At 42.3% G+C, this 284,735-nt stretch overlaps 4 protein-coding genes across 16 annotated transcripts; 2 read left to right on the top strand and 2 right to left on the bottom strand.

Moving 5' to 3' along the window:
• Window positions 1-51,288: 51,288 nt before the first annotated feature.
• On the bottom strand, window positions 51,289-259,179 carry fbxl17 (F-box and leucine-rich repeat protein 17). 3 transcript variants are annotated; one of them, XM_030105542.1, is made up of 11 exons: window positions 259,006-259,179; window positions 257,790-258,292; window positions 256,309-256,689; window positions 256,117-256,239; window positions 255,736-255,993; window positions 255,452-255,583; window positions 188,057-188,164; window positions 178,290-178,420; window positions 115,908-115,984; window positions 71,051-71,193; window positions 51,289-52,983 (listed from the first exon to the last, which is right to left on the bottom strand). In XM_030105542.1, the coding sequence occupies exons 2-11, from the start codon at window positions 258,270-258,272 to the stop codon at window positions 52,846-52,848; spliced, it is 1,974 nt and encodes a 657-aa protein (XP_029961402.1). In that variant the 5' UTR covers window positions 258,273-258,292; window positions 259,006-259,179; the 3' UTR covers window positions 51,289-52,845. The 3 variants fall into 3 exon arrangements, with proteins under 3 accessions (XP_029961402.1, XP_029961403.1, XP_029961404.1); XM_030105543.1 differs by lacking the exons at window positions 51,289-52,983; window positions 71,051-71,193; window positions 115,908-115,984 and adding an exon at window positions 143,405-143,474; XM_030105544.1 differs by lacking the exons at window positions 51,289-52,983; window positions 71,051-71,193; window positions 115,908-115,984 and adding an exon at window positions 155,662-155,717.
• A 2,587-nt stretch (window positions 259,180-261,766) lies between these two features.
• prxl2c (peroxiredoxin like 2C) lies at window positions 261,767-264,925 on the top strand. Its single transcript, XM_030104282.1, has 6 exons — window positions 261,767-262,006; window positions 262,276-262,344; window positions 262,950-263,003; window positions 263,216-263,321; window positions 263,423-263,557; window positions 263,661-264,925. Exons 1-6 carry the CDS (start codon window positions 261,824-261,826, stop codon window positions 263,789-263,791), a joined length of 678 nt encoding a protein of 225 aa, XP_029960142.1. The 5' UTR covers window positions 261,767-261,823; the 3' UTR covers window positions 263,792-264,925.
• A 2,154-nt stretch (window positions 264,926-267,079) lies between these two features.
• Window positions 267,080-280,047, top strand: cdc14b (cell division cycle 14B). 11 transcript variants are annotated; one of them, XM_030104271.1, is made up of 16 exons: window positions 267,315-267,423; window positions 268,586-268,676; window positions 269,331-269,406; window positions 269,982-270,074; window positions 270,202-270,278; window positions 270,922-270,988; window positions 271,069-271,219; window positions 271,306-271,536; window positions 271,623-271,761; window positions 271,998-272,163; window positions 272,261-272,358; window positions 276,855-276,902; window positions 276,998-277,120; window positions 277,833-278,001; window positions 278,808-278,873; window positions 279,038-280,047. In XM_030104271.1, the coding sequence occupies exons 1-15, from the start codon at window positions 267,315-267,317 to the stop codon at window positions 278,829-278,831; spliced, it is 1,662 nt and encodes a 553-aa protein (XP_029960131.1). In that variant the 3' UTR covers window positions 278,832-278,873; window positions 279,038-280,047. The 11 variants fall into 11 exon arrangements, 9 of the variants coding, with proteins under 9 accessions (XP_029960130.1, XP_029960136.1, XP_029960137.1 ...); XM_030104272.1 differs by lacking the exon at window positions 267,315-267,423 and adding an exon at window positions 267,863-268,417 and having other exon boundaries at window positions 276,995-277,120; XM_030104270.1 differs by lacking the exon at window positions 279,038-280,047 and having other exon boundaries at window positions 267,080-267,423; window positions 276,995-277,120; window positions 278,808-278,831.
• Window positions 280,048-280,337: 290 nt separating this feature from the next.
• LOC115397766 (intracellular hyaluronan-binding protein 4-like) lies at window positions 280,338-282,991 on the bottom strand. Its single transcript, XM_030104225.1, has 8 exons — window positions 282,751-282,991; window positions 282,197-282,341; window positions 281,982-282,122; window positions 281,831-281,902; window positions 281,672-281,749; window positions 281,331-281,505; window positions 280,573-280,761; window positions 280,338-280,400 (listed from the first exon to the last, which is right to left on the bottom strand). The coding sequence occupies exons 1-8, from the start codon at window positions 282,989-282,991 to the stop codon at window positions 280,338-280,340; spliced, it is 1,104 nt and encodes a 367-aa protein (XP_029960085.1).
• Between the last annotated feature and the right edge of the window lie 1,744 nt (window positions 282,992-284,735).

The following is a 284,735-nucleotide window of genomic DNA, read 5'->3' as shown; positions in this document are numbered from 1 at the left end:
AAATGAAGAGAGGCACGGAATGAGGCAATATATATGGAGGACATGGACAGAGCTTGATTTCAAGACAACAGATCCCCTTTGAAAGTTTCCAATCATAAATTAAACATATGCATCTTAATAAACTTACAAGGGGAAGAGAATGCCACTCCGAGAAGGATCTCCGGTGCTCCCTGCAGTCACGGTGAGTCAGATGTCCGGCTACATGCGCAGAATGCATGAATAGGACAGACTGAAGAGAGGTAGAGAGGTCACTGCTTCGGCAGATCAACAAATAAGGTTACAAAGTTTAGACAGTGCATTAAGGTCAATAAAGAAAAAAAGTAAAATCACAAGGGAGGATGTGATCTAAGTCCTTACCACATTAATTTATCCTTCACAGACATTTCAGAACAACAGCTTGCTGGTACATGTGTGCTTAATTTTCTCTTTAAAATGTTAAAAAAGGGGAGGTTGACACTGTCGGGAAGTGTGTTTTGCCTTTATTTTGACTGTTCTTCGCTGTTGTGAGTGTACAGCCCACCGTGAGAGAAGCAGCGCTGTGTTGTTTGCTCTCCTTTACTGTTGCCATGCTGTGTCTGTGCACCTGTTGGAGTGTGTGTGTGCACATCAGAGCGGTATATTGTTTGTGTGCACAGTGCTAGATAGTGCGAGAGCTCCAGGAGCAGACAGCGGAGCTCTCTGCACAGTGGTGCCAGAGGCAAACCATTAATTAAGCAAAGAGACAGAAATTGACCCAGCTGGTGGTACAATTTAGACACATGGAAAATTCGAAACGCGCACCCAGATTCAGTCAGCATATACGTATATATGCAAATCCATATCAACATAACCAAACATCTAAAAAAAAAAGCATGTTTTACCATGAACAAACAGCAAATGTATATTTGTACAAACACAAAATGTATGCTGACGACACTTAGTCTGCAGGCAAGAAACAATTAGTACAAGAGCAAGGAAACACTGACTTAATGATCTTTTCACTATCAAATTTTCTTTTTTTTTTGTGAGTGACGAGCTTCACTGCATGTCACCAAGTTTATAGCTTCCATCTACCACCAGCACCATCTCCATCGAGCCGACACCTTCCCCAATCACATCTGCTGTGAGAATATATGTGCATGGTTGCATGGACAAGCCTGCACATATGGAGCTGACAACTCTGAGGAAGGGAGGAGGCTTTAATGGCCTGGATGTGGGTCTCCCGAGGAGCCACTGGGGCTTTGGTTTATCTTTGACTTTTACATCTCTGTCCCATTCATCATGTCAAAGACCGATAGTGAGAAGCTTTACTTACGCACAAATAGGCCAGTCTGCCACATTTTCTGCATCTACCTAACTACTCCTACTTCTCTGGCTTTTTTCTTTCTTGCACATACACAGTGAGGGCAAGGGAAAGAAGTTAAATCAGGTTGTTTAGATTGGCTGTCTCAGAGTAAATCCTCAGTGCCGGACCCTATGGAGTGAGGTCATTGAAGAGCAGTCAATATGGATTAAGGCAAATTGCTGGGTTGTCTAAGAGGAGGAGAGGAGAGGAAAGGAGAGGAGAGGAGAGGAGAGGAGAGGAGGAGAGGAGAGGAGAGGAGAGGAGAGGAGAGGAGAGGAGAGGAGAGGAGGAGAGGAGAGGAGGAGAGGAGAGGAGGAGAGGAGAGGAGTTCTCTGGAAAACCCTGTATTCTAAAGCTTATTGCTGAGCTTTCTGCAATATTTAGAGTTTAGATTTACAGTGCGATGTCTAAAAATGATCCTGAAGCCAACACATACCTCGATTCATACAGTAAATAACACCAGCAAGACAAACACATGCACGCACACGCACACGCAAGCACAAACACACCCAATCCATTACTTAGCTACTGCACACATCCCACACTCAAGATAGGAAACTAAGCGTCAACACACTCACTTAATCCCAGTTAGCCATTCAGCCCGTCACCCCAACACCCTCATGAACGAACGGACACTTCTGCACACAAATACACAGTCACAGCAACATAGATGTGAACATATACACACAGTATAAACGATACGTCTCAAAAACATTCAGTCAACACACAGTCAGCAGCGGTTCCCTCACACACACGAAGGCAGAAACACACACACGCCTTCCTTCTGCTTCCCATTATGTGGGCATCGAGAGACATTTTTCGGGTGACATTTCCAAAGATCTGTCACTCTTAACTCTTTCAACTGCCCCTCTGGAATGTGGAGGATTATATAAAAAGTGTCTTTGCTGTCTCCCCTTCACACATCCACAAAGCTCCATAATGGTAATTACTCTTCACGTCATGATTAGAACATATGCAGACAGTCAATAGCCAACAGATGTGTCCAGATAATCTGGCGATTTGGGGATGAAGATAATTCTAAACCCAGCCCTGAATACACAATCACCCTTCTTTTGAGGATTTCTGCGGTTCTGTTGTGCAATTTACCGAAGTGATGAATAGCTTTAGTTACTTTTTTGTTCCAGGGAGTGATACATCCTCAAGGTTATCTGCGTCTTCGGCTGAGGGATTCAGGTTGGCCGATGCCGTTTATGCTTTTAAAATAAAGGAGTAAGACAACTTTCTCACACAAACACCAGAACAGGCATTAGAGGAAGAGAAAATTAAATCTGCCCGACCTTATCTTGTCCACATCTGTCTGCTAATTTTGCTCATTTACCCAAGGATGTTGGAGGACTGATATTGCTTGTTTGTTTTGGCCAATGTTGCCATGTACAGTCATTTCCTTATGCTTCCTGTTATTGTTGCAGCGTTCCCATCCCGCTTATCCAGATTTAACCCAAAAACATTCAAATTGCATTTATATAAAGCTGGAAAGTCAAAGATTTACCCACTGTGACCTCTATTTTCCATATTTAGGCAATCACAAGGATTTATAACACACACTGGCAGACATAAAGCTGTGATGAATAAACAAATAAAAAGAAACTTCAATCAGATACAAGTAAACAGATGAAATTTATTATTTTTTCGTATTTAAAAAAAATGCATTCACCCACTGGATGGGTCGTCCAGTGTGGTTCAGCATTTTAAACATTTCAGACACGTAAGAAGGATCTGATTAGTCTCTCTAAATCCTAACCTGGGCAATTAAAAGATCACATGTTAAACTGGTCCTCTGACAGCATGTGACTGACACTGTGCCACAATACTCAGGAAGGGCCACGGGCTCCACGGAGTAATATCCATTACCCATCAAGCACCATGGCAGCCCTGGGCTGCCCATCACAAATGAAACCATCTGCCTCTTCCATCTGCACTCATTTTGTTCATTATTCTTGGGCCAAAAACAGTTCTACCCTTCATTTTTTACCTCACATCCACAGCGTCCCCACACACCACCTTTTCCAGTGATTTCAACTTTCAAGTTAAGGGCATGTTTGCATATTTATGAAGAGGGTGTTTATCCACATGTGTAACGGCTCTCTTACCTTCTAAAGTTTTCCACTGCTCTGATATTTGTGTGAGGTCAGCCATGGAGCAAATTCCCCGCGTCAGGTGTGTGTGTGTGTGCACGTGTGAGTGTGTGTCTTAATGTCTTGTGTCTTTCAACATCTTAATAAAGATGGAGATTGCATCACATCCAGACTTATTAATCATCCGTCCCCAGTGCATCACTCAGCACGTCGGCATGTGAAAGTGTGTATCTCCATATATTAAACTTCATAAAGCAGCCTCTTATCTGATTAGGTGATTAACATCTGTTAAGGCAGTAAGTAGTCTTAGGTGGTTCGTGTTCATTAAAATGGGAATGCTGAGGATTCTGCAGTGGTTTGACTTGCTCCAAATCGCCCTCACAAATATCTTATGATTACTGTTTACTTGCTAAAAATAATCTGTTTAAATATATAAATAAAGTTTCGCGAAAACAAGCCGTGCTTAAGTCAGACAGTATGCAAACATCAGACTTTGCATCTCAGTTTCTATTTTTGCTTTTCCAGTTAATCAGACATTGTGATTACAGCTCTCCGTCACTGCTGATTTTGTCGACCACGATTAGTTAAATGCTTCTGATGTCCACATCACTAATCTTTATAGTTGCCATGTAATTATGATTTATTATTAACAGCAAGCCTCATGACACATGCATGATTAATTTCCTAAAGTCTCATTAAATTAACTTGAAAAGATTTTTTTTTTTCCTGTTTCCATCCAGCTGAATTGGAGGAGGAGACTCATGGGCGTGTGAACGATAAACCCCAGCATCTGGGAGAGGAGTCGGGGTTTTCCCGCCGCATATCTCATCAATTAGCTCAAGTATGGTAAAGGGTATTGGCTTAAATGAGCAAGTGTCAAGAAATTAAGTTTTATTGTTGAGAATGTTTATGAATTCACATTTTTTTTTAAAAAGGTTGAAATAATCATTTGGGGGAAGTGGATGTGTATTGACCCATTTCGATAACTCTCAGGGGACAGCCTTTCACTTGCAAAACAACTTCAGACCATTTTATTTATTCTGCCACTTTAATCCACTCTTTGCCAGCCATTTTTGTAATTTATACCCTCTCTTTATTTTTTTTCTTTCTCACTCTGTCTTCAAATCTCTTTTCACGTTTCCATTTTCAGCCTAGCAGACGCAGTTCAGGGAACTAATGCCCCGTTTTGAAGAGTCGGGTATCTGGCATGTTTTAATGGTCTCAGTGTTTGTTTACATATTTATACAAGGCCGTACAGTGCTGAAGTGGTAAGCACTTCTGCCGCACAGGCAGAATATTCATGGTTTGAATCTGGGCCTGGGAGACGTAGATGTAGATATGTGTGTGATTGTGATGCACAGACAACCTGTTCTCAGTTCCTCTCCTTTTCCCCATAGTCAGCTGGGATCTGTTCCTGCGTCATGCAGCCAAGCTGGATAAATCAATGTCATCAATGGGTGGATTTTTCTAAATAAAAACTGCTGTTAAGACTTGGACATTAAAACACAAGCACAGAACTTGGTCTCAGCATGCAAATGGATCATTTTTTTGGAGCAAATTGTGAAAATTACTGCCTGAAGAGTGGAACAACGGGGGAGTTATAAGTTATTGGGGCGTGTGTGTTTGTGTAATAATATATATGTTAGAGTAAAAGTTTGGAGATGTACATTAGGGCTGGAACTGGAATGCGTTAGCAGCGAGAGTTTTACAGCCCGGGGCATTGACTGGGGGAGTGTTTTATTAAAGTTAACGAGAGAAGGCCGCGCCCCTTCCACTGGCCATGCCCAAGCTTAAGTGGCTGTTACCCCGTTACTCTGTGGATGTGTAAATCTCCACTCTCCCAGCCCCTCGTCTTTTCACCCGCACGCACACACACACACACACACACACACACACACACACACACACACACACATACACACACACACACACTTTGAGATGGGAAAGTATAAGCAGGACAGAGGAGTGCTCAATAAAATGTGTCGACCGCGGGGTGCTCTGGGATCCCCGGGGAATCCGTCTCTTCTGTTATGTTTATGACAGCAGCGTGCGCAGCTTTAAACACCACGGATTTTACATTCATTCAAATGCTCACACACACACACACACACACACACACACACACACACACACACACACACACACCAAACTGTTGTGGATGACTCTCGTGACCTCTTTCTGTCAAACTCAGCATGTAAAAGTTGCCATCCAATTTGCGAGCGTGTGAAGAGACGGACTAAAAAGGAGGAGTAAAAGGGCAAAGATTGTATAAACCGGCTGTAAAAGTGACCCTATATATGTCAAAGTGGGATGTGCTCTCGGCCTCCTTATCGGGCTTTACAAGTTGTCCGCGCTTCTGTGTGGTATTTTTGGGGAGGAGGAAGACAGAGAGAAGGAGCAAGAGGAGAAATCAATAAGGCAGAAAATTAGATCATAAAAAATGATAAGGGACAAAGAGCAGTGTGTCTCTTGTCTGTCGCCTGCGCGCATTGCACACATCAAAATGAGCGTTTTAACTCGCGGATGAATAACGACGCTCAGCAGTGGCAATTGAAATCTTTTATGGCAAACAGTGTGTTTGCTCATTCCGATTTCAGACAGATGTACTATAAATTGTGACTAGAATAGCAGTGTATAACATCCTAGCGTGCTCTCATTCTTTGAGTGTTACATTCAAGGAAGTAGTTCTGAAAGCCACTAAGCCAGCAGTTTAATATCGTGTTAATATTCTACTAGTTGTAACACCGGCGCAATGCTGCTGCTGCACACTTAGGTGTTTTTATGTGGTTTTATAGACAATTTTAGAAGCTGGCAATTAGGTACGTACCTGGAGGAATTAGTTAAACTAGTTAAACTTGGGGTTTTTATTGACTGAGTACAGTGGTGTGGGCTATAAAAACAAATTGCAGTGCATTCAATGTAATCATGAGAAGTACCTCAGCCCATCGTGAATTCCTGGTCGGTCTTTTTGTGTGGGGCGTAAAGAAGGATTCAGACTGTGGAGGTGGATACTGAGGCTTTTATACTCGTGTCCAGAGTGTGATGGATGAATATAAACTAATGTCAATGATTTAAAGGTGCACCTGAGCAAAGAGAGCGCTGGAACTAAACACATCAAAACAGAAGCACTGATTTCCATTTTTGGCTTGAGCTCTGTTGTGATACATAAATATAATTAACTTTCCCGAGCTCTGCTTTAAAGCAGCATTTGTGTAACCTACTTGTGACATTGTGTCTCGTATATTAAACTTTTAAACCGCTGTGGCTCCTCTGTTTGTTCATCGTCATCACTAAAAGTTTGGGGATTCTCAGTTAGTTATCTTACACTCAAGCTGGGAACTACTTACATGCGCTAGAGGAGGCCTCAATCTTTCTGCTTGTGTGTGTTATTCAGCGCCACGTGCACTTTTTCAGTGTTGTGGTTATATGTGCTGGTGCATTGCTAAACAGCCACAAAGGTATGAGTGAAAGAGGATAACTAAATAAAGAGGCTGAAAGTAGTCTTAAGGCAGAACAGGTCACACGGAAAATATGTCCTGAGTTCAACAGGAAACTCACCAGACAAGCATTCAGCTCTTAACTCTGTGCTTCCCAGTGCAACTCGGAGGAAAGTAAAGGGCATAAAAACAGGCAGAAGGAAGCAATGGGGAAAAAATAATAAAAACAGGGGAGAGCCCGTCGAAGAAAACGATGGAAAAATTGGGAGATGAGGAGGTCAAAAGGGTTTAGCGATGGAATAATTAAAAAAGCAGCTTGTGAAATGCAATACAAGAAAGAGAGATTTGTTTGAGGCCAGATAAGATCAGATATGTGTATATGCGAGCAGACGGACAGGGAGAAATCACGAAGGAATGGAAAGAGAGAAAAAAAAAGACAAGAAGAAGGGTGGGAAGTGCAGAAGTCAGTAGGGTGGAGTATAAATACAGCAGGGATTATAAAGTCACCCTGTTCTGCTTTCTGCTCCCCATCTCTTGTGACAGAACACAGAAAGAGGCTTACTACTGAGTTATGCATTGCAAACAGTGTGTGTGTGTGTGTGTGTGTGTGTGTGTGTGTGTGTGTGTGTGTGTGTGTGTGTGTGTGTGTGTGTGTGTGTGTGTGTGTGTGTACACCCACCCATTGCCATTAATCACAGATTCAGTCAGGCCCTGCCTGGTCCTCTGTGCCATGTCTTTGGCTGCACACTACTGACCTCATGCTATAGGCTTCCGCTCTGTCTTCACCTAAAAAACACACAACAAACAACAAAAAACACACAAATAGACATCACCCCATCTCTTTTAGCTTCTTCCTAAGATACCTAAAGATTTCCACACAAATAGAGTCAACATCAGACTGCTATAACAGCATGGCCAGCGTTCAAAGTTGGACTCCAATGTTCAAAATAAATGATAAAACACTATAACGGTCTATAACAAGCTACTAAGGCGCTATTTTATATCCGCAAGTTGGTGGCTGTCTGAATTGTCTGGATGAATGACTCTCAGTCAGACCTTTTAAACACTCACGAGCCCGGCTGAACGACACCGTAACAAACACGCTCCCGCCGAGACGCCACTCAGGTTTATTTAGAAGGTATTGATTTTACGTCACGGCGGGAGAAATAGCGCCGCCTTACAGTAAATATCATAAGCATGTATTCAAATGTGAAGTAAACTACAATAAATATTTTTTAAATTCAACTAAGCTGATGTAGCAGTCTGGCTGCTGAGCCAAGCCGGATCCAGACGTTCGATCGGTTTAAAAGCGTGTTATTACATGCCAGCAAAAATAAACAGCTCAGTCACACAGCTGTGTCAGTCATAATGAAAGCGATTCATATTTGCAGATGAACAAAATGAAATTAAATCACCGGAAAATGTCATAAAAAGAGATGTGATTAATAACACTGTCAGAAATGTGGAAGTGAGTGAAACCATGCTCAGTGTCCTCCTCTGGGGACTTTCTTTGACTTGAAAGATAAAGTACATTGTAACCAGCCTCAGTCAACTCAGTGAGTAATGGTAACAAATGTTTCCCATCATTCATGAAGTTAGAAAGTAAAGCTGCTATTCTGGGCATTAGCAGGCTAGTAACTAAGTACTCTTGTGAAATAGTTGCAGGTCCTAAGGTTTCATTGAGCTTTATGCTTTTTGCTTTGGTAAATGAGAGCAGCTTTGTAGATGCTGGTTCTTTCTACACTGCATATGCCAACCTTACCTGACCATAGAAATTCTGTAAATTCTTGTAAAACCGTGTGTTTAAATTGATTTGGTCCACCCAGCAACATGATTGGCTCAGCGTGGAGCAACTCTCATTATCATTAGCTATTCATATTTATCGAAATATGGGCTAATCAAAAAGTCTATCAATCATGTTTTGAGGAAAAGTTATTTCATTGTATATATCTTTATCATTTTATCGCTCTGCCCTTCTTAGCAGCTGTCTGTACAGTTATATTTTAACTGTAGTTTTGTGGTTGTTTGTTATAATTGTCATTCTTTTTCTTTTTTTTTATTCCGTTTCCTTCAGGGAGCAGTTTTTTTGCCATCTTCTAATTTTTACTTTTATTTTACCTTTTATTAAGTTCCCCTCACGGGAGCACATGAAATGGGATACTTGAAGTCGGCCACCGCATCGCCGACGTTCTGCGAACCAACGGCGTCCAGCCCCCTGGAGCTCCCCGGCGCCTGGACAGACCGGACCGTTTTCCCGCCGATCCTCCCGGGGCGCCGATCGACCAAGACGGTCCCGTCCTCCCGAGACACGAAGCGCCCCGTCGACGCGACCCGCCCCTGCCAGCAAAAATGCAAATAAAGGCCGACAGGCCCGTTACATCTCCCAAAGAGCAGCAATCCTTTCTCTCCCCCATGTTGGCATGATTGAAAAATGCAGAACCCGGCTGGGCCCTTCTCCCTCCTTTCTCCCGCTCCGCGATAAGACGTGAGAATGGTGAGCGGAATGCGCACGGAACCGCCTCATCATCGGCGTTTCCTTCGCGCTCTGGCCGCGCTGCGGCTGCGGACGCGGGGCATAGCAGCGCGCTGGAGCCGCTAGCTTTCCCGCTGTGCACGCCACGCAAGCGGTGCGCTGCCGATGTCCTTCCGGCACCCCGCAAACGCTCCAGGCTGCACTGTCCGACGGCTTCGGCTCGGGTGAGCGTAACGGTGTTGTGTAATTCGGCACAACACCGGTCCACACTGTGGGGCATCCCGGCCCCGGTCGCATCCATTGCGCTCTCAGTAGCGTTTGTTCGCCGGCCTCTGCTCGTGTTAGCATGACAAGGCGTCAGAGTGGCGGTGCAGCAGCGCCCCGGGCTGCCGACATGCAGCGCCCCAGCCCCGGCGCCACAAATGCCGCTCCCAGCGGAGTTTCTCCGCCGTGCGGCGGGCTCACGCCGGCCCGGGTTTCCGCCGTAGAGCGTCCCGATCCCGGCCTTCGTGTTGCTCCCGGCAGCGCTCCCTCGGCTTCCCCGGCGGAGCCTCGGAGCAGCGGAGCTCCGGCTTCAGCACCAAGGACAGCGACCCGTAAAACTCCGGGATCGCGCTGTCTCTGCTCGGGTTGCCCGCAGCCCCCTGGCGGCCGTCCGCGCCCCGTCTCCTGAGGCCGGGAAGACGGGTGGGCCGTCCCCGCTGGCCATGGTACAGCCACTCACGCTCCGGTTTCACACGTGGCGTGCTATGTTGGGACCCCTTTCTCCCTGGCTGTCCAGGACGCTGAGAAACGGTTATGCCCTGCAGCTTGCCTGTCGTCCGCCTCTCTTCAACGGCATCCTTCGGACTCGGCTCGCATGCCCTGCGGCAGCATAGACAGATTACTGCATGGGCAAAGTGGGCATGTGCCCAGGGCCCAAGAGCGAATAGGGGCCTTCGGCCAGGCTTTTAATTTTTTTTTTTTTGGTCCAAAAAAAAAAAAATTATGTACAACGTCACAACAGTTTGTTTTCAAAATGGAGAAGGGGCGCTCAGCTGTTCGGAAAAACGAAAGCTAAGGAAAGAAAAAGAGGACAAAAATGCTGCTTTGGTGCAGCAAATACCAACAATTTCAACATTTTTCTCAAGAAAATAGAGGCAAGATGATAGTAGTTCTATTCATAACAGCAGTGGTAGTTGTACTGCACCTCACTGCTCAGACGAGCAGCGGGATGCTGGCTATAGATGATGAACTGGTCCGAGATTTGGATTTCAATGACATTATCCAGGACTTTTCCTCGAGGAAGGCCAGGGAAAAGCCAGCAGTTTAGGTAAGTTTAGGTTTATTTTATTTGAAGTGTATTTTATTGTTAGGTGGCCTGGTACGTGCATCAGTGCTGATATATGTTGATGGATCATTGGGCCAAGTGTCGTGAACAGCGCCAGAGCTTTTTTTTTTGGTTGTGTATTGCCCAGTGTTATGTGTGTGACACACACTCTGTATGGTGGCCGTGGGCCCATGACAAGTTTGTGTCCAGGGCCCTTGGTGATGATAATCCGTCTATGGGGGGGCGGCCGCTCTCGAGGCGAAGGTAGCCTCACTCCTCCGCTGGGGCGCGGTCACGGAGCCGAGCGTGACAGAGGCACACTCGAGTTTTTATTCCCCCTACTTCTTGGTCCCCAAGAAAAGCGGGGGTGTGAGACCCATTCTGGACCTGAGGGTCCTCAACACTCACATAGTCACCAGGAGGTTCCGCATGCTGATGGTCAAACACCTCCTGGAGAGCATTCGACCCGGGGACTGGATGACTTCGATTGACCTGATGGACGCCTACTTCCACATCCCCATTCTCAGAAGGCACAGAGCCTTCCTCCGCGTTGCCGTGGGGACCAGGTATTTTCAATACAACCGGCTCCCCTTCGGCTACTTTCTCGCTCCTCGCACTTTTACCAAGTGTGTCAAAGCAGCGTTGGAGCCCCTCCGTCGTCGTGGTCTGAGGATCCTCACTTACATCGACGACTGGCTCATACTGCCGTCCTCTCATCAGGAGGCTGTGCTGCACACGACCCAGGTCCTGCACCACATTGACCTCCTGGGGTTCATGGTGAACCGACACAAGAGCACGCTCACCCCAGCTCAGAGCATGGCTTATCTGGGGCTGGAGCTGGACATGCTCTCCATGACGGTCCGCCTCTCCGAAGAGAGACGAACCTCCCTTCTCTCGACCCTGAGGTCTGCAATGATCGCACCCCCGGTTGGGGTTCAACTGATCAGGACCGTCCTGGGTTTGATGGCCACGGCCCACCAAGTGGTCCGGCTGGGCCTTCTACACATGCGCAGCCTGCAACAATGGTTTGCACGCCTCCGCTGCGTGGGGAAGCGGAACGGATGCAAACGGTTCCCGATCCCACCCCAAGCATGCGAGGATCTCCTTTATTGGATGGATCCTCTCCTAATGCAAGGAGTTCCCCTGGACTGCTTGTCACATTGCATCGAAGTGTTCACGGATGTGTCTCTCGCAGGATGGGGAGGCACCCTAGACCACCACGCGGTGGGCGGTGCTTGGGATTCGACTCCAACTCACATCAATGTGCTGGAAATTATGGCGGTGCCGAAAGTCCTGCTCCATTTCCAAGCCAGGCTGAAAGACAGCCACGTGCTCATCAGGACGGACAACACTACGGTGGTCGCGTACCTGAACAGGCAGGGGGGGACCCGGTCTCCCCCTCTTCATCGCAAAGCGGTGGAGATCCTCCTGTGGGCGGACCAGCACCTCGCATCTCTCAGAGCGCGTCACGTGCCCGGTGTCCTCAATGTCGGTGCAGACAGGATGTCCCGGGGAGGCCCACTCTGCGACGAATGGGGCCTGTCCCCGTGGGTCGCGCCTGGACTCTGCCGCAGGTTCGGACCCCCAGTGGCAGACCTTTTCGCTAGTGCAGAGAATGCACAGTGCCCACTCTGGTTCTCGCTCAGGTCGTCAGACGCACCCCCTCTAGGGGTAGATGCCTTCGCACACAGTAGCTGGCCGTCGGGCCTCCTGTATGCATTCCCTCCAGTCCACCTCTTGACCCCGCTGCTGCGCAGGGTGAGGTTGCACAATCTTCAGGTGATTGTGGTGGCTCCGGACACCCCAAGTGCGCGGTGGTTCCCGGACCTAGTTCATCTGGCGGTCGGGGACCCGTGGCCATTTCCCGACCGGCCCGACGTGCTGCAGCAGGCAGGGGGCGCCCTTCGATCCCGCCCCTTCCTGGGCGAGAGGCTCCTAGCTTGGAGGCTGAGCGGGTGAGACTAGTGGAACTAGACCTCCCCCCAGCGGTGGTGTCCACCATCCAGAATGCCAGGGCCCCCTCTACTGTCAAGGCCTACAGGTCTCGGTGGGAGCTCTTCACGTTGTGGTGCTCGGAGAGGGGCTTGTGCCCAGTCTCCTGCACCATTGATGGAGTTTTGGAGTTCCTCCAGGCCTTGCTGGACAGCGGTCGCGCTTCATCCACCCTGGCGGTGTTTGCACCGGCTATTGCAGCGGGCCACGGTGGCTTCGGCTGCTTCTCTGCACGCAGCCACCCGCTTGTGAAGTGGTTTCTGGCGGAGGGCCGCTTTTTCTCCTTCAAGGCCGCCATGTTGTTAGCGCTAGCATCCGCCAAAAGGGTCGGAGATCTATGCGCTTTGTCGGTCCACCCATCCTGCATGGTGTTTAGTGAGGATGGAGGACTCGTGCACCTCTTGCCTAACCCGGCCTTTCATCCTAGGGTGATCACTTCGGACTTCCGGTCACGAGTGATCCGGATCAGGACGCTTAAGTCCCTGCCTGGCTCGTCTGGGGATGACCCACAGCTGCGGTTGCTGTGCCCTGCGTCTTTACGTCCAGCGCATAGCTGGCTTTTGCACCACGGACCAGCTGTTTGTGAGGTTTGGAGCCCGGGAGCGTGGATCCCCGCTGACCTCTCAGCGTCTCGCCAACTGGGTGGAGGGCACTATTGCAGCTGCCTACGAGGCACAAACTCTCTCGCCACTGGCAGTGATTCGTGCCCATTCCACACGACGTGTGGCTGCCTCTGCAGCCCTGTGCAGAGGGGTCACGGTGAGTGACATCTGCCAGGCTACCTTTTTGGCCTCTGCGTCCACCTTCATGCGTTCATATCTGTTGGATATGTGCACTGACTCTGTGGCCATGTCGGTTTTCGGTGAGAACAGGAGTTCGGTTGTCTAACCGTTTCGGTCCTTCTGGCCTGGCTGCAGCGTCCCGGGTGGGGTCACGGACCAGGGCTTCCCGCCTGCCGCCTGGCTTGGCCACGGCCCGCAGATGTTATGACTGTGGCAACACTTAGCAGGAACAGGGGTTCTGCTGCTTGCCGTGTCTGGTCTTCTTGCCCGGCTGCCGCGTCCCGGGTGGGGTTGCAGGCCAGGGGTTTCCCACCTGCCGCTCGGCTCTGCTGCGGCCTGCGGATGTTGTTGACAGTGTTGCGGAGACAGAAGTTCTGCCGTTTGCCGTTTTTGGGTTTCGCTGCCGCTCCCTGTGTGTGGGTCGCGGGCCAGAGGTTTCCCCCCCGCCTGCCGCTGTGGTTTTCTCCCAGCTGGCGTGTATGTGTGTCGCTGCGATGATGCTTCTGTACGTCGTGGGCGGCGCTTCGGCGCTTGGATGCCCGCCTCGTCCTTCAGGAGTTCTGCGGCTGTTCTGGACATACAGTTTGTTTACTTCCGTCTTACGCACCAATCCCATCAGAAGGCCAGCTGGGAGTACATTCATCAACCTACAGCCTTCGCCTTGGTGAGTACCACTATCGAAGCCCATAGGCAGGCTTAGCACTTACGAAGTAGAATTAGTAGTTACTGGATGTAACTCCAGTTCTACGAGTAAGTGCGTGCCCGCCTACCTGCTGGCCCAGCTGTCTGCTTCCCTTGCTTTACTGATGTCAGAAGAAGGGTTTGCTGTGGCGCCGTCCGAGGTTATGTACTCTCGGTGAGGGGCGTGGCGCTGCGCCATTGCACGTCTGGGATTGGTGCTTCGAGCTTGGTTGGTCTCAGTGGACTGGACAGAGATGGAGGTGTGCCACTAGCGAAGCCCGTAGGTGGGCATGCACTTACTTGTAGAACTGGAGTTACATCCAGTAACTACTAATTACACTCACACCGTTATGGAGGCATTAAAACAGAGAGAAAAAAATTACAAACTTTCTGCATCTTGCACTACTCTGACCTTATATACCTATAGATTGTTCAAGTATCAGCATTTTCTTTGCTTTGACATGAAAAATTCACAAAGATAAACTTGAATACACTAAAATTCAACCAGTGTGTAGAAGGAAATGGATTGTAACATCCACGTTATCTTCATTAAGCTGCGCTGTCAGTGCCGCCACTGTAGCTCTGAAAAACATACTTTGGACTTTTTTTTCCAGACTTTTTCACTATTTTGTGGGTCCCTTTTAAATCAGAGGAGGGCATGCCATCTGAAAATACAGAACAAGTGATAACTTATTTGGTGAAACAAATCATATCTGGAACAAAAATTCATATTCATAGTCATAGCCTTTCAATTTATAGTCTGCACAGTTATTGTGTGAATATCATAAAAACAGGATACCAATTTATCTTTTTCCTTTCTTTTCTTTTTAAAAGGCAGTACAGGCGTGTTAATGGTTGGTACATTTATATTTCAAGATGAACGGATGGATCTAAATGTTTCATTAAGAGTCAATTTAAAAAGACAAGTTAAAATTTTTTTTTAAAAAACATCTTTCAGTGTCTTAATTTTCACATCAAAACAATGCATTACTTTCAAATTTCATGCATGAGAATTGCCAACGGCCCCCCAAAAATAATGAAACTCGGGTTATTGTTTAAAGATTTTTAAAAAGTCTGCCACTGCTTCACATTTACGTGTGTTTGTGAAGCATTTTATTCTCCGACTGTTAACAGGACCCAAGAGAGTAAAGACATGGATCAATGTCCCAGACACACCTCTCCCCCTCATTTATGACCCTTATGATGAGCACTCTGATGCTCTTAGTCAATCGCCCATACTATCAATGATGAGGTGAGCTAATCAGACAAAGTGCATCGACAAGGCTATTTTCTCTGCTCAATGAAAATATAGTTGAGTGGTATAAGCAGCATTCCTTCTGACCCTGCCCTATGTCTTAGGTGTGCATCTAAGATAAATTAATCCATATAGCGGTTTCCTTTAGAACTTCAAGATGGAATAATTAATCTGTTTCTGGTTGTGCTGTTGACCACCCACCTTACTTCCTTCACCCCTTTGATCTGTCTCCAAATTTGAATGCCCTCTTATCTCCATTGTCTCAGCCAGTTATAATACGACTTATGAGTGAAAGTCTGTGAGCTGGACTAAAAAAAATAATGATTCTAACCTGCTGACCTCTTAAACTTAACCTCAGTCATGACCTCTGACCTTGATTAAGGAGCAGACCAAAGAAAAGTGTATTTCTTTATTAGCGCTCCTGACACTGACATATCCTTTCTGCCATGACCTTTGAGTTAACGACATTTGTAGCCCTCGGATATCTTCAAAGTATGACTTGGAGACCAAAAAAGGGCATTAGAGGAATGGACACCTTAAAATTAAGATTCAGTTATTGACCTGGGAATGCTGTTGACTCCTCATTTCCATCTTACAACATGTGGAGTAAAGTAAAATAAATATATTTTTCAAACTATTAGATCATCAAAACTGTCCATAACTGTCATCCGGTAGGTAAAAAAAAAGGATAAAAAAAAAAAGCATGATATGTTAGTAATAGAACTGTCTTAAAATCAACCACAGAAAAGCCACTTATGCACCTTGGTGGTTGTTCCACTCTCACAATTTGAAACTAACCCTGAGTTCTAACACTTGCCAATCAGAAACAATAAGATTGGTCACAGTGCTTGAAAAATCTTTCTTTACCTCTTCTCCGCCCCGTCCTCTCACTCCTGTGGGTGGATGACAGTACATTATAAGTGCAACATTTTACTCTATAACAGTATTTTCAAGTGATAGCTGTTAGCTCTTTACTTCAATGATGGTCTTCTTTCGCGCTGAGTGTCACATTGAAATATTGTCACTTTAACGCCCTCGAATGAACTTCTTCATCTCCCTGTCAATCATGTTCGGCATTTTTCTGTCTTTATACAATGCAATGACTGAAAATGTGAAAGAATAGAAATATGAATAGACTGAGAGCATCTATTCATTTGTCTTTGACCACAGAATTAGCTCAGACGTGTGTGTCAATCATATCATGACTAAGTGAGCTTAGTTGGCAAATACAAACAAAGACTGAAAAACATCCACACACGCGCACACTCACACGCACACGCACACACACCCGATCATGCCACATCACACCTTCCACTCACATTCCCCATCTTATGGGATTACTGCGAGCGCCAGGCATCATGTGCATATCCAATATTCTTGTCTCAACACCGATGTTTGTTCCTCTTCCTGTCGCCACAGTGCAGAGAGAGAGCGTGCGTGAGGGGAATCTGACAGTGATAGCATATTGAGGTGGGAGCAGGACAACACTCACCTTTAGTCTGCTCATATGCACTGTGTATTCTGGTCAGAGCCTGACGATCAGGAGAGGGGGAGCTCAACTTTACATTTCAAGGTGTGAAGGAAAATTCAGCTTACTGAGAAGCAAAAACTAGTGTTGCTTACTTAAAAACAGTTCGTGTGTATCTCAAGTGCACACACTCCCGTGTTTGTGAGCTTGGATGAATGAGATCACCTGTTTCTGTTTTGTAGCGGTTGCTTGCTTGGAATATTGTACATGGAAGATCAGTGTGTGTGTGTGTGTGTGTGTGTGTGTGTGTGTGTGTGTGTGTGTGTGTGTGTGTGTGTGTGTGTGTGTGTGAGAGAGAGAGAGAGAGAGAGAGAGAGAGAGAGAGAGAGAGAGAGAGAGAGAGAGAGAGAGAGAGAGAGAGAGAGAGAGAGAGAGAGAGAGAGAGAGAGAGAATCCCAGGCCTGCCTCCGTAGGGAAATCTCCTCCACCCCTCTCGTCCTCTTGGACACGGTGTATCTGTGTTTGGACTGTCGCTCTCGGTCGGGGCTCTATGCCCTGATGTACTCGTCATGCAGCTTTAGTTTACCTCTTCTCTCCTCCACCAGTGCTCCCTCTCTTTCTCTCTTTCTTTCGATCCTCTTTTTTTTTTCTCTCCCCACTTCTTGTTTCACTGTCTTCCTCGGTCCCACAGCAGACTGACACACAAACACACACCATACAGCACACAGAGGTATACAAGCACCAGAGCATTCATGCGCATATTCACATTCAAGTACACGTACATGCATTACTCATACAGTTGCACTCTGGGATATATGACTGACAGTATCTCACACAAGAGAGGTGGAGCAATGTCATGACTCTGTTTGAATAAAACTCCAAAGTAAAGCACATAGAGATCCAGCAAAGGTTACCAACATTCCGACAGTCTCTCGGCTGTGCTTTGAAAACAGAATGTTGCAAATGGTACCTGTACCACGCTAGATTTAACTGGAGAAGAGTTAATGAAGATGTTAATGGAAACTCTGACAGTTATTGCCTTCATTTCTGACATCTACATGTGTAAACGGTTGTCTTCGGAGATGCTGTTACCTCAGGCCCAGCAGCAAAACTGTCAGATCTACTCATGAATGGATTGCCAGTTTCCCACAAATGTATAGATCTGTTTTCATAAATACCACAGGGATATAACAACACAAAACTATGTGAGGCAGGACCGATTTAATGAACACATTGTGCTGAGAAGGGTTTTGAGGAAATGCATTTTTCATTTTATTTGCACAAGCAAAGGTAATATTATGATCAAATTAAGACATCAAGATCTTCCCCTTAGATCTTGGCAATCAAACTCCAGCTTATTTGACAATTTGGTTATTGAGTCTGGGACCGGGCTGGGGTTTGCTTTTCTTTTTTTTTTTTTTTTTTTTTCCAGGCAGATGTTTCTAGGAGATACCTATCAAAGTAGTAATATCGTCTGAGGCATAAATGAATGAACAGATGTGTAGCATACTGCAGATCCTTCAAGTCAGCTCAGCTGAAAATCTAAAGGGGATGGAACTCCATCTCTTTTAATCATGTTGCATTCAATCTATCCCTGTTATCTCATCAATACATTTTTGTTTCGTGGCTTTTTCTACCGAAGAATTCAACACATCAGCATTTTTTTTTTTTTTCAAAATAATGGTGAAAGTAGAAAGAAAAAATTTCCCACAAACGATCCAGGTTTCTCACTGTGAGCTTCAATATAACTTATTGCCAAAACCAAACTCAGACAAGTCAGTAGAATAATTGAGGTCCATGCTTCAGTTTTATTGATAAGCTAATTGATTTATGCTACAAGTCACTGTTCAGATTACACTTAGTCTTGGGATTTATTCTGATATCATATGACTTTTAAAACACATTGTATTTTGTTTTTTCCTTCTTCTTCCTCTTTTTGTATCTGGAGAAGTCATTTGGATAAATTCTCTTCCACACCAGCATGAAGATTTACTGAAAAAGAAACACTGGTGAAGTGGATTTAAATCTAGGCAAACTTCAGAAACTACTTTATCATGAGATCTTTTGAGACATTCGACACCAGATGTGTCCTGATGATCCATTTCCTAAATCCATCCTGCCACAATCTGACAAAGACGGAGAAATATGAGTGGGACAGATTGAAAAGTTGCACTCCAGCTCTCTCTCTCTCTCTCTCGCTCACTCGCTCCTCATTTGAAGCCTTGAAAAACAGCGGTTAACACGGAAATGGAACCAAAGTAGCGTTTCATTCCGCCCGTTCCTATCCTTTAGGCAGTGATTGAATTTTCCCGTTGCCTGCACAAAGCCAGTCCCCACAGGAGCATTGGCATAAATGCTGCTGGAAGCCTGCCTGTTAATCCGCTAAGGAGAAGCATGTGATAAGATGTATCATGTTCGTCATGCCCGTCGCATCAGACACACACAGACACTCACTCGCCTGTCTGTCGGTCCAGCGGTGGAGTGATGGGAAATGGAGAAAGCTCAGGGTAGTGGAGGAGAGGCGTCAGCTGACCGGTGGGAAATAAAGAAGACATCTCTGGTTAGCATGACCCCGTTCTCCCTCTGTTAGGGTGAGTGGGTTGAACGCTGCTTTCTATCTTTCTATCAGGCATATGTGAGGGAAAGCAGGAGAGAGATGGAAGATGCCAAGATAGAGGCAGCACAATGACTCTGTGTGTGTGTTGCTGCAGGCGGGAAAACAGCGTGATGTTGACCCCCAGATAAGAGCAGACAGTTAAAAACTATAAACTTATACTCCTGCCTGCTTTCTCAGTGAATACAGTGTCTGCTTTTAGTTCAGTCCCAGAGAATGCCAGTGGAGTCTACAGATACTCCTGACAAGCACACTGTCCTCATTAGATATTTCACATTCCTCCGAAAAGGGCTTGATAAGTTCCTCTCCAGATCGCGATGCTGATCAGACTGTAAAGGTTGGACAGATTGTGTGCCAGTGTGCCTAAGTGTATGCGTCTCTGTATATGTTCATGCTGGGCGCCATTACCCAGCAGGCCTTTGATGTGATTGATGTGATTGGATCCAGTCTTTCATCAACATCAAATAAAGAAGCAAAGAATACATCTAGCAGTCTCAGAGTAATGACACAAAGAGACTAGATAGAGTGTTTACTGTGTACAGTACTGCTCATCAGTATTTAATTCCACACAGGTCAGTACAGCCTGCTCTTCTGCTCTGTTGATGCTGTGCGAGACGTAAGACAACAATTATACAGTGTCTCACAGATAAAGTATATATTCCAATAACTGTATATGAGCTTTTGATGGAAATGTTATGCCTGAATAATTATGAGTTTTTAAAAAAGTGGTTGGGAAACTGTCTTCAAGAGTAACTGGCCTATTCCTCTTTCAGGCCCTACGTCTCAGCCATAGCTGGAAGCAGAAAAATTAAAGTGTAAATGTTTCACAAGAACTGCAACTTTACACAGTTAGATCAGTGTTTCTGTATATTCAACAGTTTGTTGCACAGAACATTTCATGAAGATTTAGACTTTTTTAAATTTATAATCGGCATATACTGCATGACAATTTCATGGCAAAGTGCAATGATGTGTTTTGATTCTGCTGCTCCTTTTAATTAAGTGGCAACCTTACAGCACACCTGCAGTTTCTGATTAACAGATGCAACACTTTAGACGATGTGCAGGTTTATATGCACTAAGAATATCATCTGGTTCAGTCAATGGACCAAGCTTCCAGTGTTTCGCAATTTGACATTGGTCATTTGAGACATGCACACACAATCCTAGATCCAACTTTACCCGTAAGACGGATTTGTAAGCTTGACTAACGGAATTTGTTGTTTTCTTCCGTTCTGCAATATAGAAGAAACCCTCCTTGTTTGATCAGGAAAAGATGATCACGTAGCTGGCAGTAGATACCATGGCATCAGGTTCAGAGGGTATCCTGTCCTCACCTAGTGTTAGAGATCAGTTCCAGCACTGCATGTTGCCAAAACTGGATGGAGGGATGGATGAAGGACAATACAAAAGAAGTGTCTCTAGAATCTTTTCACTGTCATTAAATGTTTTTTGTTTCTAGCATCAAATCCCCAATGTCACGGGAAGAGTGTGTTTTTAGTTAAATACTAAAATAAATCAAGACTTATGTCACTGATTTCATTATTTAACCAGAAAACACATTTTTTCCCACGACAATGTGTTTCAGCGTCCTAAACCCGCAAACATTTGCACACTGTGAGAACATTAACGAAAACACGGTGGCTTGGAGGTTACACAAAGCATAAAACATTTACATTGACGGTCACACATTTATTTGATTTTGTGTTTTCCAGCTGTCTCAGATCCTGGCAACCCTTACGTAGTGACTATCTCATTGTTCTGTTCACATAAGTCCTTTAAAAACGCCAACCACTGACCCCTGAGAGGATTAACATAGCTACTTTGCATGACACAGTCACACTCCACTGTTTACTGAACGTCTGGAGTCTGAGACAATCTCTCATTCCAACAGTTTAACACTAAAACTGCCATCAGAGAGAGGTGATATGTGCATGTGAGCATCTCAATCCTCATTTCCATACAGGACCTCACATTATACCACACATGATGTCTCTGGGTGTGCAGAATATTGTTCAAGTAAATTTCACTGAGGCCAACACAGAAGCTTCCAGATCCTCTTGGATATGTGTTGGGGGGAAATATCATCTGCCAGTGTTATTAGACGGCCCATGTGTTTGCTTATAGATGAATAAACACTACAGCCGCTTTGATAAACCGTGAAGCCTTTATTTCACTTTGTATATCTGGGCTCCAGCCGAAACTCATCCGCAAGAAATTTGCGGTGCCGTTCTCCGGGAGATTGGTTTGACTGTGTTGGGTTTTGAAAGGACTGAAGCTAAACACTGGGCCTGCATGTTAAATGCCGACGCTCTCTCCTCCAGGGAGGTCTCTTAGCTCTTAATAGGCATTTAGTTTGGAATTTCAATTTACTGGGGAAAAAAAGCATCATTCCTTTGAATATGAACAGAGACAGACTGAGGCTGCTGCTGTCATGGCGCACCGGTTGCCTCCAGGGTAAAAACACGTGCGCCGTGTTGACACACGTGGCTGTATGCATGTGTGTGTAGGTGAACATGACGGCGAACTCTTCAAAGGTTGGAGTTTAAATTCAGCATCACAAGAAAAAAAGAGCACTTTACTTCGGTTCTGCAGGACATGATATGTTATATCTGCTGCTTTATTTTTTTATTAAAACAGTTATCTACAAACACAAAGGTGAAAACAATGATGTATGAATGCATACCTGGGGTGTCTGGTAAGTGTTTTCACATTTCTGTGCATGCAGGCATGTGCAATCCTGCATGTGTGTGTGCGTGTTTATTCACCTTTTGCCCTCCTCGTCTCTGTCTTATGTCTTTCGGGTCTCGGGAGCCTGACACCGAGGCCACTTCACACATGCACACACTGACATCACAGGCCGTGACGCCCGGCACGCACAAACGGCACCCTAACGCGCACAGATGCAACGGCGTAGCAGCAGAGAAGCAGCAGCAAGGCAAAAGCCAATCGCAGAGGAAGTGGCAGAATGAAAAATTCGATTAAAAAAATATTGAATCTTGTTTCTTAGTTTGGGCAACAATGCAGCCATTACAAACAAAAACGCTGTTATTTAGTTGTCTTGTTAAGCATTAAGCCTCTGGGTAGCTCATGCAATTATGGAGATTAAAAATTCCTCCATCATCCACAAATTTGCAGCAGGAGGAGAGACAAAGACTCTTTTTGAACAATGGCAATCACCAGCCTTTCAAAAGTTTTCTGTTTGGGTTCTGAAGCACACATCTGTGCACATGTTGCACTTAACAGGAAATGTCATTCAGTTCTCATTGTGTATGTGTGCACACACAAACGCTGCCTTGCAGGTATGCATGCGTGGGTGTGTGTTCTAAAATAAAACAGGCCCGGAATACAAGTTTACTGGGAGCGAAGCAATCATGGAGAGAAACAGTTCAAACAGATGGAGCCATCCCTTCCAACAAGACATAAACAGGCACGCACACACGCACACACGCACACACACACACGCACGCACGCACGCACACAGGCAGGAACATACAGTGCACACATATGTTCGTGTGTGTTGAACTAATGATCCTAATCTTAATCCTGGTCGTTTCAGAGGTTGAAAATGTGAGGTGCCCTTCCTGTCCGTGTGAAGTCTTTGGGTCTTGCCTGTTTTACTTTGACACTCACCCGTCTCGTCTCTGTCGCCGCACACTCGTCCTTCCTGCCTGTCGTCCCTCCATGCATCTCCTTTGCCATGCCAGATCGCCTTTCTGTCAAAACCTCCCGTGTTCTTCCTCATGCTCCTGCTGTTTCTCTCTGCGTTTTGGGTCTCTCCTGTTTCTGCACTTCTTTTTTGAATTGCGTCTTCAGGATACCTTCACCTTGGATTAAAACTTCATAAACTGTTACACTGTCCTCCTGTATGAGCCTTTTGGGTTTGCCACTGATTTTTGACAGAAATCAAAGCATCTTCTGACAACACACTCTCTCCCCATCAACAAGGCAGATGGTCCTCAACCGTTCTATTTCTTGGAGAAGAACTGTAGAGCATCTGGACACACACACAGACATTCATACCCGGCATTTTAGCTTCATATCCATATGTCATAATTGCTCCGTAGTGAAAAGTGCTCATCGTTAATCCAGAAGACATTTTTGCATTTCAAAGAAGAGTCTGTTTCAAACTGCAGCAAAAAATGAATCATGCTGTCTGGTATCAGACCGAGTCAGCTGCAGTGCGGCACGTGTAAATGACAAACAGGAGTCTGAGAGCCTGTCGGGTCTTTGATGTGACTTTGCACATGTTGGAGAGGTCAGTCAACAAGCTCAAACCAAATACCGCTGTGGTTACTTCGTCCTTTAGCAAGTCCTCTTATTTTTTAGAAAAAGATTAGTTTTGTCTTCAGTATTGTGAAAAAAAAAAAAAAGGCATTATTACTCCAGAGGTAAATTGTGTTCAGTCATCACTAATTTTGTTTGTTTTGGATTTTAAAGTAAACAAGCGAGTTTTTCCCTATTGACAGTATTGTGTGGCCGAGCAATAGGAAATATGGCTAATTAGACACTTTTAAATATTTAGATTTGGGGGGGAGATAAATTGGCAGGAACAAGTTTTTCTTTTGTTTGTGCTGTACTAAAAACATATCGAACTCCTCATTTTGTGCACTGCTGCAACCCCATAAGACAATGATCACAGAGAGGAAATGTTGGCGAGAGACTCAGACGGGGTGACAAAATACAGAGGCAGGTTTTAGCAGATTCCTGCTCTGCCCCACGAGAGGCTGCTTCTAATATTTCCAGGCAGCTTTGCCAGTCTTTTATTTTTCATCAGTTCCAGAGTTGCTACACTCCATCCATACCTAACGAGTTCCAACAATGTGTCAGCTTTCAGATCTGATTCGGGCTGTTACTATGTCGAGGGGGCAGACTGCCAAGTTATTAAAATGCATTGTAGGAGAAGAAATTAGTCCCCGTGTATCTGTCACTGCTCACGGTGACATGTTGTGAGTTACACCGGGCCAGAAACTTCACGTCACCTGCGTACAAATAGGCTTCCCGTGTTTTTCAAGTTGAACCATGAAGACAAGACAGCAAACCAGGAGAGAGGTCGGCCTGTCAGACAGTGATGAATGCAAACTTGTCAACTTTACCTGTAGAATATAATGTACTGCTGCTGTGTGCACTGTTACATAAAAAATAAATACACCGCTGGTTAAAGATGAATTTTTCTTAACTTTTTTCTGACTGAACTCAAAAATTGTCATGTTGCATCCCAGTAAAAACCATGTTTAAACTGGGAGCTTCTGCAAACTCCCCACATTCATTAGAGGTGACATTCAGGAGCAGTATGGGCTGCAATCTCACCTCTTAGCCTTAGCAGATTGAAAGAAATGAGGGAAACTGCAAAAAAAAATACACCAAAAGGCCATAAAATTACGGCCAATGACCGGTAATGTGAATACCACTGATTATCGCTTCATCATGACACCGGTTGGTGGGTGGGATACACCAGGCAGCATTTCATCCTTGATTTACTCAAAGTTTAGGCATAAAAACAGGAGCAAATGTGATATTTCACACGGAGATATGTGGAAGCTGATCTGCTCACAGGACACACCGAGGATTGTGTCTGACAGACACACACTAATCCATTTAGCAGGATGCCTTCATGAATACTGAATATCAGACGAGTCTCCAAGATTGTGCAAAATACATATATATTTCTTCACCTACAATGCATTTTACTCATCTGGCAGTCTGCCCCCCTCGACATAGCAACAGCCTGAATACATGTACATACTGTAAATGTATTGTTTATGATTGTATCTGTTTTTAATATGTTTAAAGCTGGTGCAATTCAGCTTAACCTTTGAAATCTGCTGTTTTTTGTACTCTTTAATGTGAGATGTTTTCTTTGAAGAACCTGAAACACTGTGAACCATCATCTCCCATATTCATTTTTTTTTTATTTGCTGTAACTCTCTGATTTGTTTAACTTCCATGACCAACAGGTCCAACTTGATACTATCACATTTGATTTTGTATCTTTTGTTTTTGTGTAAATGGGGCTTGATGCACTCAGTCCTAATCTGAATACGCTTGTTGCTTTCGATGTTATCCGTCACCCACAAACAAATGTATTCAAATCAGGGTTTTATTCTCAGAAAATCACCTGCAAAATGCACACAAGCGGAAAGTACCATCTATTTGCATGAGTGTGCAATTTAGCTTGCTTTGTAAATCCTTTGTCTTCAAAGTTGATGGGGACTTAAATGTGTTTGACAAACGCCCCACTGTGGTGGCTGGACAAACGGATCAGAGTATTTCCACTACTGCAGCACCTGTAGGGTGTTCCCGATCTGCAGGAAGAGCAGCCAACTGGTGACGGAGTCACTGGCGGCCACGGCTCACTGATGTACTTTGGGAGCAAAGACTGGCCGTGCGCTCTGATTGAACAGACAAGCTGCTGCTGCTCACATTACATGGGAAAGTGGTGCTATGATTTTAAAAAAGATGTAGGAATACTCAGTGCATCACAGATTGAATCAAAGTATGGATTTACTGCTGAATGGGCCCTTGAGATGAGTGTATCGCTTAAGAAAAAAAACACATTTACTCAAATACTGGTGTGTTTTTGCAAAAAGACCAACGCAGCTAAAAAAAGAAAACTGATATTATTTTGGGGTCTTCAACAAAAAAAAACTAGATCTATTAGTCAGTTTACAATAGAGCGTCATTTGGGACTGAGGTTGTTATTCTGTTGTAACTAAATGGCTTTCAGGTGGTTTCCAAATAAGAATTGTGTTTCCCCCCATTATGAGCCCCCGGATCATAGGTCTTAATAGAAAAACCTCACAGTGGACTTGTGATGTTGCCACTCATTGGTATTCTGCGCCGCACATTTTAGAGGTGAAGAGAAACTTTGTCAAAGAGCACATGAACCCTGGACCATGAGGTCAGGTCAGCGTGTGCCGAACCCTCCAGCCGGCAGGTTTGTTTGTGTGCTTGGAAGAGTCAAGCACCGTTCGCATTTTGATTGAGAGCTTGGCTTCTCTATTCCTCTCACTGAGCCCTTCACAATGTTCTCCGGCAGCAGGCGGGTGGAGTGGGCTAAAGAGGGAAGGCGAGATGGTAAGTGGGAGAGAGTGGGACAGGTGAGAGGGTGTGGACCTGGAAGAAAGGGTTCAATCACTAGTCTGGCAGTTCCTCCTGAGCGGTAAATATCATATCACATGCTTTATTCTTTGTTCTGAGAGGTTTCTCAACGAGTTCCAGCTCAGCGGCTCTCTGGACGACGATCAGATTGTGGAGTCGGCATGGACGACGTGGAAGAGCCGCATTAAGGGAGCCGGAGAGAAAGTGAGAAAGGCAACTACTAAACAGAAGGGCCATACAAGTCTTGCCAGGCCGAGGTACAAGTGAGACGGGGAAAAAACTCACACTGGAGTCTCATAACAAGTCAGATCTATCATAAAAACTGCAGAAAGGCTCATTTTTGATTCAACTGAGGTAAATGTGATATCACTTCGACATTTTTCCTCCATTTTCAAAACTTCATCTCAGATTAAACTGTTCCTCCCTGAAATTTCAACAGTAAACATCCACTTCACTTTATCTATTGCTTCACAAGTTTCTTATGTTGCATCCATCCTTCTTTTTTAGCACAGTGTGAACACTTTTTGACCTCTGTCAACTGGGATTGGCCCCAGCCCCCATGCATTAAAACTTTTAAATGTATTTAGTCCAATAATCGATAGCTGATCAATACAATGCAATAACATTTTCAAAACATCATGAACAAGATGAAAACTTCCAAATGTAAATGGCACTGATGAATCGTTGGTTCACTTTTTGCAACCTTGCTGACCACACAATTCTCTTATACTTAAAAAGAGACACAAAACCACACCGGAGACCTCAGAGATGGATTCAGAGTCTCGGTATTCAGCCAATAATGAGTCAGTGAAGCCACTGTCAGCGCTAAAAGTCTTCATCTTGTGTGCATGTGTGTCTGCAAGCGAAGGCCAACACTAACCGTGTGACAAATAATGAGCACGTCCTCAAGCTCGCTGCGTTCAGTCTGGTGGCGGAAAGCAGACGAGACGGCTTCTGCAGCAAGGACCTTAGCCGACTCTCTTAAAGCGCCGTGAACTCCATAACCCCTCAGCCTAGACAGACTAACGGCCAGCGAAGACTGTCAAGTGAAACCATGATTCAAGAGGCAGAAGGAGGAGATGAAATAAGAGACAAAGAAAGGGAGGGAGAGTGATGAAGTGGCTGGAGAAAGTAAAGCGTTTTAGAAGACAAAAGAAAAAGCGATAAGGGGAAATCTGTAGTGAACCTACAAATAGAGGAGAGGCTGAAAAAAAATTGTGAGAGACAGACAAATGGCGAAGGGAAAAAAGAAGGGGAAATAGGGAGCACAAGACAGAAAGAGTGAAAAAGACAGTGATAAGGGAGACTGGAGAGAAACACACACACACACCACAGCCTGGACACCAAACCATCTAAATTGAGTGCAAATAAAGAACTGCAGCAGTGTTTGGCAACCTTCCAATTGCCATGCAGGAAGTGTAAAGACGGGATGATTGAGTAGTTTTTGGACTAACAGCATTCTGCCTTCAGATGAGCCAAAACCTTCATCCTTCATCCCCCCCAAGACAGTCAGTTATTGGAGCTTTTATGAGCGATGATGTTAATTATGTATCTGACTATTTTTACACCACGAAACAAGGGCAGATCGGATCATTACCGGAGCTCTGGTTGCAGACAGGTTGGCAGGTAGATGGTGTGATATGAAAGTAGAGCAGACAGATGGGCAAGTGAGACCATGATTACCAGAGGATGAGAGATGATTGCGGTGTGGGCAGCGACTATCATTAATCAAACAATGGTCGATATGCTGCTTCGTGACAGTGGCCTTGATGCATGGCCAATATTTTTGAGACTAAACATTACAAGAGAGAGCAACAAAAGCCAACATTCCTCATTCTGTGTGCTGTAAGGTTTCCTGAAGTTGAAGCTGTGGTTAGAGCGCAGGTATGTCTCATTTAATGATCACTTCGATGTTTACCTGTAATTATAATGTCACTGGGAGCCACGAAATTATACCACACAGACGGATTCCTCTTTTCTGTTTTTCAAATGAAAGAAAGTGGATAATCCTATCCATTGATCTTTAATCCTGATAAACACAGAGGATGTACACTGTAATGAACTCAGGTGATAATGTGGTTCTGAGTGACACTGCATAAACTTCACAGGGTAACCAGGCACGGAGCTTCAAGGGGGAAAACAGGACAGTGAGGACAGGCTTTTACTTGCTCTGTGTGGGTTTTCTTCAGAAACGTACACTTAAAGGCACACTCGGTAAGTTAACTTTGACTTCAGCATCAAATTGTGGGTGTTAGTCTTTAGTTTTGTTTGGTGACATGAAAAGCAGACAGTCTCTGTGACCCCAGAGGTCCAAGACGACTTAGTGATAATACACAAATTGGCCTGCTACACCTCTGATTCAGTTTTTATGAAAACACAAAGTTGTATAACTTTACTGCATCGAAAGTAAAACTATGCAGTTGTAAAGATGTTATTTGAATGAGTGTCACGCTCAGTGGATGAGAGGTCCCAGTTTCTGCTTCACTTTGGATTTGAAAATACAATTATTTGATGCGTTTGATCCAGAGAAGATACATTTTATCCCTCCCTGCAGTAAAAAAAATGTGAAAATGAAAGGAGGATATGTAGACCTGTTCATTCCAGAGAACTCACACTTCTGTCATCTTTATGAACAACTGTGCCTGAAATTATAGTTTTCCACCATCTTGACTTTCAGGTGAGTAAGCATTAATCTTTCTATTTCCATGCTCAGAGAACTATTGTGACAATGTGTAATCAGGCGATATACTTCAGTGGGTTCAGCTCTGGCTTGTGTTGAATGCTCATGTTTTGGCGATGAGCGCTGGTTAACAAACCATGAATAATGAGACGTAACGATGAAACCTGCAAGAGAGAAGGAGGCAACATCAGTGGAAGCTTCAAGCTCAAACTAAAACAACAATATCTCTCTCAGAGCTGTAAAGTCTTATTTAACAATGAAACTGTGTATTCAGTATATCAAATAAAAATCCACATTTTTTTTTTTTAATAATTTTTTTGAGTATATTGTCTGAAGTTAATTAAGATTAGCTGTCACACTGACGATCTGCTTTTCAAATTGCTGGATGCTGCTGTGCTTAAAAGGATTCAAAAAAAGTGAGATCAGATTTAATTGAGATGTCAAATTACATAAACGAAGCAAAACGTCTGATTAGAATCAAAATCTTTCAAATTCTGTTTCCACACAACTATATAAGAAATTTAATCCAGTTTAGTAAAGTTTAAATTCTAATTTTTTTTTCCCTTTAAGTTCCCCACACACTGGTGTCCAGGCTGTGGTGTGTGTGTGTGTGTGTGTGTGTGTGTTTGCTCTGGCTCTACCTGGTAAATAAAAAACACCACTCACACATTCTCACATACGCACACACACACACACACACACACAAACACAAACGCGAATCGGGGCATGCACACACTCACACACACACACACACACTCACACAGAGACTGTCTGCAAGGTCAAACTGGTGGATCAGCAGCATCCTCTCCTCCCCTCCTCCTTTGCCCCCCCCACCCTCCCTTCGGTCTGTCTGAGCGTGTCACCTTTCTGCCCTCTGCCTCGCCTCCCTCCCCTCTCTCTACTCCATCTCCATGTGTCAGTAGTCCAGGTCCCTTCCTCCCATATCACTTTCCTCTTCCCCTCCGTCCCTCCCTCCTCCGTCCTCTCCTGGTGGATCAACACCTGACCTCCTGACCTCGCCCCTTGCTTCTGCCCTTCTGCTCTTCCCAGTTTTACCAGCTGCCACTCTGGACTGGTCTTAATGTGGAAAAAGGTGGACAAAAAAAAAAAAAAAAATTAAAAGCTGCAGCACCCATCATGCATGTCGGGAAGTCAAAACTTTTCTTCAGTTTGATGTGCTCTCAGGGTTTTTTTCAAGTACAAAAGAAAGGCAAACAAACAAACAAACACAAAGGTTCTGCATCATGAATTTTAACTGGAGCATGTTTAATGTGTTGACGGAACTGAAAGGTGACGTGATGTGGATTGTGGTCGCAGGCCGGCGCTCTGTAAACATGTTAGAGTCATGAAATCAAATGTTCCTCAAGCTGACACATTTTTGAGAGAGTTCACGAAAGATGGAAGCTGGAGGTCGCACAATTTATCTTGGTTATTAGAGAATAAATCATCAATTATGATCAGAAAAAATACCAGATCTGATTGAAACAACAGAGGTTTTAAAATTCCTCAAGACACAACGGAAACACAACAATCATGAGAAAGTCAAAATGCATCCGAGGAGCTGGTTACATCGACATTACGTTGACATTTTAGAATTGATTCGAATTGAGTTGATTTGCTTGTGGGGGTGAAATAAAACTGAGCAAGAATTTTTTATTTATTTATTTTTTTGGTGTAAAGTCTAACTTCTACTACCTGAACTTCCACTGCTGTTCACTGGGAGCAAGACGTCTTGACAGGACTGACCTTTGAGGGCAGAAGTTGAGGAAGCTATCAGAGCTTATTGTTTGCGTTGGTACACCCATTTTTATTTAACCTCGGCTGTCAAGGTGTGCCTTGCTCCATAAAAACAAAGCCCTGAAATGTTTGCAGACTGATGTGAAAGTAGTGAACGCCACACAAAGCTCTTGAATGCATTCAACTGTGTTTACCTTTTCAGGCCAAAGAGAACAAACGTTGGATATCCCTTTGCTTCCCTTCGATTAAACTGTTGGTTTTTCAGTTAATAAATACAGAACTTAGCGAGAACCTATTGGGAACTTGACTTCAAACTGATCCAAACACACAGCTTTGTCCGCCTTACACTGGTGAAATATCATCTGAACCTTTTTGTTCTTGTTGCCTTCACCTTTTTTCCCAGCTGCAGCACATATTTGTCTATCTTAATGTTTTCCAAACAGACCTCAGAACCCCTCTTATCCTCCCAGTCCAGCCTGGGCCTGGACCTAGCCAACTTATCACCCAGGCCAACCCATCTTCTCTCCATTACACCACAAACAAATTGGTCTGTTACACCTCTGTCTGGACCCAGATTGCATTTCTCTTCTCATCCCTCACCGCCTAAACATTCTTTCTTCTTCACTGTGACATTTGCAGCCGGTCACAGACCTCCTCCCCCTTCATGTGTGCCCCCACTGCTTAACTGCCTTTATTTGACAAGATTGAATTGAATATCTTATTTACTTCTGTATGTAAGTACACGCACACACACACGCACACACACATACGTGCACACACATGTTTTCTTGCCTTCTGGAAGCATTGCTTTGATTAACATTCATTTCCTGGGGATTTTCTCTCAACTGAGCCGGAAACACTGTGAGCCCATATTACCCAAGATCCTAAATTACGTGTGCCAAATTGCATGTTCATGCAAAAAGATTGCACTTTTGCTTTGCAAGTATTTTTTCGCAGGTGATCACAGTCAAACAGGAGTACTTGTAAGACGGCGCTGCAGATGTTCCGGTTTGCATCTGCCATGTCAAGACTGAATTTCTGGCAGATGGTTGATTAATTGCATTTGCAAAAATAAAGTTTGATAACATTGAGTTGGACGTGTTGATGGAAAAAGTTATCAGACATATCAGAATTTATAAAGCTCCCTCCTCTCAGTATTTTGGGCGATCTTGTTGGCATGCTCGTACTGGATATTCATTTAAGAAATGTGTGTTTGTGCCATATTTTGTGCACCTGTGAGAAGTTGTGCTCATGTAGTGGATCAGCTTCCATGTGTTTGTGTATTCTGCATTCGCACATCTATATAATGAAGAAACAAGTGAATTTAGAGGAACAATGATATCGCATTGGCCATATTTGGCAGCAAGTGTGAGAGGAAATGATTCACAATAAAAGAGTTTTGTTCTGTTTTGTAAAGTTTGAAGGAGTGCTGCTACGAGGAAAACCAGTAGTGCTTATCTCCCTCAATAATCCAAAGGTGGTGTTATTTCTTCCTGCTTTGGTATGTAACTGCAATGAATCACTTAACAAATACAGTTGTGTTGAAGAGATGGATGAACGCATTTTCAACTCCCTCCTCCACAACCGTCTGCTGGAAGACGAGCAACTGATTATTGGCTGTAACTTTTCAAATTCGACAATCCAATATTTGTCTTCATTTCGCAGCTGGCCAGGTGTGGAGCTGGGAAAGCTCAGCATGAACTTTCTTCTTCACGCACACGTTTATGTTTGATGAATTGATACAGAAAACTCCAACGGATCACCTTTGAACCTTTTTTTCTTGGAAATTTAGACCATAGCGAGCCTGAATAAAAGCAGATAAACACTGCGAGATTCTTAAAAGCTCCCTGGCTTTATGTTGTGGTGAGGATTCTACAGTGAGTGCTGTGTTTACACATTGATGTGTGTGTGTGTGTGTGTGTGTGTGTGTGTGTGTGGGCAGTTGACCCAATAAGTTCACATTACATACCATGAAACCTCTTTTCCACTTCCATCTTCTCCCACTGTTTCACCACTCTCAGGTCACATATGAGGCCAAATTCTTTAGATGAGGTGTTTCTCTCAGTGCATTCAAGTGAAATGATTAAACCACAGAATTATAATGGCTTTCGCTGCAGGCAGACACACGGTTCAACAGAAATACCTCGGTACCTCATTTACCAACATATATCAAAGCACACACCCACACTTGGGATGTAGTCCTACAGGCCTACTCCCTCCCCGGAGTTTCGGAGGCTGTGTTGAGCACCAAAATGAATGTTTTTACTTGTTTCCTTAAATCTGTCATTAAAACCCACCCGTTCTATGACAACAAGCACATCTGCGAGATTTCTATGGAAGAACTAGAGAGTAGAAGGATGGCAAAGCTCAGAGGGAGGTGGCCAAAGTCTGAAAGACATGTAGAGTCAATTTTAGGTTTTGTGTAAAGTGTTGGTTCTGTGAAGAAGCATTAATGATCTGGTCTCAGCAACGTCCACACACTCCATCGCTTTGCATGTATACAAGCTGTGCACATGAGGGTGTGTATTTGGCAGTCGGCATGGTTTTGTGTGGTTGCACAGTGAAGTAGTGGTTAACACTCTTGCCTCACATCCAGAAAATCACTGGTTTGAGTCCAGGCTTTCTGTGTATACTATGCATGTTCTCTGTGGGTGAAAGCGGGTTTTCTCTGAGTTCCACTAATAAAAAACACGTGTTTGAGGCTATTCCATGATTATAAAATAGTGACTATTTGTGTGACGTTGGACTCTTGACCTGGGCAGGATGTAACTTCACAGGAGTCAGCAGGGATTAGACCCCAGACCCCCACAACCCGAGGTTGGATAAAGCCGGTAGAGAAGATGGATGGAAGTTTTCATGTTCTCTTTTTCTCTCTTTAGTGATAAGTAACAGAAAGTTCCTTCAAGCTCAAACAACGGTCTTGTAACAAGGGGCCTGACCATCTTTATTTACAGCCTACGGGTCAAACTAAGAGAAGGTTACACAGGTTAATACGATGTGGGACCTGAAGTGGTAGGCTGGGAGAGGAGGAAGGCAAATGTATCAGTTCAAAACACCCTTGAGATACATCTGATCAAAAACCAGCAAACACATGTATTTGTTCTAAAATTCTTAGTTCTGAAGGGAAACAATGGAAAACTCTGAGTAAAATAGTGCCTGCGATGAACAAGTTGCTCTGCTTTTTCAAAAGAGAACAGATTTTCCTGGATTAGCATAGAAATTGACACAAAAATCAGCCTTAGTCAAAAGACACAAAGTTTTTTTTCCTTTTTTTTAACAAGCGTGGCTCAGAAGAGTACAATCTGAAAAGAACAGTGGGGTCCGAAGTGATCCCCATTTTTCATCAGTGTACCATTCAAAGTGACCATAGAAATCTCACAGCGGAAGTCCGCCGGCCGTGCCAGGATCCTGCCTGCTTCACAACTCCACACAAAGAGGGAGACACATGGATGTTTCTGTATGGAGCGTGGCCATGGAGCTGCCAGATAATCAGCCCCATGGCTGCTTGTGACTCCATTTCAAAATCTCTCTCTCTCTCACACACACACACACACACACACATACACACACTGATAAGTCACCACTTATCAGTGTGAGTTGCCATCATGAGAAAGGCATCAAGTTAAAAATCACAAGATTTTCCCACAGGGCTCTGTAATCAGTGATGACAGATACGCAGATTTAGAACGTCCTGAAAACAAACGTCCACCTGGAAACCAAATGTTTGAGGAAAACATCTTCCTCAAAACATAAAACAGCAGGAAATCAGTCTCATTTAGCGGAATAAACAATATAGATATAATATATAAATACAGCAGAGAAGAGCTGTACGAACTCAGACTCAGGATTTCCTCCATGTTTCCACTTTTAAGTAATGCCATCCGGTCTTTTTGATACAGTAGATGTCTAATATCCACTGATCAGAGCGGCAATCAGAGGTTATTAACCAAGAACACACAAACTCAACGACTGTGAGCTGGCATACATAAAGAAAATCTAGTGAGGCGTCCAGGTCAAGTAAAGGTCTTTATTCCGTATAAATCATCTCCTGGCGCTCAGAGCGAGCTCTCGAGGCAGAACGGTGAAGTCGGCGATACACACCCCTTATCTCCGAGATGAAGGGACACTCCCCCACAAAGACAGACATCTGCACACACCCGCAGCACCGTGATGCACGGCACATGGTGCGTCGATGCAGCTCAGGTTTAAGGCAGATGACAGAAGCGTGACAGCGTCTGGGAGCTTTTGTGTGACTCTCAGATTACTGTCAGCAGGCTCCAGCCTGATGTCTGGAGTTTGGCATTAACCATATTGTTATTGCAAATCAGAAATTAGTTAAAGTCTGTTATTATTTTCCTAAATTACAGTGGTAGTGTTAATAAGAAGGAAACATTAAGTTGTTATGTGTGGAATTAATTTTTGGTTGATTTCAAATGTCTTTCAAATGTCGTTATAATGAGCAAACAGCTATTTTCAGGATGTGATATTTTTAGAAGACCATCATGAAGGATTGTCTTTTTCTTGTAATAGTTAATATTACTATAAGAATGGGTAAAAGTAAAAGTAATTATTTAATTAGTTGATTTAAACGCACCTGAATCCATCACAATGATGAAATTAAAATCTTTAAAACGATAGTTATAGAATCTACGCAAAGACTCTTGCACATGGCAGCATACAGATACTAATAATTTTTGGTTGATCATTTTAATGATGAGAGCGAGCTCAGAACAGATAAGGAGAGCTCACTTGTTTTCATGTACGAGTAGTCCATCCTTCAATGTTGCATCTCGTTTGATATTTTCAGGACTATTTTATTAGAATTAATGTGGCTTTTTTTTTTCCAGCTTTGCGAAGCTGTCTGACGACAAGTGGTTTTTTAATGCGAGCCTTGCCTGGAGTTCTTAGTGCACTTTGTTTGTCTAGATTTATTAGGACAGAAACGGCTAATTTGAGAGTCGTAGAGCGTTGTTCCGTTTGGCAAATAAAGCCTGTTTCTACATTTGTAATGTTCAAGTTACTCGCTGAAAACAAGGTGGTTATTCACTCAAAATGATGCATCTTTTGTCCCATTTTGTCAAAGAGAAAAAGGTGCTCTGGTTTAATCGCGGCTGCATAACCTCACCTCTCGTTGAGGTTGTCGCCGGGTTATTATTGTGATGCTATAGTTTATCTCCATGTGAGCCGCATACCGTCGAACCCACACACACCAGCATTACCCACAGCGCATACACACATTCTTCTACGCTGACCACAAAGCTGTCTCTCTTCGTGTCGGGAAAAATAGGGCAGATGACGACAGAAAAGAAACGATGAGGGCCTTTAACAACACTCTTATAGCTCAGATTCATTGCAACCTCCCTGACCCTGTGCACAGTCTTTAAAGCCATAAAAGATATTCCCATTACTTTGTGATAAATCGGAAATCACTAAAGCTGCTCGCTCGTCGGGACACAGTATTTATTGTCACTGTGCGGTTTGTACATTGGTTACATATTTTCATTTCTGGTAAACAATAAAATGCCGGATCCTCCGTTCTGCTTTAACCCTATTTGACATTGCCGGTGTCTGGCTGAGCAGAGACGAACACAAACAAGCTTTTCGGGATTAAAGGGCACCAGCTGTTGGCACCAGCTGATAATTGCTGCCCAGTGTTGAATTAGCAAGGGAGCTGGTGCTGCATCTACTAAAATTTGAGAAATGCAAAATTAACAAAAGCAACAGGAGATCCACTGCATGTTGCCTCTGGATATGTGTAGAACAATGTTTTTTTTTTTTTTTTTTTTAAAGATATTCAACTTGCAATCAATGCATAACAACAGCAGGATGGAAGGATTCAGTCCAGAGTTGGAGGAGAATCATATCCACTCCACCTACAGCCACATCTGCCTGGATGGATGCCACACCACAAGCTGACCTACATAATAAGCAGCATGTCAAGTTGGGAACAGTCAAACTCCTACACCCAAATCTCAGAGGAGCGCCAATGCAAATAAAATTTTTCATAATTAGATGAGTCTGTATCCGGCACAGTTAATAGCCTCATCATGTTGTCCCAGTAGGTTTTAGCAGTAATGTCTCATCTTTAAGTGTGAAAATGAAAAAATACCGACAGGTTTTTATCTGCGTGCAGATTATCTCAGTATCTATAGCATCCGAAGACGTTTCACACAATTTCCTTTCCCTCATACAGGCATAAGGAGCACTTGAGCTTGCAATGAGTGCAACTCAACCTATCTTCACTTCTGATATTTGGCTACTGATTAGAGTTGAAGTTGCCTGCTTATGCATATTTAAGTAGGAATATGCAATGTGAGCATTCCATATTGTAACGTGTCGGTAAATTATCGAACGACCTGCATCCACAACAATCCAAAACCATTTACATCTGGACCGGCCTTTTATGAGCCACAACAAAACACCCCAAATACCACCAAGCTTAGGATGCTTGCTTGGATTTCAGTGGGCTTCAGCATGATCTGTGAACTGGACCGAATCTCCCCCAGTGAGGTCAAAAACATGACCACATTTCCCATAAACTGACCGGGTTGTCGTGACATGTCATTGTTATGACAAAGTACTCCTAATTTTCTGAGGGTGCACCTAATCTGGAGACAGTAATTCGCTCTTTCAGTCAAAGCTGCCGAACCAAAACTTATCGCTGGAGCTGATCTGAGACATCTGTTCACTGCGAGCCTCACAGATGCTCTTTAATGTTAACAGTAAAAACACAAATGTGCTCGTAGTCACAAAAATTTGTGTGACAAAACTCCAAAAAATGATCGCTCGGCATCACGTGGCCAGCTGACTCATGAAAGTTACAGCTCGCCCCGGGCGCATCAACACGACCGTGCTGTGCTCTGCTTGTTTATTCTCTTCAGAGAACTTTCTCATATGAAGACATTCGTGCACCCATCTTCTGTCCAACGCTGGACTGCTGGGAGCTGTGGCCCATCCCACCTCAAAAAGGTGAGAAACACACAATCAGATGTGCAGTTAATGTCACAAATTAATCTAAAATGCATGTTTTTGGTTTTGGTTTGTGGAAGAAAGCCAGATCACCAGTAGAAGACTCATCTTTATTCATTCGCCCAGGAGAAACATCCAAACCCAGTCATGCACGGCAGTGCAAACAATCACACCAATGTGTGGCCCTGAATAAAAGTCATGTACCATAATATAAAGGAGAGGCTACTGGCTTGTAAAACGTACACCGCATGCACACAGTGCAAATGAAACCACAAGAAAAAAAAAACTTGAATCAAAGGATGAATAATAATGAAAATGATCATATTTGATAGAATCGTCAATATAACAATATGGTCAAGACCACAAAATATCAGTGTGAAAGTTATCAGTTAACATTCTTTCCACAATTGTTACTAAGCATCATCTGGGACGACTGAAAGAAAGACTAACTTTAAAAATGTCCTCCTGTTATGTGGAAACCTCCACAGCATATCTATGACTAGCAGGGGTTCAAAGTATTGTTTTCCACAACATGTCAATGTGAGAGTCCACATTTTAAACTTGTTCTGTTTATCTGGCTTTCCGAAACTTTTCCAATCAAACGACAATCGACGTCTGAAGCCCAGATTCAGACACTGGTGCTTCTTAACGTTCCCGTGCCTGGTGGCTGGTCCCGGATGATTGTAGGACAGCAAGCTGAAATTGATCAGACACCGAGTGGTCAATGCACAAGAAGTCTGGCATCCGGGCAGGGAAAGTCCCTGCAAAACGTTATGACTTGTCTGATCTGACAAGGTGACCGGTTTACCATGAGGAAAAATTGCACGGTTGTGTTGTGCAGGTTGAGTTGCATCGGATTCGATCTTTCATGTCAATTTCCATGTTGCGTTTGTTCTAACAAAACATTTTTCTTGTCCATCCACTAAAGTTTCTGCTCTTTCCTTCATAATTTGCAAGTGTGTTTGTTCAAAACGGACATAAACTGCAACGTGTTTTTCTTCAAAAGTTAAAAAAAAAAAAAAAAACAGACCTCACCGGTTGCAGCCACCCGCAGAGAGAACCCTCTATTTTCACATTTCCAACCCACATTCAGCCAGCGATGCCGACTGTTTGCTCTCTGGGATGATGGTGATGGCAGAGATGAACATGATGATAGCCGGAGCGCTGGCGGTGCTGGGGGCGGTGATGAGCGCGATGATGATCATGACCCGTTATCGCTCGCCAACGACAGTGTCGAGTCTTCCACAGGTTAAGACAAGCACGGCAGATACAGCGGGGTGATATCAGGCTGACAGCAGGGGTTCCAGGCCAGCAGCAGCAGGAGAGGTGAGCTCGCATTAAGTGGAATGAATGCGATCGGGCCCGTGGCTTTTCATCAACACACCGGCTCTCCAGCTGATTCTGGATTACATTGTGAAGGGCAAACCAAAAAAAAAAAAAAAAAAAAAAAAAGGCTTCATAAATTGCCAACAATCTGTGTGCAGATTTGTGTAAATCGCAATATGAATGAGCTTATCTCAACTGAAGTTGGCTCAACGAAAGAAAACATACATCAGGCCACTTAAAGAAGAAGACGAGCCAGAAAAGCCCGAGTGTTAAACTGAAGGGATGCCTTTTCTTCGCCACCAGCGGAGAACGCTTTGAGCCCTGGCTGGAATACTTACACTGTCAAACAGCCTCTTAAGTGTCACCCTGTCTTGTAACGACACATGCACTCCGATGGATGTCTCTATCCCTCTGTGTCACTTTGGTTCTGACAGCTTCTCTTTAGACTCTCATCCCGTGGATGGAACCACTTTTCTGATCCATCAATCCTTGAAGAAGAAGAAAAAAAAAAAACAGAGAGGGGAGGAGTGGCGAACAAGGACGAGAAAAGAGGAGCTGTTGGAAGAAGTGCGGTGGAAGGAGTTTAGAGGAGCTTTGTCAGACATGCAGAGTGTCTTTCTCTGATTAAAATAGCACGTTTTGGAACGGCGCTCCACCGCGGCGGCTGCGTGGCTGCGCGGAGGCCCTGGTCGATAGCACTCCACCACGGCGGAATATGAAAAGTATTGATCTGCTTTTTACCTCGGACAGCTTTGAGCACAAAGCCTGTGATGTTTCTGTAGCCAGCCTTCAAAGTCAATACACTTCTCTCTACATCACTCCGACTTGTAAAGAGAAGGAAAAGAGAGAAAAAGAGATTTCTGTCATACCGGACAGAGCGCGGCGCTCTCCTCGGAGCTTTGTGGTGCGAGAGGTCGGGCTGGATGTTGCGTGTTTTACCTCGTGGATCCGACGCGGCGATGGGAGAGGGATGGAGGTGACGCGGGGCCGGTCTGATGGAGAGAGAGGTTAGAGCCAGAGAGAGCTGGTTTGTGGCAGGGAGGGACCAAGGCTGCAGATGAGGCCAGTCAAGGCCACAACCCCATGTCTTTCACACATGTACACACGAGGGTCATTCCTCATACTTGTGAATAAATCAAGCCATGTCTTACACGCATGCACACGGGGGAAAAAAAAAAAAAAAAAAACACACTTTCTGCAGTCCTTCTCTTTAAACAAATACAGATAAGAAAAAGAAGGCAGCTTTAAGCCTTCAGATTCTGGAAAATCAATGGAATCAAGAGGAACTGACAGACGCATTTAAGGGTGCAGATCTTGTGTAAGAAAATCCTCCTCCACAAAGAGACCGACTGAGACAAAGACACTTGGGACAATCCTCAGTGTTAAAGCTTGCTGATCTAGGATCAGAGCGGGGGGAGATCTGCAGGGAGTAAAACAGAGAGGAAGACAACCAGAGAGGACCAGAATATTAGATTGTGAAGCAGCCTTCGAGATCACAGAGGGGGAGAGAGAGAGAGAGAAAAAAAAAAAACAGACAGATACAGAAGAAAATCGAAGCCCAGATGCGTTTTCTTGTTCCCTTCCTTGTTCTTATGCACTGTAACACCACTCCGAAACACACCAGAGGCTACATGGGGATCCTGGTATGATGCTGCAATCACTACCTTTATTACAAAGTCTCTCAGCCTAATTACCTCTCCTGGTCGGAGCCATCAGGTTTATTCAAGTGTCTGGTTGCAAACTGAGAGACTGTGATTAGAATCGAGTGAGTAAACGCACCGGGGTGGCTGAGAATTGGACACATCTGCTGTGATCAGAGAAGAGGTGTGGCTCTGCGGACCTCTAAGTAGCTGGATTAACCACTGGCCATGGGGCTATTGATGTTATTGAACTGACAGGCTGATGAATGGAGTCCTTCCACAAGGTGTGTGAGTCCGCCGCCGGAGCTGGTTTGTGTGTTCACAGGCCAGACAGTGTTTGAGGAGATAGAACTGCCAGCGATTAATCTTGCGAACAGGAGATTTTTGTATTGCAGACTTTTGATTTTTGAGGGTCAAGAGTTTAAATTTCCATGATTACCAGTGAAATCTGACCTGGGGCAACGTGTGTGTCAACCACCCCCGCTGAACAGCTCCAGAGAAATTATTTCCCAGTGATTATTTCATGTTAATCAGCTGTTTCACTGTGTGCAGCCATCGCGAATCGGAGAAAGGAAAAGCTCAGGAAAAGAAATGCATCAGCTTTATTTAAGCAGCATTAACTCTCTCCTGAATGCGAGCTGCTCGGACAGTCAAAGATTCACTCCAATTACTTTTTTTTTTTTCCTTAATTCCATGTGCTGCCAAGTTTTGTTCTCTTAGCACAATATGTTGCCATTTAGAAAAAGCTTATGGTGAATTAAAAGTATTTAAAAAGGAGTCTTTGTTTCTCTAGAGGAGCAACAGCGTTTCAATTAGCCGGGGGAATTATTTCACAGAGACTCAGAGTAATTATAGCAGCACAGTGTTATTAGTGCTTTTCCTGTAAAACCTAAATACCTGTGAGGTGAAACATTATGCTTACAGAGAGAGCAAATAGAATTCATTGTCTCATAACAAAGGTGCATTTTATGGCCTGGGACAAACCAAATGATTAACATAGAGCCGATTGTCTGAGTCACAGTGCTGAAAGTGGGAGAAATGAAGCAGACCGACTCTGAAAACTGCAAAAAGGAAGCAAACCGAACAAACAGAACGTATATTATATCTGTTGGAAGAAAAAAAGTACCACATAATGTATATGATTAGATGTGTGAAGTTCTGTCTCATTCCCGTCCTAAGATATATACATGCACACAGGTTTAAACAATCTCTTCCTGGCGAATCGCCTACAAACAGGTTACATATTTCATTCTATTTACCCAGCAGAGGTTCATGATAGAGGTTTTTTTTTATGAAGTCAATGGAAGTAATAAGGTCAGGAGGATTGCTCGTTATAGTTTCCACATCACTCCTCCCTGCCTGACAGGGAGAGGCCACTTTCAGTCAGCTGAGCTTCTCAAGTGAATAGCAGATTATTTCCCATTCAAACAAGCAGCCATTGTGACCACAGCTGACCCGGATCCTCCCAGTTACAGGAAGAAAACGGTAATCATCTGTACGGCAGAGTCGTAACAGACCACACCTGTGTTTGCCTTTAATATACAGGTTGGGGAAAGAAATAAAGTCAAACACAAGTGCAAGGAATACAGATATATATAAGGACAGAAAGAGGAAAAAAAAATCACATCAGAAAATATGAAGGGGTGAATCACAGTATGAAAAGTTCATCCAGCTTTTTTACAACAGAGTTGTTTAAAGATGAAAACAATAAAAATTCCAGTGAATCATTAACTTGGCGCCAAAACAAAACCTTCAGGCCGATCAGATAGGGATGAAGTTTCAGTGACTGTTGGCTCGGCTCTTATTTCATCTTTAACTTGTCGTGACCCAAAGTGGCGTATCTGATCATCCTATCGTCGTTAGACCGAGACATGCTGGGAAGAGACAAGTCTTCTGGTTGTTTCGTGGTTTTATCACCCTGGTTACTAATTGATTAAGATTTGTTTGATTTGAAGTAAAACATTTCAGATTGTGAGTTAAACATTAAGAATTTCCGGGATAATAAAACAATCGAATTGTGACGCCTGTCACAAAAGACAAAAGAAAAACAACATCACAAAATTCATTGTTTAAACAAGCTGCTTACAATTTCTGTCTGTAGTTAGTTTTCTTTTCACATCAAACTAATGAATGGAATTTTATATTTCTCTTTTTATTTCTGCCAATAATTACAGTTCTAAATAGTTCCAATATAAGTAAACGTATTTAACCTACTTTCACTCACTGCTGTACTGTAATTATTCATCAAATAAAATGTCACTCTTATAAATGGAAACAGGTTCTGTTATCCAAAGAGCGAATTTAACATGTTGCTGAGCTGCTGCCTAAAAAAACACGTGCATAAATACATTAATTTAAAAACATTTCAGATATACATTTATTCTTTAATCCCTTGCTAAAAATTTGTTAGCTTTTATCAATTTTGTATTCTCAATGAAAGTTTTTTTTCTCAGGGTTAGAATGGTTGAAGTTGGTCACGTATTGCCAGACTCGGGGACAGGCGTCCACTCAATCCCATGCTCCTTTGGCTCTGCTGCTTGAGCCACTGTATTGTTTCGTGTGTTTATCTTCCAGATAGAAATCCTGCCTCATTTTGATGAAGTCATATCTTGTTAAAATTGCAACAATAGATTATTTTAGAGACATGTCTGGACGACACGTAGACGAACGTCACCTCGGTGCCGACAAGCAGACAATCAGTTAATGACACCGACACAGCAGTCTGTTAACATGTGATAAAATAGAAACCCAAAACAATGAGCTTGTTACAGTCTCTGGCCTGCACTCGTCTTCCTTTGCTGTCCTTCGCGGATCTGAATGTTGAAGCAAAGTGGTTTTCTGGTGGCTTGAGGACCAAACTCATACCTGAGTACATTTGGGTGTAATTAGAGAAGTGTCACATCCAGCTCTCTAATTATCTACTGTGTTTATGACCGCATTTATATTCTAATGGCTGGGTAATGATTTTGTGACAGTTCTGTACGGGTTTTAAAGACCTCTGAGGCTCTTGTTTGGGTGACTGGTTAGAACCTGTGCACCGTGCCAGGGTTTAGTTTAAACTGCATGGTTCGCAGTTCCCTCATATCTGCTCACACCACATATGCATCGCTACACTAATCCAGCCGTAACATCGTGACGTAACATTGTGTAGTGAATGTCTTTTAGTATCGCTTTTGCAACAAACTGTGATCATCAAAAATCAGAACCAGGATTAACTTCTACAGCTTTTCGGAACATTAGACTAACTCGCTTCTCTCTTTTTTTTTTTTTTGTTGCGGCACTCTCTTACTCTATCTTGGTACATTTTTTGCCTTTGCAGAAACTTTATTTTCTAAGTAAATAAACAAGATTTTCCATTTATCTAGTCCAGATATTGCTGCCTTATACCTGAAGACAGTTTGTGACCGAGCCGCACGTCTGCAGGTAACTTTTCGATATTGCTATAGAGCTCGGTGAGCCGGCCATTCAGAGCACGAAAACTCAATACTTACTCAAAGAACTTTTCTCTGTTTACCTATTTCTCCACCAATCATGAAGGTAGCTCAAAGAATCAGGCTTTTTGACTGCAAGCAGTATTACTCTGTTTTTTATTTTTTATTTTCAAATCCCTCAGCTGGGAGCAGGAGGGCAGAGCAAAAAGAAAAAGCCAGCACATTCCCAAGTAACTTTTGTGGAAGTGACTCCGAAGCAGGCAATTAACACCCGACTGGTCAAGTAGAAACACTCAGCGCGCAACAGTGGGGAAAAACTTTGGCTCCCTGAGGTGTAAATGTGTGTGAATGAATGTGGGTGAAGCGGGGTGTTTCTGAAAAGCAGCCCAGCAAACTCAGTCAAACTAGTTTAAGTAAACAGAATAAATGTAAAAAAGATTATTTTTTTCTGAATAATGAGGAAGCAATGTCACGCAAAATTGAAAAAGATCCCCAATACTGTCGGAAGAGCACAGCGGGGAATGCCGCCATGTTTGGCCCACATCCAGTGCAAATCCACCCCGTTTTGGTTTATTCTAAACACAATATTCTCATTACACTCAGCTGGCTGACTGCACTGTCATTTCATCTGGTTTTTCCACACACAAGCACAATTAGCCCCTTTGGTCTAGTAATGTTCAGAACATAACCCATAAAGAACCACTGCAATGTGTCTCTGCCTCATTATTGCCAGGTCAGTGTATGGAGCGGCGCGGGGGAACCGGGCGCCGCGTACGGCTTGTTAATTCAGCACCTCTCTCATTCAGAACTGCATTTGTACAGCTGGCCTTTTGAAGGGAGTTCAAACTATACACTCCCACGTCTGCGGACACGTACAGATGCGGCAGTACCGCACATACGCAGACACACAAAATCCCAAGACCCCGCTCTGACATCAGTCCACACCACCGGTTCCTGCCCGACCTCTCGCACCCCCCTCCCCACCCACCCCACCCCACCCCCCAACCCCACTCCACCTTGGGAAATCACCCAGCGCCTGTCCAGCCACCAGGGCGTGAAATACACACCCCTGGAAAGCAACCGAAGGTGGGTGGAGGGACCCGGCGGTGGAGGTGGTGAGGGGGCCGAGGCAGCACGAGATGGAGAGCAGCGAGTGTGAGCGCATGGGGGCCCGAGGACGGAAAGTGAGGAGGGGAATTTCAGGGAGGGAGACGCAGTGGAGGAATGTGTGTTTGACTGATCTGCAGGGAGCAGACGTGGTGTTGATTGGGGGGGTTTTAGCCGGTGAGAGATGGAATTGAAGGATTAAATGGACACTGGCTTTCAGTAAAAGGGGAGAAAAGAGGGGGTACTATGAAAGGAGGAGGAGGAGGAGGAGGAGGATGGGGGTGGGGGTCTTGGGGTACACTACTGGCCTTGAGACCGAGACTCCGTCACGCCTCACATCTCTGGGAGCTGGAGAGGGGAGTCGGCCCAACCTTTGTTACTTTGGAGGAGTGGGGAGTGACGAGTCATACCAGCATGTCTGACATGTCAGAGCAGTTGGCCGGGAGACCCGGGATCTGGTCAGGTCTGACGCCGGCCATCTGTAGCTTCAGAACAGGGCTGAGCCGTTTTAATTGACGAAAACCGCCCAAGGGAGGATGTGAGATCGTGCTTCGAGGGGGAAAAACAAAGCAGTCGGTAAATCAGGCGTTGATTAAATGTGCATCGAGTTATTTCGGCGTGCAAATATGCCGAGCGGATTCTTGACGGAGCCCTAATAGTAGTTAAATCAAAGGGAGCATTTTTTTCAGGTGCAAGACAAACAGAAATTTGCGTGATCGGATTCGAGCTTTGCTCAAGTCTCCTGTTGGATAGATTCATCCCTATTCCACTTCCTCAAAGAGCTCCGTTTAATGTCACCCAGTGAAGGGAAGTGATGAAATGGAGCAATTATGTATCCATTTGTGCTATTCAGGTGAAACCAGGTGTAAAATTTCCAATCTGTGCACCTGCTGTATCTTCAATTCATTGTGCCTTCTCACCAGTGTTGCCTGTTAAAGGGTAATATCCAAAATATGGACAAAGTATTACATGCAATAAATCTATTTACCATTATCATATTGTTTTCGGAGAGAGGGATTGCTCTTCCTGTGCCAGTTTACTCCCCAAAATTGCAAATAGCAAAGTGATCACAGCATAACACAGAGAAGGGGGGAAATCGTATAGAGGAAACCCTCCTGAATTGTAAAGTTGTGCTGTAATGGGAGAAAGAATGCACTGTAATAAAGCAAAATTGTTCCTCATCAAGAAGATGCACGCTTGATTTGATATCCAGACATTTAAGAATATGAGGAAGAAAACAATGGAGCATTCTCTTCCTGAATGGGAATAAATATGTTTTTTTTTTTTTTTTTGGGTGAAAACAGATAGCAGAGTCATCTCCCGTCGGGCTGGATATTAATTTTCATTTTCCAAACAGTTTGTGTATATAAATATTCATGAACCACCTTGAAAAGCGATGGGTGACTATAAGGCGGTCAGAGAAACCAACAGCCCCCCCTCCCTCTTTCTCTGCAGCTGTGCTGGGAGGGAGTGGGGGGGTTAGTTCATGATGAAAGACTCTCACTATCCACGACCTTTCCAGTCTAAAACAAAGATTTGCACAATTAACTACTTTTAAATGTCATCCAACTGCCAAATCTGCATATCAACGCCAAGCCTTGCATAGAAATGAGGATGTTTGTAGAGGAATCATTTTTCCTCCTCCGTCCCAATCCCAGTGCCACCGAACGCGCCTCTTTCTCGCTTTAGCCAGGAAGGAAATGTAAATGTCAACATATCTTGTGTGGAGATCCTTCTGTTGCTAATTAACCTTTGCCGTTTAGAAGCTAGACTGAGCTCTGCCTAAACACTGCAATTAACTTGAGCTTGAAAGACGGAGAGACAACATCTACACCGAGCCGTGCAGTGGAGGGATTCAAACCGGCTTCATTATCCCTGTCCGTACACGTGTTTTCTGCACACCCCGCTTTTTTATTTTTTCCAAGGTGCTCATCGGTTGATATTTCCCCCCAGCAGCAGGAACGAGCCTATTGGGAGGATGTCAGAATTTGGTGGATTAACAAATCTCATTTCTTTTTTATCTTTATGATATTGGACAGGAAAGCTGGTTTAGTAGTCGCCCCTGGTGAGAGGCGAGCCATTATTGGGGAATTCATGCCCATAAATCTTTATGCAGCAGGCGGAGGAGTGCCTGGGTCTATCGCGTTCAAGTTCAATTTCCAGATGCAGCGACTGGGAGGAAAACTCGTCCTCGTCCAACCGACTTGGGCCGTCCAAAACAAGTAAACGGGGCCAGTGTAATTCAAACACTCTCCTCTGGTGCTCTCTGTGGGTCTCCTTGGGGCCTGAGCCGCTCGGGCTCCAACGGAGTCATGAATACCGTCACTGAGCTCACTCCCGCAGCTCAAAGGCAGTGTCGGTTACAAAGTCAACCCATTAACATCTTCACTATTCAACACTATGCTCTTCCTCAACTGCAGAATCAACACGAGTCAATAGGCGGGCAGACGACCGCAGGTAGGCAAGCCAAATACCTCCCGTGTTCCCCCCGGGAGCGGGGTGAGAACACTATATGATGGACAGGAAATATTTTTCTTTTATATGTTGATAAATATTGGAGCTGTCAGAGCACTCAGGGCAGATGCAGACAAATGATTGACATCATTTCCAGGAGAAAGGAAGACTCTGGGTTTTAGAGGGCAGGGGTGAAGCCGAGGGAATGCTTAGAGGTGCCAGAATAAAGTTGATTCAGTGTAGGATGAATCGGATGAATTGAAGCTTTAGCGGAGTAAATCCTCCTCGGTTGGAAAGAGGAGACCTTTTCAGCACCGAGAAAGCATCTCGGGCAAAGACACCAAACCTGGGTTATGCTAAATATTTGACAACATGACTTTTGAGGGAAACTATGGAAATTAAACGTCCTTTGCAGTGGAATGGGTCCAAGATTATAAGAAAGTGATAAGTGCTGCAGCATCATGTCAAATGGTTACCACAGTAAAAATAAGCCAATCCAGCATGGTCACTCCTGATCACCGGCACTGCAAGTTACTGCGTCTATTATTTGATTCCAAACGTACACATCTCTGCTGTGAAGCATTAATAACAAGCTCCGACACTCTTCGATTCTGACTGCACACCAAACCCCAAAAAGAGGGATGGCCGAGCTTCTAAAGAGCCTTCATCATGAATACATGCATTGCATCAACTCTTGTGAGAAGATTCAAACAAGCTTCTGTCTGTTCAGTGGAGGACATCCGTCAATGTCAGCCACGATTAGATCTTGAAAAATAGTCATTTCTTCGGAAGACTTCGAATAACGCCCTTGCAGGTCCGACATGACAAATGTCCTGTATGGTCAGCGTCAATTCTTATCAGCACCTCATTAAAAATGTAATGACCACATGAATATTTACAGAGTTTAATTACTGCTCTCTATGGTTTTTCTGGCGCGCCCTGCACTCTCTCTTCCCTTCCAGAGGGCAGCCTCTCATCTGAGTGCCGGCCGAACGTGTCCTTCCACCTTGATGAATATTGCAGAAGTCCGAGGAGTGTGAACCGCTGATGGAATCCACCTCAATCAGCAAGAGAATCGATGGCATACACTCACATTTGCAAAGGCACTAATTGGCGGCAGTAAAATTCAGCAAGCTGCATAATTTACCCGAGAGAGAAATCGGGGAGTGCAGGAGGATCAGCTCATTTGTAGCAGACAAAATAAGAAGAAAAAAAAAAATCCTTGTCCTTTGAAAATCAGGTTTGTAACAGATGCAGAGGAGACCAAGCCAAATTATTAATGTCTCTGGTTGTCGGCGCCAATGACGTACAAGCCACTGAAGGAGACTTCCTGTTGAAGAAACACTGAAAACCTTTTCCACTGAGGAGCAGCTTCTACTTTTTTTTTTTCTCTCTACCATAGCTGGCAAAATCTGACTGTCCTTTTCCCTTCAGTTTTCTCTCCTGACAAGAATTTCTATTTAAAATAATGCAAAAAGAACAACATAAATAGCTCAAATGCCACAATTGCTCTCCAGTCTAGCAGAATAAGGAGTCTCGCCTGTGATGAGCAGCTATCAGGAAACACTGACATTCATTATGGTTTGACTCCAGGCTGAGACTTTTGCTGTTCACTCTCCGAATACACAACTTCCTTCCTCAAAAATATGTAATGGGAAGAAAAGAAAGAGGAAAGAAATTGATTGAAATCAATCTACAATGATTTAGAAGCTAAAGAAAAATAAAAAATGAGCAACACAAACAACAGTATCATGATATTAATATTAGCTCTTGTGTTTTGGTACAGAGGTGAAAGTAGAGGTTATGCTGGCAGGCGACCAGTGAAATGATGTGTTAACATGATGATGGGAAAATGTTTCCCTTGGTTTGCATGCAATTGTAAAGATTTTGTGTTCTGTAGGTACACAGCTTTGCAAAAAAACTGTATATTGTAGGATAATCCAGGTCTACAATAACTGACAGAAGATCACAATAGTAGTGAGAGTAAATGAAATTGAAAGTCACAGACTCTCATTCATTTAATTACATTTAAATTAACCCGTATATACACAGAAAGAACGTGCAAACTCCACAAAGACGTCCACAAACCCATGAATCTATCAGGGGTCTTGATGCTGTGAGGCAGGAAGGCTCTCTGTGGTTTGAGTCATTCATCTTCTGAATAAACCTGTTCCTCCTCTGCGCAGGAGAACAAGAAGCTGATTGGATATAATGCTCACGCTTTGATGAACATTTAAAAAAACCGAAGCCTCGGCTGCGACTCGAGCGAACTGATCCTCCTGCTGACACAAACTGTGTTGACAGCCCAAAGAAAACATCTGGGAAGAACCAACCTTCGCATCCTGTTTGATGCCATCTCCTGCGTTTGATCGCCAGACATGAAACAACACAAACACACTGAACAGTAAAACAGGCACTTGAAAGGGACAATATTGTCAAAGAGCGGGGACATATTGAGTGACAGCTTTTTTAGCTCTTTGAGTCCTTTGCTGTTTTCGCTGGGCAGCAAGCTGATGTCTCCTCGCTTTGTCTCAGATGTGAAACTCCTGTGATTGTAAATCGCTGTGACCTTGAAAGTGCACCTCAATGGAAACGCTGGTTGATTGTTGCCTCAATGTTCACTAGAGAGAAAAATATCAGTGGAAAACATCATATTTCTAAGAACACAGACACTATGATTTAAGAGAATATGCTGGGTTTTTCGAGTTTTTTACCCTGAAAACACAAATGCAATCTGCATCAAATTTAAATTTCAGTATATTGTACTCATTGTGGTGTCTGTATTCAAATACAGTTGATAGATATATACATAAACTGTACCATGCAGCAGGAAAAGCGGTTTAAACACTCCCCAAATGATGAGAAATGAAGGGAAACGTATTCCCACTGTCAGTCTGAATATTCCTCTAACACCTCAATTCCACACATACAGGAAAAAAAAAGAGGAAAAAAAAGCTTGAAGTAGTAGTGTTTTATTCATCTTTATGTAAATCCAGTCATTTACGGTTGCCTTAACAAATCAGGAATCAAGTGTGTCAACATCTAGCAGAGAAGAAAGTGCATATGGGGATTACAAAAGAACAGAAACCGAACAAAAAAAACAGGCCGGGGAAGAAACTCCTCATCGGTTAAAGTCTACAAATCCTGACAAGGGTAAAATGAACGTGTTCTTAATTGTCTGAAATCTCTATGCGCCGTCGAAAGTTTACAGTTCTACGCAAACTCTAAGCTGGGTAAGAAGCTATTGTTGGGATGTGAGTGAGTGTGTGGAGGCTGAGCCCAGAGCTGGTTCACACCATAGAAAAAATACCCTGGTTGTTTGCATTCTTAACGGTTCACTATTGAATTTCTATAGAATAGAGGAAAAATGAACAAGTTTTAACCCACCAGCTTCAGGCCTGAGACTTTCCTTTTCTTTACTTTACATCCTACACCACTAAGAAAGATAAATTGCTTATGGCATTGCTACATCGCTAATGTTACAAGTATATGTTTTAAAAAAAACCAACATTAGGCTAAGAAAATCCCACACAGTATGTATTTATATATATGTATATATCAGATCAAATAACTGGAATATGGATTCAGATAAATTCAGAGAAGATAAATATTTCTTTATTAAAATCTGGGTTGATTCCAGGCTGCTAACAGGATGGCATTTATTCACCACATAAGGCTTACTGCTTCCTCTAACCAACCATCCAAGTGGTTGCAGTTATATTCCAAAAATATAACCCTGGATTTTTTTTTGGGGGGAAAAGGCAACTTCTATTTCAAGCACTCTTTTTGTTTTGTTCTGTAATGACTCAAGGTGATGCTCAGTCAACAGTAAATCTATGCATGGCAATTAAAGCAGCATTGATCCAGAGTCATATGAATGTTAATTTCAACGTCTCGTCACGAGTGCTCCAGCCGAAAAAACAAAAAAACACCTCAGGATCTCAATGTAAACATGCACCTTCAAAATGTGATTAATGCCATTTTCCTGACATCCGCCGAGCAGAGCTTTGACTGCTTCCGGTCTGAAGCATTTCTCTGTCTGACAGATGTTGTGCATATTGAGTCACTGCAGGGCGCTCGGTCCGTCGCACCGAAACCTCCGCAACAATCTCACCACGGATACACGTCCACGAATGCCTTGAACACTGAACATTGCAGAAACAATGACCCAAACTCACAAAATAAACACCACAAACTCCTGAAGCCCCGGTCGTTCAGCCGCCTTCTGGACATAACGCTGTCTCAGTTGTGTCCGAGTCTCTGCTTGTGCGGTATCTCACTCTGCGTTCAGTCTGGAAGATGTGAACAACCTCAAAGCATCCAGTTAAAGTTTCTTTCTTTTTTTTTTTTTTTTCTTCTTCTTCTTCTCAAATCTCATTTCAACAAAAAATATTTCTGACCGTTTGCCGAAAGTCCTTGATTCAGTGATGCATTTCTTGAATACAGATTAAAGAAAAGTTAACGCTCTCCTTTATCTTTGCATCACTCGCGATTATGCAGAGGACTGGAGAGGTGAAGGCCGAATACTCTTAGCTTCACTCTACAGATGGCAATAAACACTCAGTGTGCTGCTTTTGCGCCAAAGTCAAACAAGTCTGAAGGTTCTGGTCGGAGAAAATGCACCATGTCGTTTCAGTGGTTTCGGACTTATTGCCAATGAAAATAACTACGATTCAGTTTTTTGAACATAGCCTCAAACCGGTAAGGTGTACGACGTCTCCCTTTGTTATAAAACGCTGTACTAAAATAGGAGATCTGTTTGAAATAAAACCAGTTTTTTTTTTTTTTCTGTTTTGTTTTCTTGTTGTTTCATGCATGTCTGAATAGCAAATGAGAAGCAAAACATGACGGAGCTGCGCTTGTTGTGTTTGTGTAGAAAAAGGGGCCTCGGTGCAGCTGTGTGTGTGTGTGTGCTTGTGTGTGTGTGTGTGCGTGTGTGTGTGTGTGCGTGTGTGTGTTCCTGCAGTGGCTATGAAGCGTTGGATGTGTTGGGGCTCCAGCCCATTTGATATGCTCTCTCCAGGGTTCTCTTGCAGTCCTGCATCACCGTGCTGAACACAATGTGAGGGTACTGGTCCACCAGCCTCTCCACCGTCTCCTCGTTCACCTGCGGACACCACACACACAGACGCAACCTTAACAGGATCCTCGCAATCAGAACACTTTGATAACTTCAGTAAAATCATTTGTGTTGCAGGTGTTCCATGCAGAAGAGAACAAATCTATAAATACTAAAATAAATAAACAAATAAATATTAAAAAAAACTGTTCTTCATAAATATCTGATCAGCTTGTGGATTGTGTTAGCACCTGCTGCTCCAGCACACAACAGCAGGACAGATGTTAAAGGACAGATACCTCAGAAAGTACAGTCAACGCTGACCCTTTCTTTGCAGAGGACATCTGTGTTTTTGGTCCAGTTTTCTGTCAATGAATGTTTGCAGATCTCTGTCGTATCCACACATATATCCCTCATATATCAAATGATTTAGTTCAATTTAAACCTGAGTTAAAACAAAGCGAAGGATTTATTTCTATATGTCTGGACGTGATGAAGCTGTGAGTATTCAAATCGTTCGATACTAAAAGTTCTTCTACTGGTTAAAAACATTCTGGAAGTTTTAAAAAGTTAACCTTACAATATGATGAAGAAAAAAAAACTGACCACCTTCTTATGAAGAGCAACAAGAACAAGGTTTTCCAGAGTTTTTTTTCCTTTGATCACAGTAGACTAGCAGAATAACTCTTATAGCGTGATATAAACCTGTAGCTGGGTGCAAATATCCAGATAAATGTTTGCTCTCAGGTGATCAATCCTCCTTTTCATGCTATGAAACGATCCTGCCTGAATCAAGCCGCCTTCACCGTGAACAGAAGACCCGCTGTCGATTTCATTAAACATTATTTATGTCCTCAATGTATTCATTCATTTGTTTCAAATGGAGCAGATTCAAACTGCAGGTTTACTCGTATTCCCGGGATGCAAATTAAGAGAGGTGAAAGAGCGTTTTGTCTGACAACCTGCCAGGATGTTTGAGGTCTGCAGAAACAGTGAACTCATTAAATTCAGGGTTTTAAAAACACCACTGTTTACTGCAGCTGTTTGGTACAGTAGGTTTAAAAAAAACAACAACATACCTGTGTATGATAAAGCATTTTTTTTTTGCATAAAAATGTTATTGGACAAGTTAAAAATGAAGGACAAGGAATTCCTTAGAAATCAAAAGTGTGTGTCCATGTGTGTGTAGAAAATTGGACGGTGAAGAGGGGTTTAGTACTCGAGGACGGCTTAGCCGGCCGGACTAATGAGGCCTTCATGTTCTCAGAGGACTGGAAAGACAAGCGGTTAATAGCCACTCCAGCACCTCTTCGCCAGTCTGATCCTCTGTCAGACCATCAGCGAGGGCCAAGAAGGAGAAAGTCTGAGAAACTGACAGAGAGCAGAGGCAGAGCGACCCGGGAGACCTTGAGGGGTTAGCCGCAACCCACCCAGAACCAAGCCCGCGCCCACCCGCGAGCGTGACACTTTCCAGGGGAAATCATGTATAAACACTCACACACATGTTGAGGAGACAGTCATCCGTTGTTGCCAAAGCAGTAACAACATCTTTCACAGTTTCTTTTTTTTTCTCTCTCTGCGCTCCCAGCCCTGAGGTTTCTGTTTTTTGGAGGAAAAAAGTTCTGGATGGCCAGAGTTCATGATCAGCTGTGCTCATCATTGGGTCTAATCTAAACTTTCTCTAAGTGGCGGGACGCAGATTTTCTTCACCGCGTGTTGAGAAAACAACACGCGAACGAGAAGAAGAGATGAAAACCAGCAGAATCTGGGAAACGGACATGTGTGCTTGAATGGACCGACCAGCAACGTGTCTTGAGTAACAGAAGGAAGGAGGAATCTGCTCGGAACAAGTGAATCCAATAAGGGTAAAAGGCTGGAACTGTCTGTCTGTCTTCCCTCTGATTGCCAAGGGAGGAACGGCATGCTGAAGTTCAGGTGCTCGATGCCAACACAAAGACTCTTTGAGGAAATCCATGATTCAGAAGAAAAGTGAAATCATGAGCATGAGGTCAAAAAGTCTTTTAGTCTTTCATCCATTTTTTTTTCTTTGTCTCTGATCAGAAAATGCTGAGACACTGCCAGAAAGACTTTTCTTCAGTTCTGTCTCCAGTCAGTGCTGAGGAGACAGAGACAGGCAATAATACTACGATGCTTCAGCTCCGAGAAATCTTCATTAAATATGCACGAAAAAGTAAAAATGAAAAAATTCCAGCGAGCTATTCGAGACTGATTGCTGATGCATTAGCAAAGCAGAAGGATCATTAATAAGACAGTGTTGGGGATATTGCCTTTAAGAATTTACATTATTATTAGATCATATGAGTATTCCAACTGTTTTATTAAACAAAACACTGCACATCCGCACCGACTGAACAGATCAGACTGCAGTGAGGCGGGAGCGTGGATGAAAAACAGAAGACCTTTTGGATATTTTATCCTGAAGCCTTTATTCACACGGGAGCCTGAAAGAAGATAGAACAATCAAAGTTTTCGTGCGGGGTTCTAAGTCGGAGTCTTTTTCTACACAGGATTCACCAGCTGGGCCAAAAGTAAGCGATAAAGTGTCTTTCATTGCTGTAATCGCTGCGTTTCCATTCACCTGTTTTCAATCACATTCAGGCTTAAGGTGGAAACGAGTGTTAATCACTCGGTGCCACCATCAGTCTCTGACGCGCCGCTTTCGGAGCTTTGTCACAAATTTATTGTGTGTTTCTCTGTTTGACTTTCTTTTCTCCTTTTATTTGATTTATTGCATTTTAGTTTCACAACATGATGCTGACACCAGGTCTCCACAGGCTAAATGAAACCTTTCGCAGGATTTTCCAGCCTTTACAGAAACTGCTTTTTCTTCCTCATATTTGTGCTGCAGAATGTCTGATCTGTAGCGTCGAATCAGGTAAACAAAGCGAGATTTCTATTACAATCAGCACATCTTTTTCATTCATTTCACAGTTTTGTTTTAAATTAGAGTAGCCAATCCCATTGGGGAAATTACTCTTCTGTATTTAACCCGCACTAGTCATAGTTAACCTTAATTACATAGACTACATGGGCAGAGGAGGCTACCATGGCATTGTGCCTGGGGAGATGTTGGGGTCAAAGGTCTTGATCAGGACGCCGCACTGGTAACCTGTCAGCAGTGGGATTTGAACCTTTGATCCCGAGTCTGTTTCTCGAGCCTCCAGAGAGCCGCTGCCTCGACGTCGGCAGCGTCTCCAGCGGGATCGTGTTTTACTTGCTATTCAATTCACTCATTTGATTCAAATTTCCCATTCTGGAGGATGTCTCGTGGAGGCGGGGTAGAAAAACTGACCTGGACTACGGGATGAACTGACGACACTGTGGGAATCAAAAACCAAGACGAGTGTCTTGACTAACATCCGTCACAGGAGCAAGCCAGCTGGAAAGTGCTGACTTCAGTCAGTTCTGGGTTCAGATTTATTCACTTTTCAATTATCAATTGATATGAAAAGTCAACCAGAAAATGGCACTATCATTTTAAGAAAGTTTTTTTTTACATCACAATGTGAGAGATTTCATTTTTAACAAATTCATTTATTGGTTTGTAAAAGTAGAGCTTTAGGTTTTATAAGTTTACCTCAAAAGACAAACCAAACATCCTGATTTTTATAGCAGAGGATTTACATGCACATAGAAATTGACATTTATAAGGTATTTCTATTCTGATTTATTCCATTCAACTCTAAAGCAGGAAGGGCTTGAAGGGATGGTGGAGTCTTACTGAAAAACGGAGAGGAAACGTCCCTCAGTTCAGACATGAACATGTTAAGAAAAAAATGTTATCCTCTAGTGATAAATTTAGAAAATATTCCGCACAATTTAGCTCAACAAAATGCAAAGATTTTGGGGAAAAAAGTTGAAAATTGACCTACAAGTACTGTAAAGTCTGCATATTAAAGCTTGTGGGTCAAAAAGGTTTCAGAACTTAAGAACTTAACAAGAAAAACAAGAAGGCATCAGAGGTGTTCAGTTTATGATCAATGTCTTAAACCTTCAAACTGAAGCAGCGGTTTACAAAAAAAAGAGATGACCCGTGATATTGCTGTCTCACAGTGGATTAGAGGGCCAGTTTAATCACGACTGCAGCGACGAGTCAGATTTGTTTAGACATATGGCAGCGCCTCATTAACAAAATAAATGACAATCCCACAACTGCCTTCATAACACATTACACTTTATTCTTGAAAAGAGAACGAAACATCTCCCCAGCTCGTTAATCAGGTTTAATTACAATTAAAACTGATCTAAAGAATAGACCTGTCAAACTGATGAGAGGCCGTAACATTCATTAATGCTAATTTAGCGCAGCTCCGCTTGCTGAGCAAACATGGCAGAAGACACAACAGGGCCAACAATCAGAGAGCTGAATCGTTTCCCAACTGCTGGAATGTTTGTGCTGCAATTGGACTGCTTTGATGGAAATCACAGGAAGAATAGTGTTGCACTTCATTATAACGACTAAGTGAAGAGAAAACGAATAACGTTTTATTTTCAGTTTTTAAATTCTGAATTATAATTACAGTCCATACGACAAAAAGATCGTAATTCAAATATTTTACTATGGCGCAGATGGCGGCCAAATTAAAGAAACTATCAATCACGTCCCGCTATATACTTAAGGTGTATACTGTTATAACAGAGCACACAAATCCCTGGCACCTTGCTTGGGTTCTATTTTAATTAAATGGCATCTTGAATGACAAACTGTAGGCTTACGTTGATTTTAAGACAGCTCATTGAAGGTGGACTGAAAATCTTGTTGACAGAAAATCGGTTGACTGAGGTATTCATACATCATAACTCTCTTCCGCCGCGGCCGCCTGCCAGCGTGAGTAACTGTACCACTTTTTTTTTTGTGCTTACAAAACAACGGCCTTTTGTCAGAGGAGCCCTCTCGTAGCGAGTTCCCAGAGTTCACGGCTACAGTGCCTCTCGCTCCAGAACGCCCTCGCCGTGCTGAATGAGGTGGGATGACTTCACCCCACCTGCTTGGTATTTGCGGCTCAGAGCTGATGTTCGACATGAAGGTCAGACCGAATACTGTAACTGACTGGATGGACGAGCTTTTTTTAACCTGTGATTCAGCAGTTTTCTACATGGAATACAGTTTTTTTTTTTTCCTTTTCACTGGCATAACTGTGCTTAATGACATGTTGGGGTAACATAAGCTTGAGGAGACAATCAGAAAACACTGAGGCCCGTGGTGGCAGGGATTTTGCTTTAGGCGTACTGAGAACTTTTTTTTTTTTTTTCCTTTTTCTTAAAAGCCATACAGTTGTGATCTAGTGCGCTGTACTGTACAACCCTTCAAGCCTGCTGCCAAGTCTGTAGGAGAGCCATATGATCGAGCAAATCGCTACTGACTGATGATTCTAATCTCTGAGAAGCATCTGGGAGAGCGGCCACGGCTATCTGGACCGAGGCCTATACTTATGATATTTTCCCCCATTTTAACTTCAAAGATGCTGCCCTCTAGATCTAAGTGTGGTGTAATTCATCCTGACGGGTAATGTGCTGTTGTCAGGGTTTACAAGCGGGTGAAGGAGAGACGAGGGGAAAACAAAAAGATGTACGTCTGATATGTTGTTCGGCAAAAAGCACCTTTCATGCTCCACAATAAAACCAGAACCGCTTGTACGGGTGTGTGTGTGTGTGTGTGTGTGTGTGTGTGTGTGTGTGTGTGTGTGTGTGTCTGAGTGTTAGCTGACAGCTGCTCCTCAACTTTTAAGTGAGACAGCTGAAGGTAAGTGACAGCAAGTCGCCGAGTTGACCTCTGCCCTCTTGTGGAGTGCTCATATGTGCACTCTTCCTCAACACTGAACACCCCCCCCCCTTTCTTTGTACGAATAATCCGCCGATGCAAATGCACTCTATCACCACGTAAAACATACATTTACTGCAAACACCGGGCCCTCTCCTGGTAAGCAGCACAGTAAAACACGTCGTAAAGATGACTAATGCGGCAGAGGTTCGCGTTCTCAGCTGGGGAAAAAGAAGACCTGGGCTGTAAATCGATAATCAGATACACAAACATGAAGATGCATATCGTATTAGGCCGTCATGGCGAGAACACCCTCTCGGTGCTGCTAGCAATCAGGCAAGGAAAATGGGAGAAATAGAAAGGGATAAAACAGAGGCAATGTAAAAGAAAAAAAAAAAAAAAGAAAACATATCGTTGCTACATCAAAATCCACTGAGTGCCTGTACTCTTTAGTGATTCCAGAAAAGAAATAAAGCACTGACTGGTGATATTGAGCCGTAATTTAAATAAATGTACAGTGAGATTCCAGAAAACAACGACATGATCCACAATCCTTCTTGTTTTGCAATTTTTTCTTCCAATAATATTGCCCAACTGTGCTTTCATTAAATTCAATGCAGGTCCGCCTTGTTCCCTTTTTATTTTTTCCCCTCGTCCCCTTCCTTCACATTTTCTTGGGCCATGTGGCAGCCATTGCTGGGCCCAGGGCCATAAAGAGAGACAAATACCCCCGTTGCCCGTCTACTCCCATGCAGACAGTGTATCAGTCAACCAGTAAATACATTTGGGGTAAATGTTTAAAAAGCCTGTTTAGGAAGCAGAAGAATGCAGTGCATCAGGTCTTAGTAAAACACAGCTTAAAGGGGTCTGAATTTAAACAGGCCAGATTTATAGCCTTCCTTAAACTGCTCAGAGGAAAAGCCCCCGTTGTAAAGTCTCTAAACGAGTAACTGGACAACTGAAAGATAGCTTAACATCTCAGATAAGGGCAGGAAGGAGGGAGGGAAAGAGGCGGATGAAAGAGAAAACCAACCAACGCAGGAGGCTTCAGGAGCACGGATACAGAAAAGAAGTCCCCACAAACTTATTCCGAGGGATTCGATATTTCTAAATGAACTATTGATGCATTGGCTTGGAAGCTTAAGGAATAGACTGCTTTTCGCCGAGGAAAGCCTGAGCTCAAACATTTTGATTTTGTCTCAGAAAGCCGAGCGGCCCTCACAGAAATCTGCAGCGCAAAGCTCTCAATGTGCTTTTAAAAACCAGGTCAGGCACTGGCTGCGACAACCAAGGTCTGGTCCTCCTCATCCCTGCACAATATCAGACAGCAGCGGCACCGAGAAGCAGGGTCTCAGTACACACACACACACACACACACACACATATGCGAGCACAAAGAGCAATGGGGGCTCCGCTGAACAGGGTCAGAGAGAGAGGTTCTGGGGGCCGGGTTTGTAAACCCCACACTCCATCACGCGTGACAAAGGTAACTAAAGGAATGTGTACCAGGCTCAGCTCAAGCCCTCTTTCCACACGGGGCCTTCTTATCAGTGCACACTGGAGGAAAATATACAATAAGTCAAGTAGCTTTCCATAATTTATTAGCTCGTCTCAGGAGAGAGAGAGAAAAAAAACACTAAACACAATCACAGCCAAATCGAAAGAAAATTAAAAATTCAACATTTCGGACAAACCAGTGTGAGAGGGACGTACTGTTTGCCACACTATCTGCATTCAAAAATTTGCATTAAAATAAAGGAAAAAAGCAAAACCTTAACATGAAAACAATTCGATTTAATTGGGAAAAACCAAAAGTCTCAAGTTTATGGAAACAGCTGTTTCCGTCTTAAAGAAATTAAAACAAGATAATTGTGTCTGTTTTTAGGATATTTTAGAAACATGAAATGATCAAATGCAATGAAGGATAAAGAAGCGTGAAGAGCAGGCTATAAATAAAATAGATTTAGTTAAATCTAGTTCCAAATTGTCAATCCATGTAATTTGTATCACACAGTCAGTCATTAGTTACATGATATCTACTTTTTGCAAACAAAACATTATTATCACTTCTGTTTTTGGGCCTGGTAAGCCTTTGTCATCATCAGTCTGAACAAGATCATTATAGCACTGATGGTTTCACATCGCATTTCTTTTTTTTCTTTTTAAATAAAGACCGTTTATAACAGCCTCTGAATATTCAAAGAAATAAAAGTTAAATATATGAATATTTTCTTTATATCCCGGTCCAGCCTGTTTGAGATCAAACAGGGACGCATGTAGCTCCTGAAATAAAATTAGTTTGATTCTTCTTGGTCTGAAAAAACACCTATGATTGAAATTTCTTCAATTGATTTATACACAATAACTTTTTCTTTTTCTTTTTTTCACAACAAAGCAAGAAATATATAATATTGGATTTTATTGAAAATAAAGACCGAAACAACGATGGCAGAATGAAAGGTGTTCAAATTCAGTTTCTATAACAAAGACTGGTGGAGGTCATACATTGTTCTCACTGGAAATGCAATATAATGTTCTGTTCACATGCTCTGAGTAAAGTAACACTACCTATGAACGGTAAAACCACACAGCTGTGAAGTGGAAACACACACATTCACTGCCACCACAAACCATCAATACGAATTCCAGAGCAGCTTACAGGAGGCCAGAAACAAGCAAAATACCTTAAAGTTAATCACAACAGAGCAACCTTGTTTAGTTCTTCTTTTGTCTGTCTCACTTGACTCCCTTTTTCTTCAGGTTGAATAAATAATTAAACAACAAGGGCAAATCCACTCACACCATGATATGTGAAATTCATAGTGATTTTCTAAGAGTAAAGCGAGACTGGATAAAAAACTGTTGTGTCCAAAGTCACAAGTGAACAACACAGTGATCTGATCTGTAAGCCCATGAAGTGTGGTTCCCACCTGCTGCAGAGTCATTATTTTAAATTATAGGTTAATTATGAAAAACTAAATGAGAGCACAGCAATTAAAGTCCAGTTCTTTTTTTTTATTATTATTTAAAAGCTCAACAAAATAGCAGAAAAATCCCCTGTCTGTGCACAGAAATCAGCATTATGTGCTTTTCAGTAAAAGCACCTTTCATGACAGCGTGGTAAATTTGTAATGTTATTTTCAAAAGTTTAGCTTCAGGATATTTTTTCTTCTTTCTTTCTAAAAGATAAACTCATTTGCTACAGGTCATAGACTTCTTGATTACAGCTGCACTTTTTATATTATTCAGCGCCTTTATATTCATGGGTTGTTCAGTTTTAAAGAAGGCTCATCCATCAATATTCATAAAAAAAGAAAGAAGCTGCTTTCCATCGAGTACAGTCAGACTTGTCGCATGTTATTTATTGGTATAAAATATCTGGAGATGATCAGGTCGGAGTGTACAGGCTAAACTGAGTGCCTGTCAATGACTCAATGAGATGATATTGACCTGGGTCGTGGTGAGTAAACAGCTCTGGATGAAGAAAGGAAAACAGACGAGTAGGGGGGGTTAGTGTTCTCAAATGAACTAATTGAATAACCAAAAGATGTGAGCGGCATCCAAAATTCAAACAACCTTGACTGTCCTTACTCCAAGAAGAAGAAAGATAAGGAGGGGGAAACAAAAAACAAAACTCAAGAAAGCAAGAGGAGTATGAAAAAGGAGTGGAAGAGGTGGAGAGACGGCTGAGGAATGCATGAGTGTGTGTGTCAGCCAGGTGAGGTCAGGTGTGTGTTTCTGGTTGTTTCTTTTTCTTTTTTATTGAAGGTCAATTCTGAAATTCCCTTCAGATACTCAGTGAACTCTGTCGGTGTCTCACTTTATTTCACCCTCTCTCCTTCACTGTCCCTTGCTCCTGCCCTTTAGAAACAAGATGAAGGGATGATCAGGAGGCGGCTTCAGTTAAGACCGCCAATCAATACGGCTCTTCTCTGTGGGATGAGGCTCTAAGATTACACTGAAAATCACAAATGGCAAATGACTCTTTCAAACTACTTTGGCGACTTTTAACATTCGAGTCTGACCAAAGCCTGGAAAATAGAAACCAGAGAGCCTGCCTATCTCATACTTGATGCTGCCCGAGCAGTAGCTTTTTCCTAATTCCCCCTCGCATTAGCAGCCTTTAAACTTAGGATCCCCGCCGTTCACAATAACAACACTCATCAAAGAAAGTTTTGCCCAACTCCAAAACTCTCATTTCCTAAACGAGAGTTAAAATGCCTCCTAACTCTTCGCCATACTTCATCTTTGTTTTCCTCACTCCAAACCTCCAGGCCCCGAACAATTAGGCCCTTGTTTATGTCTGCAAATTGCTGTGCCGTGCCTATCTGTGTACGGTCCCTGGCAGCTGGATGCACCAGTGGAACGACCATATTGATTGGGATGTCTGTTCTTTTAACAAGGTCTGTCTGGTTGCTCTATCTGGGGTTGCAGCAGCGCTCATACCTGTTCCCCGAACGGCGCTCCACCTCACTTCAGGTAATGGGAGCACACTTCAAAACTGCTTACACAAAACACTTCAGGGGGGGCGGGCGGGTGATTTGTATTGAAAACACCCAGAATTGTCTGGTTTTTGTTTAATCTAATTTTGCTTATATTACCATTTGCTTTCTGTCATCCATTAAATAACTTCTTCCTTTTCCCCCCTCGTGTTCAACCCCTACTTTTTTTTTAATACCCTGGATTCTCCTCCCTCCTCTCATCATTACTATGATAACTCTTACTTTCCCCACCAGCCATCCCTGAAGAGGCCGGGAGCAGTCGGTGTCATTATTTTCCTAGTCCAGCTCCATGCTGACTTTGTGAGTTTGCTCCTGTCTCCGTTTCACAGGCCGGACTGCCCATTTGTTTTCGCTCTAATGAAGTAGTGGAAAAGTAGCCGGGGGAAGAGAGCGGGGCGGCGGCGGAAGAGACGGGGAAACAAGACGAGGAAAAAGACAAAGGAAGAAGGAGTAGACAGGAGGAGGGAGGGTATAAGACAGAAGACGAGGTGCATTTGAACAAGCTGTGAAAACGTTTCTAAAAGGAAAACATTCCACTGAGACTGAATAAGATCTAAATGCCCGAAGTGATGCATCACCGGAGAACGGCGGCTTCAAATGTTCACAGAGTCCAGAAAGGCCCATTATGGACAAAAAGCAACTTAACACATATAGGAGACATATGAAAACAGTGCGGAGATAAGGAGTGCAGTGAGTAACAGTACGGCAGGGTGTGAAGCGGGAGAGCCCGTCTCTCCACAAATCAGCAACGATCACTGCTGGGTCTCTGCCCCGGGGAGGGAAACTCGGCTGTGGTTCGCAAAAAAAAAAAAAAAAAAGTGCTGAATGTTACTGCATTAGCATTTGGTATATTTGTGTGAGCTTGGCATATTAATGTGCGTTTGTGTCTCTGAGTTTGCCCTGTTCAATGAGCACAATGTTTTTTTTTACTACGTTGCTATAATTTTACATGAAAACTACCTCTGAGGCCGGGGCACTAAATTTTACAAGGCAAAACAAAAAGCATGGCCTGGATTAATCCAGCATGTTAGATTGTGTTTGTGGGAGTGCAAAGAGATGTATTCCTCCCACAGAGAAGACCTGGCATTTAACAATAAACTCTGTGGGTAGTCAGGCTTTTCTCAGACGTACGCGCTGACATATGCAGCAAAGATTAGCCATTTTTTGCAATATTAAGGCAGTTCTTCCCCACCAGTTTGGATCCTTCAAAAGACTGTCACAGCACCCGCTAACAGGGGACAAAATGAATTGGTTTGATTATTTTGGAGCGAGCGTGGATCAATCGCATTCCTTCCCTTCGTCAGAACAAGGTCATCTGGCCCTGAGGGCAGAGGGGTGCAATCATTTGAGGCAGCCGGAGCACGCCATTCGCCCGAGCCTTGAGGGGGGTGGCTCTGATTTCAATGCGCCATTATGAGCCGCGTTAACGGCGAATAACATAAATTCCTCCCACAGAACACACACACTGTTACACAGAGACACACTGCGTTTGTGAGCGCATGTATAAACACACAGAGACACAAAGGAAATCCTTCAGACTGACATGTAAGAAGCGGGGAAAAAAAAAAATCAGCGGGGCAGATGTATGAATGCTTTTCTATTCAGACGGTTAATGGTTCAGCTACTGAAAATAGAGTCTAAATCAGAAAATATTCTGGTAATCGAATTGACTTGACTCACATTTGGGCGTCTGCTTGATCTGTGCTTGAACATTGAAAAGTAATTTATCTGAAACACCCTAAATAACAGCGGACACACAATTCAGGCTGCTTGTATATGTATATAGTAAAATGTATATAGTACGGAAGCACGTTTGTATAAACTGTGACGAAGGAAATCGATCCTTCACACTGCTCCACATGAGGAGAGCCAGCTGGATCGCGTTAACAGTTCTTAAATGAATTCTACACTTTCTAAGTCCCGTGACATTCGGGGAGGCTGTTACATTAAAATTCCCGGCGTTTTGACAATTCCAAACAAATTTGCACGGGCCCGGGCCGCGTATGCCGAGGCGGAGAGCCGACTGCTTTGTCCGCACCGCGCGTCAAGGTTATCACAAGACGGTAATGGTCTGAGACTGACAGGACCCACTCTGAAACCCCACACCGGCAGTTAGCGTGGAAGCTTTAGGGGAACAGAGAGAGAGGAAAAAGCCAAAGTGGGGACATATAGGAAGAAAACTGTGTTTATTTTAAATAGTCAAATGTAGACGTGAAGGTAGGTGCACGCAGACAGACGTACACAAGCTCGGGTGACGACCACAAACAGGAGTCGGACACGTCGGCTGTTCCCCCAAATGGTACTCACATTAAATTCCTGCAAAAACACACATCCGCCGCAACAACTTGACAGAGTCCCTGTAAGGGAAATATTAACTGTTGGATATTTACAATATGTCAACGGCACTGTCAACACAGCTCCCATAAGGAGTAACTGACGGCGGGAGCAGGACGCTCTGTCTAAAGTGTATGTAACAATTTATTTTTGCAATGCAAACATTCGTGGCAGGTATGCAGAGTAAAATCATTTCAAGCTGGCGTCACTGGCGATGACCCCCTCAGCGACGGCGATACAACCCTAAACAGTAGTAGGTTCAGGGATAAATATTGAGATACTTCTTCAAGTGTGGAAGTCCTGTCCTCAGGCAAAGAACATTTAGTTGATATAGTTAAGGGTGAAGCTAAGAGTGCTGGATCTGCTGGATTTATCAGGCACGGCTGCATGAAAATACTTTCAAAATCAAATCAAAGATACATTCTTCAGCAACAGGCTCGCCTTGAATACTCCTATATTATATTAGGGAATGTAATTTTTCAAGTCTTTCAACAATCAAGGTACCGTTGACCTTGCAATGCTGGTCATTCATCCTATCTACAGAGATCTGAAGTACCATTTATTATTTTTTAAGATCTCTGAAAAGCCCATCGTGAAATAAGACAGCGCCTGCAACAAATTTAACGAGCACAAAACACAAATGAACCAACATGACTACAACAAAAAGGAACAGAGCCGTGTGATTCACCACATTTAAATCACATAAAGATGTAATTAAGCTAAAAGAAAGAAAACACTTGTGGAGAGATGAGCTGAAAAACTGCACTGCAACCTTTTGACAAGCGCTCAGTAATTTGTAGCTTTGTGGATTTCCTTATTCAGAACTCGTGATGGAAAAAAATATCAAGAGCTGTTTGACCCTGAGTGTCCAGAGACAGGTATACTCGAATTATCTGTTGGTGCCTTTTCTCCATAATGCGCTCTTAGTAAACAGACACAGCATACAAAATGATCAACCACACAGTAGCTCGTCAGCTACATTTTTTGCATAAAGCATCAGAGAAGCTTCACACATCATTAAAATAGCACAAGCTGAACCTTTGTGGGAGTGTTTGACTGACCTGGTCTTAGTCACTAGCTATGTATTCACGTTGTTGCAATAACACTTTTTTTTTTTTTCTTAATTTCTGCTTAATTTTGTGGCAGTTAATTTTACAAGTGGTGTGTTTGAAAGGTCATTGTTAGAAAAAAAAAACACTGACATTCAGAGTGACAGAACAGCAGCACAAGTAAACACCAGATCTCTTTAGCTCTGTACATGAAGACCTGATGGACAGACACACAGCTGCTCTGCTCTGCTTGCTTTCTCGGTCGGTCCGTCCCTGGCTCTGCTCACACACCTTCCTCAAAGCCTTTTTGTTTATTCCTCCGCTGAGTTCAGATCAGTAGCCCAATAAACACATTCATCTTCCGTGTCAAAAGGGAATCACAGCCACACAAAACATGCCGCGAATGACGATAAACTAGGTGACTAGCATTTATTACAGATATTAATGAGTATTGGGTAAAGCAGAAGTGGTTACGGCAGCAGGAAATTAAACAATCATGTTCTGCTGGTGAGGCTCAGATCAAACGGAAGTCCAGATTTATTATCAAAAGCTAAATGTAGGATTTAAGACGTAAAACTAAAAGAAATGTGTGCGGTGAGAAAGTTTAAGGAGGCTCGACATTTCAAAACGCACAAACAAGAACTTATTAATGGAATTCTTTATTCAACATAAAGAAGGAATGTGACGGCTGAAGAAAAATTACAACCCAAGGAAACTGCACAAGCCTTGAAACGGAACCGTAGAGATTAGTTTGATACTGAACATGCAAAGCAATTTTAGTTTCCTGAATCACAAACAAAACGCAATACAAACTGCCAAATGGTAGAACGTCCAGTTCCTCAAACAATAAAGCCCATCATCAAAGCACCGACTGTGGTAAAACTGATTGCTGTTGATTTGATCTAACTTGATTTTTTTTTTGGGGGGGGGGGGAAGCAAGAACTCCTTCCATTCTTTAGCAAGAAGCTTTGTGGGCAAAGGGCTAAAACCGAAACGTGCGGCGAAGAAATTCCAAGCTCAACTCAGACAGCCGTCTGCAATGACCCAGCCAATGTGACCTTCATAAAGACGTTAAACAGCTCTTCATAATTCACGTGGTTTGGCCAGAAGTGTTGGTTACAATAAATGCCTGCATGTAAAATAAATTCTGATTAAATGTCAAACAATAAAACTGAAGCGTGGAGTTAGACGAGGTGCCTGAAGACTGTTGAGATGAGAGCAGGAGGGCTGAGGGGCTTGAGGGATAGAGAACTGAGATGAGAGTAGGAGGTGTGGAAGGAGAGAGAGAGAGAGAGAGAGAGAGAGAGAGCATGGTCACCCCTGTCCCTGGGCTGACTTGTAGATAACCACAATTCCCCTGCTCTGACTCTGCCTCCCACCTTTTTTACCTCTTTAACTCGCTCTGCAGCTCTTATTCTCTTTTTGACCTCGGTAATAACAGCCTTTTTCTCTATATTTGTTTCCCTTTGAGCGAATTTTGTATTACCCCCATTCTTCTCTCTGTGTACTCCCAAAACCTGATCATACCTCCTGTAGCTCGCTTTCTCTCCTAACATAATCACAAACAGCAACATCAAGGACCAAAAGGAAAGTGGTTGCCGAAGGCCGGTGCTCTTCCCACACGGGCCTGAGCGATCTTCACCGGCACTCCAGGCTCATTTGCAAAGCTCAACACAATCGTAGCCGGCAAAAAAGACAGTAGGCTGAACAAAAACGGATGATAGAGGCAAGCATACAGTGAATTAACTCCGTGATTAAGAGCTGGCAATATACCCGGCCTCGCAAACTGTCAAACTCTTCTCCCCGCTCCATTCACACCCCATTAAAACTCTAATAGTACCAATTACTACATTATTTAGCGGTGTCATCCACAGATTCCCCCCTCAGAGCGAATCATTAAACTTCAAGCTAAACAGCTAAATCGTATGTATGAAAAGCACATGTGAAGAGAAAGGGAGAGGTAAATAAGAGCAGGACGATGGGGGGATTTGTACACCGGGAGGGCCTGAGCGCATAATGTGAGAAAAACTCCACAACACGTTTTCACTGGCCTGGCTGCAGGTATCGATTGTTGGGTCACTTAGTCAGTGAGCAAGAATGAAACTAAATGGAAATGGGAGTCTAAAGTGATCACCTGCAATGTAATGGAGTTCCTCTTTATTACTTGTAGATAAATATGATAGACACACATTCCTGACTGCAATAATGAGGACCGAGTACACTGCTTCATCACTGAGACCTTACATATAGGGTCACCCTCAAATCCTCATATATTTTAATTTTATTGCAGTCTAAATAGATAAATATGATACAGCGATGCTCTCGTAGCACTTAACGATCGCAGAGTATTCATTTTTACCAGAGAAATCCATAGGGTCAACCTCAGGGGGCACGACACGGAGATATCTCTGATTTTATAATGAAGAAATAAAAATGATGAGTTTCTAACCTGCAGCACAGCCTCGACTATAAGTCAAAGTCTCTCCTCCCTCTTCCTCTTCCCTGCCAACTTCTCCTCGCGCTTTTTACTACACGACAGAGGCTTTTAAATGTGTTCAGCCCACAACCAAAAGGTAAAATTTACCCCGAACCTAAAAAGATCAAGATGCTCATTAAAGCGTATTATAACACGGTATACCTAAAGCCACCGGTGTTGGGATTGTGGGCCGTGTTGTGTCTTTGCCTGCAAACCAAGACGCAGGCTTGTACAATGTTAAGTACAGACTAAAAGTTTCTGGGTGAAGCCAGCTGTTCACGTCTCCCACCTTGTCTGCCCTCATCCCCCTCATGCCAGACTAAGTGGCTGCATCTGTGCCGCAAAAGCTACACGGGGCCAATTGGAGAGGGGGGAGGAGTCGTTACTATGGCAGTGCGACCTAATGGGTTTCTGTCAGGGAGGGGATTGGACGGGGAAGAGCCCACATTGGGGGGGGGGGGGGCAGGGGTACACAAGAGACCCTCACATCTGAAGGCATCTCACAGCTGTGAGGTGATTTTATGTACTGGACAAAGATTTTCTCTTTTGATGTGATCATATTATTTGTAACGTGCTTTAGATTAATAAATGTCCATTCAATAAAAATGAATGGCAGCAAAAAGCTGATGGTTTTATCTGGTATTTTTACACTTCTAATATATAAACTACAGAATTTTAAATGTTCCAAACCCAGGACATCAGAGAGTCCAGTCCGGCCTGCGAGATGTGTCTGAAGTTGAGTCATTGTTGCATTTTTAGTTGTAACTAAAGATTGAAAGAGACATTTCACTGAAATTTCCACTAGGATACAGTATGAAATTAGTGTGATGTTTAGTTTTTTTTTTTTTATTATTTTGAAGATAATACATTTTCAGGCATGTATTCTATTTATTTGCTTTAAAACGTTTGGATTTGAGGATGTTTTCACATTACTGTGCTGTCATTTCACTTGTCTGACCCCCTCTAGTTTCTCTCTTAACTGAAATGAGTTTGACACATCTTTTCTTTCCTTTTCATGCATACAATTTTTTTTTCTTCACCGTTTTTCTGGAGACTTCATGTGTTTATTTTGTGCAACTGGTGGTTAATAAAAATGCCTGTGTTGCAGTTTGTTAGTGACTTTGACCCAAAATTGTATTTGTGGAAAAAACCTTATTGAGAAATACATATAGAGTTGATATTGCCATTTTGAGGAAAAATACAGAGATATGAATTCTGGGCCCAACACTGAGCCTAACTAACCACAACACGACGCTCTCCTGCCACCCCTCCACTGCTGCTTGCCCAGGACTTGTCCTTGCTCTAAATAGCTCAAGTTGAATGTGTGGCATGTGTGGGTATGTTTAAAAAAGGTTATTTCTCATGTGTGTTCCCAGTGTGGCAGGAAACTTGGGAGTGTGCTGCGCTGCACGAGCCAGAGTCAAATAAGGTAAAGTAGGGTTAGTCTGTTAGTCTCTCACATTTTTTTTTCTTCAATAAAATCTTATTGAAATATTTGAAACTGGTATACAAAGAGTTGTATTACTATTATTTTGTGTTTTAATTTTAGACATTAATATTTTTGGTGATTAGAAATAGAATTATTCCTCAGTTTTTTGACAGGTGATGTGCACCAGTTTACAGATAAAACCTGTATCAGGCACCATCCGTTATAATGGATTGTGAACATGCAAACTGCAAATGTCCATCGGGATCCCAGTCCCAGGACTCAAGGTCATTGTCACGTTAATGAAAATTTTTGACTTACCGTTGATTGTTCCAAAATATGGAACATTTGTAAAAGTCAAAAACAACCAAAATGGGAGAAAAATAAATCTCCTGGACATCTTCTCTGAATACTTTGCAATGCATATAATGGAAACTAGATCTGCTGTGTCTGAAAACATATTCAGCCTCACACATAACCGGACCGCAGAGCACACACTGACAGAAGCGCAGACACCAGCAGACATTATGGGCTGAGCCTTGTTACCTTGTCACATCTCATGAGGCCCAGGTAGCGCAGGGACTTGCTGCTCTGAGCAATCTGTGTGGCTCCCTGGTCTGTGATGTCTTTACACCAGCCGGCGTCCACGGTCTCTATGGTGCTGCTGTACTGGCCTATGGCTATCAGAGCTGTGGACAGAAGACGGATCGGGGGAGGAGGGGGAGAGAGGGGTGAGGTGGGAGAAAAGAAAAGAGAGAGAGAAACAAGAATAGGTGTTAGTCTGACAACCTTTCTCATGCAAATGTGACAGCGGCGTCCTCCCATCGAGACGCACAGAATTTTGAGATGAAAACAGGGCAAGTCATCTGGCCAGCTGTGACACATTATTCCAATGTTTATACAACACCTCGAAAATGCACACTCTCACACACACACACACACACACACACACACACACACACACACAGATAGATATGCATACACCCCTCCTGTTTGTGACTGCTGCAGGACTCATCCATTAGAGCGCTGGCATGACTGGCAGCGCTGAAAGGCAAGGACACCGTGCCAGGGTGAAGTGTGAGCTCCATGCCAGTGCATGATTTAATTTTGCTTGCGCATGCATGTGTGAGCACACACACACACACACACACACACACACACACACATATGAGTGTGTGTGCATTACTCCTGCCAGAACAGAAACAAAATGCCAGGGTAAAGAGTATCCACCAAAACAAATATCTGCCGGTGTCGGGGGACTCGGTGAAACCCCGGGGGCGTGTTTACATACAGAGTTTCATTCACACAAACGCAGATAAACACAGAGCGTAACACGCAGGTGCTGTAAGTTTTGATGTCTTAACAGACTAATTGAATCGTACAGCTGACAAACGATGAGATCCCAACACATCGCACAGACGCACAAACGAAGGCAGACACACAACAATCTTCCTCATCAATCTTTGACCTGTCAATCGGAAGGTAGATGGAGGAGGCCTGTGCTCCACCAGTCGATTGATAGCACTAGTCAGTGATCGATTGGCAGGCCTGGGCTTTGTTCTCCACTCTCACAACCATCGCTAATGAGAATGGCGAGGTAGGAGGAGGAGTGAAGGATGAGAGGAAGATGAAAGGAGGGGGGGTAAAGAAAGAGAAAGCCTTTGACAGCACCTTCAAATACTTACTTAGCCCTGATGTTGTTTTCTCACTAGCAGAAATCTATTCCACTTCAAATCTTATTTGGTTCCTACAAACAAGCTCGTGACATCTCCAATTCAGGAAGACGACAGAAATTAATCAGTTTAAACTTGTTTTCACGGGAAGTCTCTTCTTCACTTTTATGACTGGCCGCTGCACGTATTACAGTATTAAATAACCTGCAGTCAGCACATCATTGATGTAACAGTGGGTTTAACTTAGCCTCCGTGTGGGAGAATGAGTGTGTGTGTGTGTGTGTGTGTGTGTGTGTGTGTGTGTGTTTTCCCACAGGAGAAAGGAAATGAATAATCTTATGCTTTTTTTTCCTGCATATATTTAACATCTTTCGTCCTGCTGGGCCTGTGTAATGTACAGGTTTCTTCACACACACACACACACACACACACACACACACACACACACACACACACACACACACACACACACACACACACACACACACACACACACCACGGCTGAACTTGTGTACAGTATGCAACATATGTAATATATAGCTTTGGGCACTTGGATTGCACCACATGTGGTTTCTTTTGTGCTCCAGTATGCTCTTGGATGCCATGCATAATGGCACATTATAGCTAAACAGGCAGTAACGGAGCTTTGAAGCCGCAGTATGTTTCATGTCAAACGGCACCATGGGGGAAGAAGCTCCAGCAGCCCATATGGGCAAAAAGAAAGAACATGAAGCGGCCACATATTTTTTGACTAATGGTGACCTGTTAAAGCATTCCTAAAAACTGATGTTTTAGCGTTATTCTGGATGCTCGAGAAAAGCGTCATGAGGGCAAACGACTCCTCGTCCATTTTTTTTTTCCCGTGTCACGTTCAATCACATGTTCCCAGACTTGATTACCTGGATTCAGAGCTTTTGTCTTTTGCTAAGATGCACATATTGCTGCTGTTAGCGTTCCCCTCAAGAGAGACCAAGAGGTTGCGTGGGAAAAAGGGAGATCAAATAAAAAGGTAGAGCTTCCTACTCCAACAAATCAAAGAGTGCTCTATCTCCTTCTTTGGCAAAATCGTATCGCTGCTTCTTCCCCCTTCAACTTCAGCCCGACAAAGCGGGATGATAGAAGCAGACAGGTGCCTACAATGTGAACGTTCAAGAAGAACAAGTGAATACATTTCTCATGCGTTTCCTGATTACCGTGCTGCATTCACCTAAGCGCACACACACACACACACACCACCTGCCTAAACTGAATTACAACGGAAGTGTCGACAGGCTTTGGGCTTTAGAAAGGAAACATATGGCAATTTGAGATAGCTGCCAGGAGAGAGAGAGAGAGGAGCAAATAACACTAAACGCCATTTCGTTAAGCTCCAAGGTAGGTAAACTGGAGCGTCGGATAATGACTTTGTCAGTATTTGTCAGTGGAGCCAAGTGTTGGGCTATTTAGAGTTGTTTAGTACTTTATCAACAACTTCATCTGGTCACCATTACAGTCTAATATTGCTGTGTGCGCTCCACTTCCTTTGATCCTCTCTCAGGAGGCGGAACATTTCAGCTGCTCCTGCTGGAAAATGGAAATCGTTGGTTACTTTTGCAAAGGCTAAAAGCTTTCAGCGAAACCTTTTTTACTACAATTGAACAGGTTTGATCACTTTGTCGGCAACAGAGAGAGCAATCAAAGCTGTGTAGCAGGAAAGCTCACACAGAAAAAAAAAACACAAAACAAACATACAAATTTGTTTTAATGAGCCGACAACACAATGAATATATTAGTATTGTTATCCAAATAGAGAATTTGCTCTGTATCTGTCATAGAATGGAGTAAACACTTATTTTAAATTCAGTTTTTCACACAAATGTGGATATTCATTGCAGGCGGCGCCAAATAAATTGCTACACCTCAATTTGTTTTCAATGAATCAAAGTCAAACCAGTTCAAACATTACAGCCAGGGCACAGTATACGGAATGAAAAGATACATCTCACTTTACAGAAGTGTCTCAGATGTAATTGCTCTAATTAGACACTAACAGGCAATACAGAGTGCTTCTTGATACTTCAAACAATGTGCAAAACTAGTCTGTTTAAAGAGTCCCTGAGCACTTTGTAGAATTTTTCTATGTTCCCGAAAATCTAAGCCAACGAAGTTACGGTCACTCGCTGTCCAAATCTAGTCAATCTGATCTAATCCACGACAACCGCTCTCACAAAACTCACATCTTTCCAAAGGTAATAACGTTCAGCTTCATGCTAGATTGTCAAAGATGCTTAAATCCACAGTATGTTCATTTTAAGGTGGCATTTGAAGGAGTGTTGAGGTGAACCGCATTAAATTGAAAAGTTTGTAATACTTTGCCAATCCTATTCACATGTGAGTGGGCAGGATATTACAAACACCTTTAAATATAATGCAGTCCAGCTTAGCACCACTAAAAATCACAACCTCAAGAATCAACATGTACTTAAATTGAAACCTCAAGCAAAACGGAACATTATTACTTTTGTAGAGGCGGGATTTATGGCGGCGCTGCTGTATTGGATTACGTTAGATTGTAGTCAGTGTACCAAATGAAGTGGTTGGTGAGTGGATGTTAGACACGACTACATGTAGCTGTGTTACACAAATAGTTCAAGCCTCAGTATTAAGTCACCAGCAGCAAGAAACTTGGGACTATATAACTTCGGACCAATTCAATTACTGCTCCAACAGAAAAAAAAAAAAAAAAAACTAATAAAAAATATATATGTATCATTCACTCAAAATAGAGCCTTTTACAGTAGTGCATATGAACAGACAATTACACTGATAGAATTTTAGCAATAAAAGTGGAATTACATCGAGTTAGCCAAAACTTTTCACGGAGTGTATAAGGAGACCATAGGAGAAGGAAATTGTCTTTCCTGACTGATAATGATTTTCTGTCAGAGAAATAGATGAAGCGATATGCAAGAGAGGCTAAGGTGAAAAAGAGGTTGGAAGAGTCAGAGGAGAAAAGAGGGGAAAATCCCATTCAGGCAGCTGGAGCTGTGACTGAGTGGTGACTGCACAGTCACAGACGGTAATGAGGACACACTCGGCTGCCCGGGCTGAATGGCTTCAGGACCCGTGTGTGTGTGCGCATACGTGCCTGTGCGTGTGTGTGTGTGTGTGTGTGTGTGTGTGTGTGTGTATTCCCTCTTTAGCCAAAAAGAAAAACTGAGAGAGGGAGGATGAGAGACTGACCTTAAATCGTGGATATCATTCATTTGGGCACGGCACATTTAACCTGTCTTTTACCAGGTCTGTCGCTGGGGGATAAGAGCATGTCGACATCCAAGGAGCAGGAGGAAATCACATCGAAAACTATTTGTTTCTGTTTATTTAAAGTTCCTCTGAGGTTTGAGTCAACAGATCGTATTGTCACTCAAACAGCAGATTGACCTATAAATCAATACATGGAGTCATAAATAATTTGAAGGGTTTAAGAAGGGTACTCATGGATCATAACCAGAGCCTTGATTCATTGGGACCTTCTCTAATGTAATAATTTCACCCTATGGCTATACTTATAGCTTTTACTAAGGAATCATGATGACAAATGTCGACCAAAGGTGACCACTAGAGTAAAACCGTAAATCTCTGGTGTTCCATTAACTCCTACACTATCCCCAGACAGAGATTCATAACCTATTACTTTCTCATATCAGGTCCAAGCTGTTCTCAAACACCATGAATAGTGGAGTTATCCAAACACAGGAGCGGTCCCAGGCTAAGGTAACTGCACTCTGAACGCCGGGGTCAAGAGTTGGTCAATCCTGTGATGACCGCAACGTGAGAAGAAACCTTCCTTAATCAGCTTATTCCTCTATCTCGGTACCTGACCTCGGAGTTTCAGAGGTTAAGCATCTTTTACGGGCTTATTAGATATTCACTTATTACATTCTCCTAAATGATGGTGTGCCATTACAGCTATCTCGTTGCTCCGAAGCCATCCCCACGGCTGTCTGCAGTAACCCTATACACATATTTTACCCAGTGATGAAGATGGAATGGCTATGAAAAAATGTGATGCTATACGGTAGAGATTTACTGTGAGCCTGTGTGTGTGCGTGTGTGTAAATATGGCAGCGGGGACAACAGAAAAAGAGGCTTATTATGGCTGATGTATTCCAGAGAGCACAACTGTCATGTCTAATGTTGCAGACATTCACTCGGGCTTTTGTGCGCGTTTAAAAACTTAACCTCAGCTTCGCCCTCTGCACTGAGCCGCTGTACGTCCGGAGCCAGAGGAAAACCACTTTTTACTCCTAAAATTTTAAAGCTATAGGAGTTACAGGAGATGCAAAAGTTGTGTAATTTCCTCCAAGTGGTTAATATTTTACTAGTACTGGCAGGTGAAGACACCCTCTTAGGATTTCTTTCTTTTTTTTTTAATAATCCTGAAAAGAAGATAAGATAAAAAAAGCAAAGACCAAATTTAACACTCAGATCTATATATTACATGAACTGTGTAGGTGCGTACATATTAATAACTGTTTGAAAACAGGTATAGGAATATTCCATTCACAGGAGTGAGTGGGATGCTTTAAATGTAAATACGCATGAGAACACACAGAACATGTTACACGGGGTGCAAAAACAAAGTAAAGCGATCCAATAAGCACCGTATGGATGTCACTTAACTCCTTTGATGCCTCTCTGACCTGGCCAAAGCAGCGGCCTCGCTGTCTGATTGATTAACACACTCTGCTCATCTTCAAAGTACCAAACCAAACCGGCCGGGGTCACACGGAGTGCTGAAGCTAATTCAGTAAACAGCATACCGAGAAAAGCCCTCGAAACGCACAAAGAAGTCGGTGACAAGAGAGAAACTGTTGATCTCGCCTGTGGTGCGCTGAAAATTAACAAATTTATAGTTGTGAGAACTGGAAAAGGCATGCTGACAGTCACTCAATCTGAGTGGGAAAATGTCTGTCGGGTGCAGATTTCAACTTCAATTTGATGAACTAAAATAAGAAAAAAAAGTGTCTTTTCTCCAAGCCATGCTGAAAAAATACATGTAGATGTAAAGACAAACAAATAAAAGGCAAAACTGAATGAACACGGCAGCGGCTCTCCGAGGTGGTGCTCTTTGCCCTGACATTTGGGGCCAAGTGCAATCAAAGGCCGGCAGAAGTGAAACCATCCAGGCTGGGTAGAGGCTCGCAGGGAGAGGCGGGGAACAGGCTGAGTGTGACACAAGGAGGGAGAGCACTTTATGGCGGGACATGCTTGATCTGGGAAATTAATTAGTCAAAGGGCAGCGAGGAGGCAGCACGCCGAGGGTGTGGGCATTTTCCCAATCAGCCTGTCGTCTGATGCAAACCAGCTGACACATACCACGCTGTGGCAGCGCGCGCTTACAGTTTTATACGATGAGTGTGAGAAAGAAAGAGCGAGGAAGAAACAGAAGCAATCAGTAGACCCTGAAATGCTTAAGTGGTGAGGTGCAGACGGTTAAACCAAAAAGTGACTTTGATGTTTTATGGAGGTCTGGCATCCAAACACACACCAACACACCGGGATACACACACGCGCGCGCGCGCACACACGCACGCACTGTTTTAACAGTTGATGTGTGATAACCTTGTAGAGAGGATGTGAAGTCCGGAGTGGAGAGGAAGATTGGAAAGGGTTGAGTGAGTGACAGAGAGAGAGAGAGAGAGAGAGAGGGGGAGATAGAGAGGAAGAGTGATGGGCAAGGACAGATAGACTGGAGTGAAGGGGCGATAAGGAGAGATGGAGCTATCACAGAGGTCACCTACAACAGACTTTCCTTTACCATTGAGAAGAAGCACTCCTCACCAATTCACACACACATGCACACACTCACACACACACACACGACAATGGGCCACTTAACAGGCTGGAATTATTAATCAGGACTCAGGAGGGCTGAACATGCTGTGGTAACAGTGGAGCTCTTAAGGTGGGAGGCCCCACGGGGGTCCAGGCAAGATTTCCAAAACAGGTTAATCTAAAAAAAAAAAAAAAAAAGAAAAAAAAGAAAAAAAGCCTGCTGGAAATTTTGTGGGCTCATGAATGATCTTAGAAAGTCACATTGTGAGAAGCTAAATATATTTTTAGCCTTAGTTACACCGCAAAAGTTTGTTCTATTGAAGAGATATATAGATGAACTTAAGTTGTAATTGTTTGTTAGATTGAAGTTAACTTCTTCATGGTTTTTTTTCCCTTTTCACGTGGTAAGGAATTATGGTTCATAACTGTGGGGGTTCGTTTCTTTCTCTTGGGCTCTTGTAATATGAAGTTTCTGGTAAGTACGCAACTGTTGCATGATATTTTATCAGTTTAAGCCTTGAATACACAAACAAAATATTCAGTTCTAATGATGTGTTTCAAATTAATTACAAGCTCAACTCTTCACTTGCTGGAAAATAAAAAAAAAAAAAAAAAAATCAAATCTCCCTACCGTCCATAATTTTGTAGCTGCTGTGCCCGACATAACACTATGTGTCAACCCCAGGAATAATGTTGAATAATATTAAATACAGTGGATTTTAAAATCTAAGGAACATAACTGGTAATGCCGTCCAACTCTTGAAACACTTTTCTCTGAAGTCCACCCTGTATCATCACCGAACATCTGAAGCAACGCACATCACGCCATACTTTAAAACACTGACCGAATTTTTTTTTTTTTTTTTTTTTTTGTGATGACAGTGGTTTAATCATGGTCAGAGGAGCTGGCCTGTGAGCAAAAACAACCTGGCTGCTCAATGTGAGAGAGCAGCACTTCCTCCTCCTCCTCTCAGTATCACTGACTGACAAGCCCTTGAGCAAAGCCATTAACCCCCAGCTGTTCCCAACCAAGCTGTTCGAGAGCCAAGAGATCAAACTTTTGGCTGCAGTCATCAACATCCAGATGCGAAAGAGTCTGAACCAAAGTAGAAAGAAAAGGAATTTTGTTTAGGAACTTTTGCAAATGTGTAACAGTGTGGAGTTCAGCAGTGTTTTGTGTTTTTTTTTTTTTTTTTTTTTGGTCTAAATTTGTCATTTTGTGTCGTTCAAAAGCACTCAAAGAAAGATAAGCTCCATTTCAAACCTACAGCAGCTCTGCTCCTGTGTACCTCTCATTTAAGGACACTAATCCTTCCCACCTTGTGTGTACCACTAGAAAACTGCTCTCAAACCTGACGTCACAGATGTGGAACATTAAGCTCAACACCGTCTACTAGAAATGCAGGAAGCGGAGGAGGAAGTGAAGAAGAAGAAGAAGAAAAGCGGGCAAAAATGAAGACAGACGGCATCCTGGTGACTAAACAGCATGTTGCATGCGTCAAACAAGAATTAACGTAGCGTAGCAATAGTTATGGCTTTGGTTATGGATTATGGCTAATCCTTTAGCATAGGGAGCAGGTCTTAAAGGTAATTACACGCTACTATTGGATCCAGGGCCCAGAAATGGGCCCCTCTTACGTCACGCCTATAAAGATCCAGAAGAAAACTGGCTGCTCTCACAAACTGCTTAGACGGAGCACAGGTTAACACACCATAGCATTCTCTGCCAGTCTGAATATCACTTAAACAGTCTGGAAGGTAAAAGTTTGTTACTGACATCTGATCTTTTCCACTCGTGTTGTGATGGAGAAAAGAAAATGACGGCTCAGAAACACAATTAGGTCTTTGTTGGGATCATTATGAGAGCCACACTGGACAATTTTACCCCTTCCTCTCTGAAATAACCCCTCTGTCTCCATCTATTACACAGAGTCAGCACTCCAAGTGCCACTGAGTCTGTTTCCAAGCCTTATCTCAACCCTTTAACAGTCCACTCTGTCCGCTTTAACCCGGTGGGAATCGTTAACCAGACACACACTTCCTCCCTCCATGCCCTGACAAAATCCTCCAAATTGTTGCGACTGCAGGACAGTGAGTGTGTGACTGTGTGTGGTTGTGTCTGTGTGCAAATTAGGACTCCACTAAGCCTCTGAAACAGCCCTAAAACAAATGACCCAATACCAATTAGCTGCACAGCAATTAGGTTAGTAGACCGTTAATAGGGAGACCCACCCAAGGAAGGACTGTGGTTGTGTGCACGACTTCGCTTAAGACTTGGACAATGTTGCTAAGACTTTGTAGCCCACGAGCACTGGGACAAGATGTCAAAGTAGAGTATCGTGCTTATTTGATGACAAAAAACTGAATCATACGTCTTGTGTCAAAACTCTGGATTCTCAACATAGAAGTTTACAGTTTACCTTTCTTCCAAAAATCTGAGGTAAAGCTCAGCGTTGCTGAAAAAGCTGTGGTTTGTCAGCCAAAAGCTTTTTACTTGTTCTTTTATCTTCTTATTCTTGGACGTTTGTCGCCAGAGTCTTTTATACAAACTGTAATGACTCATGAGTCTATAACGGCATTCAGTTAGGTCTCACCAAAAGCTCCTTAGCAAAGTTTAAAGCTGCCGTGATGTTTTCTGATCGATACCTGGCCGTAACTCAAATCACACGTCAAGTGCCATTACTGTACACGGCGCATACACTCCGCCGAAGTGCACCGACACACACGTGTACATTTTCATGAGCTCAGACAGTGTTTTTGATCAATACCTGGCGATAGATCAAACATCTTTTTTTCAGTTTATGGCAAACCTTTCCCAAGGCTCACTTTAGACGCACAGAGAATAACTCATGTCTTACTTGAGACTGCTGCTTTGACGGCGTCTATGAAATTGATAAGTGCTCTTAAATGCAAAATGGCAGTTTAAGAACCTTGTTTTCGAACTGCGGCGTAGTCTGAACGTCTCATAAAAACACAAAGCACTTCTCTCCAAGAGGTAAGTTCATACTCGGAGCCAGAGTGAGAAACACAATAGAGCCAATGTGCCGCTAAAGACTTGCATTCATCTCTGAAGAATAATTTGTCCAAATGTAACAAGGAAAAACATGAAAGGTGTGCCAAAAAACCCATTTTACACTCATTATATGTGAAAGCCAGGAAATAGAGAAGTTTATTTTATCATAAATGTGTCGTCTGCAAAATATTTGATTTCAAAGTGTTCGACAAGCCAGTCACAACTTTTGGGAGAAAACTTTTTTCTAAATTAAATGCCCATGCAAAGAAAACTTTATTTTTTTTGTCCACAAATTATCTGCAGACACAAACAAATAGGCAGCTGTATTCCCGCTTATGTGGTTTTTATTGGGGTTTTTTTTTTCCGGCACTGTGTGGATCAGCGGCTTCATTTCACTGAACGATCGCAGCCAGGAAATTCCACAAAACGAACCACTGTTGAGCCTCGACTCTTTCCCCATTGTCTGCTTGAATCTCTCCTGTCTTACACTGGTCAGCCTCTCATCACGCACCGTGGTTCAGTGTCAAATAAAACCACAATAAGAAACTTTCTAGAATGGAAACCCATTCCCTCCTTCCCCTCTCAGCTCCCGCTCTGATCCGCCTCACGTGTTTGCTTTCACCCTCACCCCCTCCTTCATCCCTCCTCTTCCTCTCGACCCTCACTAAAGGATGTTCCCGTGTTCAGGGTCACTGTCACCGTCTCAGTAACTGTGTTGACCTCCGACCCCTTTACGACTGGGGTCAGCGCCTGTCGCCATGGCGTTTAACATCCCTGTGGGAGGTCATCCGTATACGTGGCTGCACTGTATAATTCAAACATGCGCATTATTTAAAATGTCAAGCATGTGAAGCTGAACCTTTACGTCGCTTTAATCTCCTGCTCAGGTTACGAGCAAAGACAGACGAGAGTTTCCCCACAAAGCCCCCCCACCGTTCACATCTTTTACTCTCTTTTGTCCAGCCTCCCTCCCTGAACGCGCCGAATTTTCGTCCCTCTCACTCCTCTGCCTCTCTCTGTGGTTTAAACAGGTCTCTCTTTCTTTGGATGTTTGCCTCCATGTCGCTTCCAACTGCAGGCTATTGAGTTACACGACCACAACAGAGAGGCGTCCCACAATGACAATTACCCTGTGCAGTGATGTCTTGAACCTGTGTGGAGGAACCAAAGAAGATTTTTTTTTTTTTTTTTTTTTTAAAGAGTTTTCTGAAATGAAGATCTTAGTGGTGCTTCAATGAAAACAAGACAATTTGTTTTTTTTTTTCCATCTAAACAAACCACTGAAATTCCAAATCAAGTGAAGATGTGATGTTTTGGCTGAAGGGTCCGATCTATGTCCTGCTCTGTCATTGCACACCAAGAATCACCTTATTTTTTTCAGTTTCAGCCAAGCTAATAGTCATCTCCAAAACTCAATGAGGATTTCATTTTGTTCCAAATGAGAAACACAAAATTTAAAGTAGCTTTAACCAAAAAAAAAAGTGTCTCTTTTAATTGGCTAAATTGAGTATGTTTTGGGGGAAAAATTGCACCTAAGGGACAAAATAAAGTGATTTTTATTCATATGAAAGCAACGATCCACTTTTGTGGCTTAAAATTAGAAGAAAAACAGTATTAAATAAAAAGTGAAAAAAAAATCTTGTTTGTACTCTGTATTTCCTAATGGCTGTTGGTGTATAATTGTGCACTGAGCTGTGTGTGGCAGCGCACGTGTGGCTTAACAGTGAGTTTAAAGTTGCTGCTTCTGGGCCACGTTCAGTGCATGACAGGGGAAAGCAAGGTGGATTTACTTGCTGTGTTTAATTATGCACCTCTACAGGGTGTCACAACTGACTTTTGAGGTTTTGTTGTTGTTCTTCTTCTTTTTTAACAAATGTGTTTGTTTTGGATTTGTCTCTCAAAGTGCACGTCAGTGTTTCCAAAGGGAGCGGGTGAGCCTGGGGGTGGCCAAGCACTCAATGGGCAAAAGATACAAGTCCTGCACTCCTCCCTCCATAAATTACCAGCTCATTACAGTAATGCAGCCCATTTAACATAGGAGGAGGAGGAGGGGGGGGGGGGAAACTGGGAGAGAAAATGGAGGAAAATTGTGTTTGGAGACAACATGGCACATAAGGGGTGTGACAGATGAAGCATGAAAGTCAAGACGGAAAACGGGGTGAGAACAAGGAGAGGAAGAGCGGGAGACACGGCAGGAAATTAAGGAAGGAAGAAGTGGGCGGAGAGGAGAGGAGAGAGAGAGAGAGAGGAACGACACAGGGCAGGGGAGGAGGGATAGCCACCGTGATGTGTTTAAGGAACTTTTCAATCTCAACAGAAGTGCTTTTCATTAGGTTAAAATCTATCATCTATGCTGCTGCAGGAGAAAAAAAAAACAATGGGGAAATATTAATATAGATAGTGGCTACAGTAGGAGACGGAGATATAGACCCAGACGGAGCGAGAGAGCGGAGCATGGAGGGTGAGGAGAGAAGGGAGAGAGAGGGAGCAGGAATGGGATGAGATGTAGCAGTTGTAATTGAATAGTGAACTAGAGAGGGCCTGAGTGCAAGCACTGATTAATACAATTCAAATTGATTGTCTCCTAGTAGCTGTGAGAACATCTCATTCTGGCTTTCATATCTGAATGTTCAGCATGTTCTCAGTGTGTGTGTACGTGTGTGTATATGTGTGTCTCAAAGGGTGCAATTGAGAGGGGTAGGGAGATGGAGAGTGCCCTCTAGTGTAGGCAATTTCTTTTGCCCCACCAGTAAATGGGGGTGGTAGATTTGTGGAGCCAGAGAATCTTGCACAATTTCCTGATATTCTATGGATGCAATAATTTGTTTTCCACAGACATGAAAATTGATGCCTTTAATTACAAATGGCATCTAATTTTTGCATATTTCAATCTTTCAACAGCATCATCGCATTGAAATTAAAACTGAATGTAGTATAAAGGGTTAAAAACATGTTTACAGTACCTATTATCACATCAGTAGCCTTCCAGTTCAGGATGTGTTTGGTGCTGTTGATTTCAGGTGTGTCCATGCAGCAACTACTAATAAACGTATGTCTCTATTAATAAGTGTCATTTTCCATTTCCTTCCAGGTACACCTTGTTATTTCTTTATATTAGTTAGGACAGAAGAGGCAGCACACAATCGCGTAGATGGGAGTGAAGACGGCTGTGAGTGAAGAGTCGGGCTGCATTTGCACCTCAGGAGGAAGAAGGATTTATAGTATGGGTGTGAAACAATCATTCAAGTTAGCGAGTCAGGCCCTGCCTTCAATTAGCAGCAGCTCGTGTCTCACACTGATTCTCTCTCTGCCTTTGAGCCATAAAATCCAGTCGCTGATGTTAGCACAGAGACCTCAAGCTTCCCTGCTAAAATTGACAATACGATGCATTTTTTAGCTGCTTTCCAACAGATGTGATGCAGAAAAAAAAGGTACTAATCCTGCATAGTAAGTCATGTCGTTGAAATCCACTTGCCGTGAAATAAACGGAAAAGAATAGAGATACTGCGGTGAGAGATGCAGAATGAGAAAGACAAAGAAAAAAAGAGAGAGACAGAAAAGCTCTGAAATCACTGCCACAAAAAAAAAAAAAATGCTGTGGGAAGAAACGTTTCCTTTGCTTTTCCCGCACCTCCGACTCTTCTTATCAATCACCAGTCTCTAATCACTTTTCCTCACAAAATGATATGTCGCTAAAACTCAGCTGCGTTAAAATAAGTTGTCATCAAAGCTTCAAACTTCTGCTGTGTAGTTTAATGTCGAACTGTTGAAGAAAGCGATACAGGCTTCTCATGGTGAACTATCAATGAAATGTTTTTTTGATTTCCATGAGCGTACCTCATGATGATCAAGTTTGTGAATTTGGTTAAATATTCTCACGAAGCACCGATCTCCAACAACTTACAAACCCCAAACTCCACGTCAGCTATGAAAATATTATGCTGGTGTATTAATTCACAGATGCACGTTCAACTGAACCCCAACATGTTTGCATCAGCTCTTGCAGTCTGTTTTAGCATTGGCAATTATCCGTCAGTGCGTTCAAATGTTTAAATAATTGTTGCAGGGTATACAAAGCACATATGCATGCCACATGCAGATGTGGAACACACACACACACACACAAGCACATGGACAGCACATGCATGTGCAAGCACACACACATTTACGCACTAAAGTACAACTGAGAAGGGAAAAAAAAGACGTTACAATACTTTCAGGCAGAATTACTCTTACTTTATTAAAAGCCCTACCTGCCTAACCCCAACCATAACCTTAGTTTAACCCTCGAAATATGTCACTCACTCAAAATGTAATTATTTACATTGCAGGGACTTGATTTCTGTCCCCATGTGTCAGACAAGTCCCCATAATGTGAGTGTGTTAACAGATTTAGGTACACACACACCCCCTTAACCTAACCCTAACCTCTGACGAGTCTTAAATCACTTCTGCGCCTTCAAATTGAATGACTCTGCTTATGGGAACTTGATTTTTGTCCCTACAAGGATGAAAAGCCCCCTAACGTTACAGTTACACATACACACACACAAAACACTTCTCATCACAGAATATTATTGTGAAGGAAAAGATGTAATTATTCTCTTATTGGCAAAGTGAGGAAGGCATCAGGCGGAGAAAAACCGAAGACAGAGGCCAAAGGCAATTACTATGTTTTATAGCCACTTCAGACAAGGGGTGGAGACAAAGTAGTCTGTTGTACGAGACAAGAGCAAGCGATTTTTTAAGATGGCTTGTTTCACTTAAGACATTGTATGCGCTCTTTTTCAAAAAAAGAGTAATGTACGCTTCTGACGTGGAAAAAATACAATATCTACTGTCAGTGTTACAACACTAAAGAGATACCAAATTTTAGTATCACCAACTACATTTTTACAAAAAGCACTGCGCATGCACGGCTTGCCTCTTTATCTCCTGTGGGGATCCACATGTGATTTCCTTTCGAAACTGCGAACGAGCAGCAACATGCTAAATACATGAAAGCTTTTGGAGGTCAGATGTCAAGCTGCTACAAACTGTGGAAGCGCGCAAGGTATTGATCTTGTCAGCTGATCAAACCGTTCATTCATTATGGAGAAAGCGAGGAGATACTCGGAGTACGTGCACATGAATGATTTAGAGACCCCCTTGAGTACAGTATGAGCGCCTGCAGGAAAAAAAAAAAAAAGGAACGAAGAGTTGGATGCACATGTAACTACAGTACAGCACTAACAGAATGGGACACCATTTAAAAAGGATTCCGGCTGTGAGTTGTAGCAATTATATCTACAAAACTAAATCAAAATCTGATTTTGAGATTTTTTAATGAATACAAGTCTTTCAGTCACTTGCCTGTAAAGCATGCGGATGGTTTATCCAGCAGCACAACAAGCACAAAGTCAAATGACGACACACAACCCTGGATTTGATGGTCGAACCTCAGAAGTTTTTCAGGGAAAATTGGGAAGAAAAAAACCTGAAATTTAATTAATCCAATCTTCCTCATTGTGTTTAAGCCTCGCAAATCCTCTCACAACTCTCAACCTCCAATTAACGAATCGCAACTCTTGCGAGTCCTGATTCTCAGGAAAAAAAAAAAAAAAAAAAAGATTAGTAATGTGGACTTTCAACCAGTGAGTAATGTTGGACGGACTGCTTTCCAGTGCTACATAATGGCCAATTATCTTGCATGTACACTAATGTACCACATTAACTGGCTGCGGTATGGGGGGATGGAAGGCGTATTATTTAGTAAAACAATGTTTTCTATCTGCGGAGAGTCGTGTTGCACAGACGCGAGCCGTTTGAGGAGTCGGAGCGCTGCAGCGGCGAGCTCAGCTGCGGTTGAATCATTCATCAAACTGGAGCTCGAGACATTTAAAAGAGCAATGCCTGCTTGCTTTTTCGCAGCACCTTGCCTCAGAGCCAGGAGAGAAAACGCACCGTATTGTTCTGCAACACGCTGAAATCTTGCACGATCTACAACCTCCTTGCTGTACTTTCAAAATGCGTGAAACTGGACTTACAGTTTTAATGATCTCCTGCTTCAGGACCGAGTAGCGCTTCGAGTCATTTTTCAAGTTTGGTCCACAAGCGCACGTACACGGTGATTATCTTAGATCCATCCACATGGAATATGAAGCACGTTAATGAGACACATTTTTAATGCGGTTGTTTCGAAAACAGTTCCCTTCAAAACACATCAGCGGCGATGAAGCCGCCGTGCAAGGTGCTCCTCCTGCCAAGGACACTTAGCATGTGGGCAGGATTAGCTGGGGAATGAACTGCCATCCCTGCCATTAGCGAGCTCCTCGCTCTGCCACCTGAGCCACGGCGGCTCCCAGCAGCTCCGGCCTGCTGGCCCGACCATGTCTCCACTGCACCGCAACGTTACTGTATTCTGGACTGCGGTGCACCGACTGGACTTTTCCTGCATCATCATAAAACATGCTGAAGTCAGTCTGTCTCCAGCCTGAAGTTAACACACTTCACTTGCTATGTTGAGATTTATCACCGATTACATCCAAAATGCACTTTAAACCTTTTTTTTTTTGACATCATAGTTGAAAGGTAGAGCACTCTCGGTTCTCTGAAATGACTGTAGAGGAAAGCACTGTGAGAACATTGTCTTCCCACATTATCGACCTTTGGGTGAGAAGTTTAGATATAAAATTAAAGCGGTGGGCCGCGCTGCTCTGTAGCAGAGGGTCCCGTATAGATTTTTAAGCCCCCTGCAGCAAACTTATGACTCGAGACATTGGGAAAATATACAGTGTGAATAAAAATGACCTGACAAGGCAAGATCTAAATGATAGTTAAGAAAATTGTTGTTTCACTCACAATATTGGATTGGAGCAAATGCACTCTTACTTACTGTGGATGTAAGCATTTCATAAGGTTACTGGAGGCTCTAAGAATGAAGAAATCAATGGTGGATATCACTACTTGTGTTTAGATTTGAGAATTTTAGTGATTCTCTTATTTAAGTAGAAATTATCCAAATAAAAAAATCCACACTCCAGACTGAATTGTGCTTTTTGTCTAAATATTTTCAAGAACAACCCATACTTGCAAGGTTATTATATACCGTCATAAAGAAGCCACCCCTTTACATGTCATGCATGCTCGAACGTAAAAACATGCAGAGGCCAACAGCCAATCCAACCTACACAAACACACCTGATGAAGGACCTGCTCACCCTCAGCATCTCCCTTCACAATCACCTCCACCGCAATTAATCAAAGCTTGTTCTTTTTCCTTCCACCAGTTAAAGCTGTCACACTTACCTCTCACTCTTTCATCATCCCACGCTTCTTAAAGAGCCACGTGGCAGACAATATGAGCCCTGTGGGGGCGGCGTTATGACACAACGCCGACAGAAAGCAGCGACCTTGGTTTAAATCATACTGGCATGCAGATTTATCACTGTTTAACTTGTCCAAAGTGTCTCCTCTAGTTGGGGCAGATCTGACTGTGGAAGCTGGTCGGCGTCTCCTCGGGGAGGCCTCTAAGTCCCAGCCAAGCTCGGCAGAGTTCTGTTCTGCTCAGCCTGCTTTAGCATGCGCCCGCTCACTGCAACATACCAACAACATTAACTCCAACGCTCAAACGGAGACCCGAGCTCAAAAGGATTCAGTTCGATTGTCGACACATTTGAAGGTCAGATTCCTGCTCTACAAGTTGGCTCATTATATATGAAACATTTAACAGCTGTTACTCAAGCATAATTTAGATTTTTTTTTTTCCCAATGATGATCTGGTATTCGTATTTTTAATCAGAAATACCTACAAAATGTTATTTCATTTCAATTTCATAGCATGAAGATAATGTGCTCAAGCAGCCAGATGATTTGCATCTAAACACACCAGCAAGCCAGCGGTTCAATCCAATTTTTTTTGTTTGCTCTCAGAATTAATTTCAATGAACACACAAGAGAAATAATGGAATAGATGAAAAGCACTAAATGAGTTTGTATGTTCAGGTCAGCATGCTTTATCTTTGCATAAATTAAGCAGTATCTTCATTTTCAGTTTTTTAAATAAACTCATCACTGCAGTACCTCCAACGGCAACAAACTATTTTAGGCCTTGTTGATACAACATTTTCAAATGAAAACGGAAAACCTTTGTTGTGTTTTTGGATGTTCATTCACACGACAATGGTGCTCTGAGTCTGTGAAAACTCAACTTTTCTTACATGATCTGACCGTGTCTGTGCGGAAATGGGGAGAAAGCACAATTTTTAATTTTTTTACGCTGCAACTGTGCATACACACCACAGTAAGTATTTCTTTTTAACATGTATAGCATTTTGTTATATGCAGATGTAAATGTGGTTTCATCACAAAAAAAAAAACAATCGAGAGCGCCACCTCGCGGCCCTAAAGATGAACTACATCGTTTTCAACGTTCCTGCCATTTCCGTGTAAACAGAAATCGTTTTCAAAACATCAATGGGTAAAGGCGAAGCTATTCTGAAACAATGTATGTTCACTTGAAAATACTATTGTGTCTATGTATAGCTGTGATGTTTATAGGCGATTTTCTTAACAGGCACAACAAAAAACCAATAGCGTGAAAGAACTACAGGAAAATATCCCTTTTATAGCCATATTTCAAAGTTTTTTGGGAGTCAAAAAGTTACATTTTCCCCTCTTACGATAATCTCAGCCAACAACTCCTTCGACCATGTCCTTCATATTTAGAGGCAAATTTAGTTCTTTAATTAAAGTAATTTACCACATTAAAACTGAAGGTCATTAAGCTTGTTTATGAAATATTATTTTTAAGCAAATAATCAGCCAGAGAGGAAGACTGTTGAGGGCTGAGAGGGGCCCCTGGACCCGACCCTTTTTGCAGAGCTTTCCTGTTTTTATGTTTTCATTTGAAACAATACTGTCTCTGTAATGACCTGGTTCATTACGGTCTTTCAGCACACTGCATTTGTGGCCATTTAAGACTTTGAGGCAGGGCCTTAAATGCCTGTGATTCAAGTTGCAAAAGGTTCCAGATAGCATTGTTGTTAGTCCCTGGAGGGTCATGCATAATTCATCAAAACTGCAGAGTACCTTTTACAAAGTACATTTACAGTACATGTGAGCTCACACGCACACATGAACTGCACAGGCGTTCAGTCTGAATATCAGTGATGGATGTAATGTTAAACTGGAAGACACAGGCTACCGAATAAAAGGACCGGCCAAAGGAAGGATTTGAGGAAATGTAACAGAGCAGAAACGGCCGAAAGAAAGTAAGTAAACTAGGAACTGATGAGGGAGAAAAGACATGACTGATAGCAAGTCGTGATGGATCGGGCTTAGAATAGGATGAGGCAGCACATCAGAGATCAGGCCATGTTTGACAAAGTGCAAAAACCGTTTTCTGAGTCATTTTGTATTTTTTTGTCATGCTTTTCTTTCTGATTTACCCACAGGATACTCTCTAAAAATGTGAAAATCTCATCAGTGAGGGACGGTTATAACAAAGTTAAATAAGAGCTGGATTCCTGTTGTGACTGTGTGACAAGCATTAGAGGAGGGAGCCCAGCCTTCCTTTCAGCAATCAATTCAATTACTTACCCGTCAGATCAAAGTGGAGGAATGCATCATTCTATCAGGTTTAATCAAAATTCAATGAATGGTGTCTGAGATAGTGCAAATGACAGCTGGATAAACAAGTAACCAGATGTGGACCAATTCACAGCCCGAGGAAGAGGAAGAGAGGAACGTGCAAGGTGAAGCTCACAGCATAAAGTGAGCAATATAGAGATGGAAAGTAGCCGTGAAGGGGGAGAGGTAAACAGCCTTGTTGCGAGAGGCGACAGGGGGTCTGCTTTTAGATGGATGGGTCCCAGCTATTGATAAGGTCAGACCTCATTTACGCCAGACCTTTTACATTTTGCGAAATGTTGGCCTGGCCATTGCACTGTCAGGAGCAATTCGTCCCTTTGAAAAATGGACCGCTTCATTGAAATCTGTGGCTCCACCGTAAAAAAAAAAAAAAAAAAAGCATAAAGCCCCGGCACTGTGCTGCGCCACATATAAAAGCCTTCCAGCCCAGACTACCTTAAAATCTCCACAATGTCGCCGGAGACAGTCGGGCTAATGTGGGTTATTTTTGTCATTCTCCACACGACAGCAATTGAAAGCCATTGTCTTGATGTCAAGAGTTTTCGCCCCTATTTTCCCCAACATCACAGGTTGTCATTCTGGCATTTTTCTTCAAAAACTATTCTCAGGAGCAACCCACGTCTTCCCCCAGCTCTTCTTCACCTTACACAGCTGTCCTCCCGATTCTTTACAGAGAAAATGTGTGAAAACCACCACTGAATCTCTTTCCTTTATGAAGTTTATGTGGCCTACATTAAAGAGATATGCTTTAGCAGAAATTTGTGGAGAAAAAAAAAACATTCAAGGCTCATTAATTTATGCAGTAGATGCTTATACCAGCGTAAAGTACATTTCCTAGACTGTCCAGCGCACATTTCAGATGAGCTCGGCATCTAATTTGTTTAAAAACCAGCCGATCCATGTCAGCTTTTTATGTAAAATACAGCCACTTTTGATTAAAATGGACTTTGTGCATCACAAACAACCCTATATATCAAAAAGTATAGGAATTCGCTTTATTTCATCTGTTCATCATTAAAGTACATAAAAAGCTGACCCCTCCCACTTCTTTGGACAAGGACGTATAACTTAAGTCCGGAGGACTGTAACTCCCCACACGGAGACGCCGGCCTGGCAGTGCTCCAAAGCACAGTTAAAGCAGCTTCCATAAAATAACGCTACCATCAGTGTTTCGGATATGCAATCCAATTGCATCTCATCAGCGCACTGGTCACTTCCATAAAAGAGTGCTGTCTGCACTACTGCCCAAGTTCAGGTTTTATGCACAAGCAGCTCTGAGGGGTTTCTTAAAGGTTTAGGACACAACAAATCAGCTGCTTTCAGAAGGTTCGGATCAGCCTATTTGAGAATTACGGACATTTCAGGCGTATCTACCTCATTCAAAAGTACAGATGTAGTTTCAACTCTTGAGCTCCCGTTTAAAAAAAATAGGCACCCAGCAGTATTGCTACAATGTCAGGGATCAAAGCAGCAGGAGGCAACAGAACCACATGTTGAAGAACAAAAGGCAATGTAATGACTTCCACAAAACATCTGAGAAGACTCAGGGTGTCTTTGATGCTGTGTTGAACGAAGTGTCTGAACAGGTAGAGGAAGAAAACTCCCGCAATCCCATCAACCACCAGTTCCAAACATCTATCCGGAGCGAGCCTGAAGCAGGCCTCGGGATAATCGACATAACAGGCCAGCAGTGTGTCTACATAACCTGGCCTCCTCGTGTTTACATTGGCACTCACTGACCATTAGTCATTTGTGGGAGAAGGAAGAACGAAATCATGCGAGACGGCATTGTCACGGATCCATGGAAACAATATTTACAGGCCTATAATTTTTTGATTTGTTTGTAAAAATCTAATTTCAGCGAAGAGCAGCACACACAATAAAGAATCATTGTTTGAAAATTCACCTGATTGCGAACAAAAGAATGGTTTGTACATCCGGGCGTGGTGGAGTTTCATCACCTCGCTGAGGGAGTAACAGTAAGCCAAATAAAGAATCTGGTTGGTCAGGAAAAAAGAAAGAAGCCTTATCTTGCAAAGGGTCAGCAAAACACTGTGGTTTTAATAATCGGCTTCAGCTCTGGGCTTTGGCAATTACACTTCACATAAAAAAAAAAAAAACCTGTATTAAAAATGCAAACAAGAGTGACGTACAGAAAAGGTAATTACATGAAGAAAAACTACCGACGTCCAGGTGACCACAGGTTTTCTTACTGCGAACATGTGAAGGTAATCATGCTTGAAAATAAAAAAAAGCTTGTTAGAGAGCAAAATCCAGCTCTGTAAGCCTTCGATGTCAAATGAGATTATTGCAAACGGTGTTCTCCCAATATTAATGTGAAGCTATAAATGATTTATGATCATAGTTCTTAAACAGCTGGGGCTGAATTTGGGCAGTACAATTACATTTCCCATTCCGAGTTCAAAACACACTGAGAGAAGTTCAATAACTATAAGAAACTTGCCCGAGGACACAAAATACCCCGTCAGTAAGAATTATGGATACAACGCAGCGAGAGCCCTCAGTGCCTTTTGCACCGTTTCCCGTTGATGCGATTTCATAAACTTGCCGCGCACGTATCATATCCCTGATTCTGACCATGACGATAATATTGTCTTCTCCCGCATCACCCTTTCCAGGCTATAGCCTGCAAGCTCCGGCATGGGCGGCCGGCCGACCCTGACTGCTGCCATATCAGGCGGAGACCTCTGAGCTGAAATCAATAGCCGGTCTGCGGATGGAGCTTGTTTGTCACCCTGTCCCTGGGCTGTCAGTCACCATCCTCGACGCCATCCGTTCGCTGCAGCTACATAACATGGATGACCATGAGAGAGCCCTTGGAAAAAAAAAAAAAAATCCAATAATTTTCTATTAGCAGCCTGCTAATTATAAGATCCATTATCTCAAGTGTTCGCCAGGGCTGGAATATGCAGACTTGTAAATAACATTTCATATGTTAGCCTTGGTGCTCTCCGAAGTCCGTACCAAACAGTCATTTAAAATTTGTACTTGAAGTAATGAGTGTATGGTTTACAAAACCGCTACTGGCACTTTTAATTGGAGCGATAAGCTTTTTTATATTGAAACACACACGGCAGACAATGGGTAAAGAAAATCATGAAGGAGAAATAAATCCACTCATGTTATCAATTAGCATGCTGCAACTGAATGATCACCGAGTCACTCACGCACAACGAGCACTAAAGTGGATCAATAGCAGTTATTTTGTACTTTTTCTACCCTCTATCTCCACTCGGTGACCTATTCATATTTCAAAAAATGAAAAGAAAGCACATTTTCACCATATGGAGAATAATTTTATAAATCTCCGCGTGAAAAACAAACCTGTGCACGAGGAGAATGAATCTGTCACACAGGTTTGTGTTACAGCCTAATCAAACCCCAGATGAGCCGCCCTTATTAAAGGGCAAGGATCACCTCGCTCCACACCCACGGTGTCTGACTCATTAGATTGTTTATCATGTGATGGTTACAACATGCAACACATTCATGTCGCAACATGATGAATTCTCCACCACACACACAGGCACGCGCGCGTACGGTCACACACAGCTCACGCTCACAGATGGCGTTCACAGGTGCTGGATAAAATGCACCCTTTAGTCAGCCTGTTGTTTGCTTTACTGCATCAAAATGTACAATTATAAACACCTATGCAAACAATAAGTTGCCAGATAAGGCTCAGCGATCACATGGTGCGTCTTAACAATGTCGTCCTTTAGCATCGTTCCCAACTTCGAACGCTCAAGTGAATTTGCCGAGTCCGTGAAAAGTAACTGGCTGCAAAGTGTCGCTGACAAGTGTAAAACTGCAGGCTGTGAAGTTAATTTTAACCCGAAATGTCATGATTTGGTGGCACAGGAAAGATAGCATGATCTCCTCAGAGGTGTTTGGAGGTGGCACTTTGAAAGAATTGATAAAAGCTTGAAAAAAAAAAAGGAGTGGGGGAGACACTGCCCAGCAGCTTTAACAGCTCATTTGAAAGAGTGTCAAGAAACACCAGCAACTTCACTTATCACTGGATGCTGGCACCCCACTCCCTGTAGGAAACGTCTGAGCAGAGGGTGGTTGAAACCAATCTCTCTTCCAGCCCGGCATTAGACCACATTTCTGACACATGGAAACTGATAGTCCAATGTGACAGACTTTACTTTAACAGAAGCTGCAAAAAAAAAAAAAAAAAAAAAAGAGCAGGTCCAATAGTATCAGCTCATCTCTTTTCCTGGAACCAGAGGAAGCTCGGTTGGCTACGCTGCATATGCTTGCCGTGGATTAACTCTGTGGGGGACGATTCTTGAAGCACCTGCCAGCTCCTTTCAAGGTGCGAGCCTTGAGCGGCTGCCCCGGGTTAGGAGCTCCACTTAAAACACAGGACACCTGAGAAAATTCTCTCTGATATTTGTGTATTCATTGAAGAAGGCACCAGTAGCTTAGTCCGTTGGGCGGCTGTTTGAAAACGCTCTTTTTGTAGCTGCTGAAGGTCAAAAAAAAGCCAGAAATCCACATACTGGAGTCGGAATAATGACAGGAGGAAGTCTGTTTGGAGGACACTGCAGGGACTTGATAAACACTGGTGGTGATTGGGACAAAGAAAAAAAAAAAGGGGGGAAAACACGTGGAGACGGTCGTAACTGTCACATCATGCTCATTATGACACACCCCTTAATTGTATCGTCTGATCCAACAGCTGAATACAATCAAATTTCTCTTCCTCTCCATGTCTGTAGCACTTTCTTTGTAATTTTCGAGGTAATGTGGAGCAATCCCTGACTCAAGTTGCATCATGTTGGACAAATTTGCACCTAATTGTGCCGACCACTGTCCGTCCATTAACTCCATGTGTGACGTGCCTTTAGAAGGAGCCACTAATGAGTTTTATGGCCCAAAAAATAATTAACTGAGCACGTATGTAAAATTCTCAGTGTCATAATGCTGTAATGAGGTGGGAAAGGCTGGATGGCCTCATTAGAAGGTAAAGCTTGTGCAAAAATCATGCTGTGACGGCAGATCTGTTAATAATTTTCAGGGAAACTCCGGCTCTGACATAAGTAAAGTGAATTTAACTTAATAACAGTCAGCATTTCAGTAGATTTTATTTAGCTTACAGCACACACGCGCACGCACGCACGCACGCACACACAGCTGCTCGCAAGCTGCTTAAATCACAACCCCTTGTCCCTGTTATTTCATAAAAGCCACACTACGACCATCACATATATTTTATGAATTTGTACCAAAGTTTTATGGAACAGTTTCGAAGACAGAAAAAAAACTGTGAGAACAGCAGGGAGGTGTTCATTAAAATGGGACTCTGGGTACTCTCAATATTGAATCATTGCAGTCATTCCAGCCTTCGTGTTTCTATCTCACAGCACATGTGCAAACGCCCAGATGACATGTATGTGTGTGTATGTTTTAGCACACACACACGGACAGAACTTGCTATGCTGCCTCTCGTCAGAACATATGGTGGATATTTAATATATTTTCCAAATGTCAGTGAAGCCTGTTCACAAGTGTCACCACCAAATCCCTGCTGGAGTTTCAGAAGAAAGAAAAAAAACAAAAAACAAAAAAGGCAATGCAAGTAAAAAGCAATCAAATTCAGAGCTCGCTGAGACACAAACCACATTTGCACCTCCCAATTAAGGGAGAAACATTAAGGCATATAAGAGGAAAAGCAAAATGAAATGCCGGATTGATGTGAACAAGTGAAAATTAAGTAGAAGCTTTCAGGGATTTTTTTTCCCCACGCTCGCCACTGCTGTGCATTTAACTGCATGCACACGAGCACACACACACACACACACAGATCCCTGCACGTGCGGTGGTGTGTGTGCACACACTCGCAAGTGTCCCATTGCATGTACACAACATGAACATTCATTAAGCCTCCAATTTTTTTCCAGCCACAAGCAACGTTTCAATAAAGTCTCTTAATTAACATGCGCACCGATTAGAATGTCATGTTTCAGAATGGGCAGCAATCTGTCTTCCTGTCACCTTCGGTAACACACACACATGCATACATGCACACACACGTACGCACACACCTTCCAGCCACTGACTTAATGGCTTTTTTCACCTGCACTTAGCAATGGACTATGGTCTGTGAATAATAAGTGGGAAAAAAAGAGTAAAACAGCGGAGGGGGGATAGAGTGGGAGTAAGAGTGAGAAAAAGATGGATTTCATGGTGTGACTGTCAATGTAAATGCCACAGTCTATTCAACATTTCATATTTCTACTACTATTTCTTTAAATCTACTACATTGATGCATGCGCCGGGAGTATTTTGTGCAAACAGACTCAACTGGTATTAATAGATGCTGTCTACTTAAGATTTACCTTGACTGACTGCATCCACCTTTTTTTTTTTCCCCCCCTTTAAGAGCAGAGACACAACCACTTTGGCTGTACGCTCAATATTTTCTGCCCACTTTCAGAGGCACTGAAGACACTGATGTTGCATGTTTGCATGTATGTATGAGTACACTTATTGGATAAAAGAGAAAATACAGATGAGCTGAGGAATAAATATAGATAAAAATGTGTCTTTTGCCAAAATCAAGACGTGTTTGCTGCATTCCAGTGGGGCTGCTTTGCTGAGCACTTGCGGCAAACAGCAGTCACACCGAGTGGAGAGACACTGAAAACAATTGATGAGCCCTTGGGTCTCATAGGCATAATCTTAAAAGAAAAAAAAAAGAAGAAGAAGAAAGGAAACTACACGGCCAAAATTACAGCTAGGTAATCTAGTCCCGTTGTCATTACTGTTGAAACCACAAAGCTCATGTCTGAGTTTCTGTGGGATGAAAAACGTTTCAATCAGTAAGATGCTACAGAGCTACAGTGTTCATCCCCCTCCCAAAAAATAAAAAATAAATAAAAATCTGCAAGCCTTAGCTAATAACCAAGCGATAAACATAAAAAAACAAAAGAAAACACCCCACAGAGCTACTGTTTACCCCAGCTCCCCAGGGCACGTCTGTTGGTATGAGGCAGGATCCCGACTGTCACTTTGGTGAGCGCAAAGCTCAGTAACGCTCTGTATGAGGCTGTGTGTTTATGTAAAATCTCCAATCAGGTATAATGCACACTAATAACAAGTAATAAAGGCTATGTTGACCTTGTAATAGCTGGTTTCCTGTCAAGCCGCCGGCCTGAAAGGCCGTCTTTGTGCCCTGCATGGAGCTGTTTAGGCGGATCACTCGGAGGGTTAACCAAACCGACACCAAAGAAGACCTTTATGTGTGAGAGCAGTCAGACATGTTTAGAGTGAAACACGCACAAAACAGAAAATGACCTTTTCTTCTCTGACTGGAAATTTGAATTGTAGACTCAGACTGACATGCCGTAATGTTTTGGTCGAAGCAGATATGTGGGGAACCCATGTATCACCAAGTCTGTAAATCAACTACATTTCATTAAATATAATAATTTCTTGAATCATATGGAACTTTTTATATTTTTGGTGTTGATTAATTTGAAACAAACCATGCTAAATTCTTCCAAATACAAGTTGTGTTTTGACTCTCAGGACACCAGGACCAGTTTGGTTATATATGAATGTTTTATTTTTACATCCCACATATTAGAATCTTGTCTAAGATTAGTGGCACATTCATTGTACATAAATATACATGGGATTTGTGGGCCAGAGTACACTGAATGCTTTATCTTTTAAAGAGGAAAAATCAACTAATTGGGATAACTGATGTTGTGAAAATGCATGTCATTTATCTGGCTGTGAAATCTTTAGACCCACCTGCTGAACTAACTCACATTTGTCTCCCAGGACAGAGAAACACATGTAACTGTGGTGGTTGCAGTGGTGCACTGGCGTTTCCACAACGAGAAATAATGCTTAAGTGAGGATTCATGTTGCAAAAGTGAGTAATTCAGTCAAGAGAGAAAACAGCCACATTTTTCTTTTTGTAATTACTGGCCATAAAAGCAGTCGAGGAATTGTCAGATGTTACAGGTCAGCACAAAACCCTTTTAATATTAGGAGCTTCAAATGAAGCTTTGCTTTTTTGTACTGGAGGCTGCGTGATAACAAAGCACAAAAGCAAGGTCGAGCTGCACTGTGCTAAAGGTTAGACGCCTCTACGGGACAATACAGCAAATGAATATTCTATCTGTGGTGGAGAGGCAGCCTTGAAGCAGTGAACCTCAGCAGCAGAAATGTTCAAACACATTTCATTGTTTGCTCTCCCGAGCCCACCTTTTTATACTTCATCTGATTCCACCTCATTGTCTCTGTGGGTCCGACGCCACGGAGCCTCGCCATCAGCTCTATTTATCCTTGAATCTACACAGCAGCGTGGCGCGAGACACACTCCTGTTTAGGTTGGAGCTCATGAGAGACACCCCTGCATTATTTCACTCTGAAAGACTAAATAATAATAATAATAATAAGTGCTCAATTTCCCATAAGGTGCCTTTCAAGACACTCAAGAGCTGAATTTTAGCCACAGGAACTTTGTGTGTATCGACCGCTGAAAGCAGGGTTGAAGTTTGGCTCCTGGATGAATTTTCTGAGATTATTCTTTTGAAAGGTTCAGAAACTTTCGATCTCCATTGCTGAATACATTTGTTTGGCTGACTACACGTTGTATGATACCTACCGTATTTAAATAAATTGCAGTCACTCTTTTTCTTCTCTAATGTCAGCATGAGTCGTGGTTTCGGGTCCCGGTTGGGCGTCTCAGTGTGGAAGCTGCATATTTGTGTGTGAATGTGCGTATGTTCTCAAGATTATCTGGTTTCTTCAAACATTCAAAGAAACAGGCATGAAACACCATCAGACAGGCACACACACACACACACTCACATCCACAATTTTTGAGTAATAAAATCGCTTTAAAGTTCCACAGAATGTGCAAACAACGCAGACAATGAGGACGATCTCACTAAAGAAAGAGTAATGCCTATATCTATAATTTGAATAATAAATGACATTTTTGTATATTGCGCAGTTGTAATGTCACCATCGCATCAATCTGGTTTCCATAACGCTTTTATATTAACCAGAATGTTCTTTCAAAAAGCTCTTTGAAGAGACTCCACTCACACGAAAATCACCAGCAACAGTGCTGGCAACAAGCTAACTTTAACATCACCCATACATGCACTAATTAAAGAATTTCTTCCAGAACATTTTTGCAAAAGAGGTCTGAGTACAGCCGAGGACAAAACAGCACAAAACAAAAAAAAAATCACTTTTAAAACTTCTTAAAAAAGCACGGAGTACTAAAAAGGAAAAAAAAAAAAAAATCACCCTGCAGGATCAGACGTTCTAGTCTAAAAAATGGTCTGCATTTCTTTCCACTTATACTAATCACATGTTTCCAGGCCACATTATATGATGGATGTCTGTCACTTCAATCATAATGGATCTCCTCCTGTGGTGAAAATGCAAATCAGCACTACTTTAATAAAGAAATACACTTTTCATCAGATTGGATGTAGGCTATGTATGCATATAGTTCTTTAAGGACTTTAAGGGACTTTTGTTTTGGACATTTAAAAGTGTGTTAAACTCGAGGGCAGCAGCTGTCACGACGTAAATAACTCCTGAATCTGAATCACATGATCCCCCACATCAGAATATTCACACAAAAGGAAAAAAGAAGCCTCGCGGGAAAGATGCGTTTTTGCAGGAAAAAAAAACAAAAACAAAGTTTTTTCAGTTAATCAGATTGAGCAGAGCCCTGCTGAAACTCAAGATACAGTACTTTAAAATGATGTCTTCCTTCATTCCTTCCCTTAGCGGACATGGTGCTCTATAATCTGTTTTCCTCTAGGCCCGACTTTCTGTAACTCCACACACTCTTTGTAGCAAACACTTGAATAAGCATATAAAGCCATTCACACACAATCAAACACACTTAAAAATGACACTCAGACACTATGAGAAAGAAAAAACAAAAAACACAAACAGGCCTCCTGAGCATCTCCTTCCCCGTGTCTGGGTGTCAGGCATATAATTGCGGGCTTGCAACACGCTCCCCCTTCTACTAAGCCTTGCTATCTATCAGGCCACACACTGCTCTCACAAACTGCCCTCCGCTGGCACACATCTGATTAGGGCGGCTCTGTAAATGAAGCTTTACGGGACAGGCCGATAACAGAAGGACGAGAGGGGGGGGGGGGGAGAAGGGAAGATTACAATATGTAAAGAGGGCAGACTCGAGTGCCAAACAAGAGTGCCGGGGGGAGACAGGTGTGGGAGGAGAGCGATGCTGTGATGAGTTACAATAAGGTCGTGCAGCGGTGCAACAGCAATGAAACAAGACTTACGTTTCGCATGCTTTTGATAAAAGACTGCAGATTCTGTGGCCATTAGTGAATTTTTAATCCTTTACTCAACCCCATGCTGCGACTCAATGATATCTCAAGACTTTTAACGTCAGTGTAGAAAAATTACATCTGTGACATTTTATATAATAAAGTCTGCTGAACGGCATTAAACTGACCAAAGATCCCATTTTATACCTTAATAACAGCACGAACTGGAAAAGACCGGCTACACACATCAGATTAACTCCATCCTACAATTTAACGAGTCTTCTGTGTAAAATGTGCCCTTTAAATGATTAGCATGATCATTCCTATGTTTAACAAGGGACAAACTGTCACTTACACTACATCTCAGTTCATGCCTTAATTCCAAAATCCCATTCATCCATCCTTCCACAAAATAGAATGATCGCCCACACAGACAGCCTGAATTCATCATGCAAGAACCGATATGACCGAGTCCAGCTGACCTGATGAGTATACTATGAGACTGCTGATGTGATGTTTGTTAAAACAGGTGGGTAAAACCTTTTTTCTGACTTATGGAGCTGAGTGAAAAATTCTGTCACTTGTTTGCTCAGATTTGCGAGTGTCGGAAGCTTTGTCGTCCTTCTCCTGGAGTTTGAACAGGCGTCAAGCTATAGAGCGTTCACTGTGGCCTGAAAAGATTTATTCAAAAGAGTTTTTTTCTCTTTTGATAGAAAGAAATGACTCCAAAATGCAACTACAAACCTCATTACATGAAAATGTAAATTCCTGGCATGTCCAAAGTAATATAAGACTTCAACAAAGCAAAGCCAATAAATAAGAGAGGCATAATTCAAAGAGTTTGAAAACTGAATGACCCTCTCCTTACTGTTATTATCCCAACTGCGTAACAACGCAGAAAGCACAATTGAACGATCGCCACGCTGCATTTTCACCTGGTTTAACTCAGACTTCTGTGGTTTTGAATCCATGTTTGCAATTGTCCCCAGGATTTACACTGAAATAACATTCAGGCTTAATCCCCTAACGCTCAATATGGAGGAATAATCACTGCAGCAAGTACAACCTGAACTGACAGGCCTGAAAACAGTCGACCTGTTTTGGAGGGTTTAAAGTAATCACAATAGCTCGGGCCAATCACAATATCTTGGGGCGACAGTACATTTGGCAAACTGAAGGAGAGAAAATGCCACAAACATAAGATGGATTTAACAAGTGTGGATTTTTTTTTTAATTAGCTTTAAATAACCCCACATAGTTAATCGTCTATTTCATGTTGCCCCGAGGAGTTTAATCATTTTTTGCCTTTGCTTTTTATCTATTGTATTCAACTGAATGAACTCATAAAGCCAGAGCTGCCTGACCTGTAGCCTTCAGTGATTTCAAATCATCTGGTTGATTTTCTTTAAGCTAATAATTGAAAACAATATTAATTTCTTCACTAAGAAATATGCCTTGAGATATTAAGTGCAACTTTTTCAGGTTTGACAAGATTGAAGCAAATAGGTTTAAATATGTGTAAATCCAGCCATGGCTTATTTTGTAATATGAATGTGTGTGTGTGCAGTGTATGAAAACACTCAAGCCTCTATCTGTGTGAAACACAAAGAGCATCATATACGATACATGCTTTACAACAGTCGAGTTTTCATCATTAATCCTGCCCACAAATTCTTTCCACTTGTCGAAACACAGTCATAATTTGATAAAGATTAAAGTTAACATGAGAAAATAAGAAAGTAGATCCACCCAATTTCCTCACAATGGCTGCGCTTTCTTTAGGCATTTATTTGATTTTTGGCAACAGCTTCCAGAAGTTTGGAGACAAAAAGTCAAAAAACACGCTCGATCTTTCACAAAGAAAAATTATTGCCTCAAGGTGGGGGCAACAACTTTACTGCCAATTGAACAATCCCATGCAGATCTTACACATTATTCAAAACAGACGCTTGCTGAACGAGGCGCATATGCAGTGCTGCAGCGAGTTCTGGCTGCGCCAAGACGGCAACTTCCCCGCTGCCTTTTATGTTGAAAGAGCAGCGATTTACACATGCTTCTTATTTCACAATCATGTACGAACTCGCACATCTGGACAGACACACACACACACACCGAGTGTAACAGCAGGGGGTTGCTCTGCGTTATCAGTGCGACCGATCGGATGATGAGGGGAAATAGCCGGCCTTCGATGTGTCTCTCTGGCTATTGGCCAGAACTGCTGCTGAAACACATCTAAGAGTCATGAGCCGAGCCATTTAAACGTGGCCGATGCATTATGTATCACGGCCATTCGCTGTCAACCAAATGATGTACAGGACTTTTGTCAAACATAGAAGTAACAGCATGGGAGACATCACACGGGGAGAGCGAGGGGGAGAGAGAGAGAGAGAGAGAGAGAGAGAGAGAGAGAGAGAGAGAGAGTAATGATGAGCGCAGAGTGAAAAAAGAAAATGAAGGCTGATATTCGGAATCCAAATGAAAAGTGACCTTTAAGTACAAATAGATTTTGCATTTAGATACTTCAGTAACCTTCCTGTAAGCAGAGGAATCCTACAGAGATAAAGACGGGGATGTTCTCTTCTGCAGCGGCAACGGAGGTGGAGTAAACCACGGCGGCGATGGGAGGTAAATGACAGGTCAAAGGTCAGTGCCAGCAGGAGGAAATGACATCGGCGGGAAGTATGAATAAACAGTGGGGGATAATCATCCAATACAAGCACTGACCTTGCAAGGGATTAGCAGTGGCATTATCTCTAAAATATACAGATGTAGAGAAATGAGAGAGGCAGTGACCTTCCAGAAAGTTAGTTTGTAGGTTCAGCTGAAACTGAACCGTCGACTCGAAAATGCTTCTGGAGCTATTAACTTGCAGAAGATTGGTGTTAAACTGCTAATTGTAAACTTAAAGTCTCTGTGAAGCTGTAATAAATCAGGGCTTCGGCTTTGCTCCACTCACAGATGAATGTGCTATTCAACAGATATTTTTTGAAAAACATACAAAATTCCGTCTTCAAGTCATCAATGGACCAGCAGCACACAGTGACGGCCTGTCCTCTAAAAACTACACTACACTGAGTTATGCCACATTATGACAGAGCAAAATTAAGATTTACACATTTAATTTCCATTTCTACAAACCGGTCTTGATGATAGAGTTGGATGGTAATCGGATTCAAGGATGACGGCAGCAAATCAGAGAGGCCGATCATTTTAGGTTCTGATTCTATGTTGTAAAGACTCTTATGACCGATCCACGTTGTATAGCAGAAAATGTGTAAAAGAAAAGGAGTGTAATCATACAGTAAGATGTGAATACGGCATGAGTCACGTGTTATACGAGACTATACTGCTTTCCCACTCGTAAAACTAAAATGAGCTTTCAAGTGCCCTTTTGTTGTGACACTTTACCTTAAGCAAGCGCCACAAGATTTATAGAAATAAAGAACTCACATAGATGAATGAATAATTTCTCAAGGGAGAATTCACTTGACAACTCAATAAAAATAATTGTAAAAGCATTCAGGGTTTTCCACTCACGACAAAATAAACCTGAGTTGATGGTTGATGGTAACTGCATGGAGTCTGAGGAAAAATCTACATCTGGAGTTTAAGGGTCTGAAAGATGGCCAGAGGTTTTCAGGCTGACCTGCTTGCGTCTATTTAAAATGCTGCTTTGTAAAGTCACCGTGGTTATCTAGGAGATAGTCAACTTTATGTCCTGCAATTCAACTAGTCAATGCAACACTGACATAAGGTGCAAGCCTTTTTATCTAAAAGAAAGCTGCAAATTAAGATATGTTCCTTGATTAATCATTGATTCAATGCGTAGCCTCAATTTTGTGTACGCTACATAAGTCTAGCAGTAGAAAGCCTTACGAATAAACAAATTAGAGTAATTAAGCTCAGTAATACATAATAAATCTCACTTTGAGCTGTCTAAATTATGCAATGTAGCTATTTTATATTTCGCATTATTCAATTTCTATCCAAATAACATAATTGTCTCGAGATCTTAAACAGAAGCTCTCAGCTGTGGTTTCGAAAAAATCCTCCAAATAATGTCTTTATATTGGTAGCAATGTTGCAGCGAGGAACAAAAACAAACCATCGAAAGATATCTAGAAGAGATGGTAAAAGTGGTTGAAATAAGGGTTAAAACCAGAGCAGATGATGGAGGAGAGATGAAGTACTGTGATGTGCAGTAAGTGGGTTCTCCCTGAAGGCCTCTTCTAAACAAGAGCTAACTATAGAACTCGCGGCGGAGCAGTTTAACTATTAAACACTCCCAAATCTGGTCACCAACATACATCAACACCCACATAACCTGCAGGACAGCTCCATTCACACCTGAGAGATGAGGAGGAGGAAGATGAGGAGAGAAGGGGGGGGGAGTTAAAGAGCGAGAGAGGCCGCGAGAAAAAAAAAAAAGGGTGGAAAGGCCCGCGAAATAACATTTGGCACAGTGAGAAAGAGAAGCCTCCGAGCTAGTGTGGCCCTGCTGAGCATTTTACACCTGACAACGGGCTGCAGCGGGGCTACTCGGGAGGCGAAGGCACAGCGGACGCGATGCGGCCTCTGGAGAAATACCTGACGCACATGCACACTCAGGAACTAATAGGGGAAATAGGAAAATGCAATGTCTCACTCCTGTAAACAAATTCCTTATAGCCAACAATAACAGGGATCTCTCGTCCACACACTTACACAGCTTGGTGTTATTAAGTCCCACGGGCATACTTAAAGCCGTTATTAGGAACTGCAGGGCTAAGACAAAGAGGGAGAGATGGTGTGAGTGAGATAGGGGGAGAACAAATGGAGCATTTAGATCAAAGCTTCATAAACACACACGGGCCCTCGTGTTGGTAAAGCTACCTCCATTTACAACAGGAACCGTGTTGCCACCCAGCAGCTCACAGATACAAGATTACATCCTGTGGCAACATATATTCACACACAGCCGCACGTACGTCTGTGTACACAAGAGAGAAAAAAACACACACATTTACATATAAATCTGTATATAAACACGTACGACCAACTCATTTCAATCCTTCTCCTCCACAAACTTAAGCCTAAAATAGCAGAGGCTTAAGCTTTTTTTTTTTTTTTTCCCTCCGTCTGAAAAGTAACGGCAAAGTGTGTGTGCTGGAATTTGATAGTGTGAGTGAAGGAAGATATTAGCATGGGACTCAAAAGAGCATCTATAATATGTGTGTACCGCCGGTGCGATTGTGTTTGCGTCCATGTGTGTGTAAATGCAAACGAGGCTCGCCTGGCTGTAATCCCCTCAGCAAGGGTGTGTGTGTCTGTGTGTGTGTGTGTGTGTAAGGGAGAGAGTGTGTGACCAGTAGGATGGTAGACAGCGTAAGCCCGAGCCTTCACAGCTTAAGCCCCCCTCACTTTTCTCCCCCATAAGGCAAACAGTGGATAGACCACAGGGCTTAGCGGGAGAAAGAGGAGGAGAGGACAATATATGGAAACTAATTCAATTTCAGCCTCTTTGCACTGCGCCCCAATCTGCAAATACCACCACGGGCTGATGTACGGAAATGGAAATCTCAACTTATATACTGCACCCCATGAAGAATCTGCAGATTGGGACCCTATATCAGAGTACTTATGCACTTCAGCAGCGGTCAGGCAGTTTAATGTCTGCCTGCTCTGTGTATGTTTAAGTCGAACCTCTCGAGCCGCTCCTGCTCCCTCCTTACCCGTCACCCTCTCAATTTTCCTCTATATCATCTAATGAACTTTCCAAACTCGCAAATGGTGGGAAAGTGGTCGTCCCTCCTTCTCTCTCCGGAAAGCCCGGATTGCAGTTTCCAAGGCAAGAGCCAGAGGAAAACCTTCCTTCTTTCTTCTTTTGAGTTAAAAAAAAAAAGAAAAAAAAACTTGGAATACATCTACAAGAAAACTATAAATCGAGAATTTTAGAATTTGAGAGTAAAACTAGACCTTTGATTCTCAGAGAAAATAATTAACTTAACTCATTATCAAATAGGGGCCCATGTTTGATTACTTCCTTTTATTCTCATTATTGTCTTGAGCAGCTTTTGAAGATTCAAGAATTTGGAAATCTGGACAAGTTTTTAAATTTCTGAGAGTTTTTGAAAATTATGGAACTTTTGAGAATTTTAGAATTTGAGTAAAAAAAAAATGCAAGTACATCTAAATAATACTTTTTACATGAAAAAAAGGTGCTGCGTCATATTGATCATCAGCATGGTGCAAATCCCACTTGTAGTGTGTTCATTGTTATTAGAGCCAGTTTTAAGCCGTAAATGCTGTAGAGACACAATTTAGTTTCATTCTAAACTTCTCAAAAGATATACTGTATATTCAGCTTGACTTGAATTTACGTTGTGATTTATTTCATTTTTGACCCGAGTTTAAAACGCCCCAAAGGTTTTTTTTAAAAAGACGGTTAACATTCGGTCCTTCCACATACCGCACTCACAGCGCTCTCGCTGTAATGAGGTTAATTATCAGAAAACAACAGGTAGAATAAATGATGGTTTTAATTGCTAGTTGCATAGAGGAAATGTCAGCACTTAATGCATCGGCCCTCAGGTGTTCTGGCAGCGGCGCTGAAGTCCGGCTCTGATGTTGTCGTAAAGATGGTTGTTTCCCCGGGGCTCAGGCACTCTCATTGATTTGCAGAGATAATAACCCACTTTATGAGTCTTTGCCCTCGCTGCGTCCAGTAGCATTCTGCAACATATGTTGGGCCTCTCTTCCCTCAAGGAAAAAAAAGTCAGAGCTTGTGAATTTTTTCAGAAAGGTGCTGTGTAGTTTCATTTTTTTTTTGTTTTTTTTTTTAGTGTGTCTGCAACACTTAACCGGTTTTCAGGGTCGTGGTGTGAGGTTAAAAGAGGTCATGGGGATTGGCCTTTGGGCTTGGCTGCCCTTGTTTTATGCCTGATGGAGTTGATGTCAAGAGCACAGTTTTTCCTGTCAAGCTGTGCTTGGATGGTTACACCCTTCAACATGCACGTTTCCAGGTAAACACTAAATAACCAAATACTGTGTGTTTTTCCTTTGTCTGGAAATACAACCAGTCATCTAGGAATGGTTTATTAGTGAAACAATTTCAAAAACATTTCTTCAACTAAATTAAAAATTCCAAAACATTCTCTAACATGGATTAAAACAAACTAAGAGTTTTAAGACTTCATTAACACTACAGTGTATTAAACATTTGTCTGAGGTTGAGAAATACTATTATAAAATAGTGGCCATGAGCATTAACAGATGCATCTGTTATACCCTGCAAACACAACACACACTCCGACACACACGAGCACGTTCGCAGCAGCGATACAAAAAAGATAAAGATTGTCTATTGACTCGCTCCCCTCAGCAGCCCACATAAATTTGCTGTACCCCTCTGCGCATTTTAATCGACTGCTCTTAGAGTTGCATTATTTACCTACTGAACGCCAGACAGAGAGGAGCAAACAAGCTATTACACTATCTGGGTTTACATCGCATTACGCTTCACGGCACTTAGTGTGTGTGGTGCTGAAGAACTGCTTTGTGAAAAGAAAAAAGAAAAAAAAGACAGAGATGTGAAAAACCAAAAAGACAGAAGCTGAGGTTTGATCCTCATAAACCTTTATTTAATGCAGTGAACTCAATACTGTGTGACATTTTAAAATGGCACCAAGCCCGAAAGAGATATAGTGCTGAAGGTTCGATATGTACATTAGTCTCCCAAAAGTGCAGAATAATGAAAAGTGAATACTGACTTAAGGTTAAAAGCTAACACAGTAACTTGTGAAGTCTGAGTGTGCCCTAATGGCTTCGTCTCATAGTATATGAGTGCAATAACAGTCACATGTCATTTTCACTGTCCTGTGCTGTTTCAGCTGCTTTGAGGCTGAGTAACCACACCTTGTAAAAAAAAAAAAGAATACAATGAAAGAGATCAGAATTTTCTTATGGCCAAGGAAAATCTGTTAAAGCACACACACCAAGGTGTGGGAGAAAAAAAAAAGAAGAAGAAGAAGTACACAGAGCTATACTTCATTTCTGCCTAAGGAGACGGACGCGAAGCTCCAATCTATCAGCGTTCGGCGTGTTTGGAGTAAAGCACCTCCATGAAAGTGCGAGCTGAACGATGAATGGAGAGACGGTCGAGACTGGAAAGGCAGAAGAAGAGGTTCGGTCGTGGAAGGAGACTGAAGGCAGCCGAAAAACAAAAGAAAAAACTGCAAAAAAATCTGATTGTGCTTGTTGACTGTGTGGAGAGCGACGAAGGGGGTGATCAAATAAGAGAATAAGACACTAAAAATTGAATGACAACAATAATCTCACAGGCTGACAGATGGGTAAATACAGATGGACATAACAATAAAATGCTGAATCTGAGTAGCTCAATCCGTCTTATTCGACAACACAACACAATCTCAACAGTCTGGAAGATGGGCTGTCTTTCTCAAGATTTCTTATTAGGAGCAATATAGTTGCAAAGCAAGGCGAACCAGAAGAATATTTCTACCACTTTTAAGTCCCACTTCAAAAAAATTCTAATGATTTTATTTGGGTTTTAGAGATTTTTAGAGTCTCAGCTGACATTGGTGCAGAAATCCATCAAACTGATGCAAAATTTATTAAATCGTAATCCGTCATACTAACCTAATTGCAAAAATCAAGCTCTTCACAGAGTTTGATTATTTTGATGTGCTAACTCTCCCCACCGAGTGAATTTCAAGCCTAAAAACTTTTTTGTTGAATATGTCAGCCTCCTAGCGTCGCATCGGCAGAGACCGAAAAGGACTTTGACTTCTATCAGTGTGAAACCCTTGGAATAATTCCTCCCACTTCTCAACTCTACACCGGCTCAAAAGGAAGTCCTTTAACAGCAGACCAAAGCGTCTCTTTTTCTTCCCCCTCACTTGTACACCGACTCCCACAGGTGTCTCGCTCGGGCTTGTATTCGCACAGATGTACACAAGAGGCCGTGACTGACAAGGTAAAGGATCGCGGGGAGGTGTGTGGGTAAAGCAGGGAAATTACCATATGTAAGGAACGGAGGTGCCAAGGTCTCTGGATAAAGCAGGTGAGCTACAAGGGGACGAGATAAGCGGCGGTAGATGGATACACACTCACACAGGAACAAATGGATGAGCGTCAATACAAAACACACACACGTGAGAACAAAAGGAGGACAGAGACGATGCGGTGCAGGACGAGGGTATCGCTGTCTGTCCAGGTGTGCTGAGGAGCGAGGGCCACGGCCGCGAGGTCGGTCAAGAGACAAACAAGCGACGGTGGAGCTGAAGAGATCGGATCAGGACTGGGAGAGAGGAAGACGAGATTTTCTCATCAGGATCGGCTTTCAAACCAATGTTATAGAGGTGCTTTTATTTTCTGAGAAGTAGAATTGGACAAAAAGAAAATGCGAAAACTATTTAAAACAGACTGTTTTTCTTTTTGAACCTAGTGACACACTTCACCAGTTTGGATTTTCAGTCAGACAAATGAAAATGCAACAGCACAATACTTTAAAGTGTTCTTTTCTGTCTCATGAATTTGCGGTTTTTCCTTTTTTAAAGACACAATCTGCAGCACAGGAAATGTGCTCCTCAACTTCCCCGCCTTCAGTTCAGGCTAACTACTGTAACCTGACATTTAAATTAATAATTACTAAATGTGCTAAAAAGTGTCTTTACGGCCCAGAGAGTCACTGAAGTCAGTGATAAATAGGCACTTTGTAGATTAGGGGTTGTTAAACACGGGGTCAAGACTCTGAACTGCTCAAAGGCTCAGAGCTGTGGGGTACTCGTGCAAAAAGATGACTCAAATTATCGAAATAACCTTGGGTCCCAGGGTAATACCAATTGTACTGCAAATAGCTTCCTCGTTTTTGGATTCCAGAAAGAAGTGAGCACTCCAGACGTCTCGGTCATTTGAGGGCACACTTTATGAGCTGTGGTGTAGCGGTTGAGCCGTGTCGCATCGCGGCGTCTGGTTCAATTCCAGGCTGAGGCCTTTCTGTGTGGAGTCTTCATGATCGTTCTGTGCACGTGTTTAGGTGAATGTGTGAGTCGTCTCAAATACACTTTGCCGAAACGCCAACTGCTAATTGGTAATGGCTGCAGCCCCCCAACGCAATGTTTCACCCCTAAAGCCCATTCCTGCTCCTCCAGTTCATTAAAGACCTGTCATAGATACAAATACACACTTCATGGTACATTACACTATTTGTATCTATTCATTTTTAAAAACAAATTTAAACACTGTTTATGAAATTAACATTGATAACTTTTTTACTTAAAGAGTTTACTGTATCATAACACACACACACACTCACACTAACACACACACACACACACACACACACACACACACACACACACACATTATATTCAATAACAGGCAATTACCACAGTGGTAGTACAGACCACAGTGGTGGTGTTAATTGCTCTGGAAACAACATTAGGGGAAGAAAAAAAGAAAGAAAGAAGAAAATGAAGCTTAAATAATCCAAAATTAAAAAAAAAAAAAAAACTAAACTAAATGAAAACACAAAAAAAAAACTGTGTATTGAGATATTAAGTGTCACATAGTGAAAAAAAAAACATGCATTATTAAAGACAGAGGAAATCTGGACAGAGGGCTTTTGGGTATTTAATAAAGTCTCTCAGCAGCCCCCCATTGTTTATCAGCACTGATGAGGAGTGAAATTCCAGTCACATAAATGCATAAACCTCATGACGATTCAGTTAATCACACAGTCTACTTGTTCAAAAAGTCTCTATACTACCTTGATTACAACCAAAATGTTATTTAAGCCAATTAGTTTAATGTTCTTTGATGAATGAGAGAGGAATCTAAGATTTTTTCCCCCCTTTGCAACACTAATAGGGCTTTTAGTGAGATCATTACGCCAAAACCGCTCCATCCTCACTTTTTTCCATTTGTTTCCTTTTCCTCATAAACTAATCTCTAAACCCCATCTGCACTGGGAGTTAAATTACATATTGCCAGTTCCCCTTTTTCTGTCATCTAAACCTGTCTTTATGTGTCTCTCTCTCGCTCGATCTGCCCTCAAAGCCCCTATAAAGTCAATCAGGAAGCAAACACTGAGAGGAAAAACAAAACACTCGAATGTAAGAGGCTTGTGGACATCTCAAATGCACTCTGAGAAGCCATCAATAAAAATAATTAGCACAGGGAGATAGGCAGAAAAAAAAGGGGAAGAAAAAAAAAACACGGAGGCCAGCTTGGCAGATGTAAAATCTCATTTCTGTTATTTAATTTATCAGAGACTGCAGCAGGAAATCCACAAATCATTGTGTTAAGAGCCCAGAGGTCCAACAGCAGGCATCTCCATCCTGAAAATAGCATGAATGCACGCACAAACATAAATACGCACGGAGCCAATCGTCAAGCCAAGAGGTCCGGAGGGGTCATTAGAGAAGGAAGAAGATCAGATATCACCAATTCATCTTGGTCAAAATGATTAGAGAGACACAGAGTGAAAAGGATATATGAGGGGGTGGCTGTGTACATTCCTGGTTTAATGTACTATTGTGATTGCAGAGTCATTAATCAAACCCCGGTGGACACGCCCCCTCATAATGTTTCGCACACTCTGCAGACACAGCTGGGGTTCAGGTTCACGGGGGTCAAGGTGATTAGCGTTAGCGCGGCTCTGAAAAGCGGGCAGACAACTGCTGTTCATGCTGAGGAGAAACCATTCAGGCCCCGGCATGAAAGGCATGTGACCCAGTGCACCGCATATTCAGGGTGCAAACTGTGCTTACGAAAAATGTATTTGTGCAAATTAATACGAGAGAAAGGGCTGGAGGTGATTTTTTTAAAGATTATCGGTATGGAAATGTTCATGAACCACAGTCTGCATGAGAGTCTTTTAGGCTGTCGTGAGTCAATTCCCAGCTTCTAGGGCAATAGATGATTACGTGATGTATTCAAAATTACTTTAACACTACTTAAATAGCAATCATGAATTCTTAGAGTAAATTGCATATAATTATAAGTTAAGGAAAAGATTGTCAAGTGCTTTAAAAAATTGCTTAAAGCATAACTTTCTTGTTAAAGCCATTCAATGGTATTGTCAAATTAAGACATTTCACTTGCCTTTATAAACACAGCAGAGGAGATGTGAAGCTGGTATTGGAAAAAAAAAAAAGAGGAAAAAAGGAAATAAAACTTGATAGAGAAAATAAAAACTAAGCAACACTTTTAAAGTGCAGTTCTGAGACAAATAGTCAATTATACAAATGTCAAGGGTGGTAAACATGTTGATATAAAGCATGATGTTTCTGTCTTAAATCAACTAACTGACCATTATAAAGATCAATTTAAATTGGGAACATAAACAGTAGCAAACGATGACTTCAGTAGTAGTGAATGGAGTGAACTGAGTGAGTAAGAGTAAAATCAACTGTACAGTGATACTATCTGCTGAAGCTGACGTGAGTTTTAGGTTTGCATTACTTCCACTCAGCTCTATGTTCCTCCAAAACCTCACCAGGAGGTCGACTCTCTGCCTTTCCAGTTATAAAAGCCCCAAAATTATAACAATGTATAACATCTTTTCATTTCATTCTGGTCCTGATCTTAGTGGTTACACAACCTTTAGACCAAAGAACAAGAATCAATTTCTGGCCTATATGATCAGGAACTGTTCTCCTCAATGTACAGCACTGCACTGATGTTTTCCTTCTTTTGTTTACGAGTGTCTGCTAAAGCAGCATCAATCAATAAGGCTGCGGGATGGATCTTGTTAACACTTGAAACAAGGCAAGGATGTGCATCCCCTTCAGCAGACGACACCCTGCTGGAGGAAAACAATATGTCTCTTTTTTTATGCTTTCCAGAGAGGAAGAGTATTCATCAGCGCCCACTACAGGACTAACACTTCCTCACCATTTAAGTGACAGGATACATATTTTTTTAGCAAATAAAAGAGTCAGTGTTGTCCATTTGTTTTTCTTCAGAAGAGCAAAAGTGAAAGAAATGCTTTAGTTGTGTGTTTTGCAAAGACATTGTGTTATTTAAAATAAAGCACCAAAACTACTTGGTCAGGTGAATAAATGATAATAAATTGGGCTACAATGAGTGCAATGGTTATGTGAGTTAAATATGTCACCTATACCTTGCTACATGGTCACAATGCAGAAATGTCTCTTTTTAAACCACTGGACAACCCAAAATATCAGCAGATTTTTTTGAAGTTCTTCTTTTGACGTCATTAAAATAACATTCAGTAAAATGTTCCAATAACTTTACAGCTACTTGGAGTCTAAACTAACATGGCCACGTTTTAGGAGAAGACGTCATAAAAACTTCATTTTAGCCTGATAATAATTCTGTTTTATCTGCACTTCCAAAATGTTCTCCACAATGATTCGCCTTAGTTAGCATAATAGTTGTTAAATCAAGATCCCACAGCATTTTCCATGAGACTCTGAACTCGGATCAGCGGCCACCAAAATAAAAAAGTAACACAAAGACGATGAATGCACTGAAAAAAAACAAAACTACTTCAGGAGGAAATCTCAATGAATAGACGCGAACATATGCTCAGGCAGTCTGATATGTTGATTTATGGCCCATGTTGCTCAAGTACATCGGTATGTAAAGCTCGTACAGCTCAAGTTCATCTGTGCATCACAGTATCACATATGTCTCAATAAGATTTGCAGGCCCACAGCACCAATCAGATGGCGACCCAGCCTAAGCTCCCTAAGCTGCTGAGAAAACACTGAGACTAACAAGCACAAGGCTCGCCGCTCTCTTATCACAATAGTCCCTTTGTTATTGCCATTTCTGACGGACTAATCACTCAGACGACAGCAAGCAGACAAACAAACAACTGAGAAGGGATCGGCTCACAGATTACAGGTGAAATCGGAAACATCAAGTGAAATTCTGCTGCTTTCTGAAGTTGGACAGTAAAAAAGAGCAATTATTTTTCAGTAATTCATTTGTAAAATGTTGAATTTACAAATGATAAAAGTATTTTTTGTAGACACTGACATGCCAACATTAACCAAAGATGAAGAAAAAAAAGGCCTCGCTGTAAAAAGTAAAAACATGCTTTTTTAAAAACCAATATAAGTAGAAGGTGACTAGCATTTTTTTTCTATAATATAAATGACCAAGAAAATAAGATTATTGTGCTTCTGAATAACACTGGAAAAGACAGACATGAAAAAAAAAAACTGTGGTGTTGAAATTGATGGTTACCTTTGCGTGCGCACACACAGACACACACACACAACAGCAATGTATCAACCCAACAGACACACACTGCCACAGAAAGTAGCGAATAATTCACGCGGGCAGCGTTAGTCAGCACTGAGGAACTCCAACTGTGGCTTGTCGTGGATGAAAGACTGAAATATCCTGCAAAACATATGGCAGACTGCAATCAAGCAGAGCAGCAAGGTAGAGTAAACAACACAAAAAGAGAAAACGACGCCAGAGGGATGTACAGTAAGAGCAGCCTGCCTGTATGCGGGGAAGGGAAACGCCATGTATGTCTCCTGTCAGACAAGACAAACACCCCTAATCCACAAACACCACAGAATGCAAAGAAATCCTGCGAGGAGCCGTCTCATAAGTCACACGACAAGCTCAAAAACAGCAAAGGAGTCACATTACAATATCACTGTGTGTGTATCACTTCTCATGTACGATTCGCAAAAAAGTCTGCAAGCACATTCTGAAATGATCCTGGTTCATTGTTTCGTTGCGCCTCCAGAAAGCGCACGTCTCGAACACCACAGAGGAGATCGAACTAACATGACTTACTTCTGCCTGGAACTTTTCAATAACATTTTTACTGTTTGCCAGACTCATAAGGGGAGAGCCGTAAAATCAAATGAGTGCTAAATCATTGTAGTGAATGTGGGCAATAATGGTTATGCTAATACTGCTGGAGGTTGACTGCAACAAAGGGACAGTGATGGAAAGTATCCTACCGTGGTCTGTGATTTTACAAGACACGAGATAGAGCTCCTTCAGACTTCTCCCCTCCTTGGCGATGATTTCCACGCACCTGAAGAGAGACGCAGAAACAAACAAGCAAATGGTTAAGTGGTCGCCGGGGACACTGAGGATGCTTCACTTCACTTCTGTTTGAACGATGTTTTCACCATCTTAAGAAAAATGCATGTAAACTAGCAGTTTTCTCTGTGATAAACAACTTCCCACATATAACCACGCACACAACAAAGGTTAACCACTACTGCTGCAGGGTCATAAAAGAAAAACACACACTCAGAGTCAGGCATTATTTTTTTTTTTAGTTTCAAAAATATTCCACTGCAAAGGTTAAACAGCACTGCTGCAGGGTCAGAACATTCACATATTCTGCCCCTGCTTCTTTTAACACACACATTAATAATTAAACACCTGATGTGATTAAAGAAGCATGCACTGAGACAGCAGGAGCGCATGGGTGCGTGTGTATGTGTGTGTGTGTGTGTGTACGTGCGCGCACGTGAGCGTGTACACAGGCGCACACATTAATTGCAGGCTTGCACACTTCAAAGAGTGATATCTGCATGCAGCCCACCGCCTGAGCCCGAAGGACCAACGGAGAGTGTTTGCGTATGTGTGCGCGTGCCTGTGTTGGTGCGTGCGTGCGCGCGTGTGTGCGTGTGTGTGTGTGCGTGTCGGGACTATCCACGAGGGAGGGCCGAGGGGAAGATCAGAGTATCTGTATCAAATGATTCTCTTTAAATGCCTCTAATGAGAGGAGTGCGTGCAACAACGAGATTTTGATCAACGCATTTGACCTATTAACCTTCAGGAGAAAATGTTTTGATCTTCACGCTGGTGCGCTATCATGAAAATTTATGAGAGCGAGAAGAGAATAAAGAAGAAAGCCCATGCACGCAGCTGTATGGCTGAGAGTGTATGAAAACAGAGGTGGGGGTTGAAATGACGGTATCGAGCTGCCTGCTGTCGATGAGATTCATGTCAGGGTGAAAATGAGAACAATATTGAGGAGTTTGTTGTGATGTACTCTTTAAGGAACGGCACCCGACGCGCTCGCATATGCAATATGGCTGACGAGCGAGGTCATTTCGAAATGTATTGCTCACGCTTGCGATTTCACCGGTTTATCTCGCCGCAGGTCAAGAGAAGCAGGAGGACGTCTTGAGAGAATTTCGGCTTCGGCTCCATTCATGCTTTTCATGCCACATGCGCACCATCAAGCAAGCGGGAGTGAAAATACGTGGCGCGTCGACAGGGAATTCAGGATTTAGCAATTTCCACTGGAAGCAAAAAAAAAAAAAAAAAAAGGATTTTCGAAGTTGGTGTTTCGGCTCCAGGATTCATTTAAAGGTGACATAATTCCTGGATGCCACTTGACATGTGACATATCACACCAGAAGATCAGGAAAGAGAAGATATTGGAGAAAGAAAACTTAAAAATGTGTGTCACATTTCTTGTTTCTGAATGGAGCAGGAGCTGGTAAAATGAGTGCCGGCCTATCCGCTTTAGTTCACTGGGCTGCATCTTCATATTTCGCCTTTTTCTATTAAATGTTTCTTGCAGTGGTCCTGTGAGCCTCCCCACGTTATCAGGTTGTCCCTTCTCCAACTTTCTCATTCTCCTTTTCCACTGTTTACTTTTTCTCTCTGCCTTTCGCTCCATGTTTCCTCTTGTCTTTTCCATCCATCAATCCTGATCCAACCTCGCGCCGCGGCCAGCCGGTCTGAGAAACGATTCCACTGAGCCTGGAGGATCACGGCATCACGCTGTGTGTCTTTGGGGCACCGGCATTAGAGCTGCTAATGAATGAATGCACTTGGAAGTGCGGCTGAAGAAACAGATAAAACAGAAACCCGCGATTCGGGGATGCCACAAGGAGAGGCTGAGGCAGAATGCATCCTCCGGGAGCTTGTTACACTGTGCCCCGGTCCCCAGGGTCAGAGCAAAAGCAATTAGATTAGACATCAATGAATGAGGGAGGGAAAGAGGCGAGAGACAGGAAGAGGGTACAGCAAGGAAACGGAGTAAGTGGAACTCTCGATACAGTAGCAGAGGCTGGACTGACAGAGGAGAAGTAAGGGGCCGGTAATGGGGCCGGACCGAGGCGATGTGACAGGAAGTGAGACGGCAAAAGAGACGGCGCTGAGGTGAGCTGATTCAGGCATGGTCGAAGCCAGATGAAAGGCCCTGAAGAAGAATCAAACCCCCATGAGGCATAGGAGCATGAATTAGTGATCACATCTTTTAATAATGTACAACGCGTGTGACAAAAAGCTCCGATTGGTAAGGTGCGCATCCCGATGGAGGCACGGAGGAGATTCCTTCATGTTTAAATTAAATACAGAAATAAAACGCAGGGGTGCAGCAGAGAACGTTAACTGCAGGAGAAACTGGGAGACACTAGTAAGAAGAGGAGGAAGAGTAGAAATGTGAGAGATTAGAAAGATTGTCAACAGTGGAGTTGCTTGAAGAGGCAGGAGGGCAGCAGCAAAATGCATCATGGTGGACAAAGACAGGACGGACAGATGAGGGACGGGGGATTGGGAAAACAGGTAGGATGGGAGGTGGCCTAATGAAGTGACAGAAAAATCCTGCTGATGAGAATACAGTGTGAGACGTGAGTCGAAGCACAGTTAAGGCTGGAAAACAGTGAAAGCAGCAGAATGGAAAGTGTCAGAAAAGCTGTTGATATGTGAATGGAATAAGTGAAGAAATAATCGCACACAAGACGACAAAAATAGTTGTGCAAGGTTGAAATGGGGTTAATGAGGATGAAATGAACTATAAAAAAACAAGAAACAAAGGAAATCGTCGATACATGAGGTGGAAATGATGATCATGAGTGAATATGATGAGATAGTCGGGCAAATTTCTCTCACAGAGGGAAGAGATTTCTGTTATCAATTTCAGTGATGCATAAAATATTTCAAAAATGTCCTTTGTGATTGCTGTGAAGGCAGTTAATCCTCAGCTCAAGGCCACTCAAATAAGCACAGAAACATTCCTGAGCAACTTAGTCCTACATGAGTGAGCGATTAACGCGACCAGTCGGCAGGAAAGCGGGCGGAGGAGCAGATTCATCCGAGGTCAGTGTGCGACTTACTGTCACCGCACCGCCGCTGCAAACAGCCCCAGGTAAACAGTAAAACTGTCACCGCTCGCTCCATCACTCTCACAGTCACACACAAAAAACACAAAATCAAAACTTCGGCTTCGGCTCGCATGCCAGGCGTCCTCTCTCCTCGAAGAGGCCATGAAATAACAAAAAATACGTGGCGTGACTGGTTGTGAAGAACGAGGCGGGCCTCCCCTGAGGCTGGAGCTTTCTGGGGATCAGGAGGATGCCTTACCTAACAAGATTATTTCATTATTTTTGGAAGAAACCATTGTAACAATAAGAAAGCAGAGAGTAAAATTAATAGTCACGAAAAACTGGATTATTATCACTGAAATTACTGGGTGCTATGGAGATATATTACCATTTTAAAACACAATTTAGTGGAAAACTTCAGCATCAACACTGGAATTTGATTTGTTTATATGGAGCCTGTTAATGTATATTTATTGATCCATTTCAAATAGTGTCCAAAATTTCTATTTCGTTCAATTATTCTGCATCCAAAGGAAATACATTTACAACTTTGCTTGTTGTCTCTTTCCCTGATTTTAAAATTGGCAGAAACAAATATTCCTTGAACATTTGTTCACCAAGTTTTCAATGCAAAGTCATTGACTAACCAGAACCGAAACACTAAACAAGTTTTGCTTGATCGACATATGATTCTGTTCTTTGTGATTTTCCTGACCGACACAGAGGCTAAAATCATGCTTTAAAAAACAAAAAACAAAAAAAAAACAAACAAAGAAACAAAAACAAGGCGTGCTCCTCACTAACATAAAATGTTAGTTATCCCTTGGCTGAGCAAATAATGTGTTGAATACTTGTGAGAATAAGCAACTATTTAATAATCTCCCTGAAGAATCCTTAAGTCCGAGACGCTGGTTCTATTATTTCATATAAACAGAGGGGGAAAAAAAAAACACCTCATTTTTAAAAAGAGAACTTAATCATGTTCCAGTGATACCACGGCAGCTGCATCACTGCTGATTTATCTTATGATTAATGAAAACATTTAGCAGGATCTTTGCATGAAAATGAGGCTTAAAGGTTTGATAAGTTACGTAGGGAAGCTAAGGGAAAAATGCCACTGACCAAAGAGCCTCTTTGTTTTATAAACATCCATACTTCAATATGCGAACTAAACTTATTTCCAGACCATTAAACTCTTAAATGACTTCATTACTACTGTAAAGATGAAAAACAAAAAGTTGTTTCCCAGAAAAATATTGTCGGTTACCACTTATCTCGAAACATAACTAATATTAACATACTCATCTTAATAAAATGTCAATTGCAGGTAATAAATATCATGAATCCTTGTAAGCTAAGATCAGCTTTTGAACACGTAAGTGATAAAGCAGCACAGTAACCGATCAATGTTGAAAATACTGAGGCTGTGAAAAATGGGCTTTTGAGTCAAAGCTCAGATAGTGAAGCAGGCTCCTTTTAACCTTTATTTGTGTGCCAAGAAGCCCTCGTGGGTCCCGTACACTTAATAAAACACTAGTAAAACCCTTCAAAAGTCACTCTGTACATCCTTTATAAAGTGGTCATGTTGCAGCCTTAACCACAGGTTGAAGATCCAAAGAAAAAAAAATATTGCTCCAACAATTACTGACCAACGAGCAACATTTTTTATTTGAGCTCTATAAAAAGCACTGAAAGCTCAGAAACAAAGCACGGCGCAGGGCAAGTAAGTGGCTGTGACTGGATCCTGTGTGTGCAAGAACATGAAACACAGCTGTGTGTGTGAGTGTGTTATACGAGTGGCGAAATCTGATCAAGTGATCAGTGATCACCCTTTAATCAAGACTCACTATGTGATCAAACCTCATTTGTTTTCTGAGGATGTTGAGGTGTGAATATACTGCTGGAAAGCAGCAAACACTGTTACTGTACTGAAATAGATTCCTCAATCAACTCCTCTTTGGGTATTTCTAGTTCTGCCTTTTAACTCATCAGTTGAAGAAAGACACCTACTTCCGTCTTCTTGCATTCTCAAAATTGAGCTCTTGCTTGTTTTTAAGCTATACATGTAAAACTTGACAAGACAGAGAGGGAACATCAACCACGGAAAGAAGGCACCGAGTCTGTGACAGAAAAAAACCCCCAAAACATTTGTGTTTCAGAACTATTTGAAGTCATTATGATAATTCCAAGGTGCTGACACACATTTAAGGAGTTTGGACACCACACAGTGTGCAGAGCCTGTTTTCTAACAGGCAAATGAACTATGACAAGCAGGTAATGAACTATTGAACAGGTCAAGATGGAAACTGTCTTTGGCTCCAGACTCACGTCGAACAAACGTTGTATAAAGCAGAGTTAGACTTTTTAGAGCCACATCTGTTGTCGCCATTATCCCTGCATCTTGTGTTTGAGCGCTCCCTTTTTTTAATTTTAATGTTCCAGTGATCACACGAGTTCACGGGATTGATCATTGATCCTCTCATTTATACAAATTTATGCCAGTAGAAAAAAAACTTTGGCAGACTTCCAAGCATACGGAACCCAGTCGTGTAAATGAAACCCTGAAGTCTCAAAGAGCCTAAACAGTTAGACGCGAGACGTCGGACGGCAAAGTGTTTGTGTGCCTGCGCCATTACGCTGAGTGTTGTTTGCGCTCGCGGTGAATGCGCGCATGTGTCTCGCAGAGGTGAAGCTAATCTTCTTTTATGCAGCACAGCCAGAGGTATCCAAGCAGACAGGCAGCGAGGGGAAGAATGGCAACAATACTTGAGAGAAACAGAGGTCCGCATTTATCACAAAGGCTGCAGACAGTCTTGCAGCCAAGCAACATGTGTAGCGCTTCTCTTTAGCTAGCCGATCACAATGGGGCAGGAACAAAGCCGCTGCTGGGAGAATGGCTGTAGGTAGGTACACTAGCGCAGCGCCGACCAACACAAGCCTCCGTCTCATCCCGTTCCTCACTCGGCCCACAATTACATGGCTGTCTGGCCACACAAAAGGAGCAGGGAAATAGAAATGGATGATTTTCGTAAGAAGAGTGTGAAAAAAGAAAGAAAGTAGCCATGAAATATATAAAGAAAAGCAGTTGAAGGTCTGGGGAGAGGTTGAAAACATAAAAGGAGGAGAAGGAGGCGGCAGCGGCGGTGACAGACAAGACTTCAGACTTCCATGCCTGTCTTTAGACTTAATGAAATGGAAGGGCGGAGCAGCGGAGAGGAGGAGAGCCAGGCAAGACAGGGTTTATACTACTGTGGAGAACGCTCTTGCAAAATGATTCTCGTTGTAAATTTTCTTTATATCGCCCATAAATCCATAAGCAAGAGTAAGAAGGCAGAGCTGTGTTTCCTCAGGCAATGTGCAACACTGAGTTTCTGGAATCTCCTGAGCAAAAAGAAAAGAAAAAAAAAGTTTTTTTCATTGGGTAATATAAATGGTTATAAAAATATCCAATACCTCAAAAGAGCTCTTCAGTAAGCAAATACTTGATATTGAAGAGAAGCAACAATCTTAAAATGAAGAAATGCAGCTTTTATTGAATGAGAAGGAGCGTGCTCACTTCTCAAATAGCTGATCTGCGTCTAATATGTGCCGACCTGGACCGTCTGGCTGCTGAGATCAGTTACAATTAAAACCGTTTTTCTTTTTTTAAATTAAAAACAACGACTAAATCGCATCAAACTTCACTTTTATCTTGAAAAGTTACTTTTCTTATGTAAAACGTGACCACATTTGAATTTTATATATTCCTTTTATTGCCTATAACCAATTTTTTTTCTGGTGCAGTAAAAATTAACTTCATAACATCTAATAAAAATCTCACTGAACAAAAAAAAAAAAAAAAAATAGTTCAGCATTATCATATTTTTATGAGGAGCTGCGCTTGGCTGTCAAATAAAACACAATAGATGCAATTTACTGCAGCATATTGAAAAGCAACAAGAAATTTCATCGCATGTTGGGCCCCATCTTAAGTTTGCTTTTGGTTATGTTGAACTAACGGCTGAGGATGCACGATGGCCTTTCCGTCCCTGTTGACGCGGGTGTATCTATTTGTGTGCGCTTGGTGCTTAAATGTGTGTAACTTCCAGCCGTCTGAATCGGGGTCTGCTTCGGCAATTAGGGCCTGGATGATTTCCCAGGCTAGCCTGCCGCACTCGTTGCTCGAATGAGAATCGCATTCCTATTGTGCTCCGCCGCCGTTAATCATGTTTTCAAACGACTCTGCAAAATGGCAGGGCATTCCAGCAGCTTGTCATCGGGCCGGCTCAAAAATGTGCCGATGGGGTCATAACTGAAGCCATAAATGTACATCATCCTCGGCTTTCCGGCTCAACCTGGGCTCTTTTTTTTTTTTCCTTCTTCTTCTTCTTCTGTTGTTGTTTTGTCTGTGAAAGGAGAACCGAGGCCCAAATGAGCACATTTTGCAGGCCGAAGCAGAAGCACCGAGGCTGTTATGTGAGGGACCGCGTCCTCTCATCCTGAGGGAAATTTGCTCTTTAAATGCTCTTTAAATAAAGTAATTTCTCCTGCTGTAATTGCAGGTTAGAACAGTTTTAAAACTCCGGTAAGTGGCAAAGAAAACAGCAGGAATCATACTCTGAGCTGCCGCACGTAAAGTAATACTCAAAATTGCGTCAGACTGTCAAAGATGTTTGGTACAATCTGTAAAGTCACGGCTGTTACTACCAACAATATCTGCCAACAATTTCAACGTCTGCAGAAAAAAAAAAAATAAGCGTCACTTACAAAACGGTCGATTCATCTATCAAAAACCGGAGACAAAAAGCCAAGTAAGCACTTTGCGGGGTTAAGTAGCAGTTATTTACTTGAAGTTCATCCAAATGGACAGCCTGTTGCCTTGCCAACACTGACGGTCCGCCGTGATCTACATACGCAAACAGCATTTCGAGGCGGCTTCCCGGGCGCCGGCAGAGAGCGAACCGGCCTGACACCCCTCGCACGTCCTCTCTCTGCTTCTCCTCGCTGCGCCCAAGCAGTTTCCCTGAGGGCATGCAAGTGAGATACTCACCTGTAAATGAACAACCGGGTTCTGTAACGCAATGCCATCCCGCTATCTGCCTCGGCGGTCAGCCCTCTGCAGCCACGACACAATAAATAGCTCAGGAGAAGATGAGCATTGCCCCATGGCAGATGGCGATAACGCTTACAGCCTCAGGTCTGAGTTGACACAGTGGTGTGCGTGTGTGTGTGTGTGTGTGCGCGCGCGTATGTGTGTGTGCACGCAGGAGAGAAAGTTGGTGCATCTCTGCCTGTGTGAGACAAACAGTTAAGTTATAAATGGTTCCCCAGGACTGGGGAATAAAAGCAGCTTTCTGGGTGACTCTGTTACTTCCGAGACACAAGGTCAGCAAAGAGCAGGAGGAAAATGTCTTCAAGTTGCTCTGCATGCTACTGCCGTATTCCAGTTCTTCATTTATGGTTTCCATCTGGCAACTTCATTTAGGTTTCACAAAGAGTTGACACAGGGTAATCTGTGATCGATTTCAAGAAACTGCATATCACATGTTGCATTTTTATGGTGCAATTAATCTCCTGTTCTGGTATCCTTACAAAATAATTTTAATATTCCTAAACCTGGTTTCCTCCGGGTCGTCTGGTTTCCTCTCACAGTCTAAAAACATGGATAGACAGATGGATTCCTGATCCCAAATCACTTTTCTCAGATGAATTTTCACTTTTGTCAAATGGTTGAACAAGAACTTTTTACTGAGAATATATAAAACAAGAATCACAATACTGGCCTCATTATGAACATCTTGGGCTGAAAATTAGGGACTTGTGATATTGAAGTGACCATTACTTTATCTTCTTTTAATGATTTTATCAATTTTCCCTCAAAACAACTAGACTAACAGGACAAAGTAATAATAATGATAAAAAAGGAGTTCTATATCTGTTTTTTCTTTCCTGTGAAATTCTGTAAAAGCATATATAATAGTACTGCACAGTGAATAAACATGATTTCTCTGTAGATGTTCATATAACCAACGAGTTTGAGCTAATAACAGCCTTGTTTCAGGCGCTGAAGGAAACAGCCAGTCTGACGGTGATAAATTGAGGCGAGCGCGGCCCTCAGGGCTGCATACTGTAGCTCCTCTGCTCCGCGTCCACATGCGGAGAGAGGTGAACTATCATGATGTTTACCGATAGGCCTGACACAGTGGCACACGGCGTACACCCTCCGCCCACTCAGCCGTGGCTAATTGCCCTGCACTTTGATTACCGCCATCTATTTTAATGAGAGCTTATCAAGGCATTCTCTCCTGCCCGTTTTCTCTGTCAAACACACATGCAGACACGATAAACATACACAAGCTTGTGTGCGCACGCCATTTGGACGCGCATACACAACAGAGAAAATAGAACAATGCTGCACGCCGTGTTTGTCCCGGTGGCAGGAAATTGGAGGGTGTTCATTAGGCTAATGGATATGAAGAGGAAAGAAGATGGGGGATGAAGCGGGAACAGTGGTGGGGAGGGCGGGATTGTTGATGGAAGGGTGGGAGGGCACAGAATCCTACCACAACAAATTTTCCACGATGGCCCCAACAAGTCATACTGCAGCATGTAATTTCCTTGCTACTACGATAGAGAGAGGAATGCTTCAATTACAACGGAATGGCTTTAATTACGGCGAATTTGCCTCATAAGTCGGCTCCTGTTGAGAACAAACGAGCTGTTGCGTTTCTGGTGCGAGCGCTCGCTGCTCCTGCAGCTTGGTCGGATGGACTCGGCTTCATTAGGCGCACTGGTTTACCAGCTCACACACCAGGATGACGAAGCCTAATCAATGGACTCACACTGTTCTAAAGACTCTGGAAGAGCGGGAACAGTAGACACCGAACTGGACAGACTCGCTGATCGATGGTGAAAATGTGTGCTTTGCAGCATGGCTTCCGCGATCCCTTTATTTTCTTTTTTTTGCACACACTGTGGCTTCTGTCGTTCGCTGTATTACTCTACTGAGAATTAACCAAGTGAACGCGCTATGGTCCCACAGCTTGTGAAGCTAAAAAAAAAAAAAACATTAAGGAAGGGTGTACATAAATATCAAGTGAGAGAAAGAAAGGAGACAACACAGAAAGGAGGAGGAGGAGGACGCATTAGTGGGCTCAAGCGCGACAACCGCACTACAACCACAGCTATGCCAGATCACACTGACACACTCTGTCTCATCATTTTACGAGACGTTAGTCGTCCATGAAACCACTTCAACATGTCTAGTATAACAGTCATCGGTGCTGCCACACATACACACAGAAAGATTGCTTAGTTGGAAAATGGTGTTCCAGGAAAACCGAGCTCCAAATGAGGCCAAGAGGAGGTCGCCGCAGCGCGCTGGAAGACAACAAGGTGAAGAAATTCGGTGAAATATTTGTGTGCGTGCAAGCGTAATACTAACTCTTGTCGTTCGCGCCAGCATCTCACCCCACGGCGAAATTCACCGTCTCCTCGTAACCTCTACCCAGAAACCTCAAAGACCAAGACTCATCGACAAAATAGAGGTAGTCTCCTGCCAATTGCTCTTCCACAAAGCCCTAAACTAGAAGTTTGCCGGCACAAATTCCTTCCACAGCCAGGTCTAATGGAAGCAGTAATCCCTCTCTCCTTCCCGTCCTCACACCGACTGCACATTATCACTGAACTGTCCTCTATGATTTACAACATAAAGCGGCTTCTGAACCCTATTAACATCATCGTCCCAATAAAACACATGGCACACGACAAATAAACCACAACAAAATCCATAAATGTATTGGTCCAAACATAAGACAGGTTTTTCAGTTGCACATACATTAAGCCTAGCTGCTAATCCAATCATTCCTTCCATGAGGGACATGAGAGACAAACGTCCTAATGAGAAACTGGTGGCTAAATAGCCACGATGGTAATAACAGTGGGAGCGTCTCTCGGAGCAGGCGTTTGACTATGGTGACACACGACCATTAGGTATTCATGAAAACAGATGTTGCTCGGCTCATAAGCTCATTGGCCCAAACACCCCCTGAAAACGCCAGTATGCTAAATGAATTTCTCAACGGAACACGTGTTTGATCCCACGCCAAGAAAATATAGGGATATTTTCCTTCTATATGGGCATGAGGGAGAGGAGTAGATCGTGGGAGGGGGAGGGGGGGGGGGGGGGGGATGAGGTGGCAAAAGACGCGATAGAGTCTATCCCCCCCATCAAAGCCACCGTTTTCTTTGCCTCATACACTCTTCATCATCACATCTCTTCCTGCTCGTACCCACAGACGCGACGTTTAGCACGGACTGAACAAAACAAAATCCTATTAGCTTGATAGCAAAGTGAATTTGCTGAGGCGCTCTCGTAGCAGCAAACACTCCTAGTGGCTTATCACAAGCAAAGCAGGCAGGGCTGAGAATGGGGTTTAGCATCTAAAATATACACTGTGTATGATTTACTGCATGAGATATTTGACTTAAAAAATAGATTTGTGTCTCAGAAGTGAATTCATACTTTTTAATTTTGTTTATTATTTATGTTTATTGTTTGTTCCTGTAATTAGTTTTCAGTATGGACTCTGGCACGTTGGGACTTTCTAGTCATTTTTCTTCTCACACTTTATTACGAGACATATTTTCTGAACTATTAATGTCAAACGGGAACCTTATTTACTGTCTGCTGCAGTTTTCAGCATTCAGCTGCTTTTCTCTGAATTGAAAGTGCTTGGGCAAAAATCTATTTGGTAGAAAATGTAGGTGTACTATAATCTTCACTAAATCTCAACCTTCTATACTTTTATTCGCAACATTTTCAAAGGAAGGTAAATCACGCTCTCATGTATCCATTCTGTCATTTCCTCTGAAGTTTGAAGTCACCTGAAAACTACCAAGAACAGGACGACGCAGCCAGATGAGAATTCTTTGTTCTCTTTACTCTCCGGGACGATTGATGCCAACGGGTTCATCCTCACAAAGATCTTTCATTTAGCCTGCCGAAGAATTGACCAGAACTGGTGGTTTTCGAGAGACGGAATGAAGAAGACAAAGTAGAAGAGGAACAGGCTTTAATAGATGCTGTTGTTGATGGATGTGATTATAGCCTCTTCATGCTGCCCATCTATTCTCTATAGATTCCAGATGATAACAGTGCTTAGATCGTTTCTTTTTCCTCCCCCCTTAATCTTTTTTTCCCTTCGCTTCACCTACTTTTCACCCCCCTTTTTGAACGTCCCATCTCTATGCTCCCATTTTTCAACTTTTCTGTTTGTATTTATCTCTTCCTACTCTTGTCTTATTCTTTCTCTCTGGTCTCCCCTTTCTTTGCTTTCCAAAACCCCGTGTGCCTTCTTTGATTCCTTCCTCTCCATAACACCGTCTTCTTCTCACAATGTCTTCCCCTCTGCCCTCCTCATTTGCTACACGGGGAGCCAGAAAACCACATCACAAATCCAAGGTCTGCCTTTCTCCATCGAAGTAAAAAAAAAAAAGCCTCAGACTATCCTTTACTATCTTTTTCTCCTTACCACAGTCTCTGATCCTTTCATGAACACCATCCCAGTGTGCTTCTTTACAGTTTACAACAGCGTTCTCATTTCCAAAGTTAAAAAAAAAAAGAAAGAAAGAAAGAAAAAAAAAAATCCCCCAACGGGTGGTACATGTTTGCCTCAAAACACATTAGCAGTGTCGAATAAAATGCTATGACAAATGACAGGAGACTAACAGTGGGGATCCTGCTGGTCATTCAGCCAGCCAGCGGAAGCACTGGAGTGCGCTCCACCACAAACACTGAGGCTCAAAGTGAAACCAATCCTCCAGTGCCATACAATATCTCCCTTAATCTTACTCAAGCTCCGCTCATTACACACTCAGCATGGGCCGGAGACAGGCAACACGGGGAGCGGTGCGGCTGGGGTTTGCGAGCCAACTGTGTGCGAGCGTGTGTGCCGGCGCAATGATGTGGTATCGCTATCACTGCGAGGCGAAGCCACAGCGAGAGGGTGTGTAATACGGCATGACATTGTACGCAGATCAAGTCGATTTATAGTCCGTATCATCCCTTCCAATAAGAGCTACAACCATAGAAAATGTTAATTTCCACCTCCATAAACAACCAGGATAAGCATCGGTGTGACGTCGGCATGTCTGTGATTACATAAGAATCCACATACCCTGAAACTTACAGTCACTTGAACAGGCCGGTGCAGAATTGCTTGCATGTGTGTGAACAGAAATGTGTGTGCGCAAATGAAACTGATTCTGTACAGGTCCCCCTTTTTTATGCAGGTAGTAAAAAAAAAAAAAAAAAAAAAACGCCGAACCATGATTCATTCATCACCTCTGCCACGAGAGCTGATGTCATCCCGAGTAAATTCAGACAATCCTAATTGTGCGGGGTGATAATGCATGCACATAAAGTCCAACGTATTTCAAGCCGCTATAATACGCTGCGTAATCCAACTCCTTTTCAGCACTCTCCTGCATCCAGCTCGTAATCAAGGACGAGTGGAGAAAAGGCTCTGCCAAAAGCCATAGGGTTGGTCTGAAAAACGCAGTCAAAATATGAACATTTGTGCACAAAAGAAAAAAAAACTCTTCTCTGCATACATTGTTCTCTGAAGCAACCATGTGCGCCTACACGTGTATGGAGACTCAACCCAAATCAGCAGACTGGAGGGTTGGAGTGGTGCGGCTCCCATTCTGCCAGTTCAGTTTTATGTCTCGGCTTCGATACAAATCCACACAGCATGGAAGCTCACTCCACCACCTGAGGTATCTGTGTGTGTGATTACGTATGTATGTATGTGTGTGTCTGTATACGTGCGTTTCTGAATGACTAATCCACCACCTGTTTGTGAGAGCGCAAAGCCAAACTCCATCCACTTTCAGAGGGTGCACTCGGATGTTTGTATTCAGCGTTCAAAGTTTTTTTTTTTCTACGTGTGTGTGTGCGAGCACAAGCAATGCATATGAGTGTGTGTAATCCATTCAGTTGAGGCCGCTCTTCATTAATCAATTTATTGAGAGGCAGCTTTGGGAATGCAGCTTCTCTTTCACTCCTTCACATTAAAAATTCTCACTGAGATCTTTTCCTCCTTCCACCAGCTCACATAATCCATCTTCTGGGCAGATCAGGTCACACACACACACACAGCAACAAGGAAAACACAATGACAATCACTGGCTTGAGCCAGACATGTGCTAAGATTATTATAATGTTCATCTGAACATAAAAAGTGGTGTTTTCATTCAAATCCTAACATCAGAATGCCTATTTGTCTGCATGGGTGATCTAAAGTCTATATTTTGAAGGCAATTTGTAAAATTACATTTCCAATCGTTAAACATTCTGAGCACTGATGGAGCTGAGGTACAACGAGTCTGTAAAAGAATGGCAGATGGTCTTTACTTCGTATTTTTGAAATTATGCAACTCAACACCTCTAAAAGCCACGGGCCAATCTGTTCCACCGCATGTCCTAGAACCTAAACTTTTCTCATTTCTGATGAAGCCCATGGAGAGAACATGACAAATGCAGCAGAACAATGTCTTATCTCATCTGACGTCCCGACAACACGGAAACAAACATGAACTGGCAGCCAATCAGACGGCCCATCTGCTGTTCTGCCTCACAGTGGTTGGACTGCTCGACAACTGATGAAGGGATAATATCTGTGAGGGACACACCCCGAAGACGGTAACAAAGAGGAGGGGGCTGAGGAAAAGGGGCTCGAGAATCTGAATACAGGGAAAGTGGAATGGGCAGCAGGATGGCAACCTTGGGTTATTGGAGTGGTGGAGGCATGCGATGCAGCCACGCAGGGAAGACCGGGAAATGTAATTCAGGGAGGCTGTCTGGATATGACATCTCTGGGAGCTATTCAATCTGCAGCCAAACCCTCAAGTGGTGCCTCGCCTGGCATGGTGGCAGGGAGGTTACGACTGTGAGCTCACTGCCTGTCAACCCCACTACACCCTCTGTGGAGGAGAAGGGAGGAGAGGGAGGGGAGGGGCGGAGGCAGGAGGGCAACAGGAATACGAGAATGACAGAAATATATTTATACACTGACAATGTAACTAAAAAGGTGCAGCCAAACATAAACAAGATTTAAAGGGGGTGGGTAAATATCTGGGAGGGAAGGCAGAGCCGAAAGCCAAGGCGATGGAGGCACAGCGAGCCGAGGCTCTGCGGAATGAATGGGGAGAAAGTAGGAGGAAGGAAAGGCGGAGCGGGCGAGAAAGTAATCCAGGCGCCGGCTGTGATTCTTCTCTGTCAGGCACGGCTCATGCAGAACAGCGGTAATTGACAACAGTGGCTGACATTATTTCTCGGGCCACTCTATTCATTACAGAACCAAAACAATCCTCTCCCGTCTCTTTATTGTGCCTTAAGAAACACATGGAGCAATGTCAAACAGAGGATATCGCATATGATAAAACATTATACTGTACAGAAGACTCACAGTGTTGGAGCTTTCGGTCAAAAACCGCAATGGTCAGACAGACAGAGTTAATTTAATTCTTGGAAGGAGAGACCGAAAGAAGGAATGCGGCAGTTCAGGATATATGATAATCACCGCGACAAACAAACAAAGCAATTAAAAAGTAAACAAAGAACTAAATCAATGACTGCATGCAAGTGAACCTTAAAATTAGAAAGTCCAATAACAAATGAAAGCTCACCAAAACCGAAGCTGCGGGGGGCTTTGGCAAAATAGTTTTTAGTTACACTCTCCGAGTCGTAAGTGGCAGTTCGAAGAGTTCCTCTTTTTATTTGTAGGAAATTCAATACTCTGTAGTCCATTCAGAAGATCAACACCTGGCTGAATGAATTAAAAAAGACTAAGATGTAACTGAGAAGTACACTCTCACCAGACGTGTTGATTTTTGTATTCCTCTCGAGAGCGATTTGATGCACAGTTTATTCAAACTACCTTTTCAATAATGCTCATTGTGCAGTCTTGGACCGAAGCAATGGTCTGAGAGTTTCAGGCTGAGTGGATATTATTCTGGCCGTGGACACTGGACATGCTCCAAACGAACACTAGGAAATTAATCAAACAAAGTCAAGGCCTAACATTCATAGATGTAAGGGTGAACTCACACAAGATGTATAGTCGCATTTTACAATGAGTCCTCAGTCCATCTGTTGAAGATTGGAAGTGCGGTAATATTGGGTTGTTTGTCCATCTAGTATGCTGTATTTTCCAGACTATAAGTCACACTTTATCAATTGTTTGGCTGGTCATATGAATTATATCAAGAAGCGACTTCTATATCAAAATGTATCACTACCTCCATTTGGAGACGGCCAAATGGTGCTGCGTGACAGCAGAATTCTGCTGTAGTAGCACAGGAAGAACTTCCATTATGACCGTGTTTGCCAAAATTAAAAAGCAAAACATTAACAAAAAATGTTAAAATATGAAGATGCAAACCGAAACACTTCATCAGAAAGAGTTTAAAGTGTGAAGACTAGTGAGGAGCTGAGAAACTGTTACTGTGGATGACATCGAGAGCTGGAGTAATGAATTCACAGGTGAGTTCTCAAACTCATCAGCAGTGCGGTTTGGTCTGAGCATGGAAAAACTCCGGCTTAGTCCAAAAGATATGGTATACCTACACCCACGGCTCAAGATGAGCACGTTCCAACCCGCCAAATAGGAGCAGGAAAGAGTTTTTCGGCATTTAACTCAACCAATTCCATCAAGCATGGCAGCAGGTGGGAATTTTCTCTCCACCTCAGAAATTGAGAATCCCGCAGGAACATTGTCACATTGTAACAGCGAATGACTGACTACAAGTCCTTGAGCATTGGCTGCACACATGATTGCTTCTTGGTCTTCTCATTGGTGAGTTCAGGGCACGCCTCGTCACATCAGCAGCAGCGTGGACAGATTACAAGTTTGGATTTGAGAAAAATGTGCAAGTTGGTGATATGTGATACCACAGATTATCTTTTGGTGTCAGTGTGTGGGATGTGACAGTAAAAGAGGTATGCACCATCAACTAGTTGACTGATCAATTAATTTATCACATCCAGTGTCCATCAGGGATGCTTTGTAAATAGTTGCATAGAATATTTCCAATTCAATATAAATGTCAACATAATGTTGCTGACTGCTAAACTCTCACATCTGATCATTCTTAACACAAAAACAAATAAAATGTTTTGTGTAATAGTAATTAATTCAGTTACCAGCATTAAAATTGTAAGGATTGCCATCATTGCTTTGGGCATTAACTGCAACATTGTAATCAACTTTAATCAGACAATAACCTAATATCCCAGCACCGCATTTTAGTTTTGTTTGTTAAAACTGAACCCCTAAAAAATCGTAATCCGTCCTGTAACTAAACAGGGCTGCTGACAGACTTTTTTTGAAACAAAATGGAAAAACGATGTGTCTTCAGCCTCAGCCCCCAACTGTAAGGATCTATAAGCGAGCTCTCAATTTGAAATAGCTGGTAAATCTCATAATATAGTCTGAAACTATCATAACTGATTGTGCACTGAATATTTTTAAACTTTCACTTTGTTGTTATTACACATGAAATAACCTCAAATGTAAAGTGTGCATTTCAACAAAACTCTTTGGAAAAACGTATCATTTATTCTCGAAAGCTTTAAATATTAAATCATGCTGTATGGAAAAAGGGACCAGCTTTTTTCCGTGCACCTGCACTAATGAAGTTCTGCTGTGGAGGCCAACAACGCATTCTGAAAAATCACTCATCTCCAGTTTAAAGGGCATGAAGAAGGGTAGCCAACCTATCATGGCAGCATCGTAGTTTGGCTCCGCTTGTTCATGCTTCAACTGCTCTGGTTTTGTCGAGAAGCCGACTGTAAAGAGCCATTTTTTGTGAAGTATTTTCGTGGAACAATTCCTGAACACTACATCGGTATGGGGTCAATAAAGAACATATCCACACACATGTAACCAATATCATGAATACCAGCAGAAAGCAGCTTGTTTACAGTGAACTGACATCATGAGGCTGAAAGGAGATTTTTTTTTTTTTTTTTCCAGGAGTTAACAGTTCATATGCTGCTGTCCGAGTCTTTCATGTCCTTTCGGCCTCCCTTCTGTCTCTCCAGATGGCTTCCTGATCCAACAGCAGCTCCTGAAGAATCTTATCAGTCAAGTTATGACTTCACTGTCTAGTCCTTGCCAGTCACCATTCACAACCTCCGAGATGGGCGATTACAGCGCGCCATTGGACACAGCTCAAAATATCTTTTATCGCGCCCATTCATTCACACATGCATACAGATGGAGAAATTCGGAGACGCACAAAGACGCACAAACAGAATCACTCATTCTGCCTTGCTCTGGCAGAGACACACTCGTCTACTATTTCATCCCAAAGAGACTGTACGCATTCAAACAAACAGAGGAGAGGGTTATTGTCCGAATGCAATTATCTTGTACTGTCCATCTCGCTGACTGCTGTGGGACAAAGGGCCCTCTGTTGATGGGGCGAGCAGTGTGTGAATAGGAGGTTAGACATCCTTGGCCTTTTCCATGGCTGTGGACATTCAATCTGCCATCCACACATCCCAGTGGATCTGATAACACTAAACAAACCCCAGAGAGAGGGGGGCCAGAGAAAAAGCCAGACGCTAATGGCTTCGGTATTGTGTGTAAATCCTCTCTTATCTTCCTGCTCTCTATGTTAAGAGACTGGTCAAGGGCAGTGGGAAAGAATCAACTCCATAACCACAGTGTTGTTTGTCACTGTTCACCTCGATGTAAACAGTTTGGAGGAGGACACAACCGTGTGGCGGCGAGCGCTCGCCGAAAAAAGGGCGACGTGAAATTTCAGAAACGAAACAAACACTCCTACACACACAAATGAGGGATTCACACAGCTCGGTATCCAGACGAGTGCCAGAAAAGGCTGACCTGGCATTAGGCTGGAGCTAATTATTCTCAGCCTCTCAGATTCTCCCATTAGACTTCATCTCAAATACGCACAAGTGAACACACACAGACACACACACACACACACACACACACACACACACACACACACACTAATTGTGGCGCTGATTCTCTCTTTAGCGCTGTCTTGTCTGCGTCTCGTGGCGACAGAACAGTAAGAGGGAGAAAATGAGAAGAAAGGTAAAAGGAGCGAGGACGGGAGGAAAAGAAAAGACATGAAGGATTATCCTCCTAATCCCCACGTCAAATTATAGGGGAGGATTAGCTCCTAATACATTAAGAGTACAGTAGGAACCTGCTTCCCTTTTTTCCCTCCACTTTTCCGCTCTTCCTTTTACGTCACTACAGAATTTATAGCTTTCTTTAAAATAAATAAATTGGAATTATTATTATTGTTGTTACTATTACTGTTATGCCTTTGGTCCAGTGACCGCCACAGATGAGAGTCACTGCAGTTTAAGGGTAGTTTGTTCATCAGATTATCAATAATGACATATATTCACTGTCACTTGAAAACAAAGCTTTTGAACTTCAATAATCAAAGGTCAAATGTCAAAATGCAAAGACGCAAAGCACCTGGTGAATTAACCAATTCATGAACCGAGACATCTCGGCTCCAGGCTCCAAAACACAGAGAAGGGAAAAGGTCTGGAGCAGCAAGAATGGCCTGAGAGCCGAGGCATGGTGGAGCTGGGTGACACCTTTTCGACAGGTTTCAAGCCTTTGAGCTGTCAGAGACTGGCAGTCTGGCTGTCTTCTCTGTAAACTGACAGCAAATTCAAGGGTCTCTTAGGTTGCTTCCTCTGGGAAAAGATCGGTCATGCAGTTGCTGCTACTCATTTGCGGCTCGGACATGACGGGGGGGGGGGGGGGGGGGGGGGGGAGAAGATGATTTGAACATCGACGTGTTGCCAGGTGGGTTTCTACTCACTCCAGAAGGAAACTCAAAGGTAGACCACCGCGGGTAAATTATGGAGAATTCACGCACTTGAATTGCATGCATCCGTCCCACGCAGATTTCCACACCCTAAGCATACGTGACGGGAGCAGGTGCTGGATGTAATGAGTTTGTCTACAAGCTGTTCTAAAAATGACAACTGGGAGTGTGGCCTCTTTCACATACAGATACACCCTCCTCTCTTTTTGTACAAGTGCACACAAACAGCTCCTTTTCTACCTGAAAGCATTAATACTAGTTGGTTTCCAGGGAATATGTCAAATGTTTGAGATAGATGAGCGGCGGCGGCGGCGAGCCACGAGTGTGAGAGCGTCCGGGTTTCTGTCGCCAGACACATTTACCTTAAACTTACCACTGTGGCCAGATGTCCTCCCGGGTGTGTGACAGGTAAGCTAATACGTGAATTAATGTCACCAATCTACAGCGTCTTGCAATTCTCTTCGCAAAGTCTCGGCTCAAGGACACGATCCCGCTGCCAACTACTCCAGCTGTAATTCAGCCCCCATCTCATCCTTTCAATCACTTCCACAATCTGCCCATCAGTAACTCATCCGCAGGTTCCCGGCTCGCGCTCTCGCACCAACCCTTATCAGACTCATCATCAGACTCTGCGAGACGGGATAATTGACAAGTACAAGAGAAGAAGACGGATCTCGCCTTGTTATCAGCTGACACAAACTGTGGCCAATTGGGAACAATTATTAAAGATACGCTTTATGACAGAGCACACATGGCAAAACAGGAAATATTGAAATATACCAAATTTATATGACATGTACTGCATTTAAAATACATTCGGTAATTTACTGTCTTTGTGGAAGTCTCTTAACCTTTTATCTCACATTGTTCTGAGAGATCATCACATACAAATAAAGAAAAGAAAGAGGGAAAGCCTGATTAGGTGGAGGAAGAAAGAATAACCCAAGAGGCAGTGACTGAGGTCCAGCCACACTGCTTCTGCTCTCTCCATCTTTATTTCTTTTTTACCTTTAAAAATAAAAAAAATCTCCCCTCGCATTAAAACAGAACGTGGTCTACCTCAAAATTCTGTTTGCAACGTGTTAATTTGCATTCCTCCATCCTGTCATCCATTCATCCGTCTATCCAACTGAAAAAATCCCCTCAGCCTCTCCCTCCACTCGGATCGCTCCATCTGTCCATCACCGCTCATTACTCTCCCCAATTTCCATTGCCTCCTCTGTCATATTTGTGAAAATCCATCCATCTTCTTCAATAAACACAACAGAAGCTGCAGGATGTAAGAATATATGAATTTCCTTGAGATGAAACAAAATAAAAAATGCTTTCAGTTTATTGACACGCATCAGCCGCAGTGAAGTCATTAGGGCTGGATGCTGAGGGTCGCGCACAGCAAGATTGGGGAAAAAAAAAAAAAGTCTTTGAATACAGTCTCCACAGTTTGCCAGTTACTAAAGGTGGCATTTCTTTGAAATATCTTGGCAATATAAAGTTTTAAATAAAGTGAAATCACTGCAGATGAATAAGTCAGAAGCATCTTTATCCGTGAGTTCAGGGTGAGTCTTATTGACTGGCTGTAAACTCAGGAAACCGCACATGCAGGCACTTTCTAATTCATATGTATTCACTTCAAGGAAAAATGCTTATATGTGAGATATATTGTAAAATTCCTAACATCTCCGAAGGAATTGCTAGTTTAACCTCTCTTTCTCACACGCACGCACTCTCTCAAGTCTCCATAGTGTGGAGAATTAGTCTAAACAGACAAAGGGCTGTTTATCCTCGGCTTGATCTGCAAACTAATCCAGACAAACACAAAAAAGCGTGTAACGTCCCACTACCTGTGGCGACTTGATCTGATAAAAGTCCCCACCCAAAAATTCCCCTCTGTACAAAACCAACTCATCATCTCCAAATGTGAACAATGTATCTTTCCCTGAAAACTAATTTCCCTGTGAAAATGGGGTTTTAAGTCGTTCGAGCCTCCTTTTAGATTCTAATAAACTAATTCCAAGGCCGATGCCGTGAGAGGCTTATTTCAATTTCGCAAGGCTTTGTTCGAATTTGTTTTACATTATGATGCTGGTGGGCCAGGAGGAAAAGGAGGCTTGTGGTTGGGCTGTTCTGATTTAATGTATTCAGGTATCTCGTCTTGTTCTTTGAGCCCCACACAACGTGAAAACAAAAAAAAATACATTGAATATATGAAGTTATTATTTCTGTGTTGGCTGATCTGCCATACTGATGCAGGGTATATACATGTTCCGTTTTTTTTTTTTTTTTTTTAAGTCATGTTCTCACAAAAGCCAATCCGAAAAGCAGCCCGCGCCTTTACGCACCACTGCAAGACAAGTCTTTATATTAAATAATATTTTCACTGCACATTACAGCAAAGTAAATCTCAGTAAACCCGATGATTATTCTCACTATTTTCCAGTTGGCCCGAATAAGCCAGGCAAGCCTCGTACCAACTGTTGTAAGCCCCCGACAAACAAATAAACAAACACACAAACACACACACACAGAGTGCAAGTCGGAAAAGTTTATCCCTGTCTGTTTGTTGTGAGTTGACAATAACAGCTACAGAGATGGATTTCTTCACATGAAAACAACAAATAAAGAAAGCGAACGAGCAAAAGTTGCAGGAACAACAAAAACCTCCTGAGGGAAAGCAGTAAGTGTGAAACTGTGGTTAAGATACAGGGTGCAGAGCGCTATAATAGTAATTGCAGCCACTAATGACTATAATAACATACCTTAACACTGGGCTGCTCAACTCTGGGCTGCATCTGCTGATTGCAATCATTGTTAATTGCACGTGTTTGAGCCAATTAAGAACAGTAGTAATTTCAACTGTTGCTGCCTCATTGTGGAAACTTTTCAGAATATCAATGCATAAATAGTTTTGCGTTAAACATGTATTGTCGGGGAAAAATACAATTTCAAAACAAAGAATAACAACGGACGATCAATAACTTTTCACAAAATCTTCATCATTAAAACAGCCGGCGCTGGACATTGCAGGCCATCCATACCCAGCATGCGCGTGTGTGTGTGTGTTTGCGTTCACAACTTGAAATAATTAAGTGAGCCTGAAGCAGTCATTAGTCCGCTGCTCTTTCAAAGGAAAAGAGGATTCTGGGAATTGGGAACAAAACCAACATAATGACTTTGCAAACAGGTCTTCTACCTTGTAGGGATAATCTGGTTCACAATAAACACACAATCAGCACATACCACCCAAGGCTTTCACATTTCAAATGATATGGGGAAATCCTGGACGGGTAAAGAACAAAAAGAAAAAGAAAACAAAAGTCTGTTTAAAAATCGATGCAAATTTTGTTTTTTTGTTTGTTTGTTTTTTTTACTTCTCATGATGCAACTTTGACTCATGTGATTGACAGTCTAACACAATAAGGTCTAGTCTCAGAATGTTTGCAAGGGTTTTCCATTTCCTGAGTGTCAGCATCTTACAACTTTGTCACTTGAATTTTAAGCGTTTTTAACGTTTGTTTTTAGTTTTGTTGACATCATGGATGCCCAGTGAGATAAGAACTGTACACACACAGTAAATAAACCTTTCAGCTCTTGACTGATACACACTGAGTGTTTCCGGAGAAGCTGAGTGTTCAGTGTGATCTTGGCCTGTTTTAAGATGAGCAGTTGAGATAAAATTGCTCCTCATGGATGTTTAAGTGAATTTGCCTTTTGAACTCTTTCTAATAAAATAAAATCACATCATCGGTGAATGTCTGTAGATGTGTGAGCTAAAGTGGGGAAAATTATTCTTAAAGGTCAATTTGAAGTAACACAATAACAAGAATGAGATAGAAGTCTGTGTGCCATTACCAGAGCAAATGCAAAAAAAAACATTTAAGTTTCTCCTTTAAATAAACGTAACAATAAAATGGGCCTTTTCCACCACGGTAGCAGCTGTAGGCATTTAAACAGGTTTTTTCAGCCGTCCGAGCTCGGTCAGTCGGGTAGAACCGAGTCATGCCTATAAATATCTCCCCCTCACCCGGCGCTGGCACGATAGACCCGGCTGAACTAGCTAGACGCTGAGGTAACATCTCACTGCACAGAAACCGAAGCTGTTGACGTGCATCCAGTAGACCGCTGTGAAACAGTGCGCCGAAAGTTACACGAGCATACTTGAATCGTGATAGAATGGATTTCCCTGGCTCTCTTTCGTTTTTTTTAATGAGACCTTAATGCCTCATTAAGTTTCTCTTTTTACAGTAAGAGAAACTATTTTGAAATTAGGAAATGTACTGTACACCTCAGCAGTGCTACTTCAAACTAAAAAAGGTAATGTTCCAAACTCTGCACTGAACAAACCACAAATACATTCTACCATAATCATTTAAGTTTATTGTTTATTACTGGTATTGTGTGAAATATTGAGCTTTAAAACTAAGTAGCACTAATTTTGATACACACTGACTGCTCTTTGAACCATTAGTTATTCACTTCTAATCTGAAATATATCACCACAGTGACCGATGATTCGGCTCCAGTGGTCTGTATCCCTAACTTTTCAGGAGACAGAAATACAAATAAGAGTATGGACAAAAGGCCTTGTGCATATCTGTGTGTGTATTTACTGTCGAGCATAAAAGGGCCTTCAGTAGACAAAGGTGTAATTGATTTTGTAAGAACTTAATCTTCCAATTAATCCAAATGTTTACAAAGAGGAGCATGTTTTCTCTTATTGACACTGTCCTACAGCAGGTCTCTCTTCAACTGAAAATATATTTGGGCCCAAGTCTTTCCTTTCCATTTAAAAAAAAAGAAATCAATAAGTGGCAAGTGCAACTAATATTAATTTTTTATTAACACTTAAAGCGCAAACAGACGTGCAACCGAAGGTGGTTCAAAAAAAGACCCATACATCAATAGTTAAATGGATAGATTGTATATTTCACTGTTCCGTTTCAATGACAGTGTAATGACCTCCACTTGTTCATGCGCACACACACACAGACACACAGCAGAGGCATGACAACCACTCTCTTTAACATCAAGATAAAAAAAAAAAAAAAAAAAGAAAAGGTAGCAGGACTCAGGTGCCAATTAAAATTACTTCAGTAACCTTTTTTTTCCAGCAGTATTCATTATTTCTTTGAGGAATCTTTGGAGGCTTAGTCATTCACTGCCCGTCATCTGTGAGAAAGAGCATTTATGCGCACTTTCACTGACAACGCTCCTCGAGGGACCGGATCCCGGAGCTCACCTGCTGCACACATGCAGCTCGCACACACACTCGCACACCAACTGCCAGCAGCGATTTCACCGCGCTCCTGAATGCCATTAATTCCTTTTGCCCAAACTCCTTAGGTTAGAAAGCGGTGACAGAAGCAGAGAAATCTTCTTTCTCTGCATCGACGTCCTTCTCTTTTTCTCTTTCCATCCTTCCACCAACATCCATATTCAGCAGATGGAGACATGAGGAATAGGGAGAGAAGAAGAAGAAGAGGGAGGGAAGAGGAAGAGGAAGTTGGGTGGGGTGTGGTGGGGGGGGGGGGGGGGGGGGGGGGGGGGTTGTGATTGTAAATTCAGAACCAGCTCCTCTTGTTGCTCGGGAATGACCCATCATTTCACACTGGGCCAAATGGCATGAATTCATAAATATAAATAACAGCAGCAAATTCATCTTTTCAGGATGCTGTACTGAGGCACAGGCAGGGCCACATTAGAATAAAGATGCCTTCTCTCTCACTATCATTCTATCCTCTTATTATTACCCACCACACACACTTTTTTTCTACTTTATCAACTTCCCCATTTTCCCCCAGCTTCTTCTTCTTCATTTCCCTTTTTTTTCTCTATCACTATCTGCTTTTCTTTTGTTCTTTTGCAACCTTTGCATATCTATCCTGCAATGATTCAGAGTCCCACAGTCTGTGGGAGGAGAGATGAGGACTCTATAGCACTTATTGTTGTTGGTTTGGGGGACTATGTATAGCATGTATGTCTTCCCACACGTTATTCAATACAGTTTATCTATTTTTTTGTATATTTTCAGGTGTAGATTTTACAAGGCTTGGAAACAACCCAGTTTCTAACTTTTTTTTTTTTTTCAAACAACAAATTTCCATGGTTTCTATCAGTTTGATTGCTCAATTCTATCTTTTTTTCTTTCTTTTTTGGCAACAGTCACTAAAAGGTACACACACAATCACTGGCCTTGTTATGTGCTTGTACTTGTACACACAGAAATGCGCACAGAACATTAGAGCAAGGGCAGATACAACTGATTAGTCAAACTACCACCTCTCCACACCACCAACGCTAATGGTTGCCACAGTAGTCAGAGATAAATACGCCCAATCAGAGACAATCACCAGGCCGGCTGAAGAGGCAGGTGAACTAATGACAAGGATGGAACAAAACGATGAAATCCTCTCACAGAGCCTGACAGTCATTTGGCACCAGTGAAAACAAGTGTTTTTTTTTTTTTTTTTCTTTTTTCATTAAGCATCAGGTGGGAGCGAACGACACCCACTGCCTCGCGCTCTCGTTCATCCCTTTAACAGGCTCAGCCCCTCAGCGTCTCTCGTTCTCTCTCCAACTCCATTTGCCACTTTTTTTTTTTTTTTTCCGTAATAGAAACTCAAGCTGACAGAGAGTGGATCAAACAAATGTAAATACAGGTGAAGTGTGATATCAAGAATTACGCTTTCGCTCCTGAAAGTGTAGGAGTGCTGAAATACCCGGCTGAGTAAAGTATAGAGTAGTTGCACTGACAGCAGTGAAACCTGAGAGTCTCAAACTGACAAGAAAACCTTGAGAATGATGCCTATGGTGATAAAATAAAGAGAAGAAACAAAACCTTAGTGTGTTATAACTCTAAAATCAAGATTTGTTTAAATTTTAACTTTTTTAAGTTTGGAATATAACCCATGTTTAATAAAGGCCAATAATCTAAAGCCTGACAACAATGCAATGCTGACTTTTGTAAATGTGCTAAAGCCTAAAATCTAATAACTTGTCAATTGTGGATGAACATATTTGACACATTATTGTGAAAACATTTTGAATCTAATGAAATAAGTTATTAAATGTGAGGATTTTAAAAAGTTTTAACCCCAACCCTTTTGGAATAAAAGCCTGTTGTTGCAGTTTTTGTGCAGTTTGAGCATGAGAAATAAGCACAGTGGATAGTGTAGATGGGATAGTTGTGTTCATTTATTGAAAATACATACTCTGTAACATTCTCTCTATTATGATTGTTAAAAAAATATATTGCTATTCTGTTCCGTGAAGTTATTCCATTATTGGCTTTATTATATTCAGAATGGATGAAATTATTTTGTTATCGGTTGTTACAAGGCTGAATTAAGCAAACAAAATGCCAAAAAAGCGAAGCCAAACAGAGATTTGAGCCCTCATTAATCTGGTTTGCTAATTTCATAAACACTATCAGACAAAGACTATCAGCTGCTTGTGTATACGCTGCAGTTAGAGGAGGCTTCAATGAAGTCCAGAGTCGAAAATCAAAAATCTCTGACAACTTTTTTGGAGAAAATCTGTCACAGCCATGTCGAAATGGCGCTCCTCAAGTCATCATGATCAGTCTTCCTGAAAACGTAACACTGAGTTATTTTTACACGGAAAATTGTGCAGGAATGAACATTTACCAAACCTATATTTTGTTCCTCGGCAACATCACTGAAAGTGCTTTAAAAACTGTAGGAAGATAAATCACGGCAAATTTGTTTCCAATAAATTGCTTCACTTTATTGGGCTCCATGTTTGCCAACATATCAGCGCTCATAATACACATACAGCCAACTTTGCCCACATTTCCAACGTATCACCTGGTCTCTGTAATTGGCAGGGCCGGCAGTAAAAGCTGCCCGGAAAGCAGTCCGTAAGTGGTACTTTTTCAGCCACGGAACCGGCACATTACTTGGGCCAACACATGTATCATAAACCCTCTCTTGAGTGAATTTATAATGGAAACACAGAGCACAAGTGAAAGAGGGGGGAAAGAGAGAAAAAAAAAAAAAAGCACTTAAGAGCACTTAATCACAGATGTGGCTCCTTGGTCTAAATCAGAATGGAATGAGGAAAAACCAACTCCACGGCACCATGGATGGACGAGCACTTTGCAGAGAGTAAAAACGCATGAAGCCATTAATGACGACCACCGTACAGTTATTCTTCTCCTCCCAGATCTGGAGCTTCAAGCAGTTCTTCAAATAATAATGGTTTTGAGTACGTTACAGAAAAATGTCTTACCTGGGTGAACATGGCTGATCTACTCTATCAGACCTCAGCAGAGGGCAGTGCCCGAGATGATAACTCTCTAAGCCACATATGACCTTTCTCTTTAGTGTGAATGTGCGCTTCTGATTTAACCCTCTCTTTTTTTCCACATCACTGTTTTCCCTATATCCGTATTTTCACTTGTACCAGATCATTTGCCGCTACGGGCTTTTATGGAAAATGAGCACTGTTACATATCAAACAAAGGTCAGTCTGTGTTCTCTGAATACGTGTGTGTGTGTGTGTCTACATGAAAAATGGAGTCATGTCAAATCACAGGGAAAGGTCAGTGTGACATGTGTTTCAATGATCAGGTACGACTCTCTGTGAGTCACCGGCGCCTGCGATATGACCTGATATAATGACTGCATGTCCAGCCGGGCTCATTCCCGGGATCAATACTGCCAATCAGTGAAGCACAAGCAAGAGCGCGCTCTCAAACACGCCACAATTATGACCCGATTTCACAACGGCAATTGCTACTTTGTATGCTGGAGATTTGATGTGCAGGAATCATGTTCATATTTCAGAACGTATCTACAAAAGTCTTTGATTTTTTTCAAACTTATTTGCTACAGTCTGCAATTCACGTTCTGTTAAATCAGATACTGTCAAACATGTGGCCTGCAAGAGGGTCAAATCCAGAGTGTATGACTAAAAATAAAAATGACAAGGGAGATATTTTCTGGAAAATTTCACATAAAAATTAACTATTTACCATTTTGTTCACACTGTTTTAGAGCCTGTTTATTTGACTGTATTTTCAAGCGAATACATTAAATCGTCGTTGCGTTTCAGGTGTTTATTTCCATGAAAACAACATTTTAAATCCCAGGAAACAACATTATTAGAAAACAGCTCAAGGTGTGGAGCGTCACAGCCTCGTTTCCCTTCAGCGCAGGGAGAATGCGAGCTCTCTGGAGTGCTGTCAGATGTGAAATATGGTTGCATTCAACAGTTTGCATGCACATGTGCGAGTAGATCGACAACAATCTCAAATTTCAAAGCGCTGCTGGTTCATTTCACTCTTTAACAAAGTGTGGATTTACTATCTTTTTACACTGCAATGTTGTCACGAGTCCCTTCAAGTAATATTTGCAGACACTGTTGTTGCAAAACAATAGTTTCAAATCACTCTCATGTTGTAGAACCTTAATTTGAATAGAAGACAAAGCAACACGGCAACCTGTGAGAAAATGTGCAGAAATTGTGTGTCCTGTACTGTAATCGGTAATACACATATTCACAATTCAAACATTCATATCTGGTGCATTCATTTGGTGTTTTTTTTAAAAGTTTCCTGGGTATTCGACTTGTAGGTGTAACTACCGCTGATGATTGCTCTGCAAAAAGCCACATTAAGGCTGAGGGATATGAAGCCATTTTGCAGAATTAAGCACACCCAGTGGTAATAAACACCATTTCCTTGTGATGCTTCTCGGATACCTCCACACCCATACAGCCCCTCTCTGTATACACTGCTAATTTAACTGTGTCGCAGTTAACACAAATCACTTTTAGTTAAACATCAGCAAAACTTTATGGGAACTCCTGGAGCGTCAAATGTAACACATATTTACATGCTCGCTTCCATCCCTCAAAGAAATGGAGGTTTTTGGCATTGAAGGAGTGTCGCGCCACAGAAATGATGACACCCTAATTAAAGACTTTGAAAAACTAAAGATTAACAGTGGATCACTCACTACACGGTGACAGCTGCTTGATTTGCATATCTCAGCAATCAAGCAGCAATAATGTTTATATTAGTTGATGACTGCGTGTATTAAACAGTGAAGCCGTGCACTGAAGGCAAGACTTCAACACGCGTGGCAACATGCTGACAACAAAGCAATGAGGTTACCTTGGAGGAGGAAAAAAAAAAAAAAAAAAAAAAGGGCTCCAGCTGGAAAGTCCAGGGATCGCTGCTGACACCTGAGTTTATTCTGATGGATTCGAGAAAAACTACTTTTATTGAAATGTCAAAAATGGTTGAAAGGGAAATAACGTTGACGCGTGTGAATGAAGTCGCAATGGAGGCCACTGGCCAATGTCAACATGCCGGGACGTTTATTTCTGGAACATAAGTATATTGACCAAGCCTACATCCCACGGGGCCTGCTTGCTACTCCACTCCCGTTATTCCACAAATAAATACCGTGAAACTACATTTACTTTTTAATCTGCACAACATGACTGAAACCAAATTATATAAGGTGTGCTGCGGCCCTGCACGCTTCTCCAACCTGTTAAATTACCTCGGCTCCTCTGGATTGGGTCCAAATGTCACTTGGCTCTTCAGAATTATTCAATATAGGATATTCCTACACCTGTAGGCTCTTATTAGCCCTCATCACACACCGTGCCGCTATTTGTCACATGCAAGCCGCAAAGAAGGGAAAAAAAAAAAAAAAAAAAAAAAAAGCACAACCAGAATAATAATGGGTAGCTCCCCGGGCTGATGAAGCAGGTGGCCGACGATTCACTGCAAGTGTGAGAAAGCGGTTTCATCATCATGCAGATCAAAACAGCCACACAGAGGATGGTCTGTTTGATAGCGAGGAGTTGTGAGGTATCTCGTAACTGAGCATGGCTGGTGCTTATCAGGGCATATAACAAAAAAAAAAAAAAAAAAAGATAACAAGTCATGCATATGAAGGAGGTGCAAAAGTGTCAAATCTTTCATGAACCAGAATGGTTAGTGTTTCATTCGTATTCTCTCAGTGTGAGAGAGAACTTGTTGAATCGACCACATATTAGAATAATTTCACAAGAAGTGACATACCGCAATATTAGTTTAATTCGAAATGCTCAACATGATCAGTTGCTGGGGATCTCGCCGACACTTTTATTCTGTTCCTTTCATCTCACAATGAAGGAAGAGAGTTGTTTGATGGCATAACAGCTAGATATACCACAGCTGTACTGCACGGTCTGGGTCCAACGTCAACTGTGGTTCCTCTTATGTATGGTGAATAGATACAAATAAGCAAACGGAATATAATTACACTTACAAGAAAAAACTCTCATATTCAATTGCAATTGGCCTTTTGGAGATCAGTCCACACTTTGTCGTTTTTCATCTGGTCATCAACAACTAAAAGAACGTTTTAGTTTAATTGGCATCAGATTACATAATTACACTGACCTGAATAGCTTTTTGGTCGAACTGGCCATAATTAAGGTCCACTGTCCTTCTCAACGGTGAAGTTAAATTTCAGACTCTAAGCACACAGGATGCAACATCATTCATTCTGTTGCGATGAAAGAAAGAAAGGCCTGCATTTATCATGTATACACAGTCACAGATGGAGATTTGCCCTCTGCAAATTAACCACTCTGATAAACCCACCGCAAAACATCCAGATTTAAGAGATTTTGGTTAATTTTTGTATTATTTGTAGATCGTGGAAAGAAGTCGCACTGACCAACACCACTGCCCCGACTGCAACAAGAAAAACATAAAAACTCAAAAAGCAAGGCGAGGTCCAGGCTGCACATCATTATCATTATCACTCATTATTCCAGCATCGACTGATTTTTATCTTATCAGATTACACAGATTTGTTCATAAACACCACTGATTTATTTTCACAAACAGCAAAAAGTTGTGTTTTGGAGACCTCCCTGGGGGTTGTGTATTGTTGTGAATTTTCTGAGGTTATGGTCATGAAACATGTATGCTCACATCCTGGAGCGCAGTTTTGGCTTGCGGTGTGCCGTTTATCTCCACCATCATTTCTCAGTCACCCACAAGGCTCGTGCTGCTAGGTCTACCAGGTCATTTGGAATTTTCTCTTTCTGTGCACATGTTTTTCGGAGAGTGTTTTGCAAACTGATTTTGGCAGAGCAACAAGAAGTGATCCTCCTCATAAAAATGTTTAGAGTTTCTAGATCTTTAGTAATATGTTAACTTTCTAAGTCATTTTTTTTTTTTTTTTAAGTTCATACAAAGAAAGAAAAATTAATAACTTTGTGCCTATCTAACCTCTGAACCCTCATAATCTGACACAAACCTACTAAGAGAGTCAGTACGGCTTTCAAACAAAGTTGTAAACTGCCTTTCACCCATTCCTGGCTACTTTTAAGGTGCCACTATCTCAATAGTTCATCCTCTCCATCATTCCCTGCTCTCCCTCCGCTGTCTTTCACCACTCGGCTCCGTGGCAGCATGATGGAGTGGGGCGTCTGCAGAGGGGGAATGACAGTCGGATCGTTGGCTGTCACATAGACTGATGTCCATCTCTAACCCGCTCAGACAATTCTGACAGCTTAACAATGAACTCCTCAATGTCCAAACAACAGGCGCGCGCGCACACGTGTATACGTCCGCCCATGCACAGCCGCGACGCGGTGATCGAGAGCGATGAGACGGGCGAACAGCCCGTCACGCATAAGTAAACACAAACATAAATACTCAGCTAGACAATCAGATTGCTCTTTTGAGTCTTGTCTCGAAGCGAACGCGGTGACGGCACACATTACACTGATGCATGATGAGAAAGGCAGCGGCGCTAGTCAGGTTTTAAAAGGTCATCAGAAAAGACAATGCTGTTATCTATCACTGAAATATCATTTAGGTAAGCTAAAGGAAAAGCTACGCACAAAAGCTGAAATCATCCTGATTGTATTTATAAACAACACAACATGTGTCCATGCTCATTTTCAGTTCACAGCATAGATTTATACTTAAAGTGCATTACTGTGAAAACTGAGTGTGCTGTGTAATCCACAAAATTAAAGAAACTATCATGTTAACAATCAAAACATTAAAGTGTCTGCAAACTGAACCAGGACAATAGACAGCATGAGCTTGTCTTTAAACTGGTTCCAGATTTATGTGTCTAACGGTTGGGGCACAGTACCCATTGCCAAACCCTCCGAAGCTTTGCCCCAAAGTTCAAAAATAACCAATAAAAACGAACAAAGTTTAGCTTTAACAGGGGAAAAAAATGTTGGTTTGATTGTATCAGGTTCACATCAGCAAAATGATACAAATGCCTTTCCCTCATGATCTGTGAGAAAAAGGAGAAAGGTGGTCTTGAAATGTGAGCTGCATAGTTTATCAACTCTGGTGAAGGAAGAGAAGTGAATCGTTTTACTGTACGGATTATGAGTAGATAATATCATTCACTCTGTTTACCATGCTGGGACAGTGAGATAAAAAAAGAAAGTTTTTTTTTAATCGACTTGTAGCTCTGTTTCAACACAACGCCTGATGAGGCAGAAATTTAATGAAAAAATGAGGCTAAAAAATAGCTGAAACCATATGTACAATGAAGGCGAACATTCATAATAACTCACATTCTCTGAATTCCATTTTAGGAGTTTGAAAAGTAAAACTTCGCTTTGAAAAGAAAAAAAAAAAGAAAAAGCAAAAATAAGAATATTGTGTTTGAAAGGCCACGAGATGAATCTGTAGTTAAAGTGCTTGGTGTGATGTTGCTTCAAGCTCTAAACCTTTAACAGGACCTGCCTCTGCAGAGGTGGGGTTTTCATTCCCAGTGTTTACAGTTGGACAGGGGTTTGGTAGCCTTCCTACCAGCTCAGCTTCTTCAATAATAGATGCCTGAAAGACGTTACTGTTCTATCTCCAGCTAGGGGGCTGTGAGCCAGTGGTTGAGATGGCTTGCAGAGGGTTATTCATAGAAGACGTGCACACACGCACACATAGACATGCATGCACACACTTCCCATTTCACCCATGCAATCCTTCTCTCGCTTCTCCCAGCTGCCCTATTAAACTGAAGAATCTCGGGAAGTGAAATGAAACTAGTAAATCTCGACTGCTTTTATGATTGACTTGATATGATTTGTATTATAATTTGGACCCAGTGCTCCTTCTCTCTCTCCCGCTGCCTCCCACTAACGTACTCCCTCTACCCCCTTCTCACTCCTTTCATTACTTAGATTGGCTCTTGTGAAATAGGCCATAGGGTCTTCACAACACACATATATTCATATGTATACACAAATGCACACTCAGAAGGTCCTTTCGCAATCTGTAACCTCATTGTATCTCGCTTGGCGGATCCATAAGCAAGCTCAAGGCGATGGAGCACATACAGCTCTTAACTGTTTAGATTGAGTCCGACTTTCGCCTCAGTGAAGAACCAGGGGAGAAAACTTGAATAAAATGTGGAGATGAGATGAACACTTACAGCAAGGAAAAAAAAAAAAAAAAACTGAGATCTGACAATCCAATCAGACCCCTCCCTGCGCAGAATGGGCCGAGCTCATAAATGAATGTATGAGGGAGTCTGGAGAGATAACCAATGGGCATAAGGACCTCAGAGAGAATCATTATATTGACTAAGTGATGGACTGACTGACAGACTGACGGAGCGACTGTCTGAATGGAACCTTTGAAATGCAGGCGGTTTGAAGCTGGAAGTCTCAGGGTCTTTGACCATCAGAGTCTGAACAGACAAAGGCAAGAGAGGGCAGCGCCTTCGACTACAGGCCCTTTAGCCTTCTGTGGCTTCATCAAAAGAAATGAAAACCACAACTGCGACTTCCTCTCCGCTTGGCCTATATGCCCTTGGGCGATACTTCTCTGACCGCTTCCTTCTGTTTGTGGGTGCGTCTGTTGAAAATGAAGGCCAAGTCTTAAGTGCTCACTCGGCCTTTGTACTTACACTCAGATCGGGAACCTCAACACCTGCAATACCCTGTATGTGAAACTACTTTTTTTTCCTTTCTTGTGAGACTTTGCCAATGAGTACTCAAAAAAAACGCAGTCTTATCTGAGGTACGGCAGAGAGCAAGCCTTTACCTAAGTAGCCTTTTGAACCTTGCTTTGAAGATAGCTTTTATGTCCAAACAGCTTATACAAGCAGAACAGTGAGTGATACGCCCAGAGACACATATATGAGTGGCACCGACTACTCTGTCCATTCTCCACACAATCCAGAGCTCACACTCCTCTCTACTACCTTTATAACCTCGAACTACTATGTTGCTCTATGCAGCAAAGAGGGGGAAAAAAAAAGGAGTGTGCTCTCCCAGGCCCTCTGCTGCACCAAGACTAAACTCTGGCCAAGCTTCTAACACGGCCGCAGAAGGGCCTGCAGCCACACATCTGGCTCCAAAGCCAAATCACTTACAGAAGCCGGGGCCCGGTTACCTGCTGGGGCCCCGTGTCCGTCCCAGTCGCCGACCGCAGGAACACACGTACATGGTTTGACACAAGGACATGGGCTGAGTCACTCACACACACACAGTCTCATGTGGATGCTACATGCTATTTCAACAACTTTTCGTGCCAATATCTTTTTTTTTTTTTTTGCATCGTAGGAGCAAATCATTCAGTGTATATTCAGTCGAGAGAGGCCAAGGCAAACGATGTGTTTAGGAGAGGGCTTAGGCTCTGTCGGCACGGGGAAAGGACAGACCGTACCAGAGATATAAAGTCTGATGAAAAGCACACTCTGCTGCAATTCCTCTGCTATTGTGGCTCAGTTCTATAAATTTAAACACCTTTGGATTCAGGCGTCAGGCTAAATTCTCAGGTTTCATTAGAAAAACATTCTCCTGGAAGCAGATCCATCTTTTAAGTTTTTCCGACTGCAACAGATTTTCTGCCATTGTTTTGATTCATATTTACATTTTATGTCTTCGGGGTGAGATTTTAGTTGGAAAAATAACACCACAACAAACCCGTGCATTTAGCACCACATATAGTACTGTTGTAAAAGTTTGAGAACTACTGTTGCAAACTATACATCACAACAGGGCCCAGTACAGCTTTTGTTTTCATATTTTGGTCTGGTGTTAAAATTGCACACTTTGGAGAAAGCAATCTAGTCCAGACCAGGTAACTGCACCACGAGGGTGAGAGCAACCTTTGTGAGGGATAGAGGGTGGAGTGGAGGCAAGGGTGGGAGATGAAAGGAGATGAGACGAGAGAAGGGGCGTGTGCCACAGGAAGCACATTAACTCTATCTGTATGATAATGCTATTACCTCCCATCTGATCAGCACGGTCCCCTCCACACTCCCTGGCTACCCTCTAGCTTTCATTAGCAATATGAATTATGGATCTGCTCTTGCATCTAAATGCAAAGCATTATTCCATTTGAGATGCCATTTTCCACATTCTTCTCTTTTTCTTTATTGTTTTTACCCCCACTTCAACCTTCTGGTCTTCTCCAAAACTGCCAAAGACTGTGATTATAGCAGAAGTGTTAGGGGCTGTGTTGACAAAATTTCCATACTGTCATATGCTTCTTGAGGAACTGATTCCATCATAAATTTGCAGCCATTTTACATCCACAGGCTAAAATCACATCATGGGAAACAAAAAATTGTGCTGCAAGGTAAAATAATACCAAACTATATACACCGAGAAAAAGTTAGGAGACAAGAAAAGTGATGACGAGAGGAGAGATTGAGCATGCCTGCTTCATACCGCTGTGAGAGAAGCCACATCAGTACGCCCGGTGCGGTGCAGGTCTTTAGAGTACACATCCGTGGCGCGACTGAAACTGGACACTGTGCAATAACAGCTCACTAAAAACATTACAACTACTCATAAAGCGCCCAAACCCGCTTTAATAGCTGCTGAGATGTTTCCTTTGCTCTGACTCCGGGAGGGAAACCGAATACATCAGAGCAGACAGGAAGAGAGATGGGTTTGTGCGTTACCTACACAGGTCAATGGATCTGTCTTCAGCTAGACGATCCGTACGAGCCCCAAAACCGAGTTCATGCGTCCGTCCAGTCGTGCTTTCGTTAACAGAGTCACAAATAGCCCAGCTGCGGTTCGGTGAATGACATCAACCTCTCATTGACTGTTTTTACGAGCTCCTGTGACCAGCGTGAGAAACCATGGCGCTGTAACCTCATGGAGGTACAGCCCAAAAGGAAAAAAAAAAAAAAAAAAAAAAAAACAGTTAAAAGTGCATGTGCACAGACTCACTTTACCATGAAGGATAAATGGTAATGTGCGCACACACACAGACACACACACACACACACACACACACACACAAAGTGCGGAGCAGCCCAGACCGCACATACTTTCCCGTGCTGATGGACTTTTACAAGTTGAGCTTCTCCTCCTCGCCACATTTTTGGGTAAAACGCAAGATCTTTTTTGGAAACACACACCAAAGCAGACTTTTAACTGATGATTCAGATTGTTATAGTTGGATTGTGAACAGAGAGCAAACACACATCACAGAGAGCATTAGCTCTCGCCCACTGTGCCTTTTTTTTTTTTTTGCTGCTCACAAACTCATAAAACATCATCAGATTACAACAGCAGGAGAGGGTCAATCAAAAGGCAAATAAATACAGACACAGGAGCGAGATGAAGGAGAGGCTGAACTGAGGTGAGCTCAGGCTGACTATGAAGTTTTAAAAGCCGCTGATCACTGTCTGACTCAAAACAATATCAAATGTTGAAGAAACAATGAAACGTTAGACTAATGGTTAACCTGCGCTGTAGCACATCGATACAGAGAGCTTTCTGTGATGCAAAGCTTCACCAAGCATTCTTTTTATTGAACTCTGAATGATAAAGGACTCAAACAATAAATTTAAACAACTGGAAAAGGACAAACTAGATCATCAATGAGAAGCGTATTTTCACGATTCCATAAAAACCAGTCACATATCAAAGTTTTGTATTGAAAATCTCTGTCGAGAGTCTCTCTTATAACAGGAATTGCATTAAAGGTTTGCATGAGCAGCTCAAGTTTTATTTATTTATTTTTTTTAAATCTCTTGAGAATTTGCTGAAAACACTGAAAAGAACATTGTTTTTCTTCAAATCATCACAACTCAAAATAAGCTCTTGTGGTTGGAGTGTGCAGAGTAAAAGAGGGAGCCGAAAAAGCATTTCCTATGAAGTCTGAACAATAATCTAGACAGACAAACTGGAAGACTGTTATCGACACTGTTAATTTGATGCTTCGACTTGATCCTGCCACAAAGGAAAAGAAGAACAAAGAGAAGTACCAGACAAAGAGGAGCTGAGATGGACAATCTTTTATCTTACCTTTAAAAACCCAGCAGCCAACAGTGCTAGACGGCAACTACCCACTCTCATTAGACTCCATTCAAACCATCAGCACTCAGCCTTTGGATCAAATCAGCTCCTGATAATCATTTCAAGGGTCACTTAGTGTGAAGGAGCAAGGAGCTGGAGCATCACATCTAGCCCGAAGGCGACTCAGTATAGCTAGTTACACAGAGATTTCAGTAAGAAACATCAATAACCAAAACAAGGACTGAAACGTTTTTCACAGCTGAAATCCTGATGTGTTTGCAGGACATCTTTGCCATTTGGCGACTGTGCACACATGTGCGCCCACGAAAGGGCAAAACAGAAGAGATTTGTTTTGCGCTACTCCACTTGTCAGTTGATATTTAGGTTCAGCTCCAATGTCTCTGAGAGTACAGTGCACAGCACCTGACCTGCATAATTTATAGGCTGCCACACACGTCACGATGTGGGATTTTCTCTTTTGATGGGGATTCCCCGCGGAACGATACTGAAATTAGCAGAACGGGATCCTTCCCCAAAGGAACAGCGAGTAATGGCACGAGTGAATTTATGAGTGAGAAAAAACCACAAAAGAGACCACTGTGTCATCATCTCTCCTCCCATCTATTCTCGGGAAAGCTGGCAAAAAGACAGGCTCCTTTTCCCCTTCATCTTTCGATAATCCCATCTTTTTGTGTTTGATGTTCCTCTCTATGCTCTTTGAACAAATCCCCTGTCGCTGCCCCCCCTAATCGCATTACCTCCTAAGGTGTAGCGCACTCAGGGCGACTGGACCTCGCCAGTGCCAGCATCAGGGTCCACGAGCCGGTATAGACGGCCAGTGGAAGCTTTATAACCATACATCTATCCCTTGCATTAAGAACTGCGCAAAAAAAAAAAAAAAAAAAAAAAAAAGGACTGGCTGAAAGTGGGACGGCACAGGGCAGCCGCGTTCGGTTAATACCACGAGCTGACGTCAGCAGCAGCAGCACACCTGACCGCGGCGGTGCATGACCGCACTAATTTCAACAATGGGCACGGCCCTGAGACCAGAAACCCTGATTTGTCTGTCCGTCTTGCTGCTTTGGCAACGCACATCGGGAAGAAAGATGTGAGGATGGAAGTACTGAAAAGCAGAGAGAACAGAGAGAATGAGAGGGACAGGAAGAGATACCAAGCCAGAGCTGAGAAGGAAGACAGACTGCATCCAAAAGCTATTAAAGCTGTTCTTTATGCGGAGCCAACAAGCATCAGTGAGCTATTAAATATGAACCCAAGCAGGTTAGGGACAGAGAAACAATTCAAAGAAAAAGAAAGAAACAAGGATGTGAACAGAGCATGAAATGGTGAAGAGAAAGTGAACAGAGTTGTTCTTTTCACAGCAACATGGAGATATTTCTCAACTGATTTCAACGCTAACCTTGAAAATAATTATGTTTCTTGAGCATAGAGATTCAAAATACCAGAATAATCCGAGATGTATGAAAGATAGCTTTGAAGGAACCATATGAAGAAGAAACCTGAAAAGAAACGATGAGCATAGCGTGTATACAATAGTTTTCTTACCTGAATTTGAAGCAGGACCATCAACAGAAACATGGAGAAAAAAAAAAAAAAAGAAAAAGGTACAAATTAGATTAAAGTACAAATCTCAAAAGATTTTGAAGGTACCCTGCAAACTGAAACACCTGAATGACTGTTCATCTAATACTGTTTTCACACTGATATAGGACGGTTAAGCCAATTTTACATCTTTCCAGTTTAACAACACTTTCCATAAATTATCAACACAATCTACTTCCTCTTTGATTATGTTTGTTTTAAATTTTCAACGTGATCACACCTGGCCACTGATTAGCACTGATCATACGGCAGCTGATCAGACTCAGACCGAATACCAACGGCTGGCAGGTAGACGGACCAGCCGACGAAGCCGATTTAATTTATTCACATTCATTCTTTACATTAAAGGAAGTCGGCGCGATAATGGCTTCTACTAATTGTGAGAGTGAGAAAACATGGTTAAAAAACAATTAGCTTTAAGTGTCAAAGTTCTGGCTTTGCACTTACAGCTATGCTTGAAAATTTGACACATCGAGTTTCACAAATTGAATTTCCTGAGGCAGTCACGTTGATTTTGTGTGTGAGTGTGTAAAGTCCCCAAAACTGCAAGAGGCCATTTGGTTTGGCGCTAGTTCGGACAGAAAGTGCTGATCAAAGGCGTCTTGCTGAATCTGAGAATATGCCTGATGTTAACACGAAGAAAGAAAAATCATTTCAAACTGAAAGAAAAAGCTAAAAAAAAAAAAAAAAAAAAAGAACCTGATATTTTCCTAAAATATGTGCAGCTATCTGTTATTGATAAGTACCAGACAGGAATAGATTTGTTTTACGTCAGGGAAACCAACAATATTGGTGACGATAGAAATGTTTGCAACATAAATTAAACAATATAAATTCCAAATGCGTCGCTGTTTTTGTGAAACTTTATTGTTCACTGCAAAATACACAGAATGCAACATCAGGGGTAATTTCATCATACAACACGGTAATGAGAAACCTCCAAACAGGTACAGCGAACTGAAAGGTTGGAAGATAAACAACTAATTAGCAGAGGCTTTTTAATGTCACCCTAATTGTTGTTTGGCTGCAAGAAAGCCACCATGTTAAAATCGGGACATGATCCGGGCCAGTGCAACCTGCGCTCAGGAAACAGACGAGACGGGAGTCCAGAAAGAGACTAAATCAAAAAACTTCCCACAACCACAGAAAGGTTGATGAACAACGGGGACAAGGTGCAAGATGTCAAAACTATAAACAACAATCATGCCGGTGACAGCCGGGAGGGTGTGAGGAAACTCAAACTGGCAACGCACGCAAACAGAAGAAGCACACCCACTTGTTCAGCCACACAGAGAGAAGGAAGAGCGTGATCGCTCACGCGCGCCGCCGCGCACGCACAGACGCACACAACAACAACTCTCTGTCGGCTTTCAAAACAAAGGTATTAATCATCATTACATACATACACACAAACACAGAGCACGGGTGGGCCGGGGGCTGCCGGTGCGCCTACGGGACTCGTCAAAGAGACACACTGACACCTCGGCGCAGCCTTTACTGCTGCTGTCATAGCAACCAAGGTCAAGTGGTCCAAAGCTGTGTGCGTTCAAGTGAGCGTGTGCACGAGGAGGAATTGTAACGCGCTCCCAGAAGAACCGGGAGGAAATAATGAGCTGGTTGGACGGAGTAAGAAGATATTTCAAATCCCAGCAGCTCTGTGCAGCACAGCGCTACCTGTACAGACCTACGAGCATCCTCGCACGGATTGGTTCTCCGGAATGGATTAGGTGACGTCAAACCTCCAAATAATGTTCAACAACTTGTTTCTTCAATCTAATTGCTAGTTTTATATTGGCCCATGACAGATTCCCAGAATACGCTGCAGCAATTAACAATATGATCCCCGTGAATCAAAGAAAAGCAGTTAATGTCTCATGAAGTTCATCGATTCAGGTGATTCTCCACTCATATCCTTAAGAAATTTCCATCTAAGGATGATAGAGGAACACTCAAACCCCTCTCACACTCATCAGACATATATCACGCACTGCGTGAAGGCACCCCAGCACTTACCCTCTCACAGTTAAAGTTTTATTTCACTTTATTTATCATAAGTGTAATAATTTTTACGATGTCTGCGGGGGTGGTCTCTGTATCAGGCAGGCTGGCGAGGAGGCCAGCCCATTGCTATAAAACACTGAGAAACCATACAGAGTAATAACACCTTTTAGTTTACCCAGTCGTGCTTTGGTACGGCAAGAAATACAAAGTTTGTTTGATGTTTTCACGGCGACCCTTAAATCATAAAATTCATCCCCTGAAAACAGCACCACACAATCAAAAAGTATAAAACAAAAGCATAAAATGTCTTCTGATGATTAAAAATGTTGTGATTCATGCTGTTGCTGCTTGGAGGAGCAGTGGCTGGATGTAGGTTTGTTTTTTGTTTTTTTTGTCTCGACGTTCCAGAGTGGCGTTGGGATTATTCCCTTCAGGAGCTTGGTCATTAGCAGTAAATTACCGGAAGCAACACATTACTCAAAGTAATAAATCACTGAAGGTAATTAATGAATAATTGAAATTATTAATTTAAATAAATTTGCTATTTATTAGTTAATAACGGTGGGGAAGCACCCAGGAATCAGGGACTAATGACTGAACTATCAGTCCCAATTGAAGAGTTTCATCCAAGCTTGTAGTAATTCCTCTACAAGATATAATGATCACTAATGATCATTAACTCTGATAAGCGTGAACACATGGTCCTCAGGGATTCGTGAGCCAGCGTTAAACTGTGGCCCAAGGTGTAATGATTTCAAATGTTTGATTTTCTGCCCCTTTTTAGTAACGACTGTAAGAAGCTGGAAGCTCCATCCAACAGCCGAGTCGCTTTGGGAAGCAAGACAGGTGGACACTGGTCACTTGGGTCCAGGTGAGGTATTGGCCTATGAGTGGCAACATTTTGAATCCAAGGCAAGTTTTATATCTATATGTGAATTAATGTTTGCGAGCTGGGCAGGCATCCATGGTGTCTAAACTATGTGATCCATTTCTGTCTGAAGAGTACTTCTCAATTCAACTTGCTCGGCTCCGCATTGCACTTTCACAACTTGTACTAGAAGCCAGGCATGCCAAAAGGCAGAAACCCCGGGTTCATATTAAACAGCATCACAGTCAAGAACAATCTTTGACAAAGAAAAACCAATTCGGACATGCTTCATACACAGAATAAACACAATGTCAATGATGACTTTGTGCAGCGGATGTGAAGAGCAAGCGTTTGAAGTGCAACTCAGTGGTTTGAAGTTCAGCACTCTCCTGCATCCAGTCCAATTTATTCCTGTCTCAGTCACTGAGGCGTCAGTATCCTGACTCCAAACGCAGTGCCTGTCGGAGCTGCTGTAATCTGCAGTGGAGTGGTGTCACCCCTAACACAACCTGTCACAATCCACTGAAGAGAGGCACAAGTATAAAGCAATACTTTTCAACGCTCATAAGTGATCAAAAACACGATTGGCAGGCTGCCATCACAGGGAAAGTCTGTCCAATAAGTTCTAATATTAACAATATTTGACCTTTGCTGTTTTATATACACTTTTTTTTTATTCCCGCCATCTTTCTTTCTTCTTCAGCCTCTTCTTTTAGTGCCTGCGGTCCTTTCGCGAATGTCCCCGTCTCTCTCATGCCGGTGTGTTAAATGCAGGAACGGAAGACAAATCTGACCTTTTCAGTGTAATCATGCCTTTGGCTCCATTATATCTACACCCTGGGCCCAATCACCTACACACACACTTAACCAGACACACACCACGAGAGGTTAATCACACAGTGAGAAAGGCTGTATCCAGAGATGTGATCATTGTTTCACTCCCACTGGACACTCTCATCCTCTTCAGTTTTCAGTGCTCCAGGGCAAAGGCCCACAGCGGCACCAGAGCAGTTAAGCTGGGGAGTCATCCAATCAATGGCCACACTCTTTCTAAACCTTTCACCACTTCAGCGCAGTTTGGCATTGCACATAGGCGGTAAAGCAAATTCTACATAGAAAGACAGAGATGGATGTCCACATTTTCTGTTATTTTATAGAAAAAAGGAAACTCTAAAGGCCCATGATGAGGCTTTTATGAAGCCAAAATAAAAGCAACAGATTTGAAAATATCAGGAACTGATGGACGGATGGATGGAATTAAAGAGGACAGCAGGGCAAGGCCAGGCCACCCTCATATGTCAACATGACATGGAAAATAGTTAACTACTCACAGAACCACAAACTCAGAGCAATTTCATTCATTCCCACTAACTCTTGGGCACACATGCAATGAGAGGGAAACAGACGTGTACATCCACGCGCACTCTCCCCATCAATTAGCAGAAAGTCGTCCAGTGAACAGTAAAAGCCGACTTCTGGCTATTCGGCGAGACAGCGTGTTACAAATTGCAGCCGCTCTCCTGCCTTAACTCAGCCTTTCTTTTTCATTCTGTCTCTTTTAAGAGCGGGTAGCATAATTAATAACTGGTATCATTCCAATAAAGCCATTAGCAGTCTCTACATTTGTTCATTCTCTCACTCCGCGCTCTCGCTGTTTGTTTCTCATTGCGCCCCTCCGTCTCTCTCCTCCTCGGTGATGGATGAACATGTTTGAAAGCAATGTAATGCAGCCCAGCTTTTAAGAACAGGAAAAAAAAATAGCAAGCACTGCGATACACAAAAAAAAAGGCTAAGTAGACAGGAGGAAAACAACGACAACAGGTCGTAGGCCTCAATCCCCACAGTCCCTCGGCGCAGTCATAATCAACTGACGTCTGTTTTCAATTTTGGTTTCTTCTGTTTAGTGTAACATGGGAAAACATTTTTTTTTTAAAGGGAAAAATTAATTAAACTGTTATTTGACAATACGCTGAATTTTTACCAATAATTGCTTCAGCAGAAAGATTGTGTGGATGTGAGGAACCACTTTCAAGAACACCATGTATTCTTTGTAATGTCTTTGAAAGGAAATCGCGACAAAAAAAGAAATAGGTGCCATATTAAAAAAACCAAAGTGGTTCAAGCTGTGCGTGAATGCGTGCAAACCCACTTTTTGAGCCATTTCACCTTGTGAAATTTGCTCCCATTAAGCATAAAACTGTGATTTTTTTTTTTTTTTTCCAGCAATCACAAGACAAGGGAGTTCAATACTGTAAAACGCATTTCTCTCACTGTTGGTTTCTCATAGCTTGAAACGTATTGATTTTGTTGACTCAAAGTATTAATATCAAGGGCGCAGCTATACAAGCTGTTCAGGCGGAAGCTTGATCAATTAACTCCTCATTTATTATTCACATGCTGTTAATTTCCCCAGCCATTCAAAGTTGGACGATTATAAAGTCACATTAAGAATCGTATATAAAAAGACGGCGGCCCGGTGTAAATTACAGGCTGTGTTTCTATCCGTTGAAGTAAAGCCACATTATCATGATATATTCTAAACTATTCTTGGGTTATATAATGACAAAACTGTTGCACGTATGCTTTAAAGTGTGGGGAAAACAAAGCTAAATCTCCATGCTGATTCTTCATTTTCTTCCCACTTTCCCTGAGGACGTGGTGTGATAGCGTACGCTCTGTAATGGCGAAGCGCGCCGCGCAGCTTTTAGGGGTAAATTGATGTCAGTGACATCGTTGTAAGTTTGCATAAAACCGTGGGACGGAGAGGCGAGGAGAAAACTTTTCGCTGGCGGGTTTGAGAGCGAGCCGGCTGCAGTCGGCGCTATCTAACACTTGTCCGATGCTCAAACTCATGTCTAACCTTTCTACAATCACAGTCCGGCATGTTGGATAAAGCTCTGAAGCAGCCCACTTGAACAGCTCCGGGCTGTGAAGACACCACGCCATGTGTTCAGACATCTGCATAAAAACTGCTTTTAAAGATGAAGAATGCTAAAAAGAAAAAAAAAAAAAAAAACAAGTCGGATGTCTTTCAATTTCTACGATTAATGACTATGACTTCATACAAGACAAATAAGTTCAGTTACATTATGAAAATTAGGCTTATTAGCTTTTCATATGGGACTGGTGATTAAGTGAATAAACACAATTAGGCAAATGAACAGGATCGTTGTGAGGAGTTTTTGAAGCTCTGCCCACTTGCAAGTTTTAAAAAAAGTGTCACACAGGAAAGAAAATTAATGAAGCGCATCGACTCGCTGCATATACGCAGACTTTCCGAACTTCAGGGTCAAACGAGCCACTTGCAGCACAATGGGGTGCTGCATCAAACTGTGATGCAACATCTGTCAATTTTTGACGGGAGCTTGCCGACAGTCATAGGAATCCCTTCAGCTGCTTAGCAACAACACTTATTTCAGGCAGATTGAGCTAATATATATATATAAAAAAAAAATCCTCAGCTTTTGATTCCTGCACTAGGTTCAGATCATGTTAAAGAAGCATGCTTCATGCACAGCGTCCAGGTGAGTTTCTCGGGTCAGAGTCCTGATTAAACGATGGATTAAGTCACTCCGGCGGCGTCAGTAACTCAGCACCTTCATTCACACTGCGAGTCACTGCTTTTGCATGATCACTCTGAAGTTTAATTTTAAATGTAGTGCTGCTTTCAGCACTACTGAAGTTACAGATTGGGGTTTATCACCAACCATCATTTCACCAGTGACTAGATGGTAAAACTGCACTAACAACAGCTGATGCGGCGAGGTTTAATTTAAAACTGATAAACTCGCAGGGTTTCACAGGAGGTGGCAACAGCTTGAGTTTGTTAACACTTCAGACTGTTGGAAACCGAGAGATGACTCCCCAGTTTTTCCAGCTCAAACCAGAAGCATTTGTCAAAGTTTGGACACGGGGGTGATCTTTTCATTAAGAGAATATCTGCGGCCTGACATTTACAACACCTGTTAAAATGAAGATGTATTACATATTTCACAAGGTGGCAAAAAAGGCATCCATCTCTCCGCCTCGCCGTCTCCCGCTCGCGCTCTCTTTCACTCATGAAACGGTGTACAGTTAGTGGCTTATTAATTTAAAGAGTACTGCATCAGCCTATCCTCAGTGAATATGCTAATCAACAATTTTGAGGCCTGATGAAGTATTTTATGAGAGGCTGTAAAAGTATTTTTGGGAAATTCACTGTCAGGTTCAATTGCTCAAAGTGACTATCCAAGGAGAGGCATATCTCACGTCGCGCTTTAAAAGAGGAGGTCGCTTGATGCGAAGCCCGAGCAAGATTAAAGTGGCAGATTTGCGATAGCCGACCTGCGCTGAATTGAGTTGTTAGTGACAGTTTTTTTTTATTATGTAAATCAATTATTGGCAAAGGACATTGACTCATCTTCAAGTACAGATTTAAAAGAGAACATCGAGAAAGTTTCATGTTTTCAGACCAAAGAGTTTTGCGTGTGAATAAAAGACTGATTCATTAACGGGTAGTGGTTTACAGCGTGAGAACCCAACTTTAATTCTGAGCCAAGGTGGAGTCTGCATGTTCTCACTGTGCTTTCATCAGTTTTCTCCTTTTCCCCCGGCTTTCAAATACAATGTGGCTGACTGACCGATGCAAGATGGATCCTGGAAATCAGCCAAAATTGGCCCGAACTGGCTAATTTCAGGCTAACAGACAAACTGCCCGGATGACTGATTTTCTTATAACATTTTTTTTTGTTTTGTGAGCATTGGACAATTCACAACATCCACCTGTCTGGAGGATGAGAGTCTGTGTGTGACTGCATGAAAGGCCAAAGCAGCATGCTGCAACATGATCGCTCATAATCCTATTAAACCCGTTTGTTTTTCACAGCAAAAGGGAAAAAAAAGGACTGCTTGCAGAAAGGTGGGGGGGCTGTGTTTGGTTTTGGATTTTTATATGAGCTTGTACTAAAATCTGATCATTTTCTCATTCTGCTTCCGTCACACTTTAATCATCTATGAAAATGACAACCCAGAGTTAACACACGCCCAAAATGAACTCATAGTTTACAAAGCAGTGAGCGTTTTCTTTTTTTGCTGTTGGCATTCATTTTATGATGCAGGTAAGATAATGAAAACTCAAAATGAAAAGCCTGAGTAACACAAGTACAAAGTGTTACAGTCTGTGACAGTCAGAGAAGTACTTTTACAAAGTAGAGACAGAAGACAGAGAAACAAACTAAACAAATCCAAATGAAAAGAAACTGTAGAAAACCCTGTATTCATGCTTTTAAAATAATTCATAGGGCTTGCATGCTTGCATGTGTGCAGCTGGCCACTGCAGCTTATTGCCAGGTGATGCAGTGCTGAGATGGGTCTGATTCAAGCTTTGTAGCCTGAGTCGTCTTCGACTGTCTCCTTCTTTCCCAGAGCAGCTCGGTCTTGGCAGCCCTGCACTGACGCAAGACCGGCTATGCTCAAATCAATTAAAGAGCCTGTTTGTAGCACACAGGGCTGAAGCCAGACTGAGTGCAGCCCGCGGGTCATTTTTCCCTCCGAGTTTAAGTATTTGAGACAAATAACAGAGCTGATGGACTTCAGCACAATGGAACCCGACATTTGGAAGAGGGCAGCATTAAACAGCACGGAACTTCACTTTCGACTCAGATCTGTTCTAGATACTCTTCTCTAAATCTTATAAGGAGGTTTTCAAACATTCAGATCATTTTTTAGATACATAGTCCAGCAGTGTGATGTGCTGACTCTCTGAGATTTAAAATGAGGGAGGAAAAGACCAAGGCAGGGCAGAGTCTCTCTCTCTCTCTCTCTCTCTGGATGCCATGACAAGTCACCCATAACATTGTCACACTGAACAGAGGGCCAGGTGATAAATGAGTGGGGATAAAGACAGGTATGAGATTAGAAAGTAGAGCAAGTGAGACCGATCCCACTGTCCATTCTTAAAACTCCTCACCTTCTGTACTGTCAGCATTTATTCCTCCATGAAAATCTCTGATCGAAGAGTGATTTGCATGATTGCATTTTCCATACCTTGCATTAATAGTGCAGAAAGGATGAATAGCTAATGGCCTATCACATTTAAGTAGCCATCTCAACTGGCCATCATATTATAGGCCCCTCAATCTGCTAATGAAACATGTCTCTGTCTTTCCCTCTCCCTCTCTTTCTCCCCACATTTCACAGTTACGTAAGAAGGGCACCATAAACTAAAAGTGGTGGCATGACGTTTCCATGAAAAAATAACTTTATGAATCATCATCAGAGCTCAGGGTTCAAAATTACTTACAGTGACAAATATACATTATTACCATGAAGTTTTTTGTCAAATAAAATAATTGAAAAGATCAATTAAGTAAATAAATCAATACTTTGCAATAATGATCACCATTTCAAAGTTTCCAAGCTTCATGAAGAAATATTATTTGACTGCTTATCATTGTTTGGTCATATGGTTAGGCTTGGAGTGGAACTACAGAACTTTCCCAGGGGAAACTTTTGATTGTTTTAGCAGCTTTCCACCTGAATGAAATGGGGCAATTTTGGCTAGTCTGACTGTATTTAGTGCTACAGTATATAAGTTATTATTGGAACAGGCCCCAAATTCATCATCATGATATTAAAGCACACTATGAAGCTGACTTCAAAACTAACTCGAACTTTATTGTTACATCAAGGTTTTGGTGTGAATGTAATTTTGTTTATGTAATGAAATACCAAAGTATATACTTTGACAGTGTGACAATCATAAATACATGTAAATGCAATTACATAATATCAAGGATATACATACATATATATATATATATATATATATATATATATATATATATATATATATATATATATATATATATATATGTATATATATATACATACATACATACATAAATATACATATATACATATCTCACACCTCACCTCACGAGCTATGAGCAAGCATTAATAGTATTTGGCTCCAAGGGGATCTAATAAGACCTTGGGGAAGAGGAGAGATTGAATAGTGATGCTGCTTTGAAAAGGAAGAAGACACATGAGAAGAAAGTGGAAAGGACGGTGTGGATATGGATGGACGAAAGGAAATATGGATTCAGTAAATGGAGGATGAATGAAAGGAGAGAGAAAAAAAATTGGGGGGGAAAAAAAGAAAGTTAGAGGGTGAGAATGTAAAAGCCTGAGCAAATAGTTATTACCAGTCTCTGAAGGGTAGCGGCGTGAGCTGAATAGACTGGGACTTGGAAACCACTGTTACCGGTGGTGATAGGGGACCGCTTCACAGCCCGGCAATCTGACAAAGGCTTAGTAGGTAATGGAAGCAGACCTCCGACAGCAAAAAAACACAGGAGCTTTAGCACGCTATAAGAGCTGACCATCAGATAAGCCCGGACCTCTTCAAGTCCAACAAAGTAAACGTTTCAGCGTCAAAGATGTGTATCACTCATGATTTGTCACGTGTGAACTTTAATGTGAGCACTTGAAACTGCAGCTGCGCCTCCGAAGTGAAGAAAAGTCATTGGCAGTGAAGGGCAGAGCGCTGATTTGTGAGTGTTAAAGAAGTACATTTCTCCATCTAAAGGTTCAGATAAAAGATCCAGAGAATAGCGAGCGAAGACCCTGCCTTGTCCTTCAGCGAGACAGTAAATCTCGCTCTTCCGCCAAGACGCTGTCTTGTAACTGACCTTGTGGTTTGACCTTTCCATAAGAAGACATAGTTGAAAAGACAAATTTATCCTGCAGTCGATAGGTCAGATCCTATCAATCTGCACAATGAACACAAACTGTTTGACCCAACAACAAACTGCCTATCCTAACTCCAGTGATTATCCACACAGTCACCACAAAACACACTTGATCCACCAAATACAACCATGCAAATAAAAATATGACATAAAATAAACACTTTGGAAATGTCCAAATTGCACACCCCACACATGCCTCATACTGGAATTTATGTGTTCAATGGCAAGGAGGCAATTTCTGACTTCCCAAGATGAAGAAATGGGAAATTACTAAGCCAAGGTTTCCCAGAAGACGTTTTTCCTGGGTGCAGCGCCTGCAGATTGTTTATGCAGCATTTTAATCTATCTAACATTGAATTTAAGAGTTCAGAAGTTGGAAGTCTGATGAAAGCGGACTCGCCATATGTCATGGCTCGTGTAGGTTACTGTGGAATGAAGGAGGAGTAGATATAGATGGTGTGGGTGTAGCTCGCATTTTTGAACACAGTGTCTTCAGCTGGTCGGGTCACGAACTTATTAGTCTATACAGTAGAGCAGTTCGCATCAATGAGACCACATCATGTTTCGAGAACCTTTGGCACTTCATAAATCCGAGTTCATGATTGGAAAACACACGGGTCATTTCAATTAAAGAAGAAAGACCTGTGGAATATATAATAACAATGAAATACATTTTATTTGTAAAGCACAACAGAACTTCAATCATAATTTTTCATGCTGGAATAAAAGAGTAGGGGAAAAAAAACATACATTTCAAATGTAAATAATGATGCCTTTGTAACATCAGTCACATGGAAAGACGGTTTTGTATTGTAGGTTGTTTGTAGCCTTGATGTTTCCAGGAAAGTGAGTGTTTTCAGGCTGTTTATAGTGAGTTAGTCAGCCCTAAAAGTGATTTGTTAGTGAGTCGAACCTGCAGGACTCTCTGAAGGCTTGTGTTGCGTGTTTTTGCAAACACAGAGGAAATAAATTCATGATGGCTGAGAAAGTTCATAACATTCCCTGATGTCTTTACTGCAGAAATAAAGCAGGGAGGAAATCTGCCAACAGATGAGAATTATGGCTGTTTTGGATGATGAGCGGGTTTTTTTTTTTCTTTCTTTTTTTTTTTTTTTCTGTTATTTTACAGTATAAATGTTTCTAACTGTCGAGGAAAATGATTCACGCCGCTTTAAAACACCTGACGGAGGAGAGGGTGAGTCTGTGGCGAACAGACAAAATGTACTAATATGGATGTTCGGCGATCCAGAATTCCACGAGAGAAAGAGGAATCTGCTCGGTTTGCCTTTATAATGTTTCAGGGACAGAACGAGTTGGATTATATGAGGGTAGTATTTATTTATGAGTTAAACTGGCTTTTTTTTTTTTTTACTCACTTTTCCTGACTTAATTTTTAAAAATGTGAAAATATATAGTAAATATAATGCAATTTATTAAAATGAGCAACTTATTACAAACTGGAAGTACTTCATATGAATAGCTCCTGCAACTCTGCACAATCTCTCAACTTTGTAGCACAAGTTGCAAGGAGGCAGCTGGCAGAGGCAGCCTTTCCAGGGGCTACGCAGAAGCCAACGCATACCAAAACAAAGAAGAGGAATAACAATCAGCGCAGTATTTGTCCCCGAGAGCTTCTAATACAAACCAGGTGTGCAACAATAGCAGTTAATAACCCCGATTTACTTTGTTATTCAAGTCCCATCACAGAGCACTGTTTAAAATACCAATTTGAAATAGTAAATCAGCCACGCAGCAAAAACCTTTACCCCCAGAGACTGAGACACACACAAATATCCCACCAAACAAATCAGAGCAGACACAGGGTCCCCTTCATCCATTTATTATGTGGCGATACCCACAGGTTCTTTTCTTCTTTGGTGGAAAATGGCCTTCCTCCATTTCTCCCACACTCCAAAACCCAGAGTAATTTTCTTAATCTTGGCCCAATTCTGAACATTTGCATAAAAATGTTCACTTTTGAGACTCCCCTAACAGAACATGGCTCTAATACGTAATTACTCTCCTCAATAGTGGCGGCTAATTACAGAGGTGTCAGACAAACAGGTAGCGGAGCAGAGGCGGGGGGGCCCCTCCGACACAATGGCTGAGGTGCGAGGACGCCACATGGGACAGAGCGGCTCAATGGAAAGCAGTAAATTCATTTAGGCTGGCTTCATTAAACCCTGCTCCTTGGGCCCTGCATCATGCTCTCCCCTTTGCTCTCCCACTCTCCCTGCTCTCATTTGCGGGGCGGCGGATGTGCTGTGGGTAAGAAGGAGGCGATCGCACAAATGAGTGCGACGGAGAGGGAATGAAGGGAACGCTGCGGGGAGAAAAAGAAGGGGAAGTGGCGGAAGGGAGGAAGGAAGGAAGGAAAGAAGGAAAGGGAGGGCGTCCACAAAGCAGCACACACACACACACACACACACACACGAACACCAAAAAAAAAAAAAAAAACACACAGTGATAGTGCAGAAAGTGCTTGTGGGACAGAACAAGGGCACGAGGACATGTGTTCATTTGATGATAAAGAAATAAAGCATAAAAGGATGAGCGTATAAAAGAATAATTTTGAATACGGCTTTTGTTTTATTCATTTGACCCAGTCTTCCAAAAAAGCCACAGAGAACAGAGCAACACAGAGAAAATTACAGCTTTGGTCCACAAACAGAGGCCAAATGCCAGGCCTCCAACATGGCGAAACAAGGGCAGCCGAGCCCCGCGGTCTCTTTACCATTTAGATTATATTGGTAGCTTTCTGACCCCGCAGTATGGATAACCATAATAAGCCGCGGCCCCTACTGTGTACCACCTGTACACAGACTATATTCATAAAAAAAAAAAAAAACCTCAGCTTGTGCACAGACATCATGACCACAAAAAGTCTCCACCAGCACCGATCCAACTCTATTTGCCCCAGAAAAAGAATTACTCATACAAGATGAAATTTCCACTCCTGCACAGCTTTGTCAGACTCAATTCAACACCGCTGCCTTTTATTGGCACCAGTTTGTGCTCAATTTAGCAGACGATATGCTGGGAGGTCAATTAATTTCTGTTGACAGTGAGAAGGAGTGCCATCTCACAAAGGAAGACAAATCACACCATTCTGAAAGTAATCTGAAGACATGGAAATAGAAATGAAAGACTTCTGGTATTTCCAGCGAGGAATCAGGCGGTGCGCCGGTGGTCTCACACTTCCAGAGGGAAAGTGTGACCAACTCCTCGTCCGACGCTTTGGTTTCTGGCCAGCGGAGCACTTCGTGAGAACATTTCTGGGTGATTACATTACGTACTCGCTCCGCGGACAAGTTGATTGCGAGTGACTCAAATCACTTTAACAAGATTCAGACGTCCAGCCACACGACCCGGCGTGGAGGCCGTCGTCTGGGAGGAGGATCGGCGACACCTCCGGGGTCAAAGTTCAGCAATGTGGGATGAGGAGACTGGAGATTCACCATGCGGACAGCAGCTTATGGTTCTCACTTTATCCGGGCCAAATAATTGTCAAAAAATATTTTAATTATCGGCTTTGTTTCGAGAAAGCAGAGCAAACTGTCTCATGACTCATCCTGCACTTGAGGGTCTTTACTAATTTTGCATCCCTCCTCAGCTTCACTGGCGTCTTCAGGCTTCAGATTTCTGCTCGAGCTGACAGCTGTGTGTAACACGTCGAGTCTGACTGATTACTGAAAATGTCAATCAAACGAGAAAGAGTCTACTTTTGGAGCATTTCTACAGGAAATCTGAGAATTATTATCGCTCAGACACTGTTAAACAGTGTTTTTAAAGCATTTAGTCACAGACTAAAGCATCTGCAAGCAACTTCACAGGAAGTAATTTAATTTAAAGCACAAGCTAACGTTCACAAGCGTATATATAACTACATGCACTGGAGGCTTCATTAAAACTTAAACTATATCAGAAACAACCATTTAATGTGTTTGTACATCATCCAGTGCCCACACACACACACACACACTCACACCATAGCGGATAGCTGCTATCCGAGGTGCTTTAACACCAATGGGAGAAACTTGGAGTTTAGTGTATCGTCCAAGGACACTTTGACACATTGACAGGCAGAAATAAAGAATGAAACGCCAACCACAGGATCAGAAGACAACTCTCTCGACGGTCTGACCCACAGTTCTCCTCCATAGCATTGGAGCAAACAAAGGTCTTGAGAAATATCGACCTATTTTCTTTACTTGCTGCATCCAGACTGGGGATGTTGGTGAAAAAAAACATGAGAAATGAAAGTTCTTCCCTTCCTGACAAATTGACTGAAATTGATTCTTGGTGTGGAACCCATCAGGAAGGAATGTTTGGAATATTTCTTCTGACAAAACTAAAAATAAAAACTTCTCAATGGCGTCACAAAAACTAACTGAAATAAAACCTGATAATGGAAGAACGCTTAAAAAAAAAAAAAACATTAAATCACAATAATGAGAGAAGTGGATGAAAGCATAACAATCGAATCAACCGAGAGGACATAAAAATGAAATAAGATCAGGGAGGAAATCTAATGAAAGAAGGTGACTTTAAGAGACAGCTTTGTGTCTGAGGTTGTTTGATCTACAAACATTTTTGCATCAGAGCACAAAACTAAAAGCCCTGTTTTCGAATGACGTATTTTATTATCTGGTTCCTCTTTGCACCTGGAAGCTAATAAGGCAAAATGAAAACAGTTTCCCTTCCTAATTAAATCGAGTACAAAACTATATGTGAGGAAATAAATTTCATTATGAGGGAGGAACATATTGGGTCAAAATGGAAGCAATAATTTGGATGTCATGGGTCAACAATCTGGTTAACATGGATTTTTAGCTAAATTTCATTCTGCCTCATTTTTTTTGTGAGATAATAGCCCTTCACGGCCTGTGTCTAATGTGGTTCAACAGCTGTGAGATTCAGGGTTTCCCATGAGCTGATTACATTTGGATGGTCCACGAGGTAATTTATAGGCTGCCAAGATGAATTTTTTTGTTAAGGATTGAATGCAATGCTATAATTCAGCATTTAGAGGTGGCATTTAGATTGATGAAGCTTAGAAAACCACATGAATTTACTGTGGTCGAACATTAAAAGGGTGTTTTACAGCATGGTTATAATGTCAGATTCAAAAAACTCTTTATAAAATTGCAATTTATTTGACACTGTGACGTAATACTTTTTGTACCAGGTCTTTTGTTTTGTTCTTTTAACCATTTCTACAGTAAAAAGTAGATTTTTTTTCCCCGTGGCGCTGATATGCGAGCAAAAAATGACGGACAGAGTTGACGAAACTGATAAAAATCAAACTCCTTAAACTCAGTCTGTCACTGACAGTGTATCACAAATCAAATTGTACGACTTCCAGAAATAAGAGCACTTCAATCACACGAGAGGTCAGGTTCAAGCTCCTCAAGTTTTCTTCTTTTTCACATTTTCTGTTACATATTGCTGCCAGTTAAGGTCTGACTTTTCAAAAACGTGCGCCGAGAGGAGCAGGATGCTTCCCCGTCTTGGATCTGTGCCTGAAAGCAACAGCCGCTTCCACGCTGCCGCAGCCCAGAAGCTCCAGCTGCTCGCCTTCATTGTGTCTCCGCGCCGCGCCGCAAATGTTTCTCCATCTCCGATACTTATCAAGGCGCCGGAGTTTGACGCCGCCATTACTCAAAATTAATAACCGCGGCGGCGTGTTTATCATGCGCACTTTCACACCCAACCTGCCAAAAATAATCGCCTTGCTGTTTCGCGCGCATGGCGGAGAGGAAGAAAAGCGAGGGGGGGAAGACAGAAGGAGAAACACAGAGAGACAACTAGAGAGGAGATGAAGTGTGAAAGAGAGACGGAGCAAAGAGAGCAAGGATTTGTGATGAAAGGCATAACTGGGAGAGAAATGAAGAGAGAGTACGCGACGTGCATACGAGCGCATCGGCCGTGCCTAATCACTCTGTCTCCATTACACCTCCATGTTTTTGTTTTTTTTTTTTCCTCTCTCTCTCCTTTTCCTGAACCTTTTCTTTCCATCGTTTCTGACAACAGGGCAACTCTGGCACTCCTTGAGTATTCACTCTGCTAAACGCCACTCTGATCTCCACCGACAGCCAATCTGCTCCGACATGGCAGGCCTGAGTAAATAAGAAAGGGCCAGGGTTTTTAATTTAGAAACCACGCGGGTATAAGCGGAGTCTGGCCTCCGAGAAGCAAGAAAAGAAACATCCTTGTGCTATATAAGTGGAAAATACAAGCCGGAAAAGGAGAAGCGACAAGGACAGGGGAAGGCCCCTCAGCACCTCTCCTCAAATCTGGAGAGACAGGTGGCGGAGGAACAAGACAAGGACAAATGTCTGTCGGTGGCTCTGCTGACATTTTCCATGGCATTTAGAAAATATCCAAGAAAAACCAAAAAGAAGAGGGGCGTCCTAAAAATAGCTGGCTCAAGAAAACATATGCTATCAAGTATGAACTCAAAGTTACACAATGGATGCAGACACTTCAAAATGACTCTTACCGACTCTTATTCTGCTCACTTTCCCAAATTCCTTTAAGACAGATGAACTTTTCAGGCTGAACTCAGCAGCTGCAGAAACTGCGCCCCACAGAACCCACAACTTTGTAATTTTACATATTTAGTCGCAGCATCAAACGGACGCCGGCCCCCGTTTAGATATAAAATGTGAGTCGGTTAAAAGCTTGAAATAAAAAGTAGGTGACAGTGGTTACTTCTTACTGACATGCTGTTCCAGGGCTCGTTTCTGTTTTGTCAAAGTCAAAGTGCCCCGAATGAGAGGAAAAAAATAAATATCTGCAGGAGAAGGAATCAAAATCCTCAGTGATTCATAGCAACCACAAAAAAAAAAAAAAAAAAAAAAAGCAGTTCACTTAAGGTAAAGGAAATAGTTTTGCCCAAACAGGCCCGCCAGAGGGTCCACCGCCCCACGGGATGATATGCAAAGCATAAAAACTACCCACCAAAGGTAAGAGAATGTCAGTCATTTGTTGCATTTGTGGTTGCTGCAAAATCAAGAGATTTATTATTTTGACATTTCACTGTGTTTCAGCAGGAGGCATCATTAGAAATGGCATAAAGCTGCAATTTTGAACATTTTTTTTCCTGGTGATTTTCAAGTTTACTTGGTATTTTAAAAAGATCCTGAATAAAATTTCCATGTACTCACATTTCACCGCACAAAAAACATTCCAAGTTATGATTGCACAATTCATGTTTTTTTTTTTTTTGGAATATTTTCACTTTACTGCTCCAATGCACTCTCGGTCAATTTGGGCTGAAATGAGTTTGTTCCTTCAGTCTGAAGTCAACACTTCATTCATGAAATATCACGCCTAGAGATAATTGATCAAAACATGCACATTAGGGAGGCTGAAGAAGATTCTTGCTGCCATTTCTTCAGTTACACATCAGACCGTTTTAACTATTATAGAATTCTGTTGCTCATGGCAATGAAACCTTCTGCTCAAACAAACAAATGCCTGCGTCTGTATCTATTCACAAAAGACAGAGAATTGATCGATGTTTACGATGTTTTCCTTGGACATCTTTTGTCTGCGCCCGGTCATTACGATAACACATTATCCCCTTTGTCCTCTCCAAACTCCGAGCTGCTCGATTCCTCCAGACTGGCGGACAGTGAATATGATTCAATAGCTGTCTCAGTAATTAGCAGCTGCTTTCAACTTGTACGGGAGAAATTTTTAACAAGAAATAAATTCTGAAAATGATACTGGAGAAAAAAAAGTAAGAATTTAGTAAGATGAGAGTAGATAAAATCCCAGTGTTTGATTGATAATACCTTTCTGAGAATGAATAAGAAAGGATAACGCCTTGACTTTGCTGTAGAGTCAAGGAGAGTAAAAGAAAATCTTTTGATAAATGTTCCCAAGTCTTTACTTTAGCTTAAGAATCTTTTTTCTTTTTCTTAGTTTTTGGGTTTTTTTTTCTGCTCTCAAAAGCATTCTGATGTGTAACTTGTAGAGTTTTGACAAATACAGGTCCTGGTCACCTTCACTGTGACCAGGCCGAGCAGAGCAACTAACTGTCATTTAACACATCATTGATCACAGTGATGCATCGTATCGTCATCTGATTCGGGGGTTTAACGCTTCTGCAGGCGCTGCGACATCTGCCAGCTGGCTACAGCAAAGGCTATTTGGAAGGAGTTTCTTTAGAACTGCCTTCAGATTCAGGGTGAAAAAAAGTTTTGAAGGTGTGTTTCTGGAAAAACGCTTCTCCTCAATTATTCCCTGCTTTATAAGCTGCAGAAAGTCAGAACGGGCCCCTGGTTATCTCTCAACTTACAGGGGACAAAAATGTAGAGCAGCCAATTTGGGTTGCAATTTTTGATATTCGTAAGTGATGGAAATATGAAGAATATGTTAGGCTCAAGTGAGAAAAAAAAAAAAAAAACGAAAATAGATTCCTTTATTCCAATAAAGCTGGGAAACGAGGAAAGGGAGAGAAAAAGAAGAGATTGCACACCAGGGCAGTTAGGAAAAGCCCAACTTTCAACAATACAGATCTCATAAAATGAATGACTCACTGACTCCGCGCATCTACGTTCAGCAAAACTGACCCACACACAGGCACACATACACACACAAGGGTGCACATAAATCAGCATGTCAACACACTCCGCGTGTCCAACTGCAGGGTCATTGTTAGGAGAGCAGTGGCTGAGTCTTTGCTTTGACCATAACCAATGAAGAGGGCTCACCACAAACTTTATTGCAACACACACCGGAGAGGTTTTAGCCTAAGAGCCCGGCATCGCAATTTAATCTTCAATCTCATTACGTCTGGCAGAAAGCGCACCCTACAATAAAAGCTCATTTTGCAAATGACAAATTATACTGGAAAATGAAGACATTCATCAACAGTGAGGACAGGCATTATATATAAAGGAATCTTCATCCGTGCACATGTTAAAAGAAAAAAAACAACTGAATAGCAACAGAAACGCACCGACTGGAATATCAATGATAACCGTTTAACTCCGACACTGTGTCCTCAACTTGGTTCAAACACAAAAAAAAAAGTGAGCATTGCCATTTTCTCTCCTGCCCTGCTTTGATCATGGCCCGCTCCCCATTTTCAAACGCTGTGACATTTGAGAAAACACAATCCCACTTTGGTCCGCTATCACCGCTTGAAGACGATACTGAGAAATAACAGGGCCCGCTCTGCCCACCTGCAGCACGTCGCGTCCCATCTCCCCAAGAAATGACAGTGACCAAAAAATAGGCGTCCCACTGTCGCAATCTGCCCATCGGACTGTGACAATGGGAAGTCCATATTTGGTCATCATTTCTGCCTTTCTTACTGGAGGATGTCGCCTTCCACTATTCCCCGCGACAACAGCGCGAGCCGATTACACACTGCTTTTTCTTTTTTTTCCCCCTTAAAGATGAGGGGACAGGAGGAAAGTGGAAAAACGAAGGAGAGGAAAAATGACTGGAGTGCTTTACCTCCCACAGAGCTCCATCTCTCCAACGGCCTCTTGATATGGGACCAAATTGATCTTGGAAATAAGGGGTCATTTCCTCTGCTTGTTTACCTGTTCGCAGCACACTGTCATCACTTTGGGAGACGCGCAGACACACGCTGACCCATCCGTACCCTCCGAGAACTAATGTGACGTAAGCTTGAGATATTGTGTGTGTGTGTGTGTGTGTGTGTGTGTGTGTGTTATCTCTGCAGCAGTGATCCTGAAGGTCTCCGACTGTTTGAACTGTGGGCAGAATATCTGATTACAGCTTATTCCTCTTTCTCACTAAGCATGCGCATTGCTGAAACCCAATAAGGAATCTCTCGTCTCTTCTGCCAATAAGTGTGAAATTGTGTGTGTGTGTGTGTGTGTGTGAGTGAGTGTCCATCTTCAACTACACTGTTGTGTACGCCCATCAATAATTTTAGATTATTTGATTCTGGTTCAGTTGTCGTTTATTATCTAGTGTTCTTACAAAACCACAGTTTGATTCAATAACACGCTGCTGGAGGTTCAACGCTGACATCCCTTTCCCGTCAGCGCTAACAGAAATCTGCGTTTCATAACCATTACTTCAAGACCAGTCATGACTTCTAAGAAACAAAATCAAATGAAAAACAGCAGAAATTGGATGAATAGAGGTTTGTGTACAGACACACCACTCATTATGTTGGCCGCCGGGACTTTTTGCAGCACGGCGCGAAACTGCTGACAAGCTTCATCAGCATCTCAATCATTTCCAACATTAGCTTCTCAGTGCGTTAAAATAAGAACAAGACTTGCTCAACATCGAAAACTGGCCTTATATCTGAAACTGGGGTGAAAGCTGTTTAGCGTTATGAAGGACGGGAATCGAATGAAAAATCTGAAAAATCGTGCTTTTACTCTACAAAAAAACCGAAGTGGTCTTCACTCTTCTGTCAGAAGCGGTTCACCAGTTTTTATGTCTGCTTTTGCTGTTTTACTGCCATCTCCCATCACATCATAACACATATTAGCGCTCATGCATATCCAGCAGAAGGCCCTCCGTTCTCAGGGGAGCGAGGAGCTGGAGCAGCGCCGCATCACAGAAACACCAATGTAAGACTCCTCGGCGACTGTTGGCCTACCGTGGCCTTTCACCCCGTGCTGTCTCAGCTTCATTCATGAGCCAACAACACACCTACTGCACGCCGCTGCCACCACACACACACACACACACACACACACACACACACACACACACACACACACACACACACACACACACACACACACACACACACACACACACACACACACACACACACACACACACACACACACACAAACACAACTTCCGAGCTTTATCTTCCGCACAAACCGCCACCACACCACATCACAAAGCATTTGAAATTCCAATATTCCCACAGGTGATCGAGACAAATCCAGACACACGCACACACACACACACACACACACCTCTCCAGCCCCTGGACCAAAGCAGGAAATATCATTATGGAATCAATGCAGCTCTGAAGCATTCGGGGGGCTGAAGGGGTACGTGCACACGCTTGTGTGCACGTCGGCACGAGAGAGAGGGAGAGAGAGGGGGAGAGAGGGGAAGAAGCTGATAACACAATGTGCTCCTGTGAGGATTTCGCCAAACTCCATGTTTTTTGATTGAAAGGAGGCAGGTAAGGCATTACCATAACCTTCCCACCACATGCCTGCTGTAAACTCAATAATGCAAGAATGATTTCACACATGCGTGCCCACATACACACACACACACACACACACACACACACACAGCACTTGCCTTCCACCCATTGCTGAAACGCACCACGGTACATTCAATATTGTGTTCACACTCCTAAGCCAGAGTGGGAGTACCGTCAGCAGAGAAGCCTTAGCTGTAAATCAATAGATTAAATAGAAACATATGAATAAAACACAAGCTAATAAATAAAAGAGGAGATGGTTTACTGTTGTTGTCATATACAGTATGGCCTTCTCGCTCCGATCGGAGACAGGAACAGAGGTGAAGAAGCAACACGAACGATGACCAGACGGAAAAAAAAGCTGCTGTTCTCTTGTGCTTTCAGTTAGTTTTTTGTTTTTTTTTTCCCTTGGCATGCTTTTATTAGGACTGTGTCTGCATTAGTGCTCTATGATCAGTCTTCCTGAGTTCCGAAAAAACCTACAGTGGTTTCAGTATTTAAATATGACCTCGATGAGCCTTCTGTGAAATTTCTATTCTTGATAACACATTCGAAAATGCTTCAATAAACTTAGATCAAAAGATGTTCTTCTTTGCTACACAAGGCTTCAGTTCAACTGTCCAAGCAGGAGCCAGTTGTTATTGATGGTGTGTGTGTGTGTGTGTGTGTGTGTGCGCGCTGCGCCGGAGAGAGTGCAGCACCGGCTACTTGGCTTTACAAACAAACTTGACTTGACGTACCTGTCGTTGATGCTCCAGTTGAGACAGAGGTTGAGGGAGCTGAGGTTGCGACACTTCCTCACCACCTCCATCACCGTCTCGTTGTTGAGCTCCGAGATGTGCCGCAGATCCAGGACACTCAGGTTCCGCAGCTGCAGGAGGCGACACACGCAACACAAACAGGGTTTCATCCGGACACGTTCCCACAAAGCGGCGGCTGTGCAACCTGTTCTAACAGAGTGACATCCCACTCCTTACAACTTCATTTCTGTTCACAAAGAGATTAGTTTATTCGTTTTCATAAGTGGTACAAAAAGTAAGCTCCAGGAGAGGAATATTACATAAAAGCAGCTACAGTATAGAAGCATTTGATATGTTCCCAGGAACGAGGGTAATATACTGTATCCCTATATGCTGAGTGAAGTTATGTTCTCACATGTACTGGAGCGGGGGAATAAAAAAAAAAATAATGAATGCAGAATAAAACCTAACATGGCAGATAAAAGCAGTAAATGTGTTTCCTGTTACTGTTTACCGTTTTGCGTCTGCCTGCCTGGTGTAAAGGGCTGCCGAGCCGTTCACTTTGCTGCTTCCTTTTCATCTTTCTGACTTTCAATAATCCCACTTTCTGATCTGAATACCTTATGAGAGGGGTTTAGATTAATCCTCCAGTTAAAATCTCCACTTCCTGACACACACTTGGAAACCCACATGGCACGCTGTTCAACAAGCGTTCCTGCTTGCCGAAATCACCAAAAGGCTTTTGAAGTGACGGCACAGGTGTATTTTTTCTGATATGTGCGTGCGTGTGTGTGTGTGTGTGTGCGCACATTCATGCACTCACACACCGGGGAAGCAAGATAATGGAAGCGTGATATTCCGGCCAGCCGCCAGGGAGGCATAGAGGTAAATGTCATGGCCGAGGCTAAAGAGAAAACAAGCTTACAGTTGGTGTTAACATCACTGAGCACTATTGTCGGCTCCATAGGCATGACATATACCGAGCAGCATGAAGACACACGGGGGGAATGGATAAGGGCCGCCGCTCGCCGTGTGGAGTAAGCGCACATGTAAACACTCCTCCGTGCCCCCCCCACATACTGAGGATCAAAACACGGAGCCGCGCACACGAGAGTGCAAACAAACAGGCCAAGTGTGCAAGATGCTGCGTGGCACTGAAGCTAATAAAAACGGCTTTCAAAACCTTTTTCTCCGTCGAGCCGCTCCATTTGTCTCTCTGCTCTTGTGTAGCCCGTGGCTTTTTCTTTTCTTTTTTTTTTTTTTTTTTGTCAGTCTTCAGAGAAAATTGCATCCACACCTCTTGTGATAAAAGGCCTGCTTAGGCATGAAATAAACATGAAAAAGCTTTTTTTTTTTTTTTTGGGCAGCATATTCTCACCTATAATCCAAAGACGTGCTCAGATATTCTAATGAAATAAACATGGAAGAGCTTTAGCGTGCGACGGCGGGTCAAGAACGCCGCCGTGCCCACCAGACGCAGCAAAACTGACATGATAAACAATAGCATCTAATGAAACGGAAAAGCCCTGAACTGCGTGTAGCGTTGCAGATAGATACTCATTAAAATTCTAGCGCACGCACGCACAAACATGCGGAAACCCGCACGAGCACACAGACTGTCATGTGCCCGTGTGACCAGCGTTAGATCGAAGTGCTAAATTATTCATTTGGAATGGTGTGTGCGTGTGAGTGTGTGTGTGTGTACTTGTATTACTTATGTTGCAGGGATATAAACATGCTTACACATTTACGCAGATCATAGTGTTGGAACAAAATTTAAGCCATTTGATCCATTGATCATTCATTTATTCATTAAATCTTATGATGAAGACTCAGTTCTGGGGAAGGTTTAATTTAGGCACTTATTGATAACGGCTAGAGTATCCAGGAAATCAATTCTGGCCAGTGTGTAACGCACGCTCAAGAGTTGGAAGCATGCGCGCGTCGTGCGCCTTTGTCTCCAAAACAGAGGCTCAGCATAATTCAAACCAGGACGCAGAATAAATGACCAACATCACAATTATTCATAGCAACAGACGTGAACTCACTCTTGTCAAAATCACTCTCATCATCATAACAGCCACACACTTTCTCACAGACGCTTATTTGCATTCACTATTTTGGGATAATAAGCCTGGAGTAAAGTTGAAGACGCCCCAAGCATCAAAAGTAGTATTTGTTCTCCAAATCTTTAAAACTGCTTATGTCTGCTATATAGAATTTCTACTACAACCAATAGGAGGGGTTTCATTGATGTGGACAGCCAATGAGAAATCAGGCCAACCACCGCGAGCTTTGATTGGCTGCGTGTGTAGCTAGGTTGAACAAAAAAAAAAAAAAAAAAAAAAACTAGAAATTTTGCAGATGTCTGCTTGAAAGGGAGCAGACACGCTCTCGGCTCGGAGAGCAACTTTGCTAATCCATCTGTGAAAACCGCTGTTTAGCAGACATTCGATGGGAGGAAAATCCACCCAGAGTCTTTGGTTGAAAAAAAAAAAAAAGCAACTTCCTCGGTAATTAGACGCACCTCAAAAATGAAACGGGCTGTGGCTGACAGATTATTTCAATTAGAGGCAGAAAAGTTTCATTACCAGCAACCTGACTGAACACGGTATTCTTACACTGTATCTTATATTCTGCACATGATGCAAAGGAAAACTATTCCAAACCACGGAGAAAGAGGAAAAGAGAAAAAGTGTGGCGGAGGAGGGAGACAGAGAGCGAGTGAATGGGGAGCGGGGGGATTTGGTGAGGGTTTCGGCAGGTTTTTCCTCCTCGTTGGCTGAAGTCTGTAACCAGGCAGAATCCTGCTCGTCTGCTCTGTGGTTCCACCCGGATAATTATTCATGCTGCTTCGCGGAAACAGTGAAACCTGCACAATCCAGCTGCTATCGGTCCATGGTGCCGTCTTCATCCCGTTAACATACAATTACATGATTCTGAGCGCAATCTCTCTCTGGGATTAATAAAGAATTTATATTTTATTAATGGACAGTCATTATAAGAACATGTAAGTAAATTATGTACTCCACAAAAAGTCTGTTAAAAAATGTGTACCCTCTTGAAAATTATTTACATAAACACATTTTTCTGTTTAAGAACTGGTGTCATTTAGATAGCAGCTTAATGTATTACATACAGGGCCTTATTAAAACAGTAACAACACAACAATGGTACATGGAGCAGTGTTTGTTCCATTTCTGTAATGCAGTCTGGTTTTGCTGATCCAACATTTAAACAATGATATCATATATGGTATGTATTGCTTGACTCTTTGCTTGATAAACTCTCTCACTGTTGACACTTGATTTAATTCATTTACTGCTACACTTTCAGATACAGTCAAGTGTTTTCATTAAAACAACGTGTTTCAATTAATAACGACATGTTAACAGATCGTAAATCAGCGAGTGTCAGAATTTAAAAAAAAATGCCACTTAAGGTGTTTTTAAATAAATTCAGAATCGTAAACCTGGGTGTGTTTGTAGAACTGAGCTTTGTTGATCTTTATGGCTGAATCGGTTCAGGTTTTTAAACTGGATCCTTCTTCTTTGCCCATTTGGGGATTTTGGGCTTTGCTCAGGGATCTACAATGGTGACCTGCCATTCGTGAGATCAGTTAGCTAGCTTTCCAAGCCTCCAGTCTGCGCCACATGACTGGATGGGATTTCCTCGTCCAGTTTGGCTCGCCCTTCCTCTCATTAGAAGCATCTCTGAACCTCGTCGTTTTTTTTTCCCAACTCATTTCCAAGACCAAACGAAAAAAAAAACTTTAAATGAGAAGTATTAGCTGCTCGTTTTAAAGACATGTCATCCTTCAGCCAGGTATAGTCTCCAATCCCATAACTGAGGCAGGTGATTTTGCACTTTATTATTGCAGAGGACAGTATGTCACAGTTGGGCACGCACAGTGTGGGTCTCTGTGTCCCTGCGCATGGCCTGCCAGGCTACACCGCCATAACTACCTGTGCCATGACGGCGTTTATTTACACAGCGTCAAACGCCACGATGCCAGGCAGGAAGGTGAGGTCTGGTGGACCCTGAGCGGAGGATATGATGTCAGGGTTTGAGCGCTGGCGCAAAGCGGCGCAAGTTCGTGGCTCGAGCTGTCCATCAAGCCCGGCGTCCCGACTGACAAGCTGCTCGATGACATTTACAAAGCGGAGACAGAGCGGGCATTGTTTTAGTCGTAAAAAAAAAACGGGGAAAATATGAGCTGCTTTTTTCACTGCTGCAGAAAATTTATAGCCGCATCAAGATTTAGTGCATGACTTTTTGTAAATGAAAATGGGCCCCTTTGTGCTAAAACGCTATAAGAAACACACACACACACAAAAAAGTGCGGCAAAAAAAAAATGTTTTAAAGTTAATTCGTGGTCACACTGACAGCAATTAAAAATCTCTGACGAACAAAGGGGAGCAGGAACAAGTTGAAATCCTCTAAACAAAGCAGGTACAAGTTTAGCCAGTCACTTTGAAGTGTATCCAAAGTCCCGGGCGGGGAGTCAAAGTCACGGGGTGTTGTTGAGGTGTTTGCCTGGCTGTCTGCATGTGTTGGAGACTGTGCGAGACTCAATGTGGCAGGGCCGAAAAGGTGGGACGGCTGGCAGCGGTGTCACTGGGTGAATACGAGTGCGCACTCATGCATACCCGCTCAGTCCCGCCCCCCCACCACCACCACCACCACCTCACCCCCCCCGTATCGGAGCATCCCAGACAGTTCAGTCAGACAGGAGAAAGCTGTGTCGAGACAATCCCTCCGCGGTAAGCCTAAATCACACCCCACGCCCCCTCCAGACACACACTCAGGAAAACACACACACACATTTACACGCGCCGAGGCCGGAGCAGACGGAGTGATATGAATATTTTAAGAAAGACTGAGGCAAAAAACTAGAAAGGCCATGCATCTGATATCACAAATACATTGTCTGCATCAGTCATGGACCAGTGAGCTGATGCCTGCGTGTGTGCGTGTGTGTGTGCGTGTGTGTGCGCAACTCCTCAATTTATCTGTCTTGTGCCCATCTACTGTCTATCACTTATTTTCCCTCGCCCGCCCCGCCTTTTTTCACTTTCTGTTTCTCCCTTTCAGTCAATAATCCTGCATGTGTTGGTCTTGATAACAAACTCGGTGGTGAGGAAATGCTCAAGGAGATAGAGAGCTTTGGGTTTTTTTTTTTTTCACCACGCTGAGCCTAGTGATCATAAAGGCACACACACACACACACTGTGACAGTACTGGATGGTACAGTCACAGTGCAGTGACACTAGTTGGGCCAATAATGAGACATGATATCCCTCCCTCCAGAGGTCAAAAACCTCTCTATCTCTTTCTGTCTCTGGGTTAAAAGTCTTGCAGCCAAATGAATTATTCTTCAATTACTCTTGCAAGAGACACACATCATCCTCGGGCTCTTCTCCGCTCATTATATTCATAAATCCCCCAATCTCCTCCATACAGAAGTCAAGAAAAAAATTATTATAACAATTTGAAGTCATTCTGCGACCCCCACAACCCCATTACCTTTCTTTCTTCCCCCTGAAATCCCCTCCGCCGCTTCGTTTCCCCTTTATCCTCTTCACCACCCCTGAGACACACACAAATGGTAACACAAACATACACACACACACTTCTTGGTTTGTGTTGGGGTTATCAGTTTGACACAGGGCACTGTGATTATGTATTTTCTTGTGCCCCAGTCGGGGTGGGGGGAAGATAAGCGGCCAGCAGACTACAGCAAAGCCAGACACCACTCATCCCATGTAGGCCGGGAGAGGGAGGGTTGAAGGTGACGGAGGGTGAAAGACCTTCATTTCAACCTTTATATGTTTCACCTTGTGGACTTGAACCCGAATCCGTGAGCCGTGTCGTCCACGTTTCCACCCTGTCTGCAGTCTGCCGGGCTGAGCTGACTGTGTTTGGCGCACACCCTGCTCCACAACACCAGCCGGACAGATAAAACATTTGATTCTGGTTATGAAATTAAATAGCTTCCTTGTCACAAAACAGACTGTTTTATTTGCTCGTAAACACAGAGAGAGAATGAGGTATGACTTACGGTCCAATTCTGTCAAATTTAGAGAGCATTCATCAAAAGCTTCGAACTCGTTCTCGCCGAAGAACAACAAAACCGCTGGAGATTAATCTACAAGGCCCCAAATTAGGACCAGAGACATCCAGTTCCTGCTCATGAGAGAGACAACACAGCCCTTATAGTTTCCAAATATACTTCCTTTCATCTCTGACACATTCTTCAACAGTCTCTCCATTTGTTATGTCTTTGGCCTCCTCTCCTCCTCCCGAGGGTGGGAACTTTCACACACACAAAAGCCATTTTTTGAGGCCCGCTATGTCTTAGGAGAAGCAATAGGCTGATCTATGAGGAGGGGCATTGTGGGTAGGCATGACAAGCAAAGGGAAGCCATCACTGGGACATCTAAGGCGAGGGGAATGAAGGCTCTCTGGCACCCGGAGTCGCTCTCAAACACTGGCGCTCTAATAGACCCGACCTTGGACTTAATCACTACCAGAAGAAAAGAGCACGGCTTGACAGGAAGATGGAAAGACAGAGGAAGGGAGAAAAGGCGCGCACCAACGACGCAAGCGAGAAAGGATAGAAGGAAATACAGAGAGCGATAAAGACCAAACGGCGGCAGGAAACAAACAGGGAACTCAAAGATGTGTTTATTAACTCTGCTGGTGTGACTCTTTCTTTTCACAGAACCAAGTGTGACGGCCGCAAGAGAAAAGAAAGAACAATACAGGAAACAACACACGGATGACACAGTCATTTTGTCAAAGCTGTACACACACACACACACACACAAACAAACACCTGACTATAGCCTGTGGATGACAAGTGTGTGTACACACACGTGCACACCTGAGTAGAGTTCACAGGTCCCACACACACACCAGATTACAGTCCAAACACACCAACACGTCTCCCAAAGATGTTCTGGATCCATGATACAGCCTTGCGATGTGACAAGCCTCCTCAATAAAACTATAATTAACGTCAAAAGCTAAGAGCCGGCTTGGAGCTTATTTACTTTCAAGTTCCACCACGAGTAAAACAATTGCTGGGTATACCTGGCACCATCACGCAGGAGACCACATCGGCCATGGATTAGCCTTTAAAACCGTCACTTTGTGTTTTGTCACCCAGAAGCTGTATGCAACATTTATTCTACAGCCAGTTTAAAAAAAAAAAAAAGAAGTGTTACCAAGCTTGTCGATGGGCAGGCTTTACACTTTCAGGAGGAGAAATTTTGATTTTTTTTTTTCTGTCTTCCTATTAGTCATTAACAAGATGATTTATTAAAGAGGTAGCCTGGCTGCAAATATTGAGCTGTGTTGCACATCACAGAGGAACGGCGCAGCTCCTGCAGGAATGAAACACTGCAAACCCATTAAAGGAGCATAAACGCCACAGATTTACAGTTACTCTACAGACTGTCTGCATCGAGCCCGTCACCATCGGTGGTCTATTCCGGCCCACTTGATTAAGAAAATTCAATTCCAATTGATTTACTCACACTATAATTTGTGTGAAGTCCGTATGAAAAGAGACTTATCAATCTGAATTAAGTGTGTCGTATGAGTGAAGTTAGTAAAAGTAATGGATTTTCTTATCTTTTTTTTTTTCCCCTTCGTAGCCAAGTAGCCAGTGAGATGGTTGGAAAGAATATCAGAGAGAGAGAGTGATCGAGGGGAAAAAAAAAAGGAGTGGGAGGGAGTGTGCAATAATCGAACAAGAAAGGAGCACTGCGGTCCCGGAATCGCGCGCAGGTCCACTGAGTCATCACAAATGCAACGATTCTAAAAGTGAGAATATGATTTTCAATCGACGCTGGGTGGGACCAAGAGGGATTCAGAGAGCGGAGGAATCAACCGCTAAACGAGATAATTACTGACGGAGATTAGGGAGGAATGGAGACGGGGAAAAAGGCAGGCGGAGGGGGCAGCGAGAGGGACACAGGAAGAAATGAGTCGTACAAATAATCATGAAAACAAAAGAAATATGCAACAGCAGATGAATGCGCACAGAAAGAGACCCAACTGTTATCTTTGAAACTTTTCCTTTTCGTCACAGTTCATTAACTCTCACAAAATCAGTTCTTAGACTTTAACTGCGCTGGGTTTGAGTTACACTTATAGGCAAATAAAACAACATCAATATGCTGAATGAAGCTTAGCCTACATCGTTTTTTCCCATTAAAAATAGGTTTTTTTAAAATTGAAAACCAAAATCCTGACTGAACACAATGGAAAATGTTTTCAATAAAAATGCATTGAGGTTAAGCTGAATGGTCATCTCCACCTTTGGAAACAGCAGATGATGAAGAGAGACAGAAATATGTCCCCACCAAGTGCACAATTAAGCAGCCGTTCCAACAACTCCTTTTTTTTTAATGAATGATGGTTTGTCAAGAAAATTGGAAATTGTCTGATATTTGAACATTAACAGTTCCATGACAACTGCAAACTCGCCATCTGCTCAGACATGTGGTGATACAATCAAAAGCTCCACAGCAGCTTCAAGGACTTTGAAGTGAGACTATTTTTCTGGTAAAACGGACAACTTGTGGTTCCCGGTGGTATGCGCCCTGTTAAACTGTTTAATCTGGATAAAAAAGATGGAGAACTTTAAAGAAATAAAATAAACAAACAGAAATAAAACAATGTTTGTCTGACAAAGCTCTCTCTAAAAACACATAAATATCATCAGAATTATGAACTTGTTCTCCCGAACTCCTAAAACTTCACCTTGGTTAATAATGTAATAAATAATAATGAGGTTGTGTATGCGTCCACCTCCAGGTATGCTAATGCTGTTATGACTGGCTGGCTTCATTACTGTCTGTCTACAACACCATGGCCAAGGTCAGTGGAGGCTGCAGAGATGATAGGGGGCCAGAACCATGAGCACAAATTAATCTGCTGTTTAATCTAATAATGCGGCGTGGCATCGGGTGCCTCAGTCCTATTAACACAACTGTAATTGCATTTGAGGAGGAATGGGAGCATGCAGGTCCGCCGAGGTATTGCTCACACTCGAGTGTACACCCGAGTACATCAAACACAAATCGAATTGTATTACACAGGCCCACATGGGTGTGGACACGTTACACACACACACACACACACACACACACACACACACACATACACACGCGGAGGTGCACAGCTACTTTAGATGGATGTTATGTCGGGAAAGGGAAATAAATGAGAAGGAAAAACAAGGTGTGGTGCTTTCTGGTGAATTCAATTGGAGCAATCACCGTGTGAGCGCATGTGTGTCCATGTTTATGTGGCTCGGAAGGTTTTTTAAAGCATGGAGCCCTGCTCATTAGCATGGTAATATCCAAACAGCAGGGTGTAGTCAGAATAGCAGTGTATTATTAGGATTCATCTCATTAGGCTTTCATGAGATTTAAAAGTTAACACAAAATAACTTCAAAACTAAGTCTGAGATAAAACACACAGCGAGGTCCTGAGTTTACTCTCCAAAAGTTGCATTTCCACCCCCCTGGAGATAAAACGCGGAGAGAGGGGAAACAGGATCAGACAAGAAAGTTGGTCACGGTAGAACTTCAGTTGACATTTATGAATGCGCGTAACTCCCAAAAGAAAAGGTTAAATGAATTTCCCATTAACTGAGACAGCAGGACGGTACTTTATCTTTGATTTTACTGTAAGTAAACACTTAATTCTTGATGTGACTGTCGCGGTTGAGGTCAGAGACCGGAGTGATACTCACAGCTGTGAGATGAATGACTCCCTGAGAGGTCACAGGGCATCCCATGAAGCCGACGAACTGCAGCTCGGGACAGTGCTCCGCCACCGCCCGCACGGACTGATCCGTCACCTGCACGAGACGAGAGACGACAGAGGAGTCGGTCATTTCAGGTTTCTAGACAGAGATAGTTTGTCCTTTTTCTTCAAATTCATTTAATTGACTCACATGAAGGCTAAATGAACAAAAAGCACTGGAAAAACAGAGGAAAAAATGTCAGCAATACATTTCTGAAGCTGTGAAAATGGATCATTTGAAAATAATTAGTGTTTTTGTTTTTTTTCTTTTTTATTTAATGTGTGCATCGAACAGTGCCGTCGACTTCAGGCCTGCATCCTTTGTGCTGATCAACAACAGAGAGGAGGAGCGAGGGAGGCAGGATCACAGAAGGCGAGGAGGCGGAGGAGGAGGACTGACAAAAACGGCCAGAAGTGCCGGCCAAGCGGCGTGGGCGTCGACTTATGATGGATAGACCGTTCCCCATCACTCATCCAGCCGTCGACTAACAGCTCATAATGGATCAAAGATCAATAGGGAAGCAGAACATTTCCACCAGCTTCCACTGTATTCATCAATACAGGTATCGACGGCGGCTTCGTCTCTATCGCTACGCTCAACATGGCAACGATATGTGGGAGATTGTTTGTCCTCTCAGTGGGCTTGCTCGGTGTTTCCTCAAACTCTTCATCAATCACAGAGGCTAAGTGAGATGAGAGGAAGGGAGGGAGAGCGAGAGGAGACGCTACGCTGACTCTGCTGTGATTATCTGGAAAAACAAAGAAAAACAAACATCAAAGAACGTGAGAAAGCCAAAAGCCCACTCTCGAGGTATCCCTGTCAAAATCTGAGATGTCGCCTCATGAAATTCCCAAACAGCAAGTAATGCAGGGAAGCATCTGAATACATTCCAAACGCACGACAAGTCATGATGGATAAGCACATAAACACACGAGTGATCAAGTTTAGTAGTCAAACTGCGCTGAGACTGAAATCTAAGCAGCATGATTGAAAAAGTAAATTCAAAGTACTAAGTAGTAAATATCGACAGGCTGACGATATTCTCAAAGAAACGCTCAAACATGAGACTCACAAGGACAGGGCTGTGAAAATGTCACCCTGTGGGTCACTGTTGACTGATTTGTCAGACACTGACAGGATAGTTTTTCTTTCTTTTTTTCCTGTCATTGACCGTCTGATTAATTTCAAGGCTGTAGGCGGGATGGTAAAAGCATCCATGGTTTGATTATGGACTTTAGAGGCTTTCTATGTGGAGTTTGCATGATGTCCCTGCACAGGTTTTTGCCTAAGTTTGATAAAGCTGTGAAAAAAATGATGGTTGTCAAATATAATGGACAATCACATTGAAAACAGAACTTTAATTGCTGGTTTTCGAGTCTTAAAGAAAGTTTAGAACTTTTGGATATGCAGTTCTTTATGGATTCAGCACTTATGATTTTTGCATACTTTTCATCTATCCCAAATTTATTCAGCAGCAACAAGAAATGATGTCAAACATATTGCTAAGGTCATAAACAACCATCTACAGCAACAAAACAACAAGTCCTGCAGCACAGAGTACACTGGGACATGACCCCGAGCCTGATCCAGTCAGCCTGGCATCACATGAAAAAACTGAAGCAGAATAAATCTACAGACTCACAGTGGGAAGTTTTTGTTTACTGCATTGGAATTCATAAAAATAATGTGTCTATAAAGCATCTAAAGATTGAGTTATCTCTTGATGCCTGCATTAAAAAGTGTATATTTCCTCATTCTAATACTAAACCGTTCAGCCCAACTCACCTGAAGCAGACTGAACTACTTCCAGCCCTATAACTACCTACGGATCACTATGTTGGCCACATACCCTTAATTTTCTTGATGTTTTCCGAAGACAAATCCTCATACTTAATCACACTGCCGTCACCGTAATGTTTCTTCTCTTTTTGCACTGGCTCCCTCCTGCAACCTTAAAGGTTACCGAGTCGAGTTGGAGCAAGATGGAAAGCCCCGAGAGACAATGAGAAGAGAGAGAAATTACAAAAAAAAAAAAAAAGAAAAAGAAAAATGTGTCCATTCATCTTTCACCCGGTCGCATACTGGAAGGCTTATCTGTGTAAAGCGCCTTCTATGAAGCTCCGAGCTGGTCTCTCACCTTATCAGGAAGGAGCCACGGCGCTTGTAAAGTGCAAAATGGTTCAAATGAGGCAGACTGCAAAGTATTTCCTGATGTAAAAATACGTTTGTGGTTATCATTCAGTAAGGGAATGAGGAGATAGAGAGTGAAGACTATCAGCGGGGGTTTTAACAACCTAATATTTGGTTAGGAAATGTGGGGTTATCAGGAATTCAAAAGCATTTCTTTTTGTTTTTAAACAGTTTGTGGATGACAGGAAGTTGGGCCTGCAGTTTAAGACATGTAAGAATCATAATAAAGGATCAATTAAGTGTATGCTAACACTAGAAATATTTAATTTCATGAGCCATGGTTGTTTCAAGTAAGCTATTCAAGTAAACTATAGAAATGTTCATCCTAAAACGATAAACAAAGAGTTTTGAAGTAAACTGTAATTTTCTGTGAATGAACTGAGGCTAAAAGCACTTTTTGGTTCAACATATTGGTAAACTGTGTTCTTGGGATGCTGTGGCCAGCAGTTCCAATGAAGGGTAATGGAAAACCTTTCTGCTTCTCTGGGAGTGAAGTGCCAGACCCAACATTTTAGAAAGGAGAAAAAAAAGACTCGACTGTCATCCTCCTCCTGAAGGCATAAATATACCCGTATTAAGACAAACAAGCACTTTTGAATCATTACAGTCAAATTGTGCAAATTAATTTTAGTAAATTAGACCATCAAAATTAATCAATGGTCTGCCAGAGTGATGGAAATGCACTGAATAATCTTTAACATTTGAGAATATGATTTCAGCTGTGAAATATATGGCAGTCTATATTGTACTACATCAAGGTAGCAGAGCAGGTAGATATATTATAAAAAAAACAAGATTGGTAGCCCTTTAGTCTGAGGAAAACAGCAGCCTTTAGAGAAGTTACTCTTTCCAGGATCTGTATTTTAATGCCTTTGCAGCAACAAAGAATGACGATTCACTTGGGAAACAGTTGTGAATGCAAGTTGTAGAACTTTACTGTACTTGCCAGCTTTGTACTGAACACAGTTTTTCAGCGCAATCAATAACTGGATGCACCTTAAAACCCTCTGCCTCAGGTTTGGACCCACCGCTACTCGCTGCAGTCAGAAAACATTAACTAAAAGCGAGCTGGCGCGCCCTTTCCCGAGACACTGATGCATATGGAACTTGATCTGCCGGGCCAGGTGGAGATGTGGAGGGAGAGCAGAGCAGAGTTGTCTCTTTGAGTATGAAACTTAAAAAAAAAAAAAAAAAGAAAAGAAAAAAAGAAATCTCCAGAAGGACCGTGGCTCAGCCGAACAGCTGGCAGGTGAAGTGAGCTGGCCGGAGCTCCTCCCTTGCACGGCCGTTGCCAAAAAACCATCAAGGAAAACATTTTCAGGTTGACTACCAGCAGAATCAGAAAGCCGCACTCCGACGTGATCCCTAAATCAGAGCTGTCTGCGAGCGGCGTGGAGGAATCACAGCAGGCGCCACAAAGAGACCGTCGCTCCCGCCGCTGTTTGCGCAGCAACGGTGTGTGTGGGTGCAGCCGAGGGTGTGTGTTCACCCCCGTGTGTGTGTGGAGGAAGGAGAAACAAAGAGAAAGAGAGCAGGTTACACATCTACAGTAAAAGTCTCAGCAGGTGAAAAGAGGGGGGGAAAAAAGTAGAATCTCAGCAGAGCAGAACAGGCCAGGAGGCCGTGTACCGTATCAGATGAAGCCCGCGTCTCCGAGCGGCGGTGTGCAGTTGTGTATATGTGAGTCAAACCATATGGGTTTGTAACTAAGATTTGTCTCCAAACCCACAAACACAAAAAAAAAAAAAAAAAAAAAAAAAAACTCGTCCCAAATTTCTCTCTGCTTCCCCCCCACCTCCAACTCAACCTTTCATGGACTTTGATTTAAAAACATGAAAAGAGCCATGGCAGGGCTTTGGAGAAGAAGTGGCTGGCCAAGAGAGGCCTTAGCGCCTTTTAGGAGGGATCTAGTTTAATGGTCTCTGGGTGAAGGAGGGAAGGAAAGCAGAAAAATGGTGAGCTGGAATGGTGGAAATGCTGCAGTCATAAAGATAGCCTTTGTGTGTGTGTTTTAAAGAGCTGGGAGGTAATTGTTGAGAGTGCTGTGGTAGCAAAAAGGCCCCGGCGCTGTACATGAGTGTGTGGTTTTAGTTGGACAGTCTGCTCGTTGAAAACGCTGGAGCAGCACCCAGGGGCCGTTTCTCATCTAATAAAGGCATTTAAGCCTGTCAATATTGTTTATCGTAAAGATCGTCTGACTCCATAAGACACACGGACAAACAAACGGAAATGGAAAATGATCCGATGAGAACTGTACTTCTGCTTCAGGCTTCACAAAGGTGTTTCCTCTCTTCAATTCAAAATTTGCCAGCACAAACACCACTGAGCATAAATTCTTCCTTTTGACTGTCTTGTTTTTTTCTTTGTGCTTCACAAACACAGAGGTTATGTTTCTGTGCCTTTAGGGAACATCACATTGACTTATGTTCATTTCCTGCAGACTTACTTTTATTGAGCCATAATTATTAGTTGTCTAAAGCTCCAATCTCAAAGGGCTGTGAAAGGAATTAGTCTGAGTTTTCAATATGATCCAAAATGTATGACTTTTTTTCACAAAATGGACTCTTCAAAACTCTTTTTTTAACCCATGTCTAACCTTTGCTAATCGAGTATTTCAAATTAAGATGTATGAGACGTCAGTCTTCAGAATGTCATGGTGGTTTTTGTTCTATGATCGGAGAATAACACAAAACATTTTTGATCTAAAACATTACATTACTTCTACAATGGGAAGCTCAGATGTTATGGTTCCCACAGTGTGGCCTGAGTGCATTCAGATCATGGTCCAGATCAAAATAAAAAAAACAAGATGGTACACACTCACAAACACACCCAGACATTTAAACAGTTTTATCACAGTGAGAAAGAAATATTGCATTTGGAGGGTTGGCACACTCCCATCCATCTACATTTGAACCTCAGATGAAAACACGCAGCCACAAAACAACACAAACAGCCTCTTCATCCAACCCATGCACGCAGCACAAGTTTGCCCGAAAAGAAAAGAAGCAGAAAACTTGAAATGTTTTTTGTTTTTATTTGTCATTATGACCTCGAGTCGGTCGATCTCGGTCAGACCGCCCAGCCAACTGCACCCGATGCTAACAAACCACAATGAGACAGTGGCAGCTGACAAATGTGCTTATTCGGAGTGCACTCCGCCACTTTGTCCGTTTGTTAGCGACGGTCACTCAGAAATAGCAGGCTGAAGAGCTCTTTGTATTTTAAAAGATGTTCTTCAGCTCCTACAATGTGTTGCTGTCTCCAATATTAAAATATATGGCTGAGCCCTCTCAACATAATTACCTAGATAAGGAGGGCAGCTCTGTGTGTTTGGCTTCAAGCCTTACAACTAAGGTATGTATTTTCACAAAAAAAAACCAAGCACTCTACAGCCTGGGCATTTTCCATGTGTGTATAGCCGTGTATTTTCATGTCAAGTACTGAGTGAACAAAGTAGTTTATTCACGTGAGGCAGCACAGCAGTGGTGGATGTGTTTCCACTTTTAGGAATTTATCGACAAAATTATAACAAAACGAGAAGGAAATATAAACATAATGCTAAAAATGCAGAAAACCATTCAAAGCTTTTAGCCCATACTTTAGTATAAAGTTGCATCAAGGAGAAATAGTGTGAAACTAGAACAAATTTGCAGTTCCTGAAGAAACTGCAAGTGTGAATGCTGAGCTGAAAATGTTAAACTGTAATGCAGAAAAACTGAATAAGAAAAGGTGAAAAACCCTGAAATAAAGTTGAAAAAGGTTGAAAAACTTTGAAAACATGGCAAAAAGTCGAAAAAGGTTGAAAAAGGTTGAAAAACACTGCAAAAAGTTGAAAAACGTTGAAAACACTGCAAAAAGTTGAAACGGGTTGAAAAAGGTCGAAAACACTGCAGAAAGTTGAAAAAGTTTAAAAAAGGTTGAAAACACTGAAAAAAACTTGAAAATGTTGGAAAAGGTTGAAAACACTGCAAAAAGTTGAAAAGGGGTGAAAAAAGTTGAAAAAGGTTGAAAAAGTTTGAAAAAGGTTCAAAACACTGCAAAAAGTTGAATAATGTTGAAAAAGGCTGAAAACACTGCAAAAAGTTGAAAAAGGTTGAAAAAGGTTGAAAACACTGCAAAAAGTTGAAAAATGTTAAAAAAAAAAAGGTTGAAAGCGCTGCAAAAAGTTGAAAAAGTTGAAAAAAAGTTGAAAAAGTTTAAAAAAGGTTGAAAAAGTTTGAAAACACTGCAAAAAGTTGAAAAAGTTTGAAAAAGGTTGAAAACACTGCAAAAAGTTGAATAATGTTGAAAAAGGCTGAAAACACTGCAAAAAGATGAAAAAGGGTTGAAAAAGGTTGAAAACACTGCAAAAAGTTGAAAAATGTTAAAAAAGGTTGAAAGCACTGCAAAAAGTTTAAAAATGTTGAAAAAGGCTGAAAACACTGCAAAAAGTTGAAAAAGTTTAAAAAAGGTTGAAAACACTGCAAAAAAACTTGAAAATGTTGAAAAAGGTTGAAAACACTGCAAAAAGTTGAAAAATGTTGAAAAAGGTTCAAAACACTGCAAAAAGTTGAAAAGGGTTGAAAAAGGTTGAAAAAGTTTGAAAACACTGCAAAAAGTTGAAAAAGTTTGAAAAAGGTTGAAAACACTGCAAAAAGTTGAATAATGTTGAAAAAGGCTGAAAACACTGCAAAAAGATGAAAAAGGGTTGAAAAAGGTTGAAAACACTGCAAAAAGTTGAAAAATGTTAAAAAAGGTTGAAAAGAGTTGAAAAAAGTTGAAAAAGGTTGAAAAATTTTGAAAAAGGTTGAAAAATTTTGAAAAAGGTTGAAAACTCTGCAAAAAACTTAAAAAAGTTGATAGAGGTAGAAGGAGCAGTAGAGTCAGTGTCAGAGTAACAGAGGATCAATAGAGCTCCAGTCTTAATGGGAAAATCCAGACTAATCAAGCAGCAGCAGCACAACAGGTGTGTCTGTTGCAATGGAGACCAGCTGCACAGCAGCCATGACAGTGAATCAGCACTTTTTAATGGAGTGCGCATGGTTGAGAAAATGTCGTGCCTGGAGAACCCAGAGGTGAAATTGAAAAAGATTTTCACACAGTCAGATTCAGAAGCCTTTCATGAATTTAATGGTGCAGGAATCATGTCTGTAGGATCACCCATTCAGCCATACCGATTGTGCGAACACAAGTGAAGTTTTGGATTCAGGCGTCTCGAAAATGCATTGCAGCGGATGGGAGAAAATTCTGCACTCTCCTCAAACAAATGCCTCTGGAGAGAGAACCGTTTGAGATAGAGACAAAGTGACTCAATTTTACGGGTCACAAGAAAAATTCCTACGTTTTGAGGGGTTATTGTGCAGATTGAGCCAGAAATGTGGCCGTACGGACGAGAAAATCATTTTTTTTTTGGTTAAAATTCAGAGCCTCCCGCACTCTAAATTTGATTCTCCCACTCTAGCTTTTCCAATACACACCCATTATAAACTCCAAAAACGGCTGAAATTCTCTCTGTACTTTAAGGCTCACAGTTTAAATTTGGTAAAAGGTCTTGAAAGGATATTACATACCTGAATAGAGGACAAAAATGCCTACGTTTTAAAAGTAAAATGAATTGTCTACGTGAAAGTATGACAAAGTTATAATGGTTCAAAGTTGAAGGAGTTGACGGGTCAGTTGAACGGTTTTCCCATCCACTTCAATGTTAAAAATAATTTTAAAAAGTTGAAATATTTCAAAAAGTTGAACAAAGTTGAAAAAGTTTAAAAAGGTTGAAGAAAAAGTTTAAAAAGTTGAATATTTTAAAAGTTGAATGGTTAAAATCGGTTAAAATTTGAAGAAGTTATAAGGTTCCAAAGTTTGAAAAAATCTCCATCCGTTAACATGGGGCAAAAAGTTGCACAAAAGTTGAAATATTTCAAAAAGTTTAAAAGATATAAAAAAGTTAGAACATAGCCGGAATGTCCTTAAAAATCTGCACAATTTGATATATGAATGGTTCAAATCGGACAAAATTTGTAGGAGGAGAAGCATGCCAAAAAATGGGGGAAGAATACAGAAGAATAATAAAGTTTTGGAATGTAAAGGTGTGAATGCCTTCAGCATTCACACAATGATTTATAAATGTGTGATTCTTGCAGGATGTGTTGTATACAGCTGCTTTAAACTAGAGCCATCCGCTCATTACATCCCTGCGGTCGTCTGAAAGCTTCAGGACGGATATTTGATAAGTCTGCACCCGAGCAAAGTGGCCGTCCATTGTGTTTACTTCCACCAAATCATCAGTCTTGAGTGTCAGTGCCTCCTTTCCAACTTTCTTTTCAGCAAAAGTAGCATTTCATTTTTCAAAATGCATTACAGTGTCATGCAAAAGGATTTATCAGCATATTTTATTTGTTGTATAATTATTTTTCGAATCATTGTGGAAGTTCAATGGGCGCTCGCTCTCTCTGCCTCCGGCTACAGGCTGGAGACGATGTGTGTTCAAGTTGTGCCAATCAACACCAATCAGACAATATTAATTCTCTAACTCCATTTTTTAAGTTGTTGCCACCGTGACTGACTCAGCGATTTCACAATGATGGGTTGGGTTTGGAGTGAAGTTATTGATCACCACAAAACTTAATATTCAAATTGAACCTGCGACGAGAAGCTTCTCTCGAGGCTATTTTTGAAAAAGCATACTGTTTTACACAACTATTTACATCTGCCGTGGTATAATGGGCACCGAGCACTTCTAACTCGCAGAGACCCGACACTCAGCACTGCACTGGAACGCCTCGTGCAGACTCACAGACGAGCACTCTCAGTTGCTGCACTCCGGTACAACGCGCTGCACTTTATTTCTGTTGAGATAAGCTCAAACCACCCTGGTTGTATAACTTTGTAGCTCCAAAGAAAGTTTTAACATTTTCAGCCAAAAGTTGAAGAACAAAAACATATAATTTGATTTAAACTAATGTGCGAAAGGGCAAAGCGACAACATAACTCATCCAGTCAACGGCTTCCACTGAGAGGAGCCTTAAAAATTGAAGAAGTCCTGCATGAACCTGCTTAGCACTGGATATCACTTTTCTGTGATGAAGTTGCTCAAACTCAGCACAAAAACCCAATCAGAGGCACCAAATACAATGATTTCTTTATCAATGTGTTCCGTTCCTGAAATACGCCGTGCAATTTTACAGATTTCCAATATTCCCCATAAACAAGGACACTGACTGCAGGCCTGCAAGGAACAAATTGAAGTGGGACGATTTTCATCAAAGTTCTGCTCTTTCCAAGGTAATCATTTTCTCCATAAACACTCTCTTAGGGGTGATACTGCAGTGGGTTCATCACAGCCTTGAAACACACACGAATTTAGAGGCACACTCATAAACCCATGTACACACACACACACACACACACACACACGCACACAGCAGAGTTTGTCTCCTGTTGAGGAGCTCAGATGGGCTGTATTGACACGAAGGACTGGTGATCTGGCAAAAATCTAAATGAATACTTATCATCCTCTGTAATATCCAATGCCTGGAGACAAAAGCAACACGGAAAGTCATAAAGTTTTACTACAGCGAGGGAGAGTCTCTTTACTGTGCTGATGAGCAGGCACTGTGCATTCACAGTGCAGAGTGCTTCATTTGGAGCTGTGTCTCTATATTGATCTGCAGCTAAAGCACGTTTTAACTTTGCAAATAAATGTATGTGCGTGCTTTTTTTTTTTTTTTGTGCACATATAGGTCATGCAGACCTACAGAAAGATACGGGGGGGGGCACACGTGGGCCAAGCACACAGCTGAGTCTAGACAGATGTCAGGTTCTCGAGCTCCAGTTATCCACGGAGATGTTGTTCTTGGCTAAAAAGAGAGACTAGTTATATTTATGGGACACGGTGAGAAAGGAGCACAGGACGGATCACAGCAAGAGGCACAGGAGGAGGAGGAGGAGGAATGGGAAGAGAGTGAAAGGAAGGAGAGAGGAGGAGGAGGAGGAGGAGGAAGGAGAGACCCCCCAATCTTTTAATGTTAACATAATGTACTTCTCGTCTTCGCTGTATTGCTTTGGCAAGCTCCCTCCATGCCTGTAAATCCCATCTGAATATGTATGTGACAGACAGACGAGTCAGAAAGATGAGAGAGATGGAGAGGTGCAGTGACAGGCCAAACAAGCCGTGGGTGTATGCATGTGTGTGGGCGTGTGTGCAGCGGTGGGGGGGCAGAGATACGTGAATATGAGAGCAATCTGATCTTATTAGAGGCCTGACGGGATGAGGAGCTGTGATGAGAGCACCGAATCACCGCCATCTAATCAATCAGTCTAATTAACCGAGCTTTATGAACACTGGGCCGAGCCGAGAAAGAATCCGCCGACACACAGATTAATAATGATTACTGAATACACTGCAACACGTTCTATTAACAATCCATCTTCATGCCCGTCCAGCTAACTTTGCATAAGCAGCGGCTTCGTCGCCAGTCGCAGGAAATCCTCCGAAACATATTAGCGGTCCTTCTGTCTCGATCAAGTCTTCAAAGTAAATGGAATAACACACCCAGGAACTCATTTTCATTTAATGAAGCGTGAAGTCCTGAAAGAAAAACTCTCTGTGTTTGCATTGTAACATAATTGTGCAACATTCACGACTAAAGGAGTCTTTAAATATTATTAATGCGAGGACGAGGCAGAAAATAAAACCGAGCGACAACACAGCTTAAATGTTTAACTGCAGACAACAGTCAGTTGTCATTTTTGCTTACAGTGTCTCTCAAGGAAGGACAGGCTGCTCCTTGACACGACTCATCCCCTGCAGGAGAGCCAGGTCGCAACCACACGGGCTGTGTGTGTGTGTGTTTGTGTGTAGTGTGTGTGTGTGTGCGCACGCTGTCAAGTCCTCACGTCTCAGACCTTTAACCGCCCTGCAGGGGTGTTCATATGAGCGGTGCCGCCATGACCCCACTGCTGGGCCACACCAGGCATCAACTGCCAGCGATGACATAACCACTCCCTGACCACTTGACTACCCACGATGCCGAGCTGTGGGGAGCGAGCGGTTCGCTTGTATAATGAAAAAGCCTCCGTGACTCCCTCGTCCGCCGAGGTAATAGTGCAAGTAACCAACGCAGCTGCTGCTCTTTGCCTTTCCCTCGCCGTCGTTTTGCCTTTCTTAACCTCTGCCCCGCTCATTATTTTCAGTCGGAAATTGGCGGTGAAAGCACAGCCAGGGGGCTGCGAGACAAAAGACACCCACACTTGTGTGAACACACACACACACACACACACACACACACACACACACACACACACACACACACACACACACACACACACACACACACACACACACACACACACACACACACACACACACACACACACACACACACACACACACACACACAAATTAGCAGCCTGGAGCTAATAGAGGACAAGCAAAGATAACTAAATAACTAATTCTCATATTTTCTCAATTTTTTAACATAATTTTCTTTCAGTAGCCTGTAACTGTAAATTATGAATCATTATGTTCAGCATTTATTCCAGCAGGTGAAAACTCAACTATTCGGTGTCATCCTGCCCAAGCTGTTAAAATACGGGGAGGTTTTTTGAGTAATTTTCTCTGCATTAGTTCAATAAAGTAAATTCATATATGTACAGCCCTGGTCATTTCACCATGTTGCTTTTCTTCTCGTCTAATTAAAATAATGTGTGGGCATATGGCGCAGTGGAAACTGATTTAAAGTGGTCCTGAAATAATTATTTCATTAGTCAATAGGTGATGATCAGCAGTTCTGATTGCTCGTTAACATTTGAAGCATTTATGACTGTTTAAAGCGCAATCTGCTGCTTTTCTCCATTTTCCATGTGAATATTAACACAGAGATGGTTTTATACAAGTATTCCTTTCTATTTATATCTCATTTATTTTAAACCAGATAACCTCCCAAGCTTTGTGTTTTGTTTTTTTTCTGATTCAGTATTTAGAATAAAACTTTGTAACTTTACTTTTTACAACAAATAAGTCTATTTTCACAGAATAAATGTGTTAAGCATGTTTTGGAGAACCTTGTCATTTGATGAATTTGCTTCGAATGTTGGCATTTTAGAAAGGTAAATTGAATCGAATCCTTGCAAATGATTAATTTAATTGCAGTTAAAAAGTAACACATATTTGAGTCGCATGTACCCACAATGCACCTTAGCTCCAGGAATTCAATCCTATTAAAACATTGAAACAGTAGTTTTTCAATTGTCAGTATTCTTTTCACCAATGTGTAAAGATAAAGTATCTGGCTGTCAGACTGTTACTTTGTAGCTATTAGGCGATGTCCTCTGGGCTTGGAAACTTGTTAGAAAGATTTTTGTTGGACTTTATAAATGGCTGTGGAGAGTCTGTCGGGTCACGGTATTTCTAAGCTTCGTCTGAGAGCAACTGGATCTGATTGAGGTTCCTGAAGATATTTCACGTATCGTCCTGCCATCCTTGTCTTCAGTCTGAAACAAGCCGGTGCCAGGTCACAAGCTTTTACCCTCCCGTCGCATCTTTTTGTGGGTAACAAAACAGGAGCTTCAGGACTCATTAGTACACCCACAGCGCTGGGGAAAAGTTTGAGGCAGGTGGGGAAAAATGTGACTTATCGAACAGAGCAAGCGGATCCAAAATTATCAAATAAGTACTTCAAAAAGGATCCAGGAAAACTCATCCTAAAAGTTCCTGACCATTGTTTTCAGGAAGCAGTCCAAATATGTACCCGAGCCACGGAATGCTCTCCAGTCTGAGGAGGAGTATAAACCCTCCATTCCCACCCCTGCCAGCCACCTCAGAATTCTTCATGTCTCTCCACTGTACGCTGTGACAAAAAGCCCATAAAATTATCTAAAAGCACACTGTATATTTTTTTTTCAAAAATCGAAACCAGCTCCAAAGGATGACTTATGCTTGAAAAATGAAACTCCCAGGATCAATAGATCCATTTTGCTCCAGCTGTGGCCATCTCAGACACACTTGGGGGAAAAACGAAATCCATGAAAAACTTGCCCTATCGCTTTCAGATATCTCACAAGAAGTAAACGCCATCAACTCAGCGGTGCTGATTCCATAGCCTGAACAAAAGGAAAGGGAGCGCTTTATGCATTTTTCTTTGAAAATCAATTAATCTTGCTATTTCAGCTGACGTACAGCACTGCACTTCTCTCATTCGCCAACTTGACAAGCAATCATGTCTTGGTCTATCGATGCCATCGGCGCTCGTGATGCCGGGGTGGACTGAAATCTGCATGCGTGATCACCAGAGTGATTGATCGCTTCACTCGCCTGTGCGCTCGGCTCTCAACTGAAAATTACCTGTCATTTATTCAGTGGCACTCGCCCTCGGCTCCCGCAAGAGTTTCACAGGCTGTCTGTTATCATGATGGCTGCATGCATGTGTAATCATACATAAGCAGGGGCACCGGGTGGGTGTTGGCTTCTAAAGACCCCTGCGTCGCAGCTTCCATGAGATGAAGAGGAGGTTTTGTTCTCACCCCATTTCCCCGTGGATCAATATTGCTTTGTTGCGTGTCGGAGGGAAATCAAAAGCCGCTGCCGAGGAACCCAAAAGACACACTTTACTCGTTTAGATGCGCCGTCATTACACCAAATTGTGGAGATGCTGGAACTGTTCTCTTGAGGCTTCAAATCCCACTATGTTCTTTTTTTTTCCCAACAATATATCAATAACGCTTTGTTGCGTGCGGGATGGAAATCAGGAGCTGCGGCGAAGGAAGCCAAATAGACACATTTTACTGCTTCAAATGTAAAGTGATAGCTGTCATTACATCACTCTGTCAAAGCCTTCAAACGTCTCTCCTGAGTTTTGAAATCCCAGTGAGCTCTGCTTCCAAGCAGATAGTCATTGAACAGCTCATCTTCAACCCCAACTTGCCTTATTAGTTCTGTGCCTCTGTGCTTCAGAGTGAGAGGCTTCAAGTTGATGAGATATAAAGCAATGAAAACCAAGGCTCGCTTTGTTGCCAATATGTGCCTTTCTCCAACAAAACATTTCTAAAAATGTGGAGAAAAAAAAAATGTCCAGAGCATGTAAAAGCTCATCATTTAAGAAGTGTGTGGACCATGTCGCAAAAGAATCAATTTTCTGGGAAAAAATAAGCCTGTCGTACGATGCTTTCTCTGGAAATTCTGCTTTGAAAAAGCCTTTCAGCCTACCAATACCAAACTGTGATCTTCAGCATGTCCTTCAGCTTTCCTCCATAAAAACACACGTGCACACAATCAGTGAGAACTTTCAACGGCTGAATAGTTAAAGTGTAAACATGTTGATGCTTCAGGACAATACAGCAGGTATCACCTCCTTGATATTGAAAGTTCACAATGAAAAATTGGTCAAAACGGCAGCAAAACACCTCGATAAAGGCCTTCTGGGGAAAACTGTTCAATGAGCTCAAGTTATTAGTGTTGCTTGATTAAGAAATTGAGGCTGAATGCTTTTTTTTAATGGATCTGCATTTATTTGAAATTTGAGGAGTCTCTTTACATGATCGGGGAGATTCATACTTGGATACTAATTTTAAGACGTCATAGCGAGCGATCCAACATGAAGCACTCCCTGGACCCAGTTTTAGCTAGTCTTCTTTTAGGGACCTGGCGGGGTTAAATGTCAAAAAAGTGCAGAAACACCAACACCAGACGAAAACAGTCCATCATTACATTATCAGTGATTATACAGATGTGTTGAACTGATGTTAAAGATAAATAAATATTTTCAGAGCTACAGCAGCCAAATATAAATGATCCTGATGGTGGTCTGTGATTCTCCCAAAAACTGATTCCACCGGGAGCCTCACTGGTTTGCACAACTCTGAACCATTTAACCCGTTCCTGTTCCCATGGTGTCATTCCAGCAAAGTATATCAATTTGGAGAACTAATTGACTTTCAGTTTTATTTAAAGAACAGTTTTGTGTCCCATGCTAATGATGAAAAATGGTCCTTAAAGAGGCCAATTTGACCACCAACTCGGACCGGAATGACAAGCCGGTGCAGTGACGGGCCCGTCGATGCCTGGGGTTACAGCTACGGCCCATATTGGATTGTTCTGTTCAGCAGTCTATGGAGGGAACCCCCCCAGCTCTTCTTCTTATCGACACGGCACTAAAGGTATGGAACAGGAGCTGGCAACAGTTGAGAGAGTCAGCAACAAACGGCTTCGATGTTCTCTCACAGGGAAACCGCAGTTCTCAGAACCTTCGATCTTCTTTGAGGCGACATCGATCCTGTTTGCTGGATGGTAATCCTCACCTAATAGGCTATTCAGAAAATATGATGAACCCCCAAGTGGTATTTGTGAATCTGGGAAAAGCATTTGTTGTGAGACTAACACGGACCCATCGAATGGATCTGAACAACTTCTCAGGAGTTATTTTGTTCAATCATTGAGCATCAACAAAGGTTCTTTTGTTTTCACGAGCCCACTCTGTCATATTCCAGTCAAACCATTTGAATAGATCATTACTGTAATAATTCAAACTATAAATTGGTTGCTTTTCTTGGCTCAGTCCATACGGATATTTGGAAAGCCATTACAGTTGACGTGGTTTCAGTTAAAGTGAAACCATGAGCATATGTGTGTTTAAATCACCCGGTGAAGGCTTCGTTATAGCCAGTCCGCATTCCGTTCACCTCGTCAGTGTCACGATGGGCCAGAAAGACCCGGGGCTGGCCTGGGGGTAGTGGCCTCCTCTGCCCTGATGGCCCCTGAGCCTGCAGGCTCTACCTGCTCATGTTTTATGATGAAGTGTATTGTTGGGGGTAGTTGACATCCAAAATGTTCAGGAGGCACACGTGCATCCGCATCCTCCAGAGCATCCTGGATGTTCTGTGATGCAAATGACGGCCAAGTAGGTGACAGAGCCCAGGGCTGAAAAATTAAAAGGTTGGTCCATGTTAGCGACCTGTGCAGAGCTCATACACACGACGATAGTAATCCTGATGGTATGTGTAGTGACAGGGACAGACATCTGCTGTCAAAGACAGCCCTGATTTCACTTCAGAGTCAGGAAGAAATATAAAGGCTTTCATACAGTTTCCCTTCATGTAAGGGAGCCTCTGACAAAGCATTCTCTGCACAGACTGAATATTAAAAAAAAAGAAAAACTGGCATACTGTGGCAGTTCATTCATAAGTATCTGACGAGAAAGAAAAACTTTGTGTAGATTGAAAGCTATCAGGGGAGCAAAAAAACAGCAACAACAACAAAAATAAAATCTTCTGGCAAATATCTAATACAACAAAAACATTTGTTTATCTGATTCAGTTGTCATAACAAATTGAATTGATTCATAATTTGGAAAACAAATGCAGCAACACTTCCTGCTAACATTTGGTCATCATCGCTGCAGTGAAGAGTTCAGACAAATATTCTGTTTGTGTCTTTGAAGCTTTGATTAATTTCTAAAATATAAACTCTGTCAATGTTACTGGAATCCTCTGATTATTATTTTAATAATATTTAACTGTGAGACACAGATCTCATTCTGGGCCAGTCTAGTTTATATACAGTCTCCACAGTGCACAAACACACAGCACCAGTATGGCTACCGAAGAATTCACTGGCGTAAACAGACAGTAAAGAAATGAGATATAACCTAATGTGGGGGGTGAAGCCCCAGCCATTGGTCTATTCATCCCTCCCTTGTGCTTCATTATTCTTCACCTCTGGGAGGGATGAAATTGATCTGCCATAGTGATTAAAGCTACCACAGATCGGACAAAAAGAATATCAAATCAATGATCCCTTTCACATCACACTCACACCAATAAACACTTTTTATAAGGGAAGTTCTGAATTTTCTGGAATTCAAATGAAAAAACATATTATCAACAGCAGATATATAACCAAAAAAAAAAAAAAGTGAGATGTATCAGAGGCCATAGTAAGAACAAACCTGGGAACTGTAATGTGGTCTTGTAGTTTACTTTATCTGCATTAAAATCTGGCATATCAAAAGGTGAAGTTGTATTGCTTTGTTTTTAGGCAGTAATTAATTCTCATTTGTCCTGCAAAAAAAAAAAAAGGGAATTCTAGGATTTCCTTTAATCCTAGAAAAGTCACACAAATTTCCACGATATATAATTAGCTACGAAGATATGATGGATTTAAAGCAGAATAACACAAAATTTTGTCTGCTTTCAATACTGCTATCATACTTTTTAGAAAGAATGAAAAATTGGACTGACAAAGTAGTCCAGATTTCAAAAAAGCCTCTTAACAAAGAGAAATTTAATTTGAGCAGCTCGAAGTTTCCATGATTTTATCGACATGACCCTCAATCCAGGAACAGCAGGACGCTCACGCTACATATTGATGAAGGAACGCCTGGGTCAGAGTTTTACTCCAATGATGGAAATTATTAATCCCAAAACATTGAAAACACTATCAATCTGTTCAACTGAAAAAAAAAAAGGAATCACAAAAACAGAGGGGAAAAAAAAGTTTAAGGCATAAACACACTGCTGACTGCAGAGACATTAATAGTGAAAGCACCACAGCAAAGTACTCCCGGTATTTTCTAGATAACAAGCAGCAGACATGAAGGCCATTATCTTTCCCATTACTGTTCAACTTGACAATTAATGTCCAAGAGTTTAACAGGGACTCAACCCATTACCATGGCTAATGGCTCTAGAAGTCCGCTATGTTTGCGGCTCGGCTCTGTGAGGCTGACTGACAGTGAGGGAGACGCTCGGGCAGGCAAACGGAGAGACAGGGATACATCAGTGGTAAGCTAATTAGTTCAACACCATCACAGATGGCTGCGGGGTCAGTGTTAAACCTTTATTCACTGCCATATTACCCGCGTCAATGCTAATTCTACAGGAGCTAGGTCATCCGCGGCATGGCATGAATAATAAACTCGGCCATAACGAGACCCGAGGCGTCGGCAGGCCTGAGCCTGACGGGCGCAAAAAAAAAAAAAAAAAAAAACGGAAACCTGACCTTTTGTATTGTTTTCTGACTTACATTACCCAATCATCAGGTCCACAGGATTTCTGCAAAAGGTTGTTAGAGAGGTATTGTTCCCCTGGGGGGTCGCGGGGTGCAACGGGAGAGAGGGATGGAGAGAAAGCACAACAAAGTATATGGGGACGAAATAAAAATAGAGAAAGAAAAGCAAAGCCAGGGGACACTGAAGAGGGAAAAAAAAACCTTGAGCAACAGTGGGAGCTTGTCTCTTTGGTCTTGTATGAAAAATCCATGATATTGTTTGGAAGACAAGGTTAAATACATCGTGAACACCTATATGGGTACAGCTCATTGTACAAATATGTCATTTCCATAATTATTCCTACATTTATTTACATTAATGATTCAAGATTCACAATATATGATGAATTTCAGCTTTCATTACGTAACGGGTATGTAACGCAATCGTATCCACGTACATAAACAAGCAGCAATCAAATGCATACAGAGAGAGTAACTGCAGCAAAAATATTGGTATGACAGAAAAGCAACAACTGGCTTCTGCCTGCTCAAACCAAACAGCGCCTGTGTGTTGTTCCGGCGCTCCGTGTGGAAATACCAGCGTGGCTCACGGGGGTTTCGTTGTAAATCCAAGAAATAAAAGTCAAGACATCTCCAAAGGGGACAGCACTGAGTTTCACCACACGCACGCTGACTTTCAGCCAGCTTCTGGGGACTGGAGTACCGAACAGACAAAACAAAGAATGTGACTGCTGTGAGAAGAAACAGAAAATAAAGCAGAGCCCACTCACGGCATTAGCATTTGCGGTTGTTCTTGAAGGAAGTGGAAGTCATTTAAAGAATGTGTGATTGTAAGCAGCCTGTAGATACAGAAGAGGACGACAATACCATGTGTATCCTGAAAGCAAAACCCATCAATTCTGAAAACTTTAAATGCAGAAAATTCCCTCCTGTAGCACCTCACCTCATATTCATACATTATGCCAGAAAAGCCAACAGAACGGCTCCAGAGTTTGACTTCAGCATCTATATACACTACTGTACACTAAGGCCAACACACACTAATACCCAATCGGAGGCTTCCCTCTGTTAGAGCCTACTAATGATAAAAGAAAGCAGAGGGGGGAATAAAAGAGTGGCACATTTACAGGCAGCATTAGAGGGATGCATAAAAATGTGATATTATGGGAGAGGCTGCTGCGGAGTCAGCTCGGTGGGGGTCGACGCCGAGATGTGCCATCTGAGGCAATCTCTGTGATACAGCACAGGCAGAGGAGGCTCAGTGAGTCTTTAGTGTATTAGATGTACGCTCAGAGGCATACTTTATGAAACAAGCGTAAATACAGTTTGACATTAACAAATACACACGGGCTGAGACGCGCCGACGCCACCAGCCGTGAGTCATCTGTTCACGTTAATACCAAAACGATAAGTAGTTTAATGACTCCGTCTTAAAAAAAAAAAGAAAAAATGACACAATTAAATGCGGTGGCTCGGTTGTAGGATAATTTATAGCTTTAAACAACTGAACATTTAGCATTTGTCAGAGCTGTTTTTTTGCCATTTTGTGACATTTTAAACAAATGAGTCATTTTGAAACGATTGCCTCATGACAGTAATAAAGAACACCCGTTAAGTCAATTATGGAAAAAGTTCTGTTAATTAATTAGCCTGAATTATAGACACAAACTTTAAGGCAGAAAAGTGAATTAATAAAATACACTTTTACAAGTTAAAAAAAATGACAACATAGTTGCTAATTTGTTTCCAGATGTGAGAATTATTTAGTGTTTTAGCTTTTATATCATAGTAAAGAGATTAGAGGTTGTAATCAGAAGATGTCAACTGGTTGCAGTTGTTTCTACCTTATCAACAGGATAAAATGTGTCACCTCTCTCTTATTTATTATTATTTTGCCCCACTGAGACACAGACTTGTTAGGAAATAACAGGAACGGTGTTCTGAGAGGGGGTATCAGACTGCGGCCCATTTTTTTTGATGTGAAACCCAGGTCGGCCGTTAATGTTAATGAAAAAGGAGAAAACGGTACAAACAGTGCTTTTTTTATTATAAAACCGTTCCTCACTAATCAGTCAAGAGCAGTTGGGAACTTGTGTAAGTAACTTTAGTAGTAATTGTAGTTTTAATTGCCACCTTCAAGCGATGCATTCAGGAGCAGTAAACGGTGTGGCTAACGGAGCGAGACCAACCGCTCTTTGTTTGTAAATCGGCACGTCTTCCTAAATGAATTCGACTAGATAAACCTTGTCACCTGCAGTACAAGTTGTTGGATAAGTTTTCTTTTCAGATTCAAGTTCAGGACGTAAACAACTTTGAGTCAATTTACCGAAACAACTTCTGGACTGCTTGAACCGACAAAAAAGAAACATTGTTCAGAGAAGATTTCAATGCCGCAAAGAAGCAACGAGCAAGAGACCGAAGGCTGTAAATGCATTATTAACAAGCACTTCTTGATGAGTGTGGCATCAATATGTATGCACACACACAGCTTGCATTATAAGCAGGTTGCAATTAATACACTTAAGTTAAGACTTTGATACCAACCTAATACTGCACTGCCTATTCCGCTATAAACAAGTATAAACAGACTGTACAAGCAGAGGCACAAATAATATAAACTGGGAAAGAATGCAAACAAACCAGAGCTGTTTGTTAAAAAACTGCAAATATATGTCCGATTGTCTTTTCCTCTTTATATTAGGTCGCTGCTTTTATACAGTATGCTGAAAACTAAACGAAGCACCTCCTCATTATTGGACTGTCTCTTCTTTTTTCTTTTTTTTTTTTCATTTGGCTCTCGGCCAAAACGAACCCACTGTGATGCTCTGCTTTTTGGCTTTTTCCACTAAATCCATGAAGTTAATGTCAGTGGATGCTCAGAATGTAGTCGTGTAATTATTAGCCGTTAAGCACCTTGAAATAAACAGCTGGTGGTGCTAATTCTCCACTCATGTGCCATTAAGCCGAGCCGAGAAACACAGGAGCCGTGCAACAGGCCGACGTAACGACACGACTGTCGGTCAAGTAAAATTATGATGCAAAGACGTACTGTTTGTTCCAAAACAGCTTGGATTTCTATAGAGGTTTAACATCAGCCATGTTAACAGGAATAGCTAACAGTCTGGATGGTTCAAAAGATAAAGCAGGGTCTTTTCTGTTGCATAGGCAGAGGGCTTCGTGAGCAGAACCCACGCAGACTGAAATTATGCTCTGCGACATCAAACGGTCACCGGCAGGCGGCCTTGCGTCTCCCGTCGCCCCCCGTCCGCTCACTTTCTCAAGGAAATTCTAGCGTGTGTGTGTCAACGGGCCGGGCCGTGCTGGGTATTGCACGCCCAAGAAAAGACAGGCATCCAGGAATTGAACAAATGAATCGGAGCAACCAGTGATGAGCGAGAAGACAGCCGGGGTCAGCCTTCTCCAGTGGTCACTGATTCACAATCCCATACCTGTCCGATGCTATTAAGGCCTTCACAGATGGGTAGCATCCACAGACAGTGTGCTGTAGCTACAGTCGGCACTTTTAACTGTAGATTCAGATTTTTTTTTTATAAAACATATTATTCTCATTTGTTGCTTAACTGTCAAATAATTGACATTTAAAAAGCACAGTTAATACACTACAGTAAACAAAAGCACCAATTTAAATACTCCTTAAATCACCTTTTGGACAGTATCCAGTGATTAAATGCTCTTTTTAAAAGCATCCAAGGAGAATGAATGAACCTTATTCTTTTAAATTAAAAACTGGCTACCTGGAGAAAACTCAGAAGTACTCGGAGTGCATGTAGCATACAGACTGCAAAAATGGCCCAAAAATGGACTCAAGGCAGGGATATTTTCACCGAGATGCAAGACTGCGAACCATGACACCACTGTGCAGATCATTCTTGTCTTGTGTAAAACAGATAATGACACCTGACAATGAAACAGAACAAAATACAGGGGAAATGTGTAACAATTCATAAATAAATAAATAAAAAACCCAGATTTTAGTTAGTGGCACCTGGCCAATGGTGATATCATTTTGGAGCTCTATATGTGCGTCTGAAAGCATGAGGCATCTGTAGAGGGATTCAAACCAACTCACTTCTAGGTGCAAGCTCACCTCCTTAAGCTCTGGGTTCACCACCGCCACACAACAGTAATTAAAAAAAAAAAAATACATTCAGAGTGATTTTAAGTGGCAAATGGCTTATGACTAAATGTGGAAGGCTTTCCTGTCAACTACAATAAGACACATGAAAAAGAATTGGGGATGTAAGGACGACAGAGTCTAATGTGATATTTTGCTCTCTCAGGTGAAGAAAGAAGGGGGGCTGGTGTGAGTGTTAAATAAATTAATATGCTCACGTTCAATTCTGAATGTTCCTGAACAGTGACGCTTCAGGAATGAAATCTTTGACCCAGAATGTGAAGTTTTCCATCATCTTCCGTAACCCATCAGTAATGACAAATAATTAGGAGCATCTTTTGGGAATATCTCCTTTGCAGCTGCTTCTGGCATAAACTGGAGAGATTTCAAGCAATATTGAGATTGCTGTGAGAAACATGAACGTGGACCACGTTGGGCAAACGTATCAAGGCTCCTATCTGAAGGCAAACGACGGTGCAAACCACCTGCTGTTTGTTTTTCCTCATTTACATGAAATCACAGTCTTCACAGGCTTGCTTAAAAAACAGATGCTATATTTGTCCTACAGCTTTAATTTCACACCCTGTTTCCTCCTTATTAGGGCCCCTTCTGGGGCTCCTAACCCTCTAATCACCATGGTAACAGGACAGACAGTGACACAGCCTTGGTCCCTCACCAGGTGTTGGCCTGATCAGAGGGAGAAGAGGAGGAGAAGTGGGGGGGAAATGAAACGACGGTGGAGAAAGTGTGGTGTGGAGAAAACATGAATTATCAATGTGCTCTGAGCGAATGGAAAATGATTATTTTATGGTGATTGTCTGATGTCTGATTCTGAAGTGTAATGATAAATTATTAATTCTCTTGAGATGAATATTTGATGAATGAAACAGAAGCCATGGCCGAGGTGATTTGAGAGAGGAAATAAGGAGGAAGGTCACAGGTCAGTCCCAGTCCGAAACGAGGATGCACAATCCATACGCACACATCAAACCCACATAAACAACCATTTTTTGGGGATGTTTACCAAGAAACTTATCTGAAACTCATTCTGCATTAAGAAAAACAATAAATTTGGTGAAAATAAAGAAAACCAACTTTACTCAGACGAGCTAACATAAGAATTACTGGAGCAGAACAACTTCCTCAGTTTAGCAGACCGAAAGAATAACCTTGAAAATCAGCCCAGGACAGATCACTGGGGTTTTTACTGCTAATTACAGACATTGCTGAGAGCGAAGCATAGCTCAAAATGCCTCGTTGACACACACATACACACACACACACACATTTAGAAATACAATGCACACCTCACACAGCACACTGCTGAGCTCCATGCTGAAAGAAAGAAAAACCATTCCCCATTCACTGTTCTCTGATAATGGATTTCTGTTGACAAAAACTTCCAATGAGAAAAAAGGAGGACTTTAGAAAGATTAAAAGCCTTTTAGCGGTACTTCTGCTCGAGTTGCTTCGACAATCGCATCTCTGCTGAGCGGATTGTCAGGTAACAGTCTGTAACACTGGGGGAAGGAATACGTGTCAGGGGACAACTGGAGGTTGCAAGTGGAAAGACGCACCAACAAACCAATTCCTCACTCATGTTTTCCTCTGTCTTTATTGCCAGTGGAGCAAATTGGAGTGTAGTGCATTGTTATTGAGGAGAGACGACGAGAGAGAGCGACAGGTTAGGGGAGGTGGCAGGAAGAGACAACGAAAAAAAAAAAAACAGGATTGCTCACAAGTGGCATGGAAAAACTGATCAAGAGAAGGAGGGAGGAAAACAAAAAAAACTGCTTGAAAGACAAAAGGAGTAAAGTGTAGTCAGGAGACCAGAGACTTAATAAAAATGGGAGATTACTGACTGAACTCTGGATGAAAAGTGACACACGTATCTCTCAGATTTAAATAAGTTCAGCAAGGGCACTTTGAATGGTGAGCACATTTTTGAGGGCGCCCCTTAATTCTGTTGGAAAAACCCCTGTGACTTTTTTGTGTCATTAACATAAAAACAATGCCGACGAACAGAGCGGGTTTTCATTCTCCTGAAAGCTGAATTACAGAGGCTGACTTTTCATAAAAGATAAAGCAGCTTTAAAGTAGTTGTGACATGAGCCACATATTTAAAGCCAGACATCATTTAAGGTGTCGTTCTGACAAAAGAGGCACGTGCAAAAGCAGGGGGGGGGGGGGCAAAGAAAGTGTGTGATATGGCTGTTCACGTGATCAAATCTTTCTGTCGTAAAAGCACTTGACACTAAACGTGAACCACTGCTGTGAGCCAACGGGTGACATAATGTTTTCACTCGGGAGCCTTCAAGATGAAGCTTGCAGCACTGAAGTTCAAATCTGCCATCAGCATCGTTTGATGGCCTTGGCATACATCAAATACACTGTACAGAAGTTCAACATGTCAACACAGCCATATAGCACATTCAGAGCCGCATAAAAGCATTATCACTTTAGAGAGCTGCTCTGGATTCATTTTTTCAGCCTTTTGGCTGTTCCAGTTATCCATTTATGGTTTGCCAGGATATGTCTTTTTTTTTTTTTTTCCTCTCTCCTCTCATTCTACCGTTGTCAAGCTAGGATTGATGGTCAAAGAGGTCCACTATTTTTACACCGCAGTAATAACTTTCTCCTCATCCACTTTGTGAGCTTGAAAACCACAGAGGAAGATGTGCCACTGGGCAGGGAGAGCACAAGTCAAGGTATAGCAATCCGAAAAAAATCAAACTTGGCATCCTGGAGTTCTGTCTACTGCCTTACATTTGAGGCTCGCTGTAAACAATTAAACAGACGATTCATTTAAAGATCACGTCAGTTTGATCATAATTATAAAAAATTTGTTCACCGGGTTGTAAATGCAGGTAGAATGTAGGACACTGGAGAGGTCCCTCTAGCTACAGGTTACCTAAAAATTAGAAAGAAAATACAATATATAGGCATTACATCTGGGAGCAGTGGCACTCTGGGAAAAGCACTCAACACCCACCATGGCTGAAATTATTCTTAATCCCATAGAGAGCCACACGTCGACCACGAGCGCAAACTGTCACCCGCATCGCCGACAAACGCCCAGCAAACCGAAGTATTCCGACGTTTCTCTTCAAAACGGGAAAATCGATTAATGACAGAAAATCTGACAGGTTTTTTTCTGTGTTTTTTTTTTTAAGTTTTGGAAAAATGGCAAATAGGTTCGAAAAGGACAGAGATATAATAGTTAGGGAAGAATAAAAATGACAGGATGAAAGACTTTGAAACAAACACAGAGACGAGCGAAACAAGGAGAAATTACCGTGTAGGAGTAATCAGAGGCTAAAAGCTTCCCCCTGCTGACTCAAAGTGCTTTTGGGAAAAGGCGGAATAGCAGGAATAAAGGGATGTGAAAAATTAGTTGAGCAACAACGAGACTGTGTGACAGCCAAGGCTGAGAAAGCAGAGCGGCGCTGATGAAGAGAGGAGCGGAGAGAGGGGAAAAGAAATGAGTGAGTGATTGAAACATGGCGAAAGGGTAGAAGGAGGGAGAGAGAAAATGAGCCTCAAGAACTCCAAGGGGGCTTTCTGTCCATTTCTGCATCATTCTGTCCTATTAGTACTACTCTTCCGGCTGTCCAAACACCACTGAAGCCTAATAAAGCCTGAACTCAGTCACTTACACACAGTCCAACAAACACACCTCAGGCGCACGCACACACGGTGATGGCCTGAGATGGCTGGAAGGGGGGTATTTCCACAGGGCTTTTAAAAATGACCTCCAAACACCGTGGCCTCACTCTGCCAAGAGCCCGGAAACTTTAATGGAGACCATTTGGGGGTTTTCGGTGATTTGGCAAACGGCCTATTTGGCGCCAGCTCCTCCATTTTCCACCCATTTTGAGGGGAATGGGCAAATAGAAGTTGAAACAGCTTGAAAAGGCCTTTTCCGGTGATGTGCGCGCGGGGGTGAGCGTGTCGCGGGAGGGGGGCCGCCGCGCTGTTGCCGTCTCGTGTTTGCCGTCAAAAGACAAAAATGTATTTCAATGTACTTTTTTTTCCTGGCCGCCGGTAGAAAACCACTTTAATACAGCGTGTGCCTCAAAAGAGGCTGTTGTGCGTTGTACCCAGCACAGGAAATAATAATATATTGTCTCAGAAAACATCCAAAATGCAGATTTGGAAAACCGACACCATGTGATGTGCATGTATTCCCAATCGCACCTCATAATTGTTGAGATTATTGGTAATAAACGTTCAGGCAACCTGCTCCATATGCGACCACGGGCAACATTAAAGTTTCACTTGGCAGGAAAGTGCAGCTAGCCACTTGTGAAACTTTTATTTCGATTACATTCACAGGTTTAACGCTGCAGCGAAAGGATGAACGCTGGTAGTGGAGGGGATAATAAGACGCAGTTGGTTGAAGAGGTGTAGATGGTTGAAAAGGAGCTCTAACACACTGTATTCATTTATTATTTAAAGAAAGAGCAAACAAAACTAAAATTAACAAAGGAAGATTCATCACGGAAATATCCAAAGGGTGAGTTGTGGAACTTTTAATTGTTCTTCAAAATTAAGCACCTGCAGCTTCACAATGAAAATGAGCTGGAGAAAACAAACTAGCATGCAAACCAATACACACAATCAAAATCCCTCGGAGAAGAAAAGAGGACGCCTAAATGAACTTAGAGATCTTTTTTTTTTCCCCAGCATTAACCAAATTATTTCTATGAAAAGGAGGAGAAGCGGCGCTGAGATTAAAAGTGTGAGACCAGACGCTGTTATTCCCTTTATTCCCTCATGCAAAACTCCATCCCCAAATCAATTACTCTGAGGTGGCGTGAGAAGAGCCTGAAAAGCAGAGGAAGTGGAGGAGAGGAGCGCTCATGGCGCCAGCTCCACCAGTGACATTAGGGGAGTTCTTAAAGTCTCACTGTGAAACATATTTTTTAATTAATTCTTTTAAAGACAGTGACAGTTTTAATTATGCCGTGCCATTAACAAAGACATAAGTCCTTCTCCGTGGCATGTAACCTTGACTTGATTTATCGCACAATCAACAAAGACAGAAATCATTACCTCCCTTATAAAAGCCAAGGTCGCTGTTTGTATGATCTTTGTTTGCTCTGGAATAATTGTGATGTGATTGGACAGGGCAGGCTTACGTGGACTACAGGGTGAAGGTGAATAAAACTGCAGCCGCCGACCAACGACGTTCAGAATATTCCAGTGGCGTACGACAGCAACCACTGAAGAAGGGAGAAAAAGAAACCTGACACAAAGTCCACTGTTCTGACAGGTAATCAATGTTCAATAATGGCCCAACAAATGCCTCAAACTTCCTCACTAACAAAGTCATATTTTCAAGCCGTTTCCTTCATCCCTGTCTTTTGGAGGCTGAATGTTCTGGCTCGTTTGTTTTAAAGCGTCAAAAGCCGGTACATTACACATCAACCAGGATATCAGCTTAATGCTCAAAATGTAAATATGGTATTTTAAAGAGCTCAAGTGTAACTGCTTGTAAATCCCAAAGCATTTATATGTAAATGGTCATATCTGTTGTCAGCGGCTGATTTAAAGTATACTGCATTATGAAGACGTTTCAGTCCATCAACGTTCTGCAGACATCTGAAAGTAGTGCGCATGTTCATAATCTGAGCCCTCTGATTCAGGAACCGCCACATCAGAGCCCAGCAGCATTACGCACCGTCATGAACTGTGTTTACACTGAAGCATGTAAACGTCATCACGCTGCTATAAAACACCCCTGAATGACCTCAGTGCCTTCGGCCTCAGAACGGCCAGCAATCGCTCAACTTTGTATTCAGTTGCTTGTGTAGACGGAGCTGCGGCGACTCATCAATCTCAAATGTCATTGACTTTTGAAAAATCAATCTAGTAAGTGTTCCCGCATCCTCTTCTTAAAAAAAAACAGAATAAAAACCAAAATAGCAATTTAACTCAGACATATAAGTGATTTCAACACTTTGATGACGTGCATTACAATTTTCACAGATTAACCACACTGAGGGTGTGTGTGTGTGTGTGTGTGTGTGTGTGTGATACGACTTTCCAGTCACATCTGTGTAAGATCCTCAAACGAAAACCCTGCAGAGAAAACCACAGAGGCTGCACAAATCCCACGATTGCACACGTCATCACAAAAGGTTGAGGAGGTGATCCCAGAATGATGTGAAACTATAAATACATGAAGCCCGCAGTCAGAGCGCGGACACTGAAAATACCGTGGATGCCACTGAGACCAGAAGTATAATTGAGCCTTACGGGTGTGTAATATGCCGGATAAGTGTGCTGCATGACACCGGCATCTTCTGATGTGGGACGCTCAGTTAAAGAACTTGTGCGAAGCTATGTAAAGAAGAATGTAAACCAACAAAATCATATATTTAACCAACACTGAGACTAAAATACATTGACAAAGTAATGTTGTGTTTTTCCATTGGTGCTGATAAAGAAAGCCTGGTGTGGAAAGTTCCACTCTGCTGACATTGAAGCCACAGTGTTTTGCTGCCACGGTGGGGCTGTTACATGTCGCCAATGGCGGTCAGGTTTTGATTGCTCTCGTAAAATATATAGACATTTGCACATACACACGCATTTAAAAAACAGAAAGTGCTGAGCTGATCAGCTCAATTTGCTGGTCATTATTTATTAGTCATCCATTTGCTGACTGTAAAAAGAGAAAATTGGCTACAAGTATTACTGAAACAATCACAAAATCTGTATTTTTTGGGAAGCTGGATGCTGTTTCTCCACCTTTCAATGCTTCTTTCTTCTTTGAACAGCTGATGACAAAGGTTTTTTTTAATTGTACAGCTACATCTGGACAGATAACTTAAATCAGTGCCGGTTCATATGATACATTTAGCCAGATGTGACTCATACTCTGTGCGATTTATAGTCTGGAAAATATGATAGTTTTAATGATAACTTGCTGTAACTGACAAAAAAAATATATATCTTTGTTTTTCCTTTAAAATTTCCAACAAGAAAAATAAAGCTAAAACGTACAGGACTGGCACTGGACCAACAAAGACAGAAGAAGATGAAAAGAGCCAGAAGAAGGAAGGAGTGGGGGGGAAAAGAGAATAGATATATGAAAAATGTGACAGGAAAAACCCTGTTGTGAGTGGAATAGGGTGGTGTTTTGCAGCCTCCCTCTGCTCTGATAAAAGCATTCTGAACTCTAAGCTCTATTAAAATGGAAACGGTGTACCGACACCGGGCTTTGGCCACCCTGCAGACATCGCTCTGTGTGTGGGCAAAAACACTGCGTACATACATGTAGAAGCACAGCACGCTCAACAAGAACAACAAACAACCTCTGCCACCCAATGGATGTGGACCCAGACTCATATACAGTATCCAGTAGGGGTGTAACCGTTTTGAAGCCAACCTGGAGAAAACTTTGAAGGATTTTTGTTTTGGAACACTTTTTTTTTTTCTCTCCTCCCAGTCGCACACTCTTCACTTTCAAGCCGTGTGGAATGATAAAGGATGGAAGTAGTAACACCCTTAAACCGCCCGTCGTTTATTGTCGGTTTTTGGAGAAATTTACAACTCTTTAAATATGTAAATCACATATTTAGACACATCAGTGTTTACCTAGCTCTGCAGAGCAGTAAGCAGGGTGCGATCTGCCAGAAATATCAACTTTTATTGGTTCTTTGGTTGAAGCATCTTCTCTTCAGGGTTTCTGGCAAGGCAAGAGTTAAATCACTGTCCCAGGCACACTGGACAATTCACATCAAACACAAAAATACAGAAAGTCTAGGTGCAAAGTGCCATAACGTGCATCAGAGGATTAAAATGGGAGTGTGGCTTCTCCAGCAGCAAAACCCAAGAAACCTAGTGTTTCAAACCGGAACTGCAGTCCAAATTAAAAAAAAAAAAGGACAGAGCATTCAACAGTTCGAAAAGAGAAAAACTTCACCAAGACATGACAAATGGGAACATTTTTAATTATGTTCAACATAAATTTCTTACTTATTTTGCCTCCGATTGCTTTAGCCCGTAGGACTTGCGGGATGAAGCAGTTCCACCTGTCACTGTGCCGCCCTGTGATGGACCGATAACCTGTCCAGTGTACCCTCCCTTCACTGTGTGTCAGTCGGGACCGCCTCCCGGCCACAGTGAGCCAAGCAGGTTTGAACGGGTACAGAAGACAGATGGACTTTCTGTGGTGTACTTAAAGGTATTAAACGCAGGCTTACTTAACATATTGCCTCCACAAAAACGTGAGTCGGTTCAAGGTGACAGTGATGATGAGAACTTTAGTCAAAAACACAAATTCATCTTTCAGTGAAATTCACTATTCAGCTTAATACAATATAGCTTTTTTTTTTCTAACATAAGTTATTTCAAAGATGTATAAAATCCAAGCACCAAGGGTGCGTTGGGCCCAGTTGAAACCCAAAGGGTTTATTATTGATTATTCTCGTATTTACACCGTTTCCCAAAAGCTTGCGCAAAATCAAATTTCTAAAGTGCCTGGTACTGAATGTGGCTTTGAACATTCTGTAACAAATCCTCGAAAAATTTTCAAAATGTGATGAGATGTACCTTTGACCGTCACAATCTAATTCAACCTGTGAACATTCCAGTGAAGTTTGAAGAAACGATTTCTGAAAAGAGAACTGGAAAACATATTGAGTCCAGCTTATTTCCGCCGCCAATCGGAGATATTAAAACACCCACAACTGCTCAAACGGTTTCCAAAAATTCACTCCCACCAACTAATAGCTTGTAGAATAGTTTTATTTTGTTTTCACATTTGCAGAAATAGCCAAGATAATTTAGGCAGTTACTGCCAGCAGAGATAAAATTTTTAATCTCAAACAGAACAAATATGAGTCTGTAAGTATTCATGGGTGTACGAGTGCTGCAGGAAGACAGCGCTTGTGTCGTCGCGAGAGTTCGATCGGTGCAGGTAGTGAGACGGGTGAGGTAAGGTGCTGGGTTTAGCTGGCTGTCAGGGTCTCCGGCAGGAAAAAAATATTCCTATCTTTAAAATAAAAAAAAAAAAAAAACACCTTAACAAAAGCAAAAATGACGTTTCAGAAATCCTGCTTCTGTGCTTCTGATAATTAATTTGTCCAAATGGCTTTTCATTCTAAAGAGAGCCTCACGCAAAGACCCTGCGAGTCAAGAAAATATTGATCAATTAGCCATGTGGGTAAACAGGGCGAGAACAAAGGAAAAAAAAGGAGCCGATTAAAGACTTGAGAAAGCAACAGACTGACTGTAATAGTGTGTATATATGTGATAAACAGGTTCAATCAAAACAAACATAAGGAAAAATACTGTCATTATGTTTCTGCATCTAAATCCTGATAGAAAGAAAACACTAAGAAAGGGACTGATGAGGCATTGTGTGAGCTTAGAGCTGTGTTTACAATACTCTATACAAAACATAGCGCACAAACCGATACCGCAATAATGCCTTCTCGAGAACACTGGCAGAGACCGTCCTCTATTCCGAAGCTATTAGTTTTCTCAGTGCCAGCACTTCAGGGGCAGAGCTGGAACCAAACTGTTTCAACAATTTTATAAAACCAAGCTGGCACTAAGAGACATTCAGCCAGACATTCCTCTCAGCTCCGTTCTGTTTGGCATTTTGCAGGTTTCAAGTTAGGATTTTCCCGTCATTATAACAGTGGCACTCGATTTATTCAGTGCCAAGTGTGTGTGCTCGACATTTCACTGCCTGCTCATACATAACCATAACTGGAGACTCTATGAAGGCCAGCTGCAAAATAACAATGTTTAGGTTTCTCTTATATGGGCCGTGCTTCATGGAAGCAATAACAGAACACTTAAGGCGTCAGGAGAGCACCTGAAGAGCGCTCATATGCTTGAACTTCACTGTTTGCTTGATCGCTGGCATGCATGTTTGGCATTCCTTCCGAAATGGAAACAGCTTGTGCGCGTCCTCAAATTTTTAATGGAAGATACAATGAAATATGACATACAGCCAATTTAAAAGTATAAATTTTAATCTGCATGATTTACAGTGTAAAAACCTGCAGAAGTATGCAAGGGAGGGCTTTTTTTTTTTCTACAAACCCTCTGTGCTCTCTGTAAGGCGCACTTCATTTTAGGATAACCAAAAACAGGAACTGCGTTTCTGCTGGCTTTTTGTATTTTACGTCATCGTGTCTGTTACATGTTTACATTTTCTATTTCAAATTTGATCTAATCAACCTCAGGATGAAAGACTGAAGAACTTTGATCAAGTTGAACATATGGTGTCTTCACATGGAGCTGGGAGGTGGGAAAGGTCAGACACAGTGGGAGAGCTCGCAGAGGCAGGCCTGACATATTTCAACGTGGCAGCAACTCCAAGAAAAGTAAAGAAATGTACTTGCTCCACACAAAAAAACCTATATTCTCATTTTTTTAACATTTCAATCATAGACAGAAAGAAAGTAAATTCTTCAAACCAGGTCGGAGACATAAATTTCTTGTAGCTACATCAACAGCAGAAATCCGTCTCATTCGTACAAACAATGTGAATAAAAGTAAAGAAAAAACTAACTTTTACTCTAGATTCCCTCAGACATTTGCAGCGAGGAGATTTAAAGTTGAATAACTGGGATTTTGGATTTGAACTGGTTGATATATGTGAAGCTTGTTTGTCTGACGGCTACAATAAAGTGCCGCTGCGGGAGGCGGCCATGTTGCTTGCTTGCTATTGTCATTTGTATGATATCAATGGAATCTTCTCAACTACCACAGCTCCAGGCTACGTAAAGCAACCCAAAGCTTGACAACCTCATAACGTCCTGTACACGGAGCGGCTGTGGCTCAGTCGGTGGGATGAGTGGTCCCCTCTTGATCTGACTTTGTGAAAAGTGTCCCTGGGCGACGCATCGATCATGCCCAAGTACTGGAGCTGCTTTAACAGGAAAATAAAACTGCATGTGTGGAATCTATTTACCATTTGCACGAAAAATCCCTAAAAGCATCATTTGCTCTGGTTAAAGACTTAAAACTGTGAAGCAGATGATCAGTTCATGCACTGTCACGATTCATTTTTGTCTGAATTCAGATGAAGAATTCGGATGAAATTCTTCTGTCATTATTTCTTCTGGGATGTCAACAATAAAGATTCCCTCCAGGCACGTCTGAAGATGTAAGAAAAGATCATTTGCTTGTGCTCGGATTTTTCCACAGGAAAAAAACTTCCACCTCCTCGCTCATTCAAAAATCAAGAATCCATGAATATGCAAATTTTTATTTTTTTTTTATTTCAAAAGCTTAACCATTCGACACAAGACGTCTCCCACCGCATTGGAAATCTATTTTCTGTGCACGTGGAATACATACTCCACATTTTCACATCACCGTTGCGTCAGTTGCTTCTGGACCAGTCACGATATCACAAGTCTGGGTCGCAGGCAGAGAAACCAAGAGCAAACATCACTCTGCTCACTGAAGGTCAAACAGCTAACAGGCAGTGAAATCACCCAAACACTTTCCTAGCAGCAAGGTAGTTTCAAAAAAAAAAAAAAAAGAAAAAGAAAAAGAAAAGCCTTTTCAGGTCAGTCATCCAGACTTCTTAGTGGCCATATTTGCTCGATGTCCGTTTATATGGAAACAGTAGAAATGCTGAAAACAATGTAGCCGGATGCCAGGCCTCGACTTGGTGTTGTTGGTTGTTTTCGTCATGAAACCACACACACACACGTGCACGGCTAACTGTGGGACAATTAACTCCTGCACGAAGCTTCAACCTGCCGCTGCATCCCTGTTCAAAGCTCTCTGCTGCCCCCGAGGAGGGGCTCGCCCCACACTCTGAAAGTCACTGCTGTAAAGTATATAGCGTCTGTCAGGGTTTGTTCAGCTTTGATCGCTCTCCGAGTGTGTGATATATTAATCCTTCGGGGATGCGGAGAGTTCACAGCGAAAGTATGCAAACAATGCGGCCTGCATCACGGCTGGTTATCGACATGAAAGCTCTGAAACAGGCAAAGACATGAAGGCGCGAAGAGGACAGTTGCTTTTTTTTTTTTTTTGCAAAACAGGGAAAATTTATCACAGAGGGCACTTTGCATTAACCTTACACTCAATAAAAAATAAAAATACGCTGGAAAACAAAACAGACATACAGATTATATACGTCGTGCAAGACATTATAATATAACAATAAAGAAGTTTCAGCCCCAAGAAACGACATCAGTAGCAGCGCCTTTGACTTCAGCGACCTCATTCACAACAGATGTATAAAATACGACTCTCCAATCATTTCTCCAAGCTTGGCAGAATGTAAACCTAATCAGCAATATTAGAGCAATCAGGCTGATCTTTGAAATGACATTTTCAGCTTTCTACACCAGCGTGCCCCCAGCGATGAAAGCGTGAAACAAATGTGCTTTTAATGTAATAGCTTACAAAGCTAGGAAGACGAGAGTTCAAGAGGCCATTTTTTTCCCCCCACCGACGCAGCATGAAACATGCATTAGAAGTAGACTGCGCCTTCATCAATACGGTTTGTCCCTTCTGGGAAGCGAGCGGGAGCCAAAGCGATCTGGCATCATGCGACAGTTGGCAGCCAAACAGATGAAGGAAAGCTTTGTGAAAATTTCAAAGAATTATTCAATGCCACAATTTATTTGTTTATTCTTGCTCTATAATCATCTAGTGAGGCCAGAAGAGTCTGTGTTATTAAAAAAAAAAAAGATTTGGAGAAGCCATCACAGGTTTGGCATGGTAAAAAAAGATTCAGAGGACTCACATGCACTTTGTATGAAGAGTACATTTCAATGGAACACGTCACTGTGTGAAAATCAATTATTGACACAAGTAAGAGAATATGAAGTGATGACTAACTTAAAAAAACACACAAAATGTTTGAAAAGTTTTCTAATTGTTGCCCAAATATTTAAAGAAAGCAAAGTTAAATAGAGTATAACAGGACAGCAGACACAAGTTCATTTATATTGAATAATTTGATGAAAAAAAAAATGTAAGCAATGTAATTTGGGCAACCGGCAAAGTAAAAATCCATAGCAGAACATAATTTCCATTAAACTTTAAGGAAAAGGTCTTTGAGTTTCACCAAGTTAGAAGGTTTTTATGCAATGCTTTTTTTTTCCCCTTTTTTTTTAAGCTTGGAGATTCTGACACCAAATGTGTCCATTATGCCACTCAGGTGGTGTGACTGCACTGGCAGGCTCACCAATTAATCTAATTTCTTCTTGGCACTATCTGGCACTGGAAGAGAACAAAGCCTTTGTATTTTCTCAAGGTTTTCCTGAGAGCTGAAGTACATTACCGGTAAGACTGAACCACCTGGGCTTCCATACACTCGGCGAGGAAAAGAGGTTTTGAGTGGGACTGACAGGCGAAAGTGAGAGCACCAGATGCAGGTGTTTTTCTAACACCTTTAAGGAATGCATGACTAAATTATATAGGGAAGGGTCTAGACATCTGGGTCTCTTCTCAGGCTTTCAGACCGGACTCGGCGGACTGGTTGAGTCCAAACCTCAGGAGAGAACAGTCATCTTTGTAATAACACCCCTGTGCAGCAGAAAGCAATGATGAAAGACAAAAATAAAGAAAGTGACAGAGAGAGGAAAAGCAAAGGAGAAAGAAATGGAAAGTCAGGAGAAAAGAACAATTTGAAGCTGAGAAAGGAAGAATGGCGTAGTATCTTTTTTTTTCTTACATCCGTCTGTCTTCTGCTTGTCAATGCAGTCTTTCTTTTACCTCTGAAACACATAATAAACTATTTTTCACAAATCCGGCAAGTTCCATCACATCACCTCTCGGTAAGTAATACCACATGTACGAGGCGCACTTCAAGTAATCGCGCGCTCTCCCGCGTCCGTCTCGGGATGAAATCAGGTGGGTTCAATTTTAAAAGTGACAATTTCAATCTGCGCTAAAACCTTAACTACCGAACGCAACACTTGAAGGAGCTGCGGCCTTCAGTCTGTCACTGGGCTGACACGTCCGTGTGCGCCGCCGCTGATGCAGTTCCAGTGCAGCCGGCGCCCCAAAGCGGGGGTTTAATTTCATTTTTACTGCGTTACTGGCCACAGACTTGAGTCCAACGTTATTAATGAACTTAGCCAATATAAGTGCAATCATGCCTGAGGAGCAATTACAAATCTAATTGAGCATCTAAACAGAATATTAAATTGGTGTTAAAACTGGCCTCTAATTTAGAAGACACTTAAAAAGTCAAATCCTTTCCCATAAAATAAACACTGAATTGCCAGCGGGACTCTCAGGAAAAAAAAAAAAAACACGAAGATTTGCAGCTATATTTAGGTCTAATTTTCTATTTTTTACGAGCACTAACTGCTGTCAAGTGTGATGGCAGTAACTCTTTTTGTTTGATAATCCTCCAAAAATATATATTCAATAGCTGTATGGGTTGATCCTGCAGAGTTTGACACAATTCACCAACAATCCTCCAGCTTTAACAACAATAACTTGCTCTCAAGAAAGACATAAGTTTCCTTTTAATAAGCCTTCACAACAATATAACCAGCAGAGGGCATAGCCACTAATAAAAACCAGGCTTGAAAGAAAAATAGAAGTATCTGTTCTCCTCACTTTTGACAGAAAGCTTAACATTGTGTAGATCTGAGCAGCACTAATTCCATTAATGTAAAAAACATGACATCTCCCTGCTGCTAAAAGCCTTTATAGTTTAATTGCAGATTCTCCCACTAAGTTTCAAGATGCTGCACAACGTTGCATTAATATTTATCACAATGTTACAGATCCTTCACATGTCGACCTGGCATCTTAGATTCCTAAAACAACACAGGCTCAGAGTTCGGGCCTCGTGTGGAATGAGTTCTGTCAGACTTCTTTCCTGCACTGCAGCAATGTCGGCCTCTTTAGATCAGATTAAAAACCTCAGAAATGTAATCTCAAAGCATGTTTACTTTCCAAGGCGTTTCATTGATATATCTTAGCCACGATTTGTTCTTCCTCCCTGTCATTTCCAGGATGTTTTGTACCTTCATAATGTTATTATAGTATAGAAGAACTTTGAAAAGAGATTTTTTTTTTCTCACATGCTTGCATACCGATGTTACTTTTTTGGAAAAGATTTATTTACAGCAGAAAGAACTGGAAGGGGAAAAAAAGGAAAAACTTCATATCATTATTTCACCGTTATTGTACTGCGGCTTTGCAGAAACAGTTTAAAAAGAAAACAAATGTGTTTGGAATGACACTGTCACACCCCTGATGGTGCCACATTGACACCGCCACCGAGCGTCCACACAGTGAGCATGAAGTTCAAGCCAAAAGATGCTCGAGCCAAAGATTTTTTTTTTTAGCTTCCACCATTGAGAAGTACACAAAGTTGTACAAACTAACTTCCAGTCTGCATCACCTTTCTTTTATTGTATTCTGTCAAAAGAAGAGACGAGTCTTAATTAAAAGTTCTGCAATTGAAAACATTCTATTTGAAAATGCGACAAAGCAAAAACAAACAAGTTTGTCCTCTAATAATCCGCTCCCAGTCGTGCTTATTGTAATGGCTAAAGAGAAAAGAAAAGGTGGGAGATGAGAGGAAGAAAAGGGAAAGCTCAGATAATTCAAAAAGGTTTTTGTACTGGTGGTTTGTGTCTCACCGGTGAGAGCCGCCGTTTACAGAGGACAGCTCGACTTCCTGTCTTAGGGCAAAAGCAGGAGAAGAAGGGCAGAGCAGAGCAAAAGGGGGGGAGCAGAGGAGCTGAGGAGAGCCACATACACTGTCAACCCCTAGGAGAGCCCTGGGGGAAGGTGAGCCCTCCTCTCAGCCTTCTCTCCCCTCCACATTTCAACATCTTTGAGCAGCAATTAGCCGTCAGCCAGACTCCTCACCTTGCTCTTCCTGAATATTAACAAAAAGCATTGTTTTCTGCACCTCGCTGCATGGATGTGTGTTGTGAGCTTTAATGTGCACAGGCATTTTTCTTTTTTTCCCCCCAAAGAGAGGAAAACATGAATTTGAAAAACAATTTTTGTGGGAAACCACACGTGGAAAAATGCACAGACATGAAGAGGCTGGGCAGATGCCGGAACCAGCAGGGTGGAGGAGTGACACTAAGTAGGTTGCTTGGCTGTGTAGAGCCGAGCTGGCCTGAGGGTAAGCACTGATTTACCGCCTCTTGCAAAGAACAAATAAATCAACCATCACAGTGAGCCAGACACAGACCTCAAGAGATGCCTCAATACCGCTGTTTATCGATCTCCCCTTGTGTGTTTGTGTGTGCACGTCCGTGTGTATGAGCGAGCCGGGGCGAGAGGGAGCGTTATTTATTTCGCCATTTATTCATTTGCCGGCAAGAGATACTTTATCTCGCCTGCGTTTGAAAAAAGTTAATGCGCTTACTTTTAAATTAAAGACCCACTTAGGTGAGGTTGGAGGGCACGCCGAGTGCGGCAGGAGGGAGAAGTGGCGCAGGAGGAGGAGGAGGAAGAGGAGAAAAATGAGCGGGGGTGCATGTGTGGGTGGCGGGGCCGCTGGGTTGAGAAGGCCAGCGACCCTCGCTGACGAGAAGGATATTGAATTTCAATTAGCACACACCTGCATTTACATACAGCCTACATGGCGATGCTTGGGTAAGCAATTTAACACTCCAATTCAACCAGCTGCTTGGCATCATTTACATAAATTAATAGAGCAAATTAAAATTCTATTGAAGCTTTTTTTTTTTTTTTTTTTTGTTCCCTCACTATTTCCTGCACGTATTTCCCTCTCCCTTCTTCAGAAAAAGTGACTGGAAATATCAGCAAGAGGTCAGAGCAACAAGTTGGGCGATCCAATTTGTGGCTCCCAGGAGAAATTAGGTCTCCGCCTGTTTTGACTAAATGTAAACAGCAGGTAGCTGACAGGTCCGCTCGCCGTGTTACTGCACTGCCTCTGCCTCCGTCAGTGGCACATTTGATTCATTCAAGCAGCAGCGAGCAATCAAGATCTGCCACAGCCGGAGTCTAAAACCAAACACCCGCTCAAAACAGTACATCATGGCCAATCTCCTACTGCCTGAATGCACTCACTGTGAGCATGTAAGCAGTCTCAGATAAATCAAACCAGCATCCAGGATGTGCCAAAAAAAAAAAAAAAAAAAAAAGGGGCTACATCAGGAAATAGTGATGTAGTGATGGATCAGATCTCAAGTACTTGCATTTGGCTCTCAGCACCAAGGTGTCTCATTACCAATATTTTAATGACATGCAGTTTTCATGCATTGATATATTTCCTGGGCGAGGAGAAAAAAAAAAGACTCGGGCAACTTTGAGGTCAGAAACACAAGCCACGACAACAGGTTTAAGGCAAAACAAGGCTGGAGCAAGTCAGCCTGAGTACATCACGATGAAACCGGAAAACAAGCAATTCTCAGTTTAAAGCAAAGAATTTTTTTTTATTTATAATCACAGCAAAGTGAGGATGTTTTACAGTACGCTTTTACATGAGATTTCAAGTGAGAACGCATCGTTTTTTGCATTTTCGTTTCAGAAACGTTTCGCATTTACACGGCAACGGCAGCAACACTGAAAACAATTAAATAACAATCCAGGCCACGAGGTGGCGCTGTTGGCTGTACAAATGATAACAAGAATGCACGACATTCATCTGGACAGGTGATGAATTCGATCTCAACTGAAAAATTATCAATGGAGACGACTGAACTAAAAGAAGGACTGGGAGTCATGCCACATTGTAGCTTGTCATGGTTGTTGATTTCCTATTTGCCCATGAGCCAAACAACTATTTACCACGGTGGTAATGCGCATGCACAGCTGCATGTTTTTGAACTGTATGAGGAAATCAAAGAACGCTCCAAAAACCCACATAAACAGGCAGAACATGCAAACTTCAGACAGAAAACTTCCAAACCTCACACCCCAAACCAGCACTTTACTGAATTTAAAGAAGTCTGACACCACTGGAGATGTTCCTGTTTTACCATTTTCCGACTGTTTGATTGCACGCATATATTACTGAGTGGAAACATGCAACTTAACAGACTTGGATCTCTGAGCGAGCCCATTCAGCCTCCGTCCCTGTAATTTTGTTAATTGCGCAAAAAATAAATAATTAAACTAAATGTGGTGCATTCGGTGTTGTATATAATGGGCTTTAGCTTGAAATATTTCACAGTGAGCATGGAAATAGACAATACACTGTGTATTGTTGGTTTAAAAAAAAAAAAAAGTAAGTGTTGCAGCAGCAGCAGAACCTTCTCCTCTCATCATGTAAAGGGGGAGATGGGCTGTGGCACCTCTGCTGCACGAAAGCTCCACTTCCTCTCGTTCCCTCCACTCACGGGGAGGGGGGAGTTCAGGCAAGACGAGGAAAAAACACTTCTGGACTGAGTTTGTTTTGATATGAATAGTGCATATACCAAAACAGAATGTCTCTATAAATTTAAAAATAATATCCTAATAGTTATTCAAGGCGCTTTTTAAGCTGCAGAGTCATTTACTCACTGGCAAATGAATAAAAAATTGTATACAGAAGAGGGAAACAACGTAACCAAATTATTAAGACAAAGTGCTGCTGCTTTGTCTCAAATAAAAGAACCAATGAAATACTACCCCATTATTTTGCTCTTACATATTTTTCTCACGTAATTATCTTCACATTTGGTGCTTTCGCTTTTTTTTTTATTTTATTTTCGTTTAACACACTGTGCGATTTCACACCTAAAATAATTCAAACTCTTAATGACACAACAAGACAGGACAGATATTGCAGAAAAACTCAGTTAAAAACAAGTCTGATTCTGTAGTTAAAGAAACCATAAAATCTATTAAAAAATAATTACTTTTACGAGTGTCCCAGGAAACCACAGTTTGAAAAAAAAAAATGGACTCATGAAGTGAAGTGATTAAATTATTCCTTCAAACATTGTGTCTCGCCGTCATAATCACAGACATTCCACTTATTATTGGATGCATGTTACTTTTCTGACTCCTCTTTAATCCTATAGCATAATACAGAAAATATTACCATGTGATTATTATTATTCATCTCTTCCCAGCCAAAAGTGCCGCGGCAACAAATTCTGCTTCTCGCTCCACCTCCTGCAGGAGCTCTGCATGCTAATGAGCCGCCACACTCTGGAAATGTGCCACTGGCTTACAAGAGTCTGTAGCTGATCAGGTGTCATTTTAATGTCTCCTGACAAAAACCCGAGCAAACTCATGTTTATCTGGAAAAATCTACAGCCGAGAAGGGTGGAAACAGCAGAGAGTGCTGGTATTTGGGTTGTCGTTGCTCATTTGGGTTTTAAACATTTACACGTAAGCATGATAAACAAACTGTAATGACCTTTTCATATTTAAAAATTTACTATCTGAGAGCCCATTAGGAACTAATGCAGTGATTCATGTTGAAGGCCTTCTTAAAATTCACACCGGAAAACAGTGGAACAACGTCAATTGTGCAGCCTTGACAGGCTGCCTGCGCTTTTCGTCTCATTGCTCATCTGGACCCCCGCCTGGAGGCAGTGATGTGGCACGTTCTGATTAGATAGCAAGATTTATATGCAAGTGTCAGTGGCCGCATTGCATGACACTTACATAGGAAAATATATACTCGCATTAATAGCGGCTGGCGAGATCAAGCACAGAAGGGACTGCTTGAGTTTCCGTGAGGAGAGACACCTGCACACATCCCACCTGTGTGAAGCCCGTTCCAGTAAAATCACAGCCTGGACTTCAGTATTCTCACCTCACAGCAGAGGGCTTGTCTTCAGGCCAAAACACATAAATGACCAGACAATGTTCTGTGTGAGTCTTTACACTACAGTCGGATGAGTTTCACTTGGAAGGCCAGCTTCAGAGAAGAGTCTGGTTTTCATTTAACCCTAAATACCTCTGACAAATAGCACTGTGGCTGTTACGGATTTCAAGTGTTTACAAAAAGAGAAAACATTAACATATGTTCATGGTATGTGCCAGCAGGCCGCACTCAAACTCTTGAAGGAAAGAAAGCACAGAGAAAAGAAAGGTTGTGTTCGTGGTTTCAGTTTAATTGCTGGACCCGTCGCCCCCTGGTGGACGTTTGAGTTGATGCTATCTGCTGCGACCAGGACAGAGCAGCCTGTCTGCCCGAGTGCCTCCTCAGCACTGTCTGTTGACGAGAATACAGTAGGGAGCTTGTTACACACAACTGTTCCAGCTTCTTCTAATTTGTCCCTTCAACATTTCCCCGTCTCCCAGATCTCTCTGTGGCTTCCTCCTCGGACGTCCCTCCCGCCTCAGCTCCTTCGCTCTTTGTCTGTTACAAGCATTACTGAACTGTGGCTGAATCATTTCAATATCGCCTCAGGATGGGAAACACGAGCGCTTAATTAGCTTGTTAAAAAGGCAGGGAGTCACACAAATTCATTATTCCCTCTCTCCAGCAGTGCAGCCAGGTGTGGGCCTGCAAGGTGGCACAGAGGTGCTGTAGTACGATTCTCTGGAGGACGCCGGGCCAGGTTCTGGGTGGACGCACCCACTGCGGGCATCTGCTTATCATCATTTAGGCCTCGGTGTATATTAACAAACACGCGCGGGCCCACACAAACACGCACCCTCCCCACTCAATCACCTAACGAGGGAGTCCAGCAGGGACAGCTCCATCCTTCAGAGGCCAAGTTAACCACAGTCATTAGTCTTGCTTTGCTGCCTAATTGGCCTGGCGGAGGCGCAGGGCCTGGTGTCCATTCTGACTGAGTGCTCATGCCCCGAACACAACACACGGCAGAGTGTGTTGCACCGCTGTATAGTGGTGTGATTAGGAACTGAAACACACCACACTGGTGTGGACTGCCCAGCTCACAGCAACTCAGAAGAGAAGAGAAGATATAATTTCCACAAAATTAAATATGTTGTTCAGCTAAATATGAGTGATAATCATATAATATTATTGATTTCTGGCAGTAAGTCTTAAGTAGGAGTGTTAAGATCTTATGAGGAGCTATATTCTGTTAACAGCAACAGGATGGGTGAAGTCTCAACCTGTGCGTTCCCCCCCACTGGGATTGCTCCCAGCACCCTGCGACACTCTCCTGGATCAAGCGCTATATAAAAGAAGGATGGACTTATTTTCTCAACTGCTCCAACACAGCAAATCATGTGAGCTGCGTGTTTAATTTGGCACAATGCTCAAGCTGTATGTCATCCCCGACACAACCCGAACATGGGGGCGAGGAGCCCGAAGTGGGGCTCCGTCTGCAGCTATAAGCTTGTTTCTTGAATCCAAAGAAGAAACATGACTGCTCAAAAAAAATAAATACATTTAAAAAGTAAAAAAATATCAAAAGATTGAAGTCAAACTAAGGACACGCTGCAGCTATACACTCAGTCAGAGATGTTATATAGACGCGCCATATATGTTGGCACGAAGAGCCGTAACGCCATCATGTGACTTGCTTCCTGCCAAATCCTGTCACCCTGCAAACACGGAATGACGAACATCTTGTCTATCAACTATTCGTGATAGACATTTGACGAAAAAGATCATCTAGATGCTCACTCTCACCAAAAACTGGATTATCATTTTGATATGATTTTAAGACAAGAAATGAACTGAATTAAACATATATTCCTAAAAATGAAATGAGCATGTATCAGTGTGTAAATATAAGCTGAAGATTACAACACAGCGCAACAGTCTTAAGACAGGAGAGTTCTACACAGCTGCATAGAAGTGATTTGACATCGAGGCCAACTTGCAGCATTTATTTCAAGCTTACATGCCACAATTATTGATTTTTGTGAAATAATAAATAAAAAAACTAACCAAATACTGTATTAATGTTGTTAATATTTTATCCACAGTAACTCGTTATGCAACCCTGCACTGGTGTGACTGAAATTAAACATTTATTGTGTTCAGAGGCACAAGACAGTACTCTGTGTGACTGCTGTTTACTTTGCCCTTTGAAAAGAGAGCTGACTGCAGTAGTGTCAACACAAATCCAAATCTGATGTTACTCTGATTTACATCGAGTCTTCCTGGGTTGCTCTAAAAATCCAGCTCGTATCATTATCTTCTCGACTAACTCAAAGAGTGATAAAGACATTTTATAGGCCATTAGTTTTGAGTAATATGTGGTTGTTATTCTCATTAAAATAAAGTTTACGGTTCAGTTAGCTGAAGTAAACTTCAGGTCCTGCTGTAGAAGACGTCTGAAATTAGCTTTGAATCTGGTGCATAATCCGTCATTATTTCCTGGCCAAAATTTTAATGTGGTCTCATAATTGCCGGGTGATTGACTAAAGCGTGGCGCAATACAGGGCCCACCCTGACACACGGAGACGCTCGTCTCGGGCAGCAACTTGGGAAACCAAAACAAATTGGGACTTCATATTCTGCTGTGATGGATTACCTGGCAAAGGTAATTTTGCCAGTCGGTGCAAATTGTCTGTGAAAATTCTGCCTGTGTAAATTGTTTTCAGACTGAACAACAGTGAATGGCAGCAAATGAGTTCCTCTGATGGCAGAAAATAAGCGCATGATGAATACAGCAGCAGTCTCGAGGGGAGATGACGGTGTCCTTCTGCACCCTTGAAAACGCTTAAGCAGTGGGGTAAGCAGATAAAGTATAAAAAGCAGGACTCTGAGGGAAAAAAAACTACCTGTCCTCATGCAGAGCAGTTACAGACTCCAGGAAAACGTTATCAAAAAGTTAATTTGAACAACTGCACCCTCGCTGAATGCCTCCTTGTTCCCTTCCATTGCAGTTTTCTTAATGCCACCACTTTGGAGAAGCGTAAGTGCAGAAAACAACCAGACCTGACAGGGAAATTACTACTCCCGCAGGAACTGGGAAATGCATAGATTCACTTCAATGAATTGCCATTATCAGTGCAGCACCAGATCAAATATTCCAAGAAACTCGGCAAAAGAAAAAAATAAAACAAGTTCGTCAGAACTACACTGCTCTGCATGCATGATGATCGGCTCTGCCACAACAGCATGTCAATATCAGACTTACATGAACAAGTTGCTAAATGGCTTTGGTATCAGTCATTTACTCCAACAAGCAACACAGTGCATTTATATTACGCTATTGTTCAGGAGATCATGACCGCATAAACGAATTGTGATCTGCAGAGAAATCTGCTCCGAATTCTGACATCGTGTCATATCCAACCATAACAAATTACCATAAAGGGGGGGAGGCATGAAGGTTGCTTAAGCTCTCAATGGGTTATTGTTTGCGAACCCTGCCACACTGCATGTAGCAGGATGCAGCGGCAAAATGCATAGCGGTGACGAGCAGAGACAACAGCAGCCTTCATCCATCACATGTCACCTCGGACTATTGTCCACAGCATGTGAGCCTAGTGCCCCAGAACCGCCGATCATTTATTATACGGTGCTACGTATTAGGAGCTGGAGCAAAGACCCTCAGAGACATAGCTATCAGCTATAAGTGGAGTCAAGTCTCAGTTCTAAGCACCACATTGATATTGCACAGGTAATTGGAACCCCAATGTCACTACTTTGTCTGAGGGACTTACATAAACAAGTAGAGAGGAGATATTCCATTTATCTTACCTTGTGCCGAAGCAGGACACATCATTACACACAGAACAGTAAGTGTGGTGGTCTAACTAGGCTTGTATATTTGTGAAATGGATGGGGCTCTGGCATGTCCGTACTTTCTCCAAAAAAAGAACCACCTCTTGTGTGAGTTGGGAGGCAGACGCAGGAGACCAAGCAGGGTAATCGAAAACTGAGGCAGTCTCACCGCATCTTCTGTACTTAACTTTAAAATGTGCAGAGTCTTTTGATGCTGAATAAGGGCGTTTGGAACATTTCTTGAGGGACTCGTCATTTCTAATTCTTCCTGCAAACCGTTTTCATTTTCTCACATATCTAAACAGCCCCTCCGCCAGATTTTTCTTTCAACTCCCAATTCAGGGCAGCAAAATGGCTGCAGTCAGGGAAAAGCCTGTTGACTGTCAGTGTTATTGTGTCCCTGAATTTCAAGCTTTCAGTACAGCACAGCCTCCACAGAAAGCGCTGTTTGACAGTGACAAATTCAGACAAAGGTGAGGTGGCAACAGAGCCGTCTGAGTTAGGTTGGAGTGCAACAATGGCGCCGACATGAATGTATATGCCGCATGATAATGGCATTGTTAGGGCCAGTCCAGACAGCAGAGGGAGAGTTTTCTCTGGATGTCTGAAGGTTGTCACAGTCCAGTAAATATCCCCTGGAGGGCCGCAGCAGGGGGCTTACCAGTGTCCAGCTGCAGAAAATGCAATCAATTTTTTTTTTTTTTTTTTTTGCCCAGGGACGAGGAGAGGTCGTTCCATTCATGAGTGCATCAGTTTTCTCCAACATCGCAGGTGCAAAAAGTGTTACATACTTATGGACGAGGACGATCTCATACTATGAGGTTACATATTCAAGTGGAGCCTTTATAAAGTAAATTCAGAGGTTTCTAACTATAACAGACATTTTGGAGGGAAAACTGCTGCTAACAACAATGTGGCCCTGTATTTTTGAGCCAACAAGATTAGATCTAACATTTTTTATTCTGGTTATGGTTTTATTTTTTTTAATGGAACATAAAGGACTCATGACACAATGATCAGACCTGTCACCTTAAAGCCAGACGACCACGTTGTTTTACTTTCATTCACATAAGTAACAAAAAATAAATAAATAAATCATTGATTAGTTTAGTCAAAAGCCATGCGGTCAGAGACTTCAGGATCACTTTTCACCAGGTTGTTTCACCGTCTTTAATCAACTGTTAATTGCTAAATGAGACCAAACCGACTACCAATCATTGATGCAATTCCTGACACCACAGTAAAAAAGGCAAACACTGTGTGCTGTTTTATAAAGTTGAGCAGTATTTGAGAATTGAATGAGGAAAACACAAATACTTGATATCGGTCTTCCCACAGCACGCAGGTGCTCTCCAACATCCAAAATGCATAGCAAGTGTTATTTAAAGCGTATACACTTTACATTTACTGGAATAGCTTTTTCCATATTCCTCTGTAATCCATTTTTATGTCAAAATATCTTCGATCAAAAATCATTGTCCAGACTTTCTATCTGTACCATAAGAGGACACAAAATACAGCAAATGCATTACACTTCTATAATGTGTACATAATTTAGTTGTTTGTTTATTAAATCATAATGGCCTTGATGTGACTCTTAAACTGTATTTACTCCAAACATTCCCAGACCTGAACCATAACTCAAGTGAAATCAATCCAGAAGTGGATCATGTTTGTCATGTTTTTAGAACAAGAGTTGAGGGTCATTTCTTGGTTCAGCAGTAGTTACAGTTTGCATTGAGCCTCAACCCTGACAGCAGCAGCAGGCACAACTATTCACCACTTCCTGAGCCAGCATTTTTCTGGCAATTTCATCAAAAACTTCTATTTTTTTTTTTTAGTATAAACAGCAAGGCTTTGCTGATCTGTACCTTTTTGGAGATGGAAGTCCCTCCTCAGAGACCCCATCCCCAGTTTTTTTTTTTTTTTTTTTTTTTTTCCTCCTTCCTTGCCCACTTTCTCTCACAGACATTTACACAACCCAAACAAAAGACAGCTCCCATCTATCCCACTGGTCTGGGGAGGGGTCGTGGAGGTCAGGCTTTCTGAACCAGACCGCTCCCAGACACGATGGCTGAGCTCAGTGTCACTCCACCTTACACCGTGTCAGCATGAAGTGACAGAGCAGACGAGACAGCCGCCACCTCCAACTTGCTCACACTCTGGTTCCTACAGTAATTCCCTCTTGGTGCGGCGGGCGTGGGATGCTGAGTGTGAACCGGGATGAAAGGAGGAGCAGGGGTCTGCGGGAGGACAATGGGCCGAGCAGGAGGCCAAGGAAACTGGGAGACGCACCCGCTGGCCTCAGTTCCTGCCCTGTCTGATCGCAGACATTTTAGATCTGTTCCTGCGGCCCACCATCGGCCAGACGTGGCAAAGATCGCTGTCAAGGTTAAAGGCCATTCCCTCTGCATGCTCCTATGCTCCGACACTAAAGTAGTGAGATAATGACAAGAAATATACACTGAAAACATGATTATGTGCTTGCAGATTTTTTTTTTTTTTTTCTACGAGCATTCCAAGTTCAAGCCAGACTATAAATAAAAGACTAATCCGTTCCCATCCCTCTCCTTCATCTCTGCTGACCCAGAGAGCTGTCCAGACAGGAGAAAGGCCATCAAACACGCCCACTGAGAAAGCTGACATGGACCAGTAACTGTGACCCGAGCCTCGGGACAAAGAGCCGGTCTGAGAGGGAGACAGAGATGCCACGGAAGCCAAGGTGAATCGCTTACAAAGAGACACACAAAACGGGGCCCAGTTTTACTGTAACAGCAGTCAGGAGAGGAAGAAAAATGGAAGGAGGTGAGACAAAAGACAGGAACCAAAATTAATAGTTGACTGGAAAACCTCACAGCGGCAAAGATATACTGGGTCTTTTCAGCTGTGATCACCGTTAGGTAAGTGAGGAGTATTTAGCAGCCGCTAATGAAAAATAGAAAAAAAAAAATCTGAAAATACATCTGAATGTGAACAAAAACCAATGTGTAATTACTGTTTTAAAAGTAAAGAAGAAAGTAACAGGACAAAGACAAGGCCAGAAAAGAGGGTGGAGGGAGGTAAAGCTGGATGGAGACAGCAGGAAGACCAAAAGGCCAAAAGACAGAACAGAGAGCGGATTAGAGGAGTGTCGTGGCCCTGAGAGTTCACCATGCATCTCGACCCAATATCCTCTGCTCTCGCCAAAGATAATAGAACGAAAGCGAGGGAAACCACGGGAGGGAAGGGAAAGACACGAACACAACAAGCAGATGTGTCATCTGGCTTGCTCTTAAATTAATCCTCCTCCCCTCACCCTGGTTTCTTCCTTTTATCAGTCAGAACAAAAGGGACCTGCTTGTGCTTTGGGTCCAGACAAGAGAGGTGGCTGGACGGTGAATTCGAGTCCTCACGGAGAGACGAAGCCGGGAGGGGTGGGGAGAAGCGGGAGGGATTTAGGGAGAGATGGGCGGGGTGACGTGGGTGAGTGTGTGCCTACGTGCCAGGTCAGTCGGGGTCTTATGGCAGAGGCAGGACGGGGAGATGAGAGAGGAGCAGCAAAGGCTGGGGGTTTGGGGAAGCTGGCTGCACAGGGAACACAGGGAGACGAGAATCAAACATGGGCTCTCACAGAGCTCAGACACTCGGCTAAGCCCATGAGTGTGTCTGAGCTGGAGAAAGAGAAAAGGGGACAAAGACAAGAGGAGCAAGGAAAAGATCCAGAAAGGGAGAGAAATACACTACCAATATTATGAGCTTTCTTTTCCAGAAAAATTCTCATGTAAAAAACTTTAAAACGTAATTGAGGGAGTCTCCCCAACAACAAAAAGATTTTTCCTGCATCGTTTGTGTGGAAAGAGACTATATCTCACCATCGTGGTGTGATCGCAGTTACATCTTCAACTTCATCCTCTTGTAAGTCTCATTTTGAGAAAATGAAAATATGTAAATCAAACATCTACATTTTTACAGAGGCAGGTTTTCTATCCATTCGGGTGTAAATTACTCCTTCACAGCTACACCTTTCTCAGTACTGCTGGTATGGAAATGGAACAGAGGGTTGAACGAAACCTTGTTGGAAAAGGAAAAGCACTAGACGTGAAAAATAAAAGCCGACAAGCTGACAAACGGTTAATCAAGCAAACATGTCTTTGATACCAGACATCAAAGAGTACTAGTTAAAAAGCAGCTTGAAAACAAACACACATTTAAACCACATTCTGCTCTGCATACAAGTGCTGTCTTGTAATTTGGCAGGTATTATTTTCATCCAGTCTGAACATATATTCATCCTCCGTTCTACAGACATCAAAAAACATCTGCAGATGACTCCTTGAGCTTCACACTCACAAAAACAAAACACAGACCCTTCGACAGAAACCTTGTTTTGATTGGTCCCTGTGAGACGAGCTCGGTAAACCCTTTCCTGACGGCTACTGGCCCCAAACCCCTTCACGGGATTAGGGTATGACCTGTAGAAAGGCGGCAGATGAGCAGGGATGGACACACACTGAGCTGGAAAGCCACAGGAGTCTTGGCTACAGAACATCTAAGCCTTGCAAGAGGCGGCGGCACAAGCCAACATATCTGTGTGTCTGTGCATGTGTCCAATTACTAAGCTGTTTTTTTTTTCTTCTTCTTCTTCTGTTTGTACAGAGGTGGTCTCATATGCCACCTGTTTTATTCCAGTTTTGAGGGATTCTTTATGCCTTTATTACAGAGTTGACAGCTGAGAAATGGCAGGAAATGTGAGGATTTAGAGATTTTGGGGGAACATGCAACATCAAGCCCTGGACACGACTCAAACATGGGTGTTGCAGGTCATGGTTGGTCAACTCAAACCTGAGGTTTTTCAGAAATTACCCAGCTACTGAAAAGGGATGGACTGGCAATGAGAAATATTAGCTGTTGTGGATTATTTGGTCCCAGAATATCAAGTTGCCAGGCTTTGAATTAAACCACCTGTAAAGTGAAACTGCATGTGATGGAACATACAAGCATCTGCCAAGCTATACTTGCAAACCTGCAAAAGAAACTTTCATACGTAGCATGAAAATCAAAAATCAATTTATTCATCACAGCTATAACAATATCATCTCTGATCACATGTGATCCTCGCAGCTTTATATTGTTTTGGTTGTTGTTGATTAGTTTTCTCTAATCTGGTGTGTGAGCTCAGTAAATGCCAGCATAAAAACAATATATCCAAAAGTCCCTCCAATCCACAGACCTGCAACCTGATACTGCTTTTCACTGGTACATAATATTGTATACTCCCGCACTCAGCATGTAAAATATCTTCAGTCTGTGTAAAGTGCTGCTGTATCACTATAAAACAGGCTGGCTGTTTCCCCGTGGAGAAAAAAGTCAGACCACTGCCACGAATCAACAAGGACTAAGAAGAAGCTTTCTTCTGCTGTGAGAGGAAAACTTTGATCAAAGTTATTCCTCCTCATCCATCTCTGACTCTCTTGGCCAGTCATAAATCATCTTCACTGTGCCAACTGTCAGGCTCAGTCCCACAGCCGTGAAGAGCTAATTCACCCGCGCAACGCTCTGCTCCGCTGCCGAAGCACGGAGGGAAGAACCACAAAACATTGTTCTTTTCTGGACACATATAAATTGTTTCAACCGCAATTTGTTTGTAAATGATCTAACATAATCACAGGTATTGTCTTCTGAATTACTTTACACAAAAAACAAAACACATGAAGCCTTTGTTTGACAGATGTTTGTATCTGTCAAATAAAACTCGACAGTTTGTCAGAGTCTCGGACAAAACTGTGGTCATCTGAGGTCTGAATGACTGATCCCAAATATTTTTAATTGATTGTGTCAAACATATTTACACACCATCCCAAAAAAGTATGCATGTTTTTGTTCCGTGGCATTGGAGGCAGATAAACAGCCCAAGCTGAAGGCCAGCTGATATGAATGAGACAAAGCTTTTTAGCCTTTGACTCCCTTTGCGGACGACAGTCCAAAAAAAAAAAAAAAAAAAATATTTGCTCGGCTGCACCGAGTTCTGCCAGAACGTATCTGCAATGCTAATAAACTCCATCAGCCTTGGCAGGTAATAGCATGCTACTGTAACTTTTCTACCTCGGCTCAGCACAGCTCAATCAGCCCCCGCCAGAGGCCTCTCCTCTATGAGTCCCCGCGGCTCGGAATCAGCAACTTTCAATCTCGGTGTGTTAGCACGCAAGAAGACGCAACTGTACGTCTGGGATGGGTGATGAGACAAGCAGACAGTGCAGCGTGAGAGTGAGAAAACGCCGGCGCCCACACGTACACACACACTGACTGTGTCGCGCATACAAACACACACACATACCGTCTAATATCAGCCCGGTCCCCAACTCCCTTTAAGAGACCTGAGAGCTGAAGAGGGGGAAATAAATACTCTGCTTTATTACTGGGAGAAAGACAGGGGTGTGTGTGGTGGTGGGGGGGGGGGGCGGAGGTAGGAAGAGACTGTATGCACACACACACAGCCATGACTGACTCTACCTGATCTTGCTGAAACCCATATAGCAGCGAAGAACTCTTTATTTCCCCAAGTCAGCAGAGCTCCCTCACCCCAGTCCTCTCGTATACTGTCAGCTGACAAAGTAGAAAGGGAGCCTCCACTCGCTATATAAAACTATAGTGTGATAACACACAAAACATGATTTGCTTTCATTTACTTCTCAAGAAAAGAGAAAAATTCAATAAAGCCATGTTTTCCCAATCAAAAAAGTAGTTGATGCCAAGTGACAAAAAAAAAAAAAAAAAAAAAAAAACTTACTGTCTGTGGCAGCCAAAGGCCTGGATTAAATCTGTTCAATCAGTCTAATTGGAAGAAGGACACGTGTAACTAAAACCAGACGGTGGGCAGATCAAGCAAAAAGGTCACACCAGAGCCACAGTGACACCGAAGGGGCTTCAAGATCCTGGAAAGCAAATACGTTCTTATTTGTCTCTCAGACAAATAACAGGGGCTTTTCTTAGAAGTGAATAAAGTCACCTGTTAGAGGAGCCCAGTGCGCTGCCGTAATCCATCAGTCCTAAGTGGGCCTGTCCCCCATGTGGAGTCACTCTGCAAGTGTGTTAAATCTGAGACGGAGAATGAACTTTTACATTTGATTGTGACATGTGATATCTTGACACGTGTGTTGATTCAGCCTTTAAAAAAAGTCCCTCCGATGTTTGCAGGCACACATATGTCACACGTGCGCAGCATCAAAGAGTCTTCAGCCAAGGAAAAGCCCTTTAAAGACTTTGCAGAAAAGAGAGAACAGCATGACTCTCTTTATGTGAGAACATACAGAGGAAATATCTTGCAAATGACAACAGAATGCACATCAAAAAAGAAATGGAGATATTCTGCCAGAACAGAGCAACATAACAAAAAGAGCTGCCAGTCGAAAACTCCAGGACAACTTCACACATTTTAGGAAACGTAGTTATGAGAGATTGAAAGTTTAATCATTGGAAAATCTGGCTTACATGTCCAACATGATTTTAAAACAAAATTCATTTTCAATGAATAACGGTAAATTCCACTAAATGCATTATAATCTTGCAAGTCCCACTTGATAAAAGGCTCACACGGCATCAAAATGTCAACTTTCTAAACAGAAATATCACTGAAATATCAGCACCACCATTTACAAGACCTATTCCCAACCCTCTTCCTTCTGCTGTGTTCTGTTCTCCCATCTCTCGCCGTGATTCACCTCACTTAGCAATCCTTTCATTTCATTCACACAGGCTGCCAGACTCGTACAGGAGTGTGTAGAAGGGACACAAAAAAAAAGCCTGGATTTGCACTAAAGCATCTACCACTGTGTAGGAGGAGAAAGGAAGGTTTCCCTGAAGTAGTGCCATACAGAAAACTCCCTGGAGTCCAGGAAGGCCCTCTACCGCCAACATTTAAGTCCTCGGGCTCATTCTTGTATTGCCCCACACTGTAAGGGAGAAATTTGAAGGTGTGTGTGTGTGTGTGTGTGTGTGTGTGTGTGTGTGTGTGTGTGTGTGTGTATATATATATAGGCTGTCTGCTGCTACGCGTGTGGCGTCTCCAGTCGGAGTAATCCCACGCTTCTCTGGCACGGCTCCAGCAGACACGGGAACGGCGCAATGGATTACTCAAGGAAGAGGGGGGATTTACAGAAGAAAGATCAATGGAGGTAGGAACAGGACAAAAGGAGGGAGAGCGGAGAGCTTCCTGAATACAATTAGCTCGTATCTCCACAGGCGCACACAAAGAGTGGTGATCACTTTCAGATTGCCATTCTTATCAATACAGGTAATTTAAGGCTAGAGTATCAAAAACAACAAGAGAAACTGATTTCTACAACAGTGTAGCTCCTAACAAAGTTTCTAATTGGAATACAAAGCTATATTGACTACAAAGCACTTTTTGCCACCCATGAATTAAAAAGAAATACAAGTGAAAGAAATATGCGGTTTTCAAAAAAACAATAGCCATTTACTATGGCATCGAAAATCTTTAAAAGATAAAAAAGTAAAGTGTTCTTCACAACACAATAACTAAACCATGAGTTCATTTGTTAGAAATATCTGCAGGAGTTGTACTACATTGGGATCAAGTGTAACCAGAAAACGTTGGAACAAACTTAGTGGAAGTGCTAAGTTCCAACTACAGAAATGTCAATTAGTCATTGAAAGAAAAAAAGCACATATAAAGACATTATTAGTTTATTGAAGACAAACAGGCAGATAAGACGGAACCAGTCAGTTAACTGCTGTGAAGAACTTGATATGTCGGGTTTGTATAACAAGTGTACTGCTGCTAAATTCTCCTCACGTACAAGTACGCGCATGCAAACCAAATCCAAGGCTCAGTCATGTATCAGTTACCATGCTCTCGCTCACACATTCGCAAACAAGCACACATCTACCTCCCACCAGACTGGGCTCCTCCTGCCTCCCACTACAGTGACCTTCACCTGTCACACAGGCTTCGTATTTACAGCCACTTAGGCCCATCTGCCCATACTCAGCCTTGACTGTCAATCAGCAGCAAGCCACCTCCCCCTCTGTCAATCCATCAGAGGGGCCGAGAGCAGCAGACCGCCACATCCGCCTGGAAGCATTAACTGGTCCTGGAGATGATCGACTTTTACAATTAATCAGCGCAACGCACAAAGTCTATCCTCCGCACTGAGGCCGTTTACATCCACATTAAAAAGACAATTATTGGACAATGACTGGAGATCAAGCACAGTGCAAGGCAAGAAGATTCATGTGATCATGAAAAATCACTTAAACACTCAAGAATATCAAACTAAAAAAACTAAAAAATATCTGAATATTCAGTGGTTATGGTGGTACTTGGGTATTAATTTTCAGACCGATTAATTTTGTGCTGTTAACAAAGGATCATTTTCTATATTTACTGACAAAAACAGACCAATTCTTGTTTTTGTTTTTTTTGTCTACCACAATTTCACCCTGTTTTATTAGAAAGCTATTGGGTGTTTCCTTTTGAATTGTGAGCAGTGAAGGGCAGATGTGAACAGTGAACAGCCAGCCGCACCTTCTGCAGTTCTTTGCTTTCCAACAGTTTTTGTAATGGGATGCAGTGGCTGCCAACTGTGAGCAGTCAGTTCTTATTAGTCATTATGTTAGTCCTGCCCAGATATAAAAAGGTCAGGTCCAAATTTATTTCTTGCAGGCGCACGTATACGGACACACCTATATTCCCAGTAATGGATAAAATTTCCATCCCGTCGGCGCTGTCCAAGAAAGTGGGGCAAATCCTCCAGGTAGTGCTGCATGCTAAGAGCTCTCACACACACACACACACACACACACACACACATAAAGTAGTAATGCTTGGGTAGGGGGGCACTGGATTCAGCCCCCTGCATCTAAATGACAACCACACATCCACAGGGATTTATCTAAATGCAAATCAGCTGCCTTCACTCAACAATACGCACATCATTTACTTTGCATGCCCCAAAATACACAAGGCAGCCGTGTACAGCCAGCCAGACGGCCAGTCTCTCGGCCCATCAGCCTCGTCTCCCCTTTCATCGGTGCCCTCGGCGCACTCATTTTCACCAAATTCGCTTTTAATTGAGAGCTAATTTAACTAAGCCAAATTCAAAAAGGAGAGGAATAGAGAAAGATTCAAGGGGGGGAAAAAAAGAAAAAGAGGGAGAAAGTGATTTGGTGTGGCAGGTGACAATGAAATCTGCTGTTTTGTCATTCGTGACCCTCAAAGGAGAGAAGCAGTCTGAATGACAAGTTGTGATGGGGAATGGGGGAATATAGGGGGAAAAAAAAGAATTAAATTTGTTACCGAGTTGAAAAAGACAAAACTTTGGAATACTAGACTAAGGTCAGTTGATGTTTTGACCGCAAACTTTTCATTAGGCGGTCCAGAGATAGCTTCTGGAAGCTGTTGATGTGAACCGAGACGCTCGACGTGTGTTTACCTCAGTGACTTGTGCGAACGCTCCCTGTGACAACGCTGACATGGAGCAACATGCGGAGTTCCTGCAGAGCGGCGAGTTTCCGTGACCTGTGATGTGAACCGTGCTGTAAAGTGATCCACGCTTCAAAGGTTATCTGGGGTCTCTGCCATGGGGAAGCAACCTCCTTGATGCTGCCTGATGCTTTCTCCACTTCTACATAGCTGTTAATTAGCCCAGCTAAGTGCACCATTAATCGATTGCTTGTCTCTATGCTATATCTCATAACGGCGTTGCACTCTGGCCACGCCAGGCGGAGAAATGTGAGGTTCAGGAAGTCACACTTTTTTTTTTTTTTTTTTTTTTTCCCCACTGGTGAAATACTGGTGTTAGAGAACAAGAGGGCAGAGAGTAATGGTGGCTTGACAAAGACAGGAGTGGGTGGTGGACCGACGGTGAACTAAAAGGATGAAAAGTACATGCAAGCTCTACATCATTAAAACTGATAACACCAACACTGGACTGGTGGAAGAATATTTGGCCAGGCAACAAAAAAAAAAAACAAACCTTTCATGTTCTCGTGTAAGCCAGGGAAGAATGACACATTTTAAAAGAACTTATGCAAACAGGAAATTTTGTACTGTATATTTAAAATGTAACGAAATGTTCTATGACACAAAATATAAGCTGCTGTGACTTCTATATCTTTTAGATTGCTTTCTCCTGTTCAGGGTCCCACAACTTTTCTGACACCTCCTGCTGAAAACCTGTTTTCACAGGCTGTATTCATACTGAAGGTCCAGACAAAGCAAGGTTTTGCCCAACAAGGCAAACAGAGAGACAAGACAGTGACACACACTCACATTCACTCCTGTGGGCAATTTCAGACTACTCATCGACTGTAAACACATTGAGAATGTCGGAAGTCAAAATACATAGAAAATGCAAACTCATCACAGACATGAACTGAACGTGGTCAGAAGTTTCACCATGAAGTTAAAGCGCTACCACCTACCCTGCATCACAGTCTGTTATGAAGAAATGAAATCTAACTAGCTAAAGTGAAAGGAAGGAAGAAATGTAAGACTGTGCATACTAATTTAAAAAACAAATTCCCTCTAGTGCTTCAAAAAATAACTAAAAAAAAAAACACTCTCAGCTATTTGTTGTTCAGACACATGATAGCAGAAACAAAGCGACTTTCTTTCAGATACCAGACCAAGTTGTGCTTCACTGACTGGTAAACGAGCTGCTCAAGGACGCAGAACAGATTTCTGCCGAAGGACTGATAATGGCAACCAACAATGAACATTGGTGTATTACACTCTTATTTCTTTAACAAGTGAGGTCCTGTTTTTACATCAGAAAACATTTTGGAAAGACGAGGGCTCCAACAATGAAGTGCAACAAGGACGCGTCTCAAAAATGACAAGACGCCATCTTTTCTTTTTAAAGCGTTGTTGTGCTTTTGCGACTGTTTGTGTTATACGCTTCAATCATCATGGCTTTGTAGCTGTCCTCCGAGTTATAAAAATGTGATGACATTTCAGAAGAGCCCAAACATTAACTGGTTACGCCACATACTGATGTATTTTGAGAAACTTGGGTTTTCATGATTCTTAAGATACATAATATTAAAACAAAGGGCATCTCAAATGTTTCTATTTGTGTGTCTTCAGTAGATTCTCTTTAAAAAAAAAATGGGATGAATAAACTTCTGATCATATTTCAATTTGGACTAAAATTTCGAAAATAAAATCGCTTCAGATTCGTGATTTTGTGTAAGAAATCTAAAATCTTTGCAAATTTAACTTTTTGGAGCTGCACCTGCTTTTTTCTTCCCCTAATGTAGGTTTTGTGTCTTTCCTCTTCACTTAAGCAGAAAAGTCTCTCTTGATATTCTCGTGTGGACTGGGGGGAAAAAAACAACACTGTTCTGTCTCACTTCAAGAGAACAGGGATATTTTATCCTCTTTTTATGAATGTCCATTGGGGAGATTTAGAAGGGAGTAAACTTGTCACAACAATGCTGAAATAGTAATTAAAAATAAACCTTTCCTTACAGGAGACCCAAAGGATACCAACATGTATCTGTTGTTCTCTTTTTCTCTGCACTGCAGGCAGGGGCTGTGGAAAATACAAACATCGCTCTCATGAGTTCTCAAAGGAAGCCAGTCGAGGTATTTCTGTTTAAAGCAGTGGCGCAAGCCAATCACCAACAACAACAAGCATTTTATCAACAACAAATGCATTTGTGAAAAATCTAAATGTGTCTGAAACAAAGGGGAGCAGAGTGAACTGTGGCCTCTTTCGGTCCTTTCTCCTCCTCAGATTGAGGGGTGGGCTGGCTGGTTAGCACTATTCTGGAGAATTTCTCTGAGAATTTCTAAGCTAGGCTGTCCTAGAAAAGATGGACAGGCTGCTATAAAACTGAGGCCAAAAAGGAAGCTGTATGTGCGAGACAGAAAGAGGAAAATGTGAGAAGGCAGAGGTGAAGCACTGCAGCATGAGCAAACAGATATGGAACAGGAGATGGAGAGGCAGGAGGAAAAAAAAAATTTACAAAAAAAAACATCTCGGGAGTGACAAACCAATAGACGGACGAATAAGCACCCTGCATTGAATGGTGGCGGACAGGAGCCAGAGGCTGAGACCACCGGACCACAACGCAGACAGGTACTGTACAGGTGAGGGAATCCCGATTGTGGCTTGACCTCGTTAAACCCAGAGGCTCGTTACGCTCTTGTTAGAGCAGCTTTCCCCAGGCCCATCCTCTGTCACGCCTTCATTAAGTCCATCGACCCACTGTGCTTATTAAACACATTCATTACCCCAACTATTGAACTGCTGCTGCTATCAGCGGCCCAAAATGCATCACAGTGGCGAGAGGGAAGGGGTGACGTCTGTTGGCGGAGCGAGACAGTTTCGGAGGGGCGGCGGCGGCTTGTAGACAGATCATGTACACAACTGTATGCACAACCCCCCTCAACACGTATAGACAATCGTGCAGGCACACCCATTTCTGCGTCTTATCAATCATCACTAATGAAGCCGGTATTTAGAGCAGCTTCGGTCTCTCAATCACCGAGAGACAGAGCAACAGAAGGGGGGTGAGGGGCTGGAAAGGGAGGATACGGGCTGTTAGAGAGAGAGAGATGCAGACAAAGATGGGATGAGAAACACGACCACGACTGTGACAGAGACTTTAAAAAAGTTCCAAAAAAGCTGACGGAGCCAGGTAACCTCTCCCACGGCAGTTCCTGCTACCACACATCTGCCTTTTCTCCATAAAATAGGACAGAAGTGAATCTCGAGGAGGGCAATTCATCTTGATCCGTACAAACTGGTCCGCTGGGCTAAAGGCGAGGAATGCATTCTGACTCTGGGCTCCGTCTCTGAATGATGACATCATCTCTGCCCTTCTCAAACAAAAGGAAAACTCATCATCGGAGAGAGGGAGGAGGGAAGAGAGGGAGCGCGAGCGCGAGAAGATTAAGAAGAGTAAAGGCATGAGCGAGGTGTCAGAAAGGGCCATGAATCATAGTGACATCCCTGGCTGGGTGTCAGGAGCTGCTGCTGTCTGGAGCTGGATAAACAGAGGGCCTCTGATGCAACGCTCTTTAAACACCGGCCAGGTCAGAGCACAGCGCCGTCCCGCAGGAAGCACCGAGATGGGTGCCAAAGCGCTGCACCCAAAATCGATGGTCACAAAGCTACCGGGGCCCGCTTTGCCTTAAACATATCTAAGATACTGTAGGGTTATTAGAGCGACACTCGTCAAAGTAACAGTAGCTGTACTGGTCTGCACTGTGAAATTGAAATTAAGTTTTATGAATTACCACAAAGAACCAAACAATTACTCCAAAAAAATGATCATTTCTATTATCGGTTCATTATTTCTCAGAAAAAAAAGCATTAATTTTGACTAAATTTGCAGAATATTTTCATTTCAGGAAACAACTAATAATTATTTTCCCCAGTTAATTAGGTTACAAGACAACAACAAACACCTGTCACAACGACAGCACAGAACTTTATCACATTCAAACCCCTTTCACTCGATTTTCTAAGGTCAGAACAACAAAAACAATATTGTTCACTGATGAATAGAGAAAATGTGAAATCTCCACATCCAAAACAGCATTTTTACTTAGAAAAAATTGGTTGATTTTATTAGTATTTCTGCTGAAGTTGTAGAATTATGCACTAATTGCACCCATTCTACTGTTATCTTGTATCCTCAACTCTAACTTGCCACAACACAACTTTTCTGATTCCTAACCAAGTCTTGGCTTGTAAAAATGAATTATCGGCCTGAAGGCAAAACAAATTTTGCACAGCCTGTGCACTCGCCACCCGCTATAAAAACATTAAATGTGGGTTTCATCTCAGCTTTACCCCCCATCTCTGGCTGGACTTGTGTTCTCTGCCAGAGTAAGCAGTGAACAGAAAATGAATAAAAATGGAAGTCACATTCACATTAACATTCTCCAGCGCCTTTCCCCGGTACTCTGGTAGCTGCAGGCGAATGCTTGATAACGTCATGGAGATGAGTGCCGCTACAACATCTACAGTACTAAGAGATTATGTATTACCGCCGCAAAAAGCCATTCAGAGGATCTGGCTACAGGTGAGAAGAGCAGTCTTTCACTTCAACAGAGTTCATAAATAATGTCACCGTCAAAGAAAATTAAGTGTGCAAACAGCACCTGCATGCGTGTGTGTGACGGAAAAAGGAAACCGTATCAACAGGTTAGAAAGTCTATCAACTATTCTATTCCTTTGCAATAAGTATGAATGATCAAATTTATTCCAATATTTAAATTCCAGAAAAATCTGTTTCATCTCAGGTGCAGCTTGAGAATTAGAGGGAATATTGATGAGCGTCTGATGTCCAGGTCCCTCTCTGTTCGCCCGCTCTTATATTGATGTCATTATCCAGTCCTATTACACCCTCTGCAGGTGAAAAACAAGCACATCAACTATTAACACATCAAATGGGCTCATCTGCAACTGGACCTGTACATGTGTTGTGTGTATATTTAATATACAAAGAACTTCAGAAAAATGAGCACCAACTACGAAACTCAAAATAGAAATGTAACTTGCCGTGATTTATAGTTAAATAATGCATACTTTCGCTTCATGAGGGGGAGATTTAAGATTTAAGGTTAAGAAACATCTTCAGCAGCCAAAACCACAAAATCCAGTTTCACACCAAAACGGCACAATCCTAAATCTTAATTGTGTTTATCTGAGTAAACACAGAATATTGTGTTTTTAATGACCTGTGTTTAACACAGAAACTAAAACCTCTTTCTGAGGAAGTTAACTGAAGCCCGTCATAAAAGATCTGCATAGTCGTCAGTGTACCTTTTTGATGGTAGTTTGTTTAGTTTAACAACGTCGTCCAAGTCACTGGAGTCTCCCCAAAGCCATTCAGACTGGAATATGCAATCTATCCACCGTCTGTACCGTTTCATTCATTTCAGGGTGGGTGGACAGGAGAAACACAAAAAGAGACACACAACTTTACACCCACGTTTTCAAACTGTGAACAGAAAAAGGAATAACCAGAAGAGCGAACACGCAACATCCACACAGAAACAACCCAACCCAACCAGACACAAATCTGGAATAAATCCTCTGTGATGCAAGAGCGCGAACCACTTTACTGCTGTGCCACTTCATCCTGCTTTCTATGGGAGGGACAGTCAAGCTTTCAGTCTGGCCTCTGCAGGTTAAAAACAGCTATTGTTCCTTTCAAAAGAACAAACAGATGCAGGCATTAGCAGCTGAAGTCTCCTTCATTACTTCGAGACGCACTGCACTTCTGCACTTTCAAGCAGAGATATAGAAGTCCTGAAAGGAGCCCTGTCATTTGTCACTGGCCTGCGATAGTAGCGTGGGCCGCCTCACTTCTCAGTTGTAACGCCTGTCATTCACTTGACTTTATTTTCTTCTCACAAGGTTAATACTTTTAACGCTGCGATGAGCCATTCGGGGAGTGCGACGGAGCGTCCTGCCACACCGAGGCATTTCTCTTCTTCTCAAAAGGTAATTTAACCTGTGTTATTGATAGACCGAGGGAAAGAAATGTTGATGCTTTTTTCAAGGGTAACAAATATTGAAGAAGAAAAAAAAAAACATACCACTTTGCAGAGAGACTTCACAAACATTTCCAAAAATGCTTTTCCTTTTTTCTCTCCTATAAGACTTGTTTTGTTGTCGGGCAGACAGTCGAGGGAACGTATCGATGCGGACTGTGTCTGAGTACAGCCGACTGCCCAAGTTAAAGTCACTGCTCATTAAAGCATCCGATTACTGTTAAGGTGAGTGCCGAACAGCAACGGACCCGAGCCCACGTACAGGAAAGGAGAGAGCAGCTTTTTGGGGACGTGGATCAATATGGAGCCACATCTAAAGCGCAATGTAGATGAGGATATTGCAGAGAGGAATGTGCTGTTGACTGAGAATACCTACAGAGAACCAGAAGAAATCTGTCTCATCCCGGTCCTATAAATCATTTGGAAAAATGCATTATAGGGGAATTATCAAATACGCCTATTTTGTGTCATTTATTTCTCTACAAATTCCCTTCTCTCGATAATCAGAGGTTTCTTCAGCAAGTGACAGGAAGCAAAGTCACAGGAAAAATAAAAGTTTATTCCAGTGTCTAACCTAAAAACTTCACCGCAGGATTCAAATTCCGCCGGGGGGCTAAAAAAAAAAAACAGTAATCACTGACTCTGAGAAAAGCAGGAACCAGCAGGTTTCTGGCTTTTTGTTTCAGAAAATTTAAGCTACCCTCTGCCATTTCCTTCTAAAGGAAGTCAAGCTTACCAACAATGGAACTAATGAGAATACACCATTTTTATCAGATTTAAACAAAAAAAAACATAAAATATAACAAAGCTGCCAACTGAATTTGTTTCCTGTTGCATTATTTTGAACAGAAACTCTGTCTAATAATTAGATTTTTGACCATGAGAACCTATCACTTGAGGAATCGCTTGATTAAAGTCCGCAGGCACATGAAGCGGCCATAGAGCGAAAGAGAAGAACAGAAATAAAGAAGCTTCTCAGTGACATGAAAGCACTGAAGCCCTGGATGAGGGCAAGGCTTTTCTTCGCTCTGACAGACATAATCCCGTGCCATTCGCAATATAATGGACTAAATACATCATAGAACATCTGACATTCAGCATCCTGAAAAGTCTTTCCACGAGGACCTGAGGGGGTTGGAGGAATGGACAATGCAGTGTGTGTGTGTGTGTGTGTGTGTGTGTGTTTGTGTGTAGCTGGTCAGAGTGGTTCTATTTATCTCTGATTACAGTCAAATACGTGGGCAAAGTTTCCAGTGAATCTGGCAGCTCTTCAATTCACCCATTCCCATCCATGTGTCACTTCCAGCGGACGTTCGCGCGCTCGCGATCGCACAACAACCGAAAGCCATCATTCTCACTTCCTTTGTCTTTGCTTTCCCTCTCAGTCCAGCTTTTTAAATCAGCTCATGCCAATATACAATTTAATCTGCAATTATGTTTAATTGAAATGCTGCTGATTCCTCCGCCGTTCACCCTGCCAAAAGAAAACCCAGTGAGTGGCAGCCTGGAGCAAAGGGACGAGGCCTCCTACCATCAACTAATGCCAAGAAACACCGATTGCCCCGACGCTTCCTGTCATCTTTTCCAGACTTCCATATTGTCCCACGGACAAACATGTCTCCTTCTTTCCATCCAGTAGTATTAGAAAAACGCCAGAAAACATGGCGAGAGCCGTCGGAGAGAGAAGCCTTGATTGTACACGCAGAGTGGTAATTACACCTAAATTGAGGGCACATGGTAATCTATGTTAGGTCATCTCTAATTCCACTTACATTTCCACATTTCGGACTAATTAAAACTGTAAATAATCAGAGCCCGTGCGTGTGAGGGAGAGGGAGAGAAAGCAGCGCGTGCGCAGGCAGACTTGGCGTCTTTGAGATGAGCCGGTGGACGAATGTTCCCATCAAACTGCGGGAAAATTAAGTGCATAGTCTTTGATTTTAACAAGACAAGAGAGCTGATAACGTTTCAAAGAGAGGGGGCAAAAAAAAGACAGGAAAAGAGAGTAGGAAAGTGCTTCCACAGCAAAAATATTTGCAGATTGCAATTGAAAGGAACACTGGAACAAAGTTACTGACATGGAAAGATGAGTGACATTAAAGCTGTTTTTTTTTCTTCTTCTTTTTTTTTTTTTTTTTAATTTTGCAACTCGCATTTTGTCCCATGACTGGTCTACGAAACAGACAGAACTCAGACTTAAACTTTCAGCACTGCCTCTATCCCCCTACGGCAAATTGAAGTGAGATGAGGAAACGGGGAATTTGCTATTCTCAGAGCCTTCGCCCTTCGAGGTGGTGGAAGAGAACAGAATATGAATGGGCAGAGGAGGGGGGGGGGGGAAAAAAAAAAAAAAACATTTCAAGAGATGAAAACAAGCCTTGAAAGGCAACTGGTGCAATATAACCAACTCTGGCATAAATACTGGATGAATGCCAATAAAGAATGCAGGGTGGATGTCAGAAGACGAGCGGCAGAGACGCACCGGAGTCACCAGCCTTTCTGTCAGTGCTGTTAGCCCAGGGTTATCTGTAGCCCTGGGCTGATCGGGCCTCAGGCGCGAGCAACGGAAGAGCTAGCGTAAATTTGTAAACAAATTTTGTTGGCAGTATTTAGTGTAGTTGAGAAACTTTAGCCTTTTGTTTAAAAATAATAACTGATGTGTCCTCAAGTATGACAATCAGGTGAAGATTCTATGCACACACACAAAAAAAAATGCACAAGAATATGCACATTCAAATATCTGAAAAGTTGCCTCACGACCAACATTCATCAATTTGTGGTTCAAGTTTCCACAAATGTTTCTGTGACAGTAGTGTGAACATATTTCCTTTGTGTTGCAAAAGGGCATTCAGAGAGGCCGAGCTCCAATCCCAGCTCTTAAAAAACGCTATTTTACCATCCGCAGAGCTTAATACGGTCTTAAAAGAGAGAAAACAAACCCTCCAGCGTGGAACTGTAACCACAACTGTGGCCAGAAAGAGGGAATAAAAGGAAAAAAAAAATGAAGTGGGTGTGCACTTGACAAAGAAAAAGGAATGGGGCGAGCGAGAGACCACACAGAAACATCCTGCAGCAATTCAATTATTCAATTTGAGAGGAGGAGGAGAACGAGGGCAGATCACAGCAAGCCAAAGGATCATCTTCATCTGTGATTGATTAGGACAGACACAGGAACACACCACGAAGAGGAGAGGAGAGGCTTTACAAAGTAGTCTTAAGAGGCTTTCTCCACAGCACCATGACTTTGTAATTTATTGCCCACTAAAAATTAAAAAGCCCATCTCGACACCATTTCCTGGATCAAATCGTGGAGCGAGTCTTCGAGCTGAGCCCACACAATATCCCACAAGTGATCAGCCATTTACTTTTCATACAAAACTTCCAAGAAAAGAATTTTCCATGTGACTTCAAAACCTATTAGTTCATCTATGAACAGTCGATTTAGTGTGAAATAAGATCCTTCAAGTACGAGAGGGTGAGTCACCTTGTAAATTCTTCATACGTGATACAATATTCCTATAATAATTTACAGCCAATTAAAGCCAATCGTCTGTATCATTAGATGACAAAGACTGGGAACAAGGCAAAACACAAAAAGCCGCTATTAGTGTGTGTTCGTGCATCGTTAGTGAGCGTGCAGCTCCAGGCGTATTTCTGACAATTATTATGGACATTTTGACACAAAGCATCTGAATTGTTTTCTGTTCTGTTTTTATCCCAGAGGTTGAAGTCGTAACCCTGAGGTAGTGCTTCAAGCTGTCAGAGAGAGCGAGCTCTTTCTGGGTCGTCCCAACTTCTGGCAAAGTTAATGACAATTTTAGGCCACGCAACCAGAGCGCCTCGACATAACAATTCCCTTATAAGCTCAGCCCATTTCTCTCTGCCCTGATGACAGGAAGCTAAAATAACTGCAACGCTCCCACGTCTGAAAAATGACGGTCTGAAATTGATCCTGCTCTGCTGAAACGTTATCAGCGGCAATATCAATCTCTTACCTCGTGGTAATTGCTAATTTTATGTACTATTAGTTTGATGAATGAACTTTTAACAAACTAGGCAATTGGTACAACTTAAAGTGGACTAATACATCAAGGTCATGATTATTTTTGGGCTACATGGAAATGTTAGCAGAAAAAAGGACGAAGCTTGTCACTAAACTACAGGACTTTACATACTGTGTGTGTAGATGACCGTAAATCCTGGATGGCCTTGAACATGGGAAGGCACATCAAAAACAACAGGTTTGATGGAGTGGATCATCTATTACTAATCACAATAATCAAAATAGATTTGTTTATATTATGGTCCAGGCGCAGTACGTTTCTATTCTAAAATTGGAAAACAGTGACATCTGGTGGTAGATTGATGTAGTTTGAACATTTCATTGTCCTCCTCACTTTCAGTATTATTATTATTTCTAAGTCCTTGTAACCATCAATAGTGCTAAGTGCTAGTAAAGTAATAATATGGCCTTTCTGAATTTAATATCCATAATAGCATGAGCCAAACCTCCAAGCATTAAGTGCAGCAGTTGATCCAAATTAATTTCCTTCGATGAACACAACCATAAACTTGTGTTCCCAGGAATTGTATCATATGAAAATGAAACTGTATCAAAGGAGCATCTGTTGAAAAATGCAAGCAATTCTCTGCTCATGCAAGTCCAAGGGGAAGAACAGAGTCCATCGAAGTGGCTAATGGTGTGAGACAGCTAACAGAGCAACAAATAAATCTGTGGTGTAATGTAGAAGCTGTCTGGCAAATATTCAAGTAGATGTTGCACTTACTGAGCGAAAGCACATCCAGGAGAAGTCTGAGCAATAAGAGCCACATGATCTTTTATCCCCCGCCAACACAGTAACAGCGATGAGCAACATAGAATGCACGGATAAAACCAAGTGCAAACCCAACCAACAGAGTATGAATCCCAAAGCAACACAAAAGAAAATGGCCAAAAGTGAGTTTGAAAGCAGAAGCATGAAACTGACCATTTTGTTCTCTTGCAAGTAAAGTCTCTGTAGTTTGGGACATCCTCTCGCCAAGGCCATCATGCCCTCATCTGAGACACCGTAGCACTGACCCAAGTGGATGTCCTTCAGCTCACTGCAGTGTTCTCCCAGCTGAGGAAAATAAGATACAAATATTATGCATATTTATCATCACATCCTGATTAAATTAAATCTTTGAAAGAAAATATTAAACAGAGTTCATAAGATAACACCAAAAGACTTCATGATGAACTTCTGGATTGGTTGTTTGTCTGGATACACACCTTTTTCAGTGCTGCATCTGTCAGTTTGTCCTGGTTGCCCACATGCACCTTGACCAAGAGAGGGCAGTGTGTTGCCAGAGCAGACAGGGAGACATCGCCCAGCTGCTTGCATCTGTAAGCTGTATACTTTTGCAGGCCTGGACAGTGTGAGGCCAGGGAGGACACGCCGTGGTCGTGTACGCCCCTGCAATCCGAGATGTTAATCTCTGTCACATTCTGCCTGCGAGAAGCTATTTTCACCAGGAGATCGTCGTTCACCTGCGGGTCGAAAATGGAAGTCAGAACAGAAAAGACTCAAAGCCAAGCACTTTCCGAATTATCAAAGTGTATGCTTTGCCAGCAATAGTTCTTAAATGTAAAATGAAACAAACTGTCTCTTACTTGTTGTAGGCCACTGAGGTCAATTTGCTTCCAGAACTGAAAGTCCAAACAGAGGTCCCTCCAGTACTTACAAACCAGAGAGGCACAAAGACAGCGCTCCTTCACTGTCAGGTGGGACAGCACCTGGACAAGAAAACGCGCATCAGACCACTGGAACATTGAATATAAAATAACAGATGGATGAGCGCTGACCTTTAGAAGGATGGAGGAAGGCAGGTGGTTGATACTTAAGTGATCAGCAGCATCTGAACTTCTCCCCTGGCAGTCATCGTAATGCTGCAGGCAGCAGGGGGAGGAGTCTGAACTGTGGAGTAGGTCTGCTTGAAGGCTCAAGCTACAGCAGCCGTCAGCGGGTGAGGAGGAGGAAGAGGAGGCAGATGAGGATGCAGAGGAGGAAGATGGAAGCGGACAGAGGGGAACGTGGCAGTGGCCAGTTTCAGAGTTCGGGGCAGCCTCCCCCCCACCTCCTCCCACCCCTCCATTCTCCAGTCCTCCGTCAGGAGCAGCAAAGGCACAGCGCGGCTGCTTGCAAGGGGTGCACCTCTGCACCTCTGAGCACTTCCTCTTGCAAACCTGCACAAACAGACACAGACAGATCAGCCAAGTTGGACTCATTTTCATGAGAGACGTAGCAGCACATATTCACATCTATTAAGATGTGAATCTTCAATATTTGTTTGGGAATCCCTTTGCCTTAATCACTGCCTGCTGTCAGCTCTTCTTTGTTTTTGGCACTTATAGCCCTCGTTTTCCTCTTGATAGTACCCCACAGATTTCCAATGGGGTTTAGGTCAGGCAAGCTGGCTGGCCAGTAAAGCACTGCGATGGCATGGTGCTTCTGGCAGTATGGGCAGGAGCCAGGTCCTGCATCTCCATACAGATCCTCAGCAGAAGGAATCATGAAGTCCTCTAAAACATTCTGACAAATTGTTGCAGTGATGTAAGACTTGAGAAAGCAGAGTTTACCAACACCTGCACTTCACATTTCACCCCAAATGATGACTGATTGTGGATATTTCACACTACTTGAAATGGTTTAAATTGTGGGCCCTGAATCTTTAATCTATGAAAGTTTAACTTTTGGAATGGAATTATGGAAATAAATAAACTTTTCTATGATATTCTAATTCTTTTGGAAAGACTCCGGATGTATTATATAATGTCATTTGTCAAGACCCTTTACTCATTCATGAAAATGTCTCTCACTGGTTCCAAACATCAGAAGAGATGAGAAACATCTGCCACAAGACTGCATGTCACTGGAGAGGAGAATATTTCTGGGAAAAATAACAACCCGATCTGAATGATATATCTATTTACTAATGAAGTGAAATTGACCCAAGTATGGAAAGCTCTACAAACAGAGTGGGACCTAAAAAAGTACATATCCCACACAAATATTTATTTAAAGTAGTTTTGGGTTAGTTTAAATATCATTTTGTCACATCACAATGAATCTGACAAAAGTGATGTATGCTATGCAGCATGAAGAACTATAAGAAAGAAAATTAACCCGATCAGATTGAGAATGAAGCTATTTGAAAACATCTTGAAAAAATGCAACACATTGCTCCCCAAGTGCACACATATAGATGCATACTCCAGGAAATCATCTATACTTATATCCAAACAGAGGATGTAAACATTGGTGCAATACTTCTACACACGCCTACCATCTCGGTGTAGTCGCTGGTGCAGCCAGGCACAGGCACAGGTATTGGCACTGTCACAGACACACCAGCAGTTCGGAAAAGCGCTGGTGGTGGAATCAGCTTGGCAGGGACGGCTGATAAAAGATTCTTCCCCTGGCCCTCCCAGATAGCCAGCTCCCTCGGTGACAGCAGGAACTTGGAGCAGTCTTCTGGGGACGAGAGTGTTGCGTATCGCTCGGCGAGCTTCGAAGCAGCTGCTGCTCCGATGCTGACTCCGCCAACACCAGGGACGCTGATTCCAGTGATGCTGTTGTGGCGGCACCCGTTGACGGCGGCCTCCAAATGGTCACTGTCCTCTTCAAGACCACTGCTGTTGCTGTGGACAATGAAGCAGAGCATGCAAGGCCCCTGCAGGAAACAGTTCCTCTTCTTCTTCTTCCTGGGATGCAGCTTGCGAGTCCTCTTCTTCAGACGGTAACCATTTTTCGAGAGAAGATGGCCCATATAGATGATTCAAAGAAACTCTTGAAAGAAATGAATACAACCACAGGTAAGTCTATCGATCAGGACAATGAAGATCCGATGCATGCAGAATTGCTGTCCATGTTTACATATGCCAAGAGAATATAAGAATTTTAGCACTGATGCTTCTCATCCTTAGTTGTTAATCACACATGCCATCAAAACATAATTAAGCCAAGAAAGCATACAATAGAAAAAATAATAATTTGACTGTTTTGTTGAGATCAATGCAATAAATCAGGATTCAATTCAATAATTTCAGTACAAAACTCAAGCGTGAAGAATGTCTTTCAATGCATCCATATGCAAATCTGAAATAAAATTATCAAATTTTAAAACCATTAACTATTTAGGCATATCCCTATTTCTAAATTAAACTTTTCCTGATGTCAGACAAATGTGTGTTTAAGAAACAGAAGCGATGCATCATTTGGTGGCTGCCGAGGGACAACACAACGATGTAAACAGTGAACAGGTGGTCATTTGTTTAGCATACACACACACACTAACCACTCTGGTTTAAGGGTTGGATCTGACCTGAAATTATGACAGGTTTGCATCTAAAATCCCATGCAACACACAACGAGACGATGCATTCATTTGTGGAAACAGACAGTGACCTGCCACGAACCCAAGCCGAGCTTTCTCTCTGGCTAGCTTTCTCCATCAGCAAGATGCTAAGTTAGCTGTAGCAGCAACATGAAATATTTCTCACCACTTGACACGGTGCTCCCACACTCCGGACGGTCCGAGCATAATAATGTTGTTCCACACAGCCGAGGTGAGCGCTGACAGGTCCCGGCAGGAGACGAGGAGGAGAGAGAAGCTGCTGCTGAACCACCGTGGTGTTTATCCTAACAGGAGCAGCTCTGGGTCTGCCTCCACTGCTGCAGCACTTCCGCATCAAGAGGGCACAGCGACGGAAGCCGGTGAGGGCGATTCGCAAAACGGAACAGAGGCGCATCTGTGACTGAAAACAAGCAAATATTGTAATAGTGTTTGATCTTTCTCACACCCTTCTTGAGTTAATGACATACTCCTCATACAAATTTTTTTTAGGAATGATCTTATATTCCAACTGTACCTCTGTTGAAAAAGATTAAAACTGTGTATTTCATCTACTACAGCACTTTACAGACATGCATATTTATGGATCAGTTCATTAGTAATTAATAACACCTTCCAGACACATTTCACAACTTTCTCATCTTCTCATCAGACATTCGATGCTACCCAATGAAGAGCCCAAAACACTTTCTTTTACCAGTTGGTCGTATATTAAACCATGGACTTTTCATCACATTACTGTGGAACAAATGGACAAATCATTTAAGTTGTTGTCCTCGTTGACTCTACATATGGCTTTGGGAATGAAATATATGTGTGACAGTTATAAAATGCGTGACTGACAGTTACACAATGTGACAGCTATACAAAGTGGGACAGGTATAGAATGTGTTATCGAAAGTGTGACAGTTGTGCAATGTTTGATAGTTTCACAATGTCTGACAGTAAATAAGAAGAATAATTTGCAGAACCAGACTCAGAGGTGGCTGCTTTCCACTGTTCTGGATGGGGTTATGGGATGATCAGAGGCGGAGCTTGGGTCTCAGTACAGAGGGGGCGGAGCATTCTCGACGGGCCCTTACGATAGTAATTTTACCATTGAAACAATACCTCATGCTACCATCAAACAACACACTAATGCTCACTTTTATTGAGCCAAGCAAACCTATATGCCTCAGAAAGCAGAATAAAGTCACAAACCAGTTCTGAAGAACAAATACACATACGCACGCACACATACAAATGCAGCCTGAGTGACAGCTGTCAATCTCAGAGCGTCCGCTGTCCATGGTGCTGAAAACTCAAATAGAAACTTACGGGCTAAATCTGTACCATCTTTGATACAGCTTAAATATAAAATGAACACAACTGGTCTAAAATTACACAATCTATTCAGATAGATATAGACACAGCTATCTATGTCTTTTGGAATTCACGTACTGTATGTTAGAAAAAAAGACTAGGCGGTCTCTTATAGTTGAGAGCAACACAAGGCACATTCAAATAGGCAGGTGTTTAAGACCACAGCATTCTGATAAAGATAATATTTTGGAAGGTTTCACTGACTCACCAATGGCTCCGATGTTAGGTTTTGGGTAGTACCGCTAGCGGCTAGCATAGTGTTTAGCATACTGTTTAACTTTCCTCGAAAGAGTTCAGATCAAGTGCAAAAAAAACTCGCTCATGCCACACAGCCAATCAGCGCTGGTTTGCAGCTCTGATGCATTCATGGACAGTCGTAATGTAAGAATTGGCAAACTGGAGCCCACAATCATATGCGTATACCTTCTCGCACACACTGCACATTTTATTTTAATAATCTATTTACGAGTAAATGTGAACACATCACATGAAACGGGGCCCTATGACCTTATGGGCCCTGGGGCGACCGCCGCCGCCGTCCCCTTTACCCCACTCTGGCTCCGCTACAGGGGATGATATAAGGATGTCATCAAGTTTGCAAGAAAGCCCAATAAAGAGCCCGTCATCGTGGTGGAGAGAGACCTGAAGTATGTAGGCCAGGGCACAGTCACTGCCATAACAGGGTTGGACACACTGATTTAATTTGTGTGCAACAGACTTGAGATCCAAAGCAAAGAAAAAACATCATACCAATGATAATTAGTATTCTTCACAACATTTATTGAAATAAAGAACTCTGCTTGTATTTAGGGTTGCATGGTGGAGCAGCGGGTTCAAATACCAGTTGGAGCTTTTAATCATGCATCTGAGTGTGTCTGCCTTCACCCTGTGATGAACTGGTGACCTGCAGGATTTTCTTTGCCTTCACTCATAGTAAGCTGTGATTACCTTCCACACCCCATGACCCTGCAGAGAACAACACAGATGAATGGATGGAATTGTGTAGTGTATCTGCACTGACAAACAGGTGTAAAAAAGAGTGGACGCCTACACTCAAATACAACTACAGTTGCAGTGCTTGAATTGTATCAAATTACAAGTAAAAGTTTTGTTCTAAAAACTTCCCAGAGTACAGGTCACATTTTAGTTGCTGGACATTTTAATGAATTGTTAAAGGCATTAAATCTGTTCAAGTTTGATAAATTATGTCTGTTTAAGGTGCATTTCTGAGCTGAACTGGGGAGCATATCAACATTCCTCTATTCTACTGAGTTGTCACTAAATTAGAATTTTTAAAAATAGCCATTTCCCCCTCTGACCACAAAAACGCACATAAAGGGACCATCCATTCATCAAGTCAATTATAATGTAATGTAATATAATGTAATGCATTAGATTACGTTTACTTTACTCATGTGTGTATGTAGTGTGCCTGAGTAAAAGGTGTGTGTGTGTGTGTGAGAGAGAGAGAGAGAGAGAGAGAGAGAGAGAGAGAGAGAGAGAGAGAGAGAGAGAGAGAGAAATGGGCGTGAGTTTCCAGCTCCTCCAGGCTGAACCGCGACTCCTAAAATAGCTCCACGAATTCGGAAACCTCTTTTGGGAAAATGGCTGAAGGAGTTTCACCAATAACGCACCAAATATCTAAAGAAACCCGGAACGTGTGGACCCCTCCCGTGGATTTCCACCTCCAAGAGGTCGAGGACTGTTTAATTCACGACAGACACGGAGTCTCTGCTCCGTTCAAGACTTTATATCAAGACAGGAAATCGGTCATAATTTTCGTGCGGGTAGGAAACAGCTTTGTTTGCTTGAACTTTGCTGATGTGACCTGTGCTTTAGTTAAAGTTATGGAGGATGTGCTCGTAAAGGTGTTTATTGAAAAGCTTCCAGGCGGACACCAGGTGAGCGTCTGTCTTCCTGAAGGGGGGAAGAAAAACCTTCCACTCTCGTCTCGTAAAACCAGAAGATTAAAGGGACGGTGTTCATTGCAGGGTCAGATAAGAGCAACATGTATGCATTAGAAAGCAGCATCAACGTGTATACTGTGTCCCTGCAGAATTTCCTGTGCTACAGCTGCAAAGAGTATGTTGATGATTTGAGTAAAATACCCAAAGAAGTACTGGAGGTAAGTCCTGACCTGGATCCACAACACCTGATATGCACACCAGACATCTATAAACTCCAGTTACATCTACAGTTGTTTGCTACACCCTTTATGAGTTGTAAAAACGTCAATCTGACAAAACATTCTGTGTACATTTGTAGATACAGAGGTAATATGTAACATAACATATCATAGACTGTGTTGTGAGAAAATGTGACATTTCAGACAACTATAGAGGTATACTATCATGTAGCGTAGTGGTTACAATACTCTCACCTCATATTTCGAATACCTTTGATTCAAGTTCACATTGGGTGTGTAACTCTCTGAAGGTTGCATGTTTTCCTTGTGCATGTGGGGTTTTTTTCCCCTTAGTCCCTGCTTCTGCACATAGTCAGCTGGGATCCAACAGAATAGAGGATGTATGAACTGGACAGGAAGTTTTTCTTATAGGTTAATATATTAATCAATGTTTAGATCACAGCACAAATAATAACAATAATAATAATAATAATAATAAAATCCCTCAACATCAGAGAAATATTGTTAGCAAGCATTTTTAGAGATTAACACAAAGATGCTCATTCTGTTTCATGTTTCCTTATTGATTCTGTATTTGATTACAGGAAGCCCAAATTAGACTCGTGATAATTGGTCAGTCTGCTCATCATCACATAGAGGTAAATCATTTGCATATTACAGTGCCTTATGTCATATTTAGCCACAAATTCATGGGAACATTTTATTTTGATTCACTTTCTTCTGCTTTTTAATCTGTTTCGTAACATCAGCAGCATCATCTACATGTACTTACTATGTGACAAAAATATTGAGTTTGAACATGAATTTAAAGTACACACAGGTAAAGCATGTCCTGCTGCCTCTATTCTAGCCATTCTGCGCATTGACGGGATATCCTTTTGAAATATACGTAGACCCAGAGAGGTGTATTTACCAAAAGCTTGGGATGAAGAAAGAGGAGAGATATACTGAGACTGGTAATATAAAACCAACACAACTTTTTTGCAGCAGCTTAAACCATGTAATCATGAAGGTGTAATGAAGAAATATTTCATTGTGTGTATGTTTGTGTTCTCAGCTTGCCCTAGTCCTCATGTGAAGTCTGGGATGTTCATGGGACAGCTGAAAAGTATATGGAGGGCCATGACGAGTCCTGCATTTGACTTTCAGGGTGATCTACATCAGCAAGGAGGAGCTATCATTGCGGGGCCTGGTAAGATGTCCTCTCTCTCTCTCTCTCTGTTGTCTCTTTTCCTATTTCAGTCAATTGGAATAAATATATTTGAAATAAAACAATTTTACATCCCTCTCTTCAGGTTCTGAGGTTCATTTTTGCCATTTTGACATGAACCGCCTGGACCATATGCCTATTAACTGGCTGCTTCAGCTTGCTGGGGTTCATCAGACCCTGGACTTCAGTGATAAACCAAAGATCCTCCATGTTTAGCTTCCTGCCAACCAGAAAGAGTCAATGGACCGTTAATATATGTCAGTGCATATAAAGAAAAGTCCACTTGTCTGAGACTACTGAAGAATATGTTTAATTTACTTTTGATGCTCCGACAACACATTTTATCACAAAAGGTGTTAGTTTCACTGCATTCAAAGACTGACAACTGACAATATCCATGACAATAACAATTTCCGTAACTAACATTATCCGTGTTGTAGAAAGTGCTTTTTATCACGCTTGTCTGTGCTTTTTATTTTTCAAGTGCCCTCAGTAATTTTAAGTGGAGTAGAGGTCAAGTGGGTATATATAGAGAAAAAGTCTTTGACTGTCATTTTTACAATGTCTTATATGGTTATCAAGTAATTTCTCATGGCTTTGAGGCTTGATTGAGCTCACAATCTTTCTGCAGTATAAGTGTATTTTCAAAAAAGTGCAGACCCTTTTTATACGGTCGATGGTGCAGACCAAAAGGTGCAGCAAAACAATACATTGGGTTAAATGTTGGCGTGTAACTTCAGGGGGGTAAAGCACATTAATTATTTGTTAACATTTTCACTGGTTTTGATACTCATTTCACATTTAGTAATCATTTTACCAACACAGAAATAACTTTCAATATTGAATCAATCAGAAAATATGACTTTTATGAATATCTTGTTTTTACCAATCCTGCTCAATGTCCACTTTTTTGAAACAAAGTATAAATGGTATATAAAGTGTATATATTTTATTGTTTTTGTAAAAAGAAAAAAGTCTTTGAACATACTATGTTATACATTATACATTTATGCATTAATGTATCTTATTAAATGAGGTTGAAAAGTTAATTTTTGAGTGTGCCTAACTTCATGTTGCGGGTGGAGAGTGAGGGTTTGTTTTTAACCTTGTGCTACCCCCCTCATTTAGTGCAGTGGCATTATGTAATATAATGTAGCAGTAGTTGCCCTTTTCCAGCTGTGTTTATTACTGTCCTGTGTTGTATCTTCATAAAAGTTCTGCAAGGTTTATGCCAGTCACTGCATTGCAGAGGCGTTGCTACGGGGTAGGCAACATAGGTATTTGCCAAGGGCCTCGAGCTGAAGGGGGCCCTGAGGGACGGCTGACATCAGTCAATGTCAATGACAAATTAAAGGCGCTACGCTTGACGCTGCAACGACAGTGTGTCGAAAACCCCCCCCCCCCCCCCCCCCCCCCCCCCATGGGGCCCTATTCCGAGGACTCACCTGTTATTTGCTAGTAGGGGGCCCCGACATATCAGCGACGCAACTTGAAACTCTCCGGATAATTTACAATGACACGTCGGGAACCTACCTAATGGGGCCCCACTACTATCCGGCTTGCATCGGAATACAGTCAAGTCGGCCCCAAGCTAAGTCAGCCTATGGCCAAGTCGACCCCATGCCTCAAGTCTCACGCACTGAGCTGACAGTCACGCATTTCGGTCTTTTGCCAGGCACTCACACCACACATTGTATTTCTCAAGCTGGAAAAAAAAAATACCGGTAAATTTGTCTGGTGCACCTGCTACGGAACTGTCATTCACTGCTTTCAGCCTGGTTTTTCCTCCTGCGAAGTCCTCCTGAGCTGACATGAAGTTTGTGCAAAGAAAGAAGGAACCTTATTGGTGCTGAATTGAACTGAATGGTGAGTTGTGTTATATATATTACAGTGTCAAAATGATTTAAATGAAAGTGCATATTGTGAAATAATGTTAATATGTACATTAAAAGCTTAATGATTAAATTAAATATGATACATTTTAATATGTTTTGCAAAACACAAAGGACCTTTAAAACTGACACATTGTTGCCAACTTGTATAGAGACTCATTGGCATATCTCGGTCGAATTAGATGATGACGTCATTTAAAACGATACATTGTTGCAAACTCCTCAGTCAGGAAAATTCTAAATGACATTTTCATACAGAAAGAAGGAACCATATTGGTGCAAAGTGAGTCACGTGACAGAGCTACAGCCATAGAGTCCTGATCATTCAAAGGCAGCTTTTAAACGGAAGTACAGATATCTATTGTCATACATGTTTTATTATTCTTTTGCAAATGTAGAAAAGCTATCTACAGTTACAAATCAAATTTGATTGGTGCCTTGTCTCATGTTATCACACAGCAACATTTGAATAATTTAGATTGATTTGAATTGATTGAAAGTCCTTTATTTGTCCCACAGGGGGTAAATGCAGTGTTCCAGCAGCACAGAGAAAAGAAATAGAAATGGAATAGAAATGTGAAATGTGAAATTTACAAAGCCCAACCACACATAGAAAATTGTAATATAATTCAGATATACGTTTAGGATAGATACAATTAAATAACAGATGTAAGCGAACCGACATAATTAAACATAATTTAAATATAAATTTAAGACAGACATAATTAAATAACAGATATAAAATAACATATATAAATTAAATATAATTTACATATACATCAGACAGATACAATTAAATAAATAACAGATATCCAGTAACAGATATAAATTAAACATAATCTAAACATACTTTTAAGACAGGCACATATGTACACTGTAATAATAATAACAGATATAAATTGAATATAATTTAAATCTACAGTTAAGACAGATACATCTGTACAATATAATAGAAAAATGTGAGAAAGAAAAAACATACACAGGAGTTTCACAGAGCTGAATGGACGATGAATGATGATGGATGATTTTCTTCATAACACATTAATAAATTGTGCATATAATCAATCACATTATTTGACAGCGTGGTTAACAACACACCTACATATTTACGTCTGCCAGCAGAGGTAATGTAATCGTCATGGTTTTTTTCTCTGTCCGTCTGTCTGTCTGTCTGGTAACAACATAACTTCCAAACTATGGCACGGATTATGACCAAATTTTCACCGTTATTAATTAAAGTATTTCTTTGCTGATCCTTCGTCCTAGACTTGATTCATCATAATTCTGGGCCTGAGAGGCCCCATAGTCCCTCTTGCCTAGGGCCCCCAGGGGGTCTAGAAACACCCCTGACTGATTGCACTGCTTTATTTCTATCTCAGCGTTTGTTGCATCCACTGTCTTTTTTTTAACTGGAGAATTTTTTTTTTTTTTTTATATCAGTTGCATTTATGTTACTCCCACCTGCAATCTTCGTAGCCGGGAATGAATCAGCAGCTGGGACTGCACTCCCACCACCTTATCTATAGGCTGCACAGCAGCCGCCGCTGTACAGTGAAGGGTGGGCGCTGGACATTGCTGCTGATACGTCACTCGCAGGATTCAGAAAGCAGAAACCTGCCCTTGTTCAGAGACGTCACCACCTCCACCACAGTCTGGAGCTGGCAGTTGCACCTCGGCTGACACACACACTACACACACACCACAAACAACACGCGCAGATCCGGGACCGTCGTGCACGGGACATGCAGCGTTAACGCAGCTGGAGGACGGGGACAGGTCGCCGCCGCACTGCGAAGTGGCGGAGGTCTGCAGCGGGAATGTCCACCGTGCAGCCTTGAAGGGGGAAAATGAAGCGCAAGAGCGAGAGGAGGCGAGCCGAGTCGAGGAAAAAGCGCTGTGCGGCTCACAACAGCTCGGAGGCGGAGCCAAACTCTGATATTTACATTGAGATAACAGGTAAGGGGGGCTGCGGGATGAACCCTGTCAACTTTCTGCGTAGTTGTCGGGAGGTGAGGGGACGCAATGAGCGGCGTGCACACTCCTGTTAGTGCATTTAAACAACGCCAGGTTAAAATCCTGGATTTTCTCTTTTTTGACCCAGCTTTTCCTATAATATGGCGACACCGTCTGTCCCTTTGTCGTTAATGCACTGGGTTTTCCTGGACTTACTTTCGCAGTTTGTGCATGAGATGCGCTTGTGTTGTATTTTTTCTTGTGAAAAAAAAAGAACGCAGCAGAAAATCAGTGTCTGCGACATCTTCTTTATTTGAATGTGAGATGGTATTATGATGTTTTTTTGGTAAAGCCGTGTATTTCAGTGCAGTAGTGCCATAAATATAAGGTGCAGCCAATGTTAAATGAGGTTTTATTGTTATATGGCGTTTCCTGGTTCTAGTTCATCCTTGGTGGGCTCAAGTCAGAAAGTGGGCGGGTCCCCTGACAGCCGATGACGAGCCTGATTGGCTGTTGGATCGTCCTAGCAACCGCTTGGGCAACCATCCCAGGCCTATCATGTGTCTTACATTGAGAACTTTAAAACAAACGGGGCGGGACCACGTCTGACTGACAGTTCATGCAACCAATAGGGAAGCTTCCAGCATCTGTCGCAGCCAATGGTGTCTCGTGGAATGACCCAAGGGCGGGGGTATCATTTTTAGCAGAGTGCGCACTTGAGTTAAAAACTCTTATTCCCTCTTCTACTGGATACTTTTTCCTCTTTGAAAACAAGGCCAGGCGTAATAGCGTGCTTATTACAAGTTAACACTGTCAAATCCTAACTTTAAACTAGTCTTTTCGAACCTAAAAGTACACTGCTCGTGCGAGTTTTGCTTGGTATGCGCAAGTCCTTGTCAAGGATTCAGCTCGTGAGTTATTCTGCTAAACATGTTCAAAACTGTGTGCAAGACGGCCGCGGACGATGTTTCCTCCAGATGCATTGAGTTCATCAAAGGTAAGCTGCCAGAAGAGAGCTGCTGAGGGGTAATTGTGATTCAAATTAGCTGTTTTTTCCTCATCAGATGGAAAGTGAGCGTGACAAAAGCGTGAAGTAACTGTCTTTTTTTCGCCCCCCCCCCCCCCCCCCCCCCCCCCCCCCCGACCCACTCCCTCTTTTCTCCAGATCAACTTTATTTCGCTATACTCCAGCAGAAGACCAAGAGCACAGCGGAAAGACACTGTTTCTGCATAGATGAAGAGCTTGCATATGAGAAGTGAGTCGTCAGCTCTTTGCATATTGAACGTATTTTGTTGTTTACTGCATCAGTTCTGGCCTTTGCATTTCTGCAACAAAGTACTTTTAAATTTGACGAGGATCTTAACCTTTGGACTTGTGATTGCAACAATCTTAATTGATTCGTCTCCGTCATAAAACTGAAAAATGTAAGAGCTTGCAAAAATGAACTTTGATGTTATAACAAGATCAACATCAACATTTCTGGAGTGATTATGCAGTTCCCCATTTACTGTCGAAATAGCTTCACTTGGGTATGAGGTAGATTTAATGAATTAATAAAAGTGTATTTCCACAGTGATAGTAGTGATTTCAGAGCTGCAGTGAAGGACAGGGCTGTTTCACTGAGCCGTGGGCCTCTGGAGAGGACAACACTGACCTTTCAGCGTTCTGTGCTAGTGGAACAAAAAGGACCTCTTGTCTTTGCAGCTCTCTGTCCTCCTCTGATTGACCCATTCACACATCAAATGTTTCCAAATATAGTCTTTACTTTATCCATGTGTTTTTATGGTGGCTGTCTGAGGTAGCTGATTCCATCTAATGAAACTTCCCCAGAGAGGATGGCTGGTTGCATAAATAGCCACTCTGACACACTCTTTCTTCTCTCTCCCTCTCTCTCCCTCCCCCCTCTCAGCTTCTATGCGGACTTTGGTCCCCTCAACTTGGCCATGTTTTATCGCTTCTGTTGCAAGCTGACAAAGAAGCTCAAGGTAAAGTGAAGCGCTGATCTTAATTGTACTGACCTGGAAGAGGGGCTGGGAAGGAAAAAGCCAGGTCGATCAATATCTATTTATACCAGGCAGATAAAGCAGGTACTGTTATAGCCTATTTGCACAGAGGTTAACGATTCTACTGTTTAATTTGAGCCCCTCATATCCTTGTTGGTCAACTTGTGACAACAGTGTTGCTGTGTTTGTATGTAATGTGATCTTGGAGGCCACTGGGCACAGATCTGGGCAGCTGAAATTTTGTCACCGATGACCGAGCCTCTCTGCAGCTCAAGTACATAATTGTCCTCTGTCAAACTGTCCGGTCTCATTTAAAGCTTACTTTGCTTGGCTTCACTACCTTTCAAATATTTTTGTAATAAACTAAGTATGTTGTCCAACACATCTGGAAAGTTATATTTTAGTCTCACATTGTCAGCTGGTCTGCCAAGATTTCTTTTGAAATGAGGATAATGTTGTTTCTGTCAGAGCAAATGACTGGCTGATGACTATCTGTCAAACCATAAAGTTAAGGACAGAGAATGTCATTTCACGCTGTTCTTGAACTCTTTGCACAGTCCATTACACTCTCAAGGAAGAAGATCATATTTTATACCTGTGGAGATCAGAAAAAACAAGCCAACGCTGCCTACTTAATAGGCTCATATGCAGTAAGTTATGTACACACATGTTCTTCATATCTACATTATAAACTACAATGCAGCTGTTCTCTGGATTGATGAAGTGATATTGCATAATGCAACAGAAAACTTGCTCATCAGATGTTTTTTTCCAAAGGTCATGCATCTAAATATGTCGCCAGAAGAAGCCTACAGTTTGCTGGTGTCGAAGAATTCAACATATATTCCTTTCAGGTAACAACAAAAAAAAAATATGTGCACGATAGATTAGTGTAAATATTGAACATGACCAGTATGTAAGAGTTACTGGCCTCTAGTGGTAGGGTTGTAAACTACAGCAAACAGTTCCAGTTACCTGGAACATGGATGGCTGTAAAACTTGATGGTTTGTCTTAGCGTCAGTAGAAGCACAGTGTGCTCTGGGAAATTGAATTGTCATAGATGTAAAGGATTTATGCTGAGGTCAGGCAAATACTGCAAATCCTATGTTCAGGTAATTACACAACCATGACAATGTAGCGCTAACACGTTGAATAGAGCTCTTTGAATACTATACACACCAGTCTGTTAAAGACTGCACCAACTGAAGGATGCTGCTGTGCAATACTGCTTTAAATCTCCAAAGTCACTGGAATGACTTTGCAGTGTTTGTTTGTCATATTTGATGTGAAAACAGTCTTTCCAATAAAGTGCATATTTGCTAAAGCTTCTCTTAATTTCTGTGCACTGGATTTGGTTACCTTAATGTTTTGTTTTGTTTTCAATGCTGGTTAGCAGAAGCTCAAGAATAAATTAGAAGGGTGAGGTACTAGTTTGACCTTTGAAAAAAAATTAATCCCATTCAATAGAGATCATCAGTACATTTTATGTTTCACAGAGATGCTTCATTTGGAACCTGCATGTACAATCTGAACATCCTGGACTGCCTTCGTGGTGTAGACAAAGTACGTAATTTCAGAGACTGGATTATTTATTTTCTAGTCATGCTCCTGTGAAAACAATTTTCCTCTCAACTATCCGCCAGGCTTTGCAGTATGGCTGGCTGGACTTCTCTAACTTTGATGTGGAAGAATACGAGCACTATGAGAGAGCAGAAAATGGAGACCTAAATTGGATCATTCCAGGAAAGTTCCTTGCGTTCAGTGGGCCTCATCCAAAGAGCAAAATCGAGAATGGTAATTGCAGTACATTACAGCACTGTGTCCAACCTTATTTCAGCACCTAAACTCACATGAGCTGTCTTTGTCTTTTCCCACATCAGGTTACCCTCTGCATGCCCCTGAGGCCTACATCCCGTACTTCAGGAAACACAACATCACCACTGTTATCAGACTCAACAAGAAGATGTACGATGCCAGGCGTTTCACGGACTCTGGCTTTGAGCATCACGACCTGTTCTTTGTGGATGGGAGCACGCCCAATGACTCCATTGTCAGGAAGTTCCTCAACATCTGCGAGAATGCAGAGGGAGCCATCGCAGTCCACTGCAAAGGTAGGATTTCTGCTGTGGCAGTGAAGACATTGTTTAGTCCCGAGGAGCCTGTTTACTGCATAGCTAACACATCCGTCTTGTTTTAGCTGGTCTTGGGAGGACTGGTACACTCATTGGCTGCTACATGATGAAACATTACCGCCTGACTGCGGCTGAAGCCATTGCATGGATACGCATCTGCCGTCCAGGGTCCATCATCGGGCCTCAGCAGAACTTTGTTGAAGAGTAGGTCTTTTCCTCTCCTCCTATTTAAATGATTTTTATACTTTCTGCTTTCAGTGTTATATTCTAGAGGAAGTAAATAACTCCTGAAGTTAAATTTAAATTATTGTTGGATGAATCTGCATCATAATCTCTGAGAATTAGTGCAACTTCTCTGAGAAAATATAACAGTACAGGTGATTGTGCTTTGGCAGGGAAAGTGGGGTTGTAATGTGTTTTCACAAAATTCTGTTCTTCAGGAAGCAGAACAGCTTGTGGGCAGAGGGAGATGTTTTCCAAGAGAAGATGCTGAACGAAAGAGAGAATGGCAAGATGGCGGTAACCCGGATCCTGTCTGGAGTAGATGAGATTACCATCAACGGTACCAACAAGAACAAGGTGTCCAAGAAAGAAGACATGGATCTGGTGAGCTCCAACTAATGCTCCTATTTTTAGTTGTCTTTTCAGAGTATGAATTTTGATATAATTTTGCTAACTATCTCTCTTGTTTGATGTTTTTTAGTATAATGATGAAGAGGAGAGAAACGGACTCACGCAGGGAGATAAACTACGAGCTCTCAAGAGCAAGAGGCAGGCCAGATCATCGACAGGTTCACTATCGTAAGTCTGCAGGCTGCCAGCTCCATCACACCAACATGTTGTAGTTGCATAAAGTAGTGATTCCTTTACTTGTCAGTGTGTCAGTCAATGCTCCTATACCGTAGTGTTTTTCAAATCATAAGTAACGTACGATTTGAAAAATAGAGACTTCATTAACACCAGAAATTGACAATGCTGGATTTATTTATTTTTTTAAATCATGTCAATCATTTCATTTGATTAACTATCTTTTTCTCAGTGTTGATTCATGGTACTCAGCTGTCCTTCTTCAACAAGGTTAAGGCTTGGCTAATCTGTGAAGGCAGCTCTCTCTTACCCATACCATGGCAATTTCATCTAAATATCATAATTTATTTAGTTAAGGAACCAGGCAGTATCCCTCTATTACTGTAAAATCTTGATTTGTTTTCCTCCTTTGAACTAAATCACAAGCAGAATGACTGTAATAAATCATCGCATTGTCATGTAGAATTAGTGAAGAATAAGGATGAAGTAATTACAGATGTAAGGATAGAGAATAAGTGACAGTTGTTTGCAGGGCTTGAGTTTAGCTATTTGATGCACGCCATCAGAAGAATACGTTGTTCTCTCGACAGCTGGATTTCCAGAGGTGCTAAAGATGTGGAAGTTACAGATGCCATCTCTCTGAGATTGTTTGAGAAATGGAAACTTGTCAGAGGCCAATATAGAGCTGGCTTGTCACTAGTTTTAATTTCAAACAAAATTAAAAAAACATGAGGTCATATATGTGAAGTTCCATCTGTCCATCTTCTATGCTTCTCTTTCGGAGAGTTTTAGGGTACAACCCAGAGAGGGTCCAGTCCATTACAGGTCAAACACAGAGAGGGTCCAGTCCATTACAGGTCAAGCACAGAGAGAGAAAAACGACCACACACACTCACTTTCACACTTCACACTTACAGGTCATTTAGGGTCACTAGTTAAGCCCAAACACATGTTTTGACAGTACTCGAACTGGGAGGACCTCTCCCTGTGAAGCCAGAGCACTAACCACCATACAGTTTAGAGAGCCTTGTACAGATTAATATTCATATGAATGTGGGAAATCGGTAAACATCTATGGAATCGCAGTATTAAATGGAAGCAGTTACAGCACGTACTGTGCACAAACAGACTTACATCAGACCTGAAGCGATCAGGTCAGGGAGTTGTAAACACATGGTCGAATATTGACTGTAGCTGGGAACCGGGTGACACTGCACACTTGACTCCAAAAGAAAACAAGAAGAATTTCAGTGCTCAGACATAGAGCTGAAGAGATCTCCAGGTATAATGAGAGTAATGGATGTTTACTCTCTGAGCATGGCAATTTTGAAAAAAAGAAAACCTTGCTTGGGATCAAGCTAAACCTCAAATTGTTATACTTGTCAGAGAAAGTGATGTATGGTATGTTGTGTTATTGTTGCAAAGCCATAAGTAAGGCCTGGCAGGACTGTTGATAGTTTTGCAGAGAACCATCATCATAGTGGATTGGCTCCAGCACCTGCAGTGTGTGAATAAAACAGGTTTTTTTTAAAGCTTCTGTTGAGGAAGCAGCAGCAGCAGGGAAAATCTCAGGGTCAGGAGGGGATACTTGCTTATACCAGTGCAGAATTGGGATGGATGGACAATATAATACGTGACCAGCCAGCTCTGTGGAAGCCCCTGTTGTTGCCGAACAGCTAACGCTTCACGAATCCTGAAAATCTCATTTTGATCTGTTTTGTTCAACCAATCTTTATCTATTGTTTTCTCTGTAGCCCACATCATTTGTGCCTTGTCAAAACAAGCTGTGTAAGGTTGGTGGCAGCATGGCTGAGGATGGTCGCCCGGCCTTTTGCCAATGTACCCATATGGCTTTGGCTTTTGTTGTCCCATGTCAGGCAGGTGGTAGTGTTCTGCTGCAGCCTCATGGGCACGGTGTGGCCGATGTGTTGCCTGCAGTTCAAAAAATAGCAAGAGAGAGGCAGAGAAAGAGTGGGGGAGAGGAAAAACAGAGAGAGGATGTGAGGTTTTGTATGATGGAGGTAAGTGCACGTCACTTCCTTTCTAGCTGACATCCTCCGGTAGAAACGGTTGCTATGCCAGTGAATGGTCTGGCTAACAGTATGGCTGATCTGAAGTTGCTCTGTTTGTTTTTTCTTTCCTTTCCTTTCCTTCTTTGGATGACTATGGTGTGAAGTGGATATGCACTTTGTGGATTCATTACATTTACTCGCCTTTCATTATCTGCCTTCATGGAAACACTGAACCGCTCTGCTTTCGATATCAAGGCCTACCCGAGATATCCACCAAGTTTCAATTAAGTTCTCCAGCTGAGATGGCTCTACTTGTTACCAGCAGCACCGATTGTTCAACTAATCACGGTTTTAAACAAGATCTGGATTAGTTGAATTGATTGTTTCTGTGCTTGGCTTGCCCTACCGACTCAGCGTTTCTCAACAGAAAATGTTTGAGAGTTGGACCTCACTCTCATTTACAGCCGGTACTTGTCACTGTTTGGAAAGGAGCTCAAATCTTTTGTATTGTTTTTAATTGCCCTCCATTCTTGGTATTGGAATTAACTTTGTCTAAGGTGTATATTATGACATTAATTAGCTTCGTGAGGCATTGTTGTGGATATAAATTCCTTCTTATCCTCATTTTAATGTAAAGGATTAGAAGACATCAGGTGTGAGCTTCTGAGTAGGAAGAGGGATGAAAATGGATTTTTATCATTTTTCAGGAGGGAGTTGAAGCAGAAGGGAGATTTGCTTGCTCTTAGTGCGTACGCTTTATCAGTATACACGTTGCTACAAAGGCGCTCAATTTCCAGCTGAAGTTCACCATCTGGCCACACTGTTTTGTTATGTAACACTGAACTGCATGCTGAATTCCAGGGACTGTAAGAAAAATGATTCTCAACACTTTTCCTCACTTTTTCTGCCTTTTCAAGCATGGCAACAGGCACGAATCTCTGGGACATGCACGCATGCACACGGCTTTGTGTTCAATCTGTTTTTGTGTCTAACGTGATTACTGTTGGGCTGGGATCATTGTCAATAGCCTGTTGTTTTTCCATTTGCCTTAGTGACTGGATCAGTGTGCGCATATCATCTGAGCTTTGAAAACTCCTTCAGGTTTCTGTCTCTGCCAGCTTTTTCAAATGCTTCGTCTCTGTGGAACAAAATCTGATCACAGACATGAATTCTTCAGGGATCTGATCATTTTAAGACACATTTATATGATTCATTAAAGCTAAATTATAACTTTTGGTTATTTGTTTTTTACAGATTTTTTTTTCTTTTTGTCAATATACATGTTAACAGGCTTCATTATTACTTTTTATTCAATGACATATTAAACGGGAAACTTCTGGTGCCTTTATATTTTCTTATATGAAGTAACATGCATTAGAAATCATTTAATTGATCCTCACTGTAAAAGCAGCTACAAGTCTTTGGGTTTAATCACATATTTGTCCTCATTGTTTAAGCTCTTCCTGAACTCTCACTCATTGATGTAGTGTTCCAACATTGGCAGGATTGTAAATGTATGGCAGACCGCTTGCACTTCACAGCAAGTCAGGAACAAAGACACGCTATCTGGCACTGTTGGATGCAAGGCTCTGTGAAAGGTGTTTCATCTAATCCAGTCCCGGTGGAAAAGCAGAACATCAGAGGCTTTGTGTCCTGCCCAGACGTCTCTTGTCTCTTCTTCCTTTTTTTCCCCTTTTTCCGTTTGCTCTTGTTGTTGGATTTGTCCTCCTTTCAGATGGCTGGTAGCCATGCTGCTCTCCTCCCTGTGTAGCCTTGCCCTGTGGTGGATTGTGTATGGCTTCCCTTCTTCCATCCTGCATTTCTGTATAGACGGGTTAGGATTTCAATGAGCTCTGCCGCCCGTCAGGCCCCAAAAAACCTGTCCTGCCCCTCCTTCTGGAGCTCTCACTGAGAAATGCTGTAAGTGAGCCCCAGTCTCTTTTCAATTCCCAATCCCAATCAGAAATCTGTTCAAAACCATCCACTTGTTACATTATTCTTTCTGCAAATACTGTTTTTACTTAAAGCTGTTGAGCAGAGCCGGCTTTTAAGAATCTACAACACCGGAGGCTCCTGCCTTGTTCTTGTCATCATTTTCTGTACACAATCACTTTGTACCATAATCCTAATCATTCATCCTGTCATGTTAAGACATCCTGCTTTTCTGGTTACCCTGTTGACTGAAGGACCATCTGTTAAAATCAGTCGCATAGCAAAGATTAATTAAGTCCCTCTTCAAGTTTCTTAGTGCCACCCTTGGCTTTCCTGGGAGTTTAACTTGGCTTCACTAATCCTGTCTGGCTGCTGAATGCAATAATATACTATCCACAAGTTTAAAGCTGCCAAAATTTGAAAAAAAATAAATAACTCCTCCTGCTCATTTGCCATGCACTCCTCTCCTCTTCTGCCTCCACTCTGCTCTGACGTCCTGTGTATAAAGTAACACGTCTTTACTGCTGTATTGTTTTATGTCCACAGACAAGAGGAGAATAAGATACACACCAGGTCGTCGTCACAGTCCCTGAGGTAAAACCGTGCAAAGTACAGACAGCGTGCATGCCTGGGCGCTGGCATCAGCCGTGGCCACAGTAAACGAACGGCATTCATCTTCTCTGCAGCAGGGTCATCCTGCAGGCCAGCGTTCAGGGCTGTAAGACCGGCGTCAGCCCCCTGGCTCTGTCTGACCACTCAGACAGCAGGAAGAGGACCAGAACCTCCCTGCCGGCCAACGGAGTGGGAGGGAGGTCAGTGACTGAGTCTCAGAACTTTTTTTAACCACTTAACTCAAGGAAGACATAAACAGATAGAACAAAGAACTGAAAAGAGACAAACACCCCTCTGGTGGCTCTTTGGGAAAGTCACATCCTCAGGTTAGCAGTGGAAGATCTTTTCAGCCACTCTACAGACATTTGGCTCTTTTTCCCACAACATACCTATACATAACTATATGAATGACTCAGAATAATTTTTAAATGGAGCCACATTTTTAGGAAGATGCATTTGTGGGGTGAGTTCTTGAAGCATTTTTAAAAACTTCTCTGCCAATGACAAACAGCGTTTCTTCACCATTATTGATTCTTGTTTTGCCTGACGGCCTCCTACTCATCCCACAAACACATTCCTCACAATGCGACATTTAAAAGGGAAATAATCGGGCTATCAAATGTTGATCAGACTTATTTGCCAAGAAGGATTGTTACAACAAAGAAATAATCAAACACAAAGTTCCCTTCTTTTTTAAGCATCATTTAGATACAAGGGCTCCCGTGCTGAATCTATTTGAAAATGACTTTATCTATGTAAGATAGCATTGCTCTTTATATACAGTCTGTGGACTAACAAGTAGGTATGCTGTTTTGATGTGGCTTCAGCACATACTTGACAAGCAACCAAGAGGCTATAGCCACTCATCTGTCCTTGTGGAGTATATTAAACCGCTTCCCTTGTCTCTGCCAGCTCCCTGTGCTCGACCAGACTGGTCAGGTCCCTAGGCAACTTGCATGTTGCAGCTGGCGACAGAGACCCAATGTGCTGCGAGCCATGTGGCAGCCATAGAGACTCAGCCAGTGTCGCATCCAACACAGGCACTCTCATCAACCTAAACATGGCACAGGTCCATCTGCAGGCAAGCTCCCTCGGACCCACTCCCAGCCACACGGAGGCCCGGGCTGCATTTACACGCCAAGAGAAGCAGAATTTTAACTAGCTCCACTTTCATCATGAAGAGCAGACCTCTACTGTGCTGCTGCTCAAACACGAGTCGATTTTTAAAGCAGTTTTTTCACTGATTTAAGCAGCAGTGATGATGAAATCCGTGGAGCAAAGTTAAATTTCTTCTCTTTGTGTTTTTTGTAAATCTAGCTTTAACTCCAGAGGCTCACCACACTCCCTCTCTCTACTCATTGATCCAGACTGACATCTCACATACTTAGGCTGGGCTGCACCATTAAAAAAACTGGTTTGTCTGCAGATATTTTACCTCCATAAATGATGGATATTAATATAATTAATGTTCTTGTCAAATCAGACAAGCTTATATCTTTATTGTTAAGCCTAATCGATTTTATATACAGTGATAATGGTGCAAGCCAGCCTTTATTCTGAACTCAGATTTGATACTAACATTACACGTAGCCTGAACACCTTATTCTGTCTACCACTAACAGAAAACAAATGACTTAATACACAGCTGTCAGGAAGCCGAATCGCCCGCCTCAGCCTCCCTGCTGCTTCTCTCAGTGTCTCTTCTCGCATGTTTCTCTCTGAAGAGTAAGTTTCAGAGAATGACTGGCTATAGCTTCTTTGGACTCTGCTGCTCACTGTGTGATCTGCCCTTCGCCTCTGTAGCTGCAGCCACATCCTCTGCTGGTGCAAATCTGTAACGTTTACACTTTCTTTCCTCTCCTTGTTATCTTCCTTACATGCAAACAGACGTACCGTCTCCAGAGGACGTAAAGCTCGCAGCTCTTTGAAATCAATTAGATTTTCCAGGCTATGGTATCTATCTCCTTTTCACTTTTCCGTCATACATTCACTTTAATTTATAATCACATCAAATGTGACTTTTGGATTTGTCATGCTGTGTTTTTACAGATGTGTAGTGATGCATTATTGGATCTATTCACAGAATCCATGTTTACTTTGTTTTGTTTTTGTTTTAGTCACTCCATACCCAAAGCTAGAGCTCCTCTACTTCGATGAGCCTGTGGATCCGGATCTGGAAACTTGGAGGGCGTCTTAACATCTTCACCGCTGTACTTATCTCAATAGATTTTTAATCACGAGCAAAAGCTTTGGAACAAACATACACCAACATAATGTGACATGTATTTTTATAGATTTAGTCCTGAGTAATTTTATCCAAAGGCCAACTGCTTTTTTTTTTTTTAAGTATCATGAAACACAGTTTCATTCATTTCCTGGTTATTCCTACTTAATCAAGCATGCAGTAGCAAACCACAACCATCGACTGGTATGTGAATGTGAATCCAATAGATTACCTCCTGAATAGGCACTGTGCAGATTAGGGCTGGGCGATACAGCCCAAAATTCTTTTTTTTTTCCCTCAAAATTATATAAACATTTTTTTCCCCTCAAAGTTTTACCACAAATACAATTCAGGATGAAAATCACTAATACACTGAAACATAAGCACTTATTAACCACCAGCTGCACAAAATTAACGTGAATCCTCCAGAGAAATGGAGTGGAATTTTAATGCAAAAGCCACATTGATGTAAACAATATTGTATTCAATATTGAATTTTATGAAAATATGGATATATGGTAACTTTCAGTATATCTTCCAGCCCTAGAGGAGTCACAGCATCGGGCATCTGTAGATCCAAGAAGCCAGGCGTTCAGGGGAAAGTGGCTTCTGGTCTTGTAGTGCAAGAAGTATTTGGATTCTGTGTGTTTGTATAAGAATGTTCTCACGAGATACAATACTGTGCACATTTGTAACTTCATTTTTCATACTTGCTGCATCTTTTTGTCATTTTTTTTGTGAAGCTTTGAGCTCCTGGATTTCAAAAGTGTAAATATGTCAACATTTGATATACTCTGTATTTTGTAAATATTTTGTATGGCTATAGAAAAAAAAAAATCAAACTAAAGGAAAGCAATGATCTTGATAACACTGTTTAGCTTATATCCATCATCTATTAAAAACGTGCGCATAGAAGCAAGAGTTTTTAAATAAAATATTCGCATGCGCATCTGTCTGTGGATTCTTTTGTAAAGAAATGCAGTTTTCAGTTCTGACTACGATATCACCCTTTGAGTTTGAGAACTTCTAGTTCTTTTTCACCCAAGTGACGACAGTCCAATATATTTGTTTCAGGATCCCACAAACCAGTGTCCTCAAAAGCTTTTATTGAACAGTGCATTCAGTGCAACAATAACCCAAAACCACCTTGAACAGAAACACGAGTGGTTTGGTAAGGTCAGGCGTGATTGCAGTTATTTTCCTGCCGACAGCGCCGGAAAGTCCTCTGGGTCGTCCGGGTTGGGGGCCAGTTCGTCCTAACAGGAACACACACACAAAAACAGCTTTATTTTCTGATCTTATAACATTCAGAACAAATTATGCTGATCTTGAACTAGTTCTTCCAAATCACTACTTTAATGATTACAGACTAAATTACAAATAAATGGGTTTGGTCCCCCCCCCCCCCCAACAGAGTTTGAGACATACCTTCTCCGGTGCGAGTTTGGGCCCCTCCCAGCGAACGCTTTGTCCGCCGCGCCCCCCTCTTCCTCGGCCCCCTCGACTGGGGCGGCCAAGACTCCCAAAGTTGATGTCCAAGAGGGAAGTGATGTCGTTAACAGACTTGCGAAGGTAGTTCCCCTCGTCCTCCCCGTCCTCCATGGGAGTCTTCAGGATCTGAAGATTGACGGTGCAAAATGAACAGAGGCTCCAGAAGTATTTGATTTCCATGAGATCCATGTATTAACATTTCAGATGAATTTTGTCATCCTGGATTTGTAAGATCACTAGAATTCTAAACAAAACTTAAACTGAGGAAGACTGATTTCAACATGGCGAACGATCACTGACATTTTTGTTTTCTGCAAACACACATCGAGACAGCAGCTATTTTTTTTTTTCAGACTAGTGATAGAAAATCTCTAGTGATTAGTGATAGAAAATCAGCAAACTTTAAAGTTATAATGGCAGTTTAAATTACTAATCAAAATATCTGATCCATCCATGCAGAACTCAATCTAATTCAAAAAAGTTTCAAAGTGTAAAACATTTCATGTTAAAATTTATTAAAGAAGTACATCATGATGGATGTATTTTAGAATCTGTTTTTCCTTAATTCACTTAAGATACACATTTTAAACTTTGTGTGTCCTCACTGCATAAGCTAACAAGCTTATGCAATGAAGAACAAAAAGAATCCTTTCCACATGAGCTTCAGAGGAGGTCAGGAAACTTTTCATTCCCACCTCCAGGTTCTTCGACTGGTGAATGACCTTGGCCTTGGAGGGAATCTTATCCTCTGCTTTGCGGATGTTAAACTCTGATTTGGGACGTTTCATCTCCTGCATGGCCTTCCACTCATCCAGGGACATCTCCATGGCAACATGGACCATAATCTCGCCATTTTCCTCTTCTGCGTTGCTGGGAATACGAGTAGGAATAAAAGAAAAGTCATTCAAACTTTAGGTTAGGCAATGTTTTCCTAAAACATTAAACCAGTAGGCATCTGTATTTCATAAATACTCTGCAAATCAATATTATAATCAGTATTTCTACAATTCATGATAATCTAACATTTCTAACTCACCCATTTGGATTCCCCTCTGTGGGTGTTTGAGGCTCGTCATTCTTGGGTGATTCATCAGGCGTCACCTCCATTAGCTCACTTCAAAACAAAGTTTAGCGGGGCGAAAACATGTTGCTGAAACCTTTAAAGACTTTTCAAAAGCTGTGAAGGCTTTCTCACCCTGCATCATCTTCAGCTGCGCCCCAGTTCCACGGTCCTCTGCCTCCTCTTTTTTCCTCAGGAGATATCCCACTGAAATAGTCAGTTTGCATTTGATGGCTGACAGTAAATAAACAATTTCAATCCCAACGTTGCACCAGTCATGACTTACGTTCCATTGTGTCGATCAAATTCCCTCCTGCCTCTCTGATTGAAGCCGTCCGAGTTCCTGGAGTATCCTCCAGATCTCGCCCCCCTCCTGCCTCTGGATCCCCCTCTACCCTCCACGTAAGAGTCTGGGTTGTAGGAGGGCCTGGAAACCAAGGAAACACAAACTCAAGTCATCAGAGGATTTAAACTGTCAGCTTTAATTATAAGGATACATACTTATCAGTGGAAGGCTCCAGTGGATGCTCCTCTTGTTTAGCCCTCCGTTGGCCAGCGGCAGCCCTCTTCATGCCCCTCTGGCCCTGCTCCTTGCCTTGTCCACTCTGACTCCCCGCTGCAGGGTACGCCTGCCCTGGCTTCAGCACTGAAAAACAAGATTATTTCAGCATTTCCCCCACTTTTGCAAGTCATTATGAGCTGAGTGAATCTTTCAAACACCTGCCTTCATTTGTAATATGGCAACTAAAATAAAAGGCTTTGGATTACAGTCCTAATATTAAAAAAAAATTAAAATTTGTGCTTTATGATGGCCTTGCATCTCACAACAGAAATTGAACCACTTTATCAGCAGGGGACATTTAATTTGGGTTTTTTTTTCCTCTATATTTTATTTAACAGGCAGATTCTTGGAAAGGCTCTCTCGGGCACTGAGCCCATCAGCCTCACTGACTCTGCATCCCCAACAGCTGACAAAGCCTCAACCAACCAGCCACTCCGGGCTGAACAGTCTAGAAAGAGCAGCTGGTGCCAGAACGGTCCGGATGCGGACTGACCCGGAACCGGGTCCTGACCGGCGTCGGAGCCTCTCGGGAGGCGTCTGTCCTTCTGGGATTCCCTCTGGCCGGGTCTCTTCTGCTTGGTCTTCTTCTTCTTCTCCTCCTCCTCCTTTTTCTTCTTCCTCTGTTTCTCCTTTTCGGCTTCCACCTGGGTAATCAGGTCGAAAGGATCCGCGTCGTCGTCGAGAAGATCCCCGAACCTGTTCGCCACAACGCACCCGTAGGCGTCAGGCAGCATGTCTCCAGCCTGGGGAGGGGAGCGCACAGAGCGTCTGTTAAAGAGGCGATGGAGAAAAATATAGTAAAAATAAAAAGAATCCCCCCACTCAAAGAGAAGGACGCACCGTTTTCCAGGACAGCTACTAGGAGAAAAAGAGCCTCATCCAGCAAACGTTCGCTGCAGTTTGCAGGAACTTTTAAATGTGTGCAGGTGTGCAGATAGTGGACGCCACGCCCCGCCTCGTGCGCCCCGATAGGCCGCGCGGTGCGCACTGACCCACAGCGGAGGCTCCATCCATCCATCCAGGTCCAGGGCTGCAGGGATATTCTCTGCTTAGTCAGGCTCTGGAGGGTCCAAGGGGGTGTGGTAAAAAAAAAAAAAAAAAATCAGCAAATGTAGACATTTCTAGACAATTACGCACAGATCTTGCAGTCAAGCGATTTGTTGTATAATGGTAATGGTTTAAACACATAGTTGTTATATTTGTTTTCTCTCTTTCTTTCTTTCGAAGATCTGTGTATGCACAGTGTATTTGCATATATACAAATATATTCATTCAGTTTTAATATAGAGACTGGGAATGTGATTTTAAATGGAAAAAAAAAAATAAAAGAAATTGATTTGTGATTGAACTTGGATCGGCATGAAATTTCTGTTTGAAATAATTGAAAAAGTTCCGGAAAAGAAAAGAAACATATATTTTTTGTGGAGTTTTTTTCCCCTTACTTCACTATTAACTATAATCAACAGCAAAGCACAAAATGTAATGAGAATCCTTTCCTTTGCTCTAAAATATGTCAACCAAGCATAACTATTTGTAAGAATGTGGATGTTTCACAGGATTTGTTTGGTTTGTTTTTGTTAACACTCGGTTTTCTGTGGGTTAACATCCATGATCATGGTTACCTTAATATTTCTGTTTGGCATGTTGTTGTGTGGCAAACTCATTAATTCCACCTATTTTACCTGAAGACAAATAAATGCTTATTTGACCTGCTTCCGTGATCCTCGTGTATAATGAGTAGTTCAGATATAACCGTAGGCTACTTACTGCACAGAGATATGACAGCTCTTTATTATGCATTTCATTCAAGTGTATATTCTTTAACAAATTCGTATTTTTCAAATTTCTGTTCAATGCAATTTGGCTTCATCTGCTGGTCAGAGTAGGAACTACAATTTGGAGTACGTGAAGTTATCTGCTGTAAGACAAAAAAAAAAGTATTTCACTGTTTCAAAGGCTTTTTGGTTATGAAATCAAAGAAAGGACCTCTAGGCCACTTCAGGTCGACAAAGTGAAAATATTCAAATTTGTGAGGAGTGTGCATGTTGGTCCCACACAAATGGGTTTTCCCCAAGGTACTCTGGTTTTGCCTCACAGTCCAAAAATATGTACATACATATGGTGACTTTAAATTTGGTGTGAATGTGACTGAGTGGTTGTCTGTTTCTGTTTGCTCTCACCCATAGATGATACTTGCTACAGCGCCCTGCAGCGCTGCACAGGATTAAGATGAATAGAAGATGGATGTATAGTTTGACAAAACTATCTACAGACATATTAAACACACTTTCCAACTTATTGTGCTAGAGGCTCAATAATGACATATTATTAAAATAATTATTTAATGGATCAAAAATTAATTAAATGTACAGTTCAAATTCAGAAATGCTGCATGTTTATTAAAGTGGGGGAGCATGAATTTCAAATCAATGTCACTTTAGTGGACTGTATATGTTTTCATGACAATCATATGGCAAA

Source organism: Salarias fasciatus, chromosome 12 (genome assembly GCF_902148845.1).
Source record: "Salarias fasciatus chromosome 12, fSalaFa1.1, whole genome shotgun sequence".
In the NCBI taxonomy this organism is placed as follows: domain Eukaryota; kingdom Metazoa; phylum Chordata; class Actinopteri; order Blenniiformes; family Blenniidae; genus Salarias; species Salarias fasciatus.
Note: the sequence above shows the minus strand (reverse complement) of the source record. Positions and strands in the feature narration are given on the sequence as shown.

What these genes read in the sequence shown, in the direction of transcription:
- fbxl17 (XM_030105542.1), bottom strand. Translation starts at nt 258,272, where the DNA reads ATGGGCCATCTTCTCTCGAAAAATGGTTACCGTCTGAAGAAGAGGACT. An exon ending in GAGTCATTCATCTCACAGCT is followed by an intron (nt 178,421 to 188,056) that starts GTGAGTATCACT and finishes CGCCTCCTGCAG; the next exon opens with CTGCGGAACCTGAGTGTCCT. An exon ending in TTGTAAAATCACAGACCACG is followed by an intron (nt 71,194 to 115,907) that starts GTAGGATACTTT and finishes TTCTGTCCACAG; the next exon opens with CTCTGATAGCCATAGGCCAG.
- prxl2c (XM_030104282.1), top strand. Translation starts at nt 261,824, where the DNA reads ATGGCTGAAGGAGTTTCACCAATAACGCACCAAATATCTAAAGAAACC. An exon ending in CGGTCATAATTTTCGTGCGG is followed by an intron (nt 262,007 to 262,275) that starts GTAGGAAACAGC and finishes GTGTCCCTGCAG; the next exon opens with AATTTCCTGTGCTACAGCTG. An exon ending in AGCTATCATTGCGGGGCCTG is followed by an intron (nt 263,558 to 263,660) that starts GTAAGATGTCCT and finishes CCCTCTCTTCAG; the next exon opens with GTTCTGAGGTTCATTTTTGC.
- cdc14b (XM_030104270.1), top strand. Translation starts at nt 267,315, where the DNA reads ATGAAGCGCAAGAGCGAGAGGAGGCGAGCCGAGTCGAGGAAAAAGCGC. An exon ending in AGAAAGAAGACATGGATCTG is followed by an intron (nt 272,164 to 272,260) that starts GTGAGCTCCAAC and finishes GATGTTTTTTAG; the next exon opens with TATAATGATGAAGAGGAGAG. An exon ending in GCCAACGGAGTGGGAGGGAG is followed by an intron (nt 277,121 to 277,832) that starts GTCAGTGACTGA and finishes TGTCTCTGCCAG; the next exon opens with CTCCCTGTGCTCGACCAGAC.
- LOC115397766 (XM_030104225.1), bottom strand. Translation starts at nt 282,991, where the DNA reads ATGCTGCCTGACGCCTACGGGTGCGTTGTGGCGAACAGGTTCGGGGAT. An exon ending in ACCAGTCGAAGAACCTGGAG is followed by an intron (nt 280,762 to 281,330) that starts GTGGGAATGAAA and finishes GTCAATCTTCAG; the next exon opens with ATCCTGAAGACTCCCATGGA. An exon ending in CCAAACTCGCACCGGAGAAG is followed by an intron (nt 280,401 to 280,572) that starts GTATGTCTCAAA and finishes TGTTCCTGTTAG; the next exon opens with GACGAACTGGCCCCCAACCC.